Here is a 261933-nt window from a genome sequence, read left to right on the forward strand (position 1 = left end):
GCTCTCCGACCATCGGATGATCACGTAATCCACGGATTGTATCTCCTTTGGGCCGTTGATGTCTTTTAGACAAGTTTCTGACTACCATCTCGCCAAACGTCACATTCCAAAATGATCATCTTGTCCGTCAATCAACCTGTTCTCTCCATGAGCGTCGTATTTTGAACTAAATCCCCATAAACAGAAGTTAAATACACTTCTGAATTGTCTACACCTTCTCAAAGAAAATGTTTTTTAAAATGTGTAGCTTTCTAGATGTGCTGTTGTGTCAAACCTGTGTGTACATCACATAAAGCACTTTAAAGTAACTAAGAGACACTTTGAATGAGTACATTAGCCTTGGCAGTTGCTGTGCGGAGTGCTGTATCGGGAAGAGCTTAAATCTAATTTATACGTAAGCGCAATGCATTCAGGGCACTTTCATTTCACTGAAGGTAAAGATGACAGAATGTAGAGGCACCAATAAAATGTAAAGTGATATTTTACATTTGTCTGCCAGATGGCAGCAAATAGTTCCGTTAGGAGTGCAGAGAGGAGCTCGATGGTGAACAAATGATAATTGCACTATAGTAAGTATCAATTAGGGGGTGCGGTGGCGCAGCGGGTTTGGCTGGGTCCTGCTCTCCAGTAGGTCTGGGGTTTGAGTCCCACTTGGGCTGCTTTGCAATGGACTGGTGTCCCCCCCCCGGGTGTTCCCCCTCCCCTTCCAGCCTTATGCCCTGTGTTGTTGGGTGAGGCTTCGGCTCCCTGTGACCCCACACGGCACAAGTGCTTTCAGGTGATGCGTGTGTGTAAATATCAATTAAAAAGTGTACTCATAATAAGTTATTTTATTTATAGATTATACATTAGATTTATTCATGCTTCTCTCCAAAGCAAGTTACAGTGTTAAGGTTACAATTATTTACCCATTTTATATATACAGCTGGGTAATGTTACTGGTGCAATTCAGGGTACATACCTTGCTCAAGGGTAATAGAGGTGGAGAACAAACCTGCAACCTCTGGATCCAAAGGAGTAGCTCTAACCATTACGCTACCAGTTTAATTGAGCAAAATCCTTTGCTCATAAACTCTTTATTTGATATGTTCCAAGTTTGTATTTCTTGAAAGCTGTAGCTGAAAAAGAGGGCCGGCACAGCGGCGCAGCGGGTAGCGCTATGACCTCGTAGCGCCTGAGCTGTTCAGGTGTAAGACTGAATCCGGTTCAGTCTGTGCGGAGTTTCTATGGCCTCCACTCCTGCAGTCCAAAAGACAGTTCAGGTGAATATCGGTGATGGGAATAACGTGTGTGTATGTGTGTGTGTGTGCGTGTGTGTGTGTGTGTGTGTGTGTGTGTGTGTGTGGCTGACTTGTGTCCTGTCCAGTGTGTACCCTCCCTCAGTCTTGTACCCAGTGATTCTGGGATAGGCTCCGGACCCTGCAACCCTGAGCAGGACAAGCGGTTAATAAACATGGAGAGAATAGATTTACATTTACATTTATTCATTTAGCTGATACCTTTCTCCAAAGCAACTTACAGTGTTGAGGTTACAATTATTACCCATTTATACAGCTGGGTAATTTTACTGGAGCAATTTCGGGTAAGTACCTTACTACAGTTACAAAAATTGTAACTAATAAAGCCGGTGTAGAAATATCAAATGAGCATAGTTAGTTTCAAATATTGCGCTCATATTTCAGCTAGAGAATTTTTTAGTAGGCTTGCCAGTAAAAGAATAATAGGGTTCATTCATACAGTGAAATCACCCCCTTGGTTAAATTCCTTTCATGGGGGTGACAATTTATCATCTTTCTTAAGGAAAAAAACAATCGGTTCTCAGATGAAAAATGTCACTTAAAATTAATTAAAATACAACTTTTAAGCTTGATGTTGAGGGCACAGGATATTACATTTTTCTTTTAACATCATATAGTCATCATCAATAACTACTCGTTTCACATTTATTCATTTAGCGGAAGCTTTCCTCTAAAGCAACTTACAATTATTTACCCATTTGGGAAATTTTACTACTCTTCGGTGGGCTCACCACCTGCCGGAGAGACCGTAAGGGGCCGGTGCATTGTGATTTGGGCGGTGGTCGGGGCCGAGTGCCGGCCGACCCAAACCTCGGGCGCCAACTCTGGTTTTTGGGACTTGGAATGTCACCTCACTGGCGGGGAAGGAGCCTGAGCTGGTGCGGGAAGTTGAGAGATACCGTCTAGATATAGTCGGGCTCACTTCCACTCACAGCTTGGGTTCTGGAACCACTCTACTCGATCGAGGGTGGACTCTCCACTATTCTGGCGTTGCCCAAGGTGAGAGGCGGCGGGCTGGTGTGGGCTTATTAATAGCCCCCCAGTTCAGCCGCCATGTGTTGGAGTCTACCCCGGTGAATGAGAGGGTCATCTCCCTATGCCTTCGGGTCAGGGAACGGTCTCTCACTGTCGTTTGTGCTTATGCGCCTAGCGGCAGTGTAGAGTACCCGGCCTTTTTAGAGTCCCTGGGGGGCGTGCTGGAAAGCGCTCCCACTGGGGACTCTGTCGTTCTACTGGGGGACTTTAACGCCCACGTGGGCAGCGACAGTGATACCTGGAGGGGCGTGATTGGGAGGAACGGCCTCCCTGATCTGAACCCGAGCGGTGAGTTGTTATTGGATTTCTATGCTAGTCACGGTTTATCCATAACGAACACCACGTTCATGCATAAGGGTGTCCATCAGTGCACTTGGCACCAGGACACCCTAGGTCGGAGGTTGATGATCAACTTTGTAGTCGTTTCTTCTGACCTTCGGCCATATGTCTTGGACACTCGGGTGAAGAGAGGGGCTGAGCTGTCAACTGATCACCACCTGATGGTGAGTTGGATTCGATGGCGGGGGAAAAAGCTGGACAGACCTGGCAGGCCCAAACGCATAGTGAGGGTCTGTTGGGAACGTTTGGCGGAGGCCCCTGTCAGAGAGGTCTTCAACTCCCACCTTCGACAGAGCTTCAACCAGGTCCCGAGGGAGGTGGGGGACATCGAGTCTGAATGGACTATGTTCCGCGCCTCTATTGTCGGGGCGGCGGTTCGGAGCTGCGGCCATAAGGTCTCCGGCACCTGTCGCGGCGACAATCCCCGAACACGGTGGTGGACACCGGAAGTAAGGGATGCCGTCAAGCTGAAGAAGGAGTTCTATCGGGCCTGGCTGGCTCATGGGACTCCTGAAGCAGCTGACAGGTACCGACGGGCCAAACAGAGCGCGGCTCTGGCAGTCGCCGCGGCAAAAACTCGGGCTTGGGAGGAGTTCGGCGAGGCCATGGAGGAAGACTTTCGGTCGGCCTCAAAGAGATTCTGGCAAACCGTCCGGCGACTCAGAGGGGGGAAGCGGTGTTCCACGAACACTGTTTACAGTGGAAGTGGTGCGCTGCTGACCTCAGCTGAGGATGTCCTCGAGCGGTGGAAGGAGTACTTTGAGGATCTCCTCAATCCCTCCGACACGCCTTCCGTAGAGGAAGCTGAGGCTGGGGACTTGGAGGGGGACTCGTCCATTACCCTGGCTGAAGTTGCTGAGGTAGTCAAAAAACTCCTCGGTGGCAAGGCTCCGGGGGTGGATGAGATCCGCCCCGAGTTTCTCAAGTCTCTGGATGTTGTGGGGCTGTCTTGGCTGACACGCCTTTGCAGCATTGCGTGGAGTTCGGGGACGGTGCCTCTGGACTGGCAGATTGGGGTGGTGGTCCCTCTTTTTAAGAAGGGGAACCGGAGATTGTGTTCCAACTACAGGGGGATCACACTCCTTAGCCTCCCTGGGAAAGTCTATGCCAGGGTACTGGAAAGGAGAATCCGACCGATAGTCGAACCTCGGATCCAGGAGGAGCAATGCGGTTTTCGCCCTGGCCGTGGAACACTGGACCAGCTCTATACCCTCACTAGGGTGCTGGAGGGTTCGTGGGAGTTTGCCCAACCAGTCCATATGTGTTTTGTGGACCTGGAGAAGGCATTCGACCGTGTCCCTCGTGGCATCCTGTGGGAGGTACTTCGGGATTATGGGGTTCGGGGCTCGCTGCTACGGGCTGTTCATTCCCTGTATGACCGGAGCAGGACCTTGGTTCGCATTGCCGGCAGTAAGTCAGACCTGTTCCCGGTGCATGTTGGACTCTGCCAGGGCTGCCCTTTGTCACCGATTCTGTTCATTATTTTCATGGACAGAATTTCTAGGCGCAGCCAGGGAATGGAGGGTGTCTGTTTTGGTGGCCGCGAGATCTCGTCTCTGCTTTTTGCGGACGATGTGGTCCTGTTGGCTTCATCAAGTCAAGACTTGCAGAGTGCACTGGGGAGGTTTGCAGCCGAGTGCGAAGCGGCGGGGATGAGAATCAGCACCTCCAAATCCGAGGCCATGGTTCTCAGTCGGAAAAAGGTGGATTGCCCCCTCCGGGTTAGGGGGGAGTTGCTCCCTCAAGTGGAGGAGTTTAAGTATCTCGGGGTCTTGTTCACGAGTGAGGGAAAAATGGAGCGGCAGGTTGACAGACGGATCGGTGCGGCGTCCGCAGTAATGCGGTCATTGTACCGGTCTGTTGTGGTGAAGAGGGAGCTGAGTCGTAAGGCGAAGCTCTCAATTTACCGGTCGATCTACATTCCTACCCTCACCTATGGTCATGAACTCTGGATCATGACCGAAAGAATGAGATCGCGGATACAAGCGGCAGAAATGAGTTTCCTCCGCAGAGTGGCTGGGCGCACCCTTAGGGATAGGGTGAGGAGCTCAGTCACCCGGGAGGAGCTCGGAGTAGACCCGCTGCTCCTCCGCATCGAGAGGAGCCAGTTGAGGTGGCTCGGGCATCTGATCCGGATGCCTCCTGGACGCCTCCCTGGGGAGGTGTTCCGGGCTTGTCCCACTGGGAGGAGGCCTCGGGGCAGACCCAGGACACGTTGGAGAGACTATGTCTCCCGGCTGGCCTGGGAACGCCTTGGGGTTTTCCCAGAGAAACTGGAGGAGGTGTGCGGGGAGAGGGAAGTCTGGGGGACTCTGCTCGGACTGCTGCCCCTGCGACCCGGCCCCGGATAAAAGTGGAGGAAGATGGATGGATGGATGGAAATTTTACTAGATTAATGTCAGAGTAAGTACCTTGCTCAGATGTAGGGATCAACCCCGTGACCTTTGGGGCCAAAGGCAGTAGTGTTAACCACTACACTACCAGCTGTCCCTATACGTCCCCCTTGTTCACCACAGGGTCACTGAGACCTAAAGCAGAGGGTGTGAGACACGTTACACGTCACGCTGGACAGGCACATTTTGCTCATCTGACTCACGGGTGTTAATGATGTAAAGAAAGCTCACGAGATCACTGCCTGTGTCTTTCACCCTGCAAAGCACATGGACACACATAGACACTGTGCTCTTTCAGGCACCGTGTTGCACCAGCAGGTGGCGCACTGGTTATTGCTGCGCCGGAAGCACAGCGTTTCAAATCCCACCTGTTTCCGTAGCAACGCCACCTGTGCATTTTTCTCAAAGCCAGAATTAAACTAGTTAATAATAACAGGATTGAATCTGTTGTTCGGTCTGCGATACAAGATTGACATTAATTGGTGGTTGCGATTGGCTGACGCTGTCAGTGTGGCAGCAAGTGGCACGTTGTTCTCCCATGTTGCCTTGTGCTAAGTATAATTAAGTGTGTGCACATAGTAAAACCATTGTATTGTGCTCTGTAACAGCCTCCGGTGCTCTTTGCGAGTCTTTATTCTGTGTTTCCTTCCTTGTTGCGGTGTAGAAAGAGACAGTTTTTACCCACAGGCCATCAGGCTTGTGAACGACACCCATCCGCTGCCTCTCCACCCATCACGGCAGACACAGATGACCCTCTGAGCCTGAGAGGTGTCAACTACCACAGCCTTCCTACGCACACATACACATCCGCAACGCCGACGACATCAGAGACCGCAGACTACCTCCGCATACGTTGCGCACGCAAATACGCACCCCCCTTTCAACTGCACTTTAGGACCGATCTACCTCTGCAGGACTTTGCACATGCGCGACTTCCGTCTTTACATTGCTCACTGCACACTTTATATATGTATACAACTTCATTTCTTGGATTTTTTGCACTAATAGTAAGTTTTGTAAATTTGTGATTTTTGCACTAATAGTAATGTCTGTAAATGTGTGATTTATGCCTTGTGTTTTTCTTTCCTCATGTCCTTACAATTTATGTCATAGGCTGCTGAGAGGATTCACAGAGGAAGAGTTTCATCGTATGGTGTAACGAACTGTTTACTGTACACACGACAATAAACTCTTAAATCTTGAATGACTCTTCAGACACCATAACTGGGGACAAGAGCTGTCTTGCTGGGAATCACTTGGATGGCTGAGGCCTGACAGCGTCTCCCGGGTCTTGATCACGACTGCAGGAAGGGCGTTCTCTCGCTGTTTTCCGCCACTCGGCTGATGTCGCACCAGGCCTGTGAGTAGCGTTCGCCGTATTCGCATAAAAGCCTTGCGTATCAGCCTCAGAGAGGTAATAGGCACAGCTGGTAGCATGGTAGTTAGGGCTGTTTCCTTTAGACCCAAAGGTTTTAGGTTCAAATCCCATTCTTGCTGATGTGGAACCTTGTCATTCTCTGAAGATTCTCCATGTTCAGCGATTCCCTGGTGTTGCCATCCCTCCCCCCCACTTTCCAAGCTCATTTGTCTTTATATGCAGAGTTTCTCCCATCCTTCTTTGCATCTCTCTGTGTGTCGTCGTACATGTACGCAGTACTCCTGCCGCTCGCTCGCTCACACACACACACACACACACTTTCAGAACCGCTTGTCCCATACGGGGTCACGGGGAACCGGAGCCTACCCGGCAACACAGGGCGTAAGGCCGGAGGGGGAGGGGACACACCCAGGACGGGATGCCAGTCCATCACAAGGCACCCCAAGCGGGACTCGAACCCCAGACCCACCGGAGAGCAGGACCCGGTCCAACCCGCTGCGCCACCGCGCCCCCGCGCCCCCGCACCCCCGCCACTCCTGCCGCTCAGTGAAAGGAAAATATAATATTGCATTATTTTACCACAGTCTAGCAAGACCTTGCAAAGGAAGCTTTTTAATGTCTTTCTCAGATCAGTAACCCCACGCCAAAGTATTGTAACGACCCGCGTTACTGTTTTAGGAGAGAAACCTGTGCAATGTAAATAGTGGCATTGTGGGTAATTTGTAAATAGCGTGTGTAACCGCTGGGGGCACTTAGGGGGAAAACAATGGGGTGATTGTGTCTGTGATTTTATTGAGGAAGAGTCTTGGGTTGTTGAAGAGGGATAGGTCTTGAAGGAAGGAGGGGTCTTGGACTGAAAGTATTTTTTTTTCTGATGTTCAAATAAATTGTTTGTGATGAATGCTGCATTTTTCTTCACCCCATTCAAGCCTACAGTCCTGTGTGCTATGTATTGTATAGTTTAAAAGTATAGAATGTCTGCTCTAAGAGGCTTTGCAACAGATACACTTTGGGGGACAACAGCAAAATAACATGTCCCCAGAAGTGGACCAAAATGAACTGCAGGGTCGCTGGGGTGAGTGGAGGTGTCGTGCCATGTTTCAACCAGAAGGGGGCAGTAATGTATTGTTCCAGTCCTGACCTAAATACATGATTATTCTTTTTTCCCAAGAAAATGATAAAACCATGACTAATAAAATTGTAAATTCGATTGGTGGGACTGAAGCCATAAGATGGTACTGTGTGTGTATGCGTGCGTGTTCTCTGAATCATTAGCGTCCTGGGGTATATGGTATGTATAGTTTTAACCCTAAGGGTAACAATAAAAAAGTGGTGCTCATAAAAAAAGAAAGAAAACTTATAAATTGAGCACATATGGAGAGACAAGGGGGGGTGCGGCCTGTGTCTGCTCTCGGGTTCAAGTCCCGCTTGGGGTGCCTTGTGATGGACTGGTGTCCCACCCTGGGTGTGTCCCCTCCCCCTCCGGCCCTGTGCTCTGTGTTGCCGGGTTAGGCTCCGGTTCACCGCGACCTCACTTGGGACAAGTGTTTCAGACAATGTGTGTGTGGAGAGACAAAGAGACATCCTCGGAACAAAGCTTTACTGCAGGGTTTACGAATGCTTTGGACATAAAGTGCTTCCATAGCCCATTTCCAGAACTCACATTTGTATGGAAGGTTTCTATTTTTTTCCTACATCCTGCTCAAGTATGGTGCTGTACCACTGGCTCACCAAATCTCCATTTAGCATGACACAGAGTACATCTATCTAGCATCATGCACAAACTCCCTCCTGACAGTTTTAACAAGCAGCTGCTTTACATTCACTCAACACTTTCCTGCAAAGTGACTTACAATGCAAAGCCACTTAGTTATTTACCTATTTATACAGCTGGGTAATTTTACTGGAGCAATTTAGGGTAAGTACCTTACTCAAGGGTACTACAGCCAGAGGTAGGATCTCAACCTGCAACCTTTGGATCCAAAGGCAGCAGCACAAATCACTGTGCTATCAGCCATCCGCACCTTTGAGATCCAACCCGGATTTGCACTCTCCTAAGCACATTTTCAACCAAATTCTTCAAAGAAATGTACAAGCAGTGATGGAAAAAGAGGAAGCGCCACTGCAAGCCTGCAGGGCAGCGAAGGGGGGCTGGGTGACCCCACGAGCCATCGCGTGTGGTGAGGTGGAGTAAAAGCCGATGCTCCCCGGCCCGGGCCTGCAGCGGACGCACGGGTGCAGCTGCACTGGACGTGGAGCGTCGCACTCTTTCCCAACATTACATATTGATGAAACCTTAAAATTTTCATGTGCCCAGAGCTGCAAATTGTCAGTCTGCATGTGTTTCCCCGAAGCTCCGCGAGCGGTTTCGTGAACCTCTGGCTTTTGGAGGAGGGAGGAGGCAGAGCGGGCGGCCGCGCCCTGGCTGGGAAATCCGACTGAAGCAGCCCAGCAGATCCTCTATATATTAAAGAGCGAGTCCTTGTCAGAGCTGTCTTATTAAAGAGAAACACGCTGGCACGAGGAAAAAAAACGAGAAGCTTTCTTCGCAGTCTGTCTTTGAAACGGCGATACGCTCGGTTTCTCCGTTAAAAGGACGAGGCCGTAAAGATGGTCCGAATGGGGAGATGCGGCGTTGCTCCGGCTTTACGCACCGCTCAACTCCTGGCGCTGAGAGATGAAGAGCAGATGTGTGAGAAAACCCTCGGTGGGGTGGTGACGGTCTGATGCGGGGATCTGAAGAGGCCCTGCTGGACAGGGTTTTGTGTGGAATTGTCCACAGTACAGAATATTTCTTATGCAGCCACGGCACTAGGGAGCTGTGGATGATGCGCAGGCTCCAGAACGGCACCGCGGTTTCTAAATCACATCTATGCACGAGCTTGATGGCAAACCGGGCGAGTCCCCGAATCCACACGCGTTCGGATCGGTAAAGCGTGAAAGGAACGTAAAAGTGGTGGTAAATCTGCAGAAACCCCCAGCTTCGTGTGGTAAGTGCGCTGAGTCGATGCATTAGCAGTATTCACAATTCAGCTATAAGTGTTAAGGTGTGGAGGGGTGTGGTGGCATAGTGGGCTTAGTCTATATCTGATTTCTGGCGGGTCTTGGGTTCAAGTCCCATCTGGGGTGCCCTGCCATGGACTGATGTCCCATTCTGGGTGTGTCCCCTCCCCCTCTGGCCCGTGCCCTGTGCTGCTGGGTTAGACTCTGGTTTGCCACAACCCTGCTTGGGGCAAGCTGTGGAAGTTGCTTTGGGTAAAGGTGTTATCTTGTAGACACAGACCAGGCTAAAAGCAGACATTCCCAGAGCGTGGGGGAACATCCCAGCATCATTTAAATGTCACATAAAGTTGTAAACTGAACATTTCTTACAGAAAGACAATTACCTAAAGACCAAACCTCTCAGAGGGCTCATGTGCCAAATACCGCTGATCAAGGTCTTTGCCCTTAACTGATCCAATAAGAATACGTTACAGTATAAATGGGTAAATAGTTTAAAAATGGATTATCCAGCAGTCTAATAATGACAAAGGTGCCAGCTAAATAAAGATTAACCAAATACGGTACCATGTTTCCAAAATATTCCCCTTTCGCTCTACAACAGCTTTTTTTCTGGAGGGTTTTACACAGCCGACAAGAAATCCTGTCCTTGCATATATAATATCAGTCAGAAAAGCAGTGGAAAATGTGCTGCTTTGTTAAGGGACCGTTAAGAGGGACCTTCCAGAGCCGGAGACCCGGCCGTCCCTGCCACGTGCCTCTAGGTGTCAGACGAGTGACAGCAGAGCCCGAGAACAGACAACACACATATTGCACAGAACTTCAGCACATCCTTTGTGAGATTTATGGGTCCTGCGAGGAGATTCTTGAAGGACCTATTTTAGTGTTGAAATTGGTTGGCTGCTGTTAGGGAAGCTTGCGCACTTCTGAGCAGAAGGATGTGAATGCCGTGATGCACCGGGGCCCGCAGTGAGATGGGCTCTGATTGCTGCTGATTGCAGACCGGAGGTGTGTGTGTGTGTGTGTGTGTGTGTGTGTGAGTGAGTGTAAAGAGAGGAAGGGGGAATTAATGTGACGGATAGGTAGGGGTTAGTTCATGCAGTCAGGAGTACCCTGCAATATGAGATGACATGGAGAGATTGTCTTTGTGCAACAAGATGACTAAATTAAGAACAGGAATATTTAATGAGTAAAATAGTTCTATGGCCACGGTCTGCGAGGCAGGACATTGACATTTATGGCCTTCCGTCTTATAGCATTAGAGAAAAATGTTGGTCATTTTCATTTAGCTTCTATTCCCCTCATTAGGGCTGCATGTATCAGAGAATAAAGGCCGACATCACAGCGTATCACAGGAGCCTCATGGGATTTTTAGCAAACGGTGTTAACTACAATGAATCCGGAACCGAGTTAGCGATGTCAAGCATGAATAATTCATGTATGCTCCTGCTGCTTTTCGCTGTTCCGTTAATGGCTGGCTGGAAACGATCATTGAGACAGATGAATTAACAGTGGGCAGATTTTTTTTTAAAAAAAAAAGGCTCGCGTTGTGCGGCAGGTGACGTATCTTTGTTGCCGGATGAAAGCCGAGCCGGAAGGACGGGTGACCGTCGAGGCGGCTGACGGAATTCGGGAGCGCACCACACTGGTCTCCGGTACCTGTAGTAATGTGACAGGGTCCCTTGGAAAGCCCTTTCCGAGAGTGCGGGCGGCCCTTGTTCAAGAGCTCTCAGCCAGCTGACTGGTAGTTAAGGAGTCAGTTTCCCAGCCCTGGTACCCAATCTTGGTGATCGAAGTAAGTCGCAGGGCTTAAACTCCCATAACGATGTACTAGATATTCCGCTTACTATGCAGACTGGTTGATTCAAGTAGGTGCTTTCAGTTTATTGTTAAGTGATGTTTTGTCATTTAATTCAATCCTTTATCTTAAACCCTAAAAAACAGTGAAAGAAAAATTTTTACTATATAAGAATTTTGTTTTGTGGCCGGGGGGGTGTGGTGGTGCGGTGGTGCAGCGGGTTTGGCTGAGTCCTGCTCTCTGGAGGGTCTGGGGTTCGAGTCCCGGTTGGGGTGCCTTGTGATGGACTGGCGTCCCATCCTGGGTGTCCTCTCCCCCTCCAGCCTTGCACCCTGTGTTGCCGGGTTAGGGTCTGGTTTGCTGCAACCCCTGTGTGGGACTAGTGGTTTCAGACTCTGTGTGTATTTTGTGTCCCAAATCTGGGTGATGATCTTGTACATGCCTATAGGTAAAATATGAACATGAAGAACGTAGAAAAGGAAAACAGTGATCCATACCTAAAAACTCTAGGGTGCCTTAGAAATTCACTTTTGATCTTTCCTTTGGCACTTACTTTTACACATATGGTTCTCCTACCACTGCTCTCACACTGAGCCACCACTTGCCCTCTTGACTCCATTCCTTCTCCTTTTTTACGTTGTCTCTGCAAATATTTCTTTTTATTTAATCCATCTTTTTTCTTCCCTTCATATGTCACTTCTATGTTGAAGAAACTTTCTCTGGACCTGAACTCAGCCCAGATTTACGTTTTGAACATATCAATCTCTCTTTGGCTTCTCCTTTCCAAAACCATTGTGTGTGCTGTTGAAAATCTCTCATAATCATTCCTTTCCCAGAATAAACCCCTTCATAGATATCAGTGTTGATTCAACATGAGTCACTCCATTGACTGCCCTCCTCCCAGGGTTCTCCTTCTCGGACACGATCAACCACTGCGCCCTTACCTTGTCAGAACGGCCTGATATGAAAATATTCTCATTGAAATGGTCTGAATCTTGCCCATCGGTTGAGCCCTACGCAACGGTTTGGTCTGACTCCTTCTCTGCCCCTCAACCTCTCACAACAGGTGTTCCACAGGTCTTGGTACTTGGCCATTTACTTTTCTCTTTCTACACCTCTTCCCTTGGCTTAACCATTACCCCACATGGCTTCTCCTATCACTGCTATGACCCCCGGTTCTTCTGCGTTCTCCCTGAACCAACACAAATCTATCCTCACATGCTGTAGCATATATGGAGGATGTAGTGCAATTGTCAGACTTAATGACTCCTGCAAGATGACGACCCATAACTTTAACGATACACTAGCATGTTTAACAGCTGACCACACATGAGTTGAAGGCATTCGTCGGGTTTAACCGAACATAAATCCATCCAGATGTAGGAAAAAGTATAGAACAAACAGATGACTCATCAGACCGTATTATTTTCTTCCACTACTCAGATTTTGTGCTCATTGCCTCAGATTGTGTGCTTTTGCACATGGACTGCAAGCAGTTTCTGAGCAACAGCAGCATAATAACAATGTGCTTTCGTGAAACTTGCATTGTACAGTTCCTGCAGAGATTAAATCACAGAGGTGTTGATGCACTTCCCAGTTTCATTATTTGAGGCCGTTACTTTGTTTATTTGAGAAAATGTCCCGCGCCCATTGATCTCTGGTAGTGAGTTTTGGCTCAAAATCATTGTTGCCCTTTTCCAATGCTGAAATATTTTTTTCCTTGTTTGGCATATGCTGTTGTCACTTTCAACAGTTTCCCTCTAATCCGATTAAGCTTTTCAGGTTTCTGTGACCTATAGAGCTGAGGTTCAAGCACATACACTAACATTCAAAAGTCTGAAATCACAATGAAATTTTCAAGTTTTTTGAAACAATTGATGCTTTTTTTTAATCAAGGTGCCATTTAACTGGTTTAAAAACATAGCCAAAACATCGTTACTGAAAACAGATATTATTGCGTGATGTTTGACGTTGCGAAGAAATTGAAGATTTCATGCAAAGGTATCCACTACTGTCTTGAGAGAACAGTTACATGAAATAAAAGCAATGTTATGACTTTGTCATTGTATTGCCTATCATGTCTGATCAATTTTAATGCCGCCTTGGTGAAAAAAGTATTGTTATAGTATTTAATAGTGAACATAGTATTTAAAATATAAATTTCTATCAAATCATGAGAATTTCCTTGTGATTCCAACCTTTTTATGCTAGTGCATACTTGGCTTCTTTCAAACCCTGTCTGCTGTCTCAGATTGCTTTAAAGGTGCATAGTGCCTTGTCATTGTTATTTTAGGAATAAATATGTGTACAGCACTGGTCAAAAATTTGAGTACAGCAGATGGAAACCACTCCTTATGAGGCACACATGAGTTTGAAGAAGGTATTAGTCAGAATGTCTCCAAGCTATCGGGGTGTGGTGGTGCAGCGGGTTTGGCCTCTGCCCGTTGTGTGGTGGCTCTGGGACTCGAGCCCTGCTTGGGGTGCCTTGTAGCAGCCTGGCATCCCACCCTGGGTGTGTCCCCCAGGCCTTGCACCCTGCGCTGGCGGGTAGGCTCCAGCTTGCCATAACCCTGCTCAGGACAAGCGGCTGTGGACATTGGTTGGTTGGTTGGTCTTCCAAACTTTTCCGCAGCACTTCCCAGAGAAATAGGACAGTTAGATATACTGTAAATGAAATAATTTAATGTTATCAGTTCCATTAATTAGAATAAGAAAAAATTGCATTCTCACTCATACTCAGTTAAGTAAATATTAAAGTACTTTTCAATGAGTAAACCTGAGCGGAGCTTTCAAAAGCCTTAACGCCATTTCTGCTTTAGCTGTCAAATGGCTCCAGTATCGTTACTGTGTGGGTACTATACTACATCTTATATGTCATTGCTCACTCCACTCACCATTAAACAGAAGGCAGAAGGAAGCTCTGCCACATTACAAGAACAAGTTCATCTGAACAATATCTGGCAATTCTTTTGTTCTCAAGTCTACTGCTTGTTTTTCTGAGTGAGTAGGAATGACAGTATTAATGGCAATGCCATTTCTAACGTTTAAGTTTAATCTACGACACGATCCCTACGTAATATTCGATTGTTATCAAGTATTTGTATTTTTCCATACAGGCTGGTAAACAAATCATTTAATATTTTTCAAAGTGCAGATGATGATTGTAGTTAATGTGACTGTACAGAAAATATAAATGGGACGTTTAAAATGATAATACCGTCTGTTGCAACGCAACCGAACAGCCGCATGTCAGTTGCTGAAACCTGCGTCATCAGAAAGCACAGGAATTCTTTCCCACTGTCTGATTCTTATTTAAAACTCATTCATATTTAAACTTTGTCAAGACTGTGTCATATTTCTCTTCTGCTTCCACACTGATGTAAACACTCCACTGACAAACACAACCTAATCGCTTCAAACAAAACTCACCGGGCAATTTCGAAAAGTGCCTGGGATGTGCGTAGATAAATATTTAGACAGGTTTCCAGAGACAAGCAATCGTAAGTATCTCTTAGATTACTTCCATTACTTCAAGAAACAATAGAGCCATTTCCCTTACGGAGAGGAAGTGAAGGGGGCTGTTGTAAATTATCAACAGCTTCTTCAGGTACGGGGGGGTGTGGTGGCGCAGCAGGTTTGGCCTCTGCCTGCTCTCCGGTGGGTCTGGGGTTCGAGTCCCGCTTGGGGTGCCTTGCAACAGACTGGCATCCCACCCTGGGTGTGTCTCCTCCCCCTCCAGCCTTGCGTCCTGCGTCGCCGGGTTAGGCTCCAGCCCACCGCGACCCCACTTGGGTTGAGCAGTTTCAGACAGTGCGTGCGTTCTCCAGGTATTTGAATTTGATCGCTGGAATGCTTTATTGTGTTTTCCGAAACTGTTTTGTGCAAACGCACCCAGCGTTGGTCACAGAATGCTTGGCGTTGCTCAGCCTAGCTATGAAAGTATTGTCATCTTGAGATTTTCCCAGCTAAACTTGAAACGAGAGAGAGAGACATTTTCTAACCATGCCATTTAACCACTGCATTGTAGCTTCAAACAGAACTTCTATTATGCATTTGAATGATGAAGTTGTTTCTGTACTCCTCACCGCTCAGAGACACACATTGTCTGGGCTTGTCTGAACATCTGTTTATTTGACATTTGAATTTGATATGCGGTTGTTTTGTTTAGTTTTGTCCTCTCATCATATTAAGTGGAATGTGAAACCCACAAAGCCAAAAGCCTTGGACAAGCTTCCAGCTCTCATGCAGAGACTTGTGGACCATCAGAAAAAAAAAGAAAATCACAAACAATGGAAAACTGGCAAGAATTTATCAAAGTTATAGAATTTTCAGTATTGCTATAATGCCGAGGGAACTTCACGGGGCCCTCCCTTACTAATGCAAACACATATACAGGTTTGTTTGCCATTTGAGGACTTCATTCTGATGAAATAAAGGAAATCTAATAACAAGAAAGTTGTTTGTGAACTTCAAGTTTTTTGAAAAGCCAACTAACCTTAAAACAGATATTTTACATTGTAGGAATGGACCCATAAGGTTTTTTTAAGGATTTACAGTCTCTGTACTCACATTTCCCACAAAAAGTTCTCACATGGTTAGAAAAATGTACGGTGGGTTACATACACGTTTGTTTGAAAGCAACACAGGTAAATAGTGTATGAGTGTTAATCGTGGTTACAATTCACACTGATGTGTTCACTGTTGCTGTAGCGCGGTGAAGAGACTGTGGGAAGATATATATCTGCACTGGCAGAAGACATCTGTCTCTGCACTGGCCTCCTATAGCTGCCCAAATCAAATTCAAGACCCTGGTTACTGTCTACAAATGCATCAATAGAACTACTCTCAGCTATTTACAAGACTTGATCAACCGCTACACCCCAACCAGACCCCTTCGCTCGTCTACTTCTGCTCGCTTGGTGGCCCCACGAACGAAAGGTAAAGCGCGGAGGTTCTCGGTTCTGGCTCCGTTGTGGTCGAGTGACCTCCACCTCTCACTCAGAACTGCTGAAACTCTCTTTACGTTCAAGAAGGGTCTGAAAATTCACCTTTTACAGACCCATTTTGCCCAAGATCTCTCCAGCTCATGTACGGTGTAAATGTTCATGCACCGTAACTTCATGATCATACCCGGATAAGCATTTACACAGCCGCTACTCCAGCATTGTATGTGATGGTTTGTGTATCTTAATAAAAAAATGATAGGAGGTGATCAAGATTCATCTATGCTGCGTTGTATGCACCTACTCGAGTGATGAACATCGGTGCATCAAGCGGAAGGTAACAAATTAGGTTTACTTAAGAATCAGATGTCTGCAACTATGTCTCTCTTTCTTGTAATGTAATGCACAAATTGTATTTTTGCTGAGATGTACGTCGCTTTGGAGAAAAGCGTCTGCTAAATGAATAAATGTAAATGTAAACATATCCAGACAGCTATCTGCAGAAACGCCGGGAAAAGCCAGTAGCCATTGTACTCTTAAACCTAAATAATTCCCACCATTTCAAAATCACATCCATTTCAGTCTTAAAGGGGGTTTACTTCCATACTACTAATACTCTGCACTTGCACGCTTCTGTGAGTTTTGTTAGCGCTCCACGGCGATGCTAACATCTCGAACGACGAAGAGGACGCTCAAGCTGCCCTCAAAGAGGTGGAACTGCTGAGAGAGGAAGAGTTCCAGTTACCAAAGGGTGGTGGTCCAGCTTCACTGCGTCACATTCTTCCTCCTTCCTTTTGTGCTTCACTTGGGTTTTCTTTATGACGGGCAACTATGACCCCAGCGCGCTCTGTGGACCCCTTTTCCTCACCCAGCCTCAGACAGTGGACATAAACAGGGAGGGTGACATGGGTGCTTAATTTAATGAATGGTGTCAGAGGGATTGGGTCCCCCAACTTGGGCAAGCTGTGGATGATGTATCCCAGACTTGAGCTCTGAAACAAATCCATCTCCTGTGCAGGAATGCTGGCCTAATGCTTTCCATATGGCTGCGAAGAAGCAGGCAGCACTGTGTCTCGTACCCCATGTCTGCTTCCACTCAGCTCAGCGATCACCCCGACAGACTGGGGCCCCTCGTCCGTGAGCTGGGGATCCTTCATCAGAACCGAGCCGGAGGACTGGCCACTTTTCAGATCTTTATGATCTCCCGTGCTGCTGTGTCGCCTTTGCCGAAGTTTCGTAAAGATCCCCGCGCTGCTAATTAATAATTGCAACTCGATGTAATTTTTTTCTTCTTATTTGTCTTCGCAGCCACGTGACAATTTACGCCCATCTGGAAATAGGACAAGGACCGCAACGGGTCGACAGTTAATGGCAAAAGTGAAAAAACAAACTCCACATGTTGACCCTGCAGGCCTGCCCCATGTGCTGCCGTCTTGTGCCTATAGGATGGTTATGAAAAGATTCACTAATACATTTTAGTCCAACACTGTGATGTTCCACACTGGATTTTTTTTTTTTTCCCCCCATTTCAAACAAACTGAATATCACATGGTTTAATTACACACCACATTTCAGCTGGCAAAACTGAAGTGCTCTTGAGGCATTTTTCTCAGCAGGAAAATGGGAGCAGGGCGGCCGAGTGTACGAGTAATCCCTAAAACTATTCTGGAGAAGGATCGCATTTAGTAATCTCACTAAGGACTGAGTTGCATTTAAATTTAATAGACTAGAAAAATCTGAGTTGGGATAATTTTTTTTTTGTTCTCATAAGACTTTCTTTATAAATTTGGATTGCTTGTTTTACACTTTGCTGATGTGATTGCCCCTATTTAGTGGGTAATGAAACAAGGTGACACGTGCACTATCGTACCACAATGTACAAGTACATTTTTAAAAATGCATATAGTGTATGCCTACAGCTATTATCGTTAACTATTCAACACTGTTGAAAATTGTTTTGAATTAGCTAGTCCATACACCTTCTCACTATCAGCAACTGCTTGTCCAGTGCAGGGTCATGGTGGTCTGGAACCTATCCCAGATAGGGTGTGTGACACGGCAAGTCCTGGATGGGACACTAGTCCATCGCAAGTGCCCTGAAAAAACCACAGTTTTGAATGGAATGAACAAATGTTGGCCCTCTAAGCAAACTGTATCCGAAATAAATTTTAATATGATTTTTCTTTATCAGCAATGGATTTTAGATTACTTTAATAATTGCAAAAATAACAGTTCAGGTGTTTTAAAATGTTGAACTATGTAAACAGAATAAAAAATGCACATATGTAACAAGTGATTAATTCTATTAATTATTTCGGACACATAAGCTACTATTGAAAAATAACAACCAACCAGAGGATTTTTATGAAACTTACTCACAGATCAAGCAGGAAAAAATGAATAAAAGATCTGAAGTTTGAAACCAAAGGCAAAATGCTACACACACACACACACACACATTTTCAGAACCGCTTGTCCCATACGGGGTCACGGGGAACCGGAGCCTACCCGGTAACACAGGGCGTAAGGCCAGAAGGGGAGGGGACACACCCAGGACGGGACGCCAGTCCGTCACAAATATCTACAAAATTAAAAAGAAGACAGTTTGATCTGAATTTGTAAAGAAATGGAATCAGCAGACCTGTCAGCTTTTGAAACTGCAAAGTTTTGTTCACAAATCCACAAAAACATCTCCGCCTGCCCAAACTACCTTTTAACTTTTTAAATATTTTAATATCCCATAACCTGTTTGAGATCCCATTTGTAAGACCATTGGTTACAAGTTCTCAGTGTGTCTGAATGACTGTCAGAATTATATTATCCAGAACTGTAATACAAAGCAGCAATGTCTCACTACTCTGGCTAGAATTACAGATTTAATATTGATCTTTTTGAGCTTTACTATGTGAATTTTTGATCTCTTTGTATTATTTAAGATTACTGTTTCATGTTCAGGTAGTTTAATATGAGCTGAACAATTGCTTGTGAAACGCGGTGTGTAGATATAAGTCATCCATAAAGTCTTCTTGTAGTGGCTGGAAATGCATGAATTAATTTTAAATGTCGCTTGTTAGGAGACAGCTTGGGCTGAATGTTTAATTCATAGTGGAATTTAGAGAAGCTCACTTTATTCGTATTGTGTAAAAAAGAAGCTGATTGTCAGGAAAGACAACAGCTGACGTGGCATCCAGATCATCAGTCATTTCAACATTCATAATCTGCCATAAATTGGAGTCAATGCAGTAATCACCTGTCCATAGTTTTGGTGTTTCACCTTTTTAGACGTCAAGGCATATTTGGTTTTTAGTCTTGAGCACACCCATACAGAGCAATGGCTTTTACTGGGAGACATCACTTCTGAAGCTGAATATATTAGTATTTTTGGATGTCAGGGAAAAGAGCAAATGTATTTTTTTATGTATCAGTGTAAAATGTTCTGGAATCATGTTGTCATGGAAACTGCATGTTTTAAACTTTTTTTTACCAGTTTGCAGATGCTACAGCAGTTGAACATTTCGCTGTGTGCGGATGCGTCTCAAGTACTTTTTTTACAAAACCATTTTGGCTAAGATTGTTTCACGAAGCTTGTATAAATTACATCCATGTGCTCATTATTATTGCTGCAAAAATTTAGCAGCTAAATCAAATTAAAAACAGATAAAGCACTAACTACTTAGATTTCCTGTCCAAAGGGAATTCTGCCGTTCTTATTTGCTTTACAGTTTTCTTAAACAAAGACGGGCAACATACAGATTTCAAATTGGGTGTATTATGACTAGCAATGTGGAATGGTGGGCTCCCATTAGGTCAAATCCAATAGCTGGTCAAAAGGTCTATGATCATTCAGGGGCCCAAGGAACCAGTGGCCCTGGGGTCACTGTGCAGATGGGGCTCCTCACCTGGTTGCACATTAGCTGTGTTACAAGTAAGCCCCCGCGGGGAAAGCCGATGTAAACTGTACAAGCCATTCCAGGAGAAGCCCCCTTACCCCACTTCTGTCACCTTCCATTATATGCCAAGCAGTCCTGGAGGCAACGACATGGCAGCATTGTCCTCCAAGAAAACAAAGTAGGGTTATGTGGGAGTACAACCACAAACCGAAAAACTCACTGTCGAAAAGGGCTAGCCTGATATGAATTTGGGCGCCGTGTCATGCAGTGCTTCCTGTCTGGTGGCGGAGGACCTTTTTCAAAGGGGTTCGAAGCAGCTCAGTAGCGCTGTTGTCTCACAGCGCCTGGGTGGTGCGAGAGGACATGGTTTTGATCCCTGCTCAGTCTGTGTGTAGTTTACGTGTTCTACCCGTGTCTGTGTGGGTTCCCTCGGGGTGCTCTGGTTTCCTCCCACAGTCCAAAGACATGCTGTTCAGGTCCCCCCAGAGTATGTGAGTGTCACAGAGAGAGTGTATTTCACTGATGTATGGATGAGTGACCCAGTGTAAGTAGTGTATCTAGCAGTGTAAGTCACTGCGGTGAATAAGGTGTGTGGGCTGGTAACACTACATAGAGTTCACTGGAAGTGGCTTTGGAGAAAAGCATCTGCTAAATAAATGTAAATGTGGGCTGGGTCTATCTGACAGCAAACTCCAAGTGGTCTATATGCGATCGCTTTTTTTTTCGGTAGGACTTTCCATGTCATTGCACAAGTCCGAATGGCAGCTGTCAGCTTCCTCAAAAATCCTAGCCTCCGCATTCTGCATCGTAACAGTTTTGATGTTGCAGCGAAAGGGCTAAGAGTACCCAAGCAGGCTCAGTAATGGTAATGGTGGCAGCGGAGATGAAAGCAGGCCCATTAGGTGTTTACAGTAATAAACACGGCCATCGTGGGATGCTTCTTGTGCTCCCTCGGTTCAAAGCCTGCTGTAGTCCGTTGAGTCAGGCGTGCTCTATTGTATTCTTCCTTATCTATGTAACTCAGAGTGAAGTAACAATTGGAATGATAGTCCTGTGCATCTCCTATTTCTCAGATTTCGAGTAATATATTCACAGCACTGGGATCCACATAATCATGCTTCTTTTTCCAACCCATTTATCACCCGGAACCAGGTGCCTTTGTGGATTCACAGTTTAATTAAAATTATGCAAATTAAATAATCCTGTAAAACAAACCCTATACTAGTGTCCCAGGCATTAGCTTGTTCCCATGTAATTACATATTTTTTCAAGCACGTGAAATGTCAGGAAAGCTTTTGGTTGGCTGGGAAAGAATCGTTGTGTGGGTTGTGCAATGACTGCGACAAATATTGAAATAATAACAATATTTCCGTACCTTGGCATCACATGGATGCCATGCACTGTATCCCATCTCCTTAGACAGGCTGATTCTGGTCATGAAACAGTTAAAATGAATTTGACATAAGGCACATATCTGTGTGAACAAATAAAGCTTGTTGTTACATGAGCTGGATTAAGGTGAATAAAGGCAATTCAAATCGCACAACCGGTCGGCGATTTACAAGTTCATTTCATTTGCACTGGGTGGTGGCGTGACGGGTCTGGGGTTCGAGCCCTGCTTGGGGCGCCTTGCGACGGACCGGCGTCCCATCCTGGGTGTGTCCCCTTCCCGTTCTCCCTCGCGCCCTGCGTTGCCGAGTTAGGCTCTGGCTCGACGCGACGCCGCTCTGGACTAGCGGTTGTTGACAATGGATGGATGGATTCGCTTGCACTGGCTGTAGACGGGAATCAGGATTCACTTGCTACTGGTCAAACATGAGTTGCTTTTGTTAGCTGTTCTGTGTATTGTTCCTGTGTCAGGAGCGGGTGGAGGGGGGCTGGGGGATAGAGATGGTTCTGGACCACAGGAAGCTAGCGGGCCCGGTACGGGGCAGCAAGCGGCAGGCGAGCTCCGGCGCCACACAGCTCTCTGTTTGATGTGCCACAGCCGCGCAAGAGTTTGCCTGCTAATTAGTGCGTGCGAGTGTGTCTATGTGTCTGGTGTGTGTGTGTTTGGGGGGAGGTTGTCGTATCCAGGCTGTTCTAATGAGGCCTGAAAATACAAGTGCAAAAGACAAGCCTGAAAAGACAAGCTGCAGCCTGACTGCACACAGAATTGAACTACAATACACCACACTATGTATTTTCCAAACATCATCTGTAAAGGCTCCAGATGAGATCATCAGAAACACAGTCTGACATAGCAGTGTAAAACAAATAGTAAAAAAAAAAAAAAGCTTTCTACAGATACTAGTAAATATACAAAATAAAGGTTGTAACTTCAAGACAAGGTGCAGGATCTGATATTTGAAACCGAACTGATTTTGAAACAGTAGATTCATCAGGACTGCATTTTTCTGCCAAATTTTTAATATTTTCATGCTTCCAGCACAGCACCAGCTTATCCAGGTGTTTTATGGTTACGAATGCAACTCTGTTGCAGATATGGGTTTCGGTACCTAGGCTCCATGAGGTTCTATGTCTTGATCTGGGGCTTTGGGCAGCCAAACTGCTCTTCTCAGTCCACCCCACCCCGATCCATGCTGCCGTTGCGCTGCTGTTCCATCGTCCTCCCTTTCTCCTCACTCTCAAGGTTTATCTGTCACGCCACTAGATCAAAGAACTAGGCAGAGCTAGATCAGGGCGTAAAGATCGGAGGAGCTAGTGGTGCAGAGGGTGTCGCACAGCATCAGCTAATCAGTATGGTGGTCTACCATGCTCATGGATACCCCCTTGCTTCACACTTCAGTGGCCCTAATCTCCTTCATTAAAGCCGTGTTGGATAATGTCTCAGACAGCTTGTTAGGCAATGAGATTAAAACCAACGAAGGAATTTCACCTCCTCCTTTTAGCTGGACACACTTATTCAGACTCTCAACATTACTGTGCGCATTACTTAATTAAATAGGTTAAGCAGCTTCTTTCCGCAGAAGACTGTCTGGATCCCAAAAAGACTTCATATCAGAATGAGAATTTAACCAAGTGACCATTAGTCGATACACAAAATCCAAGCCAACATGGTCTTTGTCTCAACAGCTTTGGCAGTGAGAAGAGATATGAACCCCTGTGTGGGAATCAAACCTCACAAGGATGTCTACCACTGACTTACCCTTTCTCACCACTTAAAGATGGGGGTACACCATGGAGGATACACCTACACTCTGCAGCAGAAATCTCTAGCAACCACTGCTTCTCGAGCACCTTCCTAAAGCAGCTGCATGGCTACGGACACCAGCAATGTCAAATAGCAAGATGCTACGTTATCATTCAAATGAATTGGCAGCACCACCTAAGAAACAGGTGCAGTAGGGATGTGCTGGCCTCACCTTCCATCTGTAGGGTCGTTTTCGTGCTCTGTTGAGTGCAGAAAAGGAATACTCTTTGTCAAGGTATGAGTAAAAGATATAATAGATAAGAGTAGATCCTTCTGTTCCTTTTCTAATAGAATGAGACATGTGGACGTTGGCATGTTGTGACTTTCCAAGGGCACACCTGCATTGAGGTGAGGGCAGCAGACGTGAGACCCCATCAGAATGACAGGTAACACTGTGTCACATTTTAGTTCTTTAGAAAGCGCTAACGTGGGAGCTTGTTCACCCCTACAGAAAGTAGCTCTGTAGACCCTGATCGCTGAGGCAACCTCCAGTAGATACTGTCTCATATCATTACAAGCAGGCAAGCGGGTCTCACCTAATTATACCAAATTAATTGTCAAGCATGCCAGAACATGTGGACAATGTGGGCAACACCATTTGATTATGAGAACAGTCGGAAAGTTCGATGCACTTAGGAGGTATTATCCCATGGTACTTTGTGTAGGTCATGCAACTATTTCTATCAATGGAGGACTTTTCTCCATGATTCGCCCACACCGTCCTTGTACCATATTACCGGTAGATGGAACAAAGCTAAAAACCCTGTAGCCACTGCGTGATGTGATTTAATAAAACCTTTACAAACAATAACTTAATTTCATAAGCAACTGGAAATAGTTAACTTTTTTCCAAGGTTCATTTTTTAGCCATATTATTTGAAGTAAAGGTCTTTTACTGCACCAAACATATGCCATAGAAAACATAAAGCCTGGATTACAACAAGGGGAACATTGAAAATACGAAAGCTGTTGTAAGAGAATGTGCTTAACAAAAAATGTCACAGTGGAGAAGAAACAAAAGTTACATATTTGAACGGAGAAATTAATACCATGCAAAGGCTTACAATGTAAAGTTGGTGTCTGAAATGAATTTTTGAAAACCATAAAGCCTGGTTTTCCACTGTGGTAAAATGATTTAGGAGCAAGTGGGCAGTTCTTCCAAAATGGAAAATAGTCTAGTATGAATATATGATTTGTTTCTGCTTGTGACATCAAGGCAAAAGTCTATATAGCAGATTGGAGATGAGAAAAACTCAATTTACAATCTTCTAACTTAAGAATGAGCTCAAAACGCTCTTAAGTCTTTCAAAAACCCTAATAAACAAATATGGCATATTCTAGTAAATATCATATTAGACTGTCGAAGAATTTTTGATAAAAATCAGTACATAATGTATAGATGGTCCCTTTTCAGATTTATTTGTGAAGTGTAATTTTGTACGAAACTTTGTATTTACGTGATCGCTAAACATGGCCGGTTCATCTTCCTGTCCATCTGCTCCTTTTACCCACTTTCAATCGAGCGAGATACGAGACTTACGAAAACAAATCTGTCTGCAGGAACGGAATCGCTCGACTATAGTTTGAGGTCAGCGTACGTTGTGTTTAGTTTTGCCTCCGAAACCACCTTGCTCCGCTTTAATTCTGGTACCACAGTACTGTGATGGTGTCTGTGGTCTTGCGGCTCAGCGTTTCCATGTGGAACACGCCAGGGTTCGCCGGCTCCAGCTGGAACAGGCCCACCCTACACTAGGCTCCAGTCTGGACTTAATGACCGTGTCACCCTTGCAGGGAACACAGAGGAACCAGTCAGCTCTGTACCGGATAGGCTCACAGCTCCAAATATCAACACGGATTTGTGTCGCTTGCTACACGGTAGCTGCACGCGTGCAGTCATGTGTGCTACGCCCGGGTGCGGTGGCCTAGAGGTCACGGAACCATTTCAGTCACATAAAAAAATAACGCTCTCCTGAAACAAGGGGAGTATAAAGGATGGCGGTCAAGGTCAAAGCCTGATGGCTCACATCCCAGATTGGACCCTTCTGTTGTACCTGTGAGAAGGTACCTTTGTATGGCTTACTGACTGAAGTAAACATTCCACAGTCTTTGCCAAATAAACCGAAATATCTACATTAAAGTTGGCTATACGAACTGCTGTAGGTATGATCCATTAACTAGGTAAGAACGGGAGATAATTGTTTCCCCTTTTCGACAGCAACTTGCCTAGCGCAGGGTCACGGTGGTCCAGAGCCTATCTCGGAAGTACAGGACTTGAGGCAGGGTACGCGCAGGATAGTATGCTAGGCCATACATAGCAAAGCAACCAGAGACCTAGTAGCGCTCCCTTTTTCTCGCACACACACACACACACACACACACACACACACACTAGGTGAAATGTAGCCATCAGTCCGTCCACCTGAAGTACATGTTTTTGGATTGTGAGACGGAGGAGGCCAGGAGGAGCTGTGAGGCACCAGTGGTGCTACCTAAAGTTAGATGTTTAATAATATATTCGGGGTGTAACGTCTTTTTTTTAGGTATTAAGGGAAGCAAAAATGATCACAGTAGGTCTCAATGTGCTCGTACTCAATATTTAGGGGGCTATTTTTGGCTAGTTTTAATATTAATTAGGCTTACCCCCGTTACGGCTATGTCTAAATAATCACATTTTTTATGTACGCGAAAATTTCAACACAAATTTTCAAGAGCAACAGTTATTTTGAGTATTAGAGAACCGAAAAGACATCGTGTTCTGCTGAATTGATTTTTAGAATTTTATAATTTGTTCTTTTATTAAAATAAAAACTTAAAGTAATTTAACGTGCTGTCATTTCGATATGCATATTATTACGATTAAATATTTAAGGTACTCATCTAGTGCTTAGAAAGGAATAATAAGGGGGGGAAGGGGGACGTGTTCGCGCGGCGATGTTCCAGTAATTACAGTAAAGACCCCTCAGTCATATTTATGCAAGAGTCCACTGAGTACTGTTCATAGTATTGTTCTGCGGCCCTCAAAAGTAGTTAAGGCTCTTTAATAATAGCCGCAACATGCGATTTTCACAGAGCAAAACATTGTGCCAGCCTGCGGAGGACAGCAGCTCCGGGTGGGATCGGCAGCCTCGCGCTCTGCAGTTCGCGGCACTCTTCTCCCGCCCATTGTGATGCTCAGCTCGTGCTGTAGCGCGGCGGAGACACGGCGACACCTTCCTCCTCCTCCTCCTCCTCCTCCTGTTCTTCTTCCCAAAAACACCTCCTTGTCCTTCCCACCGCGCGTCCTCCCCTTCTCCACATGGAGGGCAGGGGCGCGCCTTGATGCCTCCTCCCGTCGCAGAGGCGCGGCGGTCCGGACACCTGGAGGAGGATCTCTCAGCGGCAAAGTTGCGAAGAGCCGCAGTCGCCCTTAAGTTTCCGCGCGTTCCCGCGGAGCTCTGCTAGGGCCACGATGGCGAGGCGGCCGCCCGAGGGGTCTCGCGCACCCGCCGCTCACTCGCGCTCACCGCGGAGTAAGTGTAGCCGAGTTCGACGGGATAAAGAGTCGCTGGTCGCGTGGAGCCTCGTGCTCGCGTGCCTCGCGACCTGCTGCGCCCGCTGCGGGGCCGAGAGCGACTTCTCCATCCTGGAAGAGGCGCAAGTTTTAGCGGTGCAGATGAAGAAGCTGTCGGCGCAGGAGCTCGGAGTTTTCACCATGCAGGTAGGGCGAGCACGGTGAAAAACACGGTGAAAGAGCAGCGAAACGAACGCAGCGGTGGGAAACAGAGAAACGAAGGGCCAGCGCTGGCTTTTCCGTGCTACTTGCCACGCTCAGCTGCTGCGCACTGAATCACTTTTTTTTCGTTTATTTTTTTCTTTTTTTGTCTTAAGTTTGCTGCCTGTAACCTGTCGTGTCGAGCCCTTTCTCTCAGCACACCGCCGCAGTCGGGGAAACGTGTAGTAAAGTTAGAGGTTTGAAAAACGTTATCACGCTGACTGACAGTCAGTGTGTGTGTCATGATCCTCTTGAGCGTACATGCCCGTCTGTCCTGGTTACCGTTTTGTGTTTTTAAACGGCATTTCTGCCATTTTTCAAACTCTGAAACGGACGTTTGACACCAGCAGTGCCGCGGTGTTGATAAAATTACCGCAACTTTTATGTCATGGAAAGGGGAAAATAGTGATTAAACGTAGTTAAAAGTGGTGAACTAACCCATTCGCTCGCTCGCTCACTCACTCACTCGCTCCCACACTCGCGCAGAAACACGCGCACACACGCGAGCGCGCGCGCGCAGGTGATGGCGGGGTTTGTAAGGACGCGCTCCGATCCCCCCGCGGGCGCTCCGTGCCGCCGATGTGTGTTCGCGGTCCTCGCGCTCGGTGTGACACCGTACTCTGCTCGCAACACCTGCGAGTTCGTTCTTATTTATCTTTATATATATATATATATATGTATATATATTTTTTTTTCTTTTTTTTTTACAATTTAACATCCATCTGACTGAATCGATCGTCCGGCGACTCTCCTGTTCTACTGGTCACGCATACATTCGGAATTATATTCAATATTGAATATTCATATTGTGTTTTCTTTGGCTACTAATACTATCACGGTCCTGTTAATTTGGCGTCATTTGACCATGATGTTGGTTTATTTCGGCAATTGAATTAACTGGATTCACAGGGTAGATTTCCTAAATAATAGTAATGGTGATAATATAACTAGTGAAGCTTTGAACATTGTTGAACATCACTCCATATTTTTTAATCGGATTTACACTACGTTTTTACACCAGCTAGCCACAGTTTTACTCCACGTTTTACACCAGTGTACACCATCGATTTTACTACGTTTTACACCCACGGTGCTGTATCTGATGGGTCCATCTCCCTGCAAAAGAAGGAAAGGCTGCTTTGTACACTTGGTTATCAGGTATATTTAAATACTGTATTGTTATTAAGAAATAATACAGTATTTAATGGAAATAATTGGTACTAATGGTTTTTAAGCAGGGTTTTTTAATATTGCGGCAGCTTAGTTTGACCCGCTCATTCACATCTGGAGAGCCATGACCACTCACAGCAGTGCTGCCTCCTTCTACTGTTAAATTTCATATGAACTATTGCACATTTGGTTTTAATTTAAATGTGGCCAGTTTTAAAGTATAAATGGCTAAAGGTTGCGGTTTGTTTCAGAGACAATTACTCAAGTATTTGCCAATCGAGACCTTACTTTCCTGTGGTTTTACGCTCATCTTAAGCAGTTCTCAGGCTTGCCTGGTAATTGGTCAACTTTGTCCTTCTGCCGCTGTGTGTTTTGCTGCCCTGTTGTGTGTTTAGGTGTGTTGTGGCCATCCACACACTCCACAGAGGGTGGTTGTTGGGGTGGGACCAAATGGTGTTTCATCTTTGTGAGGTTTTTATCCAGGCACCAGGAGCTGCTTTGAGGCCCGCTCTTTTCCCAGGGCTCCTCCTTTGTCACTCACATGCTCAGTTCCCCTCTCTTTCCTTGTCCCTCATTCCCTCTTTCTTGCTCTCCCGATAAAAAGCCCGCTTTCATGGATTTGTTTTACCCCATGGTCATTTTTGCCTTGGAGTCACATCGTCTTTGCTTCCAGATGTTCATGGTTCGTAGAGACTCACAGAATTTTGAGTTATGGTTATTTATAAGTCACATGAATCCGAGAGTCATGTTCCAGTAACCTTAAAGTGTTCCCCGTTGTATTTTCTTATCATGTTTAAGTGTGTGCTAGGTCTTCGGGAACCTGTCGTTTTGGTAAGAATCGTTAACGTGGGCCTTCCAGTCGAGATGAAAGACTTTGGTTAAAATGTAGACAGGGTTTGTATTGTATAAGAATTCGGTAACAAATAGCTCCCTGGGGGGTCCTGAACTGGCATGTCACTTTAACACACACAAATGCTGGCAGTTACAGAAAGGAGATGTGTGTGCTGTTTGTCAGTTCTAGACAACGAAATGGAGCCCATGGACAAAACCGTAAAAGGCATGTGCTATCAGAATGTGACAGGTTTCTGACAATATTTTCATAAATGCTTTAAGGAGATTCTCACCAGAATGAAGATGAGTGATTTTTTTTTTTTTTTTTTTTCCCCTCCCCTCAGTGAAAGACAGAGCAAGTTTTCCCATTTTAGCCCTGTGGCCAATCAGCAAGCAAGACTAGTATATGTAACTAAATCTAAAATTATAAAAATCAGTAAATGATTTTTTTTGTCGAATGCCACATTCCTTGATGCCAAATTACAGAAATTGTAATTAATATTGATGGCAGTTTGAAGACTGGATTTTTGTGAATACCAAAAATAAAAGTATCCATCAATACAGTAATATTTTAGTGTCATGTGGTGCTGTTACGAGGAAATGGTTGTTCTTTTATTTGTAGCTGTGTTTGTCATTTTGGTGTTATGTATAGAAATTTTCAGTGCTGATGTCAAAAGTAGTACTTTTTGTTCCCTCAATGCAGTCATGATGGCTTTATGATAAATTTTAGAGGGGAAACATCAAGAGGCTTATTTTGAGGGAGCTGATTCTATCAGACAGTATTTCCTTCTCCTCTTTGAAAGTGGCTCTGCCAATCAAAAGGGGGCTTGTGGTTTATTGTTCGAGTTCTGCATTGGGCTTTTTAATTTACCAGCGTGGGACCTGTGTGGATTTGGGAGGGGCCGACTTTAGTGAGAAGGAGCAGTTCTCCTTTGGTTTTTGGGGCACAGTTTTCTGTTGGTTCATTTCCAACTGTAACTGTGGGTGGAGAGGCTGTTTAAATCCTTTTGCTGCTCTTTTGTTTTTATTTTTTATTTTTAAAGTTTTGATGATCTGTGCCTGTTCTATATTCCTTATTTTACACTATGAAGGAAGCACAGATACAACCATTAAATACTTAGTCTGCTGCCTTAGTGAGCAATTTTAAAACTTGCTGGTGAATTGAGAATTTTATTTTTTGTATTGGTTAACAATGGGATTCATATTAAATAAATGTTTGTGTTTTGTCAGGTGTTGCCGGCTTAGGAATTTTTTCACCATATTTTATTATTAAAACAACTGATACCAGTTGTGTGTAGATTACAGTCAGTTTTGGAGCAGAGTATTCATGGTTTTCTGGTTTAAAATAAAAAAAGTAACCTGGCAGATAACTAGAATGTCTTGCTTCATTGAGCTTGGGAAAACCAGTTTGATAGTGTTGTTACGTGTGACCTTGTTCTGATGTTCGAGTGACTGTGATTGATATTGTGTAAAGATATCACTATCTGTTGTAATGTATGGGGACCTGCTGGGTGGTAGATGCTAATGAGCTATCAAAGCAATGGCTCACCTATCAAGCTGCGTGGTTGACAGAGCTTCTGCAGGGGTCCTGCCTCTCTGGAACGTCCCCTCGGATGGGCTACCCTCTCACCTATTCTGTCTGTCGTCCGACCATGAGCATTTCTCCTGCGGCTCCCTCTAATGTGGTTTTGTGTAGACCAGTGAACTCCTGGTGACCGTTCCCCACTGGATGCTGTAATCACTCCAGCGGGGGATGACTGGTGAAGCAGAAGATGTTTGAGGTCTGACCCTCTGCTTTACTCATTGTGCGAGATTATATACACTTGGATCACAAGCCCCTCACATTTCTGTAAACCAGCCTTGAAAAACTTACCTGTTAATCATTAGATGGATGCAGCCATTGTAGGTGGAATACAATGTTTCCATCTTGTTAGTCATTCCACTTTGTACTGTTATACATTGTTATATTGTTGCACCATTGTGGTATTTATGACATTGTTATGTCAATAAAAATGTATTTCTAATTGTTTCGTTGTGTTACTTTTTGGTTAATGAATCGTTTTCATTCACCATTTGAAAACAAAGTTAAATATTAATAGAATTTTTGCCACTGCAGTGGTTTTCTTAGCAGAATTAAGGCTTTCATGGAAGTTTCATTCACTGGATAAGACCCAAAATATGCTACTGTCAAAGTCTGATTCAGTAAAATATGATGTATAAAAAGTAACACAGCTGGACACGGTGAACCAACGGTATCTCTATTTTCTCAGTGTTATCCAGCACCTGTTTGGTCTAAATAACTTGCCATCAGCTTGTGTGTAACAGGGTGTCCGCAGTCATGTCCAGTGGTCTGAGATGCTGCCATATCCTCATTGGACTTACTTTTTAAGTCATGTTCGCTTCACATCACTCATTATTTCACAAATATGAGTAGGTCTTCTTGGTGATAATATGTGAGAAATACAGGTGCACTGCATGTGAGTGCCACTGTCTGTTAATGAAGGCACGTCCACTTGTTCAGTCTGTAATGGCAGTAAAATTTTTCCGACTTAAAAACATTTATTGGACTTATTTTTTACATTTCCATAATATACTCATACCACTAATGAGAACAATTGCATTTCGCAGTTATTTTGCATTTGCACGGGACAGTATGTAATTGAGTCGAGTGACTTGTACTTACCAGTCATGTAAAATGTTTATGGGTGGGACAGCAGGTAGTGCTCGCAGCTCCTGGCCTGACTTAAGTTAAATGGTAAGGCTCTTGTACTGTAAGTGGCTTAGTGTGGTGTATCTATTTTTCCTTGTCTTGGACAAAGGTGTTTGCTTAATTTGAAGCAATAATAATGTGTCTCACTGTAATTGCTGAAAGAGAATGCCCATTTAACTTGCCCATATTGGCCTCTTTACTCTTGTGCTTGTCAAGTTGTTGAAGAAAGAGCAGGCTTTATGGGGGCTGCCCAGTGTGTGGCCTCTGGACTCCATAGTTAGTCCAAAACTGGGAAAAAGGCCTTATCACTTCAGGCTTCTCCTGGACCCTGAGAGCCGCTAAGAGTGCTGTAAGAAACTGAGCTGGGGGGGGGGACCGGGAGGGAGATTTATGCTGTTTTGGGAGAAGTTGCGGCATTGGCAGCAGTGTTCCCACTTCATTGTCTGTGTCTTTTAGCTCTATGAACTGCCCTTCCCCCTCGACGAAGCTTTGCATTCCCGATGAGGGCCGAGAAGGACCCCCACCGCTGCTTTTCCCTGTTTCTGCCTGCTTCTCCTTTTCTTTATCTCAACGGCCCTCTCCGCACTCCCCTTCTCTTGCTACGTTTTCTTTACCAACACCGTTTATTTAGTGGCTAGTGGAACATCCCGGTACACTTCGCATAGCTGAGAATATGAAAAAAGTTTTTTGAATAGTTTCAGTATGTAATGTTTTTCTTTTCTTGTTTCAGGTGTAGAAGATGGTAATGAACTGCAGAAGCCGAATGTATGGCAGTGAATTAGCATAAGCAGAAGTAGCCTTTCCTATTCATATTGTTATGCTGCTTTGTTTTTATATCATAAATCGAGGGTGTGTATAAGTAAATATCAATGCTTAATGTCAGGACTGTGAGGCTTGGGGTCTGAAACGTCATCCAGCTCTTGAGGGAATTTGTTGTCCTTGCAGTGCTGTCATTTCTCTATGAATGAACAAATTCCCGCCCTTCCCCATTCCCCCATTCTCATTGTTAAAGCCCATCAGATCCTGCTTATAAAGCTAAATATATGTTAAATACAACTACGAATTTACCCTGAACATAAATAACAGTGAACAAGAGCCTTGTCAAAATTTGTTGGTGTTAAATTACTTTAAAACTTTAATTTTTAGGTTTAACGTGTTGGGTTAACAGGTGAGATGCATGTGTGTTTCTGCTAATGCAGGAGTTTCTTTCGCCAGTTGCAGAGTTGAAATGGTGCATTTGTGTGTGATCAGGAGAGCCGAACTTTTTGCGCAGTGATTCCAAACACTTTTATCATGCCTTGTTTACATACCTGCCCTGCTGCCAGCACAACTTTTAAATTTGCACTCACTTTCTAAATGTTTCCATTTGCTGGCAGCATGGGTTTGTTATCTTAAAAGTGCACCGCACTAAGAGTTACTTTGGAATTGTTGCAATTTTCTGGAATTTACCTGCTCACGCAAATGAACTCCTGCCAGCTGTGGGTTTGCCTTATACAGCCATGTTTATTGCGTTCTGTTGTGTTAGAATGTCAGTGCTTTTTACTTAATTTTAATTACTGTATATGCAGAAGGTGTTATGATTTTGTATGAAAAAAGCTGGCTTGTTAAAATGAATTGTTTGCTTGTGATTCAGAAGAGACTGTATCAGAATAAAAAGCAGCGTATAAAACTGAGATGGGTGTTTTCATCCAAGAGCCACACTTTTGCGCATTTTTTCAGGTCTCATGTGACTCCAGTCGAAATCTGTTGTGTAAAATGGGGGCTTCTAAATATATAAATTAATATAATTTGACAAATGGACCTTCTTATGCGGGCTGTGTCAAATAATTGCTATGGAGCTGACTGTTCTTTTTGTTCTAGAGAATTCCACTCTTGCGGTCCTTCACATAAGGTCTTTGTGTGCCTGCCACTGGCTGGTCCAGGGAGCCACAGGGCTGTTTTTATCTGCGCTGGGATCACGGCCTTTGAGGAAGTGTCTGCACGGAGGACGTTGTGGGGCTGATTTCTGGTGGGTTACCGACTTGGGTGGCTTTCTGCAGCAGCGCTTCATGGGGGCATGGGGGTACCTGGAGTACTGCAGGCAGGTGCGGACTCGCCTTTGTCACACAGGTGTCTGCATATATGAGGACAGCATGGGACACAGTAGGATTATTGTCAAGTGCCTTTAATTTCAGTGATGGGAATTCCTGCTACGTGGCCTTTTTTGGTGGTGTCCTAGAAATATATTAAGAATGTTGGCTTTGAATAATTATGTTTTGGATTCATTGGCAGTAATATATAATTAAATTGCCCTCCCTTCCTTCTCTTTTTACAGAAGTTTGGCTGCATTATAATTTGCTCCACGGTGATTGTTCAATCTATTGTACAGTGATGTATAACAAGAGCACATTTTATTACAGAATGATAGGGGCCAGGATTATTACTGTAACCATGATAACTTTAAATGGTTTTAAAATGGTTTTGTATTAAGAGATTGCTGTTGCCTACCTTTAGTCTGGGTATTGGGTCAATTTTGGTTAAAAGAATTTTAAAGGATTGAATCCTTTGGTCAGTACAACTGTGAGAAATGGTAATTAACACAATTTTGTGTTAGTCCTTTTTAGTCCATCCTAAACTTTAGTCTTTACTATCTTCAATTTGTAACAGCATTTCCACTAAACACTTTTCTGTTTCAAGAACCTAACATGACATGTTTTGATGCCCATTCCCAGAACATACGTGTGTGTGTGTGTGTGTGTGTGTGTGTGTGTGTGTGTCTGTGTTTGTAATTTTCTGTATGTGGTTCAATATAAGTAGCAGCCTCTGTTTGAGACATTCCAGTTTTTTTTTTTTTTTAACCCATCGGGAGATGAAATGGCTTTGGACGACATTTGACCCCTGGCCTGCTTTGCTTGCCGAGGGTTAGTGTGGAGATGAAAGGAAGTGTGGCTCATTTGAGGAGAGTCCCTGATTGGCAGGCAGTGAGGAGAGGTGATGGGAAGGAGAAAATGGAAGGAGATGTGTCTAGTGGCTGTTCGGCAGTTGCTGTGTAACGTTGAGGATGAATCCTGCCAGAGACGTGACGATTATCAGCCTGACACTTTCGGTAGTAAATGGGAAGAACACAACTTGGAATTAATGCTTGCAAATTCACCTTGCTTTGCTTTATAAACAGATGCATCATCAGAGTTTCAAAATTAATTTCCTGAAATGTGCAAGCTGTTGTGATGACTTGTCTGTCTCCACACTTCTATGATTTATAACTTGATATTGCCTTAGATTTAAATATTTGTTACGTTTAACATGCAGCCTAAATCTGCCTTTAAATTTCATGTGTATAATCTCATTCTTTGTGCCAAATATTTGTATGAAGTATGGTATATTATAATTTAAATTGAATAGTGTCTGTTTATATTTCAGGAACAATACAACAATAACATGCCACCATTGATAAATCATAGATACTTGATTCAAACATTAATATATAAATTTCTTGCTTTTACATTTATTCATTTAGCAGACGCTTTTCTCCAAAGCGACGTACATCTCAAGTTTTTAATGTAGGTATTTATGAGTCTAGAATCTTAGCGGGAACCTGGCCTGTCTTTATTGCTCTGTGGCATACAGTATGTGTTAGTGTAACACATGTACATTTATGTATTTATGCATGCAAATATTAGTACCAAAATTTTAATTTTCCAGCCCTCCCCCCCCCCCCCCCCCCCCCCCTTGAGTCAGTTAGTTATCCCAGAAAATAATTTGGAGCTGAAGTTTCAAACTTACACTGGATGATATGAAGAAGTACTGGAGTGATTTTGATAGAAGAATGCAATGTCTACACCAAGAGTTTACTCTTCAGATTCCTCATACTGTGTGCAGCAACATCAAGGACCAGAACAGACCGAAATAAATTACTTAAACATTTCAGATTTTTGTGTGAAACCAATGGGATAGATTTTTTACAGGTTTGTGTGCCTCTGCAGCAGCAGTACACCTTGTATGGTGAAGTGAGCAAATGGCTTTGGAAATGCAAAAGTTACTTATTAAAGCTGACTCCAGTAAATAGTGAAAAAGGAATTGAAATCTTGAGCACTTGTAAGAATGCTTGATTATTCACACTGCTGATTGTCTTTGGGCCAAAAAATGTTTTTCGTTTTTCCTTGGTCCACCTTACATTCATGATGTCATTACGGCATTAAATGTACATGTTGGTGTTTTGGATTATCCATTTTTTTGTGATGTGTACACTGATATGAAATCTGACCTCCAGTACACTCCTGAGAGAATTGTACTTACACACACCCTTTGGCATGTGCCTTGGCATTTATTTCATTACTAACAGAAGAGCTGTTCATATGGTAAACTTTATATTAAATGAATCTGGTATTACATTACACACACATACACCTCTCCATTTTCAGGGCCCCCTGGTTCATTTAGGGTTCTGTTTATGAATGTAGTGTAAGTCTCCAGTCCAACACAGTTTTAAATTATTAAGCATGTTTTTCTTCCGTGTAAATTTTTCATGCTACAGTTTTCCCCTTTAAAATATGTAAACTTGAGAACGTGGGACATGACTAGCCTCTCAGGCGAACAGGAGAGACGGAGTGGCAGGAGCAGACGGGACCGGTGCCAGGGTGTGTCTTTCACAGAGCCTCGGAGCACTTGTTAGCTCCCCAGCTGCTCAAAGGGGATCGTGGGGACTGGATGCCTGAGGAGGAGCGCTGCCACCCAGTAGGGCAGCCCATGGGCCTTGTTGGTCTTGGCACATGTTCATTGTGTGCGTTTATATATATATATGTGTGTGTGTGTGTGTGTGTGTGTGTGTGTCCGTGCGCGCATTCACATGCTATGTACCCCAGAAGTACAGTTCTTAAAGTTGAATTCGTATAATCTGTCGATTACACTATGGGTAATTTTTTCATGAAAAGATATAGTTCCTGCGTGGTGACGTGAACTGAACATACTCTTTTATCATACATATTTGTAGATTTCTCTGTCACTTCTCTGCTTTTTCAGAAATAAAAATCAGGTTTGTTTTTTTGTAATGAACATGCGTCTCAGTAAATGTGTAAAAATAAATAAATAAATAAGTAAATAATACTATAAATTTACGGACCCATCAGGAAATGCTGGTTTCTTATTTCTTCGTATTTTACAGTTCTTTAGCTGATGCTTTTCTCCAAAGCAACTTCAAAGGTTAATTTACACACACTGGTTCACTTAGTTATGTAGCTGGGTAATTTTTACTTGAGCATTTTGTGGTAGGTTACCTTACTAAAGGGTACTACAGCAAGAGATAGGGTTCAAACCTGGGACTTTCAAACAAAAACCAGCAGTTCTAACCACTACACTACCTGTTTCCCCAGACTACAAGGCATGTGGTGTTTGTCATGTTTCAAATGTCTTCTAAAATAGCTACATTACTGTTAAAGTGGGGTTTACAATGAACTGTGAAAATTTGGGGTGGCTTTTTTGCAGAGGGCATACTTATGGCATGCATGTTATCATAGATTTACAACATCCCTGCATGAAGGAGGAGGACATGGTTATGATCTGTTCTTGTGGAGAAAAATATTTACACAGATTAAAAAAAAAAAAATCCCACAAATTAAATCCAATGATCACTGTAATTCATTGTGTAGTAAACAGTAATTTGCGTGCACACTGGCTTGATAACATGAGATTTCATGCTGCGATGTCTGGATTCTTGTGGCATGTAGCCAGTACCTGCTTGTAGTATTCATGCATAATTGTGTGCCTCTATGTTTTAAAAGTCCCGTGGGGTGATGCAGTTGTGCTAAAGCCAGAAACATATGGGTTGTATCTTAATTTTTTTTTCAGTTTTCTGTCATATTTTTACAGAATTTATTATATCCTTTACCCCAAATCAGTGTTTCTCTGGAAAACTTAAAAATTACTCATGTAGAAGTTTTTCCTATATATTACTCCAGTCAGCCAGTAGTAATCTGTTCAGCATGTTCTGAACATTGCAAACCATTTTGATAAATGTTCCACCGGTTGAACTGAACTCCTTTCATAAAGATAATTTTTGCTTTGAACTGGGGGTTTTTTCATGGATGGAACCCATGCTGCTTAAACATGTGGGTGACATGGAGGCACAGCGAGTTGCGCTGCTGCATTACAGCGCCTGCGTGGCGCGAGAGCCGTGGGCTCAATTCCTGCTCAATCTGTGCGGAATTTTCATGTTCTCCCTGTGTCTGTGTTTCCTTGTGGTGTTCTGGTTTCCTCCCACAGTCCAGAGACATGCTGTTCAGGTTCACCCATAGTGTGTGGGTGACAGAAAGAGAGTGTGTTCCACTGATGTATGGATGAGTGACCCATTGTAAGTAGTGTATCTAGCAGTGTAAGTCACCTTGGTGAATAAGGTGTGGGCTGGTAACACTGCATAATGTTCATTGGAAGTCATATTGCGGAAAAGCCTTTGCTAAATAAAGAAACGTAAAATGATACTCTTAACAATTCCATGTTTTAACTCTCAAAAACTTTATTACTACTTTCATGTTCCTTCACGGATGTCTCCTGCTAATCATATCTTGTAACAGCACGTAACATTGTGATGAAAGCTCATGCATTTGAGCTCAGTGGTTGCATGTTCCACCCGCTTGGTGGTCTCAGGCAAAGGTCTAAAATCAAAAGCACAAATGTTTTTGGTTCTGGCTCTGATGTGGTGTAATGACACTCGGGGGTGCGGTGGGTTGGACCACAGTCCTGCTCTCTGGTGGGTCTGGGGTTCAAGTCCCGCTTGGGGTTCCTTGTGACGGACTGGCGTCCCGTCCTGGGTGTGTCCCCTCTGGCCTTACGCCCTGTGTTACCGGGTAGGCTCCGGTTCCCCGTGACCCCATGTGGGACAAGCGGTTCTGAAAATGTGTGTGTGTGTGGTGTAATGACCTCCCTTTTTCACTCAGAACTGCTGAATCTCATCCTACATTTAAGAAGGGTCTTAAAACTCACCTCTGTCGCTGTATAACTTTGAGATCATAACTGTTGAATAACAGGTAAGCTTTCCTACACCTACTCATGTGATGTAAATGTTTGTTTTAAAGAAACAGTGATTAGAAATTGTTGATTATTTGGATAAACCTTAATCCAGCTACTCCTGTGATGTACTGTACATTGGTTCAGATGGTGGAAAGTAACAAATTAACCTTGCTTTAGAATCACGTGTCTGCATTCAGGTCTCTCTTTCTGTTGATATAACAACGGCTAAATGACTAAATGTGAGTGTAAATGTGTTCTTATCACATCTCCTGCTGTAATACCCTCGATAAATATACTAACCCTGAATTACTCTAGTAAAAATCACCTATCTGTATAAATGAGTAAATTTTAAGTAACTTAAAATGGTAAGTTGCTTTGTAGAAAAGCATTGGCTGAGTAAACTAATGGAAACTAACGGTGGCAAATGCTACTCACTAGAGGTTTTATCTTTTAAATGGCAAATGGTTTATATGTTGCTTATTGCAATGACGTGGTATCTCAGTTGTCACTAGCTAGCAAAAGTGCTCTCCCTGTTTTGTCTTCCAATTTTGAATTGATTGTTCTGAAAGGAAATGCTGATTTAATCTCACATAGACCTATTCACAGCTACTTATAATTGGTAACACCACCCCCTCCGCACACTTCAGTGAAAAAAGCAGAAATGCTCCAACAAGTTGTTTAAAAATAATAAATGGAATTTGTTTAAATCTATGTTGTATGGGAATGATGGATATTTGTTGGATTAGCATACTGAGCCATTGAAAATTAAAATACAGTAAAAAACAAATTCAGAGTAAAGTTCTTTAAAATTCTGAGTAAAATTTTTTTAAGGTTTTGCATAAAGGATGCAGCGTGATGTGTCATGTTAGAGTATGGATTAGTGTTGCTTTGGAGCTCAGTTTGAGAACTAGGAGTGAGTTTTTTCCCTACACATTACCTGTTGGAGCAAAGGCATAACTGAAAAGTAAAAAAACTATACATGAGAGCAACATTACTCACAGTACACTGTTCCTCCAGCTAGGAGATTGAAAAATCAGTCTGTCAGGTAAATTTACATTAAAAGTAGAAGCCAGTAGCGATTTATGTTTGTCTTCATTATTCTCACCATCGTAATAAGAAATGTAGAAAATGGTCAATATCCAGACACTCTTCTACATCATGCTTTAATTGTCATATTAATATAGTCATTGTGAAATAATCAAACATGATATGAAATGGAAAAATCCTTCCATCATCAACAACCGCTTGTCCGGAGCATTATCTAGCAACACAGGGCGCAAGGCCAAAGGGGGAGGGGACACACCCAGGATAGGACGCCATGCCACAATGGCCCCCTGAAACGGAAAAATATAAAATAAAATTTCTAGAAATTAAGAATGTCAGATACTTTTTAAAGAAGGCAAATTCCTTTGCTTAACAAAACACAGCTAAAGTTATATGGAGGTGTCATGCGGAACACAGGGAGCAGGGACAGCTGAACCCAAGTGCAGCGTTGTTTGTCTGAAGTTGAGGGAAGAGGCAAGTTCTCAAAACCAGGGACAGGGGCGAAGGGTCGGTCGATCGGCGAACAGGACAGGAACGAGGATCCATGGTCGTGGTCAGAAAACGAGGCAAGGAGTCAAAAACTGGAGATCGTGAACAGAGAATAGAGTAAGTGTGTGCGCGAAGTGACGCGAGGAAGGGCGGTTGTCCCTAACGAGATTCCGCAACGGTACGGGAGCTGAAGAGGGTCTTTAAAGGGTGAGTGATTAATCGGGATCTAGCGCAGAATCAGGTGTTGTCGCTTGTGTTGTGGGCGTGGACATGACAGGAAGGGGAAGCTCAGTTTGCTATAAAGAATTTCTGTAAATGTCTGGTAATAGCAGGGTGACTGGGATAAGTTTATATATACTGTGTGTGTGTATATATATAAATATATATACAGTATACATACTCTGGTATATTTAAAATTTAATATTTTTACTACAGTGGGGGGGTGCGGTGGCGCAGTGGGTTGGACCGGGTACTGCTCTCCGGTGGGTCTGGGGTTCAAGTCCCGCCTGGGGTGCCTTGCGGCGGGCTGGCGTCCCGTCCTGGGTGTGTCCCCTCCCCTTCCGGCCTTATGCCCTGTGTTGCGGGTGGGCTCCGGTTCCATGCGACCCCGTATGGGACAAGCGGTTCTGAAAATGTGTGTGTGTGTATTTTTACTACATGTCATATCTATTCAAAATTATGCACTTTCCTTTTCTTTTAAAGGAAGCAAGTAGACTGATAAAGATGAAAGTGGGTATGTGGAAGGAACATAAAACATCTTATGTCGCGCACAGATACATGTACGTTTCCTTATCTTAAACTGGCAACCAAAGTAAACCTAAAGCTTGACATGATCAGTGATAACAGCAGGTCGTTACTGCGTGGTTCTTGGAAGTGTTATTGTTGGTGTCAAATTGCTGGTTTTGAGAGGTAATGCTATGAGTGATCATGGTGTGTGGATCCATCTCAGGGGATCCTGAGTGGCTGTTTAGGTGTGTAAAGTGATGAGTACTTGAGACACAGATAGACTTTCTCTCTTTACATATAATACTTGTCATCTGTGTCTGCTTAAAAGTAACAACTGTCACTGCAGAAGACATGCGTTTTATGTATTTCTTGTCAAGATGTTTTTTCTGCATTTTGCTTCTTGCTGACCCCCCCACCACAGATGAAGTATTTTTCTGTTGCTGAGAACTGGCACAATTGCAATTGTGGAAGGGCCTGGATAAACCATCATGAGGAACTTCTGTGTTTCTACACAGTGTGACCAAACCAAGTGGGCCTTTGTTTGAGTCCTCAAAGAAAACTTTTTGGTCTGTTCATACTAGGTCTGTTTTTTGAAGATGGGGGCACCATACATTTTCAGGAATACCAAATCAGCTGTTTATCTGATGAAATGAGACTCTTTGGCCATTGTAGCAGCTGGATCAAGAGTTCTGTTACTTCTTATGCCCATGGTTTTACACATTTACTTTCATATTTCTGCTTAGTTACTGTCATCCTGTGTCTGTAATGCTGTAGCATTAATATGAAAGAACTCAGAATTCATATTCCTGGCAACATTAACTTAGTCTACCACTTGTGTCCTTGTGTTGAAGGGGGTTCATCCGTAGTTGATGTGATTTGGTCCATCCATCTGGTTACTGGTTGCCTTCTTCTTTTTCCACTAACTTTTGTCACTGTCTGAAGTATGATCTGTCTTCGTTTTCCTGGATGGTCATGGTATTTGTAAGTCTCCTCCAGCTCCACATTTCAAAGGAAATATCGATGTACTTTTCCCATATTGTCATGGCTTCAGTTGTTTTAAATTTGATTTTTTCTTGTTTTTCTAAGTTTCCTCCAGAATTGTCAAAATGCAACCTGTAGGGAAAGGGATTATAACTCCAAGCCTTGACTGGTTGCTTTTTCATTCAGCAAAGCCATACATTACAAAAGGGCACAGATTTTTATAGCTCATCTATACCCATTTCTCCCCTCTCTGTGCTTCTTCTCACCTAGTGTACAGTAATAATAGAAATGGGTTCAATTAATGTAGTGCTTTCTATCTAAACCCACAGCACTTTGCTTTGTGTATGGGGATAACTCACCTCCTTGCTGGTGGCTGATGGAACTATATACTTTAAATCCTGGTAATGATATAGTTTGGAGTTTTTAAAATTAATGTTTTCAGATTAGGCTGCCTTCTCTAAGCTTTCCTAGTCACCGTAAGTCCAAAATTTGTTGACATGAGTTTTTTTAGTCGTAGGTATTACATGATCCCCTTAATCTCTTGATTTAAATTGAAGCTGGTGTTCAGGATTTTCAAAGCACAAAAACAGAATACTGCTGTGGTATAACAAAAGATAGGATTAGTCAAATATTCTTTTCATAGTCTATATTGGGGGCACTGGGTGTCATTTAACATGTGGAACTTTAGGAAACATGAGCTGATTTCATGCTTTTTCTGCCCAGCTGGCTATTTCACAGTTCTGTAAGGATGACTGATGATGGTTATAAGGAGGTGATTAGCAGAGGCCTCTTCAGTATCCAGCAGCAGCATCTATAGTCCACTGTTTATAATCCTCCTTAAGAGTCTCTGATCTGCTGTTGCTTCTCCAGCTAAATCTCCTTCTGTTGGGATCTATATGTTAATTTCACCATTACGTTGCCTAACTTTGGTGTTATTTGAACTTACTCTTGCATTTTGGTTTCTGTGGTTCTCTGGAGCTATACTGTATGAGTGACATTGACATGCCACTGCAGTGAAGGTATAATTTTATCCAGCAAAGCCTGAAGGGAGATTCTGAGGCAAAGGTTTGATTCTGTTGTGTGGGTTGAATGCTGCAGCATTAAAAACTAGTGCTTGGGCTGCTTCTGTGATGGTCGTTTTCAGTACAACTCCTTACCTCCATCTTACCTCCTGTTTGGTCCTAAATCCCATCTCCAATGTGAGTTGTCTGCATTAAAACTGGGCCCTTGGATTGCCCTCAACCAAATGGCTTTCATGCTTGGGGCCTTATACTGGCAAGCTGTGGCATGGAGCTTTACTGACTGTAATGGTCTCCAGGGCCTCTAGTGTCCCCAAATCTTGCCCCAGTGCCTGTATTTAGAGGTTCAGTGGACGGTGGACCTTCCCTGATATTGTGTCTCCCTGGCAGGATACCTGTGGTTGAAGCCACTTGTCATATGTGGTTGTTGATTAGATCTGGGGAAGACTGTGTTTGATACTTCTTTTACCATTCTGTTCCTGATTTTACACCCTTTATAAGTAGGGTGGGAGGGAAAATATTTCCACATATGGTTTGGGTGTCTTCTTCTCCATGGCCCATGTCATATAACTGCACAGTTATGTGTTTGGGTGTTTGCACAATAAACTCCATGGCACAGACTATGGGTTCCTGCCTCCTTATTTCAGGAGCTACAAGGCCTGAAGCCACTGCCATACCTCTGCATAACATTCACATTTATTTGCTTAGCAGACACTTTTCTCCAAAGCAACTTACAACAAACATTATGTAGTGTACTAGCCCACACACCTTATTCACCAAGGTGACTTACACTGCTAGATACACTACTTACAATGGGTCACTCATCCATACAGCTGTGAAGCACACTGTCTCTGTGACACTCACACACTATGGGAGAACCTGAACAGCATGTCTTTGGACTGTGGGAGGAAACTGGAGCACCTGGAGAAAACCCACACAGACACAGGGAGAACATGAGAACATGAGAATTCTACACAGACTGAGCAGGAATCAAACCCACATTCTCTCACACCCCCCAGGTGCTGTGAGACAGCGGTGCTACTCGCCGTGCCGCCGTGCCACATAAATAAGATGGCTTATCTTGGTGAAAACAGTTCAGCACCATCCTTACCTCACCTGCTTACATCCCAAACCCTAACTCATGCTGCTGTCTCATAGGGGCCTGGAGGGTTGTGGAATGTGATGAAAAGCTGTTAGAATTAGGCGCTGAGCATTAGTATGATAGCACATTGTTATCTCAAAGTTCCTGAGCCCAGCTGGCCAGCTTTCCTTTTCCTTTTTTGCTTTGAGGTATGATATTGCCTTTTAGATTTGTTTAGTTTTGGATTCCTGCTATTGAGAATCTCATTGTCAAACGAAGCATTTCTATGTTTATCCTCAGTTACATGCGTATTAGAAAGTTCACCAGTACCATGTACAGTGTTCAGTATTCAAGTTCATGTTCTGGAGGGGAAAGATATCCAATGAAGTTTTAGATTTTTTTGTAATGAGCTCCTTTTGGGGGTAGTGGTAGAACAGCAGTTAAAACTGCCGCCTTAGGTATCCAACAGTTACAGGTTCAAATCCCACTTACTGCTGTAGTGCTCTCGAGTAAGGTATTTATCTAAATTGCTCCACTGAAAATTCCACAACTACCTAAATAATTGTAATCAAGTGTACCAAGTCTAGGTCTGCATGCATCCTTCTTTGTTGTCATTTTTCTTTCTTTTGTTAAAGCAAGGTGCCAGCATAGACATATAAGTTCATCATGATCACATGAAGACTGTGGCATGTGATGAGCTACCTGATAGTCCACAGCGCTCTCAGATGTTGGAGGACTCCTCAGAGTGCAGTGTCAAAGACAGAAACATGGACATTGCTGTGGTATCACAGCAGGTCTTCACAATTGCTGTGACAAGATGCCCTGTATGTGTTCGGTCTGTTGAGAATGAAAACTTGGGCTTCCAATCTCTGTCCTTCCACTGAAGAGGTTTCCTCTGCCGAGGCAACAGTTGTGCTGCAGCTGAAGATATAGGTTTTTTCTTCACTAAGTCTCTACAAAGGCAAACCCAGAGATGGGACAGAAGTTTTTACAGTAGTAGTAAGGCGCTTTGAATTTTGTGTCATTGCACCAGTGTAGCATTTGAAAATGGAACTGACAGAGAAACCAATTTTTTGTTCCTTCAGATTTCATAGGTGAAAAGTTTTTGTTTATGGTAACTCCATGTTGAATAAAGGTGTAGTCCTTAAAAGTTATTTTTCCGATTAAATAACCTGCTGTGAGGTGGAAAACGTACGAGTCAAGCCAGAAAATGAGTGACGTTCCTCAAGTGGAGATGAATGAAAGATGCCACATCTTGCTGAATATTCAGAGTTAACCTGTGGGTCCTAATATATGGCTGCTGGAGATAGAGTGTCTGTGGTCATCATGTCAGATCAGTATTGATAGTATGCTTTTTCCTCTTGGTGTAGTTTGGTTCCATAACACCCTTCGTTTACTCAGAGTTTTTGTCCTCCGTGCCATTTCTTTGACACAAATTGTTTCCTTCAGGGGCCATTTCATTTACAAGAGCTGCTTCCTTAGTGACATGTCATTAACACGGACTCCTTTTCCTTACTGCCCTTCATTTGCACCGACTCCGTGGTGCCCTGTTCCTGCTCTCTGTCCTGCTCTCCAGTTGGCTTCTGTTTCTTTGTGTCAGCGGGGTGCGATTCCTGCTGTCGGTGCCAGCGTAGCTGGCGTGTGCCCCGGGCGCCGGGCCTGGGCCGGGAGCTGCGGGTGAGATGCCGGGCAAAGGGCACAGCTCCTGGCAGGCCTGGTGGCTATAGGAGGCGTAGGCTGAAGGCAGTGCAGGAACATGTGTCAGAGGCTGCCATCCATCTCTTCATTATGCCTCCTGTGTGTCCAGGAGAAACACTTCCCGGAGACTAATTTCACACTGATGTTGCTTTTTCCTGGTCTGACTGAAAGCACTTCAAGCCTTTGTGCAGTGCTTGTGTGAGGTTAAATTGAAGGTGAACTTTACAGTGTTTTCTGCAGAGGAAATGGTTTAGCACTTAATTGCAACGCAAGCATTCTTACGTTTTCCCATTTTGTGAGGGAGCGAGACCTAGTCTTTCCCTTTGGTGTATGTTTTGCATAGCAGCTGTGGAAGAGGTGTCCTCGGTCCGTTTCTGTCTTAGTTCATTCACATGTTTTTACATGGATCTGACAATGGGTCAATGTTTGCTATTATTTATTCATTTAGTTGATGCTCAAGGTGGGCACGGTGGCGCAGTGGGTTGGACTGGGTCCTGCTCTCTAGTAGGTCTGGGGTTCAAGTCCCGCTTGGGGTGCCTTGCAACGGACTGGCATCCTCTCCTGGGTGTGTCCCCTCCATTCTTATGCCCTGTGTTGCCGGGTAGGCTCCGGTTCCCCGTGACCCCGTATGGGACAAGTGGTTCAAAAAATGTGTGTGTGTAGTTGATGCTCTTCTCCAAAACAAAATAGTGCAAGGTATGTATACAAAGGTAATTATTTACTTATTCCTACAGCTCAGTGGTTTCTGCTGCAACAATATAGGGTAAGTGCTTCGACCAGGGGTACTACAGAAACATTGTGGATTTGAACTTGTGTCTTTTTTCATTATTGACCGGTAACTATAACCATGACCCCAAATGTTGGCCTGCCTGCTGCTGCCCAGTCTGGGTTTGCACCTGGAGACATTTTGGTGGTTGATGTAAGGACTTTCCTGTGTTTGTATTCCAAGCCAGAGTGTTCATCTCCATCAGATGGTCTTTGTTTCTTATCTGTAAGAATTCCTGAGGGCACTACCATGTGAAGCCATACATTGCATAGCAGTTGAATTTCTTTGGTGAAGCTTGCCACTTGCACTGTAATTAAAGAAAACAATATGTGCCCTAATAGCAGTGCTTGGAATTTTTATTACATTGCCACATTCTTCTTTAAAGGGGGGTTTGGGGTTACTGAGATTTGACTTTCCTCATTGGACAACTGGAGAAAATCTGTGAACACAGAGTTTGATAGTGCTTTTTTGAGTAAATTTAAAAACTTTTTGGATTTCTTGGAGGGGGGTTGATATGGAGACCGTGGGAAGGTCTCCATCTGTTGTCCCGAGCGTTTTGGGCGTTGTGAGTGCCTTTGTATGGCAGCCACTCTATCATTAAAGCATGACCTCCTTGCTTCTAATTGTAGGTCTTCCAAAAAGTGTCTCGTGTTACTGATGTGCAAGACACTACAGACAGCATTGGGTGTTTAGTCACAGGGAGCACAGCAATGTCCCTTTGTGACTCTGTTCTGGGCTTTGTGGCAGTTGCACTCACGGACACATGCTCTCACAACCCACTATGTCTGAGACCACTTTACCGTATTCTGCATCATCTTTCATTTAAACCTTTAAAGTCCACAGCCAAAGAGAGCTAGAGGCTATGTCAAAGGTATTGTCAGGGTCCTGGGGTGGGACGGGCAGGAAGTGGATATACTGCTTCAGTGATCCAGCTGGATGGATTATGCTAGGGAATGTGGTGCTAACATGTGAGCTTCTCTTTTGCCACCTCCTCCTCGACCTGCTTGAAGAAGACCTTTGTTTCCATGCTTGGAGTCGGTCAGCAACACCCAGGCTTCGGACAGTGTACAGTGCTCTCTGAAGGAGACATCAGAAGTTTCAGGAGCCTTTTCATACTTATTTAAATCATCTCATGTGTTGCGTCATAAATGGAGATACACACACACACACACACACACACACACACACACACACACACACACACACACACACACATTTTCAGAACCGCTCGTCCCATACGGGGTCACGGGGAACCGGAGCCTACCCGGCAACACAGGGCGTAAGGCCGGAGGGGGAGGGGACACACCCAGGACGGGACGCCAGTCCGTCGCAAGGCACCCCAAGCGAGACTCGAACCCCAGACCCACCGGACAGCAGGACTGTGGTCCAACCCACTGCGCCACCGCACCCCCTATAAATGGAGATAGCCAGTTATTTTTAGACAGACGCAACAGTTATACTCTCCATGAATCTCCATGAGCTCAAACCACATTTAAACACTTAAAATGTAGAGGTATGTAGATGCAGAATATTGACCAACTCATATTTTTGTTCATTTCTGTATTTGGGAATGCAATCCACTTCATTAATGTTTGGCTGTAAATAACTGTTATGATGGAGGAAAGTATAATTGGGGTTACCACCACCTTCTTTATGATGGTGAGATCTTAAAATCAAAGTTACTTAAAACTCAGCCCTCCACAGATCAGCTTTTTTTACTATGAGGTTAGAAAAATTTATTTATTGTTATTTTTAAATTCACTCTCATGCAGGCAAAAGCATATGAACACATTGGAACATCAGTTGCAAGAAAAAGTTTGGAATTACCTGGATTTCCACATTAATTGCTGAAAATAATCTCCAAAAAAGTCACAATAACAGACAGACTGCTTAAGCTAATAACACAAAAACAGTCGTACATCATGTCTATTAAATCCTTTCACAGTCCATGCTGAAAAGAATATGTATACCCTTGCATTTAGTAAGTACTAGAACCTCATTTAGCAGCTGTAACCTCCACAAAACATGTCTTATTGTAGCTTAACTGACTCTCGGAGTGTTTAGAAGGAATTTTTGACCATTCCCCTATACAAAACTTTCAGTTCATTGATATTTCTGGAGTTCTTTGCATGAACACTTATCTTCAGGTCTTGGCAAAGTATCTCAGTTGAGTTGAGGTCTGGATTCTGAGTTGGCCGTTCCAGAACACAACTTTCTTCCATTCAAGCCATTTTCTTGTTGATTCACTCCTGCATTTCAGGTCATTGTCTGGTTGCATCATCCCGCTTTTATTAAGCTTGTGGTGACAGACTGCTATCCTGACATTCTCTGTTAAAATTTCTTAAAACAATTTTTTATTCATTGTTCCCTGTATGAGAGCAAGTTGTCCAAACCCTGAGACAGCGAAGCAGTTCCAAACCATGATGCTCTCCCACCATGGTTCATGGGGTTTTGGTGTTGGTGTGCAGTGCTTTCTTTCTTCCACAACATAGTATTGTGAATATCTGCCAAAGGAGTTTTAACTTTTGTCTTACCTGTCCACAGAACATTGTCATCCAGGTAGTGTTTTGCAAACTTGAGATGTGCAATAATTTTTTTTTGTAAAGCATTGGTTTCCTCCATGGTCTACTTCAATGAATGCCATTATTGTTCAATGTTTTTCTTATATCGGACACATGAAGGTCCATTGCTGTTACCTTAGGGTTCTCGTTAACTTCCTTCAGCACTGCAAACTGCTTTCATGCCGTGGTCTTTGCAGGGCATCCATTCCTTGGGATAATGGCAACAGTGCTGAATATCTTCCATTTGTAGAGAGTTTGTCTTATTGTAGATTGAACATCCAAGCTTTTAGAAATGCTTTTGTAAACTTTTACACATTTATCTCTACAATCCTTCTTCTAAGGTTCCCCGAAATTTCCTTTGATTGGCACATGATTCATATGAACAGATCTTTCTTGAGAAGAGCATACTCTGTCAACAGATGTCTTTGTGTGCCTTTTTTTAATATGGCAGAGAACCTCCAACCCACACCTTCAATCTCATCTCATTGACTGGTACACCTGGCTTCAGGTAGCATGTGGAGAAGTTACTAGCCTAGAGGTTCTATTACTTTGTACATCCTGGATTATGAATGTTTAATTGATGTTTTCAGTAGTGAGTACAATTTTTATGTGTCATTAGTTTAGTAAGATTCTGTTTTTCTGTTGATGTTGAAGATCAGACCACATTTTATGAGTAATTAATGCAGAAATCCAAATCCAAATTTGGAAATTCAAAGGGTTCACAAACCTTTTCTTGCAACTTTATGTCCAAAATGAAAAGCACAGGCTGATTTTAAAATAGCACATTTCCTCTATAAGGTTTAGGGTGTTTTCCAAAAACGTTTTTTTATCCTAGGGCCTGGGTCTTCATTTGGATTGGTCCTACCCATAAAGCCCCCTTAAGCCATGGTTCACAACAGCACAAGCCTCAGAGTTGCCTGTGTTACTGGGCTCTTTTTGTAGGTTTCTTGCATTTTGTCTTAAGTCATGTATAAATTTCTGAAGATGTACTCTATAGCTTCTTTCTGCCAAAGGCCTGCTAGGTTCCCAGTACGCCTTCCTACACCGAGTGTGTGCGTAGATTGTACGTCTCTGTGTGTATCGACACTGAGGTTGCTTTTTTAATATTTTAATGACCCAGTATGACAGTTCTGCTTTATGGTACCCATGGATATACCGCACAACTTTTTTTTTTTAACATCTTGACAGGTTTTGCAGAATAACCTTTCATACTGTTTCACTTTTGTGGGGAAAAAAAAACAAATATAATTATCTCCCCCCACCACCAAATGAAGTGTAAGGTCTGTTATTGTAGGAAATCAGCACACTATGACAGCTCTGTCTCACGTTAACAGGCGTAAATATGAGGAAAAAATGTATCTTCTTTATTGTGGACCGTATTTTTCTGCTTCTCTGTCATGCTCGACCTCTCGACTGTTTTGACATTTGTTTTCCCTTCTAAAGAGACTGGGGGGGGGGGATCGCCTGTACCGCTCTCCATCTTCAAAGCGCTGTCTTCTGCTAGCCAGAGAGGAGCAGGGCTATGGATTTAGAAATGTCAGTGAGATTTCCAATTTACTCCCTCATTCTTTAAATAGACCAGGCTTTTTTGCCATGCACCACGAAATCTTTTAATCATGGAACCTGCTCAGCTGTTCATTAAAAAGTGGACAGCTTAATTAGGACCCCCCTCCCTCCTGGTTGCATGCACGGTTCTGAAGTGAGGTTACCTCTGCACATCCTGCCAGGTGATGGTGGGGGTTAGGTGGTGAGCTGGAGTTGTGCTTGGGTACAATCAGTGCAGTGCTCCCAGGTGCACAGTGCTCTGGCTCTCTCCTGTTTTGTAGCTGTCCATAGGAACTGAGTGGTTGGGGGGGTGCAGTCACATCAGAAGCAAATAGGTGCCCTCTTTCCAGCTCCAGCCCTTTGTAGTGCAGTGAGCGCAGAGCTTCATAGAGAGGGAAAGTGGGAGCACCTGCAGTACATGACTCTGGCCTCTTCTGCAAGCCTCCCAGCTGCCTCTGCCTGGCCTTTCATCTGTAAGGCTCAGACAACATCCCAGTTGGACCTGGTGAAAACCCTGGGGTCTCAGTCTGTATAGCCAGACTGACGAACCCAGAGATGGCCCCACGAAGCAGACCACATATGGTACAGCTGGCCTAAATCATGGGATGACGCCTGACTGTTAAGCTGGCTTGCTGCAGTGGCGGTGAAGGTAGGCGGGTGATCCGCTGCAGATGCGAAAGAACCCCTTCTCTCCCTGCACCTCCGCCCCTCGTCTCAGTCTGACCACAGGTTTGGCAGCCGGAGCCGAGTCCACCAGATGACAGTTAGCATGTAGCCTAAAGAGAGGATTAGGGAACTTTATCTGCAAGCTGCTTTATGCGATTGCACCCTTTCACTAGCTGGTACAATCCCAAATTAATGTGGTTTACCGCTCAAGGCTGGCCTTTGAAGACGTCTGAATTGCTAATAGGTTTATCCCACAACTGCATTATTTTAATGGAAATGCTTCAGAGCTGGCCACTCCGTTGGGGTGATTGAAGTAATCTATTTTCTCACCATGTATGTCAGCTAGGAGCCTGAAACTCAAAATAGCATTTAAGAGCAGCTTTATCAAAATGTGTTGAGTACAGGCTGGGTGACTTTAAAGGGTCTTGTAGATACTGTAGATATACAAAGTATGCCTTAGGATTCTAACTAATTAAAATAATCAGAATACAGCAGTATTTCACACATTAGCATCCATTTGTTTACCCTTTAGCACTTGTCTTCGTCGGTGTTTGGACCGTGTGTTTTCATATGGGTACGAATCCAGCTTAGCCTGTATGGAGTTTGCATGTCCTCCCTATGTTTGAGTAGATTCTAACTGTTCAGATTAGTTTGTGACTGTAATTTGTCCTGTATGTGTGTGTGTGTGTGTGTGTGTGTGTGTGTGTGTTTGTGTGTGTGTGTGACAGACAGAGAGAGAGAGGCAGAAGCAGAGAGATATTACATGAGATTACATGAGCTTCTCTCTTCCACTGCAATACAGTGATGTAGTCGAAACCTCACAGTATTCAGCACGACATGGGAAAGGTTGTACCAGTTAGTCACTCAGCTCCAGTAAGAATAAATCATTGGTTCAGCTGTGCCTCGGGTGGGAAGAAGTATCACATTCCCCCTGACCTCTTGGGGAGGGACTCTGTGGTCTGTGGAGCTCTCACCAAGACCGTCTCCGGTTTCAACCTGAGAAATTCCTGTCCGTCTTGAGTGGAACTGCAGCGGAGCCCCAAAATACAAGCCCTCCTTGCAGACAAGTGCTTGGGCCTCTGTCTCTGTGCCCATTTGTGCCTGTTTGTTTGGTATCTGGGGGAGGGGAGGTGTGGGATCCACATGTGCTCTGTTCCTTTGAGGAAAGCTTTATAAATGTAATTTATAGCTGATTAAATGATTTTTGACTTTGAGCAAACAGCACCTGCTAATGAGATGGCCTGCTTTCTTTTGCGTGTTTGTATTGCCATGCTCTGTGGAATATCAGGTGCTCCTGAACAGAGTGTAGCACCAACAGTTTGAGCACTGCCCTCAGACCACTTCTGCTGCTGAAAAATATGCCAAGAAAGGCCAAAATGCTTCTATGCCTCTTCTTTAGTACATTGTTTTTTTTGGCTGAAAATCAGTTTTGAACAGGCAAACCTCGCCTTGAATCCTGAGCCACTGTTATGGTAATCCATCACGTGACATCACGTTTTCATTTTTTTACTGAGCAAAAGGAGAATAGAGAAAATATAAATGCTCTATTGTGGCACCATTGCAGATCCCCTCCCTTTGTCATTGCTGAAGGGTAAAACTGAAAGTCTTTTGCCGAAGTAAAGATACTGTTATTGGCGTAGTGTGAATACCAGGTTAGCAAGCAGTAGATGAAGGATGAGCGATTTGTACCTTCTAGCAGAGTTCTTATGCTAATTGTAAACAAGCAAGGAATTGCCTCTTATTTTCTGATTAGTTGATCTGTGTGTTTGTTCTTGACTTCTGCTGCCACTTGTGGACTTTCTTCTGCAACCAGCCCTGAATATACAAGATAGACATTAGAAAATGTTGGGCATTGTCCATGTTTCTCATTGTTGTCTCCTGATCTCCAGTCCGTTTTATTCATGTAATTATTTAGTTACAAACTGCTTTGGAGAAAAGAGTCAGTGTTGGATTTGTGTAGTTACAGGAGCAATGCAATATAAGTGTCTGTGGAAAGAGTACCGCAGCAGAAGTGAGGATTCAAACCCGGATCCTTTGATTAAAAGGCAGTGACTTCTAAGCATTATGCTACCCACTGGCCTTGGTGGAGTATTGAGTCAGTTGTAGAAGATTACATTATTGTAAATGTAAGTAAACGTAAATGTAAATAAATATTAGAGGATCTTGCAGTTTTGTGGGGTCTGAACACCATGTCATAAAAAGTTAGCTGTATTATGGTTGGCTCCAGTTAGGCAGCATGTAGATGTTGGCCAGTGTATGATTTGTGTGAAGTTTTTATTAGAGTTCAAGGTTCAAGTATGAAACCCATAGGTGCTTCCACTTTCTGGTCAGGCATAGCTGTAATTTTCTAAAGACCCCTGAGAGTCATATGGCTGCTCTGTGTAGCCGCTTGGTTCAGAGAGATTTCAAATAACTGTGCTATAAATTTGCTGCGTTGCAGGCATTTGATATTTTTTAGGCAAAACATAATTATTGTAATTTGTGTCCATTTGTGGAAATAACATAATTCCAGGGATGGCTCATTAGCTGTAAAGTGAAGGGTCATAATCTGAATTTAGGCAATGTCTCCACATTCATCTTAGATTCATGTAAATATGAGGTAAGTTTCTAAGTGCATCTAAATCATGTAAATGACCAGTTTGCTTTAATTTGAAATTTGTGAAATGATTATTGGAGAAGTGTTTATCCTTAACAACGCTCTCCAAAGTGTCACTAAGGGCTTTGTATTGTCTTGTACCGTCTTGTCCTAATTTATGATTTTTAGTATGGTAAAGCCATTACCCAAGTTTATCCTGACAACAAGAGCAACAAAACAAGAAAAATACTGTAATGCTGTATTAAACTGAAATTGAAAATGTACAGGAAAAGTATGCCAAGTCTCTTAAAATGAACAATTATTTAGTTTAATTTTTGTGAAAATCAACAAGTGGCAAATATACATGAAACAAAAATACAATCAGAAATGTAAACTACACCTGTTTAGCAATTAAGGGTCATATTAGTTACACTTTGAGTTTCAAAGAAAACATATGTACAGAAATCCAATAAATGACTAAAAACATATTTTACTTTCCCAGGTGCAACCAAAAGCTAAGACATAAGTAGACTAAATAAATCAACATTTTGTCATTCAAGCTTCTATTTAGAGTAGAACGTAGTGCACCTTACATTTTAGAACTAAAAATTATAGTTTAGCAGCATGTGGTTTCAATGAACAATAAAGTGTGTTTTCTTGGAAGGCTTTTTGACATTTGTAGGAGGTAAAACCAATGCTGAAGAAGACTAGAGAAGAGAACACACACATGCACACGTACAAGTTGCAGTTGCGGTTGGCAGACCAGTGAAAGGTGCATTAAGGGAACCAACTGGGCTGGAGTGTGAAAGGGATACATTGAGGGTGGACACTTCTATAAAAAATCCTCCATCTCTTCTCATCTTCTCTTATCATGTCAACAGCATCAGTGTTGCCTCAACACAAATTACCATCCGTGCACTTTGCTATTCGCAGTGACGTGCATAACAAAAATGAAGTGTGTGTGTGTGTGTGTGTGTGTTCATATATATATGTACATGGAATGATTCCTTAAGGCAGAAAATTTGCACTGAGGATTTAAATTAAGTTACTTGAGGAGTCGTTTCAACCCTAGTCCAGACACATTCCTGCTCTCTGTTCTCTTGAGGTCCAATGATAATTTGAGGCCGTTCAACTCATAATTTAAACCACATGCTTGATCATTACTTTTTCAGCTCATTTTCAGGGAATCGCCTCTCATATTCCTTACAGTTAATTTTTAAAATGTTTTTAACAAGTGTGATCCACTGAATTTATGTTGCCAAATTAAAGCAAACATAATTATACGTATAGTTTGGCAAACATCCTCATGCATGTTTCCTTTAAGGGTGTATAACCTCTTTGCTTTTTCCTTTTGCAGAGAATTTTCAACTCCTTTGTGTACACTGAGAAGACTTCAAGTGGAGAGACGGAGGTGCAGCAGGTGAGTTACTTGCTGCTGTGGGACGCAGGGGTCTGAGAGACTCTCCACACACCCTGTGTGCAACACTGGGTTTCCAGCGGAGCATTGAAGACACTGACTACTGCCTCTTTCAGACTTTAAAAACATCATCTTGTGTGCTGCTTTAGGGGTTTGTGTAGAGCATTTTCTCAATACATTTTTCAAAACACATAAAATGGAGGGAAAGCACCCCGCGGTTTGCTAATTGAAAGCAGGGCTCCTTGATATGAGGAAATCAGGGAGATGTGGAGCTCTTCCAGTATTTAGAGTCGAAGATCCTTCTAGAAGCTCCCCGTATCCCTAAAACGTTGTGTGAAACAGTGAATTTGTTGTGTATTGTACATTTGTCGTCAGTAAAAACGTAGTCCAAGAAGGGGCCTCTGAAGGAGCAGTAGGGGACCCCCTCTGCAGGTAGTGATGAAAGTGAACGCAAGCTTCAGTTTGGTACAGATGTAAGCTGCATGTAATTAAGGATCTCTGACAGAAACTTGCCCTGGGCCCCAGTCAAAAGCCCTCTGCTTCACTGTCAGTGCCTGCATGGCATTCATGCTGCAAAGGCTGCTGTCTCCACACTTCAGGAGTGTGACAGCCAGCTGTCAGGAGTCGGCGAGCTACAAAAATTCACCCACAAATTAGGGAAGCACGCCAAGAATAGGCAGGTTGTTTGGTTTTTCCAATCCGCAAGCAGCCGCCCTGCTCCAGGATTGTGGGGTTCTCTTAGTCACAGCTACACCTGGGGTGGCAGGTAGCGTAGTGGCTGGAGCTGCTGCCTTTGGACTCGATGATTGCAGATTTATATCCCACCTATTACTGTAGTACTTTTGAGCAAGGTACTTACCCTGAATTTCTCCAGTAAAAATTATCCAGCTGTATAAATGGGTAAACAATTGTAGGTAGCTTAAATACTCTAAGTCACTTTGGGGAAAAGTGTTACATAACACTTTATCAGGTTAATGTAAACTGTATTATGTAAATGTGTCTGGTGACTGCTATTGGGCTTATAGAAAGCTAACTGGCTCTGATTCTTGATAGAATTAAATTAAAGCTGAAGCCAGACAATTCAGATGACATTTCATTGTAAATGTGTTTTGATGCTATATCCAGCAGTTGCAGTTGGAGCTGTTCCAGCTTGTTTTGTTTTTCTGTACTACCATACTTCTGTCCTGTCAATACCGAAGATGGGAGAGGGTTGTTTTTTCCCGTTTCGTGATGTTTCTCCATGTGCAGGTTTCCACAGAGGCAAACTTAACTCATATTTTATGGAAATATTTTTGGAATTGTGAAAAGGTGTATGACATTAAACATTTCTTTATTTCCCTTCTTGAGAAACTGTGAAAATGGGACCCAGCAGGTTCTTTGACCTTTGTGTTTTTTCGAGCTCCTGTGACAGTACCTTACTCAAGAGTACTACAACTAGAGCGGGGATTCAAACCTGGATCCTTTGAGAACAAGACAGCAGCTATAACCATCACGTTACTCTGTGCGCTTTATTTTGTGTGTACTGGCATGACTGGTGTAGCTGGTACACAAGAGAACTGTGACTAGTGGACCAGGTGTGCTTGGCTCTGCCAGACCTGCTGGGTTTGTAGGCCAAAGGTGTTAGTCCAGTTTGGACTGTAAACCGCGTTCATTCCTTTATAAGAGTATTTGGGTGCAGCTGAACCAAATGTTCAGCGTAGTTAATGATTCACCCTCCCAGTATCAGAGGAAAACTTTAGGATGAATTATGCAGATTGAAATGTTCAGTGAAAAATCTCAACCACAAGAGAGCTGAATTGGAAGAGAAGGTGATGCTGATCTGTAGTTTGGCCACTGAGCTGGAGGCAGTGCTCTTCAAGGGAGTGGGTTGCTCTTTGCTGGAATCTGCTTTTCTTTTCATGATTATCTGCCACCCACTGCTGCTGTTCGTTGAAAGTAACCTGTGCTTCAAAGCCTTTGCATACCCACTATTGGATGGACTGTAGTGCATTCAGTCATAAACTTTCTGGATATATAATTATTCGTTCTTACCAAAATATTGTTCAGACCTATTTAACAACCCAGTAATAATACCCCATTATGGGTAATTACTGCACTGATATTTATTATTTATTTTATTTTTTCCTTTAAACTTGTAATGGCTGGGAAAGCCATTATCCAGGTTTAGCTGTAATAGGCATACCATCTGGCTCATTAGGTGCCCATAGTTGATGGGGTAAATTGTGCATTTGAACGGTACATTTCCCTGGTGCATGATTGTGTGTTCCTGGCCCATACTGTAAGCGAAGAAGACTTTTGATTGCTTTAGCTACATTGTGAAAAACAAGTTTCCATGGCTTTATCCTCCTTTTCCAGGGTTCTGCTGATTACTGTGGTGCTATGTGTGTTTCTTATTGGAAATGGAGAGGAAGAACCTGTGAGAAGTGTTGCTTGACTGGCAACTAATGACCCTTTTTGTCAACCTTGAGCAGGGCATGTTTGACCAGCCTGGAGGTTCTTTTATTGTAGCATGGGCACTCAGAATGTGTCTGTGGTTGTGTTTGACATTACACTTATGCAAGGCTAACCCTCAAAGCAGCAGGGCTTGCTAAGTCCTCAAAGCCCAGGTCTATCAGGGATAGCTTTCTGAATGGCAGATTGCATTACAGTATTTACTGATTTAGCCGATGCTTTTCTCCAAAGCTAACTTACGGTGTCAGTCTAAGTACAATTATTTACCCATTTGTACACCTGGGTAATTTTACTAGAGCAATTCAGGGTAAGTACCTTGCTCAAGGGTACTACAGCTGGAGAAGAGTTTCAAACCTGTAGCCTTGGGATCCAACAGCAATAGCGCTAACCACAGTGCTACCAGCTGTGTTGATTTACTCAAGTGGTCATTTAGTGGAGCAGTTGAGGAAAATACTTAACTGAAAATTTGGACTGTGGGCCCTGCTCCCTAGGACTTGGAAGTGGCAAAAGTTGGGTTATGTGATCCTTATGGAATCCATATCCTTACGGAAATGCTCTAAATGGGCTAGTTCCCATTTTAATTATTTCCTAAAAATGTCATAGTGTATACCCCTTCACACCAGTGTCTGCTTTGTCCCACACTTATTTATTTGTTATGTTTTAACTACCCATTTACATGCTCTGCACTTCTGCATTTCAGCTGGCGAAGAAGATCCGTGAGAAGTTCAACCGGTACCTAGATGTAGTGAACAGGAACAAGCAGGTGGTGGAGGCCTCCTACACTGCCCACTTGACCTCGCCACTGACGGCCATCCAGGACTGCTGTTCCATACCACCGTCAATGATGGAGTGAGTAACACAGCTCTGCCTGTGAGCAACCAGCATCTTGCACATACAGACTCTACTCAACCCAGCCTGTGCTCTGTACCTAAACTAGTGTAATATGTGTTTTGTATACCCGTCTGCATGCCCTAAAACTCATGTTTATTTTTGCCTCTCACATTTTCCCTCATCGGTATTCGACACTTTTAGACCCCAGGGAAGCAAATAACTAGGTTGTTGCTTTTTTCTATACAAGAACATCTTGCTCTTAGATGAAATTATTTATAAGCAGGAATAAAAGTGTGAGTGTGAGAGTCTGCTATGTTGATGTTAATTGCTCAGATGTGGAACATCCTGGATAATAGAGTCTGACAACCTTCCAGTGTTCGGAATACTGAGGCTGAGAAAGCTTCCACTGGCCATTAGTGTTTCGGTAGTCTTTCCTGCCTATGCCGAACACACATACAAAGCAGGCCAGAACATAGATGGAGTTCGGTGACGGCAGATGCTTTCAACTTAATCTACACAGGAGCAGCTTGCAGCAGCTCACGTGGTCCAGCAGCCTTGTGACTGCGTTATCGCCTGACTAAACCTGTCTGAGTTACCTGGGAGGTTAGGCTTCATCTTTCCCTTGGCGAGCTCCTGCTGATGACGTACAACAGGACTGTGCAAGGCTGCCTGAAGGCCATTTCACAGTTTCACTTCTTGTGGACCTCTTTGGTTTTCCCCAGCAGTGAAGAAGATGGGGAAGGTAAACAAGGAAGGAGCCTTTTTAGTACTACCCAACATTGTGACACAGGGAAAAGTAAGCAGGGAGGAATATATAAGACACTGGTAGCTGAGAAGATTATATAAGGCATGGGCCTGGGAGGGGGAAGAGGAAAGTTGAGATCTTGTTTGAAAAACCTCTGTGATAATGCACGACTGCTCCAAGAACTTCAAAGACCTGTGGAGAAGGGAGAGAAAGCAGGTGTGAAGCTCATTTTGAGGCAGATAAGTTAGTGTGGAAAAAAGCTGTTTTCTGGGACATAAGATGTGTTTGATGAATTTTTATTTTCTTCTCCAGTGTTCTTGAGTTCAAGGGAAAATAAAACAAAGTGCTTTTGGGCTGCTCTGTCACTTAAGTGAATCTGCTGCCCATGTCTGTTGCTGTCAAGACGACAGGTTAGTTGAGGCTTCTGTGATTCAGGTCACAGCTGTGTCCTTCAGCAGAACCAGGATCAGCTCTCCTGCCAAGTTAAGCCCTAGCTCACAGCAGGCTGGGTAAGGTATTTCACAGCCACACTGCCACCGGAGATTGAGCGGAGTCAGCTTTCTTTGTGCTATGACATCGATCAATCTGGAATGCTTTCATCAATGCTGGGATGTGTGCTGATGTTATATGCTAAATGGCAAAGCCTGTTATGGAAGTAGTTGGACTGTATATTTTTCTCTTTGAAGGGAGATGCACATTGTTTTGATTTGAGTGCGCAAGACCTTGCTTTATTCTTACTTGAGTTTTCCTCCGTCATACTTGTCTGGGTTGAGATTGTGAGCTGAAAGAACTGCAAACTCTTAAGGGTTGTGGTAAGCAGGACTGGCTGTCAGCATTACAATAACTTTTCTACTTATGACTACTCTTTTCTTTTCTAGGGACAAAGGAATGGTTGTGGAGACCTGATCCCTAAAATAAGAATCGCAAACCGCACACAAATCCCAATGATTTAACAGTGCAAAGATAGTGACGGGTTTGCGCTCGGTGTAGTTAGAACAGCTTGAATAGATTTGATCTGTAACCAATCTGGGGAAGTTTGTGTCTGAGGACAAGGTAGAAAGGTCTTAAGTGACCTTTAAGGATTCAGTGTTGATGCTGATGAGGCTTTATTTCTGATCACATGCTTTTGCTCCTGTTTGGCGTGTATGGCCAAACCCTTTGAGCCTTCTCTCAGCTCTCATCTCTTTAGTAATAAAGACAGAGGTGTGAGATTGCATTGCATTGCTCGATGGGGTCAGATTGGACCTTTAATGCCCTAGTGTATCAGATTACAAAAATCTTGCTTGTTAACATTAATATGGAAAGTTGATAAATAGGAGCAGCAGGTAGTATGGTGGTTAGAGGAATTAATATGTAACTGAAGGGCATGCGTTTGAATCCCTGCTACTGCTGATGTACCAGTGAGCAAGGTCTTTACCCTGAATTGAGACAGTAAAAATTCTCAGCTGTATCAGTATTAAATAATTTGATAAGTATCTTAATATATGAATCATGGTATAAGTAGCTTTGGAGAGAAGTGTCAAATACATGAATTGGTAATAATAATAGAAAATTTACACTGTTAGTAATAGCGCCCATTGCTTATTCAGAATTCTCCCGTGAATGGCAAAGCATGTGATCTTATCTAAAGCTTTTTATACAGTATATAAATTTTGCAAATAAATAATTGATTTATGTGCGTAGGTTTCTCATACAGGAAAGAGCAAGGAAAGACTATGGTTTAATATTTTTCAAAGTAGACCATTAGTGATGAAATAATAACAAGAGAAGATCTGGTTTGGCGATAAACTTCAACCAGCTTCAGAGGCTGTTGTTGAAATACTGTTTATCCTCATTTTTTCACCTTCCAAACTAGAATTTTTTCAAGACCTTCATTTACATGTTGAATCCAAATCAGCACTGAAAAAAATAAAATGCTTGAAGGTTTTTTCCCCTGCTTTTTTTGATGTAAAATTCAAAGGGCTTGCAAATGTATTTTTTATCTTCCACATTTGCTTAGCCCCCACATGTAAAGTGTGTTGAAGGGGAATAATAATGACTGCAGCCTGATGGGAATTAAATGTCTGAAGTTCAAAGCAGTTTGTACATCAGAGCAGCCGTCAATCAAGCAAGCGTCTCGCCAACTCGGGCTGTGTGTGTGCGTGTGAGCGTGTGAGCGTGTGTGTGTGTGTGTGTGTGTGTGTGTGGAGATTTGTGGGGCCGGTGCGGGTGTTGCAGGGGGAAGCAGGAGGTGGGGGGATCAAAGCAGGAGACGTGGTGCTGGCGGCTCCCTGGAGACGCACTTTCGATCAGCCCTTCATTATTCGGGGGGCTGAGGCGGCCTGGAAACAATGCTGTGATGTGACTCCTCTGTGAGGGCCTGCGCGCCTCCAGCCATTTGATCTGTAGCTTAGGGCTCGGCTAGAGTGCTACCCGATACCCACCTGGTTTGCTGTCAAGGTCGCCATCTGCACAGCAACCTAAGGAGAGGGGAGATGCGGTGCTCTGGGAGAACAGGATAGGAGTTTTAACCTAAAATAAATTTAATCCATGTCGGGTTTCTCCTGAGATAAGACAAATTAGAGTGCGTGTCTATATCGGTTTCTACCTCCAACACTTTCTTGTATTTATTTCGCATGTGTGCTTCTTCAAAATGGCTCCCCTTCATTCTGAAAATGGGATTGTGGGGTTCAAGATGGTACTGGCTGAAATGAGATCATGGTCTGCAATCTCGCAAACATGAGTCAGAAAGAGGAATGAAATGAGAGCCACTCATTGTCAAACATTCTCATGTTTATGTGCCTTTCGGGTAGGTGCTGTCTTCATCCTTTCTATTTCTGTAGACTGTGTATTTGCAATGCGCCAGTTGCATATAGAGAATACTGCCCACAAAAAAGACTGCCAAAACAATCAGATCAAGCACTTCTCGCATGAACCTTTTTAAGGTTGACAAAGGGAAAAAGCCCAGTTCTTAACACCTGGGTTGAGGAGCAGTAAAGACAAGTCTCTGGACCCCCTCGAATTTTGGTATGTTTGTTGTATAGGACCAAGCACAGCACCTTGAGTCACCACGTCTCATTTGCTTCCTCTTCCTTCTCAGCTTCGATGGGAATTTCAACACAAACGTCTCCAAAACCATCTGCTGTGACCGCCTGTCTCCCACCGTCAACAGCCGAGCTTTTAATCCTGGCCGGGACCTCAATTCAGGTGGGTTACCTCCTTTCCCTCTGCCAGCGCTCTCCCTGCAGCCCCTACATTATGACGAAGCGCCGGTTAAGGCCAGTAAAGCGTTGTCATGGTAACTAACTTCCAAGAACTAAATATTCCCTTTGTGTCATTAAATTTTAAATTGAAAGATTTTGATTTGATGGTGGTGGGGGGCATGGGTTGGGGGGAGATCTAGGGTACCAGGATCTGTTGAAAGCATCATGAAACTAGTTCTGTATTCTCTTGCTCTCGCTCTGATTTAAGTGCCCTGTTCTTGTATACTGGAAGGCCTGTGTCTAAATGCGATTTCCTTTTCCCTTGATCTTTGCTCTGCTTTTTCATTTATGATATGCATGTTATCATATTTCATTCTTTCTGTCTTCTTTCCAGATGTCTGCACTCTTTCATCGCCCTCATTTTCCGCTTCAAAATCATGCTGTGTAAATGTACATGTTGTCTGCAGTTTTACATCTACATTTTACCCATTTTTGCCTTCAAATGACCCAGGAATTATTTAAAAATACTAATAGCGCCTCCTTTCTGGAATAAAAATAAGCACAACACAACTCCCATCACTGATTGTCAATGACTAAATATTTCTGGGAACATTTAAGAAAATTACAGTTTAATTAACGTATGAATTCATAACATGCTATCGCCATTACAGTTTCCACCAATCACAACCATCGAATAATGTCAATCTGCTATCACAACTGAAACAGCAGATTATTATAGTAATTCATTTAGCTCATACTTTTCTCCACGGCGATTTATGGTGTTTCACCATTTGCACAGCTTTACTTTATACAGTTTTGGTTTTAATATCCTATTTGGGGGTACTAAAGCAGCGATTTGAACCCCAGTATTTTGAATCCTTACAGAAATAAACTATTTTAGCCTGTATTTTCTTGGCTTGGAGGTATTAGGTCTCAATAAAAAAGCAAAGGTTCCATTCATTCTTCCTTATTGTACCTTATGTCTTAATAAACGCTGCATTACACGTTGCAAACCTGTAACTATTAACTGAGTTATTTAAATGACTTTATTCTTTCTGGGAGAAGGGTTGAGGGTGGAGTCAAAGTGGTTGTGAAACTTGTATTGTATGTGCATTCTGTAGGGAAACAGTAACTGGTGTGGGATAGCAGTGTGGACAAGGGCAAGGTCTGTGAAGGAGCTTATTTCCAGAAGGGATGCTCTCTGGGTTTGTTCCCATGCCCTCCTTCTGTCAGGGAAAGTTTAAATAAACGCTAATGTCCCTGTTCCCTTTGTGCTTATCACATGGCCATGCGTGCCACTGTCATATAAACAGATTTAAAAACACGAATGGCCGTGCAGAAGCGTAAATAAAGACTTAATCTCACAATCAGATGAAGATCATCTAGAGCCAAAGATTTGTTTTAAATGCTTTACATTGTGGCAGCTTAGTGTCTGTGTGCTTACAGAATTACGTAGTGATTTTGGAAATGTTATTTCTTTGTATTATAAACATCCTTGAGCCAAATTGTCAAAATGTCTCCACTCATACTGTGTCTCATGCCTTGTGCTGGAAAGGTAGACACAGACCATTGCCACCGTGCACTAGACGAGTGGCTATTGGTAATAAATGAATGGATGGAGAGGGGTGCGGTGGCGCAGTGGGTTGGACCACAGTCCTGCTTTCCGGTGGGTCTGGGGTTCGAGTCCTGCTTGGGGTGCCTTGCGGCGGACTGGCGTCCCGCCCTGGGTGTGTCCCCTTCCCCCTCCGGCCTTGCACCCTGTGTTGCCGGGTAGGCTCCGGTTCCCCGCGACCCCATATGGGACAAGCGGTTCTGAAAATGTGTGTGTGTGAATGGATGGAAGTCTAATATTAAAAGAAAACCTTGAAATACTGTTTTGCAGATATTATGTTTGTGGTGTCATTGTCATACTTAAAAATACCTTTTTTCATTAATTCTAGGTAAGATTTTTTTCCTCAATAACAATGTTAATTAGATCCCCTCACAACGGGAGTTAATCTAAAACAGTGACTTCATTTGAAGAATTTACCCTGTTAAGCAAGGGATGAGTGCATGAAAAAAAATAAAGCATTTAACTGCAAAATATATACAACTTAATTGTTCTTTTAAATGTAACTGATTTTTTTAAAATTTGAAATTAGTTATCAGAAGTAGTCCACATAGATGTAAGGATGTTAGTGGTTACCAAATGAATTGGTAATTGGTAATGCACAGACAAACCTCTACTTATGTAACTTCGATTTATGTAAATCTGGATTTACATAAAAAATTCCCAGCATACATAATATTTACAAATAGCGCTTTTATTTTACGCAAAACATCTGAAATACAATATGCCCAAGTCGACTAACCAGACAAGGCAGGAAGCTGCATCTTGAAAAGTTCTTGCGTGTGTTAAGCCATGAACTCATCTTCTCTCGTTAGTGTAGTGCTTTTTTTCCATGTTTTCTACCCTTTTAATTTTTTACAATGCCTGGTGGTAAACTTGCGCTTGAAGTAAAATGAGAACAGTCTTGCAAGCGTACAGCAGTTGGTTTAGGGATGAAATTAAATACAATAAGGAAGTATGAAGGTGGACAAGGATTATTGTCTATATAGCACGGGAACTAGGTTTAGCCGTATCGACTGTGAATACGATAGTGAGGGCTGCTGCACATATAAAGGAGCACATGAAAGGAACAGCTAGCATGAAAACAATAATAACGAAGAAACATCAAGGTGTAATAATAGATGGAAAAATTAAAAATTGTGCAACAACAGCACCCTCTTGTGTGTCAGCATACTACTAGATATAAGGTAAGCACACAGTACAATACCGTATGTTTACCATGTGCAGTCGTCTATTTTTTTACTTAAATTTATGCTTTATAGAAATGTAAAAATTTATTTAATTGACTAGGCCTATGTCTTATTACAGTATTTGATGTGTGTGACATTTACTAGAGAATTCCCCGTGACCCCATATGGGACAAGCGGTTCTGAAAGTGTGTGTGTGTGTGTGTGTTTGCAACAAATGTGAAGGAAATGAGAAAGCCTAACAGAGGGGGAGGGGGAATCCAACATACATAAATTTTGACTTAGGTAAGGGGTTGAAAAACGGTCTATTTGCGTAAGTCGAGGGGAATCTACTATTTTTTATTGTTTTTTACAGTGTGTTTCTTATTCGCAGTTACTCAGTTTGGGCCTTTAGTCTAAATTATTGTCAACTGTTGACAACAAAATCTAACAAGGCAATAATTATACAAACACTGTAAAGTGTGTTATGATAGACTGCGGATTTGCAGGTGTGAAATTAGTGTTCCACCCTCTTATGCAGGCAATGCCTTACTAAAAAAAAACCGCTTTGTAACATGAGATTACCATTGCTTTCAGTGGTGCAACTTTCTATGTGTCCCTGAGCCTCAAAATTAATACCCATTTGTGCCAAAATATAATCACATCCCATTAAAATGTTTGTGTACCTTTAAAAAAAAAAATTGTAGGAAGGAATCATCTACTCTTTTTCTGCACCCACTCATGCGATGAACATCGGTGCATAAAGTGGAAAGAAACAAAGTTTACTTAAGAATCACATGTCTGCAACTATGTTTCTTTTTCTCCTAATGTAATGCACAAATTGTATTTCTCGGAGATGTACGTCACTTTGGAGAAAAGTGTCTACTAAATAAATGTAAAGGTAAAATGGATATGATGACTCCTATTTGTCAGGGTTTTAAGAGACCAAAGCCCTACCCTGGCAAGGAGGGGACAAGGACTCCATTCCGTCTCAGACAGTCTGCCTCACACACACACACACACACACACACACACACACACACACACACACACACACACACACACACACAAAACAGGCAATTTAGAATCACCAGTTCACCTCTAGCAACACCTGTCTTTTAACCATGGGAGGAACCCCATTTGAGCACAGGAATAAAAAGTAAATTTCATATAGACTGAGCTGGATTTGAATCCACGTTTGAACACACAACCCAGGAACTCTGACGCACCATTGCTACCCCCTGCATCGCCATGCCACCTCACTGATTCAACGCCCCTAATTGAAATGGATCAAACTAGTTCAAACGTTACTGCTTCCAGCATCTCAACTTCAGTTTCTTTATTAACATTATTTTCATATGTCCGTAGGTTTTTGATTTGCTCTTTTTTTGACGACAGTTGACTGGTCAATAGTTTTTTCATTTAAGGTCTTGTTCAGAGACTTTTAATAATGCATTGTTACATCCCTGTTGTTCTCCCAGAGGTCCCATTTGCCCAGGAACCTAATGGAACAGTTCATCCTCTCATGTTTGCTTAGTCTGTTTGCCATTCACTAGGGTGTTAATGTTGCCACCTCTCAGTTGTTTTCCTTAGCTGTCTGCACTCCCCCCAGCCTTTGAAAGCACCCGAATGGTGAATTGGTCCCAGTGCAGTCTGAACAGTGCTATATGTGTCCCCTCCACCAAGTGATCGTGTGAAAGCATTAAAGTGCGCTCAGGTCTGTTTTCATTGTAATCAAGAGGCCTATTTCCTCTGCTGACCAGAGCTCGCCTTGTCCCTCTGCAGCAGGGTTTTAACATAAGCTGGACCCACGCGATTTTTTAGTCTGTTTATTTCTCCTGGTTCCTTTGCTCTAGGGGCACTTTGCCTTTGTGTATAGTTCATCACTTCCCCTGTTAACAGAGCAGCAGCCCCTGGCTTTGGGATACAAGGGTGTGATGCAATGGGGGGGGGGTGGTGGCAGTTTTCCCAAACTCTTCTTTGAGTAGTGCTTTAACCTTTTCTCTGTTTGTAGAAAGGAGACTTGGGGTGTATTTCTGTAGAGTTGCTGTGATGAGTTTACCCAGAGGTTCAGAAATGCTCCTGTCTGCTGAGGTATTGGAGGCACCAGTGAAGAGGACCACTTCACACTATTTCTGTTGAGTTCTATATTTTGCTAGGTATTAAACGGTGTGGAATCAGTCATCTCACTTTTGATTTCCAGTTGGCACTAGAAGGCTGCTTGAAACTTTTGTTCATAATTCCAAAATCCAAGTTCCAAATTCACTTTTCTCTTACTCAGATCCAGTAAAATGCTTAATAATACTAACATTAATTTGTTTTATTTAACTGAAAGCCAAATTTAAAACATCAGTTTATAAAAATTTTATCATGATTTTAAATTAAAATAATTTAAATAAGTGACTAGAAATGGTGGGGGGGGGGTGCGGTGGCGCAGTGGGTTTGGTTGGGTCCCGCTCTCTGGCGGGTCTGGGGTTCAACTCCTCTGACACCCTGGCATCCCATCCTGGGTGTGTCCCCTCCCCCTCCAGCCTTGTGGCCTGTGTTGCCGCGTTAGGCTCCGGTTTGCTGCGACCCCACTTGGGAGAAGTGGTTTCAGACAATGTTTGTGTGAATAGAAATGTTATCTCTTCAAATTCCTTGAGTTCAGACTTTTTTAACCAGTTCATCACATAAGAATGTGCAATGTCGTCATCATCATCATCATCATCATCACTACTGAGCTATTAGAACTGTGGAAGGCAGTTGAATTGAGATGGTCCCTCTTCTGTTTGGGTGCACTTTACTGCCATCTATGAGCGTTTTAAGTTAAACACAGCTCATGTTCACTCCTGTGTTTACTCCATGAGTTCGTAGAGTAGCATTGAAAGAAAATTTGAACTGTATCTGAAGAAAATTCAAGTTTCTTAAAAAAAAATGTATAACTTAAGTGTAACTGTAGGATCAAGGGTATAATTGTTACCAAGTTCTGTTTCTGCACATTAGATTCTGCTCATTATAAAAAGTCCTAGTAATGCAGTATGTTTGTTATTACTGTTTGGAATTGAAGACTGGAGACTCAGAGAAGTCAAGAGTTCCTCAAAATATATGAAATATTATCAAACTATTTCTCATTAATGTTACATTTTTCAGTAAAAACAAATGTTGGATGACTTTAACGGGTGTAACGGTGACACTAATCGATAGGGAAGGAGAACGCCAATCTGAACAAGTTCATATAGACCTAAAGCCACGTGAATACCTTTGCTAACTGTGTAGAACTTTTAGATGCGCTTTATTCAGAATAATACTTATACGATCATGCATTCATCATGCTTTTTCATACATAGCTGCTTCTAGCCCAGCATGTCATATTTAAATACTCAAATTTAAAAACTGCGTCTTTAGTTTTTATAATGTAGTTTTCGTTTAATTTTTCTTTAGTCTAGGGGTTCCTGCAAAGTATGATAAACACATTTTTCAGTGAATACACACAGACTACATGTGTATGTTGGTTAGATTTTAGTTGTACTTCAAAATAAATGTTTGAGTCCTAATCCTTCCAAAATGTTGAGAAACTCGTTATCAAAAAAAACATTAAATTGTGTAGGTCGTAGTAAAACACACATATGTAAGGATGGTAATGGTTACTCCGTTAATTGGGTTCTTATTCTAGTAAAATCTTGTTTTATTGTGGTTATTTACAGCGTAACTTTCGTTGGTCAGTATTGTGAAACTGCAGCTGGAAAACCTTGACATGCAGGTGGATGCATTTAGGTGACAGAAAGAGTAAATGGGTGTTCTGGGAACACATGGTGTAACAGGTGGCAGGGACTTGCATAGCTTAGAGCCAGCCAACACTGAATGCAACCAGGCACAACACACTGTAGGGATCATGAAGAAAGACAAAGGTGGACTGTATGTAGTACAATATATCTGTACCTCCATCTTGGTGACAAACAAAAGATTTCAAATAAAAAGCCGCCATATTCACCAGTAACTTGAATAAAAAAAAATAAGAATAGAGTTTTTATATACGGTGATGAGGGGGTGCGGTGGTGCAGTGGGTTGGACTGCAGTCCTGCTCTCCGGTGGGTCTGGGGTTCGAGTCCCGCTTGGGGTGCCTTCCGACGGACTGGCGTCCCGTCCTGGGTGTGTCCCCTCCCCCTCCGGCCTTACGCCCTGTGTTACCGGGTAGGCTCCGTGACCCCGTATGGGACAAGCGGTTCTGAAAATGTGTGTGTGTATACGGTGATACATAGTTTTTAGCTCAGCTGACTCCTGAAAAGTGTGATGATTCCATCAGAACACTTACATAACTTTTTTCCAATTTAAATGACCAGGCGGTGTTTTGTAGAAACTGTGGTTAAATAAGTTCTAAAACAGAATCTGTGCTGCCTCCTGAGTGTCGGGGGCACCAGTCACCACTGCTGTGTGGAAACCAGGACCTATATTGTATACATCAGCAGGTTGGTGAGTTTGTAAAACTTGTAAGAAATGTGAGTGTACCTTATTTTATGTGAGGTGATGAAAGTGATAGTTTCATAACAAACAGAACAGCAATCCTGTAAGTGCAACAGGGGACTGAAATGCTTATGAAAGATAAGCCTAATGGATAACGGGTTCTTTCTGTGCTCTGTCGTGCTGAAGTCCATCCCTTCATGCTGGTCTGCTTATTCCCACAAAGAGGGAGACACAATTAATTAATCCCTAAAAGCCCTTCATCAACCCAGGGGCTCGCTCAGGGTTGCCCTGGAGACCAAATCCAGCCCTGCGGCATGGATGGAGATCAGTGAAGACAGAACTCTGAAGAGCTGTCGGGTGCGAGTGCTGTCTGGCTCCTTCACCGGGCCCCTAGCTGAGCATGGGGCCCCTCGCCAACTTCCCCAGCTGTTCCCTGCTCCCTCTGGTATAACAGAGCCCAGCTGCTCAAGCCTCTTCACTGGATTAAACAAGCACTTGGGTTCCAAGCCGCCCTCTGATTGCCCTCGTTCTCCTGCAGTTAGAGGGGATCATCCCGTCTGATTTAATCGCAACCCACACTCCTCAATCAAGTCAAAAAGCACAGGGTAGCTCAAGCCAAATAAGTTATATCCATCGCTTCGGTACTTAAACTGCTGGAATTGGATGGACTCACATAAAAGCTGGACAAATATTTGGTTACTCTTATTATATGCTGTCTATAGGTTCTGCATTAGGGCATGTGGTCTGGGATTTGTGATACAGAAGTCACACTGTGATATAAATATACCAAAATATGACTGAGCAAATTATATGGAGGCATTTTTGAAACAAGGACACCTTCCCCTCTGTTATTGTTTAGTTATTAATTCTTACAATTGTTATAGTGTGTAACAGAGAGAGTGAATTCCACTGATGTATGGATGAGTGACCCAGTGTAAGTAGTGTATCTAGCAGTGTAAGTCACCTTGGTGAATAAGGTGTGGGGGTTGATAACACAACATAGAGTTCATTGGAAGTCGCTTTGGAGAAAAGCATCTGCTAAATAAATAAATGTAAATGTAATGTAAATAGAAGGTGACGCAGTGGGTTGGACCGGGTCCTGCTCTCCAGTGGGTCTGGGGTTCGAGTCCCGCTTGGGGTGCCTTGCGATGGACTGGCGTCCCGTCCTGGGTGTGTCCCCTCCCCCTCCGGCCTTACGCCCTGTGTTGCCGGGTAGGCTCTGGTTCCCCGCGACCCCGTATGAGACAAGTGGTTCAGAAAGTGTGCGTGTGTAATGTAAATATAATTGTTTAGGTTTTAGGTGCACCTCTGTTACAGTGACTTAAAATGTTAGATCTGTATAGTAAGGGACTTAAATGTTTTACCTGTTTGTGCAGCAGGGTATTCTTACTGCAGTATTTAAAGGCAAGTACCTTGATCAAGTGTGTTCACATTTATTTATTTAGCAGACGCTTTTCTCCAAAACGACTTACAATCAATACTATGTAGTGTCACCAGCCCACACACCTTCTTCACCGCGGTGAGTTACGCTGCTAGATACATTATTTACAATGGATCACTCATCCATACATCAGTGGAACACACTCGCACTGTAACACAGCAGTAGTGGGTTTGGAACCAGGAATTTTTAGATTGCAACGCAGCAGCCCTAAGCACTATACTCTCTGCTGCCCCTTCTCGAAGCATCAGCTTTTCTGGGTGCAAGGTCTTGTTGACTTTCTCTGATGTTATGATTTTATATTGTCAATGGTCCTTTTTGACATATCAGTGCATATAAGCTTCTGCTCATGTTCTCCATTGAATTCCTGAACAGCTTTCATCACAGCATGCTTGTCTGTTAACCAGCTTAACATGAGCTGTTTCTTCTCTGCAGTTCTTGCAGACAACCTCAAATCCAACCCTGGGATCAAGTGGCAGTACTTCAGCTCGGAAGAGGGTATATTCACCGTGTTCCCGGCCCACAAGTTCCAATGCAAGGGTACTTATGAGCACCGGAGCAGGTACTGTATCTCAGCAACATACTGCCCTGTCTCTGTCAATCTACTTTTTAGTTCCTTGTATTTCAAGGTCTCAAAAATATAACAATTGAATAATTACATTATTTACAGCATTTTCATTTATCATTTGTAAGGAATTTAGAGACGTTCTGAAATGTGCCACAATCCCCCTAAGAGTACTTTTTTCAGCTGTCAGAAGTTCATGAAAAGTAATCATTAGATGGTTCTGTAACACTGAAAATATGGCTTTCACAATCAAAGGGCATATGTTTGTTGCAGTGTATAACAGCAGATAAACTGTTGGTTTTCTCAGCAGCAACAAAATGACCATGTGCTCCACACTGGAATGCAAACTAGGTTCAGTAAAGCCTGCTGGAATCTGGCACTCTGTGTTGTGGTTTCATTGGTCTCACAGTTGAAGGATGTCCCCTACAGACTTAATACTCCACAGCAGATCCACCACAGCCAGCAGCTGTGTAAGCTGTAGGGCTGTTATGCGACATGCTTTGGTATTGAATACTGTCACCAATAGGATGTTTAAGCAGTGCTAAATGTACTAACGTTACACTCTTTTATACCATTTCCCATGCCACTGTATTGCGTTTAGCAAGATTTACTTTTAATAGTGTGGGCAAACGAGTGCCCTACTGAGCTGACTAACTGTACTCGAAGTACTGTAGCCAAAGGGAATAGTACATTTACACTGGAAACATGGAAAGGTTGTTGGCATTGCTAGGAGTGTGTGAACTGCCTAACAGCAATGGGGAAATACAGGATCGCTTGTGCAAACAGTGGCAAGAAGGAAGCCTAAAGTGAAGCCAGCAAGCTTTGGTGAGCAAACTGCCTCTGGGAGGGCTGAGCAGTGGGGGAAGAACCTGGAGAGCAGGCTCCAGACCACCTGAGCAGCTCTAGGAGCAAGGGATTAGGTTACCAGCAAAGTGGACAATGGTGACATGTGGTGAGATTTCATGTGTTGATGCACCCTACTCATGTCTGGTTATCCTTTTACTTTGTGTCCTGCAGGCCCGTCTATGTTTCTGCAGTGAGGCCCCAGGCCAAGCATGTTGTCGTGATCATTGACCATGGAGCATTGCTCACCGACACGCAGCTTCAGATAGCCCGAGACTCTGCACTTGTCATCCTTAACTCCATCGACGAGCACGACAAGGTGGGTCCCACTATTGTGGCATATCTCGAAGTGTAAGACAGTGTTGCTGTGCTTGGATCACTTTCACGATTGTTGCTGCTTTTTAGCAAATACTTAAAAATTAGGTTAAAAATTTAAAATAGTAATACAACTAAATATTCAAGGGATTCATGTGGAATACTTAGTTCAGTGTTATACTACTTAACTCAGTACTTAACCTTCAAAGTATCTGCTGCTGTTGATTTTAGAGTGGTCTGTCTATTGATGTGAGGCATTCGTGGGAGGCCCAACCCACTATTCACACCTTTCCCTCAGGTTTCTGTGCTGGCAGTGGCTGACATGGTCCGCTCCTGTTCGCTGGACCAGTGCTATAAGACTTTCCTGTCGCCCGCCACCAGTGAGACTAAGAGGAAGATGGCCTCTTTCATCAACAGCATCAAAGCTTCAGACAGTCCCACACAGCATGCCTTGGGCTTCCAAAAGGCCTTCCAGCTCCTCAGGAACACCAGCAATGTTATCAGACTGCAGACCAGTAAGGGCCACATTTTTCCACCGTTGTGGTGTTTTTAGGCTGCACTTTGTGAAACGCAGCATGTGTCCGAATTCCTGTTGTCCTTCTGCTTCCTTGCAGACACTGACATGGTGATCATCTACCTTTCCTCGGGTGTGACTTCCAGGGACTCTTCTGAGAGCGAGAAGAGAGCTACCCTCAGTGTGGTAAAGGAAGAGAACCAGTACCTCAACAACTCGGTTATGATCCTCACTTATGCGCTCATGAATGGTGAGGCTCTGCTGCACAACTCATTGGTTATGCCTTTTGATCCACTCCTGCCCCCAAGACTTCTAGAGCTTATACAGCTGTTGATTGTGGTTGATTTGCTGTTGAGTATTAAAGCTCAAGGGGACATCTGTGAACTGTGAGACCACTAAAACCACAACACAGGGTGCAAGATTCCAGCAGGCTTAACTGGGCCTTGCCTGCGCTCCAGTGTCAGGCACGTGGTCGTTACGCTGGTGCTGAGAAAACCAGTCGTTTCATCACATCCTTTGCAGCAGCAGTGATGCCTTACTCTTACAGCATTACGAGACTTCTCTTATTTCACAGCCTATAAAACTGATTTCCATAAGATTTATTAATTTAAAAAGGCAATTTTGTGCTTCACCATATTGTAGTCTCATAATCATGTCATTTGTGTCTGAGTAAATGGTTTGGTTTAATTAATACACTGATTTGTGTCTGTACTGTCACACACTTCATGTTTGGCCATAAGACCTAAGGAGAACAACCTTGGCTCTCTGATGTTGCAATAGTATGAAGAACAATCCACAATCAGCAAAAGCAGAGTCAATCTTCCACAAGACTGAAACACTGGCTGTTTTTTCCAAATCCATATTATTTTGTAAAGTATAACTCCAGTCCAAGCAGACCTGAGGCAGGCCTCTATGTTGCGGCCTTGATTTCTTCTTGAGGAACAAGGAGCCCTTCCGTGACGCGGTTGTTTTTTGTTCCAGCACCGTCACAATGTTATTTACAGTAACCCGCGGAGAGAAGCACGTTCGGCCACACAAAGGGGGTCCTTAAGGAGATTTTCCACCAAATGTTTGTCTTTCTGCTCATTTGTTTCAACAAACACGTCCCATTTCACAGCTGTTAGTTGTTCCAGAGCTACTCTTACATGGGATCCAGAGGGATCCAGGGATTGAAAAGGATACTCAAGAGCAAGGAGGAGTCCAGGTTCTGAAATGTGTCAATCTTTTGCCTTGCCATTTTATTCCCATAGTAAATGTGCTAGACCCTCCGTGCCCTTGATATGTGGCTAATGGTTCAAATGGAGAAGTAGTGTGCTGGAGCTTTAGAGAGAGCTGAAATGGAATACATCAAAGCTTATTCAAAATCTCAATCAAAGCATATTCTAATAAAGCAAAAGGGACTCTTATTCAGTGATTTTCTGATGAAAAGGCTGGAGGAGAAATTATTAGCACTAATTAGCAGTGGATCTGAAGTGTTTTGTATCATTCAGGGCATTGTAGCCTGCAGGAACACTGCATGCATTGTAAACAGACTGTGTCTTGTCAGAATGTGATGAATATTCACAGGTTAATTTCATCTGCCAAAATGCTATTGATCATTTAATGTACAAGTCCATAAACACGATACTTGTGTATTTAGAAATTGTTTTAGGTTAAAAATGATGTGTGAGGTATCACGCTGGAATTTCAGGATGGCAGTCTTTACCAATGAAAATATTTCCCTTGTGCTGTACTCCTCATTCAGCATTACACAGCGTTGCAAGTGACTGTTTTTTAGGTGAACAGAAGTATGACTTTGATCGTCTGGGTTATACTTTTTGTACATTGTCTCATCTGTTGCACTTTAGTCATATGTAACTTATTTATTTAGAAATCTCTTAGGTTATATGTTCCTTCCATCTTCCATCCATCCTTGGTCATGGTGGTCTAGAACCTATCATTGAAGTGTAGGGGATAAAGCAGGGTACACGCTTGATGGGATGCCAGTACTTGTAGAGCAATCGTGCATGCAGGCACTTGTGCACTCAGTCTTTCTCTCATACCTATGTTAAGGGCAGTTCATAGTCCCCATTTCACCTGAAAGACATCTTTGGACTGAGCAAGGGAAATCCTGTTAACATAGGGAGATCATGTAAACTGCACAAACCAGTTGGATTCCAACACAGTGCCAAGGAACTGTGAAGCTCCAGCGCTACCTACTGCACTGGTTGCTTTTTGCAACTTCAAAAAATATATGCACAGCTGTGCAAAGAGTTGTCGTCATTGGTCATCGCTATGCTTTTTGTAGCATGAAACAGCTGTTTCTGTAGACAAGTGTTTAATGGTAAAGTGTTTTGGCATTACCATGTTCAAAAGAGAGCATAGTGATGAAAGAGGTGATCTTGCAACCAGAACACTGAATACTATGTTGTTCATGTTTACATTTATTCAGTTAGTTGACACTTTTCTCTAACGCAGATCACAACATTAAGTTACTTACATTCATTTACCCATTTGTACAACTGGACAATTTTACTGAAGCAATTTAGGGTAAGTACGTTGTTCAAGAGTACAACAGCTGGAGATGGGTTTTGAACCTGTGACCTTTGCGTCCAAAAGCAACAGCTTTAACTGCTACGCTGCCAGCTGTCCCTTTACTCAATTGAGCATGGTTCCAGTCTCGTTAGTGGGTGATGAAGAACATCTTTTAAGTTACCTGGATAAAGGTCTCTGTTCTCTTCTTTGTTCCATGCAGAGGGCTTGACAGGCCTTAAGGAGCTAGCCTTCCTCAGGGACCTGGCAGAGCAGAACTCTGTCAAGTACGGTGTGCCAGATCGCTCTGCCTTGCCAGTGGTTAAAGGCAGTATGATGGTGCTGAACCAGCTCAGTAACCTGGAGACCACAGTGGGCCGCTTCTACATCAACTTGCCCAACCGCATGATCGACAAGGCAGGATTCAGTCTGCCTTATGCAGACCCAATGGGGGATGGTGGGTGCACAAGAAACGGAGTTTCCTTTTCATTCCCAAAAATCAGCAGCGGTATCTACATTAATAACACTGAAAATGGTAATATTACATGTACATGTAAATATTAATGTAATGTTTTTGGAATAATAAGAAAGTGAGCATTTGCTACTACTTGGCATAGAATCAGTGTGACCCAAAAGTGCTAACCCTATACTGTGATGTTGCGTTTTCCTTCCAGGTTTCATCATGACGGTTAGCCGCCCATGCTATTTTGGCAATCTGTTACTAGGTGTTGTGGGAGTGGACATGAACCTGGCCTACATCCTGGAAGACGTCACCTACTACCAGGATTCCTTGGCCTCCTACACGTTTCTCATCGATAACAAAGGTACTTCCCACCAGAGTTGAGTCACGATGTATGATGTATAATAAGAAGGTTTGAGAAGTGTACTCACTCTTCTGCTTAAAAACACATTTGGGATTGGAAGGCTAATTTGTTCAGATCATAGCTCCAGTCACCTTTATCCTTAAGTCCCATTCAGTAAAAGCTTAGTAATACAGATGTCTCTCTGTGTGTTTACAGGTTACTTCTGTAAAACCCCTCAGATTTTGCTACAGTAAAAAAAAAAAAAAGATTCCAACTACATTAAAATTAAACCTGGTTTTAAATGAAAATAAAAATACTCCTATTTAATCTCAACTGAAGGATTTATCCAGTAAGCGTGTGCAACATTCATTATCTTCTCACCATTTTCAACTTTTTTTTCCTCCACTTTGATCTCCATGGCAACAGTTTGGCTCTTCTTATTGGCACTGTTAGAATTACTGACAGGAACATCAGACTGGAGCTGTAAACACTAAAATGGAGATGAATTAAGTCAGTCCCACAGCTGTTCTGTTAAGGTACCCTGTAGTGTTGTCTGTCAAGTTGGTGGGTAAATAGAGGCATTTTTTGAAGTAAAGTTTTGATAAATGACCAATGATCTGTCAGACCGTCTAGACTTGTCAGTCTAGTCACTGCTATTGGCTTATTCTTCCAAATTATATTTGCATTTATGATGATCTGTTATTGTACATGATATGTATCGGCCTGCCTGCAGCATTAACTTTGTGTGTGTGGTTTCACCTCAGGCTACACCCTCATGCACCCATCCCTCACGAGGCCCTACCTGATGAGTGAGCCACCCCTGCACACTGACATTATTCACTATGAGAACATCCCAGGCTTTCAGCAGGTCCGCCAGAACATCCTCAGGTGGGCGGGACTGCACTGCTGGCCAGATATGAGCTCCCTGATCTCTTTGACCTGGCTAAATAGTCATGTTTATTTGTTTCAGTGGAACTACCTGGGGAGCTCTGGTGACTCAGCAAAAATAGGTTCTTTGTTATACTTGATGATGCTGACATACATGATGATGATTGTGATGATTATGGTGTTGGTGGTCTTCATGACTATTATGAGCAACAGCAGGAGTTGCAGTGAGGAAACACATCCTTATTATAACGACTTGCATTGTTCATAATAATCATTACGGTAATCATGATCCTATGTGTCTTCTTTCAGCCTCCCTCTGGGCAGCCAGGTGATCGCTGTGCCTGTGAACGCCTCCCTGTCCTGGCATCTGAATCGCCTCCGGGATCTGAATCGAGAGGCCTACAACGTCAGCTACGCCTGGAAACTGGTGTGGCTTGTCTACCCCTTCAGAAATTATAGCTTTGTTTCTGGTTGTAATTTCATTGACGTGATTCCAGCTGCTGTGCTGCTAGACCTCTCCACAATATAAAAGTTCTGCAAGATATTGAACTTCAGGATTAAATGGAACACCACAGAACTGAAGTCCTTGCAAACTAACGTGATGAGGGAAACGTCCATGCTGCACTGTATTTTTCCTGCCTTTCATAGGCTAGTGGAATCAGAAACTCTTGCTGTCACCTCCACTGGCTGTCCAGGTGCAGGATACCTCCTTCATCCTATGCATCGTGTACGTGCAGCCAGAGATCCCCGTCAAGACCTTGAAGAATCTCAACACAGTCCCAAGCAGCAAGCTCCTGTATCACCGCTTGGACCTCCTGGGCCAGCCTAGCTCCTGTCTGCACTTCAAGCAACTCGCTACTGTTGGTATGTGACAGAAGCTGAGTGCTATCCCAGAGGACAGCTGCATAGCTGAGTACTCAAGGCCTTCTGGTTTTATAGATGTTATGCAATTTTCCCTACTGTACACAAGGCCACTTCCAGACTACTATGGAAATCAACTTAGGTCAAAAGTGGTGGCAAGTTAAGCTCCTCAACTACTTTGTGCCCTCTGCTTCTACCTCTCTTCTGCAGAAAGCCCAACTGTGATGCTGTCGGCTGGGAGCTTCTCCTCCCCCTATGAGCACCTGAGCCAGCCAGAGACCAAGCGCATGGTGGAGCACTACACGGCCTACCTGAGCGACAACACTCGTCTCATTGCCAACCCGGGCCTCAAGGTTGGCTCTGGTCCTCACGTCCATGGTTTCCTTAAGCATGATATATAATGTAATATGTAGAAAATGCTGTGCTTAGTTTCTAAATGGGAAAGGTGCAGGTGCCAGGTAGTTCTGGAGGTTACAGACAAAATCATAAGTCTGTAAGTCTTCTGTTCATGTCCCAAGAAGGGTTCCACCCTTACTCAAGGTACATAACAAAAATAGTGAAAAATGCCCAGATGCAATAATGACAAACTATAAGTATCTCTGGATAAAGGCAGTACCCAATCAGCAAAATTATGAGGAAGAATAAAAAGAGAATAAAGAGTGGTTGGTTGGTGTGTATCCTCAAATCCAGCCTTGTTTCAGCCTGCTCTGGCAGCTCAACACATTATTGGCCTTTTCTTGGAGGCTAGCAGGCCTGTGGAACCTGGGCCTCAGAAGTTCTCAGGCAAGCCCTAAAGGAACCCTGCTATGTGCTCTCATTGTCTTCCAGTCGTCTGTCAGAAACGAAGTAATGGCCACCAGTCACGTCACCGATGAATGGATGACACAAATGGAAATGAGTAGCCTGAACTGTTACATTGTGCGGCGTTACATAGCAACGCCCAATGGGGTGCTGCGGATTTACCCTGGGTCTCTCATGGATAAAGCCTTCGACCCCACCAGAAGACAATGGTATGTTTTTTTTCTTCCTCTCCCCACCCACCAGGGGGGTGGGTGGTTGTACTTTGAAACGGGTCCAGGATCCTAGCGAGCAGTACAGTCCTGGCTCTCCGACCCTGCTCTGCTCCAGCCTGGCCTTTGATTGAAGATTTTATTACAAAGCAGCCAAGTTATATAAGGCTCCCTGTGTGTAAAAGAAGAAAAGAATGCCATCCTTTTTGATTTATGTTGAAATAATAATGACTTGAAAATATGGAGAAACAGCCACGAATTCTGGAGGCAACAGGAAAAATTTTGATGTTACTGTACTCCATCATATAGGCTGCTGATGGTGCCAGCAGGAAATCTGAGTAACAGTAAAAGCTGTATGGTTGCATTTATGGTTGCAGAAATCTATATGAGCCTGTGGTCTCTCTCTCTCTCTCTCTCTCTCTCTCTCTCTCTGTACCTCCCAGGTACCTGCATGCCGTGGCCAATCCTGGGCTCATCACCTTTACTGGCCCATACCTGGATGTAGGCGGTGCTGGTTACGTGGTCACTATAAGCCACACCATTCATGCCTCCAGGTACTTTGTCATTAGTTATGGTCATCTGCATGTTGAGAAAGTTTGAAGTTTAGAGGAGCAATGCACTCTCTTGTGTTTAAAGTAGATAAGATTTGGTGATACTTCAAGCAGCTTCAGTTTGCTTACTTTATTCATCACAATGAAAATAAGTCACACAATAGTGTTTTAAAGAAATGACATAAGGTATTTAATTAGAAACTTAGTTTGCGGAAACTTCAGCGAAGAATTAGACCAGCTTGGATTAAGGCAACCTTTGTTTCTATGTGAGTACCAAGATGTGTAGCATGTAAAATAAGACACAAATAGAATTACATTACAGATTTATGTTTTGACCTCACTGATGCCAAGTGTTATGAACATTTGAATTAGGAATTTTTGAAGATTTGGACATTTTCAGATTTATTTTCTTCACCTTTGTACTTTCTGAGATTTCTGTTATGGAATAAAAGTGACTTGTTTCTGTATCCAGCTATTATTTTGCAACAAAACTCACTCAGATAAAATAGAAACAGAAAAGAGGTGTGGGACTGCCCTCATTCAGCTCATGTCCACATTGTTTACAGCTTCTTTCTAGGTTTTATGAGTGTTGGTCATCAATATCAAAATGAGGAACACTGCATGTTTATAGGATAAATCAGTTAATAATTGACATTGTATACAAGCTTGTGTAGAGAATACACACACACACACACACATTTTCAGAACCGCTTGTCCCATACGGGGTCGCGGGGAACCGGAGCCTACCCAGTAACACAGGGCGTGTAGAGAATATATAAAGTATTTTTGTTTATTATAGGCATAACCAACCAAACATCAGATGTTTATGTAGCCTTAAATATAAATAAATTGAGATAATAGTTTGATGTTATTTTCACTAATTTAAAATTAGTTTTAATTTGTGTGTTTCATTTTAAAATCAGATGTTTGCAATATTTAATCCATGAATAAATGCAGGTACATCTGTTTTTTTTTATTGTGACTTGTGTTTACATTTACTTAATTTAGCAGATGCTTTTCTCCAAAGCGACTTCCAGCAAACTCTATGTTGTGTTATCAATCCACACACCTCATTCACCAAGGTCACTTACACTCTTAGACACACTACACTACGCTACACTGGGTCACTCATCCATACATCAGTGCAACACACTTTCTGTGTCACTCACACACTATGGATGACTTGGAGTCACCAATCCAGTACTTGGAGGTAAAAATGAATTTGGAGTTATAAACAATGGGAATTACAAACAGACTTCCAGTCTTTTTGCTTTGTGCACCCCTTAAGGGAAAGCAAAAAAATTATATTTTCATGCTGAAACACACCTGAAGCTGCAATGTACCATCATTGCTGCCAGACACTACTGAGAGCTGTAAATCACAAACTGTGGTCAGGCTGCCTTTGTTGTACAATATACAAGAGCAGCTCTATACGCCAGCAGCCCCCCCCCCCCCCCCATGCCTTTTGCAGTCTGAATAAAAACCTTGATCTGAAAGCAAGACCAGCGCTCCTCAAGGCTTTCCGCAGCAGGTTCGATGGGAGACGGGTTTTCTGAGGCCTACCTTTACTGGGATGGCAGGCCATCCCATGTAGTGCAGCTGAATGGGCACTGCAGGGAAGGATTAGTTGCTTTCGTGCACTTACAATGCACAAAACAACAGCCGCTCTGGAGCTATGAGGACTGGGTCTTAGCCGAGCTGCATGAGACCACCAGGAATTACCACTCGATCTCAGGGGTTTGTTTCTCGCACTGGAGGATCTCAATGACTTAACTTCTCTCTTGCTGTCTCACTAGCTCCCAAATGACCTCTGGGTCCACAGTGGCTGTGATGGGGATAGACTTCACCCTGCGCTACTTCTACAAGGTTCTATTGGACCTACTCCCCATCTGCAACCAGGACAGGGGCAATAAAATCCGGTAAGCGCTCAGATGGTTGGCAGACCGGGAACAGCTCGCCAGTCCAGTGCAGCACAGGCATTTCATGGCTCTCCCTGAAAGGGTTACTTCAGGGTTGCCCCACCAGGGTCACTTAAGGCCCTTTAGATGTAACTAATCTGATTTGCTCATTCTGAATGGTTCATTCTTGCGGCCTCCCTGTGTCCCCTAAAAGCTCTCCACATCGAGAGTGCCCTGTGGAATGACATGGCAGAAATAAACACCGGAGTGCTCTGTAAAGAACGAGTAAACAAAGAAAGATAAGCTGATTAAAATGGCATTCCAGGGACATCTTGGGAGAAGGTGCAGCCACAGGCTGGCTCTTTGGAGGGCCTCCAAACGGGCTGCTCTTGGTGGAGGCCCTCCTGACACTTTGGCTATTCATATCGGCTTACCTCTTTGGAGCCCAAGGTAGCAGTGATGAGGAAATACTGTCCAGTGATATAATAAAAAGCAGTTGCAGGGCCTGCTTATGTCACTGGTGCAGACCAGCCCTTCTTTGTTGCTTTCTACTGGACTTTACTAGTGTTACAATTTTAAGCAGTGCATTGTTGGTGACATTTGCTGGGATGATTGCAATGCTTTATTACATTAAAAGGCAGTGCCGTGCACAAATAGGATTAACTTTAATTTCAATTTTAGCTGTTTCATCATGGAAGACCGAGGTTACCTGGTGGCACACCCGACCCTGATTGACCCCAAAGGTCACGCTCCTGCCGAACAGCAGCACATCACCCACAAGGTGGGGCTGAGTGTGTCACTTCTGTTGTTCGTTCACAGGGAAACTGGGTCTCTGGTTGCTTCACGCTCCTGATCATTTCCCCTCTGATTAGTTAATTTGTTGGTGTACATGCCTTGATTGGTTCACTTACCTTTCTCTGATTGGCTCATCCCATTGCAACTTGTATGCCCTGCTGTCAGCTATCCTGGCCTCTTCTTTATAGCCGATAGTGAACTACAACCTTCTTTGATATGATTAAACAGGAGCCGCTCGTTGCCAACGATATTCTCAACCACCCCAACTTTGTGAAAAAGAATGTGTGCAACAGCTTCAGTGACCGTACGGTGCAGAGGTTCTACAAGTTCAACACCAGTATTGTGGTGAGTGGTTCAGGCAGCGGTACCATATGAAACCATGTCTACAGGTTGCTGCCTAGAGATCTGCAGGCACAGCTCTCTTCAACCAGCATTAAACCCGCAATTAGTCTCCCATTCCCATGGCAGACCTGCCTGTTTCTTTCACTGTGTCACAGCCCCACCTACTGGAAATCCTGCACAATTTTGATCATTTATAGCCGTTTTTTTGGGCGTCATGCAGTGTTTGTCCTAGTTCAAATTAGCCCTTATAGTATTATTGTATACGTGTATTTTTTAAGTATGAACTTTTTAAATTACATTTTGTTTCTGGCTCATCTGGTTTAGAGCTATAGCTCATCATATATGACTTCTAAAATCCTTGCCACCCTGTTATCCTCTCAGAACCCTGGTTCTGTTCTTCAGTATTTTACATCTTTATTTTCTCCAGGGTGATTTGACAAACCTGGTTCACGGCAGCCACTGCTCCAAGTACCGGCTGACCCGTATCCCTGGGACCAATGCCTTTGCTGGCATTGTCAATGAGACATGTGATTCACTAGCTTTCTGTGCCTGCAGCACTGTGGACCGGCTCTGTCTCAATTGCCACAGGTCAGTAGTAGTCAGTCAGGACTGTTCACCAGTGAAACACCTATCAGTTGAGTGCTTGCCTTAAGGACCACATCTTATAGAAGTTGTCCTCACATTACCTTAATTAAAACAGCTTTATTTTAGCCATAACACTCATGAAGCTGTCTAAATTTTTACTGTTGTAATTGCTTGCCAGAGTGAAAAGTTTTAGTATTGTTTGGTGGAGAGCATCTAAAGACTTCTTTTAAAACTACCTTATAGAAAATAAAACATCCTGGTGAAACACTGCAGTATCAGGACCACATGTTTTTCATACCACTACAGTAATACCATCATAGTAGCCAAAATAAATGCTGTTATGCCAGTAATAATTGTTGCAGAAATAAATACAGCAGGGGGTGCGGTGGTGCAGTGGTGCAGTGGGTTGGGCCACAGTCCTGTTCTCCGGTGGGTCCGGGGTTCGAGTCCCGCTTGGGGTGCCCTGCGACGGACTGGCGTCCTGTCCTGGGTGTGTCCCCTCCCCCTCTGGCCTTATGCCCTGTGTTACCGGGTAGGCTCCGGTTCCCCGCGACCCCGTATGGGACAAGCGGTTCTGAAACTGTGTGTGTGTAAATACAGCAGTGATGGTGCCATTTTCAGCACTTTTGACGTTGTAATTTTTTTAAAGGGAAAAAATCAGCAAAAAGAAGCAGGTTTTATAATTGTGTTTCCTATTTTAAAAAGTTCTTTAAAAATGATGGTGAGAAACCTGTACTGTGCTCACCAGGATGGAGCAGAACGAGTGCGAGTGCCCTTGTGAGTGCCCCCTAGAGGTGAACGAGTGCACTGGCAACCTCACCAATGCTGAGAATAGGTGAGCCACACTGCTCTTACTCTGATGAAAAGTGATGAATTGCATTGAGACACAGACATCCAGGCTTGACACATGGCGTAGGTGGACACTTTTCAGTCTCGAGGACTGAATAATTACTGCAGTTAGTCATGCCATTTTCTTTTTGGAACTAGTACAGCTGCTTGTCATTTTTTCAAGCCAAGCTTGTTATGATAATCAGATACCAAGCTCCCCCGAGCTCTTAATTGGCAATTCATTTTTGTAACATAATTGGCATTTAGTTTTTTTTTCTGATACTGAGTTGCTAGGCTGTCGTTTCTGACAAAGTTAATAATTATGCGTTAGAAGGTCCCTGCAGACGAGTATTTTCTGTGGGCTTCCACTGTACCCCTGGGAATGGGAGGAAAAGTGGCAAGTGGGACTGCCGAAAGTACTGTCGTCATGGCAATGCCTTGTTTTTCAGGAATCCGAGCTGCGAGGTGCACCAGGAGCCCCTCTCAGTAACCGTCATGGATGCCAGCCTGCAGGAAACGCTGCCCCAGTGCATCAACACACGCTGTAGCCAGCGCTTCACCAGCAGGTATCACTCTGCCCCCATTTGAGCACGACACATGCACACCTGGTATTAGGGCTGAGGTTCCACATTCAGTACTTCTGGCATTGTGACTATTGACTCATGGTTACCAATACTTGGACTTATTTAAATGCACCAGTTTTTTTGATCATTATTTTACATTTATGATCAGAGATCCAGGTTATATACAGTATTACCTAACCTTAACCCATATAAGCAGGACACTTTTTTACCTTTGCTGTTTCTTTAGTTAGTAACAGTTTCTTTAAGTCTGTAACTTGGCTGTAAGTTATTAAGTAATATCTACATTTAATTTAGTGTAGAGATGTAATACACCTTGATCCAATTCTGTGATACCTGACTGAGTTAAAAGCGGCTCCATGCTATTTTGGATGTACAATGTAATACTTATTAAGTGCCAGAGTGTTGTTTTTATTTTGGAAAACTCAGGGACCACAATTATGTCTGTCCTTCTGTAATATTTTTTACATCCCACAAAATCAAACACTCTAAAGCTTGCCAGGAGCAAATTCTCAGATCCATTGGAAGAAAAGGCATATATACTGTATCTATGTGTATCTCTGACAGTGTGCTGTTCACATAGGAGTTTGACTGCATTTGAGCAAAGGGCTTTTTTCTTGCAGTGACTGCTTTGGAGTGCTGGACTGTGAATGGTGCATGGTGGACCGCGACGGCAAAACACATCTGGATAAACCTTACTGCGCCTTGCAAAAGGAGTGCTTTGGAGGGATTGTGGGAGCCAAGAGCCCCTATGCAGATGGTCTGGGTCATCTGGGTAAGGAGAAGTGGTAGAGCACAGCTGAATCAGTAATACGTGTTAAAAGTGGGTGTTGGGGGGGTTTACATCATTCATTGAGTCACCCTCCAATCACGTCAAACTTCCAAATGATTACTTGGAATGTCTTTTTCTGTGGAGAAACAGTCCCATGTTGGAATATTGTGCTCTAAGTTTTCTTGACAGCATGAGAAATGTGCCAGTATATATGGTAATGGTGGAATGGGAAACCCAAGAAAGTATTTAACAGTGGATGCTTGATGTTCGGATTCGAATAGTGTTAATTTGGGACCCAGATAACTGTTTTACCTGTGTGTTCCTCCTGCAGAAGACGAAGTTGCCTCACTCAACATGATCAAGAGCGCCCCAGTAGGACCTGTGGCTGGAGGCATCATGGGATGCATTATGGTCCTGGTTCTGGCAGTATATGCGTACCGGCACCAGATCCACCGTCGAAGCCACCAACACATGTCTCCATTGGCTGCTCAAGGTGAAGCACACATAATGTTGATGTTGGGTGAGAGATTGAGAATGGTGGGACTTCAGAAGTGGAGCACGGCTCCCAGAGACAGCGAGGCGCCAGCACTTTCACGTAGGCCAGACTTCCAAAATCTGCCTGGCATGGCAGAGATGATTCAATTAGCTAAAGCTCCTGTCTGGCCTTTCTAGACAAGGCTGGGAGCTTTGCTGGTAATGAGACAATAAACTGCCATTATTTTCAGGCAGTAAAGAGATAAATTAAAGCAATTATTTTAAGTAATCCTCTTGCTCCACTTTCACTGAGCTTATTGCTCTTAACATTACTGCTGGAAACATTAATTGATTGAATCAGCTCCTTATTGCTAACTTTCATGCTTGGAGCTTACTCCTGGTTTTCTAATGAAAAGGCAATGACATAATCTCAACAGAGAAAAGGACAGTTAAGCCACCAGCTTTTCAAATCTACCAAAATTAATGACATCAATCTGATCAGCGGTGAATGCTCTCCAATTTGAGTCCCGTTTCTTTACTGTTGAGTGTACAGGCAATCCCCTGATTGCGAACGAGTTCTGTTCCTAAGTCTGTCTTTAAGTCAGATTTTGACGTAAGTCAGAATAGTTGGGTATGGTTAGTATCCAACAGTTTGTCAAATGCTTGTCTTAGTATATAGCATACCTTTCTATGCATAAAAAACATTAAAGACACACTTCCAGATACACTAAAACATCTTTAATATAACAATACAGTAATAATAATACACACACACACACACACACACACACACACACACACACACACATTTTCAGAACCGCTTGTCCCATACGGGGTCGCAGGGAACCGGAGCCTACCCGGCAACACAGGGCGTAAGGCCGGAGGGGGAGGGGACACACCCAGGACGGGACGCCAGTCCGTCGCAAGGCACCCCAAGCGGGACTTGAACCCCAGACCCACTGGAGAGCAGGACTGTGGTCCAACCCACTGCGCCACCGCACCCCCCAATAATAATACAATGTAATGATAATAATAAATGTAACTACAGTATATATAATAGAGAGACATACAAAGGTAATAGTTTCTACAATATTTATAATGGATAACAGAGAGAATATGTGCGTAGATATAAAAAACATTAAAGAAACTTTGCTTTTCCAGTGTTTCTTGGCGTTTCACCTTTTTCCAGTTGCTTTATTATATTCACTTTAGTTTCAGTCGTGATTGTTTTCCTTTTCTTTTATGCATCACCGTCACTTGAATCACATTAACGCTTTGGTGCCATGGTTACGAAGGTAAAAACAAAAAAAGCCAAATACAAGTAACACACACGAGACACTCTTAACAGTAAAGTGGTCCGTGTCATACTGAACAGGCAGGAGACTGATGTGTGTGGGCCCAATTGCAGGATGTTTGTCAGTACACAAGGGAGCAGGTAAGATTCGTGGTCAGGGACGGGAGTGGGTCGGTCAATGCACAAACGTAAGTCTTGGGGAGAATACGATGTCGTAGTCGAGGAGGCGATGCAAGTGTCGGGAGCCGCGGACATCAGGAGCGGGAACGAGGGATCGAGGAGAACGAGGGACTTGGAAGGATGGGCAGGGTGTCGTGGGTTCACTCGAGAGCGCCGGAGAGACAGGTTTCTCAAATGAGATTCCGCAACCAGGGTGTGCAGGTGCAGCTTCTTTATATCCCGCTGCTCTCGTTTGGGGCAGGTGTGGACGTCCGGGGCGAGATCGTATGTGTGTGACAGTCCGACTGAAAAGAAGGAAGTGTTTGTTCTACCTCGGGCTCACACGCCCATGAGCCGATGAACCGCTGTAGACACGCAATGTTTTGATACGTGTAGCAAAGTAGCACCCATTTGTTATTAGAACCATTGTATGCCATTCAACTCTTTAATGTAATAGGCTTTACATTTATATTTAGATGTATTCATTTAGCAGATGCTTTTCTCAAAAGTGACGTACATCTCATAGAAAATACAATGTGTGCATTAGCAGAAAGAGAGACAGATGCTGACGTGATTAAGTGCAGTTAGTTTCTTTCCACCATATGAACCAATGTTCATCATCACACGAATAGCTGAATAAAACTTTATCAGAATATCCACGATTCCTGGTCATCTTCCTAGTAATTTTTTTTTTAAAATGGGGGGGTGGTTTGTAACTACGGGTTGTACGTAAATCAGATGTTCGTAATCTGGGGACTGCCTGTACCGCATAATGGCCGTTATGTAATACCTCAGCCGTTAAAGGTTTGTTTTCCATTTTTGATTGCGTGTGTATGTAAGGTTGTCTGCCCTGGGAGCTCTATACAGCAGCACTGCCTAAGCACTATCTTCTCCCCTTTCCACAGAGATGTCAGTCAGAATGTCCAACCTGGACAACGAGCGTGACGACAGGGATGAGGACAGTCATGAAGACCGGGGAATAAGTAAGGCAGTAATGCCTGTAAAATGTCTGCTGCCCTTTTTTAGCTGTAATACCTGCACTCGTGCTGCCTTTCATGGTAATGTGGATGAGGAGAAAGGAGGTTACAGTAGGAAGCAACAGTGACCCAGGCAAAGAAGTAAATCATTTCCTATGGAAAATCAGAAGCTCTGTTGTGCATCAGTTGGGGGGCGCAGTGGCGCAGCGGGTTTGACTGGTCCTGCTTTCTGGTGGGTCTGGGGTTTGACTCCTGCTTGGGGTGCCCTGTGATGGACTGGTGTCCTGTCCTGGGTGTGTCCCCTCCCCCTCCAGCCTCTTGCCCTGTGTTGTTCTCTGGTTTGCCACAACCACGTTTGGGACAAGTAGTTTCAGACTCTGTGTGTGTTTTGGATCACTAGTAATTACATTTGAGCAGCACAGTGGCACAGCTGGTAACGCTGCTGTCTTGCAGCTCCTGTGCTGTGGGTTCCGATGCGTGTTTGGGTCCGGCTCAGTTTGTGTGGAATTTGGATGCTATCCCCATGTTTGTGTAGGTTTGCTCCCACAGTGCAGAGGCATGTGTTTCAGAATTGGTGATGGAAAATTTTCTATAGTGTGTGTGTACATGTCAGTCAAGGAGTGTGTGTGTGACTGGAGTGTGAGGGCCTTGTTATAGGTTGCATAAACAAAATTTCACCCTGTACTACAGCGATGGGCTCTATGTTGCTCTAACTCTACACGTTTAAAGCAGCTATTGGTCAACAATGAATGAATAATAGTACATATCTATCCAAGGTTTTTTTCCCATTGAAAAAATAAATAACACTGTTTAGAGTATAGGGGGGCATGGTGACGCAGTGGGTTGGACCAGGTCCTGCTCTCTAGTGGGTCTAGGGTTCGAGTCCCACTGGGGTGCCTTGCGACAGACTGGCGTCCCGTCCTGGATGTGTCCCCTCCCCCTTCAGCCTTACGCCCTGTGTTGCCGGGTTAGGCTCCGGCTCCCTGCAACCCTGTATGGGACAAGCGGTTCAGATGTGTGTGTGTGTGTGTGTGTGTGTGTGTGTGTGTTTAGAGTAGTATCTGACCGTTTTAATGGGTAATCTATTATTTTCTGCTTCGAAAAACTTTAGTTTTCAAGCTTCACTTTTGATGCGAGTATGAATCTGAAACACTAGTCATTTCATAGTTTTAAAGGGTCACCAAGCTTCCATCATTTGAGGTGTTACCCAGGTTTCCCCAGTCAGTAACCATGTTTTTTGCAAAATGTCAAGAGCAGCCCAAGCAGTAATTCTAAATGAGCAGGAACAGTCTGAGCGTCCAGAGGAGTCTGACTTTGGTGCTTTAGGACATGAGCATTTCTGCTTCCTGTGCAGCTTCCTTGCTGAACTGACACTGTTGCTCCCCCCGAACAGTCAGCAACACACGCTTCATTGCTGCAGTGATCGAGAGGCACACGCACAGCCCAGAGCGCAGGCGGCGGTACTGGGGCAGGTCCGGCACGGAGAGCGACCACGGTAAGAGCATGGTGGATGGGGACAATGGGTAGCTCACCTTTAGCCTTTTTGATGCAGAGTCCGTTTTTATGGGGTTTACTTTCTTGGGGACAACTAACTCCATGGTAAATGTTCACGTAGCACTGGTGAAATCCTCCTACCTCTAACACTTACAGCAGTAGTTGCCCTCTTTGCTATTAGTCATTTAAGGCAGGTATGGCACTGTATACTTCCAGTACATACTGCAGAACACCAGCTTGCTCTTATTCCTCTGAATGACCTTAGTGTGGTGCTCCCGCTTTATCTTTAAAGCATTATAGTGATGAGCTCCCTTCCTGAACCCTTAGTGCAGTTGTCCTCCCATTCTCTGTTCACATCTGTGCGAATGTACACATGTACACGTGTGTGTGTGTTTGTACTTGAGTTTGTATGTATACACGTGTTTGTTTGTGTGTGTGAGAATCCAACAGAGAGAGTGCGGTGTGGAAAGGAAGGGTCTCCTGGTCCAGAAAAGCAGTAAAAAAGTTTTATGGTCAAAGGTATCCTCCCACAGCCGACCAGCTCTCAGTTGGAGGGGGTCATAAATGGCGAATCGATGTGGCGCGCACACTGCAGGGAGACTCTCTGAGTCACTCTGACCTCCACCAACACACTTCTACAAACACACAGGGCTGGATGGCTCCAGGCAATGCAAATAGCTGTGGCTGGCTTTCATTTCACTAGCAGCTAGCACTAAAATAAACTCTGGTCCTGGAGTTGTTCCACAGTACAGCTTTGTCTTTGCTGAACTGCTGTTGAAGCACGGTGGTTCCTTTCAGCTGTGTTATTTTATGAGGTACAGCTGTTTAAAATAGCATTAGTGCCCGAAGATGGGTCACCAAAGCATAAATGATTATGTGGCTCCATGCACCCCAATCACAGAGCAAAATTTAGGGATGTAGTGGTACTGTGATGTTAGTAGCGTCTTCCTGAAGCCTCTGCTTGCTCATTGTACTCACCATAGATTCATTTGACGCTTGTTTTTCCTTCGTGGTCCTTGAATTATTCCAAAAGCACATTTTCTATAGCACGGGGGGGAGAATGCAACTTTTAAGTTATTAAGCACCTTGTTTTAATGTATCTTCTGGGAGTCAAGACCCAAGCGCACTTGAGAGTGACTGTTCAAAGGCTGTTAAGAAGCCCACATTCGTACTCCTTCTCAAAGTGCCTCAGGAGAAGAAACTTTTACATTTACTACTCCTTATCCAAGTTCCCACACATGTGTACAGAAAACGACATGCTATTCTTCCAACAAAATTCTTCCTGTAAAATGAAACCAAGTAACAATGTTTAATTTCTGTAAAGATGTGCCGTTTTATGTCTATTTCTAATTTTCATGTAGGGTACAGCACTATGAGCCCCCAGGAGGACAGTGAGAATCCACCCTGCAACAGTGACCCTCTCTCAGCGGGTGTGGATGTGGGTGGCCAGGATGAAGATCTAGACCTGGACACCCCCCCGCAGACGGCGGCACTGCTTAGCCACAAGTTCCACCCATATCGGCACCCACACCACCACCCGCTGCACCACACGCACCACCTGCAGGCTGCCGTGACCGTGCACAGCGTGGATGCCGAGTGCTGATTGGTCTGCCCACCTGTTGGTCCAGTCTGGCTCTTCCGCTTTGGCACCCTGCCCATGGATCTGCTGTTTGATCCCAATGGACCTGCCGAAGGCGAGTGGAAGGATGGAGGACTTAGGGGAAACAGAGGAGCGTCTGCCATTTTCAACCTTGGTGGAGGTGCTCTCTGAAGGGGGTCCCTCTTGACCTTTGCGGGACAACACAACCGGTGCCGTGGAATACGGGACAAGCGAAGTAGCAGCCAATGGAGGGGATTTGCCTAAAGATGTTTGACATTCTACAGAAAAAAAAATTAAAGGAATATTTTTCTACTATTTATTCAGAGAACCAGAACTTAATGAGCAAATACCCCCTGTGTGTTCCACTGACTACAGGTGTGTCCTATAGCTCCAAAGACCTGGCCTGCTCTTTGCTGTGCTACTGCTATGGCAGCAGCGGAGGAACCAATATTCAGCACTTCTCAGGCAACTACGCTTAGATGTCATTTGATAAAAAAAAAATGTTGAAGACTGCATACAACACTAAAACTTACTGTAAGTGCTTGAAATGTTACGTCTATGACTGCAAAAAGATAATAGTTGAAGTGACTTTTATAATGCAGTGGAGGTACAAAAAGGTAAGGATCTCTTCTGAACACTCGTTTCATTCCACCTGTCAGGATGCTGCCAGAGCCCTTGACCGGGCACTCTGACCGCCTACACCGACATCCAAACTACGCAGACTTGACAGAACACATAAGGGAACACAGTGTGACACCTGTTCTGGCTTAAGAGACAGGGCCGTTCCTTCCCTCGGCTGTGTGTGTGTGTCAGTGTAGACTGCTGGGAGTTTTCCAAGCTTTCATAAGCTTTCTGTCCTTACCATTGCATTGCTTACTCTTTACAGTTTGAATGAAGTTCAGCTGTGTGTGTCTCCATATCTGCTAGAGACACAGGAATTGGTTACATGTAATTAAATGGGACACAGCAGCTTAACATATCCACTGAAGATTGGATTATTTGTTTTAATTTTTAAAATTGGGAGCAAGGGATCATAAAGGCTTTTATGTTTATACACCCGCCCAATGCACTGTTTAATGTCAAAGGGACTGTTGTAAGTATTCTCCATACTGTTATAGATCACATTTAAAAAATCAGAGATAATAGTTGGGCTATAGTGGGCTATAATTTTCAAGAGTTCCACCCCAGAAATATTGTGTGTGTATATGTATATATGTCTAGGCATAACAAATAGCTAAAAATGTGTGTTATACTACAATTCATGGTCCTTGAAATTTATGTGTAAAGTGTATTACATTGTGTGGTACTTCTAATCTTCAGTTTGAAGTTGTTTTCAGTTAGGAGATGTCCTTCTTATAATTTTGGGCATATCAAGCTCCCCAGTACATTGTCCATATTGGAATATTGGAGTGAAATTACTGATCATGTGTCATCACTTGACAATGTATGTATTTTAAATGTTACCCATATGTTTGACCATGTAACATCTGCTGAATTTCATATTGCAATGCATTTTTAGTTCTGGAATTCAGTAAATTTTACCAGTTTTCCTGAATGCAAGTAATAGTACATCAGATTAAAAGCCTTTAATATAGCATTAATTTACAATCTAAATCTTGGAAATCAAATATTTTACACGAAGCTACAAAAAAATCGATAAAGTATTTGTGGCCTTCTGATAACTCTTTGGTATAAGCTTTTTCTCATTGGAAGTGATGCCATTGTAACTTCCGTTGATGGAGATGATTAACAGTATTTATTGACTGTTGTAAACAGGTATAATCTTGTGTATACAGAACACTATGTATCACCTTGTTCTGAAGGAACTTCACTAATTTTCTGTATCATTCCTTTATTGCATTATATATGTAAATTTATGAAATGGAGATTTATTGCAAAAAGAATGTGATAAAAAGTCCACTTCCCTCTTTAAATAAACCATTGTCTTTGACTTTGTGGTGGCGTACGAAGAGTCACCAGTTCACCTGAAACGCATCTTTAAGCCGAGGAGGGAAGTTGGAGCAGCCACAGGAAAGCTGTGGGGAGAACATGCAAACTTCACGCAGGAGCTATGAGCTACCTGCTGCACCATCATGCCACCCAAGAACATCAAAAGAATGATGGAAAGGGGAAAACAGAGTAGTAAGTGTTGTATTAAATATGCTGTGATTTTGAACATGTAGGTTTTAAGCCTGGACTTAAAAGTGTCCAGAGCAGGTTTGATTTTATGGACTTGGTTTTGAGTCAGATTTTTCTGAAAAAGTATGGCAGAAATTTTATGTATTTGTTGGGGAAAAAAAGGGTGTGGCTCAGGAATGTGTTAATTTTTTTTTCATCTGAATTAATGGCTCCTTTTAACAATTCTTTTTCACATTCAGACTTTCTGGGTCAAATCGTGCAAGTTTTAAGAGAGAAGCCTGTATTTCTGCAAGAGAAATTGAAAATGTTATTTTGGAGGAGAGAAGATTTTTTCGAAACCGTTCGATATTCAAAACGCACTCGTTCGCGATCAGTAACCACCTGTCCCGTTGCAGCACTGTGGGCTTCTGGAGCCTAACCTGGAAGCATAGGGCACTAGGATAGGCAAAGTACATCTTGGACAGAACGGTAATTCATCGGAGGCTATCCATACACCGACGTACTGTGGGTACGTTAGAGTCGCCAATACACCTGAAACACATTTTGCACAGAACGCAAGGAGGAAAAAACCACCAAGACTGAAAGGGATGATGCCTGCTGCACCACCGCGAAACCTTATATTCCAGTCACGTATTTTAGAGTGCATTTGTAACTTCTGTACTGTAAATGAGTGAAAGTAACATTATGTGGGACTTACGCACCAGAAAAATTCTGACAAACCTATTTATCTTTTTTTTTTTTTTTCTTTCCTGAAACAGGTGTTTATCGGTAATGGTGACATACCATAAAGAGTACATGGTTGCTATCTTTGGTAGTCGTGAAGCAGCACCAAAATACCTGTGATTATTTGTGTCATCAAGAGATGTTTCACAAGAGGCTGCACTTATGAAAATAAACAGCCCCAGTTTATTTAATTGGTAAATATTTGTGTATTAGCATAAACTGCTTACTAATTGCCTCTTAATTTTCTGTCAGCGCACAAGAGCCAAGGTTACGTGGGCAAAGTGTTGTAACTCCTCCACTTGTGGGTATGATGAAGACTGGAAGACAGTGGCTGGTTTAGGGTGGCACTGCTGGTAGTATCGGTGCATCACAGCCTCCGAGGTGTGCGCTTGAATAAGGGTTCGCTCTGTGTGTAGTCTACAGGTCCTTTTTGTGTTCACACTGGTGTCCTCCCTTAGTCCAAAGTTGTATATTTCTAGCAAATTAAATCTAAATAGCCCTTATGTCTGTATGCGGGTAAGATGAGTGTGTGCGATTGTCCTGCAACGGGCTGACGTCTGCCTTATGCTCCGTTTCCAGGATAGGCTGTCAACCACGGTCACCTGCCACTGGAAAAGCGGTTACTGACAATAGATACACGGAGAAATGGATTTAGGTACGCTCATTTCAAGAGACGCGTATTAACTGTTTAAGCGGATTTCGCCAACGTGTTTAAAACTATCCAGGAATGCAGATCTACAGGCAGGGGTGTAGCTAGAAATTCTGATTGTAGCTCTTAATACTAGAACTTTTGTGGGGTTAGGGGGCGCGGTGGTGCAGTGGGTTTGGCTGGGTCTTGGTCTCTGGTGGGTTTGGGATTCGAGTCCCCCTTGGGGTGCCTTGCGATGGACTGGCGTCCCGTCCTGGGTGTGTGCCCTCCCCCTCCGGCCTTGCGCCCTGTGTTGCCGGGTTAGGCTCCAGTTCACCGCAACCCCACTTGGGACAAGCGGTTCCAGACAGACAGACAGACTGACTTTTGCGGGGCCCTAGAATCGTCACCACCGTTCACCCCACTCACGACCGCCCTGCTTGTAGAACCTGAGAACTGAAAAGGTCCGTCATTAATTGATCACGTGAAGTGGTTATTGATGTTAAACGCCGTACACCGGGGGGATGCTCTGCTGCGCATCCTTGGGTTTGTGAGGGAGGTGCTCTGTACGGTTCTCCTAATGCGCACGGGTGAGAAGTGGAACAGCTCCGCTCGAAGAGGGGCCGCATGGGAGAGGCCCCTTCAGATCTCTCCTGCCAAAACACGCCGCTTGGAACGAGAGGGCGCGCCGCGTCCAGATCTCCTCGGGGCACCGTGTTAACTGGAAGACGACGCCGCCTCGCCGTGTCTGACCGTGTACTCTAAACCCTTTCGCTCTTCTACCACACAAGCGCTCCTGCCTTCCTCCCTCAGCTGCTGCCTCTTTCTCCCTCACACACACTACACCCTTCCTTGCATGTTTACAGTTGGAATCTGATACTGGAAAACCATTAATATGCAGTGTGAAATGGTACAATGGTACAATGAATAAATCATGCTGGGTTTTGCGCTGCCAGGATTCCGCGTACGGCCCTTCTCCTGCCTCCCACGCTCTCTCTTACTCTACCTCCCAGGCAAAGGTTCAAGGCTCTGCGCTGCCTTACATAAACTCACACTCACACACACATCCCAGGTGTTCAATTAGTCTGCTCTGCCACTCACAGTCACCCACACACGAGTTCCGTGCATTGAAATTCCCTCTTCTTCAACTCCCACTCAGTCAGTCCCCTCCCCCCCATAGTATACATTTGGTTAGTGGCCGCGTTATTTTGCCACATTCTTGGGAGCTTTTTTTTAATCATCATTGTGGGTCTAATCCTGCGGCTTTCTCTCCCTTCTATTTCGAGCGCCTCGTCCTCCCAGTTGCGCCGCGCGCTCCTTTATCTGCCGCCGCTCGCAGCGCGCGGGATGAGCGCCGCTACGATACCGTGTGCAGCCTCCAAATATAGCCGTTCCGTTCCGCTGGAGCGCGGCTCGGGAAAAGGGTCCACATGGCGCGTCATCTTACACCGGCCGGGGCGCCTCTCTCGTGCTCAGGTGCGCTGCGCTTGAAGTTCATGAACAGACACGACGGGGGTTGGCGTGACGAACGTTACTTGTCGCGTTTTTGCGGCTCCATTTATTGACGGTGCTTCAACAGTATATGAGGAAGCAGCGAGGACAGGGAATGTTACGGGCTGCTATGATGATGATGATGCCATGTCACATCATGTGGGAAGGTTGCAGGTTTGGATCCAGCTCGTGCTGTTGTACCCTCGATCGGCCCGGGTGCTGACTCTAATTACTGTAATAAAAATGACGCTGGTGGTGTATTATTATGCAACACTACGTCGCCTTGGACAAGAGAAGAGTCATTTATTAAATGATTTAAATTAATTTAAAGTTAATGGCGGCGACAGAGTGTGTGTAATAGCACGTAAATAACTTATTCTGCCGTTATATCGCTACATTTTTCTTAAATTATGATAGAAGAGTTCCGTACCTCTAAGGCGAAACTGAGTTCCATCTCAATGCGTTAGACAAAAAAGCGAATACTCTGTTTTACACTACTGATCAATTCCCCTGTGCGGTGGCCGGGGGGTCCAGGCAGGTGCGCTACGGCAGCGCCTCGGAGTTCCCGCTGGGGGCACACGTGTGTGTGTGTACGCGCGCTTCTCGTGGGCCGGGGGGGGGTACAGCTGGCAAGCGCGAACTGCTCCTCCGCACCCACGGGTCGGTAACCCGTCCTCCTGTTCGCAGATACCCTGAGAGCCACTGTGTGATAACGCACGTTAGGCGGGAACGACACTCGTCTCTTCATTGAAACGTGTGTGAGCGTGTTATGATGCTGGTACGGCAAAGACTCCACACGGGTGACACTTCCACACTTCTCCACCACTCGGTGAATTTTATTAAAGCTTCTGTAAAGCCACTCGAATCCGCCCCATTCGTTAATTTACGTAATTGCCCCTCTGCCGCGGGATGGCGTTAACGTGAAGCGCGCCCCCCCCCCTCCGAAACCCTTCTTTTTCCTATTCGTCCTACAGACAGTGGAGGTCGCCCCGCGCGCGCGCTCGTGGACCGGCGCTCGTTACAGCACCTCTCCGCGCACGCAGTTGCCCACCCGCCGCCGCCGCTGCTTCTCGCGCTCTAGCTCCTGCTCGCGCTCACTTGCCACACTGCCGTTCAAAATGGCGGCAGCTTCGTCCGTTCGGCCGCCTAGCCTGCACGCGCTGAGCCGCGAGAACTCGCCGTTGCGCGACGCGGACAGCCTGGAGAGCCGGCAGGACGAGGACTCGGGCTCCGAGGGGACGTGCCTGCGCCTCCTGCCGGATTTGGAGCCCGATGAGATCGCGAGAAGGCTGGAGAAAACTCGCAGAGAGCTGAGCAACAGGAGGAAGATCCTGATTAAGAACCTGCCGGCGGACATCAGCAGCCAGGTGAGGTGTGGAGCGCGTGCCCGCTGTTCAGCCGCGGCAAAAGCGCGAACTTTTCCCGAGCGCGTCACTCACGTCTTTCCCTCTTAAACATTCCAGAGGGAGCAGCTGCTCTAAGCAGTTAGACGGACTTTTTGCAGTTTTCCTTTTAGCGCAAAGACGAGAGACGGTTGCGCATCCGACGCCGAAATTCCGAGGCTCCTTAGGCTTATCGCTTCTGTCGTTATAGAACTGACCAAACTGCGGTGACACCTGAGGAGGCAAAATTAAAATTCGCTACATTAAGTTCACACTGACTACGCGTGCGCGGATCATGCGATGCGGACAGAAATGCAACACACTGCTGTGTAGGAGAGTGTTCTGAAGCACGATGTTTACTTTTCCATCGGTTGTATGTTTATTATCATGATAACCACTACTGACCGTGAGCGCACGGAGACACGCTGCATTTTGTCTGTTTTAGATCACCCAAAAACTGTAATAAATCACTCTAGCTCTTTTCCGTGGTGCGGATGTCGGCATTTTTGGTGACACGTTTTAACGAGCTCCGCTCTGCCATTATTAATACTTGTCACCGTGGAAACGCGCTGTTGTCTTGATGATGGTCTTTAGGCGCAAATGGAATGAAAGAACAATAAAGTACAAAGGGCTGCCAGTGCCTGCGTGGGGGGTGTATTGGGGGGGAGACCCTTTAAAACGCTCCGCAGGCAGCCAGCCGCTACGCTCCTTCAAGTTCATTCACATCCGTGGGTTTATTACTGAGATGCACTTACAGGTTTGTCCACCAATCCGTCAGCCGAGCGACTCTGACTCGCGGCTGCAGCGCCCACGATGTGCTGTCAGCGGTACGCGCAACAAACACACACACAGTGACAGTGGCACACGCGCACGCAGCTGGCTGCCACTCACTGCGTGCACGTGCGGCTCGCGCCTGGCCCTAAAACTCTGTCCGAGGTGTTTACTTCCACGAAACGGGCGGGGTCCCACAGGATCCGATAGGTGTTCGAAAACACACGCGTGAACACGGAAAAGTTATATCATGTAAACCTGATCGTTTCGATAATATCACAATTCTTAAAACGTTAGGGTTTCCTGTAATGTCATACTTGTATATAAAAAAAAAACACTACCAAAAACTGCTTATTCAGTTGCTGTATTGCTAATCATTTTTGACAAAAGCGTCTGCGAAATAATAAATCATGTGCATTATAAATATGACAAAAGTGTTGACAGACTACTTATAGATAGAGCTGTGTCTTTTGTTTGGTTTTTTTGTCTAAATCTTTTAGTGCTGACATTAAATATCTATTTTTATATTAAAGTATTCTAATGGCATCCAGGGCATTCTTGTAAATAATTGGGAACAGTTGGTTTTAGATTTGTGTTGGTGCCTAGTCTTGCCTGTTTTTTTTTTTTTTTTTTTAGTGTAGTCCTGTTTTGATTGGTTGGCCTACTATTTGTGTTGGAGAATTCTGGGAAGCCTGACACAGGGCCAGCAACCATGGTGGGGAATGGCGAGACTCCCTGAAGGGAGCACCTGTGTTGGAGCTGGTTTTTGCCCAGTTCTGTTAAGTCTTTGCCTTGAGGTGTGTGTGCACTGAGAATGATGAACCCTGTCTCCAGATTCTCATTTCAACTAATATCCCTGGGATGTGTAACACTATTAAATGGTGGTGCACGGTATTTGTCCTTTATGTAAATGTCATAAGTAAATCAGTGTTTTGTTCTTCCTGGAGCTGGGTCCGGCTATGGCACCGTCACTACACCTACGACCGCGTTGTCTTTTGCAGGAGTTTGCGTATTCCAACCAGTGATCCTGATCTGACTCAGCACCACATCCCTCTGGAAGCCATACTGACCTCTTTCTCTCTGTTCGCATTTCTTTTCCTCCGACCAGTTGTTTCTCTTGTCCCATGCATCATGCATACTCCCAAATCAGTTCATGCTCCTTCCTGTGGTTTTTCCTGGATGAGAACACTCAGTGACATGATCAAAGGTCACAGACCCAGCACTTTGGGGGCAAATGGTGAGCTGCTCATCAAAGAGACCCCCTGTCTGACCCTCTGCTCAATTATTCAGGGCTGCTGGGCAGCCAGAGAGCTTGCGTCCAGTTGGGTGGGGCTATCAGCAAGCTAACAGGCATGTTGGCTTTAATTTTGTTGCTGCGCTCTACCAATCCACAGGGTCCTCCTGCGTGTGTGTGGCGACAGCAGATGTTCAGAAATCTGTCCCTCCTCTGATGGTGCGGCGGTGCCTCCCCTTTAAGGAAAATTATGCTTGTGTGAGAGACGTTAATTAGCCAATTTAACAAGCAGTTGTCTCTCAAGCTTTTAGTATTTTGGCAGCTGAGAGCATGAATAGCTTTGACACCAAACATCGAGTTTACCAGGCGGCGTGAGGTGTTTTAAGTATTTGTAGGTGTTTTTTGTGTGATAGATCGTTTTTTATTTTCGTGACTTCAGTCTTTGAAGTTCTGAGACCCCGAGGCCCTGTCAAGTGAACCTTCTCCAACTAAAAGAAGAAAAATCCCGTAGCCTTAGGAGTCAAACTCAGACTTCTAGAAAGATGGCACATAAGTAGGTTGTTCTCTGCCCTCCCCCTTTTAATATCTGACATTTGAAGCCTTTGGATCGGCGCAGCCACCCAGGGGGAGTCCTTTATGTGCGGCCGCACATTGAAGTGATCCGTTTGTGTACGCGTGTGCATGCGACTTGAAGGGTGGTGTGAGGTGGGAGGTCGTTTACAGGGACTGTTTGCCGCTGTTGGGGTATTTCAGGAGGCTGCTCCAGCAGGGTTTCCCACGCCTCTGCAAGTGGAGGTGGTTGGTACGGAGGGCTGTTGGGTGGCGATGCCATACAGTCACTAACCTTTCCACTCAAACAGAATGAGCCCAAGAGCCTGAGTGGCCCTGAGACGTTGCTGCCGATTTGCTGCAGTCTTCCAACCGGGAACCTGCAATTACCAAGCCCCCCTGTCTGCAAAAGCTGAGGCGTCATCCCAATGTCAGGAGGTGTTTTGCATACTGCCTGTCCCCGGTTTGCTTTTACAGATGCTTCGGGAGCTTTCCGGAAAGGGGAAACAGCCTGTCGGGGGCGTCAAGCTCTCGGCCCACGGCACTCCTGCCAGGCCTGTGCTGCCACTTCCCTCCTGTTGGAGTTGCACAAGGGCTGGGCCCCCTGGTAGCCCTTTGTGATCCATGCCACCTGTCACATGCTGAAGCCAAGCTCCTCCCCCTTTTGGGTAATTTGGGTTTTGTTTGACAGTCTGCAGAGGGATGGGATAGGCAACACACCTGGGGCTTGCTGGGAAGGAAGGCACTCCACTGGCCCCGTATTGCCTGCATTATCATGGTGAGAGACAGTACGAGGATGATATGTTTCTGGCTGACCGGGGAAAAGGGGATGCTGAATGTCATGAAGGCAAATTTAACATGGAATACCTGCATGAGAGCATGCAAATGATCTGGATGTGGACTGTCAGTACGATATCGGTTGAAAGCAAGAGTTGCCTTAAATTTAAACGGATGAATGGAATGGGTTTTTCAGTAAAGAGAAGGAAAAAAACATTCCAACAATATTTACTGCTGAAATAATTTCCGGTAAGATTGAGATTTAATGACAATTTTGGTGTGTGTAAAGCAGCTGGGAGAGAACATCTTAGCCCATATGCCTGAGCTGGGCTTTCTGGGCATTTAAGATCCATTATGCTCTGGAAGGAAGTGCATTAGGGGTATGAACACTGTGCTAAGTACCAGTACTGGACTGACTTTAGAGAGGGAGAGAGACAGCTCGTCTCCTTGCATAGTCTCGGCAAACCATTTGGAAGGAACTGTGGAAAACTGAGAAGATATGATAGCAATTGTGGGGCAGCGTTGCTTGCTGTTCGTGACCCGCTGGTGACAGCGCAGTCTGAGGAAGGAGGAAGTTGCCGGAAGCTAGGCAGGCATTGTGCGAAACTTAAATGTCACCCCCGGAAGGTTTGAATGACATTTTCACACTGCTCTGTGCCGTTGGTCTATTTTTCAGGAGTCCACCCCCCCCCCACCCCCCACCTTCTTCTGCGTGGGAGATTGGTCACCTCATGCTTCTGTACGAGCAAGAGGCCTCTCTTCAAAGTGCTGTCCAGTATGGCTCACAAGGAATCTTTTATGTTGTGGCAATAAAGGCCGAAACATGAACACAAGAACAGGTTTTTTTTTTTTTTTTTCTCTTGGATTCCTACATAAAACTGTGTGGCAGAGAATCCATTTATGGGGGCTGGAAGGGAGAGACGCCTGCGGGGTACAATACTCTCCAGTTCTGTAGGTGCGAAATGTATCTGATTTATTTAAAAAATGAAAATGAAGAAATAACCCATGCAAATGGAAGGACCAAATGTTTAGGGGCCCCCAGGGGGCGGGTGATTTTACTCATCACATTGCAGCGGTGCCAGCCTAGCTTCCCTGTTGCTCTCGTTCTCCCAGCGAATAGTGGAGGTGCTTACAGTGGTTGCTTCTCATTTTGTTTGGACAGGAGGGACCTGGGCATAGAAATAAGGACAAGCCGTAGATTAAATTGATTAATATTCAGCACGGCGCCTACCAGCAGTGCCATTTCGCTCTTCCGTATTTTAAAGTGATGTTGGAAATGCTAGGAGGTTAAACACACATTCGTTTCCCACCCCCCCAGTCATAGCGAATGTATAATTTTGCCGTTGCTCTCATGTGAAAGACGTATCTTCTGCCTTCCTGGGTGCTGCGTGGCGCTCGGGCCGTGGAAGCTCTCTGCTCGGTATCCGCTCCCCAAGTCGCAACAGGAACCTCACCGATACAGTTCGGTTCTTGCGTCTCGTTGTGCCAGAGGGTGCCCTGCTTCCTTCCAGTCAAAGCAGGAGAAGACAAAACAATGAAACATACCAAAAAAACGTGCAATTAAAATCTGCGCCTTGAGCTTTTTTGGCGCTGCAGCATCTAAAGTTCTCAATTTGCATCACATTTACATTCGTTCATTGAGCAGACGCCTTTTCTCAAAGCGGTGTACGACTCGGTAAACAATTGCATTCAACAGCGGATGTAGAGCTTTGGATACATAAACTAACATGAATGTGGAATCATTCAGCAGCTTTTGCTTCTAGGAACCGCGAACAAATGGTTAAAAGCAGAGTCTTTGTTATCTGTTCATCAGCTGATTTTATTTTGGCTTCCACCGTTTATGTACTCGCAAATGGCTGTTGATATGTTTTTGGCTATAAATCTGTCGTTTAATACTTTTCTTTTACGTTTCCCAGTGTGATGACATTGATTTCCTCATTTACTTTCCTTGTGGGCACATATCTTGCAGGTACTCCATCCAACCATGCAGTCCCTGGCTTCACTAGTTAGTTTCCATGCTTGTTTTAAGAGGTGAGATGCCCACAAGGACTGTATAAAAGGGGCTTTTATGATGTTCAGGCTGCACTTTCAAAGTGTAGCTGGATGTGATCGTAAATTTTCAACTTACAACACAGGCCGTTCTCTCTTTGGCAGGAGGTCCATGACATCCTGCGAGAATATGAGCTGAAGTACTGTTACGTGGACAGAAACAAAGGAACAGGTAAAAAAAGAAAAAAATCTCCATTTTTGTTTCATTTTACCTCCGGTTAGCATAACGATCCGTGTAGCTGGCAAGCAGATTTTTCAGCTCCTCTGTTCCGGGCACCTCAGAGGTTAATAGTTTTCATTAGCAGGTGAACTCTTAGTAGAAGGTGGGTGGCCCATCAGCTGGACATTGCAAAATTTAATTAGTCATGTTCTGTGAAGGGATGACAGAAAGGTTATCCCTGGGAATGTAAAGGGTTTTTTTTTTTTTTTTTTTTTTTTTTTTTTTTTTTTTTTAGAAAAAAAAAAAGTATTTTTGTATGTATATTTATTTATTTATTTAAAAAAAAAAAAAAAAATCTTGTCCCATCAGTATTTTTATTCTCAAAGGGAACATGGTAGCTGTAAATTTCCCTTTTTCAAAAGACAATCTGTCAGCTTGGGATAATGCATTATAAGAAAGCAACAAGAAAAATACTGCCATGCAAACAACATTTTACTCTTTTCAATGATGCTTTTTCATATTTGCAGTCACTGTTGGTTTTAATGTACAGTAGGGAACTTTCGATGTGCAGTTCCAAGGGTGCTTTTGAGGTTGGACATTGAGAAGTGTTTTATATCATTTTCATGCATTGAGAGTTGTAGTCACATAAAGGGAGACCTCTCTTGAGTAGATTTAACCCAAGGGCTTTAGAGAGGACATGGGGATCTGCTCCTTAGAGCTGGTGCCCTTTACAGAGATCAACTGCAGCTGCCCATTTTGTTCAGTATTCAGCTCACTGAGTCGCAGGGCATCGAAAAGCTGATCTCGGGATAGATCGTGAGGGGTTGCTCAGAAGCTGCCCCCCCAGCAAAGCCCTCCAAGCAAATCTCCTGCTGTCTCCTCGAGGAGCTCTGCACGTGCTGCTGAAAGTGACATCCACGAGTCTGTTCTTCAGCTCCTCCGACTTACCCCGCTGAGCTCACCCCATATTTGAGGTGCATTTGGGGTGTCGTGAACTTGACGTGGTCTTGGTCACCCGGTAGACCTGGAAGGTGATTCAGCATTTTGGGGTTCAGCTTGTATTTGTTGAAAAGTGATGTTGTGTAATTGACCAGTTCGAGTGTCAGGTCAGAGGCTGCTTCTCCTGTTGCAGCTCGCATTCGGCATCCTTTACGAGTTTACAGATGAAGAACAGACTGATACGGTTGGCACGTACTCACATCTGAGCCCGCGTGCACGAGGAAGAGGGGTTATTTTCGGAAGTAGCTGTTGAATGGCCGCACCAGTTTGTTTGCGTACGGTTCCGATTGAGGACGGCCCTGTCGTCTACCGTGTTGCTGCTCGATTAAGCGAAACGCAAGTTGTTTGAGAATAACTGTCTCCCTGCGGCCTCCCCTCTGAGACCCTGAGCTCTGTTTGTTGAATTCCTCAACCTCGCCCTATCTTGCCACCGCAGCATCCATCTCGGCAGTATGTAACAAAAACAGGTTTTTATTTTCCCTTCATGCTGCAGTTGAATGCACACGGAACTCCCAGCGGCCACATACACAAACGCTTCACCCTGCCGTCTTGGAGACGGTGCCATAAAGGAATCTGATAAGACTATCTTAACACGTTGAGGAAATTGTTCATGCTTACAGTGGAAGTGCTTCAACGACATCCTCCCGAATTTTTCCGGTCAGAGTGGTTCACGTGGACTCTATACGATCGTTTATGCTGAGGGGGGCACATCTTGCACAGTTTTATGGCTCAGTCTTGCTCTTTACCGCTTTATTGGAGTAATTAATTGTAGTCTTCTCACTTGGATTTCCCACTACTCATTGAAATGCTTTCTGGACAACGTAGGCCTCTGGACCTCGAGCAATGACGTTATTACATTAAGAGAAAGACATAGCTGCAGACGTGTGACTCAAGCAACCCTAGTTTGTTACCTACCGCTTGCTGCATCGAGGTTCATCGTTCGAGTAGGTGCATAAAACACAGGATAGACAAATCCTTATACCCTCCTACCATTTTTAAAAAAAAAATATTATAAGATACACAAACAAGCAAATACAATGCCGGAATATTGGCTGATAAAAGGCTTTATCTGGTGATGCTCATGAAGTTACGGCGCATGAACATTTACACCATACGTGAGCTGGAGAGATCTTGGGCAGAGTGAGTCCGGAGAAGATGAGTCTTCAGACCCTTCTTGAAAGTAGACGGAGTTTCAGTAATTCTGAGTGAGAGGGGAAGGTTGTTCCACCACAACGGAGCCAGAACCGAGAACCTCCGCGCTTTACTTTCTGTTCTCGGAACCACCAAGCAAGCAGAAGTAGTTGAGTGAACGGGTCTGGTTGGGTTGTAGTGGTTGATCAAGTCTTGTAAATAGCTGGGAGCAGTTCTATTGATGCATTTGTAGACAATAACCAGGGTCCCGAAGTTGATCCGGGCAGCTATAGGAAGCCAGTGCAGAGAAACGAGTAGAGGAGATACTTGGTAACGCTTTGGCAAATCAAACACAACTCGTGCAGCAGCATTTTGTAGTTTACTCACATCCCTTAGTGTTTTTTCTTTGTCTTTCTTCCAGAAATGTTTTTCATCTCATTTTCTTCCGATATTGGAAGTTTCTGTGAGCCGAGCTCTCACCCCTTTTTACTTCAGGCGCGATCAGACTTTGTCACTCCTGTATTTTATACAGGATGTTAAGTAGTTGTATGTGGTGATTATTACTATAATAATAATAATAAAAATGTATTTGCATTTTTTCTGTTAGCAGATGCTTTTCTCCAAAGCGACATACATCTCAGCGAAAATACAATCTGTGCATTACATTAGGAGAAAGAGACATGGCTGCAGACATGTGACTCTTAAGTAAACCTAGTTTGTTACTTTCCACTCCATGCACCGATGTTCATCGCTCAAGTAGGTGCATAAAACACAGGATAGATGAATCCTTATCGCGTTCCTGTAATTTTTTTTAAGAAGGTACACAAACATGCACACGCAATGCATTCTAAATGGATTAGATAGGGTTTTTAGTCGCCGCGCATGAACAGCAACCTGCTTCATGAACGTGAATAAGTGGTAGGTGCGCTACGTTAAGTACACTTGGAGAGAAGCGTCTGCTGAATTAATAAATGTAAATGTAAAATGCTAAACGCGGGAAGCGCGAGGGGACGGTTGCTGTCGAGGCCCCGGCGGCGCGAGGAAAAATGGAGCCGACTCCAGAGGCTGAGGGGCAAGACGCCGCGTTGGACCCGTCCGCCGGTGCCTTACCGACCCGTGCGTCGGCAAGTTCGTTCGAACCGTCTCCGCCCAGAGCTCACGAATTAACGTGCAAAGCTGTTTGAAATCTGCTAATCCACATGCAATTCTTGGGTTTGGGCTCTCCTTTTAGTTAGTGGTCTTTTTGGAGCCTGGTGAAGCTGCTTCTCTTAGTCATACCGTCTCTTTTTTTTTTTTTTTTGCTGCTCTTTCCTTTCAGCCTCTTATCTCTCTTTCTGCCTTTCTCATTTTGTCTATCTGCCTTTTTCGCTCCCTGTCTTTTCCTCACTTTCTTCCTCTCTGCCTCTTTCCTTCTGCCTCCTTTTCTTGTTCCATCTTTTTTCATCCCTCTATATTTCTTTCCATTCTTCCCATCTTCTTATTTCTCTCTCTCTCTGTCCTTACCTTTCTCTCTTGAGGTAATGAGTGACATTTACCACGTCTGCCCTGAGCGAACTGTGCCTGAACTCTGTCCAGAACTTTACCACATTCTTTGTGTGTCGCCCAAGGAATCGTCACTGTTACTCCCTGGACGTGTGTGTGTGTGTGTGTGCGTGTGTGTGTGTGCGTGTGATCTCACTGACGCCCCTCCGGGCTGTCCTCCCGAAAGGAGAAGAACAAGAAAGAGATGCTTTGGGGTCCATTGAGGGAAACATGCCTGACGATATGCTAACCGCTTGCCGCACACTCGGTTGAGGTTGGCGTGGGACTCGCTTGTTTGACCGTTCCTGACATGCGGTCGAGACACAGATGCAATTCTGGCAGATGTATGAAGCAACTTTGTAATTCACATTTATTCATTTAGCAGATGCTTTTCTCCAGTTTTATGTACATCTGCTATGTAACAGTATTTATCTGGAGCCTTTGTCCAAGATGACTTACAATGCTGTATGAATTCTTTATTCCCAGCTCGTCTATGTAGGAAGCTGATGAAAATAACACACCCACCCACCCACAACATACAATGTACATTTACATTTATTCACTTAGCAGACAATTTTCTCCAAAGCAACTTCCAACGAGCTCTATGTAGTGTTATCAGCCCACACACCTTATTCACCGTGGTGACTTACACTGCTAGATTTTTTTTAATTTTATTTTTATTTTTATTAAAACACTACTTACAATGGGTCACTCATCCGTACATCAGTGGAACACACTCTCTCTCTGTCACTCACATGCTGTGGGTGAACCTGAACAGCATGTCTTTGGACTGTGGCAGGAAACCAGAGCACCCGGAGGAAACCCATGAAGACATGGGGAGAACATGCAAACTCCACACAGACCGAGTGGGGTTCGAACCCACTTTCTCTCAGCCCACCCAGGCACTGGGAGACAGCAGCGCTACACACTGTGTCACCATGCAGAGTCACCAGTTCACCTGAGTACATGCTGCACGTGGTCTGAATGTGGGAGGCAACTGGAGTATCTAGGGGACGTCCACGGAAGCACAGATAGAATGTGCCAGATTTGAACCCATGTCCTAAACCACAGCCCAGGAGTTGTGAGGCACCAGTGCTTACTGCTGTGCCTTGATTTATTGTGCTCTTTGGGAGGTGTTGACTTGTTTATTGTCTGTGGATAGAAAGTTCAGTTTTATTGTGTTTATTTTCTCAAAGCTGAACAAGCTTGAAATACACACACACACCCCCACATACATATATATAAACACAGTATATATACACATTAAGAATTAATAAATTATTTTCTCAGTTTATTAAACCTGTTTTAACTGCTTACAATAGATAAATTAGACTTTATGAATAAAGCTCAGTTTATATTCAAAACTGGAACAATTAATTCCTCTCCACAATTTGGAAGCACCTACCTTTTTTGGCAGTGTCCCATATTTTAAAGTGTTTATAGGCCTATTCCCTTTTTTCCCTACCAAATTAACATTTTAAATGCATAATTAATTTGTGCTACTCACTAATTGAAATTCATCCCTGGCTAGAAGGTTTTCTTTGTAAATTGAAAGCATTAAATATCCATGCTGGAACATTTTTACTAAATACATCTGTCTTGTCAGTGTGCTAGCTGTGCATTACGTATCACATTAAAATGTTTGTTTTTCTTCTTAGCCTAAGACTATAGATGTTTGTCAAACTTTTTTAAAAAATAAAAAAAAAAAAACTGCTGCACTTTAAATACCTTTCACTTTAGCCGTGGAATAACAGTGGAGACTTATCCAGCACTTAGACGTGAGTCAGGACCAACGTTCAGGTTTACGTTTACATTTATTCATTTAGCAGACTCTTTTGTCCAAAGCGACGTGCATCTCAGCAGAAGTACAATTTATGCATCACATTGAGAGGAGACATAGCTGCAGACATGAAAGTCTCAAGTAAACCTCGTTTGTTCCCTACAACTTGCTACACCGAGGTTCATCGTTCAAATAGGTCCGTAAGACACAGACAAATCTCGATACCCACACCAATTTTTAAAAAAATTTTTTAAATTAAATATTATAAGATACACAAATGAGCAGTACAATACCAGAGTAATGGCTGAATAAAGGTTGTATCTGGGGATGCTTCTGGAGTTACGACGCGTGAACAGTTACACCAAAGATGAGCTGGAGAGATCTTGGGCGAAGTGGATCTGGAAAAGGTGGGTTTTCAGACCCTTTATGAAAACAGACAGAGTTTCTGCAATTCTGAGTGACAGGGGAAGGTCATTCCACCACAACGGACCCAGAACCGAGAACCTCCGAGCTTTGCCTTTCGTGCGCGGGACCACCAAGCGAGCAGGAGTAGATGAGCGAAGGGGCGTGGCTGGGGTGTACCGCTTGATCAAGGTTTAACCTCTTGCCTGGCATTTAATAGACTTTTAAGAACACAGATTTTTGGTGTCGAGCTTTCGTAGCAGCAGCTGCTCATTGCTCCCGGATGAAGAGAATACAAATTATGACGGCTGGTTTCATGTCTATCATTCCAGAAATTTCCATTATGTCACTCCTTTTAAACAAGTGTTTGTCCTTGACAGTGGTCAAAAGAAATGGACTCTGCCCTGATTTAATGCTGGCGGATCAAATGTATAATGCAATTTCCTCTTTATCTATTCATAGGATGGCTTTTTAAACTGATGAAGTTGTCTGGGGTCATTCTGCATACTGCTGCTTTGTTTGTACAGAAGTAATAGTGATGTGGGAGGACGAGCGTCGCGTCTGGGACAGGCAAATTATGTTGTTTGCGTCCAGGCAATTAAAAAATGAACTGAACTGTTGTTGAACCTTTTACCTGTGTTTTCCCTGCTTTAGTTAATTATGGAGTGTGAAGTAAAGTGCTCTGTGTGATGCTGAGGTTTCAGTTCCAGTGCACTTCCGGATGGGGTCTCGCAATGGCTCTGTGCAAGCATGCCGTACCAACTCTTCACATCACTGGGGCAGCAGGTGGCATCGTGGTTAGATCTGCTGTCTTCCGGTTAAAGGTTGCCGTAGTAAAAATTGCTCAGTTGGATAAATTGAATAGTTGTAAGTAGCGTCAATATTTCGATGCCCTGTGGAGAACACGGTCAGCTAAATAAACAATATCCTCATCCCTAGCCATGCGTCTTGGGCCTTTCTTCTCCGGCAGCTCAAGGGTCGTGAGCAATCGCAAAATAAGTTTCGGTAGCCCTTTAGGTAGTCTTGCGGAAAACGAAGTTGTTCACCTCACTAAGTCGTGTGAAGGGCCTCTGCTGTTGCACCGTTGAGAAAGGTTCTCGGACCGAATGCTTCAGTGCAGTACCCAGCTGTTTAAATGGATAAAATCTGAATGGGTGAAGCTGTTGCCTTATACCAGGTATTGGGGGGAAAAAAAAAAAAATGGCAGAAATAATGATTCTCCCTTGGCCTGTTGATTTAACAGGTAAATAAACATTCTTTGGCGTAAGCCAAGATACGTGGTTTGTTTAGCAGCTGAGCTTCTGCAGATGAGAGCACTGGTGGGGAAAAAAAAGGCAGGCTTTTTATGAAGAAGCAGTTAATGGTGTGTCTGCTCCGTAATCAGTGCACCGGCGTCCTGGGTCCCGCTGTCCACTCAGCGGGGAAAGCGGTGCTTTTTGCACCCGGGCGTAGGAGGCCGTTGCTCGGCGCCTGCCACTTGTGCTGGATGACTGATGCTTGAAAGCAGGAGAAGATCATCATTAATTGATACAGAGGCAAGTGTGGGTGGCTGTAATGCAGAGGGGAGATGGGAGGGGGAGTGACACGTGTGCGAAAGACAAAGGGCGGAGAGCGCTCGGATTCGAGGCGAGTAACTTCCGCCGTTGCCCGTGTTCGAAAAGCATTTGAGGTTAAAGAGCCAAGCGGGGAGGCCTCCCCAGATGTGTGGAGATGGGTCTTTTTCCAACTCTTTTCGCGGTCGCGGTTGCGTCCGTGGATGCGTTTTGCTCGTCTGTTTGCGTGCGGTGCGGTCGGCGGCCGTCGGTGACGCTCGGCGTTGACGGTCGACGGCGGTTAGTCGGGGGCCCGTGTACCTCGGTGCCGTCTTGCGGAGCCGGCATTGTTTCTGTGCCGTCGGCCTTCAGCCATTTAGATGCGCTTCCTCGTGGACTCTTCCACCATCTGGCGCATCTATGAAAGATTATAAAACCAACAATTGGATGAACGTTGCATTTGAGGGTGTACTTGGTGCGGTCGACATCTGCGACATAACATGGCTCTAATCGGTTCATGTAACGTGTTTCGGAACATGCTACAGGATCCATGAGTTGTGAGACTGTCCACTGGACTTGTTTTAATAATTGTTATTAGCGAGTTCGTATGGAACTTGGCAGTACAATTACAGCCTTTTAGGACTGCTCTGTGCAGATTCTTTTTCGCTTATGCCTCTATGAAAATGAATAACACTTCAAAGCTAAGCCTCTAATTAAGCCAGTCTTTGTACTTAAAAGTAATCCAGCCTGTCACCATTGAAGTAGATTTGAATGGTACTGTTTTGCAAGTTCTGGTGTTTTTCTTCATTTTTTTTGTTTAAAGGGACATAATAATCTCAGTACCTGTTTGTATCGCATATTGCTTCGGTTCATTTTTCTAATTACATTCATACTACTCAGAATGCATTTTCGCTCTGTTTATTACAGCTGTGATTCGGATTTGAGGCTGTCTGTCATAGATCTCAGTCTGAATAACAAAATGCACACACATTCCTCCCACACTGCTTAGGCTTAATTTCATATTTGCACAACTTATGTTTTTGGGAACACTTAAAGCGCAAAACTTAATTACAAGCGCTGGCGACTGTGATAATTTCGCTGCCCAATCAGCCTCCTGACTCCACTACTATAAATAAGGGAGCTGCTATCTCTTCATTAGAATATTTTATAGGGTAAACATTCTCCCACGGCCTTTGTCCTCCCCTCTGTCATTTTCCCCCATCGCTGTCACGTTGCATATTTCAGTATTTATGAAGGAGATTTACAGTAGTCCTGCATTCCCGATGGCATCACGACGCTCCGTAATATGACTGTGTGTAACCTTACGCATCATTACATTGTACGAGTTTGGATTAACGACGCAGTTGTCCAAGGTGATTTATATGATTTGTTTGGCAACTTCACGGGATGTTTGCTGCGCTGAGCAAATATTCACACTCGGCAAAGAAAGTTCAACAGCTCTGCGTTCCCGTGAACGAAATACCTGCAGACCACGTCATCGGCGTTGTTGATTCTCGGAGGGCTTGCTTCGTTTTTACTTCCCCCCCGACCCCGTTTAGCTGATGCTTTTCTCCAAAGCGACTTGCAATGTTAAGGTTACAGTTATTACAAGCTTACAATTATTTACTCATTTACACAGCTGGGTAATTTTACTGGCTCAAGGGCACTACAACCAGAGGTGGGGATTGAACCTGCAACCGTTGGATTCAAAGGCAGTATCGCTAACCAGTGCATTGTGAGTGTGCCCACTGGCTCCTTATCTGACAAACAGAACTGGGACTAAACATGTGGAATCTCAGTTGTTGACTCCAGCGTCACTTTTGACCCTAAGTCACAGCCAATGAGAGTTTGATAATACAAACATCCTTCTAATTATTTAAAACTCTTCGATGTATGTGTAATTAAAAAAAAAAAAAAAAAAACTTTTAAAGACTTCTTTTGTAAACCTCTTTATTACATTTTAATTTTGTTAAATCTTATTCAGATTAGCAGAAAATAAAATTGTGAGGACTCCACAAAGTCTTATTCAGTCCCAAATTAATTTTGTAAACATATGGAATATTTCTCACCTTGTCGTTGATCATCAACGCCCACAAAGCTCAGAAAGTAGCTGTAAATGTTGCTGAAGCCGGTTAAATCACGCTTGTCCCGTCTTCTGTTCTTTTTGGGTGTGTTTCACCAATGGCTCTGCACTAATGGCTCCAAAAGGAATTTGAAATTCAAAAGGGAATTCTGGCAAACAGAACAGCGAAAATTCAATTTAAAAAAAAAAAAAACAGGAAAAATAATCGTACTATCAAAAATTTGTAACAAAAACATTTATAACTCGGTGAGCCAGGGTATTCAACAAGCATGTGAATGACAAAAAAGTGAGATGCGCAGGAGATGCTGTATTTATTGTTTATACTTGCAGCTCACGCTGATAGTTGTGCAACAAGTTGAAGTCAGAGATTAGTGCAGTAGGTAAATGGCATTAGGAAATGAGCGTGTTTACCTAGGCTTTGACCTTGTCGCGGTGTTAATGACGGCGAGTGACGGCTTCCCTTATCCCTTCCAGCCTTCGTGACGCTGCTGAACGGCGACCAGGCGCAGGATGCCATCCGCACCTTCCATCAGACCACCATCCGTGGGCGGGAGATCACGGTGCAGCTCCAGCCTACGGACGCGCTGCTATGCATCGCCAACCTACCGCACACCTTCACGGGCGCACAGTTCGAGGAGCTGGTGCGTGCCTACGGCAACATCGAGCGCTGCTTCCTTGTGCACAGCGAGCGAACGGGTCACTCCAAGGGCTACGGCTTCGTGGAGTACATGAAGAAGGACTCCGCGTCACGGGCACGCTCCGAGCTGCTGGGCCGCCTTCAGGGTGACCGTGCGCTCGTGGTCCAGTGGACTGACGTCAACCAGCTGACCGCTGACCACCTCCACTCCAAGTGCCTTTGCGTAGACAGACTCCCTCTGGATATCTGTCAGTCTGACGAACTTGCACGCATTTTCTCAGATAGGTACAAGCCCGTCTTCTGCCAGGTGAGTTTTAGATGGCTTGAGACATCCAGCTTTTCTTAGTCTTCAGTCACTTTTATCCAGTATGATTTACCCATTTATACAGGTGCATCTTGTAGCAGAGACAGTCACGTTTAAAATTCAAGAGGCCAACAGCAGAGTCTTTCCTGGGATTTTAACCAAAAGCTTTATGGTTACACTTCCATGTCCTTTTATTATTACTTATTATTATTACTTATTCAATTAGTTATTGCTTTCTTCCACAGCAATATTCAGTGTTACCTTTCTTTATCAAGGTACTTACAATTACTTCTGGCATGCATATGCAGCAGGCTTAATATCTGGTACAACGCTATTTCTGCCCGTTGTGTGGTCGTTTTACTTCCACGACCGGTATTTTATTCTGTATAAAAGCTTGTGTCAAACGCTTCCGTCAGACATTTTGGAACGTTGAAACACACACACACCATAAGGTTTTTGTACCTCAGTGCTTTCAGTCGGGCTTTCTTTTATGAAAATACCAACTACGCACGCACGCACAGTCTGATACCGCTTGTCCCAGGCAGGGTCACTTGGAGCTGGAGCCTGACACAGGGCGTAAGGCCGGGGAGGGAGGGGACACACCCCAGGACGGGACGCCAGTCCGTCGCAAGGCACCCCAAGCGGGACTCGAACCCCAGACCCACCGTAGAGCAGTACCCAGTCAAGCCCACTGCACCACCTCGCCCCCGTTAAATACCAACTGTGTGCTTCCTGTTTCAAATTTCTTTATATTTCTTATCACATAGCCAGTCTCGACCATCAAAGTTAACGTAAACAAACCATAAATGAAATGGCATATTCAGTACTGTTATTACAATTAATTTAGCTGATTTTTTTTTTTTTTTTCTCTCCCCTTCCAAAGTGACTTACACTGTTTAGGTACTTTACAGTTATTTACCCATTTATAGACCTGGGTTTTTTCTTTTTCCTTTTTTTTTAAATCATAAACTGGAGCCAGTACCTTGCGTAAGGGTTCTACAGTTGGATGTGGGATTCAGACCTGCAACATTCAGGTCCAACAGTAGCACCTCTAACCCGTATTCTACATGCTGCCTCCACACAGACTGAGCGGGGATCGAACCCACGTCCTCTCCCACCAGCCAGACGCCGTGAGACAGCAGCGCTACTCACTGTGCCGCCGTGCCGCCCGCTTTAATACCTTAACTGCCAATAAGTACACTATTGCAAATGAAATAATCTTGTAGTCTATCAGAAGTCATCTGCCATCAGTCTTTTGTTAGTAATGTTGTGCGTAACCTCCCTACCCTGTCTCTTGCCTTCTGGATAGACTCTGGACCTCCACTGGTTACTGATAATGAACGAATGCACAAAAATATTACACACACACACACACACACATTTTCAGAACCGCTTGTCCCATACGGGGTCACGGGGAACCGGAGCCTACCCGGTAACACAGGGCGTAAGGCCGGAGTCGTGTAAAAATACCTATTTTTTTGCTATTTTTACTCATTTTAGATGATGTTTTTTTCCATAATAATGGTAATTCAAATGTGAGTTCACCTGATGGGGTACTTTAACGAAATTAACCCCAGTTATGGAAGGAATGGGTGTACTGTATTAACCTATTTATACAGCAGGGTGACATTTAAGTAGAACAGTGTAGGGTACATACGTTGTTGAAGGGTTCAGCGGTGGAAGTGGGGGGAAAAAAAACTACATCCTTTGAGTGGAAGCTGATGGGTCTAACAGCTGTGTGTCCCTGCTGCCCCCCTGCATAACCAGCACGTCACCTCCTGCCCCCTGCTATCGATGTGACGGCACTCTTGGAGAGGAATCCTGTCACAAATCTGTCCCCTGAACATCGTCCGCTCCGTTTTCCGCCGGCAATGTGTTACATGCGGGCTGGCACACTGTTGCCAGACGCTGCCACCCGGGTTGTTGCTATGACTCAGTGCAGCTCATTGCGACATATCGCACAAATTTTGCCAGCCTGGGCAGCGGGTAAAGCAATCCCGTGGTGCACCGTTCCTAAGTTGCTTCCACTATTGCACAGGAGCCCTCGCCCGTTTGGTTTTTCTGGCCGAGGGTTTGAGATCACATCCAAAATAAGCTTTTAGGCTCCGGCTACCGGCGTGCCGTTTATTTATTTAATTGGTTAGTCGGTCAGTCAGCGATTGCCCTAATCAGCGCTGCCGAAGTCAAGTGTTTGTGAATGGATTCGGGTCCTACCTACCGCTCATTCACGCCGCAGTCAGAAACGCCGAACGGATTTGTTTCCGTGAAGCCGACTTTCTCGACAGCAGAGAACACCCTTTGAAGGTGTAAAAGTCAGAGTTGCTCTGTCTTCAACTGTTCCCTCAATTACATAAAGGGAAGCACCCCCTTGTGTTTCTGGGGCATGCTATGAGATGGCTTTCAGAAGCATTTAGCACATTAGATGACTCACGCATGGAAATGTTTGAAGCACAGACTACAGGGGGGTGGGAGTGCAAAGTTTTAGAAGTTAGGTAACCAATGGTAACCGAACCCTCAGAAGCACTATCTGAATTGTAGATTTTGAAAGCTGTGCGTCAGATTCGCTGTGTTCTGTTGTTTAAGGCTTTAGAGTTTGCAAGATTCGAATGGATTTGCAGTGTGTGCTGACACCCTCTTTTGCATTCTAAATAGAGGAGTTCCCCACCATCGGGACAGTTCCTGCGTCCCCCATCGGACCACCGGGTCTCAGTGCTGACAGCCAGCCCTGACAGCTCGGCAGAAACCTCCCCAGTCACATATAGAGGTCCTCAAGTTGGACTCCATCACACAGATTGACAGCGCTGTCTGACAGCATGTGTGCCACCTAACATTTTAAGTTCTCGCATTTTTTTATTTTTTTTCCTCTCTCTCGTCAAGGGTGTTTCAGAAAAATGCCTTTGAATCATTTTAAAAATATATGGCTGTAAAACATGTCGTCGCTTTTCGGGGTTGAATTAAAATGGTTGTTTTCAGTCCGAGAGGCGATATAGGGCTATTTCAGTACAACGCGAGATGGGCGTGTGCGCTTGGACCGTGCGTGCATGCGTTAACTGAGAAAGGTAAGAAATGCCAAAATACGGTATGTGTTCCCAAAGATGTAAGTTGTGCAAATATGAAATTAAGCCTAAGCAGCGTGGGAGGAATATGTGAGCCAATTTCAAGAAGAAAAGAAATCATGCAGCGTTGTTCGTTTCCTGCAGAGCGATGTCTCCCTTTGTACGCGCGGCTCAGGAAAGCATCCTTTTTTAGTGACGTTATTCTCTTTGCCAAAAGGTGAAGAAGCTTTTCAGCGTCTGTCATTTACAGAGAGAGTCTGCAGGACAAGTATGTCTGGAAATTTCGACCTGGGACGCTGGGGAACGGCAATGAATCGCCTTCATGCTGGCAGCAAAGCCTTTTTCTGATGAGGATTTAGAATTCGTCCGGTGCGAACCGTGTCAATCCTGTGGATAAGGTAGTGGCCTCGGAAAAAGCTGTCATTTTCCCACAAAGCTGTCGCGGGAGGTTATTTTTCAATTTTTTTTTTTTTCCAGATTTTATGTAACAGTCTTCTATGTGCTGGTTGATTCACTCTGACGTGGCAACCTGGTAGCCTGCGCTTTTCAAATTCTCCCTGAGCCTCTGCTTTGGAAACTTTACGCATAAACAGTGGGAAGGTTCGAACCGATGACTTCATCCACCGCTTAGCCTGCCTTCGAGGCACTTGAACCGCGATCCCCGCTGAGGTCTCTGACCCGCCGTTTCCCCTCGCCTCGGACAGATGGCTCGCCTTTTCCAGCAGTTACCTCTTGGGGTCATGAACCGCTAAGAGCTCTCTATCACGAACGCGGTGCTTTGAGCAGCTCTAGCTGCCAGCAATCTCTGTCCTCTAGTCTTTTCCGTAGGTGGACGGCCGGGTTTTCTGAGCAGTAAAAGTCACGTCTTAGTTTTAACGGTAAGCTGGAAAGCAACGGGCCCCTGTATCACAGAGGCAGCGCTGAGACGATCACCTGGAGAGCCACTCAAACTCTTAGAGACAGTCTGCCTGTATGTAAGGTCCTAGCGTGAATATATAAAGTTAGGGCTGTGGTGGGAAGAACATACAGTGAAGAAGATGATGATGATGATCCCTATAACAACAATAAAAATAATTAACCAGCAACAGCAATAATATCACTCTTCAACAATTATTAATTTAGCTTGTGCTTTTTTCTTACAATATTTACAATTATCCATTCATGCAGTTAGGTAATTTTTACCGTACCAATTCAGGATATGTACCTTGCTCAGGGGAAACTACAGCAGTGGCAGAGATTTGGACCCGAGTGCTTTGATTGCAAGTTGACACTTCCTACCGCTACACCACCACCCAAATTTTTGGAGCGGATAGGCTTGTTTTTACTAAAACGGGAGCAGACGGCGAAGACGAAGGGGGACATCGCACGAGGTTTCTATTTCGGCTCGACTCCGTTAACATCGCACCCATTTATAGCCGGACGTTTCCTGCAGCAGTTCTAGTTAAGGGCTCCAGCAGGGTCCCCGCTGCCCTTAGGATATGGAATCATTAATAATCCAGTCTAGGCCCATAACTAACATGAAGCCTGGTGTAAAGCTGTCACGACTGATGTATCTGTGCGCGCAGTTGGAGCGGGTCTCCGAGTTCTGTTGCGGAAGGGTGTGCAGTGGGCGGCGTTGGTCCGTTCAAGGCTCTTCTAAAGTGCGCGCGCTCCCAGGGCCTTGCCACCCTGCTGCGTTACCTGGAAACCTGGGGGAGATTTGTGCTCTGTGTATTAATGTTTGCATAAATGCCTCTGATTGATTGGTCTTTACCCTTGAACGTCTAGTCGTGTTCAGAGGTGTGTGTGTGTGTGTGTGTGTGTGTGCGCGCGCTAGAGTCAGGGTCTGAGCCCTGCACGTGCCGTGTTAGAGCAGCTCCGTGCATTTCTCACAGGGTTTTGACCTGCTCACCGCGCTCATTGGACATGTACCCTGCGCATGTTTTGTTTCATCTCTGTCTGCTTGGCATCTCGTCTAATGACAAATGCTCTTTCCGTTCTATATATAGCCCCGTTTGTATACTGCGAGCGCATTATCCCGGAGGCAAGAGCGAAATTGTGTTACGTGCCGTCCGGGAAGCAGCGCTCAGAGGTGCGATGGAGGTTTAACCTTCGTGTCCTGCTGGAACCGCCGCGGGGGTGGGTGTTATTTTCCAGGAGCGGCCGAGCGCCCCGGTCTCACTGTAAGTCACCTTGACGCTGAAGCGGAGCACGCGGTGCGGTGACGAATCCGCGCGTTTGGCGGATGGAGCATCGGCGCTGCCGTTAATGCATGCAGATTACATTAGCATGCGCCAGCCGCCTCCTACGCGCACTCTTCCCGACCGAACTCGCCGCCTGGGGGGTGTTCGGCACCGGACTCCGCACCGTGCCGGCCAACAAGCGGGACCCGTTGCGGGCCGCGAGAGGAGAAACCGCTTCGGGCTCATTACAGACCCGGCGCTTTCCAGTCCACAGGCTATTGGTGAAGTTCTGCGAGTACTGCCGAGCACTCCGACAGCTTGCCAGTTTCTTTGTTTATTTTTATATAATATTTTACATTTATGAACTCGAGACTGGTTGAAAGGACCGAGAAGCACAAGGTTTGAGGAGCGGGTAAAATTTTAAAATTCGGGTAGCGCTTTATCGCACGGAAGCCGGGAAACGAGGCCGTCTCCGACACCCTCGCCTGCAGCCCGTGGTGTATCTGCGGTAACCCGAAGCCCGACTTTTACAAAAGCGTCTTTTCGCGGAGAAGGCGACTGCCGCCTGATTTCCATAAACCTCTCCTCCACACGCAGACAGAGCTAAACAGTGAGCTGTCGCAGCGTTTAATGACTGGGGACACGCAGCATGAGGAGCAGTTGCCATGATGAAGCGCTAGGACTAGTAGTTGCCAGTCAACATGACAACAGGCAACGCCGTTAGAATGTGGCCTTGTCCACTTTGATCCCGCAGCTCAATGTACGCCGAACGCATATGGGGACAAGAGACTCCGAATGAGAAGTTGCAAGTCCAAATCGCAGGAATTTCTGTTTGCATCGCCAGTGAAGGCTTCTTGCTGCGCGGTGATTTAAAAGGCAAATTTGTTGACCACGCAAGTAATTTTGGATCAAGTTTTCTTAAAACCAAGTACATGGTAAAAAATTATATAAAGCTCAGGATGTTCCAGTATGATCAGTCTTGTTACAGTACTAATAAAAAAAAAAAAAAAAAAAAAATAGCAAATGTAGTTGTTGGCACATCCCTGTCTCAGAGGAGTGCTGGATGTGCGACAGTTTCCTGTCTGCCCGCTATTTTCTCCAAGCAGTGTTAATCCCCCGGTAGCGACACTCTCGCACCTCATTCTGTTGTGCTGTTGAGGTGTGCAATGAGAAATCCAGTCTGGTAAAGACTGGAGAGGTTTATTTAATTGCACACCTCTGTTGCACGCTCTGCCCCAGGGATCAGCCTGAGCGGAGATGCTCAAAGAGGAGGTTGGTATGTTCCAGCGCCGACACGAGGGGATCGGACCCCGCCGTGCGGAGTAGAGCCGTTTTCTCATAAAAGAGCTCGCTTCTCAAACAAGGTGGGCGGGGGGTGGGCGTAATGGCATTCGTGCAAAAGCAAGGAAACGTGTCGCGTTTACACTTTTGCTTACGCATTTTGACCCGCGAACGCACGATCGCTCCGTTTACCCCACAGCTGGCCCAGGACGAGGACAGCCACGTGCGCGGCTTCGCCGTGGTGGAGTACGAGACGGCAGAGCAGGCGGAAAGCGCGCTCACGGAAATGGACCGGCGGGCGGTGGGAGGGCGGGAGATCCGGGTGTCCCTGTGCACACCGGGGACCTCGGGGCGCAGCACGCTGGCCGCGCTCATCGCCGCGCAGGGAGTGGTGAGTGTAAAACTCCGTCGAGCTTCGCTTCACCCACGCGCAAGCAAGCGCACGCACATCAACGCGCACAGAGAAGAAGCAGGAGAGCTGGCAGTTTAATTACTGTGCTCGCAGCCCTGCCTTGCTATAGATAGTCTACTTCTGTGTGTTTCCCAAGATAAAAAAAAAAAAAAAAAATGGATAAAGCAGCATTTAAAGTAAGTATCTTGGGGGCTGGGGGTTATTTTTGCCAGTTGATGCAGAGATTATGGGAGGAGGGCACAATCAGGACACCCCCAGTGTAAGCAAAAGAGCTAATTGTGCCTCAAATCAGCAGTGAATGAAGACGGGAATTATCATACAAAAACGCTGATTGTGAAACGCTTTCGAAGGCTGTAGGGGTTCGTCAGCGTTACGGAGAATCTTCAGCAGGAGTATGAAATAGGAGACGGCCGAGGAGATGAGAGCAGATGGGAGGGAAGGAAAGTGGCGAAGATGACGACAGTGGTTTCAAAGGCAACAGAACCTGGAGATGGTTTGGTTGCTTGTGAGATTGACCTCCTCAGTCCCGATGGCTCTAAATGCAGGAGCAGATGGGCTCCTCTCCCTGGTTCCATTGTGCTGGAGTGAGCTCTGGCTTGGGGGAGGGAACAAGCAGCCAAACAGAATGATGCAAACTGACATTTTCCCAAGAAGACTCTTCTCTTTAAAGATGCTGCCAGCGACAATTTGCTTGGTGTTTAAATGACAAATGTGCCTTATCTGATGGTGAAATAAAAAGCGCTCAAATAGATGCGTCCTTAAGCGTCCGCCGAACTTCTGAATAATGGCTCGGGGAGAGATGAACGCTGCTTTGTCAAAACTAAACCGTGCATTTGAGCAGCAGCAGGTGTCCCTCGCGGTTTTCCGACCGCGGAAGGTTCGCTGCACAGGAGTCCCGTTGTTGTTTGGACCTGCTAGTCGTGAAAGGGTCCTAAGGCGATGCTAAAGTTCCCCATATGACTCCACAGCCCCCTCCTCCACGTTAATCGGTCGCCCTCCCCGATGGAGCGCTTGCTCCCCGTGGCGGCAGATGGAGTCCTGTTTGCCAGCAAGCTGCCCGTCTTGGAGGGCTGACAGGAATGCCCCGGCAAGCGTAATCAAAGGCTCCGAAGGGGTGTGTCATGATCCACTTTCCTCCGCTGCCCTACTGAACAGCGATCGCCTCCGATTACCGCCGACGGGAAGGCCGTGGAAGGAGAAAAGAGGGGACGAGGAGCTGCCAAGCGCAGCGCTCTTGACCGCGGCCGTGTCGTACCGAGTTAGTCGTAAACGGATACATCCCTATACCCCAGACAGGATACGTTGGCTTTGGAAAGAAAAATGCGTGCGTTTTAGTGTTTTCCTCCCGTGGCAATATAAGGTTGTGCGTTCATGTGTGTGAGAATGTATAAAAGTGTCTGTCTCCTGGGGCAGATGTCGAGCAGTAAGAAGGGTTTGCTCCCGGAGCCCAGCCTGGCCCAGCTGTTGAGCAGCATGAGCAACCCGGCGGCACTGCAGGTGCTGCTGAGACCCTACCAGGCAGGAGCCGGCAAACGAGGAGGTGAGCGAATCCCACGTGCGCGCGCACGCCCATCCGCGTTCATACGCGCGCATTTATAGATATGCGTATTTAGCTGACGCTTTTCTCCGAAGGAACTTACGATGTTGAGCTGCTTGCAATTACTTACCCATTTATACAGCTGAGTGATTTTTACTGTATCAGTTCATTGCGAGTACAAGCAGTCCCCGGGTTACGAACGTCCGAATTACACACAACCCGTAGTTACGAACCGCCCCCCCCCCATAAAGCCTAAAATATTAAGAATTTGAGTTACGTGCAACGATTCGTAATAACAAACGGGCACTACTTTGGGACGCGCATCAAATCATTGCGCGTCTACGGCGGTTCGTTGGCTCGTGGGCGGGGCGTGAGCCTGAAGTAGGACAGACATCTTTCTTTTCCCCTTTAACGGTGTCTCGTATTACTGTATTTGGCTTTAGTTTTTTTTTTTGTTTTTATCCTCCTAACCACCATGGCATCGAAGCGTAAATGTGATGCAAGTGATGGTGATGCGTCAAAGAAAAGGAAAACAATCACGTTGAAACTGAAGTGGATATAATGAAGCCATCGGAAAAAAGGTGAAATGCCAATGAACGTTGGAAAAGCGAACATTAAAGTTTCTTTAATGTTTTTTGCACACTTTCTTTATTTCTCTCGCATGCTCTCTCTCTCTCTCTCTCACGATTATAAATACTGTAGTTGTCACAACCAAGCACACACCTCAACCAGTAGCACCTGGCTCCGACTAAGCGTCTGGATTCAGTCAGAGCACTCTGCTATATAAGACACTTCTCAACCTCTTCCCAGTTGCGGAATCTCACTCGAGACAACCGTCCCCTCTGCGTTCTCAAACCTACCTCGCTCTGCTCTTCCGAGCCCCGTTCCACATCTTTTTGATAACGACCGCCTGCCTCGACCGCAATTTCGGAGTCTCGCCTCTGTTCGGTTTGCCGACTGACCGAACGTCCGCCCTTCGCCGACCACGAGAACACGTCTAGTCCTTTGATTCTGAATAAACGATCCTGCACTTGGGTCCGGGCTCCTCCGTGTCCTCTGTTCATCATCACAGTAGTAACATTTATTATTGTCTCTCTATCTTTCTATGTCTCTGTTACAAATATTGTAGTTAAATTTATTATTATTATTTTTGTTATTAGTATGATTACATCATTGGGTTATATTATTACTGTAGTGTTGTATTAAAGAGCTTTTAGTGTATCCGCCAGTGTTTCTTTAATGTTTTTTATGCATAGAAAGGTATCCTATATACTAAGACAAACATTTGACTAATCGATGTTCGATACCTACCGTACCTAACGGCTCCGACTTGCGTACAAATCCGACTTAAAGACGGACTCAGGAACGGAACCCGTTCGTAATTCGGGGACTGCCTGTACCAAGTGTCGCACAGTAGGAGGTAGAATTTGAGCTTAAGTTCTTCAAGGGCAAGGTGGTATCTCAGCACTACAACTACAGCCCCACGTTCTTGTACACAAACAAACATGCATGCCACATAATTTTCTACACAGTCACACGCGCACAAACGTATCCACGTTTGCATACAGCAATAAACACGCACTCTGACGTGTGAATCTACTTATCCACAGGCATACGCACAATCCTTCACGTGCATCTACGTACGTTCTCAAACCATATATGCACATGCACCCATGCATCCGTCGTCATGCGCACAGTTACAAAAACTGGAATAATCATTTTCAAGGGAATATTATGCTATGATAGGCATCTGTGCTTAATAGGATTCAGTGATCGAGTGTCTACTAACTGCAGCTGTAAACGTTGTTTCTAGCCTGCTGTTTTCTCTCTGTTGGTCCAGTGGTTGTGGTCTCCCAGTATTAAAGCCTTTTTCTAATTCGGAGGTCTTTTCTGATCCTCTCCCCTAACAATTCTGCTGCTTGATGAATGCCTAATCATATATTAAAATGAACTTTTCAGACATTTGGATAACAAATGGCTTCAGGAAGGAATTTAACAGGATCTTTTAAAAGGACGCACAATTATGAAGCTAAATTTAGACGATGATTAAATGTTAAACTTTCCTACCTATCCTCCCGTATATGCGGAGTTGCCATTAGAGCGGAAGCCTGCATTTATTATGAAGATCCGGCAGGCAGATAAAAACAACCACTTCTGGCACATGGTGTTACATTGTGATGTGCTGCACGGTGTTATGCGGGGCTGAGATTTCAATCTCCGCGATTTCTCCTCTCAGGGAAGTTTGGGCGCCCGCAGGGGCTGCCCTTCCTGCGTCCACCCTTCACTGCCGCTCTGCTCCAGCTGGGGAAAGTACAGCAGGTGAGGCTGTGTGGGAGAAATAAAGTGTGGTATTTATTTCCTCTGTGAGCGGGAAGGAATGCTCCATGGGAACGGTGCTGCGTGTGTGTGTGTGTGTGTGTGTGTCTGTTTTAAAGATGGATTGCATGCAGGGGTGAACTGTGGGGCAAGACTGCACGTTCTCGTCGTGGGGGAGGAGAGCCAGGGGGTTTGCGCATTTGCGAATGAATGCAGCGGTGAAAGACGTTGAAGGGCACCTGTGAGTTATTGGACATGCAAATGTTAGCGAAACATACCAGACTCTCCTACTTTGCCATATTGTCAGCGTACGCACAGGCTGCCACTTCCGCAACATTTCTTTCTTGGCCGTCTGAGCGGAGGTGTAACCTGTGCGTGGCCTTTTCTGCAGAATGCCATGCTGGGCAACGGACTGGTGTTGCAGAACCTGCTTCAGATGCAGCTGGCCCAGCAGCAGCTCCTGCAGATCAAGGACAAGCACTTGAACAACGTGAGGGTCTCCTGCGTCTCTGTTTCTCTCTCTGTTTCTCTCTCCGTTTCTTCTGTCCGTTCCCGTACCTGCGGAGATCTTCGGGTCCCTGTGGTATCGGCCACGTCGGGCTCGCTCTTCTAAAGAGAAGTGTTTTGACAGATGCAAACGCTTAAATATTCTGCCCGCAAGTCCTACGCATGACTGCTTTTGAAGCACAGGTATACCCTAGTATACGGACTCCCGGGTTACAGATTTTTGGCATAATGCCACTTGAAAAGTTGTACCCTCGTTCGGTATACGGACTGACCGCTTCCGGTATTATGCACTCGCTTCTAGTGTGCGAGGCATGCTTTTCTTCGATGAAATGGAAGCTATGAGCCGATCGCTCAGACTTTCAACAATCTATGATGATCTCTTCTTAATTTTGCATTGTTTGCATGGTCAAGTTGTTGTTTTACGTTTTTGAGATGTTTTTTTAAAAATGCCTTTTTTGTTCACGTACCTCTCTACCTTTAAGAGGGGTCGCAAAACTCACCTCTTTCGGACTGATTTCTCCCCGATCTTGTAGGTGCTCCTTAAACGTCTACGTGTTTGTTATGCTTAGCGGTTTTTAAAAGCAATTTGTTCAATAATGGAAAAGCCTCTATGCAGCTACTGGTATAATATACAGTATAGTGGTTCATATGGTGGCGTGTGACAAGTTGCTTCTACTTAATCGTGTGTCTGTATCCACATCTTTCCTTCTGTTGATGCAATGCACTCTTTTGCATCGTTCTCTAAGATGTGCTTCGCTTTGGAGAAAAGTGTCTCCTAAATGAAAAAAATGTAAATATACCGAATGTGTCTTTTGTATGTTTATATGTACTTACCGTGCAACAGTTTTGTAAAAAGCAACATCTCTACCCTAACGTGTACGTTTTTCTCTGTTTAATATCTTATCCTAATATTTTGATTACTATTTCTTGAGGCTGTTTTTTAAGCGTTCGTAGGGTGATTGTGGAAATATTGTGCGTAAAGTCCAGGAACGAATTTTTTTTCCCCCCATTTAAAATAATACCAAAGTCACCCTAGTTTACAGACTCTTGGTATATGGACTCTTTTCAGGAACAAGTCAGGTCAGTAACAGGGCTATACGTGCACTTGCGTAATGTAAACGGTTTTCGAATCCTTTATCGATCAATTTTCAGGTCCTTTATGGTTAAAGGCAGAGTTGCTCACAGTTACTCTGTATGACCCTGTACTATGTGTCTTCTTCCAGGTTCCCAGTCTGCTGGGTGACCCCTCCAGGATATTGCTACAGAAGGCCTTGGGCATGAGGGCCACAACACCCCTGTCTCTGGGCAAGGGACTGCTAGGGGACTCCCCAAATGGTGAGAGTCTTCATCATCCAGCCAGTGTCCCTCTGGAATTTGCTCTCTAGTTATGACACCATGTTAACGGTGCAGATTTGGATGAGTAAATTATAGGCCTTTCACTGGAAGCCTTTTTGGTTTTTATTTTATTGAGTACTAATAAGGAAATGGATTGCTTGTGGAATAGAAGGTATTTTATCAAAGGAGTATTTGTATTCGTAATGAAAGTAACCTCAGACGTGGACAGTCAGGGCTGCGATCATTCGAAGAACCAAAATCGCCTCGCATTCCTTGCTGCGGGTACTTCTTTTCTCACACGAACTTCTGAAATGCTGTTGATGCCTTCGTTGCTGTAGGCAGTGAATGTGGCTTTCAGGTGCCACTAAGCTCTGAACAAGGAAGTTCCGGGATGTGTCTCATCTCTGTTTGCAGAACTACCCCAGGATGGTGCGCAGACCACTAGCCATGCCTCAGGAGCCTCCGTCGGGATGGTGCCCTATCTCGCTGGTCGGGCGCACGTAGGAGCCTCGAGTGCCGGGGAGCAGAACGGCACCTCGGCAACCGACAAGCAACCGGCACCCCCGGGGACCTCGGTAGCTGGGCCTTCGGTGACGCCCGGCTTCCTGCAAGGCATGGGCAACCCCATCATGGGTGCTCTGCTGGCAGGGGGTGGATCCAAGGCACAGCAAGGTCTGCAGAGCAGCAGCGAGAACAGTACATCGGGCATGGTAAGGGGAGACGCCTACTCCTCCGCACGGTCAAGATGTCGCGTGCTGACTTTGTGAACGAACGTATAAAGCGGTAACTGCGCTGTCGTCGGAACCTCGTGTAGCGTAGCTGTTCATTCGGGCAAAAACCTGTCAAACGGCATAAAGCCGTTTCCTGTAGCCTCAAGCGCTGCTGCTGTGGGGCTCAGATGAGAATCCACGCTCTGCCCTTCTTGCGCAAACGGTACATGCGATGTGCTACACGAAGGCTTTAGAGTGGTTTCATGCCGCCAGCTGTCTTAATATGTGCCGTGTTTCACTTTCAAGAGGGAATGTGGCATCGCCAGAGGTTCTGCAAGTGCTGCTGTTCTCCCTCGACGCAGCGTGTTCCATTAAAATTCATGTCCCATAATGTAGCGCTAGAATGGCACTTGAGGGAACGCGCAGGTAATAATCACCCGATTCTCAGAAGGACCGATATAATTAATGGAGACCCTATTCCCTCCGTGCTCCCCTAAGATAAGGTATCTGCGATTGACGCGCGTCATTTTCATTGCAGCCCCCGCCCAGCGGCCAGACCTCGTTGCTGGGAGAGCCACCTAAGGAGCTGAAGTTGCCCTCGAACCCCTACCTGAACCTAGCCAGCGTGCTGCCTGGCATGGTGCTTCAAGGTATATGCACCTGCGTCCAAAATACTCGCGGGAAGCTTCCATCCTATCCGTGTGCGTGGTCTACAAATACGATGCACGGATTCATGCATATATACATAATCTGTGCATATGCGCGTAGGTGTGTGTAATATGTTTGTATGTGTAGTATATATGCATATGTCTGTGTGTTCCAGCCAGTACTAGAGTGAAGCACAGTATGTTCAGATATGCTTTTATCAAAATGATGGAGCTAATGAAGTAATTAAGAAGGGGAACTTGCACCCACACAGCCCTCCAGGAGCGCGGTATGACAGGCTCCCTCTACACTCTTCTCCTTCTGCCTTTGTGTGCCTTTCCATGCTGTGACAGCGCACTTGTGGCGCGGCAGCAACAGCCAGCGGTGGCTGGGCTCGCGGGCTCCTCTCTCCAGCCTTGGTGGAGGTGGCTACGCTTAATGACTTGCGCGCACTCAAAGACATCTGCGGAGCCGGGAAATCATTCTGTGGGAGGACCGCGCTGCAGACTAGAGTAGTCCCAGACACTTTGTTAGAGGTCGTAGGAAATTTTACGTGGCCCAGACCAAGGAGCCTCTGTCGCTGCCGGCTAAGCTGCTGGTTTAAGTGAAAATAGTGGGAATCGACCCAGACCGAAGGAGGGCTGAGCAATGAAAATGTGGGCGACGGGCAGATTGGGTGCAAAGAGCTCAGGCGATCAGAGCCGTGTGTGTGTGTGTGCGTGTGTGTGTGTGTGTGTGGATTCCCACTAATGCCGAAATCTTATCCCTTCCCAGCCCCCGGTGCCAAGCCTCCGAGCGCGCAGCAGCATTGCGGGGTGTACAGCAGTGTTCTGACACCTGCCTCACAGCCTCCATCTCAGTCCGTGGCCACAAGCTCCCAGTACAGCACCGATTCGTCCAACGAGTACGCGCAGCACTACAGCCAGCCTTACTCGCAGGTGAGCCGCCGCCGCCGCCGCTGAAAGCTCTGCTCTTACAACCGCAAATCATAGGTGTCCGCGCTGAAAAGGCGAGCAGCGGTGCGTCACCGTGCCTTTCTGACTCGCGCGAGCTTCGCTACGAAGCACCGGCAACTCCAAAAAGTTTCCCCCCGTACACGTGTCATCCGGGCCGTATTCCCATCAGCGCTCGCGAGTGCCGTCGGGAGCAGCTCTCCCTCTGCCTTGCTCCTTTCCTCCTTCAGCGAAATGGAGCGCTTTCACCAGCTCTCAAAGGTCATCGATATGGAAATGAGAAAAAATGTGGGTGGTGGCATATTTAGAAGAATTAGTTGCGGTTAAAAGGCTTTGTGCCGCTCTGCGGCTTGTTCTCGGGCCTTCTTTCATCGTGGAGAGCGAGCACGGCGGAAGGGATCGTACGTATTTCTGCCCATCGGTAGGGCCTCCCCCCCGCTGCGCGGATGAGGACAGGCTGTTATCGTTCTGGTTTTTGCGGTCATTTTGGGCAGCCGCGTGCAACCTGCCTGGCGTCGCCGGGCTCGGCGTGCGATGGAGAGGATTTCCTTTTTTCGCCGTTATCGTTTGCCTTTGGGTGCCGTGCCCCGCGGTGCCGCACGCCCCTCGCAATCCGCCGCTCGCGGCAGTAGGGTACGCGACGCACCCCGCCTGAGGTGCGAGCGAGCAGGGAACCTCGTCGGGAGCCTTCAACCCGGTGCCGCGGGGTACGCGGCCGTGGGTTTTGCCTCGTGTAACCGCCCCACCCCTGTTGCGCCGAACAGGAAGCCATACAGCAGTGGTACCAGCACTACCAAGCGCAGAGCTACAGCAGCAGCACGCAGGAGCCACCCTCCAGCGAATACGCCAAGGAGCCGGCCCAGGTGAGTGCGACGACGGCCCCGGCGCTCCCCGACGCGGAGGCTCCGCCCCCCTCCTAACGCTCCTTGTCCTCCTCTGTTGAAGATCTCCGCTTATGCCCAGCCCGCCTCCAGCTCCTCCGAGAGCTACTATAACCAGGTGAGTGGCAACTCTGACATGCTCCTGTATCCCGTTATGACAAGCAAAGCATGCATTAACACACACACACACACACACACACACTTGCTGCCTGCCAGGAAGTCGTGAGCAAAAGGAGATCAGGCTATACTTTTTCGTGTAGATGCGCAAATAAGCAAGGGGGCTCAATGGTCTCCTTTCGCTCGGCTCATTACGTTCATCGGTTAAGCATTGCCAGTATGTATTTGTGTATAATCGGTTTTTATCTGCCCACGCTGACCAACGCTCAACACGCATCCAGCGCGAACAATGCGGTTTTCTTTCTTTTCCACGACTTTAATCGATGCGGTTTGTCTTTTCTGTCTTTTGGCCCTCAAGGAGCGCATCCCCGCTCTCGCTTTGTGTGATCGAACGCTGTTTTTCAGGGAAGCACCACTACTACCTACGGGGACTACAGCAGCTACATGCAGGCCGTCAGTCAATACTACTCGCAGACCCATTTGTCCCAGGCAGCGGTTCAACCGTACCAGAGGGATGCGAGCAAGGTGCCCCCCCCACTTTTCTCTTGCTTCATATCGTTGTTTTCACACACGGAAAAGTGCCTCCAGGCCCACTTGCATTGTCATATACCGTGTGCGTGGTTATTAATTGAGCCGTTGACCCTGTGGCCTCACTGAGCCCATCACTTATAATTTCACACATGCTACCAGAAGTTGGAAGTGTGTGTGTGTGTGTCGTCATTTTGTTGCTTAGTGGAGTATATGTGTACGGCCGGTCAGTTGCACACCTGTCCCCGTGGGGATGCAATGTGCGACGCGCAACGTGTTTGTTATTCATCCGTGGCTGAATGCAGGTCATCGTAACTTACAGCCTTAATACGGGGCAGGAGCACTAAATAAGTTGGACGGGGTCACTTTATGAATGTGGTCTTTGGTACATCCTACCTGCTTTCCCACGGTCGTTACTTGATCACCTTCCTCATACGGTGTCGCACACAACCTCCCAGGACCAAGAGGAATTACGCGAATGTTTTTAAAGTTTTGGTAATGCGAAAAAATAGCTTAAGGTTCCAGGTCGGAACCAATTTGTTGCCGGTACGGGTTCGGGGGGCATCGGCGCGGCAGTTTGTCTCCAAGATGGCCCAAGGTAACGGTCACCCTGCGTGCTCTCCGCAGGAGGCTGACCTAACGAAGGCCACCCTGGGAGGATCCCTGCACGCGGCTAGCAACGGCGGCGCCCAGAGCGTGCACCCTGCTGCCGTGGCTCCTGTCTACAGCTCCGTGCCCCTGGTACCGGGGTACATCGGACCCCAGCACGTGGGCTCCAGCCCCACGGCGCCCCCTCAAGCTAGCCAGAGCACTGCCGACTGGAACCAGTACTATTACGTGAGTCCGGGGTCATAAGTGGAACTGGAGGGCGCGTTGATGTTCGCGTCTGGGTCTCCCTGGCCTTCGTGTCTTCAGAGCAGAAGCGAAGTGAAAGTGTAAGAGTATATAGCGTATAAGGGGTGCAGTGGCGCGGTGGGTTGGACCGCAGTCCTGCTCTCCGGTGGGTCTGGGGTTCGAGTCCCACTTGGGGTGCCTTGTGACGGACTGGCGTCCCGTCCTGGGTGTGTCCCCTCCCCCTCCGGCCTTACGCCCTATGTTGCCGGGTAGGCTCCGGTTCCCCGCGACCCCGTATGGGACAAGCGGTTCTGAAAGTGTGTGTGTGTGTGTGTGTGTGTGTGTGTGTGTGTGTGTGTATAGCGTATATTTAATAAAGAATATAACAAGCCATATGTTCCCGATGCGGTTCATCACCCTGACGACGAGGTGCTCTGGGGTTTTGCGCACAGACGGAATTCCACGGGCGTGAGGCCGCCAGCTAACTTGCTGTGTCCTTGCTCCGCTCCCTCTCCCTCCCTCTCTCTCTCTCTCTCTCTCTGGGCGTAGAACCAGGTGCGGGGTCAGAAGCGCGAGTACTCGCAGCTTCCGGGACAGGACGCGGTGGCCGAAGGGGCGTACGTGGGCCAGCACTCCCAGGGCCTCGGCGGTCAGTACGCAGACTACTTCAAGAAGAAGCGGATCTAGAGAGGCCCCCCAAGGCCTCACCCCGTGCTTCTGGTCTTGTCCTCCGTGCTTTTAGTACAGCCCCTTCCCCACCTGCCTTCCTTCATGTTGTTGATGTTTCGTCCATGCCTTAATTTTTTAGCTCTTCTGCTTCTTGGTTGTTGTTAAAATGGTTTCTGTTTACAAAAAATGACATTTTTATAAGCGTATTATACTTTTTGTATTTGTATAATGGAAGTCCTCTCTGTGGGATGTGTTGTCAGGTAACTTATTTCCGTATAAAAACAGTTTTCTTTCTCGGTGTGAGAAACGGCACAGCTAACAGGGTTGATGCGCTGATTTTTTCGGTTGTGATTTCTGAAGAAGTGATGTCTTTTCTCCTACTTTCGCACCCCATTTCCCCCACCGAAGGACTTCTCGACACGCCGGTCTCCCTTGCTGTACCTTGCTTTAACCTTTAAGTGTAGGAGCGACTAGCCATTAAGCAGAGGTTCCAACAGCTGGAGTCTCCAAGCACAGGGGCCCCCAAGGGTGCTGCTTTGGGGCCTCGAATAAAGCTCTTAACCTTCAAGGACGGAAGCCTTCCTTGAACCAAAGGGCCCAGTTTGATAGGAAATGCAATAATGTATGGTACTGCGTGACTATATTCCTATATTCCCCACGAAACCTGCTGCTGCTCTGGAACCGTTTGCCCGTTTCCGCGGAGCGCAGAGCGGCTCTAGAGCTGCACAGTGACGGGGACTCGTTTCTGGAGCTTTACGCCAGGCTATTAAAACTGCCGGTACAGAGGAAACGTGATCGCTAGTGCTGAAGTGACACGAAGGAACTTTATTATACTGCGGTATTTGGACGCGAATGTAACGTCGTGCAGGAGGAAGCAGGAGGCGAATGCTACGGCCCTGCTCGACAAGATGCCGACCGCACAACTCAGGCGTTCTCATTTCTGACACCATGGCAATATGAATGATAGCGCACAGCAAGCACCGTCCCGCAGCAGTCCTGCCGGAAGGCGACCTCTCCCTCTCGCCGCCGTACGCCGAAGCCGGGGTACCCCTTCGGCCAGAGGTTCACGGCCTCCGTCTGGCTCCCGAGCAACCGAACCGTGATGTCATCTGCAGAGAATACATATCTGTAAGTTCCTCCAGCGTTCGGCTTGCTGTCGGACGGCACGTTGCCCCCCTTCCGTGCGCCGCGGCCCGTCGGCTTTTAAGCACTTGACTGTTCTTTTCCAGAAGCCTTAAAAAGGCATCCTTTGAAATGAAGGGAGGTTGTTTGTAGTAAAGAAAACCTTTTCTAGTCTTACTCACTCTCAAACAGACGACTAGCGTGTATTCAGGATTTATTAAATGGTTTTTTTTTCTTTTTTTTTTTCTTTCGCTGCAGTCCAGGTGATTCTCTACGTATTCTCCTTCCTTGCTCACAACAGCAGGTAGTTCAAGTGCCGCAGTCCAAGTCGCAAGCAGCGTTGGAGGCGTTTCGTTAGTTTGTTGCTCGGCAAGAAAGTCCCGCCCTCCCCCAGACTCCCGTGAGAAGACCCAGACCGGACTGGAGGGCCCCGCTGCGTTCGCCTTGTTGGGTAGAGCCGTTAAACAAACGGCGCCAGATGTTCGAGCGCGCGTCGACGTGGCGTTCTGCTCGCGGTGTCACGCGTTCTGTAAATGCTCAGACATGTTCACGTCCTCCACCTCCTGCTGCTGGCTGTGGGATCTGTTCTCGCTGGCAACTTTGCGTTTGCTGTTGCGAGAATCCTTCGAAGCGACAGACGGGATCCTCCAGCTACCTACCGTTACGGAGGGACCCGCTCGGACCCTTTACCTCTAGTCTTTCACCAACGCGGCTCTGGTGTTCGCAAGATCCTCACCCGGCTGGCTTCAAAACATGCTCGTGCCCATTGTGTCCTCGGCGCGAGGCCAGGGAGGGTATGGAGACTCGGCGCTGAGCAGGAAGCCACGCTGTGACACAAAGGGGTTCCCCACTGTCGCTGCTGTGCCTATTTCTGCTTGTTGCCAACCAGGTTCACCATTAGCACTGATTGTAAACACTGTACTCCCTTGGAAGTTTGCGGGCAGAGCTGGTGAAAGAGAGTAATTCGTAGGCCGTGAGACCACGTTTCTGAACAAAAGTGAAACGTGTGACAAGTGTGGGTTCATCGCCTGGTGAAGGCGCCTTCAGTGCTGGATGGATGGATGGATGGATGGATGGATGGATGGATGAAGGACGGAGGAGTGTTTCTCTCACTAGGAGCCTTGCAATATTGTGATCGTTTTCAGTGACAGGAAGGAACATTTTAATGCCCAAAGTTTAGGTCCGAACACAGGCTTGTTACTTTGTACAAATAATAATTTAAAAAAAAAAAAAAAAAAGAAAAATTTGCAGGCTGTTTTTGTTTGAAAGTATTTATCTAGATTTTCTGACAATTTAGAGTTTGCAATATTTTATATTTCAAATAGGTTGATATTGCTTTACTGTGAATAAGCTATTTTTAGGAACATTGAAATTTTAGCATGCATATTTATAGCTGTAAAATAAAAGTTCCAAGAATGTTTTCAATAGCTGATATTAATGGCGCTTTTTCATTTTGACACTGCTTTGATTTGTATATGAATTAAATGTGTATTTATGTACATTTTTCCACCAGTCATCCTGTTTCCCATTCTAATTCACCTGAAAGGGGAGGGTGATTTTTGAGTGGCACTATCTGTCTGTGACATTCCGGAATAAAAATGGAGGGATCGCAAGCACATTTATCAGTGTTGTCCCTTCTTTCTGGTCCCCGTCTTGTTCTCGTCTCCCTCACTGTGCGCTCGAATTGCATCGCGTGCGGCCTCCCTCGCGCACTCGAGCGTCGCTGGCTGCTATCCCAACGATGACTTCATCCCCACCCTGTGGGCCTTCTGGTAAGTCCTCATCATTCTGCCTGAGTGCTCATGAACTTTGCTTTTCTGAGAGCGTAACGCCAATTCCTCTCTTCCCTTTACACACTGCCCCCCCCTCTCTCTCTCTCTCTCTCTCACTCACGCGCGCTCTAGCTCGCGAAAGCATTGTACTTCCGTACTGTTGCGGACGAGTTTGCAGAGAACATTTGCGAGATGTTTTAACAAGCCAGTCGATGTGCTGACCTCTGCTGTGAGCTTTTGGAATGAGAATTTCCAATGGAAATTCAATGGAATTTCATTGAGTCCCCGAAAGAACACGGCAGAGATTTAGAATCAGACATTGTTCAAGGGAGTCCCAGAAGCTTTGTTGCCAAGGCACAACTGAAGATAACCTTAACCATTTTGAAAATGGGTAATGATGAGTATTCTGGTTGGAGGAGCTGAAACTAAAAACTATATTAATTGGCACATTTATAACGCTATGGTGGAATATTTTGTTCTGTCACTGTTTTCTTTCAACATATTAAACAATGACACCAATTTACCACATCAGCACTGGGTTTGTCACTGTGGTCATCGCTTCTGTCTGTAGAGCATCATCCCAGCTCTGGCCTGCCTGTCACCACAGTCACGAGGCTATTTGGGGCCACAGGGAGCTGAAGGAAACCGAGGCCGCTGTGGAAGCTCCTGACTGCTCTATACTTCCTGTCCTCTGGGTTAGATGGGAATTGGAGAACAGTTCAAGGGTCTCCCCATGATTGTGCTGATCAATATATCATGATCCACCTGCTGTGCTCTCCTCACGGTGAAAGCTGGGAGCAATAGCGACTCCATCTTCATGTGCACTTTGAGTAATCTAGTCACTAACATCTCCGTTAAGATAGCAGTGGGTGTGTTTGTGTGTGTACGCCCGTGCTGAATACATCGATTAATCGTAACAGGGCTTCATCCATAGGTTCTAGCAGGAGCAGAGGCCTGTTGCTCAGACCTCTCCTAAGGGAGATGAGGACATATTTACCTGCATCCTGTATACTCTCCCTTCCTCGCCTAGGAAGCTGCAGCCATACAAAAACATCTTTATTGGGTAAAAAGGGCATTTAAGCAAAACAAAAATTAATGCCAATGGTAAGTGTTCCCATGGAAAAAGGGATTCCTTCCCTTTTCATATTTACAATGAAGTGATCAACAGCGCCACATCTACAAGTGTACAGTGGGGTCTTGCATTCTGCATTCCTGCAGTTAAAGTAGAGGGTACGCAGTACAAGTCTTGCATATGTAGGTGCTAACAGAAGAAAGCCTTGGCCTTGTGGAGCCTTGAAAATAGGCTCAGTCCTTTCGGGGCCATTTACTTCATGTCCATCAGCAGCTGCTGAAAGGCCTCGATCAGCCCTTTGAAATCGATCCGCTTCTCTGGAGAGCTTTCCCAACACCTTCTCATCTGGGAGTAAACCTGCACACAGAAAGCAGCGCAACGGTCAGGAGGCAGCACAAATACAATGCAAAGGGCCTGTAGAAGGAACAGGCAGTGGGCATTTTGTGTCTGATTTTAGAATGGCTTTCTAGAGGCACGTCCGAAAGAGCGGTGCGAAATGCTTTTTAAATATGTCTAATTTCATTATTGCCAGTTTCACACGGTGATCTGTCTCCAGCAGATTGCAGCCCTACCGTTTCTGGGCAGTGGGCTGGGCGGGGGAGCCTCTTGCCCTCCTCCAGCACTCTCACAAGCCTCGTAACGGTCATCTGTCCGTGGGTGGGGCCGATCATCCTCATGAACACCTGGAGCACAGAGCACGTGTTTTAGTCCCACTGATTCACACACCTTACTCGAACATGTCACAGTGTGGAAAACAGCCCACTGTCAGGAACTGTGATGCCAGCCAAGACAACAGGTCCTGTTTTGTTTAAACACGCACCAACTTAAAGCCAAAGGCTGTTGCAGGGGGCCCTGCCGTAGTGCATGGGAACCACATATTCAACCTGCGGTGCATCGGCAAAATGTCCAGTCTTGTTAATTAGCGAAACACTTCTGATGTTGTGTCAGTGAAGCCATGGAGTAACAGTCATAGCAGCTTAGGCAGATACATTCCAGGAAAGCTGACACCTAAGACCATGTGGTGTTAAACTGGATATTTATCATCATTCTTATGCTGTTAAAGGGCAGACAGGAGGTGGGACTGTCAGGCAATAGCTTCTGGCTGAGTCATCCGTTCATCCATCCATCTATCCATCTACCCATCTATCCACCCACCACCACCATGGGCAGAGACAAAGGCCATCTGCCACCTTATCAGGAGTGCTCTGCTCTGCCAGGGCTTTCAGGGTGTCACCTGGACCAGAAGTATCTCAAAGGAGTGGAAAGAGATCTCCGTGTGTGGAGGACAGGGATACCATCATGGGGCTGGAGTTGGACTCGCAGTAGGTGAGCAGCTCATACAGGGTGACTCCAAAGGACCAGACGTCTGATGCCCTGTAGAACTTGCAGTGGACCAGACACTCAGGGGCATACCTGAGGGGAGGGGAGTGGGGAGAGGGAGATGGGGCAAAAATATGCAACCCTTTATTTCTCGCAAAGAAGCATGTGGAAATGTACAGAACCAGGAGTGTCTAACAGTAAAGCGCTCAGGTTCACATGTAACTGTCAGAAACTTTAATTGCAATTGAACATTTTCTTTCTACATTAATTTGCATACGTTACAGGAGTATGGTTGGTTGTCTTGTGTTCTTAAGTGCAGGTAGAACATAAGCGGTCAGTCATGATGAAGGACAAAGACATCGATTGCTGGTGATCTTTGTGATCCTCACCAGAAGACGGGGCTGTCCAGGTCGTCCTTCACGGTGTAGTAGCCCTCATTGTCCTTTATGCTCTTGGTGAGGCCAAAGTCTCCAATCTTAACAGTGTTCTCGTTCTCCACCAGGACGTTCCGGGCCGCCAAGTCCCTATGGATGTAGTTTCGGGACCCCAGGTAATCCATTCCCTGAGAGGTGGGACAGACAAGTGTGTTTTGGAAAGGGTTGTGCCTAAATGAGGACTTTGTCCTTCTTCCATAGCAAGTCCCACAGACAGTAATGCAGATGATGTGGCCAAGAACGTTTTATACACGCTGCTTTGGCTAAAAACATCTGCAAAGCAATTCATGAGTACACACACATTCATATCTGCTCATTTAGCAGATGCTCTCCTCTATAGTGATATACAACTAAAACAACAGGCAACTAAAATGCACAGTACTTTACATTTTGCCCCAAATGTCACACAGACTTGACTGGCCCAATTTAGTTGTGATCGGCAGTCCAGTTCTTCAAAGTACACGAAGCTGACAGTACCTACATTGCCTAAAGAGGAGTGAACACAGGCAGACACCGCCTGCGATACGTGTGCTGTGAGCCACCTGCTTCAGCTGATGTAACACACATGGAGGAGAGCATTATTTGGCCCTGGTGATGCCTGGCTGACCTTGGCTGTCACCGTCACCCAGGGGTGAGAACTTGGATCGCCATCCACTCCCTGACTGCGTGAGCCATAAAAGAAAGCGGCGGTGGAACCGAACGAACTCTCCTGTAGCCACGCTGTCCCAGAGCGCGTACCTTGCAGACCTGCACAGCGTAATTCAACAGCCTCTTCAGGTCGGTGTGCGCCTTGTTCCGGGGCAGGTACTCCTTCAGGCTGCCGGCCGGAAGGTACTCCATGATGAGCCTGATGGACCTCCCTCCTGAGTGAGAAGGGGCACATGAGGTGTTAGAGCAGAGATAGGAGAAGCTTTGTGGGGTTTCATAAGTAGCCAGGACAAGAATGAGACATTACGCTCATCTGCTAAATAAAAAAAAAATGATATCAGTCAGGTTTTTCCCGTAATTTTACGAGTTGGGCCTCTGCTTCCGAGCTGGTGACGCTATTTTACGTAAACAGTACCTAAAAGGAAATAATACGGTACTGAGTCACACAGAAAACCTACAGGCCCTAGAGTCTAAGGTCATCACTGCACGTGCCTGGTTGACATGTATTAGCAGTTAGCAGCTGTTCTGTCCCTTTGTACAGGAGGCCAGAGGGGAATGGTGGAGGACTTTTGTGTGTGTGTGCGTGTCTGCATCATCTTCCTGCTGGCAGCCTCACCCTCCTCGCTGCAGATACCCTTGTACTTGACAATGTTCTCATGGTACAGCTCCCTCAGGATGTTGATCTCGGACTGTAGGTTGCCACTCTGCTCCTCCCGATTTTCTGGCTTCAGGGACTTGACAGCCACCAACTCACCGGTGCGGTCGCCCTGAGGGTCGTACCTGCACAGCTCCACTTTGCCAAAGTGGCCCTTTAGCACACACCCCCGAAAACAAACAAGATATTATCTCAACACCATGTTCACAATCACAGGCCGCAGAGCCTTCGCACCTAAAGATGAACAATCCACAAAGTAAACAGGAGGATCAGCAACCACGCCTCCACAGCATACACATTGGTGATGTGTCTCACACACATCATCTCACACTCCAGCACACAACCACTTTGCAGTAGTGTAGATATCTGCATGTCAAGGATTTTACCTCCCCAAGGTCCCTGATCTTCTTCAGGAAGCGCTTCTCGAATACTGTGGGGTCCACTTCCAGGGTGGGCACTGGTTTGATGGAGGGGTCTGCGGGCAATCGACAGTAGAAGCTTCAGCCGAATCAGCAGTTGCAAAAACGTTAGAAGCTTGATTTCCACAATGGCCTGTGCTTTTGTACTCCTCAGTAAGATGTTTATATTTGCTCATAAAAAAATATTTTTGATAGCACAACCAACTTGTTTGATGTAGGTCATGCTATGCTTCAACTTTGTTAATTTAAAGTAACTGAACCTGAGGAAGGACAATAATTTGGAGTAACTAATACTGAAAACAGCCTCTGGGTGGCAGTGTTGAAAATGCATACGAGTTGTATCGCTAGAAGGGAGCGTGGGTGAGGGCACTGCATTTGGAGCAAAGGTGAGCATAAAAAGTCCCATTTGCTGTACTAGACCAGCAGTGGCAAGTGTTTTGCAAGAGCATTTGAAAAACAAATAATGTTTACAAAATGTGTGGACAGCCGCCTTACTTTGCTCCTCTAGCATCTCCAGGTCCCTCACGATGGCCCTGAAGAAAGGCCTCTTGCAGGGGTCATAGGTCATGCAGTGCATCATGAGCTCCGCCAGCTCCTTGTAGTCAGGCGTGGCCAGCGCACACTCCGCTACGTAGAACTGCTCCTTCTGCGCGGACAAGTCGCATCAGTCCGTTATCAACACGGTCGGCAGCTGCGGCTCAGGAGAGGTTCACGCTCTTTGTGTCGGACGTGCTATTTACAGTTGCCACGTTACGCCCACATCTGCTGTGTCTTTCCGTACAGAACATTTTGTGGACTTTCCAGAGTAAGAACACCGACTCCTCAGCCTACAAACACAATTCTCACTGGAAAGCTGTTTGTAATTCCAAAGTCTTTTCCCCTCTGGGTGATAATCAATAAAAACTTAACATAGTTTTCCCTCAACTTCTGTGCTCGTTAGGCTCTCTGGAAGTCTCAGAAATAGGTATAATAAAAATATTTTCTATGACCAAAAAACAATGTTTTGTCTCCACTAAGTCCTCTTTCATGTCAACTGTTGAACAATTCATCCCATAAACACGGGCAACATTCGCCACCTTATTCCTGATCATCAACACTCCAGACCTCCAGACACCAACTGTAAACACTGTGGAAGTGAGCGGAATGAAGGTGGTTCCATACTCCAACTGTATTTTACTGCAGTCTGCAAGCTTAGAGGGTAAGCGCTAGTTGCATTCGCTAAGCAACAAACAAAATTTTAGAAAATACAAGGGAAGAAAAAGCTATTTTAAAATTGAAATAGAAAATGTTTGTATATTCCAAAATTTATATTTCAATCATTTGCAGCACATGGGCCCAGTGTACGTCATCCCATTTTCATGTGTCTGATTCAAGGCTACGTTTTACAAGCGCAGCTGCATATTCCCCGTAGCGCGTCACTCTTTGTCAGCGTGCTTTCGTGAACATGCCGTAAAATACATACGCAAAGATCGTTCTTTCAGTTAGGAAAATCTGTGTTCTCTGACATTTCTAATCAGAAATGATTAAATGCAACTCTTTTATGCTGTGATGATGTACAGCATCTGTTACCGTAGTGCTAATCACTCAGATCTTGCACTTTGATGATTTGTCAGACATTCAAAACTATGTTATGCATACAAAAACCTTGTAGTTCTTTTATTTATGTTTTTTGGTAAATGGGGAATTATCTATCAGGTTATCTGTAGATGGCGTAAATTCAGAAATAGCTCAGAATTAATACTTAAAACTGTGTGGGTGGCACAGCGAGTAGCACTGCTGTCACAGCGCCCGAGTGGTGCGAGAGGATGCGAGTTTGATCCCCTCTCACTATGTGTAGAGTTCTCATGTCCTCCCCATGTGTGTGTGGGTTTCCTCTGGAAATGCCCTGCAACATTTTGTTTTAATGCCAGGTTTCCTCCTACAGTCCAAAGACATGCTGTTCAAGTTCATTGGTGACTCAATCACCCATAGTGCGTGTGACACAGTGTGTGCGTCACTGATGTTTGGATGAGTAACTCATTGTAAGTAGTGTATACGGCAGTGTAGGTCACCTTGGGTGAATAAGGTGTGGGCTGATGACACTACGTAGTGTTCGCTGGAAGTAGCTCTCGAGAAAAGTGTCTCCTAAATGAAGTAAACATAAGACTAACTTCTAACAAGCAATGCATCAATCCATACTTTAAATGTCTGCACATGGTTTTATTCGCTTTTAGTACTTGGGGAAAGGTATCGACTAATGATGGATGTGCCCTTTGTGTAATTACAGACACGCCGCCATGAAACCTGGTGAACCAGTCAGGGGCATGCTAACAGTTCCAGACTAACAGCAGATGTCTCACTTGTTCCATACCTCTGTGAGCTTCTTGTCTTTCAGGGGCGTCTCGCCGTCGTAGCAGATCTCCCACAGGGTTGTGCCGAAGCTCCACTTGTCGGCCGCTATGCTCAGCTCTGCCATGTTCCTGATGCACTCAGGGGCGATCCACGGGATCCTATCCACACACTCTGAAGGAATGGCAAGCAGGACATGGGTTCAGTCATTAGCACACGTCTACATAAGGGGCTTCCTGTTCTCCGTGATGGTTGGGTACAGGATGAATAGTCGTTGCTGCTTACCCCGATACCGTATTATTTATATTACTGAGTTTTTTTCCAAAGAAAGTTATATGTAGCTACACCCTTTTACATACCTGGATTCATTCAGTTACGTTAAGGGTATTATATCAGAGCTTCTCCTTGGATTGAAGCTCACACTCTTGACATTACAAGTTAATTTCCCTATTATATTACACACACACACGCACACATGCACACGTTGTCTGAACGGCTTGTCCCATTCGGGGTCGCAGGGAGCCGGAGCCTAGCCCGGCAACACAGGGCGTAAGGCTGGAGGGGGAGGAGAAACACCCAGGACAGGATGCCAGTCTGTCACAAGGCACCCCAAGCGGAACTCGAACCCCAGACCCACCGGAGAGCAGGACCCGGTCCAACCCACTGCGCCACTGCGCCACCGCGCCCCCTTAATATATTACCTGCAGTCCCAAATTATGATTCCAGTGAAAGAGAATATTAATGCTATCCTGCAACATTTCTGACAATCACCAAGCACATGATCGTGGCCCAAAACTGGAACTTTGAGGGTATCAGGACCAAAGCCCAGATGGAATGCAACAGGGGGGCACCCTACCCTCTCTGCTGAGCACTGTGATGGGGATGCCTGGGTCGCTCAGCTTGATGAAGGGTCCCCCTTTGCTGTCAAGGCCATCGCGAGCTAGCAGGATATTCTTGGTGCAAATATAGCCATGGACGAGCTTCTTGTCCTCCTGCAAGGAGACAAAAATAGCAAACATAATGAAGAGCGGACTTTGTTCACAGGTTATATCTGTAGTGGTACGTTCTTACTTGACCTGAAGGTTACCAGTTGAAGTCCTTTGAGGGGCTCCACAACAGCACCTCTAGCTAAATTATTTTACTGAATGTCTGCTGAACAGTGGATTTCAATGAGAACAGTAATAAATAATAATACTGTCTATCAAATCAAAGAGGAACTTCAAAATGCAAATATGACGAATGGCAACCCTACTGTGTTTTCCCTTAACATTGCTCTGAGGGGGTTTTTCCAGTTGTGCAGAGAAAAAAAAAAAAAAAAAAAAAAGTGTTTTATTTAAACAAAGCACTGGATCTTGATGGCTTGAAGAGGCAAAGCTGTATGAGATGCAGTACAGTCTCCTGGCTTCTTTGCAGATGAACAAAACTTTTAGCTCAACTCCATGGTTTTACTGCTAGGGTGCCCTGGCATCTCTCTCTTTTCATTGCCTGGTGAGCTTATCTTACCAGGTAACTGAGGGCGCTGGCCAGCTGCTTGGCCACCTGGAACTTCCACGGCATGGATAGGGAACTGCGCTGCCTGCGCATGAAGAGGTCGAGTGGCCCCAGTTGGACAAACTCCTCCACCATGATGCCTGAATGGACACAAGCAGACACAGCTCTCAGTGACAGGGCCTCCCTGATCCACCAGCTGTCAGCTTGCAAACTCACACGGTGCACCAACGTGGAGCGGCTACGGTACCGCATTCTGATATTCTGTGTAACTCCTTTATGTGCAGTCTAAACCTGCTGCTATAAAATCAGGGAGGTGGACCCTCCATCATTAGTGGTATTTAAAGCATCTGTACCTTACATTACTGAAAGTCTTCCAGTGAATATTTTACCTCCACACCCATGACGGCACACAGGGACTGCTTGTATTCCGCTATATAGGAAATAGCGCATTCCTGGCTATCAGGGTACAACTTCAAGGTCTGTCCAATATGCATACCATGCAACAGTACAATGATCTGACAAAAATGCAAATGAGTATTATGGCTGGGTCACGAAGACAGACGGAACCGGACAATCTCGTGCAGTAGGTCTGGAGAGTGAGTGAGACAGTGAAAGTAAGAACAAGGAAGAGTCAGTGAAAGAAGGTGGTTAAAAAATCCTGAAAGACATTATTAAAATACTGAGAAACACTATTAACGAGAGAGACTACTGCTTGTGTAGAGTTGGTCAGAAAGCGAGGGCAACGTGGCACATTTAGTGAGAAAGCAAAGGTAAAACAAGTAGAGTTAATCAGTGAAAAGGTAAATAAGGTGGAGTTAAAGAGTGAAAGAGAGACAACGCTCATCGGAGAGCAATGTAATACTGGAGTACAGTTCAGCAGAGAGGGTGTAACCAACCCCAGGGTATCTGCAGGCAGAGGATGACAGAGGAGGATTGTGGGGTTATGCAGTAGGGTGTTACTCACTGTCTTGATCCTGCACGGAGACACCGTAAAGCAGGACAATGTGCTTGTGGGAAATCTGCTGCATCATGCTGGCAGTCTCGAAGAAGGCCTGTGGGCACAGCATCGCTGCTTTCGAGTCGAAGTTCCACACAATTGAACATTGCCGAGGAACAGGATACACAAGGCGCACTCACCATGGAGATGTCTCTGTGACTGGTATCCAGCACCTTCAAGACCACTTTCATATTCTGATTGAAATGATAGCCGTTGTACTCTTCACCATCTTCAGGCTTCCCCTTCAGCGTGCCGACATAGATGTTGGTTCTAGTGCCACGACCCAGGTGCTCCCCCTGGGAGATGGGTGGACAGGAGCGTGGGTCACATTCGCACACACTGCACACAAATACAGGACTCAGGGTTACTGTTAGAGGGCAATGGACAGGGCTACCTGGACTATCTCCTCTTTGAGGATTCTGTGGAAGCTTAGCTGGCTGACTTGCAGGGGGCTCGGCAAGTCGTGGACTCTGTTTCTCGTCACCACCAGCAAGTTGGATATTTCTGAGAAGAGAAAAAAAAAAAACAGCAGTCGAGTTCAACGCTTTAGAGCTCCAGCTTTCACTAAGTCACATATTTTACTTTTAGTTTTGGTAAAGTGATGTTTTAGCTACTTTTTAGTACTATATACACATGGGGGAATATGCACGGCACCAATCAGAAATGCAAAACACGTGAGGGTTGCTTTGATTTCACTCTTCTGTCCAGTTCAGCTCATACAAGTGTCGCCCAGGTTGCCTCACAATTTTCACTGGCACTATATGCCAGGCCTATATTTACTGCCTCTACATTTATTCACTTAGCTAACACTTTTCTCTGGAGTGACTTGCAATGTTAAGGTTACAATTATTTACCCATTTATACAGCTGGCTAATTTTACTAGAGAAATTTAGGGTAAGTACCTTGCTCAAGGGTACTACAGCCAGAGGTGGGGATCAAACACAACTTTTGGATCCAAAGGCTGTAGCTCTAACCACTACGCTACTGGGTGTCCCAGGCCTAGAGCCTGACTGTTGGTGTTCCCATGTCTGTTGCAGTACAAGTGTCGTAAATGCCTGGGTTTTGTTTTTCTGCACCTCACACATATTTTATGCGTGTGCCATATGTGCAGGACTGGAGTCCTGCTTTCCCTACCTGGGTTAGGCTATTTAGAACATTTAGCTCTCAGAGAAAACACTGTGGCTTTCAAAAAGCATGCCAAAGCTGCTGGAGTACACTTTTTCAGCGAGGTAGCACCAGTACCTCACTCACCAGCATATTTGCACGTTTTAACATAACTGGCACGATTTGCGTCAGAAACAAGACATTTATAGCGCCACTCGCCACTGCTCTCGGTGAGCTGTTTATCTACGGACAAAATGGCATCGGCGTGAAAAAAGGTGTAAATCGAAGTAAATAATGTGCACTTCCTGACTCGATGGAGAAGTGAGAGGAACAGCTCGCAAACCCGTCTCTGAAGTAAACAGAGGCGAGGAGACCGCCTCTGGGAAACCACATTTACTACACGCTCTTCCTGCCGGTTCAGGCGCCCGCGAGCGGCAGCAGGACGGCTGTAAACAGAGCGGAGGCCACAGAGGTGTCTGAAAACACAGCCCCCAAGGCAAGGCAGCTAGCGGAGCCCCCAGCACCCAAGCTTAGCCACACAAACAATATAAAGGTCAGGTGGCCAAGCCCCGCTCAAAGCGGATATCCCCCACACATACACCAGCATACGTTCAAGATGCACTGAGTGCCCCGCTTGCCGACAAACTCCACCCCCCCCCCCCCCACAGCACTAGTGTGTGTCTCTGCTCCGGTTCCCCTGTTTACCACACCTTTGCCCTGCTAACATCACCTTGAGCCCACATGCAAGATGGGAGGGCGACAGCAGTCACTTTCAGTTAGGGATGGCATTTCATTTCCACTCAGTCAAACATGTAATGGGGATTCAAGATTGATGAGCTGAGCCATATCTAAAAACTAAAAGAGGTAACTGGTAACCATGTTCTATCCATTTCTGTGGGCTGTCTGGGGCAGCAAACAGCCTGCTAATGTGAACAAATCAGAAATACACCTAGAAAATTACATTCACAAGTGACGAACCAACTAGTTTTATAGCAGCTGAGAACAATACTGGAAAATCCTAGTGTGTTCCTAATGACAATGTTTATGAATATTTTGATCAAAAAGACCTGAGAGCAGTGACCATTGTCTGCTGAAGTATCCAACGCAAAATAAAAACTGGCCCTTCGTGATCAAGGTTTGTCGGTCTATCTGAAGTTGCGCAGTCAGCTATGTTCCAAGAGAGCTTTCTGATTAATTTCAGATTTTAATCAATGTGAATTTGACAAAGGTCAGATGAATCACCACATTTTCTGCGAAGGACAAAATTTTTTCTTTGAAACAGCAAATTCTTTGCTGAGTGACATTTATATAAAAGGACATCTCAAAATAGCTGCCTATTGGTTCTTGCCTTTTTTTCTGACAGTTGCTATTTCCTGACACCCCATAGTAAGATGTGCTGCTTTGATGTGAAACAGCCTCTTATCTGTGACACCAACAGCCCCTGCTCAACGCGACACCAGTAGGTCCTTCTTCAGCGCACTGTCCGATGTGTGTCCCAGGTACGGGTGAGAGAGAAACACTCAGCTATGGGGGAGCTGATCGTAGCATACCTCTGGGCTGGGGGCGGCAGCACTTTCTCAGCTGGAAGCTGACATCGTCCGTGCGCAGGCACTGCCTGGCTAAGTGCCCCATCAGCTCGGCCAGCGTAGGCCACAGGCCCGGCGTCCCACAGAGCCGGTAGCCCTCCTCCTCCACCTCGATTTGGAAATTCTTGTACTGCCGGCCATGTTTAGAGAGGCACGATCCTGTCTGGGGGCGGCAAAAGAAACGAAGAAGACTGTTGCCGACTAAAGCGATGCAATAAGGGCGGCGCTGGACCACTCACAATGCCTTTGTTTAGACCAACTATAGAGGAGTTCAAGAAGTTAGATCTCTAATTTCTGGGAATCTCAATCTGTCCAAATATCAAACCTAAACTTTATGTGTATGAAGTATATGAATTTATATTTTTCATGTTTGCAGAGTTATTACATTCAAATACGAAGTAAAATATTTAAATGAAATGCATGCAAATTCTAATCTATTAGTCAAGCAGAATGTAAATCCATGTTTTTACTGTGTTTGTACGTGTTATTTCTGTAACACTGTAAAGTAAAGTTTGTACAATTTACTCCTTACGAAAATGTATTTTCATTTACTGCTGGGAAAAACAATAATGGCAGTGTGTCTCTGAGCTGTGACCGATCAGTTCTGACTGTCGTGCTGTACGTAAGTTGACAGTCCCTAAAATTAAATATTTCATCTTGTTAAAAGCACTCCATAAAAGAGCGAGCAGCCCGTTGAAGTACCTCGCTGCAGACGACAGTCATGAGGATGTGGTTGTAGTTGGTGCAACTCCAACGCAGCACATACATGCCCTCTTCGTTGCCCTCCTGTCGCAGCTTGTGAATGGCATATTCCGTACTGGAGAAGGGTTGGCGAGAGAAAGAGCAGGGGTATAACAGAGGGCTTTTATTGATAGAACCTATCACCTGTAAACGATTGGCAACCTGCCAGATGTGACAAGACGCTGCATGATGCATATAACTCAAGACTACTCTGTGGAATGAAGAAAAGTTTTAACTGCTGCACACAAAAGTGAACCCAAACTCTTAACCTCACTCCTAATATAGCCTATACCCTAACCCTAGCCGTAATATAACCTACATCCCAATCCCAACCTCAAACACTGCCCTTCCTCCAGCTAATTCCACCCCTACCTCCTCCCCTAATCTCATCCCTAAAATATATTCCCAAAACTAACTATTGAAGGCCTCTGCTTTGCCTTGTGCATAGTGAGCTGCGGTACAAAGGAGTGAGGACTGACCAGATAGGGCCATGGCAACCATTGTGCAGGTTCTGGACCACAGAAGAAGGAGCCACATCCTTGCACAGATAATGGTGGGCATCGACGGTCAGTCGGAAGTAGCCGTCCACCAGAGCAGCCAGGGCCAAGGCCTTCTCCCTGCAGGTTAGCTGGAGCTCCTGCATTGTCAAGTAAGAGCAGCGCTGTGGGAATCGCTAACACCAACATTGTGTAGTTTAAAATTTGTACTCTGCTGCCATGCTACGCCATCGCTGATAAACAAAGGGCATTTGCAAGTGGTGTCAGTAGAGCAGAGCTGATGTCTTGCGACTCACAATAGCCTCCCTGTTTGGACATACAGCACCGCGACTGTTTTCGCCAGAGGCGGTCAGCCTGATACAACAGCTCTTCTCGGATTAGCTTTTCCTTCTGTTCTCGTGCTTATCACTGGACACCATGTGGCTTGTGGAAAAGCGTGTGTCAACATTTACTTTTTTCCCACTGACAGAACAGAAACCACCACTTAAAAACTACATGAAGGATCCATAATGCTATTCAGAATGGAGGTGTTTCAAGAAGTACCGAGACCTGTCTGTTTCAAAAGAATGTCAAAGTACCACATAAGGAATACCATATTTTTGTTGTCTTGCTTGCAGATGGTTACGGTGGACTCTCTGGTGACAATGTGTGTGATTTCATGGAAATCTGAAAACAGCACCCAGTCATCACTGGCATTTCTCCTTTTCTCCTTCTCCAGTTTGCTGACTCCCTTGTTCTTCTTTGATTTCTGCTTCTCTTTTGTTATCAATGGACTCTGTATTTTGAACAGGAAAAATAAACTGGTGAAAATTGGAGAAAGAACAGGAGAAAGTGAAACAAATGGAAAATAAAGTTAATGTAAAATTGAGTACTTCTCCTGCGACAAACTGCTGAGCTCCAGATGGCACTGAACTCATTACTCACACAAAATCTGGATTGTGCCTTCTGGACTGTGTCTAGAAAGACACAATCTGAGCACTTTTTTATGGAGGACTTTATGCTGTCTCTCTACATGTAAAACATTTGCTTAGGATGGGAGACAGGTACTACAGGGAGACTAAAGGTTAAAACATAATCTTTTTACTCGAACGTTACATACAGTATTCAAGTCACAAAGGCTGAAAACTGGCTCCAGTAAGACAGGGTACAAGAGTATAAATTTACACATGACTTTGGGTAAAAGCATTGGCTAGTTATCAAAATAAATCTTGGGTTTTATTTTATCATCAGTGAAAGTCATTTAATTCTGCTATACCAAGTTAAACTAAGATAATCATACTTGGGTCAGTTAAAGCAACCTTACACTGACTGGCTTCTTGCGCCAGAAGATCCCTTTGTTCCCCAACACCTGGACCTCATACAGCGAATGATCCCCCTGCAAGGTCCCCTCGCTCTCGGAACAGATCTGAAGAGCACGGGGCTCGTAGACCTCGCTACCAAAGTTCTCAGTCAGGGTCTCCAGAGTGGACAGGTACTTGACTTTCAGGTCATGTGCAGTGACATTGCTGTCCAAGATGGTCTTGTTGTTGAACTCATTGAGGAAATTCTTGAAGACATTATTGATACGGATGCGGGTGAGCAAGTTGCGCTGCTTGATGGATCTGTTGAGGCTTTCTGGAATGTATTTCTTGTAGCTGAGACCAAGAGCGGGAGAGGGGGAGACATTAATTTACATTTTTTCTTTATTTATTCTTCTTTCGCCAAAGCAACTTACAATGTAAAGCTGATTACGATGGTTTATTTTATATACCTGGGTAATTTTTACAGGAGCAACTTAGGGTAAATACTTTGCACAAGGGTATTACAGCAGGAGGTGGGACTTGAGTGCAAGGTAACAGCTCTAACCACTACATTACCTGCTACTTGCTGCCTCAGTTTAGTCTATTTCGATCCTGTAGCTATTAATAAAGCAGGCATAAGGAAGCAGGTTGCCCAGATTTCACGTGGGGGAAAAAAATGCATTCTGTATTCACCATAGCTGTTTGGAAACAGAAAGCCAATAACAACAAAAATATTCCTTTTAACTTTGTCTTTTCATACTTTTATTATGGGACTGCTGAACAAACGTTTACGTAAAATCATGCAGGTCACTTTCTTTTTCACAATGTCTCCTCTCAGCAGCAGGTTTTACAATCACAGCAGTCACAGAATGTGAGGGTTTAAGTCTCAATTTTTGAAATAAAACAGAAATCCTGTTTGTTTGTATTGCTAGCATATGGATGTTAGGTAGTGCTGTCAGCGTGGGGCTGTGCGTGCACACTAGGAGTGCTCTCAGCAATGGCTGGTCACCTGATGTCTCTCGCTACACCAGACAGTGGCAGGTTCCTGCTGATGGCATAGTGTGAGATGGCAAGCACTGCCATGCCCAGACACTCGTTCTCGATATCATGGACTTCAGCCTCATCCTGGGGACGCCGCACAGGGGCCAAGCCTTTCAGGAAGTCTTGCTGGCCCTGGAGGCAATAGGTGGACAGCTTACTACTACACCAGGCTAAGGCAGCAGCCAGCACAGAAACATTGTACTTGTGACCTGAAAGTTGCTGTGGTGGTTGAAGTCCTCATAGGGACCCTCCTATTGTACCCTGGGCAAACTGAACAGAAATTGAACTGAATTTGTAAGAAATATTTCTGGCTGTGAAAATTGTTAAAATGAGACAAGTTCAGGAAGTCACAGAAGGCTACAATAACCACATACACATTTTCAGAACCGCTCGTCCCATACAGGGTCGCGGGGAACCGGAGCCAACCCGGTAACACAGGGCGTAAGGCCAGAGGGGGAGGGGACACACCCAGGACGGGACGCCAGTCCGTCGCAAGGCACCCCAAGCGGGACTCGAACCCCAGACCCACTGAAGAGCTGGACTGTGGTCCAACCCACTGCACCACCGCACCCCACGCTACAATAACCATTAGGTATTTATTTTTCATGTCTTATTTATACACCTTACAGTATTTTTAAGATACAAGATCTCATGTATCATGTACTTTTCACTGTCACCAGGTCTGTGCCTGCACTCACCTGTGCAAACAGGTACTCAAGGGAGGCACCATCTAGCAGCGGGGTTCCTGCAGGGATCTTCTGGGAGTCAGTGCCAGGCCTCTGTTTGCTGAGAGAGTGCCTCCACACAAGAGCCTCGCTCTCGCTAGTGCCGTGCCAGTTTGTGAAGTAGAACCTGTAGGAGTATGGCCAAACCGCTTCAGGCTCTTGCTTACACCTGCATCGATCTCTCAACCTCTTATTTATGGCTCAACCGGTTTGTGCTGTAGTGCAAGTTCAATGTTTCCCTCAGAATGCCTGTTGGCGGCAGCCACGGTAGAGGCAGTAGAGGAGGCTAAGGGCTGGCGAAATCAGACTCTTGAGTGGGAGCAGGAAGGAGGGGGTGGAGGTGTCGCAAGTGAATGGCACTAGGGTAGCAAAGTTGACAAGCAGACAGGCTGTTGGAGGAGTCAAAGAAGGGGGTGTCGACTGAGCTCAAGTTTTTCCTCCACATTGACGCTTAAACTACCAGTAAAAATCCAACACTACAATACTACAGAGCAGTAAAAAAACACTTAATTTTTTAGTTGCAGCATTCAACGGCGTGAAATAAAACACCAGGAAGTATTCTTGGACATCAGTTGTTCACAGCTGGAAAGAGCAGTAACATGCAGACCAAACTGCAAATAACTTGTAGGCCTTTGTGGTTGTCGTGCCCAAGTTATATCCTTCTGCCAGAAACATATACCCTGCCTTAATTTGCACAACTGTGATTTTTACTCTACACCATCACCCTTTTTTTGGTGCTGGTGCAGCAAAGTCGGAATAAACAGGAAGTTCACCATTCAAAAAAAGAAAAGTCATGCCACAACAGAACGTGTGCACACACCCCGGTTAACCTTATACTGTTTGTTGACACAACAGAGGCAGGTCAGGGAAATACTGCTGAGTACTTTTCCCCATACCTTTTAAGCATCGTCTTACGTTCAGGCAGCAGCAATTTCTTATAACTAACCAAGGGGAGCGTCTTACTCTTGCGTGCCAGGCAAAAACTGTTCACCAGGATGCAGAGGTTGTATAACATGTATGCAAACTATGTGGCCGCTACACAACCTTGACTGGACTGTATGCAAATAAAGATGCCCAAGGGTTCTCTTGTTGTGTACATACAATAGGGTTGTGCCCTGAGTCCAGGATAAGTACTGTAGACCCTGTAGAAGTCAAAGCATTTGAGCTACTGTCAGAAACGGAGCAGTTACAAAGGCTTGTGGGATGCCCAAGAACAATGACAATACATATTCACATAAACAGCACAGGCAACCTGGAAACAGCAGAAGAGTTTTTAGTGAGGAACTGTTCATCAGTAGAGCCCACTAGTCACACTTTTAATGGACTCTCCTTAGCAGGACTCAATTTTACTTCTTTTCCCAAACTCAACAGTCATCTTTGTTAGATCATCTTTTTTGTACTGTGGAGCCCACAGGGGTCTGTATATAAAAGGCGCAATCCAACAGCTACAGTCCAATTCAATTGGTACTAACCGTTAATCTTTTTAATCTAATAATTTGAAAACATGTTTTCCAAGCTTGGCTGTGCTCCAACCACATGCCCAAATGCTGCGTCACTTGGAAGTAGAACAGCCAAACCTGGATTCTCCTGGAAGATGTACCATAAAACTGAACTGTAGAAAACTGAATGGTGGTAGTAGTAGTAGTAGTACTGTCCATAATCTGAGGTCATTCTACTCACTTTCAGTAAAATCTTTGCAACAGATATACTAAGTGGACGTTTCTTTTTGTGTATAACAGTTGGTTATTTATATGGTAATGTTTTTTTTTAATCCCAGATAATACTTTGAATTTTTGAATGCGGCAGCAAATAGTAAGACTGGTGTCTGTGTCACCTGAAATGGGAAGAACAGGTTCCACCAGCAAACTCGTCAAAAGTTCTTCAGTTCCCCTTGGTAAAAAGCTCTCTCTCACTCACGCACGCACGCACGCACGCACGCACGCACGCACGCACGCACGCACACTTTCTGAACCACTTGTCCCATACAGGATCGCAGGGAACCGGAGCCTAACCCAGCGACTTTGGGCACAAGGCCAGAGGGGGAGGGGACACACCCAGGACGGGACGCCAGTCCGTCACAAGACACCCCAAGTGGGACTCGAACCCCAGACCTACCAGAGAGCAGGACCCGGTCCAACCCACTGCACCACTGCGCCACCGCACCCCCTTGGTAAAAAGCTGATGATGGAAATTTGACACATTCTGAATTGACCCCTGGAGTTCCTGACATCTGGCATTAAATGTAAGGCCATGTATCTGGTACACAACATGCAGACATCTAAATAGCAGTACTACACATGCAATGCTGACTGTAATAAACGTAATAAGACTACAGCAAGCTTATAATTTTACCATATTACAGGAGTTAACAAGGTAAGAGATGCTATGCCTGTTCTGTTATTTGAATAGTCCTTTATCACTGGGCCTGGAAAGGCTTACTCTGCCTAATTTGTTCCTGATTAATCCTACTGGCTCTTATTTTTAATTACTGATACATGATTCTCAGCGGATTCACTTTGCTTTCCAAAATGCAATCACACATATCTGACATAACTCTGTTGCACAATCGTGCCTGCAAAAAAAAGATATAAAACAATTATACTGTGCTAAAGCATATGGCCTACTGGGTAGAGTGTACAGTACCAAGGTAAACAGTTCACAAGTTACAACTGTGGTGAAGATGAATATTATATAATGTAAGGCTGAACCCTCCATAAAGTTTGGCTAAGCAGCACTGAATTCGTGCCATCAGAATGAAAGCATACCAGGCAAAGAACTTCAGATAGCTGTGTCCTGGCATGTCACAACAGAATATGCAAAGAGACATACAATGGATGTGTATCTATCTATAGTCTATTTATATTCTCTTTGACAGACATACTGACGCAAATAACAAAAGGAATTGGTGGTCTAGCACACTGACGTCAACTATTATCTGATTATTGATATGCCCTGCATATTCTCAGGAATGTCGAAATATAATAGCTGATCATGTGTTGTGCTGAGAGCAAGTCATTTGTAGTTAAATCTTAGTAGTCATGGCTTTCACAATCTCTCCGTTTTCGCATTTTCCGGTGTGTTGTGTATTTGTTTATCCTTTTAAAGGGACAGGCTTCTTCTTGGAGTGCGTCAGTGGTGCTGGCTGATCCGAGCTCAGACTCACCGCATGCGGTAGTGCAGCTTCAGGGCAGTGTCCTCGGCGATCTGGAACACGTGACTGGGCGGGTACCACACACCTTTGCTCTCGTCGTACAGCGCAAACAGGTTGTGACACAGAGGGGAAATACCTCAAACACATCAGGCAACAAAGAGTTAATGTTTGCACATAATCGTGTGTCAGATGCTGAGATGCTGAAGCTTCTTTTTTATAAAGTGTTACCACATCAGTGTGGAAATGTAAGCAAGCAAACATTGTACAATATGTGGTAATTATTAGACAAGCCTTTTGGCTTTGAAAATAGTTCTCCTTTATATTTGAAGCAGGAGAAAAAGCAAAGTGTTACATACGACGAGCCAGAACATGATTTGTAGCTCTGGTGTAAATTCATATACTGTATTGTGGAAAAGTGAATGTGTTTACTACCGATGTCTTATTGCAATGCCGTGTTCCTTCCTGAACTCAGAACTATGCTGACTCTTGCATTTCCTCTTCTATCCCCCCACCCTGTAATGTGAAGAGTCACGTTGTGGCCTGACCCCGATGCCCATCTATCTGTCAGTACTAACACAAACTCAGCTTTCCCTTCAGTATGACTTCTGAAGTCCTGTATCACCCACAGGTCCTTGGCACTCCCCAGCTGAGCGGTATCATGAAGGTACTGCAAGATCTTAACTAACCTGGAGACATCCTCCTCAAAAGAATCTGTCCTATCTGTCTCCAATCAAAAACAAACACTTTTTCATGAGCTTTCTCTTTACCTTTTGATCATGAGCATGATTCATGATGTTAGATGAGTGTTAGACAGGCACTTACGACACTTCTTGGCAGCCTCTATGCACAGGTCCTCGACTGAGAGGCTGTCCTTCATGTATTCCAAATGGGAGGTGTCCGGTAGGTAGAAATGCACCTCAAGACCTCTCAGAAGAGCTTGCACTGGTGCGTCAGTCTTCCTTGTCTTCATCTTCCCACACAGCTGTCTGCCCAGTTCCATCACTGTGTGTTGCCAATGCTCAGGTGCTGGGGATCAAGACAATGAAGCCATCATCATTTTGACATAGAGGCCAGTTTCCCTACAGAATGGGTGCTATAATGCAAGCTGTCTGCTCTGCCCCTATGAAAAGCAAAACAAACCAGCTCAATCGCTACATCGTGAAAAAGCCATCACTTTAAGCTCCTTTGATGAAGCAACACGCCCTCTGATCCAAAACATAAGTGTGATCCCCCGCTTATGTCTCGCATGTGTATTTGCCAGGCACCTCGGATTCACTGTTTCTGATGGCTGGACAGAGGCCACCATGGTGCACAGCAGCACAACTTGGCCTTTTCATGAAGGATTCATGGTTTCTGAAGTATGTTGGAGGTACACCAGGCCAGATCAACTTTTGTTCACAAGGTGAATTTCAGGGACGCATGTGAAAGGAAACTGTGAAAGGACATACGTAAAGAGGACATGCAAATTCTTTATTGCAATGTACAAAGAAAGTGCAACATCCCCAGAAAAGGGTTTAGATGACCAACTGAATATCTGTACGATAACAGAGCAGGAAGAGGAACAGTTGACCAGGAACTCTCATGCATCTACTACATTCACATTCACATTAATTGAGCCTCATTTTTCAGGATATTGACAGTGGTCAAAAAGCAGAACAGCACAGACATCTACAGCTGCCTTGGCATAGCAATCAACAACTAATTTTTTCTCAAAATATAAAACAAAAGCTTGGGAGAGCTGACACAGTAACGCTGTTGTCACAACAAAGAGCAACAGGAGTCTTGGGCTCCAAAAGCACAAAGACCTTGCAGGACCGCTGTAACCTTGTCAGGTGAATCCTGCAGTAAGCACCTTTAGTTTTGTATCAGTCGTGGGATGATGACCCTTGTTATCGCTGGATAAAGAAGAGTCTACAAAAGTGTTGCTATTATATCTTGTTTCCCATTATTCAGGCTGGGTGATTATTATGACAACAATGCCAACCAATTTCTTCCATACAGGACTAGCCGGTGGATAAGGTCAACACCACGGAGTGAGTTGTTGAGTTATAAAAAAGGAGGCAAGTACAGACATGTAGTACAAGTGTTTACTGAAGAAAATGAGTGGTTCAGAAGGAAAACTACAGCAGCTCTAGGACACGTTCCAGGTGTGCTCACTGTATGGGGCCGCAATGAAGACCCTTCAGCATCACCTGCAAGAATGTGATGGACAGGGGAAAGGTGAGTGGAAGAAAATCCTTAAGACAAAATATCAATAGAAAACTTCTCAAACTGCTCCACACTGACAAAAGGTCAAGTGAAAAAAATGATACGTTCTACATGCACTGTACGCATGTGCTGCAGAACAAGATAATTTATCGTGAACATCAAATGAACACATAAATTATAGATAAAGCAAAATTTATACCCTGCTGCATTTGACTTGCTATCTCTGGACATTGGTCCAGTTCTAATCAGATACTTTAAAACAACATTCAGTTGTGTTTCCATAAATATTTTATTGATTTCACCATGCGTTGCAAGTGAAGCGGAAATCAAATTTGGAACATAAATGTATACCACTTGTCAAATATGCTTGAACCATTTGTTAATAAAACATTCATTTTAAATTAGTTCTCCTTTTTCAGAAGCCTCAAGTATTCTCCATTCCTGAAAATTAATTCTCCTCTTCCCAAATAATGCTTTTATTTCAAAACTGAGTGCAGCATTAAAATTTCTATTACATCACTAATGTTAAATCTGGTCAGCATACTCTGTGTGTGTACCCACCGCTAACCTTTATAAATGGGTTTTCCCTAAGCAAAGCAGACTACAGCTTGTGCTCTGAAAACAGCAAAAAAAAAAGGCACAGAATGTCTCTGTGGTTTTGTCAACTAAAAACCATAAATAATAGGACAAGAGATTTAAGGCTTCTACTTTCGTTTCACAAGACTAGATGTGTAGCGAGGAGATCACAGTAAAACCCCACCTTTTCCCCCTGAAGTTATCGGTTTCCACTTGGTGCACTACCTTTCAAACCAGTGTGTGCTCCAGCCCAGGTGGCTAAAAAGAGTCCAGACTATAGTTTAACCAGTTGATTGCTTAAGTTCTGCAAAAATCTTGGAAAAAGCTATAATAAATTTTTAAAAATACTCCACTACTTCCATCTATCCATTACTTCAAACTACACTGGGTGCTCAAGTTATAAATGACTGAGTTATAAATTTGTAAAAATATATTTTCCATTTCTAGGGGGGTGCAGTGGCGTAGCGGGTTTGGCTGGGTCCTGCTGTCCAGTGGGTCGGAGGTTCAGGTCCTGCTTGGGGTGCCCTGTGATGGACTAGAGTCCCGTCCTGGGTGTGTCCCCTCCAGCCTTATGCCCCGTGTTGCCGGGTTAGGCTCAGGTTCACCGCGACCCCTCTTAGGACAAGCAGTTTCAGTCAGTGTGTGTATTTATTTCAAATATTTTTCTTCACTTGCATGTTTTTAAAAATGTTTTGCTGCAAGTCATCATCAGTGTTTCTGCGCCCAGTGATTGACAGCAAAACATTCCCAAACAGAAGGAGATTCTGAGACCAAATGAATACAGTTGGCTTCCATTGTGTTTACAGATTGTCTGTGATACTGATGACTATCTGTGATCAAAAAGAAAATGATGACTGTTGTTCATATTTATGGCATGAATTGGTAAACAGCCTGCATGAATAGTAATTTGTGCAGATGATATTTTTCATTTCCATGATTTTAATGTAGCGCCGAATTAGATATGTTAAAATTAAAAGTAATTTCAACTTTCCAGACATAGAAAACATCCATTCCATGCCGTTGACTAATTAATCACAAAAACATGACCAGTTTGTCAGCTTCAGGACATTTTCAGCTTTCTTTTTCTGCGTAATCACTAAAAGATAGATGTCCGGGAATTTAATCATGCATAAGGTTATGCAATAATCTTGGGCATTCAAAAGAACCAGACAGGAGCTGTAAATACTATGGAAAGAGGCTGAATTAATTCGGTCCCACGCTCCTATACTGTTTGGGTGCTTTGTACTGCCCACTAATGGCTGCATGTGGAAATGCAGGTGGTTTTTGCTTTACAACAGACAAAGAGAACAGCGAAGAAACTGCTGTTAAAAAGAAATTCAAAAATCGAGAAACGTTTGTATCTTTGAAAATTCAAAAAACGTGAATGTTCATAACATGAGCAGACTGTGTGTATATGTAAACATGCATATTCATTTTATAAATATACATTTAACTGTGGGCGTTCCAGCATTATAACAGAAACAACTGAGAAAGAGATAACTGTTTTCTCTCCAGTTTCAGTCTTTCAGAAACAAACCTGCAAATGAGTTTAGGAAATCAAGTATATAAAAAGTGACACTGACAAATGACATGGTCGATCCCCCTTCCGTATCTGTGGTTCTGAAACACATAAACTGAAGACACAACAGATATGTGATGCAAGTTTTTTGCAACTCATATATTCATCTCTGATTTATTAGAATTGCTATTTATTCCCACAGTTAAGGGGTTATTCGTTCCATAAATATAATGAGTGGGTTGGGATTTTAATCACTAAGTGACCTTTCATAGCTCAAGCTATAAAAAGATTTTCCCCCAAAAATAAACTGTCACTTAACTAACAAAAGCTTCCAACTACAGTATATACAGCACATTTTCCATTCCCAAAGCCCCATGTATTATAGCATTGTTGCTGTGTCTACATGAAAAATTCTCAAACTACCATCATTAAAACATTTCTTTCCAGGATTCTTGTCTTGGACATAAACAAGCATATGTTCAGCGGAAAATAGTTTAGACGCATTAAGATAAAACAAACCATTGACTATATTTGATCAATACCATTAATACCAGAATAAAAATTAATGTTATAATTTTTTTAAGAAAAACTGTATTATTTATCTGATAATTTTGAATTATTTTAAACATTTCTATCTTTGTTTTGATAGATAGATAGATAGATAGATAGATAGATATTACATTTTACAGAAAACATCCCCAGGTTTCACTGAGTTTTGAGAATGTGGCCCACGCTCTGCCACTAGACCACTAACCCTGGAGCATATTTTAAATTGAATAAAGACATAAGGGGAATTTTAATGCGAGACCTTTTGAAAACACCTGTGGGGAACAAGATGAGGATGTGAGCTAGACATTGGGGAAGTTGTGTCTTTTTATCTGCTCCTGACTGCACTCCTGAAAACTCAACACAAACCAGATGCTGCAGTTGTCTTCTTTTCAACCATTGATGCCTCTGTCTGCCTCAGATGTTCAGTTTTATGACTTGTTTTTTAGTGATTTCTGCCCAGGTCTGTCGAGTCTTTCAGACCATTGCTTGCACCCATTATAGAGTACTACATTTCTGCATATTTCAACATAAACAGCTGTTTTTCTTCCAGTTTTTCTGTTTTACAGTATGAGCATTTAAGGTGTACAACATTCATTTCACACATTGAACCATATATATAATATTAAAGAGCGCGAGCCTCTTCCAGCGTGTGGCGGGAAATGAGAGCTCGTGCCACCCAGTGAAACTCATTATAATCGCTGCTGTTCGCGGAGAAGCTCGTCATTTTAACTAACCCTTATGTGCTATGTAACACAGTCCTTCTTTGTTATTCATATTAAAAAATGGATTTACGTTGATTGTATCCGTTTCACTCACAAACACCACAAAAGCTGGGGTTGTAACCTTTGGGTTTGAGTCTCAGGAGAATGTTAACTGAAATCATCATGATTCGTGCCCTCACGTCAGGGTGAAATTATATGTCCAAAAATGTGAAATATTCCGTCAAATGACAAGCTTTATTTATGTTGAGAGGTCATTCAAGGCCCAACAACCCAAATAAAGTAAAAGTCCATCTTCTCCGCGAAGAAGTTTGCAAGAATAATCCAGTTACACACACAGAGTGAGTGACAGTTCACGTTTGGGCATCGTCAAATGATAATCATCTCTGCGTATTCGCAGAACAAGAGAAAGACACTTTTCGAACTGTTTTATATTCCTATGTAAGTCATACGGCTGAATTTCCATATTTATTGTATACTGAAACTGAATAAATATTAACAAAGCTAACTGAGCCTCCGGGCAGGGAACGACGAGGGCGGGGGGGGGGGGAAGACTCGAAGCGAGCCGCAGCAGCAGGTGCTCTCAAACACACACGCACAGTCAGTGTAACAGTGTACAAGTATTTATCTTAGACGATAATGAAGTTTTATAAAAAAAGTTTTAACTTTGACACCACTGAGGCATTGCTAGTTAACTGCTATGTGCAGAGCGAAGACGAGCAGTAGTACCGTACCGTACGCGCCACAGATACTAACGTACAGTTAAGTAGTAATCACGTAAAATAAATGCACACACAACAAATTTATATCGTACCGCCAGTCTGTGAAGGCACATATTTGTTAAATGCACTCCCAGAAAGGCTTGTCTGGTCTTTAATTCAATCATTCTCAGTAAGCCGCTGCGGAACCCAAACTTATTCGGCAAATTTCGCACACACAACAACAAGCACTGACTGACTGAGCGTAAGCGCACTTTTTTACCTTACACATACTTCCGCGTGCCGTCCGCCGCGGACTCACAGCTCGCGCCTCCGCCGCTCCCGGGGCTCGTGCTCGTCTGCTCCTCTCCGACCGCCGTCACAGCGTGTTCGCTCGGTAAGGTCCGTAGGACAGGTGTCGCGCAGCTGCCCTACACATCCCTCATGCCTTCGGCGCACCGTGTCACGCTCGCGCAGCCTCGATCCATGCAGCACGTCCGAGCAGTGTGCGTGTGTGCGTGCGTGCGTGCGTACGTGCAGTCTCGACGAGAATGCTGTGGAGCTGGGCCTGCCCAGCGCTTGAACCCTTCCCTTAACCCTTGCACACCTTCAGCAACCACTCACAGCCCCTGACAGCCGCGTGTTGTTTGAAGATAGAGGCGCGCGACGTCACACGCGCTGTGTCTTTACAATGTGTCTCACATACGTCTGTTATTTCAATTTATGCATCTGTCAACAGAAATACTTTATACTGAGGACTCACGCGGGAAACGTCAAAGAGCAGTCTCAGAAATTTTGCCTAAGGGCTATCAGTAAAGTACATCTCGTTTTTTTTTCTTACCTGCTGCTCTATTTTCCAGTCATGTTACATTATTCTATAGGCTATGTACAGTACATTTTTCCTCAAAATAATATTATGACACTTTAATCAAAAGCATAATTTGTAGTTGTGTTTGTTTAATACAGCTGGAGATATAATTAGGTGAGCAACTTGTGTTATACAGCTAACTGGGGTGTAAAATAGCTGAATACTCACTACTGAGGTGAAAAAATGTCTTCAGGATGCAAGTCGAGTAACTATAACAACATAAGAGTGTTGTTCATGGTTGCATTTGTGACATATTCTATATCAACATCTACTATACGCATAGAAATATTGAACATTCATATGTGTACATAGTCTGCGGGGTTACATTTTTAATCTGTAGAAAGGCACAAGGCATAAGGTCTTTGTAACATTTCTTTACATGTTTCATGTAACATACTTCTTATATTCCTTATTGTACTCAATACTATTCAGTTGCATGCCACATGTCTGCATACTAGGTCTCTATGTAACAATACGTTTTTATTATTATTATTATTATTTGGAAAGTGTCAACTAAATAATAATAAAGTAAAATAACTTTCCACACATACAGATAATGCAAATATTTTATTAAATTTATATGTACATTTACATTTATCCATGTAGCAGATACTTTTCTCCAAAGGGATGTACATCTCAGCGAAAATACAAATTTGTACGAGACATAGCTGCAGACATGAGATTCTTAAGTAAACCTAATTTGTTACTTTCCACTTGATGCACCGATGTTCATCGCTCGAGTAGGTGCGTAAGTTCATTTTCTTTCAGGAAAAGCCCAAATATTGTACAAAAACTTTTGCTTGTATGGCTTCTAATAACACTATTAAAAAAGATGCACAGTAAAAGTTGATTCATAAACAAAACTGTTTCAACTGTCAACTAGAGAACAGTTCCACATAATGTCCGGCAATCCATGTTACTCCGTAAAACTCGAATGAATGTTGTGCATTGCCACCTACTAATGCACGACCATTCAGTTTATATAGTATCTGCTGGAGACAAAAGGCACTACTGTAGTAATTAAATGTCCTGTTGAAGGCTACCAGTTCAAGTTCCACTTTGCAACTACTGCCATACCCTTGAGCAAGATATTGCTAATATTAAGAATAAGACTAATATTAAGAATTAATGATAACTGAGAGATCAAATGTAGAAAACTAGACCCATACAGAAAAAAATTTAAACCTACCGCATTAAGCCACCCCACAAAAAATAATTGCCAGGGCTATTTAAAGACCTTGAGAGAAGATAATATTCTTTCTAGCACATTTCTAAATAATTATAACATCATGTGACCAACAGGTTCTAGGTATGACATTTCTTAACGTAACAATTCCAAGGTAGCATCTTAACAAAATAATTCATTTGGATTGAACATAGTAACTTCCATTACCCCTTAAGCTGCTTTTAAATGTGCTTTACTATTGAATACTTTAATGAAAGCAGGCTCGTAAGAATCCCACTGTCTAAATAACAGAACATAGTTCCATACACACTGTAAACAAAATACTGTATATCAAGATTTGAAAACCTTTAGATTGCACTGTGTTGATTTTTTTCACTCATTCTGACTCACTGTCAAAAATCGCTTGTCCTAAGGCAGGGTTGTAGTTGTCTGGAGCCTATCCCCAGAAGCATGGAAAAAAGTCAGTAATTGTTATTTAAATCTTAACAGTGTAAAATTATTGATAAAACTAAAGACAAAGATTTTAAAATGTATTCATTATAACTATTTCTTGTTATAAAATTGTTAACATTACTGCAATATTACATGTTAAAAGTATACATAAAATGTGTACGTAAATATTACGTTATGATGATAGAGTTACATAATACACTGTGTGAACATCTGAATCAATTCAAATTTCAAAAGAGTTGTTCAACCTGTGGCCAAAAAAATGTGAAGAAACTTCTATTTTTTCATTGCCAAAAAGAAGCTTCTGGGTAAATGTGTTGTTTATATCATGCAAAGTTTATTGGTTATATAAAATGCTTTGTATATTTAAAATGAGAAAGATATTTTGATAATATGTGAGCAAGAGAAAGAGAACTACTGTAAGAACAGAACCCTAAGACTAACACTAACTTAACAGTAGGTGTTACCATAAAATAGATGATCTAACTGAGATTAACACAGATGAATTCTGCCTATTCACCTTTCTACTGTCAAAGGAGATTAATTTAATATCAACAAGTCTGGCACTTGAAGCATCAGCAAACCTAAGGAAGCTAATTTTGTAACATTCATACTAAGGTTGTAATAACAAATGACAAAACCTGCCTCCTTCTAATTTAAATTAAGATAAGGACCACATTTGCTGTAAATTGGTGAATGCACTATTTCAGCAGTGCACTGTCAATGGTATCCTGTGTATCTTCTTGCACTTTCTTTGAGCCTACGGGATCTTTCTTTGTGAAGAGGGGACATGTGATGTCAAGTTGGCTGCCATCCTTCAGTTATCACAGTACTGTACCTTTACGATGGACAGCATCAGCACTGTGATAACTGAGCCAGGGCAGCCTGTCACATCAAGCAGCGCTGCAGATCATTCTCTATCTGCAACTTGGGACCGGTCGCTGGCATCATTCATCTTCATCACAAGGGGCTGACATGGCTGTGAGACACAAATGTTTTCCATTCATGACAAATTCCACACAATTAAATAACAAAAAACCATATAAAAGTGCATGAATAACGATTGGCTTCATTTTAAAAATATCCAAAAATAATTCTAATGATGATATGTTATGATATGAATCAATATGATAATAAGGAGATCAACATTAAACATACATGTTTTAGAAAGGGTAACAAAAAATACAATATACTTAAAAATCAGTATCATCACTTTACTCCACAATGTTGCTTCCCAAATACTAAACAGAAGTTTACGTGATAATAAAATATTCCAAAAATTAAAAAATGAAAAATGTGATAAATTGGTGACATACAGTTATTTTACCGTACTTTTAATATTAGTAAAGTAAACCAACAATTGTTAAACAGACATGTTGTTTAAACAGAGCAAGTGCAACAAATTTTATCAGGTACTGTGGTCCACGTTGCATTTTTTTCCCCATTTACAGTGGTAGCGATCCAGCCATTTTTCTCACGGGTGCTGCAACTTTACACGAACGCGGCCCACGTGACTCAGCTCCCATCTCAGCAAACGGCGACATCACGCTTGTTATGATTGTGTGATTATGTTTTGACTCCGCCCTCCGTGCTCGGGTTGTTCAAGAAGTTCCTATGGCGTGGCGTGCTGGAGACGGCCACTCCCATCATAGCCCCGCCCTCTACGCCGAGTCTTTCCAATACGGACCAATGGCGAGGCGCGCTGGAGGCTGACACTCCCATTAGAGCTCCGCCCTCCGCGCAGGGCTGCTTCATGTAAACAACTCGATTAGTTCTGTTTGCCATCATAGGACCTTGGGGACAGTTGCCAAAATTGTTTAAAAAAAAAAATAAAATAACGCAGGTTTACGGAACGTTGCCATTAAATCCTTACAAACGCAAATTGTATAATAAAGGCGATACAACGCATACTGATCGAGTTGTCAAGTCGAGCATTCGTGCACTATATAATATAGTTTCTGAAAATGCGCAAGCTTTTATATTCAAAAATATCACGAAAGAGCGAGGTAGCGCGACACTGGAAATGTGCCCCAATATCGCGAAACCAACTGATTAACATATTTAACAGTGCTTAGTGGGTACGTAGACTGTAGAAATTATTACATGTCAATATAAAAGAACTTCAGCAATCATCACAGTCACAGGCAATGCATTTACATATTATGCATCCGCTGTCGAATAAACAGTTGTGCAACTACGTCTCACACAAAGACACAGTGCTGCACAAGCGTAACTGTATATATGAAAACATCATGCAAACTCTTACGCAGTTACGTAGCTATCTATATCTTGCAAGTCCCATATAATGCAGCCAAATGCTAACGCCCAGCGCAGTACACACCCCTTTCAAAAGCACAAACATACCCCGTGTCTACCTGCAATCCACAGCAATAGTCTCTTAACAAATGTCTTTTAATAGTTCCCCAGCGATCGTGTCTGACACATCTACCCATAGCTTACCCGCAATTTTCCTGTTCTTTCTTTTTGTTTACATGAATATTTTTAGTGACGCAGCAAGCCCACATTGAACAACGTGATTGTCGCCATTTTTTGTTGTTATTGAGAGCTTTTAGCCATGTGACAAAATAAAAAAGCTTCTTGCTTCCGGGTCGCGGGGAGTAAACCTGCTGAAAGGGTATTCAGAGGAAAAAACATAGTGAAAAAAAAAAAAAAAAAAAACAGATGTCATTTTCTAAACACAGCAACGGTTGCATGTTTCGTTGGATCTTCTGTATTATGCGCTGATCTGGGTTTTTTGTGACCGCGAGCCGTCAGTTCGCGCGCAGCAGATGTGCTGCACGTGAGCGCGAGTTTCTCCTACGTGGAGCTAACGGTGGCGTCGCTCACACCGAGCGAACACTTTACGTGTCAGACGTTCGTGAAAGAACCTCGACTGTGCAGGATTGTTCAGTGAATTATTCCTTTCACATAAAGAACTTTGAACTAAGACTGATACTTTGTAGCCTCTAATGAAAAATGATTGAGCAACTCTTTATTTCCCTTTTGAAATTCCCAGGATTGGTAATAATTAGTGCTTGACCTCAGTATTCCACCTTATGCTTGTCATTGTGTGGGATGAGTGACCCATTAAGTAGTGTAAAAAAATCTAGCAGTGTAAGTCACCTTGGTCAATAAGGTGGGTGGGCTAGTAGCGCTACATACATAGTATCCCTTGGAAGTCCCTTTGGAGAAAAGCATCTACTAAAATTAAAAATGTATGTCAGACAAACTATGACCAATGCTGTCATTGTGTGGGAATTTATACGTTTCCATTTAGCTGACATTTTTCTCCAAAGTGACTCACTACGTTAAACTACTTTACAATGATTTACCCAGTTGTACAGCTGGGTGATTTTACTGGAGGAATACAGGGGAAGGTCCTTGCTCCAGGGTACTACAACCAGAGGTGGGGATCAAACCTGGGACTTGAATGAGACTGGAATCTATGAGCTTTGGGTCCACAGGCAGCAGCAGCTCTAACCACTACACTACCAGCTGGCCCCCTGTCAAATTCACAATAAGTCAATCTTTTACCCAAAACAGATGTCAGGTGCAGCACAGTTATGTGAAACTGTGAAAATCCTTCTTTTTTTTCTATTCTGTGCATTGACCTTTTTTCAGAAAAGTCCAACTGAACTGTTCACGCAGTCAGACTCATGCTCCCGAGATACAAATCTCTTTTTTCACTAAATATGAAACATTAACATACTTTTGCAAATAAATATATTCACAGGTAACATAATCTGACTACTTTAGAAGACTTAAATATTATTCTCATTTGCTAAAAAGTTTATAAATGACAAAAGACAAAACTTTGCAAGAGTAGGTTATGTATATAGTGGGAATAATTCATTTTAAAGAAATGCTTTGTCTTAAAGTCCAATTTATTAAACCCACTGTGTACATTTCCTGGTTTTCTGTTAAAGTGGCTAATTCAAGACATACAAGGAATTCGTCTTGGTGACAGAAACTTCCACAGCACACACAGAATGACAGTGACACAGATAATAAAAGTAGAGTGGGCTAATAAAAGATTAAAAAAAATATAGAGAGTATAAAGTACACAGTATACAAAATAGACACTGAACATTATATGTTTGTACAGGTATGTTATATACAATGCAAGGGAAAGTAAACAAGAGATATGATGTGAAAAATAAATATAAATATAAATAGCGTTGTTTATTGCATACATAAAAGTGGCCCTACTCAAAACTGTTAAAAACAAAACAAGCAACTGTTAATTATTAAAAAAAAGCTATATATATTGGTTTAAAATCTAAGTTTAACCTCAAATAGTAGGCCTGTGTCTGGCAACGACAGTAATAACGATTATGATGATGATTATGGGTATGATGTTCTCTATACACTTCATCCACCACACTTCGCGAGCGTGTCCAGTTATAAAATATCACATTTATACTTTTGGAACACATTCAGAATGATTTGACTCATGTCATGATTTTAATAGTGCACCCATGTAATTTACATGCGAATGGTATGTACTGTGATTGAAATGTAGCTAGTCCAGACGGTTTATGTTTCTAGCGTAATCTTTAAAATAATGGACGTTTTGAAAGAGCCTGCACATATTCAAAAATTCAATTACACGTTAGAAAATTCAACGTGCGCAAAAACTACAACTACCAGAGTCCTAACGTAAAAGTAGAGTACTTTTCGCCAAAAAGGAGCGTGAATGGTGTGCTATGGGTTTTGTCTCCTGAAGAGCCGATCCTCGATCAGCATTTCTCCGCCCATCAGGAATAACAAACCAAAATTAAATGTCCGAACCGATCCGGAGTCAGTTCCTCCATGTGACGCACAGCTCCCCCCGTTCCTGCCTGATGATGTGTAAAGGAGGTGTTGAAGTTTTGGGCGTCCGGACTGGTCGTTCATTAATTTGTAAAAAAAAAAAGTACTTTCTTAAAGGCACAGCGGGTCGTGGGTGGAGATAAACTTTAATGTTTAGTTAAAAAAAAGCTGCTGAACTGTTTGAACATTGATTTTGAAGTTTTGAAGGTGAGCACAGATTGAACTTGCTGCCAGACATTCTTTACAGTTTTTCGCTATCGGATCAGGCGGCGCATTTACGACATGGAAAACGTTATTGCGCTTCAAGTGTCTCTGACTTGATGCCAGATATAACTGAGAGAGAGAGAGAGAGAGAGAGAGAGAGAGAGTTTTGCGGCACAGCGAAAGTTGGTGTGTTCCCTAAAAACGCGATTTTTTGCGACGCGTGAGATGAAGAAAACGCAAAACTGGATGAACGTGATCATGAAATTAATAACTCACTGCGTGCCGTTGTGATCGTGTTGCTAGCAGCCAGCAGAGCAAGAAAAAACACGAATGGATGGGCAGAAACTTTTCGTCCAGAGTGTGTTAGAAGTCACTGGGGGGATCACTGTGTGTGTTTGTGTTCAACAGGATGATGGCTAAGATATTCCGCGCCGTGGTCCTGGGTCCCCCGGGCTCGGGAAAAGGCACCATCTCGGCCCGGATCGCGCACAGTTTCGGCCTCCAGCATCTGTGCAGCGGAGACTTTCTGCGGGAGAACATCGCTGCCAATACTGGTTCGCATTATTGACACCGTCACCGCGTGCGTGCGTGCGTGCGTGTGTGCGTGGTGGGGGTACCGTCACTATGGTGTTGTTTTACTGTCACTGACACTGTGGGGGGGGTCTCTGTCACCCATCCACTGTCCCTGGGGACAAGTGCTGTAACTGACTGTAGGTCAGTGTCAGTGGGGTCACTGTTTTGTGCGGTCAGCTGTCACTGTGACTGAGGGCTCACTGTGGGTCGACTGTCACTGCAGTGTGGGGGTTCACTTCTCCAGGACACGCCATGTGTTCCTCCTTCGCCTTCCGCTCATCCCCGTCATCTCCAAGCCGCAACGCGCCGATCATTTCTCAGTCCTGCGGGGCCTTTCCTTCAGCAACCTTTCACCACCAGCTGTCAAACTCAGCAAAAAGGACGCGAAATGTTGCGCCGTTTCTTTTCTTTTACGCGAAAAGTAAAGCGCGGAGGTTCTCGGTTCTGGCTCCCTTGTGGTGGAATGACCTCCCCCCCGGTCACTCAGAAATGCTGAAACTCCGTCTACGTCTAAGAAGGGTCTGAAAACTCATCTTCTCCAGACTCACTTCGCCCAAGAGCTCTCCAGCTCATGTATGGTCTAAATATTCAGTCACCGTAACTTTGTCATCATCATCCCTAGATAACCCTTTACACACAGCCGCTACTCCGGCATTGTATGTGAATACCTTATTAAAAAAAAAATTATAGGAAGGTGATCAGGATTCATCTATCTCGCGTTTTATGCACCTACTCGAGCGATGAACATCGGTGCATCAAGTGGAAAGTAACAAACTAGATTTACTTAAGAATCACGCTCGCGGCTATGTGTCTTTCTCCTAATGTAATGCACAGATTTTATTTTCGCTGAGGTGTACGTCGCTTTGGAGAAAAGAGTCTGCTAAATGAATAAATGTAAATGTTCTTACATTTTTGTTAGTACAGTAGTCTAATACTGAATACTTAATTACACCGATATTGCCTTTTTTGTCTGTTTGAACAAAAAAAAAAAAAATGTGTTGTGCAGCAAACATCATGTATTTCCCTGATTGTTGACGGAAGAAATGTTAATGGTCCTGTGCGGCTTAATTGCAAACCATTTCTGTCATGCATTCCAGATTATATGTTTGAGGGAAATGCTGTAGGGCTACACAGCTCTTTAGTAGTAATGCGTTCACCTTAATATTTATAATCGAAAATGCGTGCATGGTTTCTATTTCTTTTTTGGCTGGATGACAACTGACTTGGCACATTTGTTACAAACAATCAGAGCATTAAAAATAAAACCTCCGGTGTTCCAGTGCGTCTTTAATTTGGGTTTAGGTGGAGCACCACTGCAGAAGAGTCACAGGAATCCAGTTTACAGGGCACTGGAGAGATTGTCTAAAATTGTCACCGTTGCATCCAAAAAGGGAGTTAATTTCTAACAAGCAGTAACAGCCTTAACTCAGAATTTGAGTAGCAGGGCAGATTTTACCTGCACCAAACCTGAAGTAATATTGATTTTAAAAATTTTATTTATCGAATGTCCACTATACCAGAAAGTTTTTTTTATTTTTATTTTTTTATAGTATTGTTGACTATTATCTACACTTCATTAAACAAAGTTTCTGTTGAAAAGGGTTTCCTGACCCTTGGCTTTAGTATACTCCAGACTTATATAATTTTTTAATTAAGAAACAATTACTGTCAGAAGTTTAAGATCACTCATGGTCTTCAGCATTTTCATTCTCTTATTGTTAAAAATAATGCTACAATACCAAGGTATACTTATATTTTTATTCATGGGATATAATGTATTTTAATATTAGTTGTCACATTTTTTAATTATTGACCTCAGTGAGTTAGCAATTACTTTAGAATTAGATACACCTTAGCAGGATTGGGTGGGGCTTGTCATATGTGAACAGGTTGAATACATAAGTTTAATATTTAAACCTGGCTCAGAATAGTTAAATATTTTTGTAAATGGCAACTGTCTCTGCGGGGGGGGTGCGGTGGCACAGCGGGTTTGGCCAGGTCCTGCTCTCTGGCAGGTGTTGGGTGCGAGTCCCGCTTGGGGTGCCTTGTGATGGACTGGCGTCCTTTCCTGGGTGTGTCCCTTCCCCCCTCCAGCCCTGCGCCCTGTGTTGCCAGGTTAGGCTCCGGTTCCCCGCGACCCCCTTGGGACAAGCAGTTTCAGACACTCTGTGTGTGTGTGTGTGTGTGTGTGTGTGTGTGTGAGAACTGTCTCTGCTCTCTAGCTTATATATAAGCTTTGTATCTGTCTCCCTCCGCAGAAGCTGGTATTTTGGCAAAAAAATACATTCAGAAGAATCTTTTGGTGCCCGATAATGTCATGACATACCTTGTCCTTCCCAAGCTGGAGACAATGACAAAGAAAAGCTGGGTCCTTGATGGTAAGAGGGTCACAGAAAGTTAGACTTCCTAACACAGGGAAGGTCAGCCTAGAATGATCCATGAAAATAAAGAAGTAAACACTCTTCTCTGTTTTTACTAGACTTGAAAGGCCTTTAAATTGTTTTGTATTTTAATGCCTTTTAATTTTTTTAACTTTCAAAATGGTCACCCTAAGTCTAATCTGTAAATACAGTCCCTAATTTTTAAGTTGATCAGTATCAGTACACTTTTTTCATTTATATCTTACAGGATCAATGTATTTTCATAAAATTGCCGATATATCAAAGTATTTTACCTTTCATTACTTGTATTTAGGCAAAATCAGTCAACATTATTCTCAAGTAACATTAGACAGTGCTTTTTTCTCGTAGGTATTTTTGAACATCAATAATTAAGTAGGAGAACTTTTAGTACAGGTATCTACAGTAAATGAACATATTGGTTGTTCAGAATTCAGTGGGGGTGTTTCTTTTGCAACAGACACAAGTTAAAACACATCCCGGTTGCATGCGCGTAAATAAAGAATGCAGCAGTGTCCTTACTGTTTACCTTTTGCATTGCTTAAGTCAGGAGGCCCGTGTTTCAATACGTTTTCCTCCCTTTGAATGTCAAGGAAGAATAACATGACCATAGTGTCACATTATACATCCATTATATTAGTGCAAGAGCTGTTCTCCTTGACCTTAGTCACCTGAGTGAAAATACGTGTTTAAACGGAGTACAGCTCTGAATCATGGAAGAGAACCCAACCAGCTCATTATGTATTGCTGCACAGAGTTCCTTCTGTACAGATATAGAATGTCATCTTCTGTACAACAGTCTGGGTTGGTGGGATAAGGTGGATTCAGGCTGGTCTGTGTTCTCTTCCTTAGGGTTTCCACGAACAGTAGCACAAGCCACAGCCCTGAACAACATATGCGACCTAGATGTTGTCATCAGCCTTAATGTTCCATTTGAGACGCTGAAGGAAAGACTGAGCGACAGGTGGATCCATCCAGCCAGCGGGAGAGTGTATAACATGGAGTTCAACCCACCTCAAGTCCACGTTAGTGCTCTCGGAACTACCGACATCTCGGTTGCAAATGAAATGCACCAAAATTTCGTTTAAAATACTCCAACCGGTCACACAAATCATCACAGGACAGCGCTGCAACACTGTGACCCTCATCTAGTTAAGTCACCTACTGATAAATCATCAGCTGTCCCAAAACATTTGGGTTGTTAGACTTAGAGTTGACTTAAACGCACTGCTGTGTGACTGATGTTTAACCAGGGTGTGGATGACATCAGCGGAGAGCCCCTGGTCCAGCACGACGACGACAAGCCTGAAGTGCTGGTGGCCAGATTGCGGCACTACAAAGACATCGCCAAGCCTGTCGTAGACCTGTATAGGTGAGTGTGGTGACATTTAAAGTGACTTTATCGCAGGATTTGTGGATGTCCCATAATTTGTGGATAATTGCCGTACTGTTGTTTTTTAATGTAAAAATTGTTGTAGATTACCTATTTGCTGAAATATTCATAGGAAAAACTGGAGTGATAAATGAACATTGGGGGAGTTAATTTGAAAATTCTGTAATAACATGAACCCCTTGAGTTTAAAAACAAAAAAAAAACTTTGTCCCCATCTTCAGAACTTCAGCTTTATGTGTAGAAAACAATCTCCATGTACATGAACCTACTATGAAAGAGGCTCATATTTTCGCATTTCTTTTATAAGCACAATACTTTGTAGTGTTTCACTCGAGGGTCAGTCACTGACGTCCTTCTCACTATTAGGGCCAAAGGCATTCTACACTCGTTCTCGGGGACAGAGACGGACAAGATCTGGCCCTATATCAGCTCTTTGCTTGGCACCAAGATTCCAGCATAGCAAACTGGTGCAATGCTGCTTCCACTTCACAGCCAGAAACCCTGAAAGAATTCTGGGAGCCAAAGTCCACCACTTAACATCAGGAGCACGGGCAAAACGCAGGCCGATTTCTAAATATAGAAGGCTCTAGACCGATTGAATCTGTAAACAGTCACTGTGGCACCATATGTCCTTAATTTCTACATACTGCTATGTGTACAGTACCAGTCAAAAGTATGAGTACACCTACTTGAAAGAGACTCGCTGGGGCCAAAAAACAAAGAAACTGGACTTTTGAGGAGTGGAAGTTGCCCTTATGGACCAATCAGTAAAAAAAAAAAAAAAATTAAAAATTTTGGGTCCAACCACTGCATATTTGTAAGGTGGACAAAGAGTCCTGATATGCTATATTCTTTAGGAAGGTAGTTATCCAAAATCTGAAAACTTGTGCAGGAACTATCTGGCAAAATAGGAAAGTGAAGGACAACTCAAACTAATGACCTGGATGTAACGCATAGTCTGTTGTGAAAAAAACCAGTTTCCAGCCAGTGAACTCAGACTATTTACTGGTAATTATTAAATAAGGATAGAGAACAACAAACAAATTACTTGGTTAATGAACAGTTGTTTTTAATTATTGAATTTATGACAAAGCTTTATGTACAAATTTTAAATTACCAATATTTTTGTGCAAATTTTCTCTGTACGTTGAAAGTCTCCATGGTGGGAGTGTGTTATGGGATTGACGCTTTTTAACGAGAGAAGTGTTTAGCAGTACAGACACTAACAATTTAAAATCAAAGCTGGATAGTGATGACAGTGGCTGTTACCATACTGTTTATAAAAACAGTACAAGGTAACAAAGGTGAAACAATTGAGAAGTCATGAGAAATAAATTTTGATGCAGGCAAGCAATTGTTGCCAATTTTTTTTGTTTTGTTATTGTCTCACACTGAACTAGTGTTATTTGCTGTTTTGATGCTTTATGGGAAATATATTAAACCTTTACAAATGTTTTTGTCATTTTGAATTTCAGAATAGGTTCATATTCTCACTATGTTCAGAGAATATATGTATGAGGAACCAATGCATTCATGAAGGCTTCAGTGCAAAAACAAGTTTTTGTGTTCAGAGAGAAGAAAAGAAAAAGCATTTAAATTTAGAAAGCAAAAAGGGAGTCGTTTAACAATTGAGAAGTGAGCACTGATTTGAAAAGTAATATTGTCTCCATGGGAATTTTTTTTGAACGCCCCCCCCCCCCCCCAAGAAATTATATTTTTGATAAATTGTGTAGAATAAGCTGTTCATATCAGTAAATTAAATACATAATTATTACTGAATATCTGCAAAGGCAAATATTCAGCTCACATCAGTTTTATCAGTTACTAGGAAAATACAGATGTTTGACTTTATATTCTTTATTGGGTGTATGGTGTCCATAATCACTGATGTAGGAAGAAACACATTAATGCACAACTAAAGCTGAATTGAAGTATGACTGAAGAATATTTGGTGGAAATGCTTTATGGAAAGAACAAAATGTAGTTCTGTATTTCCCTTTATATTGCACAGTTAAAACAGCTTTATACCTATCTATCATGTATAGTGCAATGCTTTATTCAGCTGTATGATTTACTATGTTTTTCTTGGAGTCCTATCCACCACACGTTAATGAAAATAAAATAATTTTGCAAAAAATTGTTCAGTTCTTCAGTGTGAAATTGATAGGCTTTTGGTTCGTTATGAAATATTTTTGTTGTAGGGTGGTAAATTCAGTGAAATATTTGTCTGAATCATAGGCTATATTGTACAGTGAAACGGTTCCAGTAGTTATTTTTATATTCGCAATACAAAAGAGTTAACAATTACACACATCTGTATAAATTAACATCACATTGTCTTTAATGGCTGTCTTTACATTTCCTATCCGACTCTCAGGTCTGAAGCATCTTACTTGTATAATATACACAGGCAAAAATTATGGTATTGTGCAAACACTGAGTTTCAGTATTCGTGTGTCTATGTACAGTTCTTTTTTTGTGGAGTTGTACATTGCTTTGGAGAAATGTTTGTTAAATGAGTAAATGGAAGAAGGTGTTAAGAAGCTCAGTAAGTAATGTAACAATTTCAAGTGAGAAAATCATGAATGGGAAATCTCTACAAATGTCTGAACATCATTAGATTCATAATCATATTCATCATATTATGAGTTTTATCAGCATATGGTTTATGAGATTTTAATCCAGCTGGATTTGTGGATGTTTTACCATAAAGGATAGAACTGTTCGGTGTGTTTTTAATCACTTTGTGAAGCACTAATTGGTGTGCCAGTGTGTATCGGAATGAACAAGAAGCAGAAGTGAATGGTGGAGTATATTTTCAGGTTCGTGGAATCAATGATCCTTATACAGGCAGTCGAGTTGTGTTCCTAAATCTGTCTTTAAGTCGAATTTGTACACAAGTCAAACAGTTGGGTATGGTTGGTATCTAACGTCAGTTAGTCAAATGGTTTTTAGTGTATCTTGTTACTGTATTTCACTTTTTTGTAAAAACAAAAAAAATTAAAGCCCATAACAGTAACACACGAGACACTGTTAACCCCAGTAACGTGGTCCGTGTCATCCTGAGTGGGCAGGAGACTCAGGTGTGCGTGTGGGCCCAATCTTGGGGTCTTTACTGTCGGTACACAAGGGAGCAGGTAAGATTCGTGGTCAGGGACGGGAGCGGGTCGGTCAATGCACAAACGGAAGTCTTGGGGAGAATCCGATGTCGTAGTCGAGGAGGCGATGCAAGTGTCGGGAGCCGCGGACATCAGGAGCGGGAACGAGGGATCGAGGAGAACGAGGGACTTGGAAGGATGGGCAGGGTGTCGTGGGTTCTCTCGAGAGCGCCGGAGAGACAGGTTTCTCAAGTGAGATTCCGCAACCAAGGTGTGCAGGTGCAGCTTCTTTGTATCCCGCTGCTCTCGTTTGGGGCAGGTGTGGACGTCCGGGGCGAGGTCGTATGTGTGTGACAGTCCGACTGAAAAGAAGGAAGTGTTTGTTCTACCTCGGGCTCACACGCCCATGAGCCGATGAACCGCTGTAGACACGCAATGTTTTGATACGTGTAGCAAAGTAGCACCCATTTGTTATTAGAACCATTGTATGCCATTCAACTCTTTAATGTAATAGGCTTTACATTTATATTTAGATGTATTCATTTAGCAGATGCTTTTCTCAAAAGTGACGTACATCTCATAGAAAATACAATGTGTGCATTAGCAGAAAGAGAGACAGATGCTGACGTGATTAAGTGCAGTTAGTTTCTTTCCACCATATGAACCAATGTTCATTATCACACGAATAGCTGAATAAAACTTTATCAGAATATCCACGATTCCTGATCACCTTCCTAGTAATATATATACATACATATACACACTGGTTGACACTAATGCACAATATAAATGACAATACACTATTAAAAAAAGTCTAGCACACAAAATAATTGTTGATCAAAAAAAAACTTTCAATCAGACCAGTGTTTAAGTTCTTTAATAATTTCATAAAATATATTGTACAGCAGTTCAGGGGGTGCGGTGGCGCAGTGGGTTGGGCCGCAGTCCTACTCTCCGGTGGGTCTGGGGTTCGAGTCCCGCTTGGGGTGCCTTGCGACGGACTGGCGTCCCGTCCTGGGTGTGTCCCCTCCCCCTCCGGCCTTACGCCCTGTGTTGCCGGGTAGGCTCCGGTTCCCCGTGACCCTGTAAGGGACAAGCGGTTCTGAAAATGTGTGTGTGTGTGTGTATTGTACAGCAGTATGGTGGGGTGGTGTGTAGTGTGGGCAATTCACTGCTCCTGGCCTGTGGATTTTGATGTTCTTTCAAATCCAGCTGAGTTTGTTTAGCGTTTGTATTTTGGCCTTTTGGTGTTCCTGAGCTCACCAGTGCATTCTTTCTCCTTAAGAACGTACCGCATTTTGCCACACCTAATGTTTTTGCTGTCTTCCTGATGGGTTTTGTTTTCGTTTTTCCTGATGGGTTTTGCTTTCGTTTTTCAGCCTAGCGATGGCTTGCTTCACTGCCAGTGAAAGCTCTTTGGACTTCATGTTGAGCCTTAACAGCATCAGATTCCAATTTCCACACTTGAAATCACCTCTAGACTTTTTATCTGCTTACTTGTACAGGAAATAATGAGGGAACAGCTCACACCTGGCCATGGAACAGCTGAGCAGCCAACTGTCCAAATACTTCCAGCCTCTTAAAAAGGGGGACCATATCTAACAAGTGCTACAATTCCTACATCGTGCTTCCAATTTGGATATATATATCCTGAAATTAAATCTGACACTCTACACTTAAATCACATCTTGATTGTTTCATTTCAAATCCACTGTGGTGGTGTACGGAGCCAAAGGGATGAAAACTGTGTCACTGTCCACATACTTATGGATCCAACTGTATGTGTGACATGTTTTTCAAGTGACCTGGTGATTATAAATTGCTTTTATTTGATAGTTACCCTGTCTTGTGCCATATATCTCTGGAATGGGCTCAGGACCACCACAGTCCTGTATTAGGACATTATTATTAGAACCAAGTGTGTGCCCCACCTTCCCCTACCTGAGTGTTCCACATGACTGCACACACACACATTGTCTGAAACTGCTTGTCCCATGCGGGGTCGCGAAGAGCCGGAGCTGGACAGGGAGGGGACACACCCAGGACGGGACGCCAGCCCGTCGCAAGGCACCCCAAGCGGGACTTAAACTCCAGACCCACCAGAGAGTAGGTCCTGGTCAAACCCACTGCGCCACCACGCCCCCCTTCCACATGACTGAATAAAATGTATATCATGTCTTTATTTTATTTTTAAATCCATGTTTTTAAATAATTTTCTTGTAACATTTTCAGTTGGTATCCTTAGGTTGACTCTCTTCTACAGGTGAGAAATTGTTACACTTATAATAATACACATGATACAGCTCTATTAACAGTTACTGTAGATACTATTGTAATCCTACAATTCCAAATCAAATTTAATTTATTACCAGTCTGTAATAGCCTATCGATCCCTTTAATAGCGTGTAGGCTTTCCGCATAGTGGAGAATATATTCCAATAGAATGTAAAATTTCTAAGCACCATGCGTTGCGGTTTCCATGGTGCTGGAGCGGTTTCCTCTGCGGCGCTCGCTGTGAGCGCTCTGTTCATGTGCAGATGAATGTGTTCTGTAACTGAGGAACTTTTGTGTTGGGGCTTAAAAGGCAGGAGAAGTCTGCACCCCAAATATCCTCCGATATATGGTTTGATCTCAAAGTAAAGTACTAACTGGCTCAAAATGGCACTAAAAGCTGGCGCTATAAGCTGCTGAAGCATTAGCAAGGGCTTGGAAGGTCCTTTTAATCTGAGTATTTTGATTTCGAGACATTTCTCATTATTTATGTTCTGTGTTATTGATAATGATTTTAGGTTAGTGAAATTTTAACCAGTCGCTTCACCAGGTTTAAAACTAGGAACTTTTAACATTGGACCTAACATAAGATGAATTGTTTCAGTGCAGGTCCCTTCATTTCATCCCATTCAATCATATTATTATTATTATTATTATTATTATTATTATTATACCATTGTGTTCCCAGCCCATTGATTTCCGAAAGACCTGTTAACAGCCGGGTCAATCACAGCAATACCTTTCACTGTTTTTGTGGTACAGTCGAGAGGAAAGTCTGTCATGCAGACCCATTTCTATAATCTAATACACAGGATTAAAATATATTTGATCCAGCAAGTTACCTTTACATTACCATTTTTTTCTGAGCAATTCATGAAAATGAAACACCTCAAAGACACTGAAAGAAAGTTTACAAAACTTATTAACTACACCAAGTGTGTGACTGCACATAGTTTTATGCATTAATGCATATCATGGCATGTAAGAATATTTCTTGATGCTTAAATAAAATTGTATGTGTTTCAGAACCAGTTTTATAAATGTACTTGTATGTCTATTCATTTATGTATAATAAGTACATGTTGTTACATAACTGCTTTTATCTTGTATGGTTCATTTCAAACGTATACATTTCATGATGATTTATTATTCTAAAGTATTGAAAGAATTGCGCTCTATTTTTATTGTGTGGTTGCAGTCATACCATACAGCAGGGTGGTTTATGAAATACATGAAGGACTCGAAGGAATCTCTTAACTATTACTGAAATATTATTGCTTTTTAACACTAACCAAAGTTTGTTGTTTAGTGTCGATGGAACTGTTATTTGTACTTCAACTGCATTTCAGGCATTGACAGCACCAAAAAGAACCCAGGCATATTGTGCATTAGATGTGCGTTTAAAAATGTATCGTAAGCAAGATACACATATTCAGAGGCACTTCATTTTCACTTAACATTCATTACTGTATGTTTTAGAACAAAACATTTTTAAGTTTTAATTTTGTCTCCTTTGCAAATAAAATTTCAGCTACCACACAGAGATTACAAGAGTGGAATTTCAATTATAACTGTCATGTGGGTTTTAATTTTGAACTAAACCAAGATAGATGGTACTAATTTTGTAGTGTATGTGCTGTATCATTCTTTTAGTCTGAGATAAAATCATGGGAAACTCTGCAGATTTAATCCTTCAAATTTGATTATAAGGAGAGATTATTCAGAACTTCTTGTTGAATTTTTAATCATAACTCTTGAGCTGAATATAGCACATTTTGCTAACTCTAATTTTATCATGTGGATTTGCCTTATTTTGTGACATTTCCTTTCCTGCGGTCTTACACTAATTCAAAGGATGCACAAGCCTTGACTTTTACTGTGAGAAACTGAACGGCTCCATGCTGCCAAATGAGTCCAAGGAAGAATGTGTGCTTTGAATGCCAAGAAGCTGACTTAGAAAGTACTGTAATTCTTCCTTTGGGCATTTAAGCACCTTAATTTGCAATCGACAATTTGGGGTTCCCTGACAAAGCATTAGATGCAGTAACACAATGCTTATCAGTAGATTTTAGGCCATTTATAACTTTTGCTAGCTTTAGGTTATGTAAGGAAGATGTTCTTTAATTACTAATTATTTTTTCCAGGATGAAGACTTGCAAATGCTGTGTGGAGTTTGCATGTTCTCTCCATGTCTGCGCGGATTTCCACTAGGTGTTCCGGTTTCCTCCCACAGTCCAAAGCCGTTCAGCTGGACTGGTGACCCTAAAATCACTCATAGTGTATGTACAGTACTATGCAAAAGTTTTAGGTTCTTGGTTGGGGAAAAAAGCTGTAAAGTGAGAATGCTTCCAAAAATAATGCTCTCAGTTAATAAACTTCCTACAAAGCTTAGTGACTATCCATCATCAACAACAGCTTGGGGCAGCAGGCTTGGCTGGGTCCCACTTTCTGGTGGGTCTGGGGGTCAAGTCCTGCTTGGAGTACTTTGCAATGGACTGGCGTCCCATCCTGGGTGTGTCCCCTCCCTTTCCAGACTTGTGCCCTATGTTGCTTGGTTAGGTTCCGGTTCACTGTGACCCCCCTCAGGACAAGCGGTCTCAGACTGTGTGTGTGTGTGTGTGTGTGTGTGTGTGTGTGTGTGTGTGTGTGTGTGTGTACTTTCTTTCTTTATCGACATACAAAACCCTTACTGTAATACTGTAACTTTTTGCAAAAGGAATGATTGTAAATCTAATATATGCTCCTTCCCATTGACACTAATGCGGAAGACATTAAATACCCGTCTAAAACAAATATTTCTGTGAAACATCTAAGTGCCCAAGACTTTTGCACAGTACCGTATGTGTGTGTGACAGACAAAAAGTGTGTTTCACTGCTGCATGGATAGACTTACTCATTGTAAGTAGTGTATCCAGCATTGAAAGTCACCTTGTGTGACTGTTGTCTGGGCTGAGACTACTACATAGTGTTCATTGGATGTCACTTTGGAGTCTGCTAAATGAATAAATGCAATGTAAATGTAAGTGCAAAATATTGTTCATTTTGCACAATTGCTCACTGTTCTCCAGGAATATATCCTCTTAATGGTGGTTGCTACATTAATATATGACCAAGTAGGTAGTACCTCACAATAATACTTTTGTTTTTTTGGGTAGCCAAATCTTTTTAATTCTGGCAGACAGAATGGGATAAATTATAAATGTCTTAGTGGCAGTAGAAGCGGAAGTCTCCGGAGATCTAAATTCTTACATGATCTAAGCACAAGTTCACAAGTTTTTCTTAATAGCTCTTACTGACTTACATTCAGTTGCCTGAACAAGACCTCAAGAGCGCAATCGCCTCTTTCTCCTAGAGTTTCAAACTGAAGCATTTCAGGATCTCATTTTTGATTAGGTTTTAGAACCAACGTCTGATTTTTAGTCAACTCGTACTGTACGCATGCAGCCATGTGACGATAATAACACTTTAGTCACGTGGCTTTATGCTGTATTTCGGCCGTCGCTCCTCGGCGCAAAATGCAGAAGATCATGATGATCATGCAGAAAGCGCAGCGGAACAGTGTTTAAATTAGTTCAGCACAAGAAGAAAGAGAATGTGCTGAGAAACCAGGCGGGAAATGGCGACGAAACGGAGGGAAAGGGCAGCTCCTTCCAGAGCAGGCGCTGTTTGGTCGCCTACAGCCGCCGTGGGGCTCTGAGGACTGGCCTGGATCCAGGAGGACGCCGGAGAGGAGCCCTCCAGCGAGCGGGCAGCGCTCAGCCGAGCATCCGCGCCTGACTTGCGGCTCGATCGGCAGCTCAGCCGGCGGGGATCTGCGCTCCTCTGCCCCCCGCGCGTACCGTGGCGTGGAGCGCTTGGCAAGGAACGGGGACACACGCGCTAGCCCGCTTCCTAGGCTAGAGGATCGATCGCACCGCTCCCACGGACGTGCGCGGAGGAGATGTGCCACGGGCTGCGCGCTCAGCTCCTCTGACGCGACCCGCAGTCCCGCACCCCGGGCGCCGCGGTCATGAGCCTTCTCGGCGCGTACAAGAAGAAGGGCGCCTACGACGGATATGAATCGCTGCAGCTGGTGGACGCCGGCTCTGCGCCCGAGCCCGGGGGAGAGCGCGGCTTCAGCACCGCGGACAGCGCAGGTACCCGCCCGGCCCTGCCCGGCCCGGCCCGGCGCGGGCCGACCGCCCGCGTGGACGCGCCGCGTGACTGCCACAACAAAGGGCGACCGGCACGACAGCCGACGTCCTGCTATAATAATCAATAATGTGTCGCTCCATGTCTGCTGACATGATGCCATGTGAATAAGTGTGCGCTATGTGTTTGTCAGCACGCGTGCACGATGAGTGCACGGTGCGCACACAGCGCAGTCTGCGTCGATGCTTTAGTTTAGATTATAGTGAGAAATACAGCACACATGTTGTAAATACACTGTAAACGCTGTGCAGTCCATGTCCCGAGGGATGTAGTACTAAGCAGCGTTCGGTTGTCCAGGAGCAACTGGTTACTGTCGTCTATTTGGCTTTTCCTGTGAAATATGGAGCATAATGAGTCTCTGTTTGTTCCTTTGAGCTTAAGGGCAAAGGTTTGTGCCAAGCGTTGCCCTTGGGCTTGGTGTAGGGTCGGACTCCGGTCTGTGTCTTGGTTTGGGTTCGTGGTGGAGAGAATCAGCTCCACTGCAGCGCACTGAGAAGCGAGCAGGCTCTTGATTCTTCTGCCCGTGCCCCAGTTGTCGCTGGGACAGCAGGGTGAGCGGCAGACTGGGGACTTGATTTCAGAAACAGGAGTGGGTCAGCAAAGTGCTGGCCCGTCAAGCTCTGCCGCAATAGTTTCGTGTTGTGTTATCTCGCCCAGACCGCAGTTTAGCGAAGAGCCCTTGCCGCTCTGCGGGTATTATAGACGCCTCCTGGCTCTGCTGTAACCGTGTTGGCAGCCCTCGTCATCCGTTTCTGCGAGCTCTACTATGTTCTGGACTTCCTGCCAGTCTCCTATTAGTCAGCTTGACTCTGGGCCTTGTGACATGCTGGTATAATAAAAGCAAATGAGTATCATCTCTAATATATCGTGCTTAGTTTCAAAATCACGTTTTGCTCAGTGAAACCCACTTAATAGACTGATGTTGTCAAACTTGTTTTCCATCAATATGAATTCCAGTTGTCATTAAAACAACTGCAGTTAATAAATCATATATCTTATTATTGTACTGGCATATATATATGTATGTGTACAAAGGAAATTTCTATCAAGGAATATATCATTCAGTCTTGAAGACATTCTATTTATGTATAATTGCCTTGGCCATAGAGGGTTGGGGTTAGAAAGTCTTATTTGGAACTCTGTCATGGATTATATGTTTTATTATTCTGTGATGGACAAAGTATAACCCATAACCAAAGAGGTTGAGATAAATGTACATATATGTACATATTATAAAGAGAATGTGAGAACAAATAATGCATTCCAATGCTTTATGGATGTCAGAGGACTGGACCGTATGTGGGACAGTGAAATAGGGTTACTGGATTCACAGGCACTTCAGATTATCTGTTTTTGTGACAGTCAGAAAGGTTTGTTTTGGTCATAGCTTTGAAACAGAAGTTCACATTTGTGGGCTTCTCAGACTAAGTTAGGGGCTCCCTGGAAAGAGGGAGCTGAGATGAAGAAAAATTTGCAGAATGGTGTAAGATGCTTTAACTGCAAGAGAACATGTGCAATGTGTTTACGTAAGATCGAATTGCTGTCATTTTGTATGCTTGCATTGATGACTCTGCTTAAGGACAGCTGGTAGCATAGTGGTTCGAGTTACTGCCTTTAGCTCCACAGGTTACAGGTTTGATCTCTAGCTGTAGTACCCTTGAGCAAGGTACTTACCCTAAATTGCTCCTCTAAAATTACCCAGCTATAAATGGATAAATAATTGTATCCTTAACACTAAGCTGCTTTGGAGAAAAGTGTCAGGTAAATATATGATGGTGGATGTATAGATACATTTATTGCTCTTTGTCACTTCTTAGCTGGGCTTGTAGCTGTCTGTGCAGACCCTCAGAGACACTCGCTGTCCCTGCAGACAAACCCCAATGACTGCATGCATGCAGGAAGAGTTCCTCCTTATGGCTGTAGAGCTGGCAGAGTCATGGCTGCTGATGGAGTCTGCTGTGCAACCCTGTCTGGCTATCTTTAGGCTCAGTGTACTAGAATATTTTACTGGCAGAGGAGTGAAACTGCAGACATCACTCCTTGAATTAAAAGTGGAAATTAATTCAGAGTGGGCTTCCATTTAAAGCATTATTAAATGAATATGGCACCTTGGTTCCAAGTTATTTTGGAAACAACTGTTGCGTGGTTGATAATGCTTGAAGCGGTGGAAAATGAGTGGTTTTCTGTAGTGAATTATATATATTTCTGTCATCTTCCGAATGTATTGAAAATCTTTTTTGCACATAGTATTTCAAGCTGTTACTTATAATGTCTACAAACTTAATTCGTTCCTGCAAATCCATTTGTTCAGCAAAAATTTGTAATAAAATACCATTGACAAATACGATTATTTCCTGTGGGGAAAATTCTAACTTCTTCCTCCAGATACCATATGATATGTTATTGAAATCTCAGCAGAGAACTCAATTATCAAAATTCCCGACTGTTATTAAACATTTACATACCATGTAATAAACTGCAGTATTGTATGTACATACTTACAGTTGCAGGGTGAACAAAATTACAAAAACAACACCAAGAGGTTAACACTGAAGAAGCTGAAACGCAATTACAACTGAAGCTGCAAAAGTGAGTCGCGTGAGGTTGATTGCCAATTAACAGTATGTGTCAACTGTAAAAGAGATCATTTAGGATTTCTGTGACCCGGTCTCAACGAGAACTGTATGTTTTGGCCTTCAAGTGCGAAGTAGATTTCTACCTCCTTATCCCTCCCCGGAGGCTTTTCTTCTTGAAGAATTGCGCAATATCCCACTACTCACAGGTCAGGACTTGTATGACAACCTTCCAAAAAGGACTGTTCTGAAAGCAAAGGGTGGTCCTACTCCCTATTAGGTCCCTCGTATTGATATATTGTTACATGTTTCTGTTACTCTGTCCAACCCCTGTATGTATGTATGTACTGTATATATTTGTATATGCATGGCGAACAGAAAGAAAGAAATATTGGACAAAAAATGTGACAAGAAAGATTTTTTCCCATTTTATCATAAATTATACGGAACATAATATACAATGAAGTTAACTCCACACTTTACGGCAGAGTAGCCACTGCCAATGAGATGTCATTGGCAGTGATTTCTCTGAGATTTTGGTGAAGTGTGAAAGGTCAGTGTTTCTCCAGCTCTGTGGTGCAGGTTTGTTTCCTAACAGATATTATTTGATGTGAATCTGAACTCCACACTCAACTGCGCAGTGTAGGATTGTTATCTTTTGGCGTCTAACTGCTTTTCCAGGGAATATGCATTACATACGAATTCTAGGAGAGTTCTTGAGAGCTCTGGTATTGGTGACCTTATCTAATGCTGAGATTCACAACAAAAATTTTTATTAGCTTTTTCATATCACTACCAAGTTAGGATCATTTTGTTGTTGTCTGGACTAGGTCAAGGCGTGCAAGTAGCTGTTGATGTGCTTATTAATGGAAAATATGTGTTCAGCATTCTACCCTTGGGCATTCATTCTGCACCTCTTCAGGTTAATGCAGAGTCAGGATGCAGGTTCCCCAGTATGCATCTTAGTGAGCTGACTATCAGAGGCATGGAAGTCTGCCTTAGCTTCGCACTGCAGTTAATTTTTTCTCAAGGGAGACTTCAGGGTTAATGCAATACATTTTTAATGTAGATGTGAATGTACTTGTCAAGAGCTTATCAGAATACTAGAAACAGAATGCAGCAAGCATACGTACACTCTGCCATAAATATTCAGATCAGTCCATACTGTTAGTATTCATTTTGTTAAGATGTCGATTCTGATGGCCTGAAGGCACTTCATCTCCAGATATGGATGCCAACTACAGCAGTGGCCTGCTGGACATGGTGAAAGGGGGAGCCGGCAAGTTCTTCAGCAACTTCAAGGATAACCTGAAAGACACCCTGAAGGACACGTCCACCAAAGTAATGCACCAGGTTGCAAAGTAAGTCCCCACTTCCTGACTTCCTGATGGACATGATAAATTTCAGCTTCTACAGTCAATGCTTGCCTTATGTCAGGAAAAAGCCACATAAATAACTGAGCTGCAACAATCATGTCTTCATTGAAATCCGCCAGGATCTTCTCAGCCATAAAATACTTAAGTCTGCAAAATACGGTAAACCTCTTTGAGAGCTTTGAGTCTTCACCTACTAAAACACTGAAGTCATTTTAGTTAAATGGGATTTGCAGTAAAGTCAAGTGGACATGCACTCTTGCCCATCTGAGTGAAAGGTTTTCACATGTTAATTTGGGTGACTCATTAAAACAAACCAACACTGGAAAAGTAGAAGTGTGAAAAAGGGCAAAGTTGGTAAAAGGCAGATAGTCTTAACAAACGGATGGATAGGAGAGAGCGGTATCTGAATCTGGTGACTGGGGGTCACATGCAGCGCTCATCTGTCCGGCCACCGCACAAAGAGGGATCTGTGCTGCTCTGGCAACGATCAGACTGGCTTGACAAAGTGGCGAAGGGGTGGGTTACATGGTGATGGTGTGGGCTGGGAATGGGGAGGGGAGGGGAGTTCTGGAGCACCACTGATTGTGGTGTTCGCTATGGTAACATCCAAGTTACTTGGCTTTGTGGGGGTTGGATTAACTGTGGTGATTTTCCGTGCCAGATCACTTTCACGTAATACAGAGGGATTTTTTTTTTTTCATCACAAGTGTCAGGGAGTGGAGCGAAGGCACCATAACAGGGCTACTTATGTTACAATACGTGACGCAGCGCTGTGAGGTCTCTATCAGCTGCCATCCTGCAATATTGATGCAGCAGCAGCCCCACATAGGCCTGCAGAGGTGCACACTGTTGGACATTCAGCTGCAGACTGAGGGTGTCATACTCCTCTTTACAGAGATGGCTGTCTGCTGTCAAGGGTCATGTGGCAAAACCAGTGGAACTGAATTAACATCCCTGGTGTTAAACACACAGTATCACATTGAAGCGACTGTTTATGTTCTAGAACATTGTTGTTCCGTAAAACAATTGATCACTTTTGACAGTTTCCTGGTCTCCATGCCAAAGTTGCGAAAAAAAAAAATCACTGCTTTGTTTTACTAGCACGCGCACGCACACACACACACACTCGTTGAAACCACTTGTCCCAAGCGGGGTCGTGGCGAACCAGAGCTTAACCCGGCAACACAGGGCGTAAGGCTGGAGGGGGAGGGGGCGTTTCGCTAGTACCTGAAAGACAATCACTTGTGATTATCGATTAGAGTAAGTGTGATCATTCTTCTTCTCATCCAGGATGTACCTCCCCAACCTTGCACCCAGTGTTTTTAAGATATGCTGTGGACTGCCCTGACCCTGATAGGACAAATGGTGAATGAAAATGAACGATTCGGATACATTCTTATGAATAAACATAAAGCGTCCAGAGGGTTATTTATCATGTTCTAGCTTTATATATTTCTGTCTCTGGAGAAATCCATGCCAAATGATGCAGAAGTCTGTTACGTGTTAAAGGACAATTTTTTTAAAGCTGTGGGTTGGCCCATATGATCACACACACACATGCAATGCTGCACGTGGGCATATGCACAGTGTCACACTTGCAGGTGTAGCGCTTAGCGTAGTGTCCAGCAAACCACAGCTGGGTTTTGCTTCGGCTTTGTGCACTTGCCTTGCTTGCGTGTATCTCAGTGGCACCTACGGCGTTGCAGAAAGGTGTCAAAAACATCCCCTTAAGGACCTCCGCAAACCACAAGAAGCTGCAGGAGGAGGGGGACTGGGGTTCAGACTGTGCCTTAGACCGGAAGTCCTCCGAGTAGCCTCACAGCATCACCTCAGCCAGCACTCGTTCTGAAGGCTCCAGGCTTTAGCCCTTAAACATCTCACAGTGGCCCCTTTCTTCTTGTCCGAATGCAAGGGAGCCCGGCTGCAAAGCCGCATGATGCAGACTTCTCGGTGAGCGGGATTTAAACCTGGAACCTCCTGAGGAGGGATGAAGGTTTTTACAGGAACTGTTAACTAGAGCACACTCGCATGACCCATTTCAAACTCTGCTCTTAGGAACAGAGTGGGAGCGGTGTGCATGGGCGGCAGGGGCAGGGGACAAATTTAAGGACAGCTGAACTCTGCTCGACGTGTAATGCGTGAAAGTACGCGTGTGCATGCCTGCATGTGGGCTGCGTGGGCATGGCGTATGGCTTGTTGAACAGCGTCGAACAGTATCTCCCGGTGTGCCGAAAATCCTCTTAGTGCCTGGACTCTGATCTTTACTGAGTAATGAGGACAGACGGAGGTGAGCAGCCTGGAGTTGTTTCACATTAGCAGGCTGGCTCATGCCTCTGAGCAAACAGTGCATGTTTGTACAGAATGGCACACGCTTTCTGCTCGAGATACGAGTCTGCAGTGACAGTCGCAGCCACTTAGAAAGAAAGAGTGGCTGTAACTTAATTTCTATTAACATATTTAAATATTTATATCATATCGGATTACAATGGATAATGTTACATTTGGCTAACTTCGAACATGGGAAGAATTTGGAGTTTGATTTGAGCTGAAATGTGTGTGTTTTACACTTTAAGGGTTTCTAACCTCGTAGTGAGTCCACAGAAAATACAGGACTGCAATGAGTATGAGATTAGAACAGCAGCAATCCCTTTAGGATTATTACTTGCTGATACCATATTAGGTGGTGTTATCGCCTCTCGGGGGATGTCACCTTTGTGTAATAAAGCAGAGACAAGGGACTTTCCATCTCGCACAACAGAAATACAACTGAATAATCTGTTGTTATTGTTGTCGATGGTACATTGACAACAACAGTAGCAGTAACAACAGGGATTATTATTATTATTATTATTATTATTATAAACAACTTTATTTTATATGACACATATAAAAGCTGCCTCTCAAAGCCCTTTAAAGTAAAATAGAAATAAATATTACAACAATAAAACAACAAAGGAAATTTACAAAAAAATTAAGAGAATGAAACTAACAATACAAAGAGAAAATAAAATAAATGTAAAGACACAAAGGGGATAAAAAAGGAGGAAGAAAATATGGTATGTATACGTGTTTTTGAACATGTGGGTCTTAAACCTGGATTTACAGGTGTCCAGAAAAGGAGCGTGTTTTCTGAGAATGTAGGCAATCTTGAGGAACATGCAAGAGAACAGAGGTCAGATTAACAAAGACTGTGAGGCTCATGAAAGGCTAGATATGTATAGAGGTGCCTAACTTTATAGGCAAGCACAAGGGTTTTGAAATCCAGTCAAGCACTGACAGGAAGCTGTTGCACTATCCTGTGTATTTATCAACAATTAAAAAAAAAACTTTTTCGGTGGGCATTTTATTCTCAGTTTTTTTTTTATTGTCTCTCCAATTAATTGTGTCTATCTGTTGATCATTCTGTTATGCCTGCCTATCTGCCGTGCTGCAGCCACTTTAATGCCCTCCACACCTGAGACCACCTCATTCCTGGGCTTGCTTGGAAGGGAATGAAGGCAGCATGTGTAAGCCTCTAGTTCTCACTGCTGCCATCAGGTGGCCTTTTACATGCTAAGGGTCACTGTGACAGACATGGAAGGCCTGAGTGCTGACTGGGCAAGTGACACACCTCGCACTGCAGGAGGCAATAAAGCAGAAGTGACCCAAACCAAACATGTGGTTTTCCTTGATAATGTGCTCGAAAACATAGTAACTGCAAACTTTTGCTTAGGCCTTCCTTGGGTAACATTTAAAGAACACTGTTAAATGTCTGTTTTACCTGGAAGAATGCAGGAATCAAAACCCAGTAACTGAATTAAGTACGTTTATTAAGATATATTTTTTTGTTTTAAATTCAGTTATACAAAAGGGGAACTGGACATTTCCTACATCACGTCAAGAATTATAGGTAAGTAAGGCATGTGCCGGGAAATTATATTTTAAGATGCATAAGAATGCACTATTGGTTAAACACTTGAGATCATTTTACTGCTTAGCATGGGGTGTGGCGGAAGTGCACTCCGTCCAGTCCTATTGCAAAGCATCTAAGCAAACCATGAGTGTCATCTGTCTGCTTGTAGTCTGTCTTGTGAGAGACTTTTTTCAAGAAGGCCATCAGGTATGGTTAGGGATATAGAATTCTTCAGCAGCTGTCATAATTGCGGAATTGGTGGTGAGTTCCCTAGTGGGACATGTGCTATTCTTAAGTAATACACTTTATCTGATCTGCACCAGTGTACAGTGTGTTCAATATTCAGACCCTTTCGTTTTTTATGGTACAACCTTATGGTAAAATTTTTTTAATTAATGTTTTCCTCATCAGTCTACACTCTATAGCACATAACGACGAAAGAATTAATTTCAATGATTTTAGCATGAGGCAGCAACAAAAAAAAATGTGAAAAAGGTGAAGGGGTCTGAACACTTTCTGAATGCACTGTATATGAAAGAGTACAAATAAGTACAAGAGGAAATATGACTTATGCAGGATTCTTCAGAAAAACAGATGAGTACTGTAAGGAGTAGAGAATGCTCACTTATCCATACTATACCTTTCTGGTAGTCTGCTGCTAGAGACTGGGGACTGAAAGCAGAGACAGTAGTTCTGCGACAAAGAGTGGCTGTCACTGAGCATGTGGGGTGAGATGCTTTCCAGTCCTACTCATCTGACTCACGGGGCGCAACCAAAGGCCTTCTCATTAATCCATCACTCACCTAAGCCATGGAAATTCAATGCTGGAAGGCTCTTGTCTTGAGTTGCAGCCTATAGCAGATGCCAAGCTCCTATACAGCTCCCATCTGTTGACTTCATTTGCAGTTAAGTGCACTTAACATTGCTCTGATTGACATCACTGGATCAGGATAATGTAGCAGTTTCCTTTTCCTTTCCCCCCTGGCAGTGATGTCATTTCCTTCTGAAACAGTGGAGATTAGCTACAGGAACCACATAGAGGACATGCGATCCTTCCTCGATTCTCGGCACATGGACCACTACACGGTCTTCAACCTCTCCCAAAGGAACTACCGTGGCACCAAGTTCTCCAACAGGGTGAGAGTCATAGGAGTAGAATCTGACCCTGCTCGGACAAGTCTAAACAGGAAACTTTTTCAAAGAATTAAAAAAGGAAAATGATTTTGAGAGGGGAAGCCAGTTAAAAGAGATGTGTCTTTGATATAAAAATGCTGCGCTTGCCCAACTCCCTGCTATGTTGAGATAGCAAGTTACATAATGTGGAAGAATTCCAAAAATTACAAAACTTGTGGGTAGGACATTCACTGCACATACAGCAGTTTCTATGTCTAAAAGAAATTTCTATAAGCCGGACTATTTCACCTGATCTAATGACCCCAGCTAAGGTTGTGGTCAGTTTTCAGAAGACAGTGATCTGCAGCATATCTTTGGGTTCATACAGGACCATAACCAAGAAGAGTCTATGGCCTTCGTGAGAATTCACACATTTCTAGTGAATGTTTTTTTTCTGACCTGATTTCAATATAGATGCTGGAAGTACTCATTTCCTTTTTATTACCCATCAACACAGCAGCATACCTCCATCAGTCGTGCTTCTCCTTCACAGCATCGTCTTAGACAAGTCCTGAGTTTGAGTAGTGTTCTGATTGTCCTGCACCCAATGGAGTTTAAAGTGTGTCCTCAGCTTTACTGGGTTACAGTTCAGTCTGTGAAGTGCTGTGGTCTTATGATTTGTTGACCACAACTCCATCTTTCGCTGGACAGGGATGGGTGCTCTTTCTAGTTTTAGGAAGACTCTTCCTGTAATCACATGAGTCACTAATGCCCTTGCTGACAGTGTATTAGGAGACACCAGTTGAATCACCTCTTGGCTTCATTTTTTTATTGTCATCAGATCTATACAGAAACACATCATGTCTATATAAGGATGGCTTAAATGCAATAATAAAATCTCCCTCATATGGGAATGATGTCAAATTTCATCTGGTTTCACTTTATCTGTTGCTCACTTATTCCAGCTGTTTAGATTAATAATGTTTAATTGCTTTGGATGCGCATGCTTCTGCTGTATTTAAATGGTTTGATTTGGGTTTTTTCAGACATACATGCTATGGCTTTAGTTTTGCTCAGTCCTGTTCATGCAGCTTTTTCACAGCAGCTCTGTTGAAAAGTGTTACTCCTAGAGCAGGAAAAGATGTGTAAACATCCAAATGTGTGTTATCAATTTTCCTTGGTCTGAACTGTGAGTTGAGGGATGGTAATGACATTATCAGACTCTTTCTCTCTAGCTTTTTATCAGATATTTGAGGCAAGCATTTTTTGTCTACTGATTTGTCTACCTTATATAATAAGGCAATGATGCTATAACAAACTTAAATTCTCCGGGATGATCCCTCTTTTTAATCTCATCTCTCATGTTTTGTAAGGTGATGAGTCATTAGAATCACTCATTTAACAGACTGTAGCACTGCTCTTTTCTGCCTGTGTTATTTATTTATATGAAGATCATGTGTCAGGGTTACTCATACTCCTGCTCTGTCTCAGGTGTCCGAATGCAGCTGGCCAGCCAGACAAGCCCCGAGCCTCCACAATTTGTTTGCCGTTTGTAAGAACATGCACAACTGGCTTCGACAGAACCCCAAGAACGTCTGTGTGATCACCTGCATGGTAAGAGGAAATCCAGGTGCGCGTCACTATCCCTTTTCCCCGACGCTCTACCTACGCCGCCTTCCTTTCCCTACTCCTCTGTCCTACCCACTCCGTTCTCCCAGAACACTTGTCCTTTTCTTCTGACAACTCGTTCTGTGTCCCTCATTCCTACCTTCCCTGTCTTAACTCTACCCACATACTCCAATTTAGCCACACCCACTACTTGCCTCTCATTTCTTGCACCTTGCTGCTCTCTTACTCTCTTTTCCACTCAAACTCCCTTAAGTCCACCAACTCTCTAATGAACTTCTGCCTTGTTCTCTTCCTAATCCTCCCCCAGGCCCTTGGCAACCATGAAGGGCCTGTGAGCTGCACTGCAGAGGCATCCTGCCAGGGTTTGCGTTCCTGATAATACAGTTTAGAATATTTGTACTCTGCCAGCTTTTTAGGTTTCTTAAGACTTCACAACAAGCTTAATTCTCATGGGATTTCAGAAGCAAAGCAAAAGGGAAATGCATTTGTAGCATATTTTCGGAAAATATTACAGAGCACTTTCTGCCAGTTGTATGGTAATTTTTCCAAAACGGTATTAATTGCTTTTATCAGCAGCCCTGAATATTTCAGTCGCACTGATTGCTTTCTGTCCTCAAATATTTGGACCATGCTATCTTTGGCTGCTTCTCAACTTCCAAAATATTCTTAACCAGTTAATTTGGATTTAAGGTTGTCGTCATGTCTAAACAGACCCAAAAGTAATACATTTAGCATACAGTGAGAATATATATCAAATTATTTTTTGAAAAACATATTTGAAGCATTGTGTTTGCTAGAACACTACAAGGCTTGGCTGAAAGGCAAACTCCAGCATTATAAAAAAGAGCAGACTCTGACCACTGCTGGGAAGAGTAACAAAGATCTTGATTTCCTCCATCTGTATGCAGTGTGCCTGACAGTGGAGTGGTGGAGTCCAAATTCTTTAGAAATGGTTTTGTAACCTTTCCCAGCCTGGTGAGCATCAACAACTTTTTCTGAGGTCCTCAGAAATCTTCTTTCTTTGAGCCATGACACACTTCCACAAAGCTGTGTTGTGAAAATCTGACTGAAAATGAAGCCCCAGATTTCTCTTAACTAAGGCAGCCCCCCATACCTGATTGTCATCCCATTGATTGAAACACCTGACTAATTTCCCCTTCAAATGAACTGATAATCCTAGAGTTTCCCCTACATACACAGATATGTAACATTGGATTATTTTCCTAAATAAACAAGCATAATGTTTGTCTTATTTGTGTTCTCTATGTAGTTTTAGGAGATGCATGAAAATCTGGTCATATTGATATAGCAATAAAGAAAATTCTAAAGGGTTCATAAACTTTCAAGCACCACTGCATTCTTGTAAGTTGCCCAGGACAAAGGCATCAGCTAAGCAAATTAAGCAACAGTAATAACATTTGTATTTTTGCTTAGACAACATTTTTTGCATGGAAAGTTTGATTCTAAAATCTAGATATAAAACACAAAGGTGTTTTGCACTACCATCCAGACATGAACAAAGTGCAGTGACCCCAACCAGAGTGTAAATACAAGTTCACAGCACTAACCAGGAATTGAAGTGCAAGGGTAAGACAATGGACACGGAACAAAAGACACGCAGAATGTTATACATTAAGTAAAACAGCATTGGGTGAACAGAGGTAATACAAAGGTGTGTGGCAAAGACAGGGTGGTACACAGGATCTGGACAGGATCACAAAGGACAAACACCCACAGGACTGGAGTTCAGGACTGAAACAGAAACATGGTGAACAGCCACCACTAGATAATCACAGTAAAGCACTAACCAAGACTCCACAAACTAGTGATATGACTTCAACCCCTTTATATAAGCTGGGAAACTGATCAGGTGAATTGAAAGCAAGAGTGTTGGATTAATTACATGGATTTCAAGTGGTGCCTTTGGTAGGTCTCAGGGCTTTCACTTTCTGGGGTTGTGGCAGTTATGATGCTGTATTAAACTGAAACAGTATGTTATCTTACCTAACCTGCAAAATCAGATCCTTGTCCTTAAATATGATCATTAGTGTCATCTCCTAACCTCCTCTCCAAAAGGCCACAATGTAAATCACCTCTTTCTACGTTTTCTCAGGATGGACGAGGACCCTCCGGAGTCCTAGTCTGTTCCATGTTCTGCTTCTGCCACCTTTTCAACAACCCAGTTCCTGCCATGCAGCTCTTGAGCGCCAAGAAGCCTGGATCGGGTCTCTGGCCCTCACACAGGAGGTGAGTCGTGTCCCATTGCATCAAGGTCAGTTCACCTGCAGGGTTTGCAAGCTCGTCCTGCTCCACGCTGCAGCGGGGATTCGGAAACATTCTGTAAAAGAATTCCATTCTCGAGTCATTGACCAGTTGACCAGCAAGACAATGAACACCACACATCAGTTTGGTCCAGTGACAGGTAATGAGTAATGCAAGCTTTTAATATATACAGTCCCTTTAAGATTTTAGGATACAATTATGTTGTCAAATTGCTATGTCTATTGGTACTGATTGTGCAGGACATTCCATACTGTCATTTAACAGTATTAGGCACAGCATTATACAGCTGACAGTGAAAGCCTTCCACAGCCAGAATTGTTAGATGCTGCATTACAACTGGAGAAAAAAAAAGTACATTGTATGAGAAATACATGTAGCAATAATGTTGCTTTGTTTTGCTTTTTATTTTTTAAATTTGTTTCATTTACAGAGGGGGTGCGGTGGCGCAGTGGGTTGGACCACGGTCCTGCTCTCCGGTGGGTCTGGGGTTCAAATCCTGCTTGGGGTGCCTTGCGCCGGGCTGGCGTCCCGTCCTGGGTGTGTTCCCTCCCCCTCTGGCCTTACGCCCCTGTGTTCCCGGGTAGGCTCCGGTTCCCCGTGACCCCGTATGGGACGAGCGGTTCTGAAAATGTGTGTGTGTGTGTTTCATTTACCTTGGTTTGGAATTTTGTGCTTCCCCTCTGTATAGGTCACTACTGGGTTAAACAGTGACCGTTTGTTTAAAAACGAAGCACCTCATGCTGGTATTTTCTTAAGCAAACGTATTGTGTTGCTGTTATTGTTGGTGCAGCTGTAGCAGGAGGCCTGGATTGGGGTGTGCATTCCGAGTGGGTTCATGTCTAAGGCAACCTTCGCCTTTTGCTTAGGTACATCGGCTACGTATGCAGCATGGTTTCAGAAAAACCGACGCTCCCCCACAGCAAGCCCCTGCTCATCAAAACTGTAACCATGAGCCCTGTTCCCTGCTTCAACAAGCAGCGCAGTGGCTGCCGGCCTTTCTGCGACGTGCTGCTTGGAGAGACCAGGATCTTCACCACGGCGCAGGACTATGAAAAGATGAGGTGGAGCTGACTCTCTGTTGTCTAACACCTCCCACCCTTTGGCTGCGGCCCACTCCCAACCACATATATCCTGTCTTGTTTGCCTCAAGCAATTTAATCTCCCTGATTAAATTTTTCATCTGAAATCCACCAGATCTTATTTATGACCATAGAATAGCTGGAAAAAAACTGCTTAAACACTGCATTGCAGTTCATTTTGGAATAAAGTGTGGGAATATAATGTAAATCCACCTATTTAATGATACTTGATCATGACGCTGATAAAATGGCAAAAAGGGATACAAAATAACTATAATTTTACTTTGCATAATCAAACATTTATGTGATTAATGTGTCTCCCACACTAACATGTTTGCTCTGTGACTGGTCTACCAACTTGCCCCTAGAGAGCATCGAGTGCAAGAAGGAAAAGTTGTCTTCCCTATAGGTGTGAGTGCTCAAGGCGATGTGGTGATCTCCGTCTACCACATGCGGTTCACGATTGGAGGGCGGCTCCAGGCAAAGGTACACGGTCTCGGTGTCTTCAGAGCAGTCCACGATCTGCTGCTGAACCTGTACTACTTCAGTAGATACCAACCTGTGTGGGACTTTGAGCTGTGCCAGTCAGTCAGGAATATAAATACAAATGTTACTCATGTAACGGGGTTAATTCAGTATGTGAAATAATCCTGTTAGGAATATTTCTCTTGTAAAACAGATTTCTTGCTTTAAAATTGGCTCCCAGACAATAAAAACGAGAATTAAAATATTTTTGTGCATGATAACACCAACATATTTTCCAACATTTCTAACAAATTCTTATTTATAGCTTGACTTAAAACTATACATTCAGCCATTGTGCAACAGGGTCTGGTAAAGCTGTTACTATGGTTTATGAATACAGAAATCCCTCAAGTTACAAAATTAATTTATAGCTGAAAGCAGTGGGACACTGAAATTTTGGATACTGAAAGCCTATTTGCCTTTATTTTAATGAGGAAAAATCATAGGTTCCCAACCCATCCAAAAAACATAAACCAGTTTAGGTTTGATTTAGAAAAATAATTTAGATGAGTTAAAAAAAAAAAAAAACAAACAAAAAAACTGTAAAACACCTATATAACTACCAACCCATAATTTCAGCTTGATGTAAAACACTGACATATATGTATATTTAGCAGATGCTTTTCTCCAAACCTGTTACCTTTCCAGGCTTTCATCTATACCATGGTTAGAAAACTCAGGCCAATTTTGTCTCACTGACTCTGGTTTCTCTTTATAATGAATTGACCAATTCTCCAGAGGATGAGCAAAAAACCAAACCATCATCAAACCAAACCAAACCATCCAATGAGCACACAACGTTTACTGTAAACAACTTTCTAAAGATGTGCGCTGTTGCTGAAAGATACATATTTATTTATCTTAAAAAAAAAAAAAAAAAAAACCCACCATCTTAACTTGGTACTAATTATCCTGCTGTCTGTCCAATCATTGTTGGATAACACACCCAATATGGCCGACAGTCACGCCTGGGGAATTTCATACACTTCCCATAATGCCGCACTTTCTTAAAGCAACGCTCTCACATTCCTAACACCAACAGACAGGTCTGATGCAGACAAGCCACCAAAAATCAAAATGTGCAGCTTAAGCTCAGCAGGGTACCTAAAATACAATAAAGTCCTACCAGGGAACAGAGTTTCCTCCTGAGAATGCTGTAGTCAGGCCACACACAATTAGGTTCCACTTTTCCCCCAGCTAAAATCTTTCATACTGCATTAGAAGTTAGCCAAAGGGCAAAGAAGTGAAGACCTGTTAAATTGAAACTTCAGATTAGAAGAGTTTGTAACTCGAGGGATACCTGTATATACCATTTTTCATACAGTGGGCTTTTTATTCAGTATGACAGCATTTTTGCTTGGTTAACCTGTAATTAACATGAAATTTTTCCACTGCCTGCTATATTTTTCATTTTGCAAAGCATGCAAACACTGTTTCCTTCATTACATTTATGCTTATTGGTTTAGCGCTTTTCTCCAAAGCAATGTACAATGTCAAGGTTACATTTATTACAGGTACAAGCTTACTGTATGTACTTCCTACTTCACAGTGACAGTCTCAACCAATCACAATGCTTGATTAGGTAAATATAATATCACAGCAGGGGGTGCGGTGGCACAGCGGGTTTGGTGTTCGAGTGCTGCTTGGGCTGTCTTGCAGCAGACTGGTGTCCCGTCCTGGGTGTGTCCCCTCCCTCTCCAGCCTTACGCCCTGTGTTGCTGGGTTAGGCTCTTGCTTGCCGGGACAAGCGGTTGTAGACATTGTGTGTGTGTGTGTGTGTGTGTGTGTGTGTGTGTGTGTGTGTGTGTGTGTGTGTATGTGTGTGTGTGTAATATCACAGCAGATTCAATCCTACTGTTATTATTCATTCATTTTGCTGGTGCTTTTCTTCAAAGCAGCTTACAGTGTTAAGATGTTTACAGTGATTTACCCACTTATACATCTAGGTGATGTTTAGTAGGGACCACTGGTAGCGTAGTGGTTAAAAGTGCTGTCTTTGAAGCCAAGGTTGGACCCAGGTTGGAGGTTCAGTTCCCACATCTGGCTGTGGTACCACTGAGTAAGGTACTTACACTGAAATTGCTCCAGTAAAATTATCCCGATAAATAGTTGTGAAAGAGCTTAACATTGTAAGTTGCTCTGGTGCAAAGCATCGGCTACATGAATAAATGTTTACAGGAGCAATTTGTATGAGGACTAAGCATAATATAGTAATTTATCGAGCATTTGCACAGAGTTACTGCATAGTATCCCCAATGTGCTCTAAGACTGACCGCTGCGTGACACTGCGGTTCCAAATGCACCTATTGCTTGCAACTAGGGCCACACCATTCAACAGGAACTCTCAAAGCATATTAACTGTACCACATATGTGAGGATTAGTAAACTGTATGTCAGCATGTATGGATATTCTAAAAAGAAATACTCCAATAAGGTGCGGTGGCACAGTGAGTTGGACCGGGTCCTGCTCTCTAGTGGGTCTGGGGTTCGAGTCCCGCTTGGGGTGCCTTGTGATGGACTGGCGTCCTGTCCTGGGTGCGTCCCCTCCCTCTCTGGCCTTATGCCCTGTGTTGCCGGGTAGGCTCCGGTTCCCTGTGACCCTGTATGGGACAAGCGGTTCTGAAAATGTGTGTGTGTGAAATACTCCAATATCTGTGTGAGTCCACCAGGTGGAAATGTTTTTTTTTTTTTTTTTTTTTAAACAAAGCATTCCGTTAACAGGTTTGTGCACGTCTACCCAGCTCTTCTGCGCTGCTTCCCGGATATCTAGTATACTTGTAGGCCAATTGCTTTGGCTCTTTTCTTTTGTGCAGCCTATACCCATAAGTGCTTCAGAGGTTGCTGGCATATACTCAAAAGTTTTGACTGGTATTGTATGCATTTTAGTAATCCAGAAACACATTAATGAGTAATCCAATGTCGTGCAGGTTTCCAACACACAGATATTCCAGATCCAGTTCCACACTGGGTTCATTGCTCCAGGCACGACTGTTTTAAAATTTATTAAGTAAGTTTCTCTCCTTCTGCCTCCTCTACCTATGTTTACTTTATAACAATGCTTACATTTTCATGTCTCTGTCTACACATCTCTGTTTGTGTATTTGTGTGTTTGGATGCACCTGTATGTGTATGTATATTTAAACATGCTTATATTTTTGTGTATGTGTGCATGTGCCTCATTATGTATATTTGTGTGCACGACGTTGTGTGTGTGCGACTATCTGCGTGCATGTCTGTGTGTGCGCGTGTGTTAATCTGTATGCATGTCTTGTGTGTGTGTGTGTGTGTGTGTGTGTGTGTGTGTGTGTGTGTGTGTGTGTGTGTGTGTGCGCGTACGCGCATGCAGGCCAGAGCTGGATGCCTGTGACTCACCGGAGAAGTACCCCCAGCTGTTCCACGTGGTCCTGGAAATGGAGGTGGAGAGCACAGAGAAACAGAAGGACCTCACTCCACCCTGGGAGCAATTCCCCAGCAAGGACTTGAGTCCCAGCATCCTCTTCTCCTGCCACCAGGAGTACCTGGATGCACTGGCTATCGCAGGTGAGGAGGCAATTGTAAGCACTCCCATACTCGGCAGATACAGTAGAAATCATTTAAATACTTAAATATCCCAAATGAAGGTATTACGTGGCATAAATAGTTAGGGTCCATTCCACAGTCTATGTTATGAACCAGAGTATATTTCTCCGGAGGGAAAAATCACCTGGTCATCAACTCATATCTCAGAACCTTTTATTGCCAGTATATAGCATGCTGGAATTAGTTGTGATTTGGTGCCAAACATGAAACTAAATATAGCAATATACAGTATAAGACAGTGAAGGACAAGACAATAACAATATACAAAACTTGTCTAAGGTATGTCTCAGTCACTTTCAGGACAATTAAATGAATCACACTGCTTAATATGGTTTTATTTTTTCCTAACAAGAGCAAATGGAGGGACTCGATTTGGAAGGTAAGGGGTAGTGCAGAGACAGCCCCTCTAATGTAGTTTTACGGAACCAGACAGTTCCTTGTGCCAGATTCCACTAGGTTGATGTGCATGACACAGTGAATGGGCTTGATTTTTATCAAAGAGGTTTCTATGTAATCTATGTCCCAGGCCCAGCCCCCACCGCTCACAACAAGCGCACGCCTATGGCCTTTTTAGGGTTTGAGTTTGCTCTATGTTGTTAGCTGATCTGACGTTACTCTGCTGAGGTCCAGGGATTCATGACCATGTTAGCAGAGGTGTAAACTGGAGTAGAAAGCACCTACATTTTCTATCCAGTTATTCAATGTGGGGTGGCAGGCAGAGCTGTTTTGCAGTTTGTGGTCAGTCAAGCTCTGTTACTGAAATTTTCAAGTTTTTGGGACTGATTTGAAGCAAAAAAATTACTGTTCTGTATTTATTAATTATAGCCATTACATGATTTACAGGGCTTTCCCATTACCAGGGAATTTAAAAAAGTCATCTTATAGCTTTAGTTGTATGAAATTAATGAGGGAGGTAAATCACTTCCTGTTATTTATATGCTTGCTGTGGCAAGCATGTTTGTTCACTCTGAGCTGTACACAATCTTAGAGAAAAGCATCTGCCAAATGCATAAGCGTAAATATCAGTTCTGAAATGCAGTGACCATGAGCTGTGGTATTGTGGCCCCATCATAATTACTTTCAAGATTTGAGTCTACTATATCTATGTTTATAGTCACTGTCATCTCTTTGTTTAAAAACTGCCCACTGTGTTTTAGCATCTTGTCCAAGTTGCTGCACTCAAAGGCTAATTAGTTTTGCAAGAAAAACTGAAAACAATCCAACTTGACAATATTAACATCCAGTGAAACCTGGTAATGCCTGAATTTATTTCTAAGTGTTGCCCTGTTATATATCAGCACTGATGTGTAGGTCTACATATTTTCCAAAGAGCCTGGGAGATCCACCAGTGGCACAGACAACCGATCTGGTCAGGCCAACGATGAGAGCGAGCCTTCAGATGATGAGATGCTCTCCCTGTCAAGCCAGCAGAGCAACGTTAGCAATGAGAAGGGTGGTGGCCTTCTGGCCACAGCCAAGAAGCCTGAAGTGCAGCCTCCGATGGCCCCGCCCCCCTTGGAGGATGTGGACCTGCTGGGCCTAGACGGTGGTCCTGATGACCACACCAGCACCTCCCCTCAGCCACCAACCAACACTGAGCTGCTCAGTGACCTGTTTGGGGCCTGCCCCCAGCAAAGCAACAGCTCTGCATCCACACAGTCCACCCCCCGAAAGTCTACCACTTCACCGTCTCCTTGTCCATCACCCCACCATGCAGACAGTAAGCCGCTCAGATGTTCTTGTCACTCCTCTAAAATGCTTCCTAGCTTTGAAACCTTAGACTGACACACAAATCCCTTCTGATTTAATGAAACAGGTTTTGATCCTTTTGGTACCAGTTCCAGCCCCAAACAGCAGGAGTTTATGGGCTTGTTACTCGGGCCAGGTAACACGGGCCAGTTGGATCCTTTCCTGCATGCAGCACGATCTCCATCCCCCACCATGCAGAACACAAGCATGGGTAAGGCATGCACCTGTGCACCTTCACTGCTTTACCGCTCTCACCCAGCACTTTTCCATGTGGCACTGTTTACACACACGGCATGTGCATGCATGCATTTGCCTGGATAAGGACAGCATTACGTGAGTAACAATGAGATGTTTGGCTGCAGCCATGGCACCACATAGGTAGTGGGTGTGGCGCATGTGTCAACCTTTCACTGACAGCCCTCTTCTGCTGTAGGCCGGAACTCCCCGGTGCCCCCCACCACACCGTCCATCCAGCAGCAGAAGCCAATGGGAACGTGGGACTGGAACAAGCCAGCATCTCCAGGTATCTCACACACTTCCCAGAACACTATTCTTAGGCTTCACACGATTCATACGTTCATTTATTTATTCAACAGACGAACAACTCATAGAAAACAAAAGTGCATTATATCAACACACACAATTTTCAAGACAGTGAATTTGTCCAGTGCCACTATTTAGACCAGCATGAATTACATGGGTAGCTGCATGTAGAGTTGGTAGAGGGTATAAATTTGTTTAAAACAGATAACATTACCTATAATATTACAGGAGTAGCAACATATGGAACGGACGAGAAAAACAAAGTTAAATGTGACAGATAATGTAATTCAAACTTATGGAGTGGATAGGAGATCCTGAGAGCAGTGAGTCTGAAGGAGATGTGTGGAGATGCATGGGAACGCTTTGGCAGGTCAAACGCACAATGTATTGACATCTGTCTTTACTTCGTATCGAACATCCCAGGCACACTGATGGTTCACAACAGGTAGTGCTTGGGTTACACAGCTCACCAACCACAATTTAATTGGGATAATCATACAAGTTGCTTTCGATGAATGTGGGTGGTGCTGTTGTTCATCTGACTCGTGATATGAATGAAAACAGTCAGCTGCACTTTTATCGACCATAGGTGATATGATTGCTTCACACAGCTCATCACGTGCTTTATATTTTATACATAGTGTACATAATGTGTAACAGATTATTTACTGTACAATATTTTTTTGAGGAACCTTGCAAAACGTTTTGTTTAAACATCTGTTTAGGAGGCTTTGGGATGGGAAGCAAGTCAGCCAGCACTAGCCCTTCTGGGTCAATCCACAGCACACCAACTCATCAAGCCAAACCCAACACATCTGACCCGTTTGCTGACCTCGGGGGACTAGGCGCTTGTCTGGGAGGTAAATGTGCTCCATGGTTAGCAATTAGGCCTGTATGATGCGTGGCTTTTTCCCTGTAAGTTCTTGCTGCTGTCTCCCCAGGAGGCTCTGGCTTCTCCAGCAAGGCCACCACCCCGACAGGTTCTGGGGGTGCCTTCCCGCCCGCGAGCTGTCCGCAGCGGCCGTCTCCACAGCATTCTGCGAGTGGAGGCTGGCAGCCTGGCACCAGCTTCCCCTCTTGGCAGCCTGGTGGGGGATCACAGTGGCAGCCCCACCAACAGCAAGCGAAGCCCACAGCTTCATCCATGTCCCACTCCTCCCCCCAGAACCGACCCAATTACAATGTCAACTTCTCAAGCATGAGTGGAGCCTCCCCCAGTGCAGCCGGCAAACAGACCTCCAACATGGGTGAGTCTTTGGATAGCCCGCCAGGTTGGTTGTTGTGTGTACCCAACACCAACATGTACAAGCAAATTGCTAGAACAGCTGATTTTGTATTTTCCGTTCTTTGCTAGTTTAGTCGTAACCAGTTGCACAATTCCTACGTCTAAGTGAGACACACGTGCCAAAGTGGGAGTGGTAAACACAAAAACTGATGTGAAGCTTGTGAGACACACACTTCTGTTCGCTCTGTGGACTACAGAACTCCGGGGTGATGTAACACTCTTGGATTTGCCACTTTCCACATGTAGATCTACTGGTGCCTGTCTTTATTATGACAACTAATGTTAACTATTGAAGTAACAGTATAAATTCTAAAACGATTTAGTGATACTTTAGCATAAATGGGGTCAGTTTTGAGGCTCACTAACACGTAAAAGGTTTTATCAGTGAAACTGCATCTTGGAGTTATAGTAATTAACGTTATGAATGAATGACCTTTTTAAGATGGGAGAATACTATATAGTCTCTAAAATTAGTTCCAAAATCTTCACTGTTTAGATGTGAAATGTTAGCTGAATATCATTGGCTGATTTCTAACTTTTTTGGACAGGGAGCAAGCCTAAAGTGACAGATGTCAGCTTTGATGACCTTCTGTCTGGACAAGGGTTCCCTGGCACTAAGGAGAAGAAGGGTCCAAGGACCATAGCTGAGATGAGGAAGGAGGAGATGGCTAAGGAGATGGACCCAGAAAAGCTGAAGGTGAACTGTGGCTTTCTAGACTGCTGCAATAGGAACTCAGGGTGGAAGTAAGAGCTCAGTGTGCTCTGGTGTCAGCCTGTAGACATTAACAATCACAGTGTTAGCAGTCAATCATTGTATCAAATTTTGTTCAGTGTAGTGCATTTCTACATAGAAAAATTTTACACAGTGCTTCACAGGAAATTTATAGTGGAAAATAAAATGCAGAAAACATTTAAGTCAAGGTCTGGTGATCCAGATGTAATTCTATGATAGTTACATGGAAGACAGTGTAAATCTATGAGAGTTTGTATTGGTGTACACCAACCAGATCCTGGACTGGATCGAGGGGAAGGAGCGCAACATCCGGGCCCTGCTCTCCACCATGCACACGGTCTTGTGGGAAGGCGAGACCCGCTGGAAGCCTGTGAGCATGGCTGACCTTGTCACTCCGGAACAGGTCAAGAAGGTGTACCGCAGGGCCGTGCTGGTGGTCCATCCAGACAAGGTGAGTCACACCACCTTGCTTACCGGGTAAAGCACCACAGATCAATATGTACTGTTGCAACACAAATCGGTAAAGGCCACAGTTCTGCACCTGTCCTAATACTGTAAAACTTGTTCTGTTTGAAGCTCATTCAATCAGGCATATTTACACTAATAATCATTAAAATTTCAGTCTTCAAAAAAAGAAGGTAGCGTTTATCAATCACAGCGATGCTGTTTGGCCACTGCAGTCACGTTAGTGTCCGTCTTTCTGCGTTGTGCCCCTTTCTTACCTCTCAGACAGTGTAACAAAAAGCAATAATGAAAACCAAATTATATCAGGTGTTTGAAAATACGTTCAGAGTTTATTCAAAGGAGTATGCAGGAAGAAACTTTCCTTCTGCTCTTGTTTCAAGGCCACTGGACAGCCCTATGAACAATATGCCAGGATGATTTTTATGGAATTGAATGACGCCTGGTCCGAGTTTGAAAGCCAAGGACAAAAGGCCCTTTACTGACGCTGGACAGGATCTATGTTGCTGTCCTTTGCCTGCGGCTCATCACAAGAGTAAGGACCTCTTACGTCCGTGCTGTTGCTCTTCCCTCCTCCCTTTCCGCAACGTTATCGTCACAAGGATTTGGCTCCATTGGGACCTCAATGTGTAGGTGCTAACTGCACAGCTGCGTGGGCATAAGGCTAAGCCATTCACTATGTGCTCACTCTGATGTTAGAGGTGAACTTGTTCTGCATTTTTATGACTCCTGACCTTAAAAAAATCATACTAAGTGTGATATAGCGATAACTGAGAACATGTATTGATCTTCACAGTTGATGAGAGACTGGATAGTCGCTGTCTAAGATCCATGATATGTCTAACTATGCACTGGGAACAAATTTGTGTTTAATACAAGAATACGAGCAGAACTTTGTTGAGGCAAGGAACCATAGTACCCTTGCATGAATACATGAGAAACATGGAAATAAATGCAATGTGAAAATTTTCACTTCTGGGTGTTTTAAATGAAAGTTCTCTCTAAATGATGCACGTTTCAGAACGAGGTCCAACCTCCATCGTGGAGCTATTTGTATCTCTGGAGACCTACCGTACCTTAAGGGTAGAGGTTGAATTGTGTATGATAAAATGATATCGAGGTATTTCTATTTTTTTATAAATTAGCAGTGCTTCCAGTTAAATCTTTTTCAGTCTTTGTGGCAACTGCGGTGAGTGCTGGAGAGGATGACGGATGGTGAATGATGAATATCTGGTTTATGTAAGTATGCGATTTCGATGATTAAGGTGAAACTGACTAAAAGGATCATGAACATCCATACACGCATGAAAAGTATACCTCAAAACCCTTTTAAACTGTAATCACATATCGTGGATCTCATGTGTTTAGTCAGTGAAGGTCACCGAGTCACAGCTCTTATAAATGGTGAAAGCAAAGGTCCCTTGGCCCAGTGAAGGAGGGTTTTCTTTTTCATTTCTTGATATTAAAAATAAGATATTTGACTGTAATTACTGTGTATATATTCAGTATGACTATAGCTATATCTTGACCCATTCAAAATACCAGACGAGAAATAAATCAATGTTTGTGAAATGTGTAACTGCAAGACATACCAAGTGAACACGAAGGGATCTTGATGTTATTTCTCAAGTAACTTTTATATCATCTGTTTTCGAGGTAAATTGAATACTAACAATTGTAGAAAAATAGTTTTAAATACATTTGTGATAATTGCAGTCCATGTTATGAAGAATGTTATAGGAAACACTTATTTAGCTTATCACAGCTTTTCATTCTATGTAATATTGTGGCGCTCAGCTCTCTGGGATGGAGGGAAGAAGGACACGCAGACAGCATTCATTGTGAATGTTTATTAGAACACTGACACGAGGAAAAAACATGCTCTCGGTTATGAGAACCCCATTTCCACAAGGGCGTGTGCCTTAAGGCAGCCTTCCCAGCCTGCTTAGTATCCCCAGACTCTCCCTTTCCCACTGGCAAACACAGTCACCCCTTTATTTTGCCCATAAGTCATAAGTACTACACAAAATTAATATATAGAATGAAATAATAATGCAAATAAACAGAAATTGTATCTTTTTTTCATTACTTCATCCCATTTTTATGCTCAATAATGGTGTATCAGTGTGGGATCCATCTATTTGTAGCAAGAGCGTTTGTTTCAAAAGCTTAGTTATTTGGTTTTAGTTTGCATACATATTACTCTAATTACGGTTTTATTTACATTTGCTCCTCATCCAGCTCTTTTCAGTTCAGTAGTTCATTTATTTCTGCACAAATTTCAAAGATGTTAAGGAATTTCTGAAATGATAATTATTGCAAATTTTAAGCCATGCTCAGGCCATGTGTATAACATTTATCACTCAATGTCAGTGTAACACTATAAGCCATCAACAAAATAAATACATTGATTAATTAAATCTGGATGCTGAAAACAGTGGTGCAGCTATTAGCTCTACCGCCTCACAGCATGTGGGTGGTTTGAGAGAACGTGGGTTTGATCCCTGCTCAGTTTGTGAGGGGTTTGCATGTTCCATGTGTCTGCATGGCTCCTCTACGGGTGCTACGGTCTTCTCCCACAGTCCGGAGACATGCTGTTCAGGTCAATTTGTGATATTAAATTGCCTGTATTTTTTTTTTTGTGTGTGTGTGTGTGTGTGTGTGTGTGTGTGTGTGTGTTTCTGTGAGGCTACCCTGTGATGGATTGGCATCCTGTCCAGAGGATAGGCTCCAGCTCACCGTGACCCTGCACATGGTTATAGAAATTGGATGGACAGATAGATGCAAAAACAGTATTGCTTGCTATAGCATGTATTTCTGGCATATCTCTTCTAATGTGGAAGTTGTTAACAATTCCCACATTCAGAATGAGTTTTCCAATTTTTAAGATTTAAAACGTGGTTCCTCAACTCTTGTAAAATTCCTCCCAAATTTATTTTTAGCTTTCAGTTTATTGAAAGAAACTGAGAGGTGTCTACACCCGTATCCATGGTCCCCACTGCAATTATGTAATTCTGAAATGAGTGTTGTTTTCAAGTGAAAACTTAAGATTTAGACACCAGTATTAAACATATCGGGGGTGCGGTGGCGCAGTGGGTTGGACCGCAGTCCTGCTCTCCGGTGGGTCTGGGGTTCAAGTCCCGCTTGGGGTGCCTTGTGACGGACTGGCGTCCCGTCCTGGGTGTGTCCCCTTCCCCCTCTGGCCTTATGCCCTGTGTTGCCGGGTAGGCTCCGGTTCCCCGTGACCCTGTAAGGGACAAGCGGTTCTGAAAATGTGTGTGTGTGTGTATTAAACATATCAACCACTTTAGTACCTGCCCATCCTAACTTGCCTATAGTTTTCCTGTTTGCTAGTAATAGCTTGTTAGTAGTGCTGCTGCTTCACAGGGCCTGGGTGCTGCGAGAGAACATGGGTTCAATCCCCGCTTAGGCTGTGTGGAGTTTGCATGTTCTCCCCATGTCTGTGTGGGTTTCCTCTAGGTGCTCTGGTTTCCTCCCACAGTCCAAAGACATGCTGTTCAGGTTCCCCCACAGTGTGTGAGTGACACAGAGAGAGTGTGGTCCACTGATGTATGGATGAGTGACCCAGTGGAAGTAGTGTATCTAGCGGTGTAAGTCACCGCGGTGAATAAGGTGTGTGGTCTAGTAACACTACATAGTATCCATTGTAAGTCGCTTTGGAGGCAAGTGTCTGCTAAGTGAATAAATGTAATGTAAATGCTACTGCCCTTTAACATATTAATATTTGTGATATGCATTTATAATACTGTACAAACTTTCTTAATACAATAACAATCATTTTTACAGAATGTCCTTCATTATGGAATCTGGCATGTATTCTCAAGCAGCACACCTTGATGAGTGATTGTGTAGCAGTGTGCCATGTATCTTTGCACCCAAAGGGACAGGAGATTTTGATTTTAGTTTGTAATCCAGCAGAAGTCCCATCATTCTTAGTGACATTATGTGTAGCAGTATGCTAATTATTTGTTTAATGAATCCACCAGAAAATATGTGCTTGAGCATTTAATTGGGCTCGTGTGACTGCATGTCAAATGAGTTCATAATTTGACAAATTCTAATTCGTCAGTGCACCAATAAACAGCAATTTTACCATTTTTTGAGGAGAAGATCTGTTTTCTGTCCGTATTTTGCTTTTATCCAAAACAGACATAAAGCCAGTATCCCCTGTCACTTCTGACACCGCACAGAATTGTTGTTGTGAACGCTGGCATAATTTCAACTCAGTGTTAAGGTCTTTAATATATTCTTTTACAAAATTCCCTAAAGATTTCCTTTTTTTTTTTGTGCAACTTGAACAGATTTATTAAATAATTCCCCCGAAACATAACTAATTTAAAAAAATGTGTACGTTCAGCAACGTTTTAAACACTTCATAATACTATAATACAATAACCCTCTTAAATTACATTACAAACAGTGTAGTGCGTGACAGAGTGGTAATATAGTAAAGGTCTAAAATCTTCACTGCATCAATATGATTTAATTTTTGGTCCTTTTCAGACAGTTTGTGGCAATAATCAATAATTTTAAAGGTCGCATAGGTTCATGCCACCCTCAAGGTTACATGTACTTGTGTCATTGGTGTTATTTGAACTGAGCAACCTGATAAAAATGATAATTAATGTATACAAATGCAGTTAGTAGGCTAACTGCGAATACAATTCCAAGTGGAAAATAGTTTAAACATCTCTTTTGTAACTAATATGCTCTAAGAGAGGCTGTAAAGAAAAAAATGTGATTGATGCACACCTTCGTAATTTGCTTAAGGGGTTTGGAATACACACCTTTCGCAACTTATCCTTATTTAGTTTCATATCAGTGTTCTTCTGCAGTTGAGACATTGATCTGCTCCAGTGCTGACTCCACTCTGTGAAGCAAAGAAAATCCACATTATTAAAAAAATATATTTGTATACGTCTTCTTTTTGTTCCATAATACTTTACAGTTCTTAAACCTTCAGGGTGTCCACGTGAAGATGCACATAAAATTAAAAAATACCTAAATGTATGACCAAACTGACAACAAACTGAACTGCTGCATTATACAGTAGCCCTTTTAGACAAATTTCTTGTCTCAAAGCTTCATGTGTAGGCCAATATAAAGGATAAGCTTCAAGTCTGTGTGTGCTGTGAAAACTGTTCCGAGAAAGTGGTGACATTGAGAGATTGTGTATTTTGCTCTTTACTTTTTTGTTAAAGTATTAGTGAAATAAAAATCTGTGTAAGTTTTATTTTCTGATTTTATTACCCTTGTGTGTACTGTTTAATGATGTGTGATGCAGAAATAAATGAAAAAGAAAGACCATGTTTTGTTGGTGTATAAAACTGAATGTTGGTTATGGGTTCAGACATTGGTTCCCGCACCTAATTGAAATTTTGAGGAAAAATTATAGGGAAAAAAAAGCCAAACTAAATGTAGCCCATAAATTCTGCACACATGAATCACTCACAGAGGGCATGATGGCACAGCGGGTTTGGCGGTCCACTCTCTGGTGGGTCTGAAGTTTGAGTCCTGCTTGGACTGCCTTGTGATGGACTGGCGTCCCGCCCTGGGTGTGTCCCCTCCCCCTCCAGCCTTGTGCCCGTGTTGTGGGGTTAGGCTTAGGCTCGCCACAACCCCACTTGGCACAAGCAATTTCAGACAGCGTGCGTGCGTGCGAATCGCTCACAGTGCTTTTTGAACCCCTGACATCCGTTGACAGCAGTCCACCTCCAGCTCTTCTCACCTTCCGTTCTCTCTTCTTAATGCCACCTGCCAAAGGGACATTTAAAATCATTTAACAACCCGGAACCTGTCGAACCAGCAGAACATGCTGGAAATAATTAGTCACCAGGAAATTTCAGAGCCTGCTGCTTCGCACTGTTCCTTTTAACGTTTCTTAGAAGAATGCAGTAGCTGGATTTGTCATAAGAACAAAAAGTCGAGCATCGTTATGTCACTTTAACGCATTCTTATCCGTTCCATCTGAGATTGGATACGCTGTTTGAAATGAGTCTGATTCCTTTTCTGATCCTGGATTGTGTTTCGTGTGATTTGTGTGGAGGGGGATGCGGTGGCACGGTGGGTTGGACCGGGTCCTGCTCTCCGGTGGGTCTGGGGTTCGAGTCCTGTTTGGGGTGCCTCGCGATAGACTGACGTCCCATCCTGGGTGTGTCCCCTCCCCCTCCAGCCTTGTGCCCTGTGTTGCCGGGTTACTCTCCAGTTCGCTGCAATCCCGCTTGGGACAAGTGGCTTCAGACAGAGAGTGTGTGTGTGTGTGTGTGATTTGTGTTGTTGAAGTAGCTGGAGTGGCGGTTTACTGGAAGGGCAGGGTGTTTACCTTATCCTTGAGGTGCGGAATAGCAGTATGATTTGTAGTCTGCCGCAGAATTGTATGATGTTAAATTTAAACATCAGACTGTAGAGGCTGCAAAAGAAGATAATCCTTCCGTAAATGTGAAAAATGGCCAGATGTCAAAATCGTATTTTGGGATTTCTTTTTTGCACAATCTACTCCACATTCCACTATGTTAAAGACCGTAAAACTTGTTCAGACAATTTTACCACTCGACTGAGCTTCTGTAAATTCCTCTTCTCTCCGCTAGAAGGCAGCAGTAGCCGTTTCTATGGAAGAACTCAAATGTTTGCAGCTTTTCCTCACAAAGCGACGTGTAACTGGAAGCATATGAGCCCTTTAGTTCGTGACCCGTGCCTGTGGCGCGTTCCTCTGGGACAGCGCTGTCTGCTCGCTCTTCCAGAGCTGGTGTGGACCGTGGGTGTGGTGATCAGACTGACGGTCCTCAGGTTGGCCCATGTCCTGGGGCTTCACGCCCTTAATCACTAGTTCTCTTAGCGAGCCATCAGCAGCTGACGCTCTTCTCCTCCTTGCCAGGGCCAGGTTCGACTCAGCCTGACATCCCACGTGCTACAGTGACTTTCCTTTGAACAACGGTTCTAATGCGCTGCGTCAGAGTATCATGTTTCACTTCGCCAAAACGCTCCTATACCACCTTAGGCCTAAAGCTAACATCGTGCTGTCCTGAGAAATCAATCCCCCGCTACATTGGTACAATGTCCTATACCTTCAGGCTGATGGTCAGGAGAACTTTTGAAATTAATTATAAGTAGAGGCTGGAGAGTCGAATTTTTCTCTTGCACGCAGTTCATCCCTTCGTTGATTCCTAACAGTATCCTTACCCATATTTTTAGGCTCATTAACAAATTATTGCTGATCATGATTGTCCTGTAACTGCACTTTAAGGGTGTTGAGATAAAATTTCACCTCTAATATATCTTTTCTATTTTAATTGCTCTGTGGCAACATGCAGCATCAGCAGTTGGTGAAATTTTATGAGGCACTATTGTGATGGCAATGTGAGTAGTTGAGGAAACCGTCACCAGGACATCCTGCCGAAGGTGCGGCTCATCTGATCAACTGTTTCCCTCATCTACACCTGCCCTCAACATGTCCTGAGTCCTGATCTTCTGTGGAGCACCCATCCCCCATCTCATTGCCAGAGGGCTGAGCAGCGAGGGTGAAGGCACCAGCCGTGGAATTCGAGAGGTATTAGCACAGCATCATGCTCTCCAGTTTCAGCTTACCTTATGTTCAAGCCAACCCTGGAATTCAGTGGTGAGCTGCTGCCTCCATGATACGCATTAAGGAGTTAGTGGAATTCAGGAGGGGGGCACGGTGGCGCAGTGGGTTGGACCGGGTCCTGCTCTCCAGTGGGTCTGGGGTTCGAGTCCTGCTTGGGGTGCCTTGCAATGGACGGGCGTCCCGTCCTGGGTGTGTCCCCTCCCCCTCCGGCCCTACGCCCTGTGTTGCTGGGTAGGCTCCGGTTCCCCACGACCCCATATGGGACAAGCGGTCCAGAAAATGTGTGTGTGTGTGTGTGTGTGTGTGTGTGTGTGTCCTGAATTCAGGAGGTCTCTCACTTGTGGATTTCAACATATTGGATCCCATTTCTTTCTGCCTGAGGGCTTATGAGGATAAAATGCTCTGCCACAAAACTGATGCATGTAACTTATGTGTCCGTATAAAGTATAAATTACTATAAATTGCACATAAATAAACTGGTCATTTGTATTCTGGGAGAAAATTTCATCACAGCACTCTTACAACATAACTTGGAGACCGCTGATGGAAAGGTATCACATCAGGTGGGAATAAAAATGTGGGAACTTAACGGGTCATTTTCCATACATCCATTCTCATCACATATTCCCTTGCTCCACGTAAGACATCAGGTAATCATCACAAGTTTTTTTCAAGCCCTAATAAGCAGCCTTACTCTTCCTGACCTGCCCCGTGTGGTCCGTCATCACTACTGTGACAAAGAGCAGCAGGTCCCCATCACCAGGCAAACATCCACTGCCAGCCGTGGCAGCCCTGAGTCCTGTTCACCACTTTACTGACTATGTGGCTGAAAGTTTTTACTGTGATCCAGTATTCACGCTGGAAGCACTGCAGAGGTGTAATCTCTTGCTCTTAAATCAGGTTACAGATTGACTGCATGATGAATCTGCAACCATTGAACCTAAGCCAATACCAAATAGCTTATTCATTTTACAAGTCTGTTTCAATAAACAGTCATTGCTTATTGAATCACATTACTGATGTTTTTCTCCTGTTGTGTCTTTAGGTCAGATTATTTAAAAAAAAAAAAAAAAAAAAAAAAAAAAAAGATTAATATCTTTTCCTATGAAGAATTTAGAAGACTAGCACTGCTTGAAGACTGATGTACAGCCCTGAGGATTTTCTACACATTTTTAAAAACATCTACATTAAAGACATTGACTCCCCCCCCCCCCCCCCCCCAAACCTTCAGAAAAGGAAGGAAGGTTCAGTTTTTAAAGCAAATTTATTTTTTCCATTCTCAGTGGTCTGGTTGGGAAAAGTTCTGAAAGTAGGGTTTTGCAGTCATTACATTTTTCAGCCATGATGTTACAGTGGGAAACTGTGCTTAATGTTTACTAATAAAATACCAAAGGATTACTTTCTGATGCCCTAAACCAGCAACAGTTGCCAAAAATAAATTTTGCCAGTCTGTAGCCATTCATTGGTTTTCATATTTTCTCAGCAAATGTTCAAACCACGGTGACAGGGCTTTGCCTTTGAAGCAGTAGCCATAGGTTATCATGGTCACCCTTCACATGATCACAGGAGCCTTCGGTTTAGGGTTTTGCTGCATTTGGCTGGGTCCCCGGTCCTGATGCTGCTCTGTGCAGTTTAGACACGAAACCCGTGGCTTGGCGAGTCTCATCTTCCCCATCATTCTCAGCTTCTTCCACACACTTGTCAGCATCTTCAGCTGAGACCTGCTGTGTCCCTGTTGGGCTGGGCAGCGACCAGTGGGGGGTGGGTGTCAGAGACTCAGAACTTCAACCTAGCTGTTACTGACCCAAGCGGTATAATAGCGGTACAGAGTAGAAGAGGAGGGGGAAGCCATGGTGCTACGAGGGCTGCGGGTAGCGTAGTGTTTAGGGTCATAGCCCTGCAATAGGAGGGGTGCGAGTTCGAATTCTACTTCTTCTGTAGTACCCTTGATCAAGATACAATCCCTGAATTATTCCAGTAAAAACACCCTGCTGTATAAAAAGTCACCTGTTGTATAACAGATTTCATACTGCAAAGGCACTTGGGTGACGAGGTCAGTTAAACAAACGTAACAATATTGAGAACAGGATCACGTGCACTGCCTTCATCCCGTCTCCACAACTCCTCCGATGAGCCTCACTCGCGTCACACTTTCAGCGTTAGACATAAAGCCTAGTCTTGTTTTGTCCACATATACGTTTGATTTTTCCATATTAATAACTCCAGCGTGTGTAATGTGCTCCTCTGTATTCCTTAGATGAAGTCGCAGGACGGTGAAATACACTTAATTGAAACTATAATTTAGGACAAGATTTACAGATATATTGCATATATATGAGAGCAACATGTATTTCGCGTCCAGGTACGTATGGATGTTTCTAGAAAGGACACTGGGAAAACGTCTTTGTGAAAAGATGTCAGTTTTCACAATAGTTAAAAATTTTCTAGTTAATAAAACATTGATGGCCACAGAAGTGATGATTCAACTTCATCATAAAATATAATGCAGAAGTAATGCCTATTAAATAATTCATGATTGCAGAAATTAAAACACGAAAATGGCATCCTGAAAGCAGCCTTATGACCACCGGAGTGGTCAGCGCTACGGTCCAACAGTTTTTTTAATGTGCAGTTAAATTAATCAGTAGCATCGCTTATTAAACCTGTCCCTGCTACTTTATCTCAAGCTTCAAGTTGTTTTGTTGTTGCTGTTCAGAAAATGAACACACACACTTCTTTTTATAATGGTGAACCCCTTTCCCCACCCACACATATTTGTATGTTTACAGAGATGCAAACCTTTTACTACATTTTTTTTCTGTTGGAGTTGGCTGTTCTCAAGCCAGTTAACCTCACAAAATCCAATTTGAGCAATTAATTGCTCTGGTTGAATGCTGCTTATTATTTTAGCAAGATTTATTGTATTTTTCAGCACAGGTTGTTTTACTGGGCTATATTATAAAAAGCATTTTAATTATTTTGAAGTGCCTATTTGTACATTTCAGCATTTAAATCTGTTTACCTTTTACTTTGCTTTCTGTATGGTATCCCAGTGTGCTGAAAAAATTCTAATTTAGGAATACATATAAAGTAAAATTAGTTTTTCTATTAACTCATGGTTGCTCTGTGAGTCAAAAACCTGTTAAATACACTGTACCTTATATACTGATTTCATCCCCCTCAGCTTACGGAAACAATACTTAGTATTTTTGCTTAATAATGAAACTTCATCTGAGAATAACTTGCTGTTAGCAATGTTCCAGAAGGAATAGTTTAGAAGTTGTGCAAGATATCACGTTGACTGACTAGATCAAGTACTCTGCTTCAGGGTTCAACAGCAGTTCCCCCTACATATGAACCAGCAAAGTAATTCAACCAACCAACCAATGTCAAGAACCGCTTGTCCCGGGGGGGGTCGCGGCGAGCTGGAGCCTTACCCAACAACACAGGTGCAAGGTCAAAGGGGGAGGAGACGCACCCAGGATGGGACACCAGTCCATCGCAAAGAACCCCAAGCAGGGTTCGAATCCCAGACTCACCACACAGCAGGCACCGGCCAAACCTCCACACCCCCGTCCGCAAAGTAATCCTTAACCATCAAATTTCCCATTTACCCAAGGTCATATTTTGAAATAGTGTCCTGATTACCTTCTATGAACCCTGAGCCCTGATCACAAGGATCCCATATATTACTGTACCCCTTATATTGTGTCAGGGATAAAAATAGAACTTTAAAAAAGGAATATATTTACAAAACATGCTATGTGCAACAGATGTGGAGGTTGGGGATGGGGCAAAATACCATTTTGTCTCATTCTCTGCTGATCCTGTCAAGCATCGAAATTCTGATATGACCAGCAGTCCTCCAACATATCAGCACCATCAGCATCATCAAGGCACAGATGTGTATGAGGAGCAAACAAAATCCTGAGATACAAATAAATGCCCCAACCAGCCAGCCAGAAAGCTGACTAAGGGAGAACTTTTACTGGGACAGAGATGCAGCCCTTTGGCAGAACTACAGGCAAATTTTTTTTCACGACAGGTGTGTTAAAGATATATAAAACTTGTTTTTCAATTTAGAATCCTTATTTAAGTTAACGATGTAACCACTAATCCAAGACATCTGCCAGATAAACGAGTCATAAATAGCAATTCCAGATTCTGTTAGAGACCTTCCTGCAAGGTTAAATATAGACTGGAGTGATTCTGCCTAACATCCACAGAACAGGTTCCCTGCAGTTGGCCACAGCCAGGACATAGGAGCACGGAAGCGAAAAAAAAGTAGAAAACAAGAGCAAGGGTATGAAAGGAGCAGGAACTGAGAATTGGCATGGTTCTCTGTGGACATCTCATTTATGCACTCAAAAATAATATTGAAATAATATTAAAATAATATTAATCCCACCCTGCGATGGACTGGTGTCCTGTCCATGGTATACCCTCCCTCAACCTTGCACCCAGTGATACTGGGATCGGCTCTGGACCTCGGCAACCCTGACCAGGAAAAGCGGTTAATGAAAATGGATGGATGGATGTTAATTCCCCAGTACGTTGCCACCAGTCACAATGGGTTGGACCGGGTCCTGCTCTCTGGTGGGTCTGGGGTTTTAGTCCCTATTGGGGTGCCTTGCGACAGTCTGGCATCCTGTCCTGAGTGTGACCCCTCCAGCCTTATGCCCTGAGTTGCTGGGTTAGGCTCCGGTTCTCTGCAACCCTGTATTGGACAAGCGGTTCAGAAAGCGTGTGTGTGTGTGTGTGTGTTGTTACCAGTACAGTGGAAGCACAGAATAAATATGCCCCCCGAGTTGCAGAACAAACTGGAGACAAGACTGACTGCTTGTCTTGTGATCATTGTGTTGGCATATGTGATGTGATGACCTGGTGCCTGCTAAGCGATACCAAATTTCTCGTTAGTCGCTCCTGTTATCAGCTGTTCGGCTGATACCTACTGCACTCATCGCAAAGCAACCATACAGGTGCACGTTAGGTAAAAATACTGTTATGCCAAACCAAAGGTTTTAGTTTGCGGTTTGGTAACATGGTATGAAATAATAAGATGAACCTGAAATTCTAAGGAACCGGGCTTGCCTGCACGAACCAGAGCCGTGACAGAGCGATGCTCCTCGCAATGTTCATCAGGGTTTTCTTTACCTTGCACTGAGGGTATTGTTCACACCTGGACAGAACCAGGCTCAGGACTTTCCACTTTCTGTAGCCCCTCACCGCCCCCCACAAAGTTCAAGGGGATTTGCAGGATTCAGGACAGGCAGTAGATGCTTTCCATAAGTCTGTTTTCATAGTGTGGGACAGGGAGGAGTTGGGCGGGGGCTTGTTCCCAGATTTTGTCTCTTTCCATTACCCTCCCAGCAGAGAGGCCCTGAGAGTGAGAGTGTGTTGGCAAGGCTGGTGGAGTGATCCACCCTTCCCAACAGCCCACACCCCTCCCACAGACAGCTCCTGCCCAAGCGCTGGACTCCCAGACCCCTGCACCAGGCACTGTGTACATGATTGGTGTGTATTCCTGGCAGGGTGCTCAGAATAGCAACTTGTTTGCCCGGAGACCATGGAGAGAAACTAAAACGCCTGCCTGTGGGCCGCTCCAGGTGCCCAGACTCACTCCAGGTTGCCAAAGGTGGGGTTTTTGCTCCCTTCCCAACCCAATCCTGAAGGGCTGAGGAGGCATCTCTTCAAGCGGTGAGTACAGTACACTCACATTGCTTGTGTGTGTTTGTTGACTTTTCCTTCCCTTAATGGAAAGGAGACCTTTGATTTATTAATAAAACTACAATAGAAGGTTCGCTGTTGTCTGCTTGGTACATGTCCTTTGGTTTAACATTTAATACAAAATCTGGGATTCCGAAGAAGATGGTTTCATTTTAAAGGTTATTGTGGAAAATGTTACATATTGAACAAAATCTTTGCTGTCCAGGATATTCGCTGTTCATGTATAGTGAGTTACACTGATATTAAATCCACTGTAACGTGCTATATTTACATGCTGGGTGTGATGATCACATTGTGTCATACAAAAGAACACATTCTTCTGGCTATGGAGTCAGCTTCCTTCAGTTCTCTTCAACATACCTGTATGTGAAATAAAGCAATCCTGTATGTGCTCCTCAAGTAATCCCTGTGGTCTGGGAATTCAATAATCTTTACAGTGTAAAATAAAATCAATCTATCCAGCCATCGTCAATAACCGCTTGTCCGAGCGGGGTCGCGGCAAACCGGAGCCTTAGGATCAATCTATGTATCGATAATTTTTCATAATATTGAAATATATTTGTTACATTTAATGCGTTGTATTTAAATGATCCTCTGTCCACTGCTTCGGTAACCATAGCAACGATCATTTTACCAGCGGTAACAGTGTCTCTAACGCTGGTCATTGTCAAAGCACCTGTGATCACATCCTCATTAACTTTGGTCACTGCCCCTCTAACCGTGGCCCCCACCTCTGTATCCATGGCCACTGCGTCTATCTGCCTCTCTAACCATGCTCGTAGGATTGTACCTGTGGCCACCACCCTCTAAACTATGTCTAAACCATGGTCAGTTCCTCAATAACCATTGCAACTGTCTCCCCAAGTGTGACCACTGCCTCTGTACCTAACCTTGCAGCCAAAGTGTGAGCATCATCTGCTGCATCATCTCCTTTCTCCCTCCAAGAGAAATAAAGTTCATTAGATTTAGGTCGGCTTTGCATGGAGCATCTAATGAACCTCAAGTTGTGACACTTGTTTACACTGCAGGCTCTTGTTATTATTCTGTTTCTGAGTGCTACCAGTTTGCTGATGTTCCCACTTAATGAGACAGCTTGATAATGACCAGCAGGACCCCCGTGTTCCTGCTCGGTCACAGGCCGTCTTTTAAGTTCAGGGCACAGTATGTACTGATGTCTTGTTTTAGAGATGGAAAGCAAATTATCCTCCGGACCTTGGCATCACTGTTTAGCCCCGCACGAGTCTAGAAAGGGCTGCCGGAGACAATGGCTCACATATGCTGAGCATTTACCTGCATCATGACCGCTAATGACAGTGGGACAATGAAAACAGCTGTGCTGCACTCTGATTGTTCACTAATACCAGGAAAATACATGCTGATTTAGTCGAATGGTTAATGATTTCTCAATCATATAACATGGTTGAGGCTTTTACTTGCTTTAACTGAGCACATTCTTTCCATCATCGGTCCAGTCACAGCTGTTGAACGAGTAATCTTGGAGAGGGTTCCTTAATGGCACCTAGGTAACAGCCAGCTTTTTTTCTTTTTTTATTACCTGTTTTGCATTACTTATTTATATAACATTAAGCCCTATCCAAAGTGGCAAGATGGCATTTGCTCAGACGAGTCTTTTTCTGTCAGTCTGAAACACCTATTTTTCCCCTAGAACTTATTGGTCAAAGGCTGAATCCTTTAACTACTACACCACTTGCTCTGAGGCACTAGCGATAACTCCATGGTGTCTGAGAGAAAACGCTCCACTATAAAGCAAGTACTTGAAAAATGTTTACGCACAGCAGTGACTCGGGTCTATGTTAAATTCTTACACAATTTAGGGTGCAGCGCTCTCGTAAGCAAAAAAAATATTCAGAAAGGACATTTTGCGCAAAAATGCAAACACTTCAAGTGAAGAAAGACCCCTATCTGCATTACCAAAACTGACGATTCCTGCAAAATAATGATGAGTCATAGTTTCCAACGTTCACCTCAAAGGTACTTTGTTCCACGTCCTGGAGGCAGATGTTGAGGCAAGAAGCTCACTTCCTTTAAAAGGGAAGCAATTTCACACATCATTCTCCTCCTGAGAGCAAAACAAGAAGCTCCATCGATGGCTGCCTTTAGCACACATGCAGCAGCTCCCATAGAAGTGTATGCTGATGCGATATCACTTGTATACATGATGCATTCTGCACACATGATCTTGAAGCAGTGAAGGGGTCTTAGTCTATTGGTCTACCGATACTCAAGATGCGACTAGGGTCTCTGCCTTCCTTGTGGGAAAGTAGGGGTTGAGTCTTTCCATGGGTTTAGCAGAGCAGATTTCCTGTGGTGGCATCGGAAGTGTGAGAGGCACCAGCAAACCCACAAGTGGGACATCAAGCCAATGGAGATATCAGTCACTCTTCCAGTGTAGGACTGACATACAGGTGGAGCTCTGCAGAAGCAGACGGTATAAAGAGGCTATAATCCTAGCCTACTGGTGATTCAGGTAAGGTTCCTACTTTACGTTTTTCCAGGTTAGGATTTGGTTTCCATAACCGGCAGGTCCAGCAGAGGTACTATAATACAACCTCGTATCTCCGTGTTGTCTGTTCCAAACCAGCTTCCTGTTTGCTTCTGTGCTTTCCTTGGCATTTCCTTCAGTCCTCTTAGCTTTTTTCCTACAATACAGTTTTATTTATGGTAACTGATGGCCTTACCTGTGGTTTGCCTTGTGATAAGCTCTTTCACTGAAAATGACATCAACGCAGCATAATGATAATGTTAAAAATGCAGAAAATGATAGCTTTACAAAATGTGGCTTTTATATTTGTTATTGCCAATAATAAATGTTTCAATAAAGAGGTAATAAAGGAGGTAAATCTGCTTATCAGTTGTTTTTTCAAGTTTATCTTGCAACTGTTCCACTCAGCAATAAAGTCTGAAGAAAAAACTTGCCTTCCTTATCAGAATCTGGCAAACTATATATTTTTCTGAGCTGCTCAGTAATTGGATTTCATGACTCAGTGGACTTGAATGTTTTTGGATGCTTGCTTGTCCAAGTGTCGTTCATTTCCCAATACTGGAAGACGGTGCTGCTAGATTAATGAACTCCCGAACAACAGTTATAAGCTATGGAGGGTGTGCAATGGGACAGTCTACACTCCAAGGTATAGTTCTGATGGTGTGGGTGTATGACAGGGCCTGGGGAGATCATCCGCTGTCAGCACCAGACCGAAGCGGAGCTAGGCCCATGGTGGCCAAACACTGCTTGCAAGTAGCAAAGTCAACTAATCCTACCGTAAATCTCAAAGAGCCGTCCTCCAGCCTTAGACGGGTTCAGACCATAGCGCACAAAGCACACATTTTCATCTGAAAAATCTTGATCCTGGGGAAAAAGGCCCAGTATGGCACTCCCTGGTAAGGAATGCAGGCATTGTATAACCCAAGATTTTGTGCAGACTTTGTACTTTGCTCAGTGCACGTGTCATGTGTTCTTCAAGCACAAGAGAAAAGAAAATGTTCCAGGGTACCTGGTTAAGCTATCAGGGCCTTCTGGATTTCCCTCCAGGGACAGTGAAATAAGAGCAGACCAGGCTGTGGCCCAGAGAGACCACAGCAGACAGCTGGCTGTAGCCGTGCCAGAGATTGGTAGGCTGACGGCCATATGTGTATCTATGTGCGCTCAGGAATTAGAAGCAGAGTGTTTTTGTCGCAGCCTCCTGATGGGCACGGCACTAATGAGCATCAACGCAGTTTTAATAATGAGAAGCGCTGCTGAATGCTTTGTTCAAGTTTCTTCTACGCTTTCCGTGGTCTACAAAGTTACGGGGAAAAACTATACCGAAAGAAAGCTCCTCTGAAAGTTTTGAATCTGTTACTCAGACAAAAAGGTTTTACTTGGTGTTTGTGTATGTGTGTAGGGCGGGTGTTCATTTGTAGTTTACTCGCCATCTGGGTTTCGTAAATGAGCTATATTAAGTCATACACTTCATAACTGTTCTTTGGCATCAAATGCATTTCGGCTACCTTTTAATTTAGTCTTTTTTGTTAGCATAATAAAAATAGTTTAGAGAACCGGAAAATAATATAAATGATCTCACTGCATGAAAACCTTTCTCTGATTCTCGGATGTCTACATCAGCATTTTAACGTTTTTTGGCATCTTAACCTCGATTTATATTAAGCCAATTTTTTTTCTCAGTGTGTTCAGTACCGGAAAATGTATCATCTTCGCACATCCGCCCAGCTTTGGTGATATACATATACATATTTACTTAGCAGACACTTTTCTCCAAAGCGACTTACAACAGATACTATGTAGTGTTATTAGCTTGCACACCTTATTCACCAAGGTGACTTACACAACTAGATACACTACTTACTCTGGGTCACTCATCCATACACCAGTGAAACACATTCTCTCTGTGACACTAACACACTATGGGGGAACCTGAACAGCACGTCTTTGGACTGTGGGAGGAAACCAGAGCACCCAGAGGGAGCCCACACAAACATGGAGAGAACATGCAAACTCCACACAGACTGAGTGGGGGTTGAACCCATGTTCCCTCACACCACCCAGCCGCCATGAGACAGCAGTGCTACTTGCTGTGCCACCGTGCTGCCCCGTATGATAGCTTGCCTAGCGAAGAGAAAAGACAAGACATCAGATCTTTCAAAATGTGAAAAAACACAGCTCCTTTAACTCATATAGAACACACACACACTTTCCAAACCACTTCTCCCATACAGGGTTGTAGGGAACCGGAGCCTAACCTGGCAACTCAGGGCGTAAGGCTGGAGGGGTCACACTCAGGACAGGACGCCAGACTGTCGCAAGGCACCCCAATGGGGATTCAAACCCCAGACCCACCGGAGAGCAGGACCCGATCCAACTCACCGCACGCGCCACCGCGCCCCCTCATATAGAACAGGATAGGTGTTTAATTAATCCCTGCAGGGGGATTTTACACACACAGCAGCTTAACATATGACATATAACAAGGTGCACAGTTATACCCAACAAAACAATAAGTAACCAATAACAGACAAAATCCACATTTAAAAATGATCATTACGCTAGATATGGACTTTTCTTTCAGCTGATAAATTCCTGTAGAAATTGCTATTAAAAAAGAGCTTCTGCTTAAACCAGTTTGCTCCAGTCCTATGCAGTGACCATCATCATTGGATGTGGTTTCCTCCAGAATGAATGGGAAAACAAAAAGCATTTTGAGGCAACGTTGTCCCTGACATGGTAAAAGGGTAATGACAGCCTTCTCATTATCTTCACCTTAATGTGTCTGCTGAGGCTAATACTGAGCCTGTCTGAGTGTGGAGTAACGGGGATGTCATTTAATTTCCCAAATTAAAGAGCTAAGTTTTCAATTTGACCTTTACCTATTTAGCAGTCACACACTGAGGAGGAGGGAGTTGGCCGACAGAAGAGCAAGAATTAGTTTATCGATGCCGCGAGTCGGCGGCGAGAGCTGAAGTCCAGGAGAAAAACTCTGTTTGACTGTTGTTCTTGCAGTAAACAACAGCTTGCATCTTGGAGGACGTTGCTCGTATCAGAGGGGTAGTAAATATCTGGTGCCTACAGATTATGTATTTCATTAGGGGAAAAAAACACACTCCCGTTTCGGGACTTATTGGTGTTTGGGGAAACATGCCCACGAGTCAGGGAGAACTTGCAGCTCTCGCAATGGATAAATCCTCAGATGTCCTCTGTACCTTGAAGTGGCGCTTAATGGTTCGTTTTCCAAAGTGGAGATTTGATCTTCGTGCTCATCTGTTTATTCGTCCGTTCACCGCACCGCACGCAGAGGGAAAGAGGGACACCGAGCAGCCCCAGATGAACCAGTCTTCTATTGTGAACATTTATACAAGTGAACTTTTTCACCGCCGGAGCAGGTGACATCCCTCACTCTCTTAAATGTTCCAATGAGGAGATTCAGCAATGAGGAAATCCATCTTAAATATTTCATCATCACAAAGCCGGGCAAATCTCCTGAGAGGGTGACATCTCCTGTGGATGACATCACCCCGGCTCCCTGGGTGAAAGTGCGACGTCATCCTTATTTTAAATACTCTGCTAAATACAAAGAGGTGTTATTGTGCTCGGTGCTCGTGTCCAGAACACAGAAATAGTGCTGCTCTGTGGCACAAGAAGCACCTCTACAGTCTAGGGACTTTTACAAACCCAAACACCACTGGTCTCACACTTTAACCAGTTGTACAAAACAGACATACCCATGCATGAAAAAGCATAACTGTTCTCTCTACCCTAGAATGTGGGCAATTTATAGCACATTAAAGGCAATGGACTGCCTTAGAGGTGCGATGGATGGTGCTGAAGGAAATATACCAGAATGTATAGTATCTACATTCTGCCTGCCAGCTGAACGGTTCCCCTGTGTCGAGCCTCTGGATGCCAGGTCAGGTCATTTGTGTTTCCTTGACAGCGGAAGTGTTATAATGATCCTTCCTGGGCACAAAATACCCCCAGTGACATTCATGATGCTGCTGAGGGTCTTGTGTTGTTTGAGTCGCTCTTCCCCTCCGCAACGCACACACTCCTTTACTAGCAGGCACCGGGCCTTTCGGCCGCATCACTAAGAGCTCGCCATACTTATGTCATCCGGGGAGACGGGGCCATTAAATGACATCATCACAGCGATGCAATGTTTAATGACCCAGTTCTCCAGACGCCACACCGACGGGAGACCACGATGATGGTGGTGAGGTGGCGAGGTTTAGGTCTATAGAAACTGAGAAACGGTTACAGAAGAATAAGAAAGTGATCTTGCTTTATTTGTTATTATTATTTCACGTGTCTTTACAGATTGGAGTCTTTACAGGTGCAGTGGCGCAGTGAGTTGGACCGATACCTGCTCACTGGTGGGTCTAGGGGTGCCTTGCGACGGACTGGTGTCTTGTCCCGGGTGTGTGCCCTCCCCCTCCAGCCTTATGCCCTGTGTTGCCAGGTTAGGCTCTGTCTCCCCGCGACCCTGTGGGACAAGTGGTTTCAGATGGTGTGTGTGTATCTTTACACAAATGGGCACTGTTTGGTGAGGCTTCTGAATCGTTTCAAAGTGTTTAGACATGATGATGCGATCCCGCAATAAAAACACAGGAGTGGAGAAACCTGGACTGTTCTCTAAATTCATCTGTTCGTTAGAGGTCAGTCATTGATTTACCAAACAAGACAGCCCAGTGCTAGCTGACAGTACAGCCAAACCATCTCTTTGTCTTCAAGCCATATTGTGCTTTAAGACTGTGCGTGAAGGTCACTTGAGGATTCCTGCTTCCAGCGTCTCCCTGGAAAACAGCGATGCTTTCAGGCATGATCATACTCATACTGTGCTTTAGTTTTTACATGATCTATTATACAAGCTCAACACAACAATCGTTTGCAACGTAAGGCGTGTCATTTCGTTCCAGGTCAAATCTTTTTTGAAAAAAAAAAAAAAAAAACAGTCCGCGCGGTCTGCTGACGAAGTCGCTCCGTCCAGACCGCTCCTCGCCGCGCTACGAAACACGAACGAAGACTCAAACTGGCGCGATGGTGTGAAATGTGAGCGCGCGCCGGGAACTGCTGGCTCCCATCTGCTCCAATTGCCGCGGAGATGCTCCGTCACGATGCTGCGGGCGCGGGGATGTCGCTGTGACGACATTGGATCGGCGCTGCGAGCGAGCGCGCGCTCCACTCCATCCCGCACTCGCCGCCAGTGCCGCCGGCGCGCGCTCCGTCCCGCGCTCCGTCCCGCGCACCCGCTCCGAGTCCTTCCTTCTCGCGCCTTCCTTCTGCGGGCGAACGGATACGGACTGCGCTACTTCGAGGTAAAGTGTCTTTTTTTTCCCCCCCCCACAGTTTCTACGGATGTTGCTGAAACTCATGACAGGAGGCTGGTGGTTTGAGATAGCGACTCCACAGCACACAGGTTGTCAACTTAAAACAGCCGCCGAAAAACCATGATATATAGAAACGCGCTGCACTCACTCAGGTGCCTGTGTGTGTGTGTGTGTGTGTGTGTGTGTGTGTCCTCCTGTCATTCTCACCTTCGACATCTCTTGCCAACTTGCCTTTTTCGGACAAGTTTTATCAGCGGGCACATTTCTTATTTTCCAACTTAAGTCAAGATGGGAAATATGAAACACACAGTGTAACAGAGCTGTCAGAGTGTGTCAGTGTGAGTGAACGCGGCTCTAAAGGTGCAGGAGTGACTGCTCTCTTTCTCCCTCTCTCGCAGTGTGTGTGTGTGTGTGTGTGGTGTGTGGTGTGCGCGCGCACGTGCGCGCGCCCTGCGACATTCTCCACATTCTTGTGGTCTGGAGTTGCGTGAGTCAGATGGTTCCATTCTAACAGTTTTCTAACAGTCAGCTTTTAACCACATCACAATCTCCACTGAGTAAGAGCTCAACCCCCAGGACCATCTGCTGAACTAATTCCAAAAGAAAAAAAATATTCATAAAGAACGTACCCATGTAGGGCAATATGTTTTCCCATAAACGTTTCTGTTGCTAGGATGGGGTCGATTCTTTGAAGTGAGACGATGCTTTTTATTATTTTGCACAGGATTGCTCCTCAGACATGATCGGTGCCAGTTACAGTAACACACTGCATCAATATGCACACCTAGAAGATTGAACTCTGGTATAAGGTCTTTTTTAGCATATCAATACCAAGCAGGTCTTGAACCTACAACCATCTGATCGCAGGCTCTGCTTTGCCGGGTCAGTGCCAACCTCTTTTTGACCAAGTTTAACAACAAGACAAAAAAAGTGGGGGGTGTGGTGGCACAGTGGGTTGGACTGGGTCCTGCTCTCTAGTGGGTCTGGGGTTCGAGTCCTACTTGGGGTGCCTTGCAACGGACCCGTGTCCCATCCAGCATGTGTCCCCTCTGCCTCCTGTGTTGCCGGGTTAGGCTCCGGCTCCCCGCGACCCCACATGGGACAAGCGGCTTTAGATGATGCGTGTGATGTGTATGTTGGGGAGAAAAAAGTGACAAAGTGCATTAATATAGTGGCATCTTGACCTTGATGATGGCATGTTTGGATGAATTTCCACAACATGATGTTCATTCATCTTTTGGGTAACTGAGGTGCACTTTGTTTTTGTCACCACGAGAGGACAGTTTGACTTGTTTTGAAATGTGGTCCGCCGTGCATATGAAACGTGTTTGTGTGCTCGTAAGGGTCTTCCGGGAAAATGCCCCACAGGTGCGAGTAGCCACTTGCTTGGCACCAATTCTTTGTCATTATTTTGATCTCCGTGTTTTAGAACTATACATAATGCATTTGAATTACATTAGCGGTGCTTGTGACTCCAGATGGGACTTGGCTTCTGTTCTGTACCATGATGCATTTTGGGACTGATAGATTTAATGAAGCCGTCGAAATAATCAGCAGTTGAGTAGTTCAATCTTTCCATGTCCTGGCTGGTGAATTCCAACATTTGTACTTTCGTAGTGAACCGTCCTCCAAATTTTAGTGTCACTTTCAGGTTGCTGAATAGCAATCTATATACAAATACAAATGCATTTGATATTGTGAAAGACAGAGGTACAGATAATCCCCCATCCAAACCCCCCGTGATTAAACATTAATAGTAGGAATGAAGTGGCCCATCAAAAAAGGCACAAAATATTTAAAAACAGCATGGCAGCTCACACATGGCCAATAGATTAAATTCATCCTTTCTGTGACAGCATGCACACAATTGTTCTGTTACATATAATATGTATATATTACACGGAAAAACTGCATCTTAGCCGACGAGCAGGGAACTTTGTTTGTACTGCCTCATCGGAAATGCAAGGTGCATAAAATGAGCCCCTGCATCGGTAAGTGTAGCCAACCTGGGGTCCTCGTGAAAACACTAGAAAGGAAAACATGTCTATCCTTTATTTAATAAATTTTTATTTATTAATCCTCGATTGACAGGGCTGCTGAACTTCTAGACACCAAATACATGTACTGTTACCAGTCCTGCAGAAACCTGTAACGCACGGAAGTGATGTTTATGAACTGTCTGTATGGGCTGTTAGTTTTAATGAATTTTGGAAAGAGGATTTTTTTTTGTGAACTCCAATCTTTATCGGAAAGAAAAGAAAAAGCCCTTTTCGTACATTATCCTCATCTGACTCATGAATGCATCATGTGCAGTGTAACCATAATTCTTTTCCTCAGTGAGACGCATTGCAGTTTGGAGATGGATCCAGCTCTCTGAAGATGAAATTTTGTAAGTATCATATACTTTTATCTGGCAGGCTTGCTTTCGTATTTATTTTACATATACTTCTCAACAAAATTAATACTTTGAACCTATAACAGAATAGCTGTCCTCATCTCAGCAGCACTGACAGTATTCTGAATATAAAGCACTTGCCACTATCACACAGGAGTATGAATTTATATGGTTAACAGGCTTTCATTTCTCTAGGATTTTATCTACCATGGTGATTTTCCTTGTCTATCTCATCACCACTTCACATGGTAAGACTTCCTAAGGATGCCTGTCTTTGAGCCTACTGTTTTGCGGAGTATTTCAGTCTTTTGCATCCTTTTTCTTTACCAGGTTATTGCAGTGTGACTCTGTAACTGTTGAAATGATGGGTTTTAAGCCCATCTTGTTCGGGGGGTAGGACGTTGCAAAGCACCGCAAAGCCCCGCAAAGCCCCAGCGCCCCGAGGGCCACAGCACCAGCAGAGTCTTTCCAATAGCAGAGGGCCACAGTGCAGGACGCACCGTCGCCAGGGCTGACTCACCCAATTCAGCTCACATTTCCTCTGCATGGCCTTACACCAGTTCACTAATCAAACTGCCTGTTTGAATGCAAGAGTATGTGTGTGTGAGGAGGCTCAGGACCACAGATCTGGGCCTCTATGTCTTTGTCTGTTCCACCGTAATCCTGCTTGACTGAGGTTCTGTGAGGGTGAATCATGCTCTGTAGGAGGCTGCGGCGGTTTTCCCCTCGAGGCACTGGATGGGGGTGGGGCAGAGGTGGACAGGACCTCCGCACATTACGGATGACCTAATGTGGAGTCCACTTCCAATTTATTCATTAATGTACTCCACATGAGTGCCATCAACTATGTGAAGCTCCTTCTAAGGTTAAACTTGTCTCTTTGCCTTTGTGTGTCTAGTAAAAAACTTTTACAGGAAAGTTTCTCACTTTCTGAAAATGGTTCTTATTTCAAATCTAGCTGCGGAACATAAACACCTTGAATGGACTAATGCTTTTGAATAAGTGCAGTACTTCTGTACGAGAACACATAGTTTCCAGTAATGGCTACACTTAGAAAGCACATATTCATCACTCCGCAGTTATGAACAGGATTAACACTGAAAAGCGAATAATGTTTAAAAAAAAAAAAACATTTGTGCTTATGGTCATGACTGGTTTCGAACAGTTGCCACTCTGGACTCTGAGCAGTTGCTTTGTATTTCCAGGTGTGCTGTGTGGAGACCCTGGGGGTGAGTTGAACCTTCAGATTCAAGGCCCAACGTGGGAGACGGTTCTCTGGTGTGACCTGCCTGGGGGGCATGTGGATGACAGAGATGGCGAGGGCTGTGAGCCTGCTGTGAGTGGGGAAAGCAACCATAATACAACACAAGTAGGCCAATGTCATACGACCAGCTCCTCTAGTTTACCGCTGTCTACAAAGGAAAGCCACGGTGATGGAGGTAATGATCTAACATGCACTCAGTATTTTCCCTATGTATTTCCTTTATCTTGTATCTCTTATCAAGAAAAGAACCCTTGCTTTTTTCAGCAACACATAGTTGCATTAAAAGATTATTAAATGTAGGGACAGTTTTAAAACTGGTTATGTGTACATGTTCAGTCATTTACTTTCTGCTCTCCACATTTTATCATTGTTGACCATTCAGCAGTATCTCTCAATTAAGGTTATGTGTTTGAATAAATAAATTTTACAAATATAAGCTCAAAACCCTTGAGGAAAATATTTTTGTCTTTGAAACTGAATCATCTCTTCTAAATTGAAAGTCGATGCTACAGAAAATAGGGTGTTTAGTTTTTTGCAGGTACTTAATGTCCATCTGCAGATCTAATGCTTATTGCGTGCCAGTGGATGGCTCGCATCTGGGGGCTTGGTTTTGCCTCTGGAATTATAATTTAAGTAGATGGAAAAAAAAGGGAGATGTTTGGCTTAGCTGGTGCTGAAAAGAGGGATGCATTGATCAAAGGCATTTTACAATGATGTGCAAAAGCTCAGTTTGGCATTTTTAGATTCCTTTCTGATCAAAATCTCAAAGAGGGAACTGCAAAGAGAGCATCTTAATAAGTGCAGACCTTTGACTTAGTTTTGCTGAAGATGATATTGGATGCTCACGTGTTAACTGAATCTCTTTCCAGTCCTCTGGTTGAATGTCCTCTGCTGGATTAATGTCAAGGCGGAAAATTTGATTTGTAACCTAAAGCACCATTTTGAGCGACGAAACAAGAGCAGATTGTCATTACATCTGGAGATTTTGCAGTGAGTACTGGCCTTATGCCTTTAATATCTTTTTAATAGGATACCTTATAAGGGTCCTTGGGTTCCATTCACAGCACAGGTATTGATCATATACATTGCTGTTTTTTTCCCATAAGCATGGTGGTCCAAAACTGATTCAGAACCAAGCCCATAGCATTTGTCCTTCTTAGTGAATGTGAAAAAAGTCTCATGTCTTTCTTTCTCAATATACTGTAAATAGGTATATGTAAGAGTAAATCTCCCAATGGTAAATGGAAGTTCTTGTTCACTTTTATGATGATGGCTGGCGTGACTGTCATAATCGTACCAAAGTCACTTGACAGAGCTTTTATGATGACCGAAAAAGCTCTTGTCAGTCTCTACCTGATCTTCTGTTTCAGTGCAAGTCCTTTCTTCATCCCATATGTTGCAGCTCAGGGTCAGGTGATGGTGATAATGTGACAGCTGGTGGTGTCCCCAACCCATGTGAAGGAAAGGATGACATCACATGTCCTGTAGCACTTCACACCACCAGTGATCCACTCACCCTGATAGTTGGAGTCTCCAGCTGCTTTATTACTGCTCGCTCGCCAGCAATGTACATCATCCCAGAAACCCTATGTATGTCGAAGGTGGCTTTTACCCTCATTTTTGCTGACTGTCTTCCCCCTCTGTTTGCTTGCACAGCTTGTGTCGTGTGCATGTGACCCGCCGGGTTCGTTGGACGACCCTGCTTGAGGAGTAACCTCAGCTGCTCCCGGAGATATCAGTAAATCAAACACACACTTGTGTTTGCTAAGGTCCTAAAACCATGGCAATGTGTCGCCAGCTTGCAGAAAAAGAAAGGAAAACATTTGATGTCTGTGTTTGCCCGCTTAGTGTGTTGTGGGGCTTCACGGTGGACACTTGAGAGTCTTTAGACTTCACTTTCGTCACAGTTTTATAGGGTGGATGTGGATGCAGAGGCCGACATGCCATTCCCTATTTTATTCACAAGGAATTGAGAACTTTGAAGTTCTTTATGAATAGACTTACTCGTGCAAAACAATTAGTGAATCATGCCAGAATCCGTCTGCGAATGAATCAGCCCCTGGGGGGCTCTGTGTCCTTATCATTCTGGGGGGAAACTCAATTGCCAGCTGCTGTTAATGACTCTTTGTTGTTCTGTTTTACCTTTGGGTTTGAGGTCATTGAGGGGAAAGCTATGAAAGAGCTCTGTCTGTGATTACGAAAAGAGGTAAACTTGGTTTAGAATTGCAGCTTTGAAGCATTTGTCCGTCGTTAAAGCCATCTTTACAGATGAACGTGCGTGAATGTGTGTGACGCATCCGTTGGGCTTTGGTCACAGTTGTTGTATTGTGTTGCGCTCCCCAGTGCAGCTGGACCCCCCAGTAAACCTGCAGTACAACATGACCTTGGAGGGCAGGGTGAGGCTGAGCTGGGCCACTCACCAGCCTGACGGCGCTCTGCTACACTGCGATGTCCGCAGCTCCTCCAAGGGCTCCGCCCAAGCCGTGGTGGTAAGCCTGCTTCTGAACAGTTCCCTCACAGCGCCTCCCATGCGGCAAGTGAACAGGCAACATGCATCAGGCTGACTAACGAGTCCCTGATTTACAAAGCCAATACGTTCCACTTCAAGAAGAAAGCTTGTTTTTTGCTACTCTCTGCCTGGTTTCTGGGTTTACTAACATGCGCATCATTTTTGCACTGTGGTCTTCGCAGAGTGTGAGAGGGGTTAGGAGACCAGAAGTTGACCTGGGCGGCCTGAGCCCAGGACTCAACTACAGCATTCAGGTGCGCTGTAAGGCCCTGGACAAGTTTGACATTTGGAGTGACTGGAGTCGACCCCTTTACATTTATCTGCATGGTGAGGACACCGGTGGCCTCCTCCTCAGGTTTCTTTATGCCAGTACTGCAATGTGCTAAGAAAGTCACATTAAATAGACTGTGGTTAAGAATCCCTTTTTAGCCAAAAAATTTAAGTTTCAGACCCATGAGGAGTTTTACCCTTGGACAAGGTAATTAATGTAAATTGATTACTATCCAGTCATGTTTTAGTGAAACTGTAAGCAATTTAATTTGCTTTGCATGAAAGGGTCCCAAAATGAGATGTCTGAGGTAAGTGTATGAGGTGTAGCCTCCTACCCTGGTTACTTGCAAAACCTGGGTGGTAACCTTTATTGAAATGGAGTTTTATAAGTTGGTGGTTCAGCGGCATGGTGGCACAGCGGGTACCTAACAGCTCCCGAGCTCCTTATTTGGGTGTAGGTTCATGTCCAGCTCAGATTGTACAGAAGTCACATGTTCTTCCCATGTCTGCAATCCAAGAAAATGTGTGGAATAAACAAAGGTAAATCACTTCCATGCCTTTTCTTATCATGAAATCCATGGGAGCAGTCTCTATGGGTCGAAGGTGCCTGGATGTCAATTACTCTTACCTTACGTGGCTAATTAAATATTAATATTTTGCGTAGCACGGTGTACGCCAGCCTGTTTAAGGGTGTCTATGAACTGATATTTACTTGTTGATCTGCCTTCCCTTTACATCTCTTGTTTTACCTGTGCACTGTGCTCTCTGTAACAGGACTGTTGGTTCAGTGCTCTGTGGTTCTTGTCTTTTGTCTATAAAAACCCAAGTGCACGATGTCGAAGACATGCTTTGATAATGAGATTAGATCCATTCCTGCCCTCGAATGGAACTGTATGAGGCCGGTGCCTGATGCAGGTGGCCTTTAATTGGCTGTTTGAATGGCTGTTAATACCTCTTTGCAGCCGCGCAAATTGCTTGTGATACGTTGGCAAGAGTCATGCCTGGTGTGCTTTCTGTGGTTCATATGACTTCTTAGTCTTAGAATAATGGAGAAAAGCGTCAGTGTTTCGAGTCTTCAGAGATCCATCCCATGTGTTGCTGCACTTTCGCTTGTGTTCTGTGCACAAGCTTTTGGGCTCCCTGAACAGCTCCTGAGGGGAAGCCATTTGAATACCCCGCTGGTGCTGGGTTTACAGGAACAATTAGGCAATTGATGTGGCTCCAAATTACACTGAAGAACAAACCGTTTAATCCTTCTCCTAATGATCAAGGTGTGAGGGCTGTTGGAAGACCAAAATCTTTCCTTTCCACAACATAGACAGGCAGTCACTGAGTCACACCATATGCCGTGTGTACTGTGTGGTTTGTCATGAAAGCGCCATGAAATGCAGCGAAGTGGATCTCGCTTGATTTTGTTGTGCGAACGGAGACAGAGAGGGGGTGGCTGAGGTGGGGAGCGCTGATGAACTACCTCAACAGCGTGGGCAGTTAATTTAGCAACCCTTCATTGCTGTTATTAATCTTTCTCTTGAAGCTTTTATGACTATGGCAGTCGTTTATTGCTTTAGCTGTGAAAAGCACTGCTGACATGAAACTTTACATCTGCTGTTAATCCTTGAGTCTGTTCCTCAAGAGTACACCTGAGTCAGTCCGCTCCTTTTATTCTCCTCTCTTGAAATGTGAAGTTATTCAGAAATATAAATACACTAGTTTTGCACTTGTGGATTGCCCTTTGTGAAGTTACTTTCATTTTTTCCTGTATGTTTCGGAAGAGAGATGGGAAATTCCAAGAAATTTTGCTTGATGCCGAAATTTTTTGCCATGCTTTGCATCTAGAAAAAGATTTTGACATTGAGTTGGCCTTTTCTTTCAGCCTGTTTTTTATCTTAGATATTGGTGGTATCCTTGTGCCCTCTGGAGATACTTGTCGTTCAGTTGCCATGACAACTTGTTCAGTAGCCTTAAAACAGTCAGTGCAGAAAAATAATCTATAGTCTCACTCCGTATATCTGGTTGACAAGAAAACAGGAAGAAACATTTATTAATGTGTTCTATATGTAATTTTCACTTTATTTATAACATGTTTTCTGTTCTTTATTGCAGAAGTCAGTTATCTGCCGGAAAGATTATTTGCAAGTACGGGATCCAACGTGACTATTCGGTGCATATTTAACAACCAAAGTCTCAATGCCAGCAGCGTTGTATGGTGGCTGAACTACCATGAGAAGGTTCCAGAAAGCCAGTACAGGGTTATCAGTGACCATGTGAGCAGTGTCACTCTGCTGAATGTGAAACCACTGAGGCAGCGAGGGTACGATGTCCTGCACTGCTGCCAGCGAAGGGGGGAGAAGTCGCTGTGCAGTTACCCCTATGCTCAGATTTACATTACAGGTGAGCTGTGCCTTATTGTGCATCTGTTTGTCTTGTGCTGGCCTCTGCACAGATGTCTCCATGTTGTGGTTGCTTGGGCCTTGTTTTGAGCAGACTTCAACATTGCCATATCCTGTGAGACCAATGGGGACCTCACCTACATGACCTGCAGGTGGAATGCCAGCCAGTGGGCCGAGGTCCAGTTCCTTTACAGGTAATGTATCCAAAAACAATTGGTTCCACAACCATTTGAACTCAGCTTAGGTCTGGGATTAACTTCCTGGGACCTTCATGTTGCCTGTGTGTCTCACAGAAGGTACAATCTTCCGTGCGACTTGGTTGAGGAGGAAGTAGGTGTGGCTGTGACAGAGGAGTGTCCAGTTGAGGGGAGGGGATCCAACAGGTGCACCCTGAAGCCTCTCCTCCTGGCCTCATGCTATCTAATGTGGCTGGAAGTGAGGAAAGAGGAGGGAACTCTCAAGTCCCATCCTGTCTACATGACCCCAATGGAACTTGGTGAGTCTGTTGTTGTCCTTTTGATCTACACCTTTTAAAATTGTGTTAATTTTTTTTTTTAAATCATGTTCATATTCTTTTTCCATTTGTCAACAATTTTGGTTTTCAGCTGTAAACTACATTTTATTTAATTAATTTATGTCTCTTTGATGTAACAACTGTTATCTCCCTGTCCCAGATAAGCCAGGTATGTGTTAAGCTACAGTAATATACAAGATTGATATACCCAGTGTTCACTGTTTGCCATCGCAAGCTGAAATACATTTAATAAAAAAATGAAAGATAGCCATTCGAACCACGTTAAATAAATAAAACCAACACTAAATAAATAAAAATATTGAAAAAAGCATCTGCTACAGTTTTTCTTAAGATGCCCAGCTCTGACTGGGACTTGTAGACATTCATTGAATAGCAACTGTACCTTTAGCTACCTTACAGGGACAGAGAGGGTAGCAAGAGTTCTCTGACTGAGGATCAAAATTTTATATTTTGTACTGAAAAATCAGTCATGCACTCCAGGATGCTGAATGGGAGTGGTCCTCTCAGAAGTGACAGCGAGTGGACATAGCTTTCTTGAATGTCTTCTTCCTTTCGGCAGTAAAACCACACCCTCCCTTTGACCTGGAAGCCGTCACAGTCCCAGATGGGGCTTTGAGCCTTCGCTGGAAGCGACACGGTTTGCCCGTTTATGACTTCCAATATGAAGTTCGCTATGCAGTAAACAACACGGGCACACAATGGAAGGTGAGTTCTTGCTAGGATTCTGTCATTAAAAATAATTGTTATATGTTTAACTTGCATTTACGCTGCAGTTATACCCATATGTACCACTTTATATGACATGAATTAATATTAGATTTTGCAGAATACATTTAAAAGCAGGTAGGTTTCTACTTTTGGTGATTTTGTCTGATAAACAGCTATCAAAGCAACCCTTTCATTAAAATTGTCTGATTTAATTTCCTTCGTAAATTTCACAGTATTCCACAATATAGTGCGATGGAGAACATTCTAGCCAAAGAGTGAATTTACTGTAATTTTCTAATCAGAACATAGTGGCATTTGGATTTTACATTACAGGTTGTTGGATCTATTTTCAATGAGTCGGCTGTGGTCCCGGTGTCACACCCATGTGCCATTCACGCCGTTCAAGTGCGCTGCAAGCGCTCCATCGGGCCAGGCTACTGGAGTGACTGGAGTAGTCCCACCAACACCACTGTCCGCAACTACAAAGGTCAGTTTTCCTCTCCCAGTGACAACATTAAAGAAAGTGTCTTGTAACATTCCTATTAGGAATGAAGCAATATTACAGAATGCTAAACAATGTACAAGGGGGCGCAGTGGTACGGCGGGTTTGGCCAGGGCCTCCTCTCTGGTCGGTTTGGGGTTCAAGTCCTGCTTGGGGTGCCTTGCGACAGACCGGTGTTCCGTCCTGGGTGTGTCCCCTCCCCCTCCAGCCTTGCACCTTGTGTTGCTGGGTTAGGCTCCGGTTCACTGCGACCCCACTCGGGACAAGTGGCTTCAGACAATGTGTGTGTGTAAACAATGTACAACATCAAGTGATGCTCTCTAGATATTCTTCTCTACAGTAGTTAGTCATGGGTGGCACAGTGGCACAACAAACAGTGCTGGTGCTTCACAGCTCCTGGGTTCTTGGTTTGGATGTGGGTTTGTGTGTGGCTGCCTGAGTGGTCTCCATGTTCTTCTCATCATCACGTGTTTTGTCTGTGTGCTCTGATTTGCTCCTACAGTCTAAAGATGAGCTTCATTTCAAGTGGTGCCTCTAAATTGATGGTTGTGTGTGTGTGCGTGTGTGATTGCAATGCAATGGACTGACATCCCAACAGTGTGTATCGTAGTGATGCGAGTCAAAAAAAATTAAATATCAATATACTGATTATTGATAATTAACTGACAAGTAACAACGAATTTATGGATGAACTAAGCCATCTTGCTTGCAATTTTAGCCCCAGAAGAAGGACCTGAATACTGGAGATTGTTGCAGGAATATCCTGAATGGAATCAAACAAATGTCACACTTCTCTTGAAGGTATGAGGGTGCTTGTAATGAGTACTACAAACTGTAAAGGCTAACATATGATCCTCACTTACAGGTAGTTCTCCAGTTACAAGAGGGTTCTCTTCTGACGAGTATGTTGAAAGCTGACTTCCTTCCATCCATCCATCCATCCATCTTCCTCCGCTTTATCTGGGGCCGGGTCGCGGGGGCAGCAGTCCGAGCAGAGTACTCCAGACTTCCCTCTCCCCGCACACCTCCTCCAGTTCCTCTGGGGGAACCCCAAGGCGTTCCCAGGCCAGCCGGGAGACATAGTCTCTCCAACGTGTCCTGGGTCTGCCCCGAGGCCTCCTCCCAGTGGGACAAGCCCGGAACACCTCCCCAGGGAGGCGTCCAGGAGGCATCCGGAACAGATGCCCGAGCCACCTCAACTGGCTCCTCTCGATGCGGAGGAGCAGCGGCTCTACTCCGAGCTCCTCCCGGGTGACTGAGCTCCTCACCCTATCCCTAAGGGTGCGCCCAGCCACTCTGCGGAGGAAACTCATTTCTGCCGCTTGTATCCGCGATCTCATTCTTTCGGTCATGATCCAGAGTTCATGACCATAGGTGAGGGTAGGAACGTAGATCGACCGGTAAATTGAGAGCTTCGCCTTACGACTCAGCTCCCTCTTCACCACAACAGACCGGTACAATGACCGCATTACTGCGGACGCCGCACCGATCCGCCTGTCAACCTGCCGCTCCATTTTTCCCTCACTCGTGAACAAGACCCCGAGATACTTAAACTCCTCCACTTGAGGGAGCAACTCCCCCCTAACCCGGAGGGAGCAATCCACCTTTTTCCGACTGAGAACCATGGCCTCGGATTTGGAGGTGCTGATTCTCATCCCCGCCGCTTCGCACTCGGCTGCAAACCTCCCCAGTGCACGCTGCAAGTCTTGATTCGATGAAGCCAACAGGACCACATCGTCCGCAAAAAGCAGAGACGAGATCTCGCGGCCACCAAAGCAGACACCCTCCGTTCCCTGACTGCGCCTAGAAATTCTGTCCATAAAGATAATGAACAGAATCGGTGACAAAGGGCAGCCCTGGCGGAGTCCAACATGCACCGGGAAAAGGTCTGACTTACTGCCGGCAATGCGAACCAAGCTCCTGCTCCGGTCATACAGGGAACGAACAGCCCGTAGCAACGAGCCCCGAACCCCATAATCCCGAAGTACCCCCCACAGGATGCCACGAGGGACACGGTCGAATGCCTTCTCCAGGTCCACAAAACACATATGGACTGGTTGGGCAAACTCCCACGAACCCTCCAGCACCCTAGTGAGGGTATAGAGCTGGTCCAGTGTTCCACGGCCAGGGCGAAAACCGCATTGCTCCTCCTGGATCTGAGGTTCGACTATCGGTCGGATTCTCCTTTCCAGTACCCTGGCATAGACTTTCCCAGGGAGGCTAAGGAGTGTGATCCCCCTGTAGTTGGAACACAATCTCCGGTCCCCCTTCTTAAAAAGAGGGACCACCACCCCGGTCTGCCAGTCCAGAGGCACCGTTCCCGAACTCCACGCGATGCTGCAGAGGCGTGTCAACCAAGACAGCCCCACAACATCCAGAGACTTGAGAAACTCGGGGCGGATCTCATCCACCCCCGGAGCCTTGCCACCGAGGAGTTTTTTGACTACCTCAGCAACTTCAGCCAGGGTAATGGACGAGTCCCCCTCCGAGTCCCCAGCCTCAGCTTCCTCTACGGAAGGCGTGTCAGAGGGATTGAGGAGATCCTCGAAGTACTCCTTCCACCGCCCGAGAACATCCTCAGCTGAGGTCAGCAGCGCACCACTTCCACTGTAAACAGTGTTCGTGGAACACCGCTTCCCCCCTCTGAGTCGCCGGACGGTTTGCCAGAATCTCTTTGAGGCCGACCGAAAGTCTTCCTCCATGGCCTCACCGAACTCCTCCCAAGCCCGAGTTTTTGCCGCGGCGACTGCCAGAGCCGCGCTCCGTTTGGCCCGTCGGTACCTGTCAGCTGCTTCAGGAGTCCCATGAGCCAGCCAGGCCCGATAGAACTCCTTCTTCAGCTTGACGGCATCCCTTACTTCCGGTGTCCACCACCGTGTTCGGGGATTGCCGCCGCGACAGGCACCGGAGACCTTATGGCCGCAGCTCCGAACCGCCGCACCGACAATGGAGGAGCGGAACATAGTCCATTCAGACTCAATGTCCCCCACCTCCCTCGGGACCTGGTTGAAGCTCTGTCGGAGGTGGAAGTTGAAGACCTCTCTGACAGGGGCCTCCGCCAAACGTTCCCAACAGACCCTCACTATGCGTTTGGGCCTGCCAGGTCTATCCAGCTTTTTCCCCCGCCATCGAATCCAACTCACCACCAGGTGGTGATCAGTTGACAGCTCAGCCCCTCTCTTCACCCGAGTGTCCAAGACATATGGCCGAAGGTCAGAAGAAACGACTACAAAGTCGATCATCGACCTCCGACCTAGGGTGTCCTGGTGCCAAGTGCACTGGTGGACACCCTTATGCATGAACATGGTGTTCGTTATGGATAAACCGCGACTAGCACAGAAATCCAATAACAACTCACCACTCGGGTTCAGATCAGGGAGGCCGTTCCTCCCAATCACGCCCCTCCAGGTATCACTGTCGCTGCCCACGTGGGCGTTAAAGTCCCCCAGTAGAACGACAGAGTCCCCAGTGGGAGCGCTTTCCAGCACGCCCCCCAAGGACTCTAAAAAGGCCGGGTACTCTACACTGCCGCTAGGCGCATAAGCACAAACGACAGTGAGAGACCGTTCCCTGACCCGAAGGCGTAGGGAGATGACCCTCTCATTCACCGGGGTAGACTCCAACACATGGCGGCTGAACTGGGGGGCTATTAATAAGCCCACACCAGCCCGCCGCCTCTCACCTTGGGCAACGCCAGAATAGTGGAGAGTCCACCCTCGATCGAGTAGAGTGGTTCCAGAACCCAAGCTGTGAGTGGAAGTGAGCCCGACTATATCTAGACGGTATCTCTCAACTTCCCGCACCAGCTCAGGCTCCTTCCCCGCCAGTGAGGTGACATTCCAAGTCCCAAAAACCAGAGTTGGCGCCCGAGGTTTGGGTCGGCCGGGCACTCGGCCCCGACCACCGCCCAACTCACAATGCACCGGCCCCTTACGGTTTCTCCGGCAGGTGGTGAGCCCACCGAAGAGCGGCTCCACGTTATGGCTTCGGGCTGAGCCCGGCCAGGCCCCGTGGGCATAGACCTGGCCACCAGGCGCTCGCATGCGAGCCCCCCCCCCCAGGCCTGGCTCCAGGGTGGGGCCCCAGCTGACTTCCTTGTTAGTTGAAAATCCTCTTATACAGTTTTATGGTAACCATAAAGATATAGAAACATCATAGAATAATATAGCTAATATAGAATAATATAAATACAGTACAGTATCATAATTGTATTTTCATGCAGCAGTTATTTTCACCTTCATTTCTGAATCTGTTGTCTTTCGCGTCTTCTTTTGAGCACCGCCAGAACACTCACTTTCTTGCTTGCTAGAAATTTTAAATAAAAGGGAACTTGAAGGAAATCACAAATTAAAAGTTTTGTGAACAAAACTCAGTTGCTGAAACAACCAAGTAGACATCCAGACACTGACAGAAACCCAAACAGTAACACATATGGGTGCCTTGTGGCAGTGGGGCCAACCGATATAATTGTACAGCAAAAGGAGCAGTCATTACTACATGTTATGGCCAAAAATTGTAACTCAAAAAAATTATTAGTATTATTATTATTATAAAGTTAATTGAATGGCTGTCATAAGTCCAGGTTGTTATATATGACATATGTCGTAAGTTCATACGGAAAATATTGCCGGAATATATAGGAAATTTAATTTTAAGAAGTTCAAAGTTGAGTGTTGTGAGAATTTCTTGTACCATACGTTTTTTGGTATGGTATTCTGTCTGAAGATCTTTCTGCTAAGTCGGAAATGGTGCATTTTCTTCAGCACGATAAATTCTGCTGATACAAAAAAGCCAGAAAAACACTCTTTAGCCAGGTCTTGTATGAACAGTATGTGACGCTGAACAATTTTGTATCAATTCCTAGCTTTAAAATGTTTACAGTCCCTACCACGTCACTGGCCAGCCATGGCAACGCTCTTACAGAGATGTAGTCAAGGATTCGCAGAGCTGAGAGGGTTGCAAATTCAAGGTCGGCAGCTTGGCCTGGAAATGCGTGTCCGAGAAGTGCAGCGCTCAGTATTCTGATGCTGAGGGACAGCTGTGGTATTGCAACAGTGTGCTATGTATCTTACTCAAAATTACCATACAGTTTTAGCCAAATCGGACTTTTGTCACACACTGGGAATTACTGGACTGCCATCTGGAAATACTGTCTGAGACCTGTGTATGTTAGGTAGGTCACAACAGTTTTGCTTGTCCCACAGCCTTCGCAAGGAGAAAAACAGCTGTACTGTGTGGAGAGACTCGAAGTTCATCATGAGACCACTGGGGGCGCTGTTTGGTCGGAGTACATCGGCCACGTGTCCAGCTACGCTTTCCTCTGGAGTGAAGAAGTCCACTCTGTCACCGTTGTGGCCTTCAACAACCTTGGATCCTCAACCAGGAACAGACGCATGACGCTGAGCAGACGCACCAAACGTAAGATGTTTTCTGGGATTCTTCTTCTGAAATTCTTTTTGACAAGGCTTATTTAACCAAAAAACAAAAGACTCTTCTGGTCTTCGCTATTTGCAAGTAGGAGTTTGTAAATGTTTTAGTTTTGTTACGCTGGCAAAATAATTCAATAAACAATTTTTGTTTGGGGGGGCGGTGGCACAGTGGGCTTGGCCAGGTCCCACTCTCTGGCGGGTCTGGGGTTCGAGTCCTGCTTGGGGTGCCTTGTGATGGACTGGCACCCCGTCCTGGGTGTGTCCCCTCCCCCTCTGGCCTTGCGCCCTGTGTTGCTGGGCTAAGCTCCGGTTCGCTGCGACCCTGCTCAGGACAAACAGTTTCAGACAGTGTGTGTGTGTGTGTTTCTGTTTGAAGGCAACTTAGTAACTGTTAACCTTCCTTGTAATTTTGCCTGATTATACATCCAGTTTTCATTCCTAAATTTGATTCTCCCCGACACGTACAGACATTTGCAATGCTAGCATCCTCATTAATACTGAAGCTAATACCTGCATTCCTTTGATGGACATGTCTCTTATAGCTGTACAGTCACTCAATATCAGCTCCTTCCTTTTATCCATCATCACAAAAATGTTCAGTTAGTGGTACAATGAGCTGCATTGCTGCTGAAAACATTAAACAGCAATGATGTCTCTCCCCATAAGAATGAATTTTATTTCTGTTTCAGAAAGCTGTAAGAGTCCATTTGAATATCAACAAATTTCATGCCAGGAAGCAGTTAACTCTTCAGTATGACTTCAATAGCCTCTGGGATGCTTTGTATGTGGTGGTTTTTGAGAACCAGAAGGTCTGCTCTGTACATAGATGTATCTGTGCCTCTTCACATTTACATTTATTTATTTAGCAGACACTTTTCTCTAAAGTGACTTCAGATGATCTCTATGTAGTGTTATGAGCCCACACACCTTATTCACCAAGGTGACTTACACTGCTAGATAACACTACTTAAAAATGGGTCAGTCATCCATACTCCAGTGACACACACTCTCTCCATCACTCATGCTTTGTGCAGCAGCCTGAACAGTATGTCTTTGGACTGTGGGAGGAAACCAGAGCACCCAAAGGAAACCCACACAGACACAGGAAGAACATGCAAACTCCACACAGACTGAGCAGGGATCGAACCCATGTCCTCTCGCACTACCCAGGCACCGTGAGAGAGCAGTGCTACTTGCTGTGCTGCTGTGCTGCCCCTTTACCCTTGCTGTTTGTAAGAGAAGGTTGTCAGGGATGCATCAGCCCCTCCTACATGGTCTGTATGGGATGACTATGTAGTAAAGCCATGCATTATGTCACTGCAGACAGTCGTCCTACTTCCAGGGCTGAGAAAATGCGACAGTCACCCACAGACTACATAACTACTTAGCAGGGGACAAAGCTTAATAATAATAAAATAAACATGTCACAGTTTTATTGCCTTCAAGTATTTGTCATTGATACAGCTCTGTCAGCTTTAACAAAATCATTCAAGATGTTTGCATTTAAAAGTGAAATAATGAAAAGGAGTATATGGTAAATGAAGAGCTATTAATGATGTAAACAGATTTATCCTCTTGGTAGTAGCAGTTGCGCTTCACTCACTCATGATTCCTTGTGGCTTGGTGGTGGGTCTCACATATTCTGCGGCAGTTCTTTCACCCACAGATATGTCTGGGCTTGTTTGTCCTTGTCTCATCCCACCTGGGATCCAGGGCCAGTACATTTTGAACAAACCGCGTGTCACTACGTTTAAGTAGTACTTGGTTTCTCAGCTGGATTTTTCAAATTTATGGTGAAATGTGGCCCCTTTTTGATAGCGCTGTTTGCACAGCCTGTCCTCTGTAGTAAATGTAGTAAACCGTGTCTCCCAGTGGTGATTAGTGCTCCTGCTGTTTCTATACACGCCACTGTGTTTAGGTACACTGTCATGAAGGTACAGGTGGTCCCCGGTTTACGATGGGGTTACGTTCCGCAAATCTCATCGTAAGTCAAAAATATTCTAATTCCAAATTGCATTTAATACACCTAATACACACCTTTACGTGACAGACTGGGAGATGCGGATCGCTGCCCCTGCCCAGCATCGTGAGAGAGTATCGCTCTCCATATCGCTTGCCTGGGAAAAAAATCAAAATTCAAAATTCGAAGTACGGTTTCTACTGAATGTCTCTCACCAGCTCGCCATCGTAAAGTCGAAAAATCGTAAGCCGAACCATCGTAAGTCAGGGACCACCTGTACAACATTGCCCGAATGGACTTAAATGGTAGTGTGGGTTTTTATTGAAGAGTTGGTGTTCTGTCTGGCGGTATTGTGTTGGTCCTGTGTTCATTCCTGCCTATCTTTTTCCAAACTTTAGGGAACACAGAGAAGCAGTAGGTCAGTCTATAATAAATATAGCAGTATTTATTTAGTCATTCAGCATAATTTGTTTTTTTTACACCTAGCATGTATTTCAGACTATGAATTTATTTGAAATTTACTAGTATTCGGCTTGGCATGTTTCTTGTTTTGGTCTTCCACTTGTGTCCTTGTTCTTTTCTTCTTCTCTTCATTTAGCTTTCGGTTCTTTGCACAATATGTTCATAGGTATAACAACTTCAGTTTCCCCATCTGTGCTTCCAGTGAGAGCTCCAGCCTCATTTCATCCAAGGTCCATCTATTTATTTCCCCGAATGTCCATGGTATTAAACTTAAAGGTCTCTACCAGCACCACAGCACAAAGGAGTCTGTTTTCATATCTTGTTTTTGCCAAGTTTCATTTTCACAACCATACAGCATTTTGTAAAATGTCATTGCTTGAACAATTCTTATTTTTCTTCTTGAGGGTGCATCAGCAGATTTCAGGAATTTTTCCAGATCTTTCACTGGAAAGATCTTGACTGTTAGATCCTTTTTGCTGATTATTGATCCCAAGAGGCAAAATTTGTCAACAGCTTCTATGTCTCTGCCATCGACATCAAAGTTAGCTGCTGTTCCAGTTTTCTCGATTTTAACTTTCTTCAGATTTATTCATGGTGCCATTTTTTCTCTTTCCACCTTGACTTGTTCAGTAGGGTTTTAAAGTCTTCTTCACCCTTTGTTATTAGAGTATATTGGAGATTGTTTTATTTCTAAAAATTTTGAAACCACTGTATTATAATCCAGCTTCTATTATAATGTGTTTAGTGGTCAAGTTAAACTGGTAGGGAGAAAGTATGGAGCATATGGATGTAGCGTACAAATATTTCCTACTTGACTCTGTTTAGATCTTATTTGAAAGTTTTTTGTTTTCTTATATGCATAAGTTCGAAATACAGTATTTTGTATTTCTCTGGCTTCCAGATGATGATTCTCAGCTGTTGATCTGCTCTGGAAACATTTAGTGGTTTTACTGCATTCTGCCTGCCTGCTCTTCTCTAGCCATGCCAGGCTTTGCTTTGAATGCCTTATTTGTCCAACAGCAGACAGATCTGGTTTACATCAAAGAGGATTGGAATTTGTTATGGCAACCTTCTGACTAGTAGCTGAACATGCCAAAACATAATTTGTCATCCTGTATAGAGAGCAAACCTATAATTAAGGTGACCTCTCATGTGATGTATTCTTGAACTCTGAAGTAGTTGTTTTCTTCCCTCTCCTTACCCTGGAGTCTAGCAGTGTCTCCTTTAAGGAGATGAATGCTCAACTCTTCCATAGCTTTCAGATACAAACCCAGAACTCTTAATGCTGCTAGAGTTAAACCAACTGTACGCATAGGAGAGGATCTTTCCACCCAATTAATATCTGGAGACTAAAAACAAAACATAGGCTAAGATCCTGAACTAGCATTGTGATGAGACATCCCTAAAATTTAAAAAAATGAACCCAGTTTCTTTCAGTAACATACTCGAGGGTATGGAATGGGGTACAATATGCATGCCTAACTTTATTGAATTCTCTGAAATGTTGGTAAAAGGCAGAACTAACCCTTGATGGTGGGGCTGCAGGTTGTTTACTTGTTTTTCCGCTCCATTACCTGTGTTTGCCTTAATATCAGAAATGTGGAATGAATATTGTGTGTTGTTTGGACGCAGTTTATTTTAGCTTGCCAGAAGGGTCACCATTCAGATGAAGTTAAATAAAGAAAGCTCTTCATAGTTCATAGCCATTCATTACACCAGCTGTACTGAAATGTAATTTCCTCCCATGTAAAGCGAGACCCGTCTTCTTGTGTGCATTAGCACCAGCAGCCCTTAATAGGTTTCTTCACTGAGTTGCTCTCTCTTCCTCCCACCTCCAGCACAGGCCGTGAAGTCGTTCCGCTCGGTGATGATAAACAGCAGCTGTGTAGCCCTCTCCTGGACCCTGCTTCCAAACACCTCTGGCCCTATGTCCTTTGTCATCGAGTGGAGAAGCAAGGGTCAGAGAGATGCCGCTGAGAGGGTGGACTGGGTGCGATTGCCCCCAGAGACTCGTGCCTTTCACCTGCATGGTAGGTCCTCTCTGCAAACAATGTGAATTCGTTTTAAATGCTTTGGTAGGGATACTACACAACACACAAGTTTGATAGTCCTTGTAAGAAAATCAGATTCCAGTTTTTGCTCCACTGTTGCAGTTCAACAGGCCGAATGTCTTAAATGTCCAGTGTTTTTGATTTAAACAGATGTTTAGAGAGAAAGCATCACGGGCCCAGTACAGCATGTGTAACCTGAGGGTTGGCAGTTCTGTCTGCATGAGAAGCTCTGCTGTGGTACCGTTAAGAAAAGTACTGAATTGCTCCAGGAAAATATTCAGCTGGAGGATTACGTATTATTGTAAGATGCTTTGAACAAACGTGTAATTATAGTAAGGTTGTTCTTTTTCAATTGTTCACAGAGTACTTGATGGAAGCTAAGCAGGAGCAACTCTGTTCTTAGATTTTGCCTAAAGTCTTGGAGCAATGAATCGCTATGTTTTGTACTTCACCTTAGGAAAGCACAATTTCCTAATTTTACTCCATTTTGTTATTGGAATGATTTTGAGAATTAATAGTTCTAATGGAAATTTTAGCGGTTAATTATTTCTATTTGTCACAAACACATTAAGAAACGAAATTCAAGAAAACATTGCAGTTTATTTATTTGGGCCACTTTATGGAATGTATATCGGGTAATGGTATTCTGTTAATCAGACTCAGCATGATTCACTATGTTCTTTTATTGCGTATCATCCATGTGTTGTTCTTCTGCAATACTCCACAGGTGCTTTCTTTGCCTCAGAGGAATATCAGTTTATTTTGTTCCCAATATATGCGAATGGAGAAGGGGAGCCTGTGTCCTCTAAAGGCAAGGACTTTCTTAGACATTTCCTCCCATTCTGTAGAGGGAAGAGGTCTGTTTTGAGACACGTGTTTTCTCACTTGTTGGCATTGATTTTCCCTGCAGATGACAGAGGACACCCTGGAGGGGAGCAGGCAGCCTACACGCTCCTCATGATTATAGCCTTCCTGTCAGTGGTCTTGTTTGTGACTCTGACCGTCTCCCAGCACCAGTATGAGCTTCTTCTTTTTTCCTATTGGTCTACATGTCCCTGGAAACATCTACAGTCCCTTTTTGTTTTTGCTTCTGGTATAGTAATGGGGACAGCTGGTAGTGTAGTGGCTAGATCTGCTGTCTTTGGACATTTACATTTTACATTTATTTATTTAGCAGACGCTTTTCTCCAAAGCAACTTCCAACGAGCTCTGTGTGGTGTTATGAGCCAACACACCTTATTCACCGTGGTGACTTACACTGGGTCACTCATCCATACATCAGTGGAACACACTCTCTCTGTCACTCACACACTTTGGGGGAACTTGAACACGTCTTTTGACTGTGGGAGGAAACCTACACAGACACGGGGAGAAGATGCAAACTCCACACAGGCTGAACAGGGATCGAACTCACGTCCTCTCGCACCACCCAGGCGCTGTAAGACAGCAAAGGACACAAAAGATTACTTGTTTGAATTCCACCTCCAGCTGTAGTACCCTTCGGTAAGATACTTACTTGAAATTGCTCCACTGTAAAGTTATCCAGCTTTGTAAATGGGTAAATAATTGTAGTTACCTGAACATTAGAAGTTGCTTTGGAGAAAAGTGTCAGCTAAATGCAAATATTACATTGTGAGAAACACTGATGATCTTAGGATGAACAGGAATTCCTCTTTAGAGTGTTAAAAATCTTTTTTGGGATTTCAGTTACTGACATATATGCATTTGCTATTTAGGAAAGTATACACACACACACACACACACACACACACACACACACACACACACACACTGAGTGAAACCGCTTGTCCCGAGCGGAGGTCATGGCGAGCCGGAGCCTAACCCAGCAACACAGGGCATAAGGCTGGATGGGGAGGGGACACACCCAGGACGGGACGCCAGTCCGTTGCAAGGCATCCCAAGTGGGACTCAAACCCCAGGCCCACCAGAGAGAAACCCACTGCACCACCACGCCCCCACGACTATAGGAAAGTAGACACATTTTAATTCAAGCTAAACACACAAAGCCTGTTAAATTTAAAAAGCTCAGTTTAGTTCTTGCGAGTGACTCTCATCAAGCACTGTCTTGTTGCTTTGTATATAGGATATGATCTTAATTAACACCTCAGTATAGCATGTATCATACATGTTCTTTATTTAAAACGAACAAGTCTGTATATGTAGAAATTTCACTTGCAAGGAGAGCCATATTCATAGATGGATTCATTGATGATTCATTGACCTGTCTTGCGATGAAAGATGGGATTGACTGGTACGTTTTCTCCATACAACTATGTTTGAAAACAATATTTAGTTACTAGAAAGCTTTAATTATAAAATCATATAATTAATTTTATGATTACGAGAACTTGGCTAATGCTCAGAAGAGAAATTAATTCATTTTTCTGTATCTACCCGTACACCCTTTCCTGTTGTACAGATACTTGTTACATGAATACATGCAATGCAAATATGTAATGTATCAGTGCAGGCTTCCCATCTATAACAAACCGTCCTTTTATGAGAACTCAGATTTGTAATTTTAATTTACATCCTAAAATCCACATGACAAAGAGAGAGTTTACACGCGTTATCATGTTACAATAAATTCCCCATTAGTGTTCTAATAATAATCTTATTCAGCACCTTTTCAAAAGAGCTTCTCAGAGTGGTTTATAGTAAAAAGAAAGGAAGTTTGCAATAAATGTCAGCATTTAAAAAGCAGCAAGAGAACATAATAAAACAACAAAAATTAACGACATTTTAAAAATTATAACAATAAAACAACAAAAGATTGTGTTTGTTATCAACATCTGCTTGTTCAGTTCAGGTCATTGTGGTTTGCAACCCATCTTTAAAATATAGTGCATGAGGCAGGGTACTGTACATCCTGACAGCGGCATCAATCCATCGCAGGGCAATTGCATACACACATCCATTTATTCTCACATAGACAGTAAGAGCAATTTTGAGTCACTAATTCACCTGAAACAGGTCTTTAGACTGGGAGAAAATTGGAGCACCTCAAGAAAACCCATGTAAACATCAGGAGAACCTGCAAGCTCCACACGGACTGAGTCAGAGTTGAACCTGCAGCCTAGGAGCTGTGAGACACCTGGTGCACCACTATGCCACCCAGGAATGAGAAAATAAAAACAACAATAATAGCAAAATAAATGAGAGGGAAAGGGTCTAGAACACACGAATAGTTTAGTTGTCAGTGCTGCTGCTTTTTTGACTCAAAGGATTTGAATCCGACCTCTACCTTTAGTGCTCTTGAGCGAGATACTTACCCTAAATTGCTCCAGTATAATTTCCCAGCTATATAAATGGGTAGATAACTGTAGATAGCTTAACATTGTAAGTCGCATTGGAGAAAAGCGTCATGTAAGTGAGTCTGAACATGTGGCTCTTAAACATGGATTTAAAAGAGTCCAGAATAGTTGTGCTGTGCTGGGTTGGTAAATACGTTTCCTCTGTATTTAAAAGGTTAGGCAGGATTTTCGTATTTCTGGTGAAAAAATGGGTGAATCTTTTGTGTCTCAGGGACATGTTTATTTTTCCTATTTGAATTAATGGTAATAAAGAGTTTATCTTATGTAACTACTTTTGATGAGTAGATTTTCAGGAACAAATTACCCTTGTTATGCAAGGAAAGCTTGTATTCACTTACCTCAGTAAAAGCACTCTGTCCCCAACTATCTAGACTGCTCAGTCCGTAAGCACAAATATACAGGATGGAAGATCCCCACCCATTCAAACTGAATGAACTCCCCCTGCTCAGATGGGTAACTACTTTCAGCTGATGAATGCATAGAAAGCTGTCTGTACAGCCTGCTGAGATGGGTGACAACAATGACATGCGCATATCCTTTTTTCAGCGTTGAAGCATATTGAGAAAAACAAAGTTGTGACTAACTAATGTACAGAAAATGCTGTACAACCTATTTTCTAAAACATTACACCGTAGTCAAAGTCCTCAGTACAGGCAGTGATAACCTATGCCCTAAATTATCATTTTCATTTTCCAATATGACATTGAATGTGAATTATGTCTACTACACATGCTGCTTAAACAGTCAACAAGTAAGATAAATACTTTTTTTGCTGTTTCCTTGTGTCTGCAAATATTGTAATGAAACTTGCATGTAAGAAGATTTAAAAAAAAAAAAAATCATTTAAGTCACATCATACAACAGAAACTGTACCCTTAGGACATATTTATAATTGGGGCAACTAGTTTGATAACTGGCTTGATCTCTTTATAACATAATAATACAGTATAATAATAATACTAAGCTTACAATAATGTAATTAATGTAGATCATGTTGAGGTAATTTTTGAGAGAACTTATCAGAATCAGAAGAAGAATCTGATTTATTTGGCCACGTATGCACACACATACAAGGAATTTTGCTGTGGTTCCCAGTGGCTCATATCGTAGCGTAGAGAAAAAAATGTGATGAGATTGAAATGTCTTCTGTAAGAAATAATTGGAATAGCTTCTTTGGTATCTAAACCCCCAACTAGATGGATTTGCATTAAAGAATTAGGTTTGGATATCAAGGGAAGGGTGCACAAGTTTTTTGAAAAAATTGACAAATTTATAATGAATCATTTCGAGCATAATTACTGAAGACAGCCTTAATCTTTTCCTTAATAGCCGTGTATATCACTTTGAGTAAGAGTAACCAAGAACTGAGTAAATAAGAAGGGAAGGAAGAATTTTCTATTTTGTTTGGCAAAGGAAAATATGGGGTTAATTTGTGGCTGGAAAAAAGTCTTACTGTAGACCAAAGCTGCTAAGAGAAAGCTGCAATTCATAGTTACTAAGCCATAGAAATTTTCCATTACTATGACCTTCGTAATAGGACATAAAATGTAACAGCCTTGTCACTGTCATTTTTGGAAAACAAAGCAGGTAAACATTGAAAAATTAATTTTTAAACAGGCTATTGTTCTCGCGGTAAGAAGCTACTAAAAAGAGAAAACTCATTTGAGCTGTTGAGCATTGTTCTGCAGATCAGAAAAGATGTTGCTGACTCAGACTTGATGGACAAGGTTAATTTAACAAAAGTACAAACCCACACTTTGCTGTTCTTCACAAATCTCTGATGCCCCCCCCCCCAATTATCACACTTGTACAGCCGCACCAATCTCCTGACATTCACAAAACTCTTTCTTTCTCATTAAGCAAACTTAAAAATATCTCCTTAGATAATGTGTACTTTTGTAGCCCGTTTCTGAAGAGAGCTGTGTGGGAAGAGTGTACTGCTGTTTAGCAGCTCTCCTGTTGGTTGCAGTAACTGCCAGTGTCCCCAACGGTTTAGTCTGGGTGGTGGTGTGAAGGAGAGCAGTCTCGGCAGTGTGATTCTCCCCAGGGGTGCTTCTGGTGGAGGGCTCTAGGGATGCCTGAGGTCGCCGGAGATGACTAATGGATGTTCCAAGCAGACTCTGCATCAGGGCAAGGCATGCGCATGGCTGTGGTCTCCCACCAAGCGAACAAACTCTCCTGCAGCTTCCTGCTGATGCCCCTCACCCCTTGTTTTTCAGGATGAAGAAGCTTGTGTGGAAAGATGTTCCCAACCCCAACAACTGCTCCTGGGCCCAAGGGGTGGATTTTAAGAAGGTTTGTGTTACTGCTTTCTTGCCAAGGATCAGATCTGGATTGATGGCTCAGTCTTGTCTTGCCCAGTTTGGTGTGTGTAAGCAACTGGAAAGGGAAGTTGCACTGAGTTATGTGAAGACGTGTGAGGACCGACAATGCAGGTCATTTTAATTCAGCTGTCAGAACAATACCAAATCTCATCTGAATGTGCATAGGTGGGCAGTTTTTCTCTGCGGTAATAGCCATTCAGTTGTGACATTTAGGGGCTTGCACTATGTTCAGTTAGATGTGTGTCCTGCACATGAATAACTAGGTGAACATTTTTAGGTGGAGGCCATTGAGAACCTGTTCCGACATCCCGAATGGCTGACCTCCCAGCCTCTGCTCCTGGAATCGGAGATCATTTCTGAGGCCATGATTGTGGAAAATACAGCATCCCCAGCCAAGGAGATAGGATCCATAGGCACCTCTCCATGCAAGGGCTGTGAGGAGCCACTGGGACCCAAGACACCTACTTTCTCCAGGTCCTCAGAAGGTTCTGCTCAGTCCAGGATCACCTATGCCACAGTCCTGCTCCCAGAGGAGCCCAACATCCTATACAAGCAACAAGGGAGCCTCAGCAGCTCCTCTGACGAGGGCAACTTCTCTGCCAATGTTTCTGATATCTCAGGCTCCATTCCAGGCGGCATGTGGGAACTGGAGAATTGCCCACGGTGCGAGTCCAGCCTTCGCCACTCCTGCTCGTACAACTCGGCCGAGGAGTTCTCCGAGGCCTCAGAGCAGGAGGACGAGGCACCAAGAAGAGCTGACACACAGAAAAGCTTGTGCTACTTGAGGATGACCTCGCAGGAAGAGGGTGGTGAAGACCAGGGGAACGAAGAAGGGGAAGACGATGGGATAGCTGTCCGGTTCGTGAGGGAGGGCACACCGGGACCTCCCAGTGGGCAGTGCCCGGAGCTCCCCCTGGAGTCCAGTCCTCTCCTTGGCCCCCAGGGGTCTGGCTGGAGCGGGACCGAGGCAGCGGTTGAAGATGTCCCCCTGTACATGCCTCAGTTTCGAACTGCACCGCACAGGTTGGACAGCTCCAAGGCATATGAGTGGTCCCTTCAGAGGTCCCCTGACCTGTGACATTTCTCACACACCATGACACTCCTGCTGCTCTCACATCCGTCCCAAGGCCAGCGGAGCCTCGCCGCCAGTCCGTTCCAGACCACATGCCAGTGCCAGTTGAGGGCTGCGCTCAACATTTCCTCTTTCAGACTGCTGGCTTGCATCTTCAAATTAAGGCAGAGAACATCACTTGTGCATAAGGCGGCACCTGTAGTTGTGGATTATGGTGTTTTTAAAGCAAAAAGGGGCATTATCTTTACAACCACTGCATTTGGCAGTGCATTCTGGGCATCATTTCACAAGCTAGAGTGAAACTGACATTGATGTTCTTAAGAAGCATGATGTTCATTGTTGCTGAAATATTGATTGTAATGGAAACTTACATTTGTCATTTTTATTGCGCAAAATGTTATTGAGTTAAAACTGAATGTATACTTTTCTGTTTTTCTGTACTGTATTCTGTATTTGACATATGAAAATGTAACAATGTGATCTATTTTCAATGTGTGCTATTTTCTATTGCAAGCAGCTGATCATAGCAAAAATGAAAAGGAGAAACCTTAAAAGAAATCCAGTCACAAAATGTTTGCACAGAGCAACCAGCAATTACATTGTAAGAGAATGTTCCTAAAATTGTTCAGATATTTTCACAGTCAAATAAAGTATTTATTACCAGTGACAATAAATTTTGTAAACATTAGAGGGAGGCAGTATTTAGTTTCTTAAATACAGAGAGCTGTTTTGTGTCTTTTCTCTGAGCTAATTTCATTGTGCCATGTAAAAGATGCAAAAAAATTCTACAATGGTTCTGAATGAGACTGTGAAGTGGGTCAGTTTTACTGTAGATAAGAGACGGAATTGGTGATACGGTTAGCATCTAAATAACATCTGAATCAGGTGTCAAAAGATGTTTTTAATGTAATTTTCGCAAGTGGTAGAAACATCATGAACACTTGTAAAATTTGGGCAAACATAACATTTTTATTATGAATATGGTACAAGTTGAATAATGAGGGCATCATACTAAAAAAAAACATGCATTGCTGTTTCAGCACCAAGGATTTCACCTCACATTCCACACAGTTTTGAGTTCTTTGGTGAGTTTGGTGGCGTGTATCTGTTTGTGTCTGTCTGAGTGTGTGTCTGTCTCCAGGGTGTGCCCAGCTTCATACCCCTATGGATTCCCACCATTCACCAGGATGTTGTGTAACAAAGAGAAAGATTTGTATTGTAGCAGAATGGAACTTGATCCCCCCCCAATTGGCCTCCATCTCAGCAATCAGTAGATTAATAATATAAATAATAATTCAGTAAGTACTCTAACATCTCTCATGGAGCTACTGGAAAGAGGCTCAGGAGGAAGGATAACAGGATCATGCTCTTTATTGCCCATATACATGTCTTTTGAATTTTTTTTCCATGGATCAGAATGGATTACCAGCCCACCAAAGGTGTCTAGTTCCACCCACTGTCCAACTCCACAGGTAAAAATTTCTTCACCCATCATTTTAACATTTAAAATCTGTGTTGTTGGCATTACAGCTTTGAGGAATTATTTATTGAATAAAATGTAAACTAAAATGAAAAACAATAAAACCAACTAATACAAAGATATTGCCTTTTTTTTTCTTTCCAAACTTTATTTAAAGTTATCAATAATAATAATAATAATAATAATAATAATAATAATAATACACACAACCAAAACAATACATTAAAAATCCACAATCAAACCCAACACTTTTCCTACAGTTGGTCAATAAAATTACTAAGCAACCATTACATAAAATACATTGTCAAGACAAAGTCTTTCCCATAACAATCCCCTTTCTGGCTTCAAAAAATATAACTGACCCATGTTTCCCACACCAACATACCTAAAAGGACTGTCCCCCAATAGCAGCTCAACTGAAGTCATCATATCATATCCTTCAAAACACATAAATACTTCTAAATTACAATATAAAACTTGATCAGACCCCTAAAAACATACAAATAAATACAAAACAAACATACACATGAGTAATCATCAGTATAAAAACTCAAAGTGCACAGAATCACCTGATAAAACAAGGCCATTAAAATCTGTAGATAAAACACTATACAAATAAAACCCACAAGTTAAAAACGTTAGTTAAAAGTGCCCAAAGAACAAAACTAGTAGTAGTACTTCTAACAAAACTAAGTAGTTTACAGTTCCCCCAGGTCACTCTAAGCCCCCCCAAACCCGCACAACGGTTAGGAGATCACCCCTTGGAACAACCCAGAATTCCCCTGGTGGCAAACTGAGCATAAGCAATACAACAACCAATCAGAACAGGGCACAAGACTGTACAGGAATAAACACTAAATACGAACTACACATTTCAGAACCGCTTGTCCCATACGGGGTCACGGGGAACCGGAGCCTACCCGGTAACACAGGGCGTAAGGCCGGAGGGGGAGGGGACGCACCCAGGACGGGACGCCAGTCCGTCGCAAGGCACCCCAAGCGGGACTCGAACCCCAGACCCACTGGAGAGCAGGACCCGGTCCAACCCATTGCGCCACCGCGCCCCCCAAATACGAACTATTTACATTGAACTATCGGCTCCCCTCAGCGCCATTACGTAATTTGACATAACAGTAAAAACTGACATGGCCACGAGTAAACTAATTGCAGCTGCTTCCACTTCAAGTTAAGTGATCTAGTTTTAAATAAGTCAGCGGTGAGTCGTTTTTAAACGCTCTTTTTTAAGATTTGAGCTCAGTCAGCAGCGATCTGAAGGGCAACAACACTGCCGCCTACCGGCAATTATATATTTTTTTTTTATTCTAAACTTTATTTAATGAAGTTACCAATAATACACAACAAAACAACACATTAAAATCCACAATCCAACAAACCCAATACCATTTCCTACAGTTGGTCAACAAAATTGCTAAGCAACTATAACATAAAACACATTGTTAAGACAAAGTCTTTCCCATAACAATCCCTTTAAAGGGTGAACACTTAATTTTTACGGGAATTCGGCAAAATACGTGTCCACAGTTACTCTCCATTGTAATTCATACTGTGTGTATATATAATACACGACGGTACTTGCCGTTTCATTTGCGGTTTAAAACAAATTCGAATCGAAATTCTGCGTTTATGCAATTAATGTTTTCCGAGAAATGTAATGTGTTTTGTCGTGTAATATATTAAACAGCGATGAAGTGGGTGCGGAACAAGAGGAAATAATAATTTGTTTAGAAAAGAAGTCCGTTTGAGTAAGAATTTGGTATAAAAAGAGCGTTCACCCAGCAGCGGAAGGAATAAAACAGCCCTACTTGCACGTCTTCTTACCACCTGAAGGGGGCGCCGGAGCTCTTTCATTTTCCTGAAGGCGGAGACCCTTTCGGCGGGAAAACAGTAACTGAGCCCCGCGTCCCTCGTGCAGCTCGAAATTTTCTGCTCATTTTCTCTGTTCCGCCGTTGGCGACATTTGCGTGATCTTGTGTGAAGCCGGAAACTTGTAAAAACTCCGGTGTGAATTTGAACAAGAATAAAAAAGGGATACTTCTCACTGTGTTTCCAGAGTAGGACTCTCATTGCAGGAAAACGAAGCTTAATGTGGATCATTTCCCAAACACTTTAGTTTAGGGCAGCTGGTCAGCATTGGCTTTCTTTTGTCAGTACTCTTCTCACGTCATCAGAACCATCTGTACAGGCTCTGCTTCTATCTATCTATCTATCCATCCATCCATCCATCCTAAAGGAACTTACAGCCCTTGTAAGACACCCTGAATGAGCTTCTGCCTACTGGCTTGGCCAACATACTTTCACCAGTATGGAGAACATCAAGTCCACCCATTACCACATACTGTATGCTTCTTATTTTTCTATTCTTGTCAACAAAAAAGAAGACAACATATGAACATATGCCTGGTTCTCTATCCTTAGATCTATCTTTGTATATGAAAGCTAAAACACTCCAATGTTGCTTGATCTGAACAGTAAATGTGCAGTGATTCGTGTCTCGACGGCATTTGAATCACAGGCTGATATTTCTCCAAGTCCTCTGGATGTTCGCTTATGCAGATGATCATGGTGCTGGGTGGGAGACACCAGCAGCATCTGTTAAGCCTCCAGCTGATCACACAGCCAGCTCAGCATGAACGCAGAAAAGTTCAGGGAAGGCCTTTCCCTGGGATCCATGCCCTTTGACTTCAGACTCAACTGATGCCACTCAGCGTGGTGCCCCTGGTCATCACAGCTTCCCGAAGGCTCTGACCTCAGAAGAACTTGTGAATGAAGCTGCCATTTACGAGAAAAAATGACATGTGAATTTGGCAATGCATGGGCTGATCCTGTAGTTTTCTATCTGACCAAAGTGCTTTGAGAAGTCCCAGAGCAGCAGCTTTGCTTTGAGGCTACTCCCAGTCCCTGCTGCTGATTTCATGTTGCTTACTAATGGGGTAAAACACTATTTGCATTTCATGTTGAATAATACAGTATGGGTACATTTTGTGTAAAACTCTAAAGAGCATCGACTTTTCTAGATTTATGCTAAAAACCTATAAAGCCACGTGTGATTGTGTACCACAATGGATCAGTGAAGTTCCATTGAAGATCTGAGGTTTTGGGGAGAAGTATTAGAATGGCTCTTCTTTCAGCAACGATCTGTCCATCAAAGATTAGTAAACTCACAATCCTCCTGCATGTGCGGTGTATATGTCATGCAGGGCCAAGAGAACCGGGACGGCAGGACCCAAGTGCGGAGTCGTTTGTCTGGATTCAGGGGATAAGGCAAGTTCTCCGAGTCGGGGACAGGCGAATGGTCGGTCGATCGGCGGTCAGAATCAGAGCGAGGATCCATGGACGAGGATCCATGGACGAGGTCAGGGAACGAAGCGAAAGGTCGGTCGGTCGGCGTTTGAACAAAGATGGTGGTCGGGAAACAAAGCGAAGGGACGAAAAACGGAAGACGAGAACGAAGAACAAGTGTTGAGAGTGCACTGGACATCACGAGGGAGGGCTGCTGTCTCTGACGAGATTCCGCAAAGGTATGGGAGCTGAGGAGGGTCTTTTAAAGGGAGAGCAGTCAGTCAGGTGCTGGACCAGAGTCAGGTGCGGTCGGTTGAGTTGTGGGCGTGGAAGTGACAGTATGGCACCCGACCACCACCCGATCACCTCCTGTCTGCGGTCAGTGATGTCCTGGCGGGTGAGGCCGGGAATGGTGGGTTTAGCAACCTTATTTAACAAACTCATATCAGTTCTGAACCAGTTACAAGTTTATCCAATTCCAGCTCCTTTGGAGCACACAATATATGAATAGCTGCTAGAATCGAGTCTGCTATAAAGTTCGAAGGTGATTGTGACAATGTGATAGATGTCTAAACACCAGTGTGGAAAACAGGAGAGATAGAGGTATGAAAGAGATGAATTTTGAGACCGATCTTTAAGGTTGAAAGAGTTTCAGCAGTTCTGAGGGAGATAGGGAGGTCACTCCACCGCATCAGTGGCAAAATGCAGTAGCTACAGACTTTAGAATTTGGATCTTTAATGCATGGAATCACTAAGTGGCCAGAGGTGGAGGTTTATACTATTACGGTTTATACTATTTCTTGTACGGTCATGTATGGATATAATTCCTCTCTCAAGTCTGGCATAACATTTGACACATTTGGAAGCCTTCCAACGAAAATTACAGTTGTAAAAAGTATTATGTTAATGAGTTTTGCCCTTAAAACTTTAGCATAGATGTAGGCTGCTACCTCATGTCTGAAAAAAAATGTATAATGTCATAATTCCAAGATCTCAACGGTTTTTTTCTAAATTGTGTTTTCTGTTTTCCCAGCAGAAGCTTTATATTTTTAGCGTTCAACTGTGAAAACGGGCAATTTTTCTAAAGGCGTCTCTCTCCCTCTCTCTCCCTCCCTCCTTAGCCATCTCTCTTCTCCTCCTGTCTCCCACATGCGGCACATTTAGAGACGGATAGGGCACAGCACTACGCAGCATTATTCACTATTATTCAGTACGAAGCAGTGCGCCACATTGCCGAGGCTCTGATCAATGCTTCTTTCCACTGTGGGAGGAACAACTTGTGCACAGCAGCCAGCCGTGGAGCAAATATCCACAGTGCCGGAGAGAGCGAGCTGCTCATCTGGGGAGGGCGCCCACATACCGCCATCCAGGGGTGATCCTGTGACCACCCTCTATAGCGCAGGGTGCCCTCTTTTATTGGTCATTGCCCTGTTCCAGTCGCACCCGAATCGCACCCATTTGTTTCACATTTGCTCCTCCAGATTGACAAAATCTGTCAGATTTAGACTTACATTCACCGTCTTTCTGTGTCCCGGTGCTACTGTGTCATTTTCTACAGGACTTGCAATGCTGCCACAAAGAAATTGTTTCTATTCCAGGGACATCATGGGCAGTGCAATAAGGTGTTTTCTATTCCCCGTGAATACGTTGCACCGTAAATTTGATGTCCTGTTGTTTTACATAATTTGCCCCTAATCTTCCATCTGTTTTTATTATTATTCTGTTGCTTAACAGACCCTTCAAATCGAAATCAGCTCAAGTATGTCACAATTCTACGTGTCCATGCAGCGATGCTTAATAAAGGGCAGCAGGGTCCTTCCTGTAAGGGCAGCCCACCACCTATATTTACATTTATTCATTCAGCAGACTTTTTTCTCCAAAGTGACGGCAAGAGAAGGAGAGATTGGGATGCAGACACGTGATTCTAAAGCACAGTTCATTTGTCACAGTCCACCACATGAACCAGTATACTGCACGTCACACGAGTAGCTGCATAAAGGTTTACGAACTATTCATCAATTTCTTATAAAAGTTATTAAACATGAACATTTACCTATCCACCTGTATTCACAAGTTAACCACCATTAGTGCAAGGCAATTAGCTGCCCTTTACAGTATACATAGAAAGTAAAATGAAGCAATTGTGTCTTTAAAGTGGTCCTTACTCTAAATTTATAGCAATTCAGGAATTTGCAGGTGGAATTATGGGTAGACCGTGTATGTCTGTCGGGGGGTACAGCCCTTTCCTCTGGTGTGAATTTCAACTCTAGGCTCTTAGAAGCAGAGCTTCCGCTGAGAGTTTTTGCACTGAGAGGCAAATCTAGAAGATGTTGGGTGGGCAGCCCTTCCTCTGGACCCAGAGTGCTCTGTGAGCAAAGTGCCACCCTCACAGGTTGTGTTGGTGTGGTTGCGTCACGGCGCGATGACCCTTCAATGGTGTCTGGCTGATGGAGGTCAACTAGGAAGCTGAAACATCTCCAGGTTTTGACTCAGATTACTTCTTTATTGCTGTAACACTCCATCTGCAGTACAGGAACAGGACAGGTACCGAGCATCGGTTCGGCCCGGTTGTCGCGTTGCCATGGGCGCACACCTCGCGCTCAGTGCAAAGAGTTCCTTTAATTTACCACATTTTCATTTTTCTTTCCTTTTTTGTTAACTTGTAAAATTGAGTTCAGACATCTTTCTGAGGGTGTCTTCACGGCGGTGACCTTGAAATCTCTGCGCATCTAAACTGTCAATCTCTTGAAACTAGAACTATTCTGGATGACCTAGATTCGCACAACATTTCGCATCACTGTGTAAAGAGTCCATCCGTTTTCTTTGATTTTAAAACGCCATTTAAAATTGCGCCAGTGAGGAATTCAGACAGCAAGTAAAAAAAAAAGAAAAAAAAAAAAACAGCAGCAAAAAGCAAGAGATTCACATTTTAATCTTTATCCATCGTTCACCAGCCAAAGTCTCTGTGGAGAATTAAGCATCGTGGTGACTGTGTTAAAACAATTTCAGAATCTGGGAAGTTTGCAGGGGTTGCAAACCTCACTTTGGTTTCTGATGCCAAGCCAGAGGTGGAAGCACCTGGTCTGCAGCCCTGAGATCCTGCTGTCTCGTCCATGACAACCACGGTGTTGACGCGTGTAGCATGCTGCCGATTGCACCGTAATCCCCTCTCCCTGGTTACTCCGAGGTCACGCAGGCCGTCCACGCAGCCAGAGTAATGAATTATTTGCTCCCTCCCTCTTGATCCGAGAGCAGCTATGCAGCTGTGGACTACAGTCTCTTTTTTCTTCAACCGAGAAAAGCCTACCGGGCCATGAGAATTTGGAAACTATTGGTGGAAGACATATTTGATTAACCCAGGGTAATCGCTGAGCTGCATTACACACGTTCAGATGACACTGCCATATGAATGGTTCCTTTGTGACGGCTAAACAGTCGGTTAACGACATGCATGGAAAGTCTCATAAGTGGAGCGACACTTGCGGCCGGTGGGATCTGATGGGTGGGTGAGGGGCTGGAGTACGGTAGGAAGGGATAGGGGCAGTCGTCACAGGATTAAATAAATCTGTGTGACGCCGGCCAGATGCAGCGTTCCCTGTGGCTGAGCCGAGGAGGGGAAGGAGTAAACTGTGGACACGATCGAGGGCCCGTCAGTGAGATCTCGCAGATCCAGCAGGTGAAGGGTGTGCATTTCTCACCTGAGGGACTTTTATAGCCCTACCGCCGAGACGACTGGAAGCTCAGGCCGGAGACCAGAGATCATCTCTTCTTTTCTGTCGCACCGGGTGAACCATCTGCCTCTATTCACACTTACACACTTGTGAG

At 44.1% G+C, this 261933-nt stretch overlaps 6 protein-coding genes across 16 annotated transcripts; 5 read left to right on the forward strand and 1 right to left on the reverse strand.

Annotated features, from left to right (window-relative positions):
* Positions 1-26512: 26512 nt before the first annotated feature.
* On the forward strand, positions 26513-93723 carry cachd1 (cache domain containing 1). The gene is made up of 27 exons (XM_018753814.2): positions 26513-26964; positions 55219-55281; positions 58430-58578; positions 62385-62491; positions 71579-71705; positions 72726-72870; positions 73165-73381; positions 73481-73630; positions 76115-76348; positions 76566-76715; positions 77459-77582; positions 77892-78009; positions 78278-78446; positions 78654-78796; positions 79272-79453; positions 79897-80007; positions 81801-81923; positions 82584-82683; positions 82926-83042; positions 83467-83627; positions 84373-84459; positions 84902-85018; positions 85657-85808; positions 86137-86298; positions 88638-88715; positions 90103-90204; positions 91565-93723. Exons 1-27 carry the CDS (start codon positions 26716-26718, stop codon positions 91804-91806), a joined length of 3879 nt encoding a protein of 1292 aa, XP_018609330.1. The 5' UTR covers positions 26513-26715; the 3' UTR covers positions 91807-93723.
* Positions 93724-97659: 3936 nt separating this feature from the next.
* Positions 97660-134773, forward strand: raver2 (ribonucleoprotein, PTB-binding 2). Of its 3 annotated transcripts, none has more exons than XR_003797918.1 (17): positions 97829-98151; positions 103652-103718; positions 113629-114098; positions 120794-120985; positions 122420-122546; positions 124780-124862; positions 125251-125349; positions 126590-126701; positions 127116-127411; positions 127950-128061; positions 128831-128994; positions 129774-129872; positions 129955-130008; positions 130413-130532; positions 131163-131372; positions 131919-133166; positions 133419-134773. XR_003797918.1 is itself a non-coding variant. In XM_018753943.2 (16 exons), exons 1-16 carry the CDS (start codon positions 97903-97905, stop codon positions 132054-132056), a joined length of 2592 nt encoding a protein of 863 aa, XP_018609459.2. In that variant the 5' UTR covers positions 97660-97902; the 3' UTR covers positions 132057-134773. The 3 variants fall into 3 exon arrangements, 1 of the variants encoding a protein (XP_018609459.2); XR_003797919.1 differs by having other exon boundaries at positions 133462-134773; XM_018753943.2 differs by having other exon boundaries at positions 97660-98151; positions 131919-134773.
* Positions 134774-135973: 1200 nt separating this feature from the next.
* Positions 135974-161313, reverse strand: jak1 (Janus kinase 1). Of its 3 annotated transcripts, none has more exons than XM_018754078.2 (24): positions 160985-161312; positions 155244-155447; positions 154434-154557; positions 151244-151397; positions 150514-150677; positions 149528-149858; positions 148817-148999; positions 148207-148364; positions 147689-147803; positions 146951-147149; positions 144691-144800; positions 144437-144592; positions 144264-144351; positions 143312-143439; positions 142665-142800; positions 141831-141982; positions 139976-140126; positions 139448-139536; positions 139023-139215; positions 138497-138621; positions 137714-137886; positions 137300-137417; positions 136577-136687; positions 135974-136361 (listed from the first exon to the last, which is right to left on the reverse strand). In XM_018754078.2, the coding sequence occupies exons 2-24, from the start codon at positions 155419-155421 to the stop codon at positions 136257-136259; spliced, it is 3441 nt and encodes a 1146-aa protein (XP_018609594.2). In that variant the 5' UTR covers positions 155422-155447; positions 160985-161312; the 3' UTR covers positions 135974-136256. The 3 variants fall into 3 exon arrangements, with proteins under 3 accessions (XP_018609594.2, XP_018609593.2, XP_018609595.2); XM_018754077.2 differs by having other exon boundaries at positions 160974-161312; XM_018754079.2 differs by lacking the exon at positions 135974-136361 and having other exon boundaries at positions 136631-136687; positions 137239-137417; positions 160974-161313.
* Positions 161314-168057: 6744 nt separating this feature from the next.
* ak4 (adenylate kinase 4) lies at positions 168058-173360 on the forward strand. Of its 3 annotated transcripts, none has more exons than XM_029254586.1 (6): positions 168058-168213; positions 168619-168764; positions 171042-171161; positions 172035-172207; positions 172436-172554; positions 172942-173360. In XM_029254586.1, the coding sequence occupies exons 2-6, from the start codon at positions 168620-168622 to the stop codon at positions 173033-173035; spliced, it is 651 nt and encodes a 216-aa protein (XP_029110419.1). In that variant the 5' UTR covers positions 168058-168213; position 168619; the 3' UTR covers positions 173036-173360. The 3 variants fall into 3 exon arrangements, with proteins under 3 accessions (XP_029110419.1, XP_018609397.2, XP_029110418.1); XM_018753881.2 differs by lacking the exon at positions 168058-168213 and adding an exon at positions 168244-168396; XM_029254585.1 differs by lacking the exon at positions 168058-168213 and having other exon boundaries at positions 168244-168764.
* A 7996-nt stretch (positions 173361-181356) lies between these two features.
* On the forward strand, positions 181357-205926 carry dnajc6 (DnaJ (Hsp40) homolog, subfamily C, member 6). Of its 4 annotated transcripts, none has more exons than XM_018753846.2 (18): positions 181357-182080; positions 185919-186069; positions 189924-189973; positions 190965-191113; positions 192581-192703; positions 194832-194965; positions 195868-196062; positions 196449-196566; positions 199533-199612; positions 199952-200145; positions 201515-201904; positions 202001-202144; positions 202367-202456; positions 203202-203336; positions 203418-203723; positions 204310-204458; positions 204769-204945; positions 205340-205926. In XM_018753846.2, exons 1-18 carry the CDS (start codon positions 181954-181956, stop codon positions 205439-205441), a joined length of 2814 nt encoding a protein of 937 aa, XP_018609362.2. In that variant the 5' UTR covers positions 181357-181953; the 3' UTR covers positions 205442-205926. The 4 variants fall into 4 exon arrangements, with proteins under 4 accessions (XP_018609362.2, XP_018609365.2, XP_018609363.2 ...); XM_018753849.2 differs by having other exon boundaries at positions 202001-202069; XM_018753847.2 differs by having other exon boundaries at positions 185934-186069.
* Positions 205927-226039: 20113 nt separating this feature from the next.
* On the forward strand, positions 226040-254831 carry lepr (leptin receptor). Of its 2 annotated transcripts, XM_018754295.2 has the most exons (20): positions 226040-226110; positions 228460-228511; positions 228713-228765; positions 229723-229956; positions 230651-230771; positions 231184-231371; positions 232125-232270; positions 232473-232617; positions 234664-234951; positions 235045-235144; positions 235244-235446; positions 236045-236190; positions 236527-236680; positions 237414-237496; positions 241900-242113; positions 246385-246576; positions 247325-247408; positions 247508-247613; positions 252152-252227; positions 252534-254831. In XM_018754295.2, the coding sequence occupies exons 3-20, from the start codon at positions 228726-228728 to the stop codon at positions 253332-253334; spliced, it is 3321 nt and encodes a 1106-aa protein (XP_018609811.1). In that variant the 5' UTR covers positions 226040-226110; positions 228460-228511; positions 228713-228725; the 3' UTR covers positions 253335-254831. The 2 variants fall into 2 exon arrangements, with proteins under 2 accessions (XP_018609811.1, XP_018609810.1); XM_018754294.2 differs by having other exon boundaries at positions 247325-247613.
* Positions 254832-261933: the final 7102 nt, after the last annotated feature.

This window comes from Scleropages formosus, chromosome 9, assembly GCF_900964775.1.
Source record: "Scleropages formosus chromosome 9, fSclFor1.1, whole genome shotgun sequence".
NCBI classification, from domain to species: domain Eukaryota; kingdom Metazoa; phylum Chordata; class Actinopteri; order Osteoglossiformes; family Osteoglossidae; genus Scleropages; species Scleropages formosus.

Bases quoted from the DNA above. Each gene is read 5' to 3' on its own strand.
- jak1 (XM_018754078.2), bottom strand. From the start codon at position 155,421: ATGGAACTGGGCAGACAGCTGTGTGGGAAGATGAAGACAAGGAAGACT. The intron at 138,622-139,022 runs GTGAGGCTGCCA...CTTCTCACTCAG, and splicing joins GGGTATCTGCAGCGAGGAGG to GAGGGAGGTCCATCAGGCTC. The intron at 137,887-138,496 runs GTACGCGCTCTG...CCCACCTCTCAG, and splicing joins ACGCTGTGCAGGTCTGCAAG to GGAATGGATTACCTGGGGTC.
- raver2 (XM_018753943.2), top strand. From the start codon at position 97,903: ATGGCGGCAGCTTCGTCCGTTCGGCCGCCTAGCCTGCACGCGCTGAGC. The intron at 120,986-122,419 runs GTGAGTGTAAAA...CTCCTGGGGCAG, and splicing joins TCATCGCCGCGCAGGGAGTG to ATGTCGAGCAGTAAGAAGGG. The intron at 126,702-127,115 runs GTGAGAGTCTTC...CTCTGTTTGCAG, and splicing joins GCTAGGGGACTCCCCAAATG to AACTACCCCAGGATGGTGCG.
- lepr (XM_018754294.2), top strand. From the start codon at position 228,726: ATGGTGATTTTCCTTGTCTATCTCATCACCACTTCACATG. The intron at 234,952-235,044 runs GTGAGCTGTGCC...TGTTTTGAGCAG, and splicing joins TGCTCAGATTTACATTACAG to ACTTCAACATTGCCATATCC. The intron at 235,145-235,243 runs GTAATGTATCCA...TGTGTCTCACAG, and splicing joins GAGGTCCAGTTCCTTTACAG to AAGGTACAATCTTCCGTGCG.
- cachd1 (XM_018753814.2), top strand. From the start codon at position 26,716: ATGGCGAGGCGGCCGCCCGAGGGGTCTCGCGCACCCGCCGCTCACTCG. The intron at 76,716-77,458 runs GTACTTCCCACC...GTTTCACCTCAG, and splicing joins GTTTCTCATCGATAACAAAG to GCTACACCCTCATGCACCCA. The intron at 84,460-84,901 runs GTGAGCCACACT...CTTGTTTTTCAG, and splicing joins CTCACCAATGCTGAGAATAG to GAATCCGAGCTGCGAGGTGC.
- ak4 (XM_029254586.1), top strand. From the start codon at position 168,620: ATGATGGCTAAGATATTCCGCGCCGTGGTCCTGGGTCCCCCGGGCTCG. The intron at 168,765-171,041 runs GTTCGCATTATT...CTCCCTCCGCAG, and splicing joins GAACATCGCTGCCAATACTG to AAGCTGGTATTTTGGCAAAA. The intron at 171,162-172,034 runs GTAAGAGGGTCA...TCTCTTCCTTAG, and splicing joins GAAAAGCTGGGTCCTTGATG to GGTTTCCACGAACAGTAGCA.
- dnajc6 (XM_018753846.2), top strand. From the start codon at position 181,954: ATGAGCCTTCTCGGCGCGTACAAGAAGAAGGGCGCCTACGACGGATAT. The intron at 182,081-185,918 runs GTACCCGCCCGG...GATGGCCTGAAG, and splicing joins CAGCACCGCGGACAGCGCAG to GCACTTCATCTCCAGATATG. The intron at 192,704-194,831 runs GTAAGAGGAAAT...ACGTTTTCTCAG, and splicing joins TCTGTGTGATCACCTGCATG to GATGGACGAGGACCCTCCGG.